Source organism: Perissodus microlepis, chromosome 12 (genome assembly GCF_051167445.1).
Source record: "Perissodus microlepis isolate ML-2025 ecotype Zambia chromosome 12, ASM5116744v1, whole genome shotgun sequence".
Classification (NCBI taxonomy): Eukaryota; Metazoa; Chordata; class Actinopteri; order Cichliformes; family Cichlidae; genus Perissodus; species Perissodus microlepis.
The window spans coordinates 3,637,795-3,917,733 of NC_140472.1; the positions used below are offsets into that span (position 1 = coordinate 3,637,795).

Here is a 279,939-nt window from a genome sequence, read left to right on the forward strand (position 1 = left end):
GTTTGGTTTCAATTTGAGTAAGTGGACATATATTCAAAAAAAGCTATGTTGAGTACTAACAGCTTTGGGGAGTGACCCTAGATTTTGCAAAACAAAGTCTAAAAATAAAGAAGCTGCCTTTAGGCCCTTGGAATTGTAGTTTCTGTTGTACTTTAAAATAATATATTTAACAAGAATGCAGTAAATAGGAGAAGTTCCCTTCTGTGTCCAGTCACTAATCTTTCAGTTTGATTCACTAGTAATTAACAAAGAAACCATTCAATGGGAAACTGCAAGCAAAAAGTACATTCTGTTACTCAATATTATTCTCACTTTGTTTGTGACCATTGAGCATACTGCATGTGTGCGTAGTAGGTCAGTATGCTCATTCTTAACATGCAGAGGTGGAACAGGGGGTTTTCAGCTCACTGAGTGAGGTCAGTCTGCCTGAATGTCACACAATCGTCAGGAATTCACAGAGAGCTGAATGTTAGCTGCACACACCCCACAAACATGAAATGCAGCACAACAGAGCCAACAGAGAGGACACTACGTCACATGTGTTTTAAGAGCCACATCTGCATGAGTCGCCGCCCCCTTGGCCACATCAGAAGTGAAGGCTAAGCCTGGCTGCCACCTGGTAACCAGCCACAACAGTATGACTGTGTTTGTCTCTTATCATGGCCAAACACGGCCCCTGATTCACCTACTCCAGCAGTAATTATAACCGAGATGGCTATGAACACCCTGGCAGGTGTTTATGTGTGTTTACGCCCCCGTCACACAGCCTTTTGCATTGTTAATGTATTTGTAACTCCCCTTAAGGATCTACATCTGGTGTATAAACAACATTTTCCATTATGGGTGTAGACCGGGAAATCTTTGGCCTCATGGTTGTTGTGATCCCATCTCTAGTTTGTGCTGTATGATCTGTGCTAACTCACTGATCAAGCAGTTCCTCTGGAAAAATCTGACTCAGAGGAACAAATGGGAAGAATGCTTACAATCTGTTGATGGAATTCTCTACCTCGAGCAGTGAGCAACACCAGATCACTATACACAAACATAGTATTCAAACAGTGACCCTGAATATCAGGACCTGCAGGTGCAGGTAAATGACAGTAGAGTAAACCTCAGTGATGTGATATTTAAAAATATTTACACTGACTTGTTTTTGTGTATTTAGGGAGGATGTGAGATGACTGCGATTGTTAAGCAACCAAACCCCAAAGGTCAAGTTTTTTAAACAGTGCCTGCAATTACTAGGGTACCCATATTCTAATGAGACACGTGTGAAACCAACATCCCTCTCTCAGATAGTAGCGACAGGAGGCGAGTCGTGACCCAGAGAGTTTTTGGCCTTGGACCGTGTCAGAAAGTGATGGTCGAAATTCCTCAGCAGCCTCGCCCCCTCCGTCAGCCCTTCAGCGAGCCTACAGGCTCCCTCTCAACCAACAATCAATCCTTTCAGCCTCATAAGGCAGCGAGAGTGTCTAATGGCTCCTTGAGGTATTCTCACAACAGACAAATGGGAAATGCAGCCCATCATCTCTCCACTTAAACAATTCGCAAATCCATTTCACTGCTGGTCTACTTTCAGAGATCAGAAGATTCCTACAGATATTTTACTGGCAAAACAAGTTTTTCACAAGTACTGAATTAGTAATGTAAATATAGAAACCTGACCAGCTCCTAAAAGTGTAACATAATTAGAAACTCAGATGTTGCGTGTCAAAGGTTAAAAGTGGGGCCACAGTAGAACAAGAAAAAAAAAGATGAAGCGGGTAACGTCAGGAGAACTGGCATTGATAAAAGGCAGATAAAACCTGTGGTACCGATGAAAGGATTCATAAAACTGATTAAATTATTAAAAGAAATAAAATTAACCAGTTAAAGTCATCCACAAGTTATCTGATGACATCACTGTTTTTTCATGACTTGTGATGATCAAATTAGTAATACAAGGGGATGCCACACCAATCCAGAAATAACAGTTATATTAACAGACACTGAAAAAAGCCTCAGCTACAAGTTACAGTCTCTATTAAGAGACAGTGTCTCCCAACACAAAACAAAAAAAGAAAATGCACAAAGAGTCATGACAGACATGTGAAGCAGCTAAGAGAAAATTACATGTTCTCTTAGCTGCAGCCATTAACAAACATGTTGTATATTTTCCTGTGCAAAATTGTCAGGGATACATCAAGATATCGGCCTAATGGTAGAGGCCAGTTTTTATCTGGTGTGTGACAAATGTTTAAAGACAGTTGAAAGTCTCCATCAGAAAAGAGTTATTTCTTATGATGAAGGTTTCTTTGCTAGGTAAATAAACACATGTTTGAATATGAGCTCATTATCAGTATCAGCACAGAATTTCCCAATCAGGAGATCCCTAAAGATGTACTGATTGTCCAACTCTTACAGCATTTCTCAACTTGCACATGTCTAATCAAACAGTTTTCAGACCTGATCTTTCCGCTTCCTATACCTCAGTTTTTAGTTTTTGATATAAAACGATAAAGTGTACCAGTATACCAAGTAATTATACATCCCTGCAAGTTAAGTTTGTCACACTGGAGGATCACTAGAAGTCAGCCCGGCCAGGGCTGAGCACACATTGTACAGGGAGGCCTGTTGACTCTACCACTTCAAAGCTGGAATGAGTAGCCTTGGGGCAAAAGTTGAGAAGGTAATGTTAAGGCTTAATGTCAACATGTCATTAAATAACTCCTCCCTCCGGCACACATACTGATAAAAAAGACCTTGATTTAGACGAGCAGGGCGGCGTGGTATTGCCAGAGACGTTCGCTTCACCTCGGAGAGGGAGAGTTAAAAAGTAGGTAGAGTTAAAGGCTAGCGATGTCCAGCTGCTAACCTACTAGGCTGCTTATTTTACAACAGTGTGAGGAGAAAGTCAAGTCGGTACAACATTCACTCTTTCGCTCGTCACTGTAACATTTCTGTCAGGTATTCGCAAGTTTCCCTGGATAAGAAAGCTACATTGGACAAACAGCCAGCATAAAATCTCTTCGTAACGTTGACTACCCCTCCACCCTGCTATCCGCTCCAAACTGGGGGCAGAAAACCCACATATGAAAAAAAAAAAACCCTCATAACTTACCTAAATCGTCCATAGCTGCTGTCTAGTTGTGGACTGCGTCAGTTTTTTGTTTGGCGACCTTCCGGATGGTTTGCGAAATCTGACTTTTCCCCTTCAAACTTCACCAGCACTGCTGCCCTGGAAGTTGGTCAGTCAGGATGGCTCTCGTGAACGCGCGGCAGTTTGTGTGTTTGTGTGTACTTTTCCAGGGCGCGCGCCGACTGAATGGCGGTGATGAGGGACATCTAGCGGCCAAACACCGGAATTACACGTTTAAAATAAATATCTCCAAATACCTAAATAATGTCATGGCTGTATAAGCAACCGTGATTTTTTATAAACCTTGTAGATCATGTAGTGCATATCTGTTCACATAACCTCAGAGAAGAATAAACATTATACCATTAGAATCATGAAAGGCACAACAAATCAGACTGCATACTCAAGTTTTTGGGACAAGTTTGAAGATAAAGATCAATGCATTTATTATAGATCATAAAATACTTTGAAGTATGACCATAACTGTTATCAGACCCTTCCCCAAAGGTTGGTACACTGGGACATACAAAAATAAAGTAAATGCACCTTCAAATGTGTCTTTTGTTTAGATGGCAAATGACAACAAAAGCAGCTGGTCACACACTTTTGTATAAAGTGTAAAAAGTCTACATAGCATTTCAAATTAAAATTCCATATAAACAGTCAATAAATACTTCAATGATATGAAATGGAAAGATAAGATTTGATCGCTCTCATATAAAAGACAACAAATGTCATTTATTCTAAAGAAAAAAAAAATCATTATTTATGATTCAAAAGTCTACTGCTTTCAGCTTTCTCTCCTCCTCCTCTGTAAGCGGCTGCTGGGAGAGGATTTTATCATGGAAGCGGTGGTGTTTGCCTATTCCCAGCTTTGGCAGACCTCGGTTCAGCCCCTCCAGCAGCACACATGCCTTACACAGTTTCTGACTGGAGATGTAGCCACACCGGCTGCAGGTTCCCTGGACAGGCATCTTTACCCCCTCGCGCACAGACAGGTTCTCACCGGAGTGAATAACGTCCATGATTGAACTGGGCCTCACACTCTCCAGATCCTTTAAATAGGTTCTTGCATAGCCACGGTAAGCATTAGGAGAGTAGATACACTCAGTAGAAAAGTAGTCTAATTTCTTGAAGTAAGCATACAGAACAATCTCTTTTTCATAAGCGTATTTAAGGGGCTTGCAGCGTGGCACGACCCCTTCGTTCTCGCTGTCCGTTGAGATGGCGGTGCAGCGGCGCAGCCGAGCTATGTCCCCTCGCAAGACGTTCATCAAAACAGTTTCTGCCACATCATCAGCATTGTGACCTGTGCAGAGAGGAAAAAAGAAAACAAAACAGAGACATCTCGTTATTCAAAACAACACATTAAAGCTAACACTGCTCACATTTTCAGTCATTTGAATCTACCTGTACATATCTTGTCCACTTTAAGCATGATGGCTCCTCTGTCCAACGCCTGCCTCCTGAACACGCCACAGAAGGTGCAGTTATTTTTCAGCCCAACCTGCTTCACTATAGCATCCATTGTCCAGCCATACAGCTCCTCATAGGACACAATCTTCAGAGGCAGCTCATACTGTTGCTGGTTCCTCTTCACAGTCTCCAAGGAGTCATCTCGATAACCCGTGATTCCCTCATCCACCGAGAGAAGCATGAGCTCAAGGCCGTAGCTGTATCGCTCATTCAGGACCTTCATTACATGTGCAAGCACAGTGGAATCTTTTCCCCCGGAGGCAGCGATTCCCACAGACTCCCCGGGTTTGAACAGCTTTGCTGACACTATGGTCTGATGAATCTCCTCTTCAAAGGCCCAGAAGAAGCACTCCTTACACAGAGAGTGGCCGGTTTTTGGACGTTTAAGCACAGCACGCTTTGCAGAGCAGCTGCTACACTGGACAGGCATCTTGACTGTTGGAAAGGTGGTTTATTAAAAGAACAACAATGTCCAAAATTAATATAACAAATACTTTCAATATTTCATGTCAAAGCCATACAAATCTACAAAGCTCAACTTCCTCGTTGCTGATCTCCTTAAAGTGATCTTTATCATTTTCGTTTTGTAACCTGAAAATCCCAATTTAAAGTTTGGCTTTAGTCTAATGGTCTAGTAAGTGCTTTAAAAACACTTTTACAGCTCCTTACATAGCCAGGTAGGTGAGATGTCAGCCCTGAAGAATAAGAAACTTTACTTCATACGCTGGATTCTTACTACATTAGCTTCATTTTTATCGACATAAAAGTCGATAAAACACCCCGTTACTTCAATCAAAGAAATAAGCGGATAATTTAGTCACAACTTCAGTCATATTAGTGGATTATCAGGCTATATTTTCAAGACATGCCAAATGTAAGAGTAGTACAACACATACAGAACCTAAACGTGGTCTAACATTAGCTAGCTAAGCTAAGCTAACTCGTGAGCTGTACATTGGGTAACATTTTCTTACCAAAGTATCCGGGGAATGTGGGGATAATATATGCAGTTACTATAATAGCTTTTAAAAATTAAGCCGTTAGCACGCTAAAGCAGGAGAATATTTTTCATCTTGTAACGTTGCCTCTTCTTTACTGGGACAACAGGAAGTGACGTCTCCAGTACACACCCTACAGCGCAGCCTATTGGTCGGAGTGGGCCAGTGCACAAACCAACCCATGTAATGCCTTCACAATACCCATATATACTCTGGTGGTTTAAGCACAGTTTAGATGCATTGGTGGTGTCTGTTTTTCAGGTGTTGCAGTCTGAAGGACTTGTGTGGAGGGGAAAAACAGAAGAAAATCCCATGATTGAGTCAAATGTAAGCAATGAGGATTTATTAGTTTGCTTCAAAGATTGTTACTACTGCCTCAGCTGATATCAAAATGCTGCATGGTGGTGGTAAATGAAGGTCAAAGGGTTTGTTGCCAGAAAGGGAGCAGAGAATGCTGAGGTCAGGATTCCTGACAGGAGAGAGTCACAAGCTTAGTTGACGGGATGAAAGGCACCCCTCTGATGCCACTGCATGTCTCTGATGCGCCGGACTGATTGGATCTGAGGAATCTGGGCTCCGAAATCAGTGGTGTCCTTGTACTCCCCCTTCTCAAACAGGTACTGATAGCCTCTGTAGCCTGGATACTGGTAGCCCACCCAGCTGGTGCACCACAAGCAAAAAGAGGGGAAACAAATGTTAGCCAGTTAGAGGTCAAAGGGCATGTGGCAGCTATTTCTATGATATACAGCACCTGCTGAGAGGATGGACTCACGTGCCACTCTGGACCCGAACAGAAGAGACCTTCTCCTGGTAGCCGTGTGCGTGAAAGCTGGGGACATCATCATCTATGATTTCTATCTTCTTCCCTGCAAAGCTGGGGTTTTCGTAAAGGACAATCTTGTGCTCCTGGCTGTCCTGATAAATCAGAAGAAAAAAAAAATCAAGCCAAGGGTGAGTTGTGAAGCAGCTGATTATGGGGTGGACGATGGAGGTATAAATTTGTAAATCTCTCTTACCACTTTAATGGGGCGGAATGCAACAATGGTGTCACTACGCCTGCTGTTGGTCCAGGAATCCCAGCGAGGATACTCGCCCTTCTCAAACACATACTGCTCCCCCTTACAGTTGGCCTGCTCATATCCCACCCATCTGAGAAGACAGAAAACAACAACAACAACAACAAATGGGGCTGTGATTGATGCAGGGCTCAGCTGGAAAGATGGTTGGTTGTCTGCTTATCACACATTAAATTTGATTGCTTTTCTCTATGCCATTCCCTCTTTTTTTTGGTCATTTGCTAGTTTTCTCTGTCTGTCTCTGACCCACACTCACGGTCCACACAGCACCAGTATGGAGCCCACTTTCTCCACGCCTGCTTCCTGGAGGTTGTTACAGGGACCAGTCAGCTCATGGCAGCGTCCCTGGAAGTTTTCCTGCTCATAGATAACCAGCTGGAAAAGAGGAAAAATTTCTTCTTCTTTTTTTAGCTCATGAAAGGAGTTGTGTTTTCTTGGAAGATAAAGAATTGCAAATACGGAGTGCACAGATTTCATGTGAACTTATGTGAACTGGTCTCGCTGCCAGTGTGCGCCTGTCCTCCCTCACCTTAAACGCACTGGTGCCTGGCTGCTGCTGCTTGGATGCAGGACTCTGGTGGTCTGTGGCCATATTGAATGGATAAGGATGATGCTGAAAAGAAACAGGTGAAAGTATAATTCTGAATAATTTTGAGGTATTTCTGTATTTTTTTTTTCTTGGTAGCTTTTTCTAAAATCTGAGAAGCTGTTGATTGATTCTGTTTGCTGTTATTGTTCTAAGTTTCTAAGATTTAACCTAAATTACAGTGGCAAAAAGAAGACAAATACTGATAAATATATATATTAAAAAAAAATTATAAAATACAGCGTGACGGACATGATCCCCTTACCAGTACCTGTCTGTGCCAGTGTGTTTGTGATGGCACAATGAGCTCAATATATACGGGACGCCCAGGGGTGGAAACTTTGCCAACAGCACTGAGAGTGTCCAAGCTGGCCGGCAGATCGGCCTGCCATAGGCCCAGCAGAATGAAATCAGGGGTCACTGTGCACCCCCACCCAACCCCACCCCACCCCGGAGTGTCACACTCCCACAAAGTTATTTCATTAGTTGTCAGTTTTGTCCAGCCAGTCATTGTTTGATATCCTCATGATTCAGCACAAACAGTGCCAAGAGACCCACACCTACAATGAGCAGGGAGAGTGAGAGAGAGAAGGACGGTAAAAGATGGGTTTTACCGTGCTGGAGGGATGTGAATAACAGAAGAGATGCTGCTGAACATTTCCATATGTTTAAGTTGATTTTATTTTATTTTTTTACTGTATGGTGTTAAAAAATCAAATCAAACAAAGGCAGATGGTAATGCTGCTGGCTGCAAAGAAAGACAGCAGCTCTAAAGAATGGATTTATGACTTAAACCTGCTGACCATCTACTGGGAGCAATAAAACAGCTCCATAACAATCCATCTTTAACATTTTTATACTTTGGGACAAAGTTTTTAGACACTTCTATTTATACTCGTATTTTATTTTTTATTTTTTTTTACATCTACTTTATATTGTTCACAATGATTCAGATGAAACTAGAGTGATTTCCTACAAAAAATGTGCTCTTGGGTTTGGTGTGTTTGTTATTATTATCATTAAGATCGGTACTTTCACCAAAGATTTCAAATGGATGCTTGAAATGTAGCATCATGCTATCAAGGTGATATTTTTATTGTTAGTGTTGCTAAAAGGAAACATTTTAATGAGATCATAATGTGCATGCATCACCACGGACAACAGATGAACTGGAGCTGAGATTTTTGGGTTTGAGGTTTTGTGGTGTAGCATGATGGTCTGTTTCAGTGGTGGCCAAGAGCCTTTGCAGAATTACAATACCAAGCTGCAGCTTTTCAGGGACCTTAAAGGGACATATGAGGCTGAACCAAGACACGGTATATGATAAATAAGGATTATTTTAAACTGTGAATCATGCTAAGCAACTTTATTAGTGTCCAAGAATAAAGAAGAAGAAATGGAATTTGAATTGCTTATAATAAGTTCCCTACTGAGAGAGACCTCTGTTGTTGTGCGTGAAATCTGTTGAAGTCACTCTTTTAGTATTGTTGTTACAGCTCCCAATGCTCCTGTTACCAGGACCATTTTGGACCATTTTAGAATTTACCTTCCAATTCTGCTCCTGTTGCTCCCTCATGCTCCTTCTTCCTGATGTTTTTGTCTGCTGGGATTACAACATCTATCACAACTGCAGTCTTCTGCTTTTTATTAACCACCACTGTGTCTGGTTGGTTGACCAGCAGCTGCTGGTCCCACAGGACTTTAGCCCTGTTGTTCTCAACCAGCTTTGATGGTGTCTCGAGTTAGGACTTGGGAACTTTGACACTATATGTGGAGTTTTTCTTGGTCCATAACCTTGCAGTCCATTCCTGTGCAGGCTTCTAGTGATTGCCCTCTTTCAGAGTACAATTGCTGGTTTGGCTCAGTCATTCACTAGAGTCTTGGCAGTTGTTCTGGGTTTTTAGGTACATCTTTGTTAGTTTTCTTTCCAGATTCTTTGAAATTGTTTGGTTCCTACTTCTGCCAGACTTTTTCTGTACTGTGTGGCAAATAATTTTGTCCTCATCTGTATGCAGATTGTCTTTGCCAACATGAAAAGGATTTATTTGACAGCACTCATTGGACTGACAATACTCAGAACAATGGAAAAGTCCAAGGAGCTCAGTGAAGATCTAAGAAAGAAAGCTAGATTTACACAAGCTGGGAAGATCTCTTAGAGCTAACAGTTAATCGGGTGTGACACCACTTTGCCAAGGTCTGAAAGAACACCCAAACTGTCACCTTCAGATGAGAGGAAATTGTTCACAATGGCCTAGAACAATTCAGAAACCACAAAGGATCAAATCTGTCATGAACCGGAACCTGCTGAAACCCCAGCGTCACTGTCTACAGCGAAGCCAGTTTTACCTCGCCATGGACTGAGTGGTAACCAACCAAAGAAGGCCCTGCTCCAAAATCAACACCATCAAGCTCAACTGTAATTTGCAGCTGCCCAAATGTACAAACTAAATGCCTTCTGGAAGTTTTATGGTCAGTCAAGACAAAGACAGGGAGCTATTTTGCCACAATAACAAAAGGTATGGTTATGGGAGCAAAGGTCAGTCTTTCAAATGCTCTACCCAAAGTCAAGCATGGTGATAGCATCATCCTGTGGTACAGCATGACTCTGCTGCCAGTGGTACTGGTACATTGCACAAAGTGGATGGAATATATTCAAAGTCAATAAAGATGTATGCTGTACAAACGTTCCACCCTTGAAAATATTGTATACGACTTGTATTTCCAAAACACAAACATGACTCTTTCAGGGAACACATTACACAGACAGATAATGTAACACAGTTACATCCAATCATTAGAACCGAATGAGTCCTGCAATCAAATCCAGTGACTGGCTGCTTTTATGAGCCAGATGGGCCGTCTGAGAAACAGTCAAGGACTTTGTCGATTAAAGACATGCTGACTGCGACTGTTTTGTTGGGATGTTATGTTCACTTGACTACACTTGATGTAATCCAGCACACTCAGGAAATGATTGTATGACTAATCAATAGTTAATTTGTTTTTCATGCGATTATGGGTAGTAAATCTGGGCTCAATATCCGGTTGCACGCTCACAGGATTGACAAATCCTTGAGTAAAATTGCTTGCTTTCTGATAAAGGTGAGGTTGTTTGTGGCTCATTTCAGATGTGTTTTGTGTGTGTGTGTGTGTGTGTGTGTGTACGTGTTTGAAAGCCTCATGTTTAAGGGAAAATTCTAGTCCAGGGAAACGATGCTGAGGCAGAAATTGCCAGAATCTTCTCATGATCTGGCAGAGATAAGAGGTCTGTGTCTCTTATCTCTGCTCTCCCTCTTTTACATGATTAAAACTTTGCACTTTGTAGAAAAATAGAGAAAATGCTCCACTCAGTGTTGTGAGGGAAAAGTGTGTTTTGTTTTAAAAACCGCATGCATGTGTGCTTTTACATTTGGACTGATTTTTTTTCTCTTATTATGCTAAACCTGAACTTAACACTAGTATAATAGTGTTAAATAGGTACACTGGAGTAACTGCATGCTCTCAGTGTTCACCTTGTGACCATTAACCACCAAATGCACAATGAAGACTAAGGGAAGGGAATGCAGCGCACTCTGTTTTAATAGCAAGCATACATACAGCATGACATCATTTCCATTTCTGTTAGGCAAACGCGTATCCACATATGCATTGAATAAGTCATGTGTTCCTAATGCTCGATGAGGTTTTCAGCTGTCTGACTAGAATAGGAAAACACATGCAATGAAAGCGGCACACATCTGCAGCTTATCTCGAGGAAAAATATCTGCCAGATGTAGGCTACATTATCTCCACATAGATGTCAGTGTGACATCTCTGATAGTGTTTTTATTTTTTTTTCCCAAACCTTTAGTTAAAGCCATCTCCACCTTGACTTGAAGTACAACATCACCAATAAACTCCAGGTCAAACAACTTTTATTCGCCACTGATACATACATGGCACTCCTCACTGGGCACAAGCAGCGTTTGCCGTGGTTAGGTTAAGGCAGAGGGCAGGCACTGTCGGCAGCGTGGGGAAGGCTGTGGGAGGCAGGCGAGGGTCCTGCTCAGCTGGCTCCAGCTGTAGCAGGAGGGGCAGGAGGTGCTGGGGCAGGGTCGGGATCAGGAGCCGGAGCTGGGTCGGGAACGATGAAACAGCCCCTCTTGTGCCACTGCATGTCTCGCACACGTCGGACAGACTGGATCTGGGGAGCGGGGGCCTCCCAGTCATTCCAATGCTTGAAATCTCCTCGCTCAAAGACAAACTGGCGACCCCTGTAGCCTGGGTACATGTAGCCAACCCATCTGGAGGAAGGAGAAACAGACAAAATGTGAGGTGTGTCGCAGAAAAACACCCAGAAGGCAGTGCGATGTGGTTTAGATAAGGGTGCGCTGAGGATCTTACGTTCCATTGAGAGCTTTGATGCTTGCTACACGGTCCTGAAAACCATGGCCCCACAAACTGGGCACATCATCGTCAACGATCTCCATCTTTCTGCCAGTAAAACTTGGATTCTCATACAGGTGCAGCTTGTGTTCAGCACCATCCTGAACACAAAAATTACACAAATGTCACCAGGGTGTAGTCTGAATGTGTGCGTGTGTTTGTAGACACTGATTCAGTAAAGCAATAATTTAAAATGTGTCAGGAGGTAAAAATACAACGGGCAAAGGTTACGTGTAAACAGCTCATGTCAAATATTCTTCACATATCTGTGTGACTGCATCATGAGCTTTGTATGTAAACTAGTCACGCACCACTTTGAGTGGCCTTAGAGACAAGAGGGAGTAGCTGTTCTGACTGTTGGTCCAGGTGTCCCAGCGTGGATACTCTCCTTTCTCCAGAATAAACTGCTCCCCTGTGAACCCATGCCGATCATAACCCACCCAGCTGAGGGGAAAAGAGAAGATCCGAGTTTACCAGCATGACAAGCTTGCCTAACAAGTTATCTTCTAAATTTTCTTATATGAATAATCTCACATGCGGCATTACTTACGGTCCTGACTCAACAATCACAGAGCTGACCTTCTGCAGTCCCTTCTCTGTCACATCTTTACACTCTGCAGAAAACTCTGCCTTGCAGCCCTGGAAATTTTCAAACTCAAACAGCACCACCTGGAAACACAGAAACAAAAGGCATTCCATAAACTAACACAGACTCCTTTCAGTTTCCCCTGGGAGCTTAAGATAACAGCCTCCATATAGAATATAGACATGACATATGCTGAGCTTAACAATAACTCAAACTGTCAGGTTCAGCAGATGATGCAGGTACATCTGTGACCAATAGCTGGACAGCGAAATACACCTGTATAAAGGTGAACCCTGGGAGCAGTTCTTCTATGAGCAAACCAAGTTGTTCCAGTACCTTGTATGTGGCTCCAGCTCCACCCTGGCTCTTCCCAGCAGCTAGCTGCTCCGGGGCACTTTGCTGCTCCGACATCCTCCTGATCCACTGCTCCTCCACTTTTTGGCAGCAGCACACACATAGAAAAAGCACCATCCGTCACACATTCATACATGGGCACACGCACGCAGACACACACACACACACACACACACACAGGAGAGAAGCTTAATGTCTAAGCTACAATTGTAGAATACATCCTTGAGCAGGACTTTTTTTTTTAAGCCTCAGCAGTAATAATTTACCTGATAAGAGTTTGTTTTGCGAGTATGAACACACAATTTCTTCATCACGTGCAATACTTAATAACAAACTCCACCAAACCTGAGTCTCCCCCAGTGCAGCACCACTGAACTCCTTTGCAATGGCATTATTACACCATGGTGATTGATAAGTATGTGTCCAGTAGGAGGCTTTTACCTGGGTATGCCTGCTAGGAAGCGGTAGTGTCCCTCTTTTTTCGCTGCCACTTGGTGTTTGGTGGGGTTGAGCCATTAGACCGCAGGGATGGTGGGGGGGGGGTATTTATGGTTTATTTCTGGCCACAACAGCAGAAAAGGGGGAGCTGTTGATACAGCAAGTCTGTCGCTCACATTGTGTCCGTAACGCTGCCTCTCAATAGGCAGCTGTGTTGGCACACGCTGCCCTGCCTATCTGCCTGGCTGCCAGCAGGCGTTGTGTGTGGGCACACAGAGAGAGAGCCAAGAGGATTCAGCAAACGGCCCTACTCAGCATAAACACACACACACACACTCATTCACCCAATCTCAACTACACAAGAGTTCCTCGTGCCTTTTTTGTGTACTAAAAATAAGTAACTTGATTCAAGAAATACCCAGAAGAATGCAGTTTTTCATGTTACATGAGGCTGTGACGCAAGTCAAGTATATTTTATTAAGAATTTATTCACTTTAGGACACTGGCCAGTACAACACAGTGCAATATAGACCTTTCCTTTTGAATTAAAAAAAAAAAAAAAAAAAAGGGCATAAAAATTAACCCTTGAATTTTATGACAAAGTAAAACATCCATGTACATACACACCAGGGACAATCACTCTGAAGCCTCGATCAACACATTCACTTGCATTGCACGAGCAGGCCGACGATACAGAAGATGAGACCAGAGGGGAAGGGGTGGTGGTGGGTGGGTGTCCGTGCTGTAGTGCGTCAAGTGACAAAGTGCTTTACTGAAGTGTGGAGTAAGTAGGTAGATGGCAAATGTGGAGAGGAAGACAGAGATGAGGCGTAGCTGAAGTTCAAATGTTCACATTAGTTTGGTGCATTACAGGAGTCGTTTACATTGTAGTGAATGAACCGTCCCCTTCCCTGGAGTAGTGTAAGTCAACATCTAGGTCCTCTGAACCAGTCAGCGAGAGCCAAGCCTGATGTGACAGCAAAGATTGTACATGCATGGATAATGAGTGACAAAAACGAAAGGGAAATTGCACATACTGGGAAATAAAAACAGTATTGTCAGGACATGATCGAGAAGTAGGTGAGTATGGCTTAAATTAGATGCTCGCAGCTACAATCTACTAAAGAAGGGGAAGACGGGCTGATTAGTGTTTTTATAAAAGACTGAGGAGTGTGTTTGTGCTGATTAGGAGTGTGCATGATTGACAGATACAAAGCTGTTTGTCCCATCCCTCTTACACATTGACAAAAAGATAAATCACAAAAAAATATATACACAGTATGCAGCAACTGCACCCCTGTTAGGCTGTGTAACTGTATCAAAGTGAACAGCTCTGCTGTAGTGATACATCCTTTCCAAAACGAGTTCTCCACCTTTGTTAAATCAATGAGGATACAAATATAACATCTCCTGATTACAGATACTAACATGAGCAGCACCCCCATGGACGATCAAGACCGTGGAGGTTTGTTCTCAATACGCAGAAATCATTAGTGTCTGAAATGTCATCCTATGGCAAAGTTTGTGTGACTCCAATCAGCAACCTCTACAGATAACACATACATGGCTAGCCTGTACATTAGCTGAGTAAAGAGGAAACTGGATGCAAAGGATTGGCTGGATTGTCCTCCAGCATGCGATGAAGCTCGTCCAGGAAAAGGAGGTGCTGTGTCTTCGTTTTCCCGACTCCTCCTGGTCCCTCTTTAAAGTGTTCGTGTGAAGTTCGTTTTGGAGCCCCTGGCTTCAAGCATGAAATGGAGTAAGCAGACCAGCCTGATGTTTTTCCTCCATGCTCGTTTTTCTTTTTCCATAGGACAGAGACTTCCCCCCCCCAAAAAGGCACCATGCACATTTACCGACCCAGATGAGAAGAGAGAGAGAGAGAAAAAAAGTGGGGGGGTTTAAAAAAACCAAAAAAAATCATCAGCAGCTGTAGATTCAACCTCCTCCTACTCTCTGGGTCAAACGTTAAGGCTTCTGTTTCACACAGATTCATCTGTTAAGGCAACCTTCAAGAGACAGACAGAGATAAGTATGAGAACCGCTGCTGTTTATTTGTTACAAAACAAGAAGACACACAGAAGAGCCAAAAACCTAACTCACCTTATTATTTACTTAGCTCTCACTTTCATACTGACTCAGGCGTTTCTTGGATTTCAGCTCTTTCAACCACTGGGGTGAATCCTCCTGGCTACAAAATAAGATAAACGATGAGTCGACAAATTCTCTCAAGTATAAAATAAACGTTTTGTGTTCAGCTGATGTTGCTTACCCATTTTCTTTCCCGCCAGAGGGGGGCAGCACACGCGCTGCCCTGGGGAGAAAAGGGGACTTGGGAGAGCGAGACAGCTGGGAGGGAGAGGGAGCAGGTCCATCAGTTTGATTGTCAGAGTCCCCCCTCTTCTTCAGCTGTGCCTGACAGAAAAAGCGATGCATTACAAAGAGTTTGCTAAAAAGTCAGTGCGAGTTTAAAATAAGAGGCTCTGTGAAATAAAACTGCAACATGACAAACAATGCCAGGAGGTGAACGCACAGTTCCTGGCTCACCTTTAAAGCTGAAGGGTCCATGCCAGGGAACAGGGCGACCCTCTGTGGCTGCGACGCAACAGCCGGTGCAGCATCAGCTCCTCTGGGCTTCTCCTCAGAGTCTGAGTCATCGTCTTTACTCTCAGCCTTTGCCTCTGTCGAACGGTGAGCACATATTAACAGGTACTTTCCACCAAATGTCCTGTAATCTCCCCCTAGAGCTTATGTGCAGCAAGTGTAGAAGCTCCTCCAGGGATTTTTAAATTTGCATTTCCACAACAGGGCTTCAGCTTTGGGAGGTTTAAGCAAATTAATTCGGAAAAAACAAGTAAAGATCTCAAATTCCCTTGATTATTGTTCTCAACAAAAATGAACAAACCCTGATCGTCACGTTAATTTATTAGCCCGAGTATTTCCACCACAAAATACAAGGAAACCAACTTGCACTGAAATGCTGGTAGAAATATTAAATGGTTCCTGTTTCAAACTGAAACTTCCTGAAACTTCAACTACCCAGTGAGGACTTGTGAATCAGATTCCTGGAATAAATGAAATTGATGTTCCTGGAACTGAATTCAGTCCACGGTTTATCGGGGAAAATTGCATTTAGGGGAACATCATGAGCCTTCTATTCCCTGGGAAAAGTTGTTGTGGTTGGAAAAGTGTGATTTGGGAGCCAGTTAAGAGAGTGCAGGGAGGGAGGTGAACTTTTGAGAGACTCTAGATTAAAGGCATTTATGGACAACTGAACTGCACTTTGGAGTCTGCATATCTAGAACCTTATTCATGTTTTAGCCTCTCTAAAACGTAAATACAAAGGCTTATGGAGCAGTAAGGAGTAGTAACCTGTGGAGTCTCTGTAGAGCCAGTCCTCAGTGGTTCCTCCCTCACCCTCTGCTTGTGCAGCACTCTGACGTGTAGCCCTGGTGGGTCGTGTCCGCGGCGCTCGTTTCTTCCCCAGCTGGGCTCTAGAGCGGAGCACGCTGGTATCTAACAGGGTGGTCGGAGCCTGGATATCAAAACACAAAAAGAAAACACATGAGACAAAATGTATAAACACACAGCATAATAAAGAAGACGTGTGTCACCATAGTGAAGACAGAGCAGACTTTACTGACTTAAACCGGCTCATTTGGCAATGTTCAAAAGAATTGAGCTGTGTTTAGCACTTACGTCAGGGAAAGAGAGCGGCTGGCTCTCAGGTGGGGATGAGGGAGGGAGGCCATCCAGACTGTTGCTTTCAAACGGTGACGCAACATCACCTGGTGTGTGTGCTGGAGTTGGCTTTTTCGGTGAAGGACTGAGATTACTTTCTGAGCTGGGAGTCGCAGGTGTCAGACTGTCGATGATTAGCATAAACAAGATTTTTGAAACATGTCTGAAAACAGCTGCGTGGATTAAGTAACCACAGGATCTCATCATTTCATCAAAACCATGACATCAGTGAAAACAGTGAACCCTAGTAAAGTGAACTGTGTAGAGTGTGTGTTCAGACTTTTAAGAACTTACTCTCCTTTATTATTATCATCAGTGCTCAGTATTTTTGTGATGTTATGTTCTGACCACATGAGGTCAGTAACGGATCGCAAAGTAATGCAATGAAGTGAGAAGAACAATCTGTTGTTCCAGCTGAAGTTATTTCAGCTCCGCTGTGGGTTTCTACTAATCCTTTACAAACATATCACTCCAGCCTGCTGTTGCTACATAGGGAATATTTATTGGATTACATCATGTTTGGATTTCGTCTTTTTTAAGGTAAACGATCTTTTGTGTTGTTGAATGGGCCGCTGATTTTCTGGTCTTCTTCAAACATTATCACCATAGTATTCAATCGTTTTGGATCAACTTGTTTGATTTTATTTAAGATCTTTACTAAACTTTTTGTGCTATTATGCTAACTAAAGTTCTTCTTTCATCAGGCTTTAATCATTTATAAACAAAACAACCACAACAACAAAAATCAAAATGACACTGATTTGTCAGAGTCGAACATTTTATAGATTGTGACTTATTAAACATCTCAGCTCAGGCTGTGCAATGTCAGCAAACATATGAAGAGATTAATGCGCCAGGGTTTAAAAAAAAAAATCACTCTGCCTTTCATTCTAATCCGCTGGTCTCGCAATGGCAGCTGTTTGTGTTTGGGTGGTGTGTGGGCTTCAGTGTCTCAAAAGGCCACGCCTTTTCAGGTGTGGATAAAGCTTGTGCCTGTGGAGACTTGACTGGTCATCACTCTATTGCTGCTTGAACTCTTGACTCCTGGTTTTTAATGTAGGATTATTAATAATTAAAATAAAACTCACTTTTGTCTGATGCTGATCTTAAAGCACATGTCTGTTTATAAAAATCATCTTTCCCATTTCACTGCTTCCAAAGTATTTTGAATTAACATTTTACAGTGCAGTCTCACACAGTCGTACAAGTATTGGCCATATCTTAGTTTGTTTGTTTTAAATCAGGGATGTCATGTACACATTTACTCCTTCTGATACCTTAATATGAGAAGGAGAAGAGCAATTTCAGCAGGACATCTCAGTATTTTGTACATGATAAAGTAATGCTGATGTAGGAAACAAAAGAAATTTATCTGAATGACTTCAATTGTAAGAAATACATGTTCTGGTAGCTGTAGCTCATCACAGAAAATGTTATTTCTAAAAAATGTGTGTATCCATTGTAACAACAGAAATTTCTGTAATAAAATAGTGATATAATAATGCAGTTAAAAGTTCAAAATGTATGTCTTCCTTCACATTTTCCAAAGCTGTGTAGTGGGGCAGGAGTGTTGGCCAGCCCAACCCTGGCCTCTGTTCTAAGTTAGTTGTTTTGCAGTAGCCTAGACATTTTTAATTTACCTAGTTTAGTTGTATTTGCGTGTCATTTTTATTGTATATTTACCTATCATCAGTGCGCAGTCCCGTCTCCCAGGTCCCATACTGACTGTCAGTCTCACGGACCGGTGTTTCTGAGCCCTTCACCTCCTCTTCACCACTGACACTTTGCTTCTGCTGTACCTAGGGGGGAAAAAACAGAAGAGCAATGAATGATGACAACCAGCTTGAGAGACATGAATAGCTAAAAATCAGTGGGGTGCAGTGAACAAGTCTTTAATATCTGTGGACCATTCACATCCCTAATAGGAAGCCAAGCAACAAAACATTAATGAATGATAAAGTGTAATAGTAGCTAATTGACATCATAACTAAAATTACTTCTGAAGAGCACACGGTGTTGCTGATAGAGCAGCATGCTGCTGAGCTTGAGCAGCCACCAGTGGTAAGACGGGTAATGGAAGGTGAAGGGATGACTTAATGGAGACAGAACCAGAGTGGGGACAGAGATGGTGGTGGGCGGCTGGGTGATCGAGTGTGTTTTTTCTGCCTACTGAACCATGCCTCTTTTAATGAGGCGGGCACAGAGGACATACTGTCTCAAACCCACACGGAGCTCACAGAGGCAGAAGAACTGATAAGCCTGGCCTATATAGAACAAAACAATAGAAAATCGTTCTGTCCTCAGATGTTGCCTAAGGGCTGGACAAAGAAATCTGATACACCTGGCTCTGTAATTGCCCAGGCCCCTTAACAGCGAGAGCAGCTCAGTAGTTGTGCTTATATGAGCACGGAGGGCAGATTAGAGCACTCGTACTTGAAGCTTTGTGAATGTTTTCTTTGTGTATATAAGAGCAGAGACGCAGGGGTGCTGCAAAACAGGTGTAAGAATGAGCACATGAGGAAGAGTGTGACTGTGTGAAATTCTGATTGAGGGAAAACAAAACAGCTGAAGAAAGTGTGAGAGTGAGGGGAAAAAACACAGGACATCATTCATCAGCGAAGCCCTTCCCAACAGGAAAAGCGAAAACAGCCAGAATGGCATTCAACAATACTCCCTGCATCTGAGAAAGCACTTGGTACTTCAGCTTAACCTCTTCTCAAGGACTTACAGCACCAACACTTAACCTTAAAAACTGCATATCTGAGTCCTGAGTGACTCTGTTACAGAAGCAAAGATAAAAAAAAAAAAAAAAAAAAAAAATGCACACACCGCCTGGGCAGAGCCAGTAAAAATGTTTCACTTCTCTGGTCTACAATGATCATAATCCAGCATGTGAAGCTACAAATATGGAGATTCTGGAGTTTTGATTGTGAAAGCTTCCAGCTACACTTGCTAATATTATGTCATCTTTCAGTTTTATCCTCACATGTTGCTGTACACTGCTATCACTGCAGGAAAATAGGCCTTGTAAAGTTCTGGTGATAAAAATTCCAATCCAATGTGTACATGTGTGCTATTCAATCTAAACACGCCCAGAACACTCCCTCAGCAGATCAGTGCAGAGGACGAACACTGCCTTTGCTGGAACATGTTGTAGTGAGCAGTCTTTACACAGGTACTTATGGCAGGGCGCTCAAAGCAGAGGTTGTAAAGCTGTTTAGAGGCTCATTCATAATCTCTTACCTTTTATTATTCAGTACAATAGCAGCTTTCAACCAGCCTTGGTAACTGAACTTTAGCTGGAGTCTTTCTGTGTCTTTTTCTGACTTAAATCTCCATCAATCAACAGACAATGCCAGGTTAGACAGATGTACTGGTTAAACACCCAAAACAAACAATGCCACATATAAAAAAAAAGGGAAAAAAAATATCCACTATGGCTGTTAATTACCTTTGCTGAATGAACACTCACAGGTGCAACCTTTGCAGTAATCGTGGAAAAGATGAAGGAAACCGACTGAACTGACAGGTCTAGCAGCTATAGCTCTCAAGAGGAAGGCTTTTCCTTAATAACATTAGCAATAGCCAACTTCCTCTGGACAGGAAGGGTGTGTCAGGGGAAACAACATAACAAAGCCCGGATGAATGGATGGATGAAGGAAAGAAAAGGCTGATCACTAAATATGTCTGACTGACAATCTGCGGAGGAAGGGGCTGGAGCAGGGCCTTGGAAACTTTTTGATAGTGCACCGGCTGCCGATTGCAGCAGTGACTGTTACGTCCTCAGCAGTTAACTGAAAGGCGAGTAGCTGCAGTGCTGTTTCTTGAAAAGGGAAGGGCTCTGTTACCTCATGGTCTGACATCAGGGGCAGAGATCTTTCGATATAGTCATTCTGTTTACATAAACAGTGTCTAAGATACAAGCTTGTACCACAATTTGATGCTATCGAGGAATGTGTATGTGTATTTCAGGATGACTATCATTGTCCATCTTATATATGTCAGGGTAATAAAAGCCCTAAAAACACATTCAATCACACTTACAGCACTCACCGCTCCATTCTCATCTGCTTCAATCCCTCTGGCCTTGGTGGAGTGGGAAAATATGCCTGGCGGGCACTCGTGTACACCCCAGCAATCAATATCAATATCCTAAAAGATATTCAAAACAACTGCTCCCGTGAGCACTAATCTCATGCCAGCAAATGGGCTTTCTAGCCGCATGTCAGAAGTTTTACATTACAAGAAACCCTACAAGGAAAACCGAACAGTGCTGTATATATTTTTCATTACACAAGTGTTGCATACAGACGAGGTCTCGCCGTCGTACAAAGCAGTTCGTAAGAACAGAGAGAAGAATGTAAGAAACCTGACTTGGCTTAAGATTTCAGCTCAGAGTGTGCTGAACCTGACTTAGAGGATTACTTTCAGTCTGGGGTTTGTTTTTCTGGTTTGCAAACAGGAAGATTGTTTGAGATCAAATGTGTTTCACTTCACCGTGTATACATGGTTACATCTTGTAAATTTCAGAAACTGCTACAAACATGTTGAAAAATAAAGCAGAAGTGCCTAAAATTTGAGTTTCCTGAATAGCCCTTTGTGTCTGCCTCTTAAAGGGAATCCTCCCGTATATACAAAAAAACAAACAAACAAACAAACAAAAAAAAACAACCAACTTTCTTCCTTTGTGAAAATTGTACTTGAAGTGTTAATGTACTTTTTTTATATTTCACCCTTTCAAACTTTATTACTGCTTAAAGGTTGCATTATTACAGGTGTGGCTACTGAGTGACAGGTGGGTGCCAACAGATTCAGTTAGCACTGCTAGCTGTCTGCCAAGAGTCACCTGAGATATTATGAGTCACTGAACTGGTTGTCTCAACCATGTTGGCTTTTTAGAGCTATTTTATTGCAGTCAATAAATAAAAAATGTTGTTTATGAAGCAGTTAACTGCACCAACAGCCCACACAAGTGATTGAAGTGATTGAAATTCTGGTAGTAATTTCCATGTATCTATTACGGTGCAGTTCTTGCTTGACAGATAAAGGGTTTTAAGGACAGATGTTGGCTTAAAAATCCACTATTCTGATTATAAAAATAAATTGGTCATACTCTATTGGTAACCAGACTTAGTTAGTGGGTGATAACTCATTAGATGGTCACTTCAGGCTCCTAAACACCTACACGGAAAAGACCATAATGTCTAACATCAAGGCAAAGCAATGGGTGATGTGGTTACATCTCTCCAATTACAGTCTGTGGTGGCCACATTCGTACCACTTTGGTATAAAACATACCATGTTTTCACAAATCACAATTTTAATTCAGAGCAGTTTATATTTACATAAAATCTGTTATAACAGAAACTGCATATCAGAGTACTTAGTCGGGAGATTTGGAAACCGATCATTTTGGGAAGTCATCTGAGATTACAAGTGACTTCTGGCTATGAGATGTCAGAGCAGAACCATTTGTTTATACTACCACAGCTATACTGAAAATCATGGAGCACTGATTCAACTCCTTATAATGAGACCTGCAAAGAAATCACTCTCGAAACAGGAGAATGAAAAGTTTAAAAAAATAAAATAAAATAAACACTTTACTTTCTGATTAACCAGTTGGCTGGTTTTCTGGATGAGTATATAAACAATAAACATTATACTGGTATCATTTCTGCTATCGATTTGAATTGGCAAAAATAAATGAATAGATCAAAACAATAATTACGTATAACTGTAATATGCAGCTCACACCTCAGACAACGGACCAAAAACGTGTCACAAACAGCAGCGAGAGCTTGAATAGGGCACGAAACTGAAGCCTTGTGTCTAGATGTGCTAGTGGTAATGGCTTTTTCAACCGTCTTCAGTTTCTCTGTGCTCTGGGAGAAATGTGTAGTTCCAGTTTTCAAATCCACTGCCTCCTCTCATCAATTCAATAGCTTTCAATCATTAGGGATCATTTACTGTCATACAAGTACTTACTGAGTCAGTGGGAGCGGACGCTACTCCCACAGACCACAAAAACAGTTGCTGATGTGTAGAACTAACTTTAGACATGGTAACACAACTAATAGCAACACAGATCTCATGAAAACACCTCTTATCTTTAGGTGCTGTGACTCATGAGGTGTTGGACAGCAGTTGAGCAAACAGGCGTCGACATGAATATAGGAACAACTTCACTGCAAGGCACACGTCCCTCAGGGACTTTTAAATCTGTCCTTCACGCAGACCAGGTTACAAGGGACAGAAATTATGTACAAATAAATAAACAATATATATTATAAAATATAGACATATTTTACAATTTCAGTGTTTATCAGCCCTTTTCTCAGTCCTTGTGTCTAATTATATCACTTGAAGAACAGGTAGCACAACGGATTTGCTAATCAAAGAGAGACAAACACTACGCTGTTCCAAAGAAAACAAGATGGAGATAATCCACAAAAATAGACAGGTGAGAAGCAGCAGGGCTGTGCATCAGGCAGCATGTGGTTAAGTTCTTCACATGTTTGGCTAGAGACCAAATACTTGATGAAGGAGCAGCAGTTAATACAGTGACATGGACATAGCTATGAAATGACTTGAATTCCACTTGTGCTTTATTTATCACCAACAGATGTAAAAGTAAAACTCATGAGTCACATTAGTGCCTCATCTCTAGATACACCGATTCACTGTTTGCAAAACCATCAGCATTGAAAGTTGGAAGCAGTGCTTCCCTGCTATGTTTCTGTACTTAAAGTGTGTGTGTATGTGTGGCGTCTTACAGCAGTGGGGGTGTTGGGTGCCGTGCGTCTGCGTAAGGACAGGCGTTGCTGGCTGCGCAGAGAAAACCTGCGGAAGGACTCCCTGCTGCGGGAGGCCAGGGAGCGCAGGGAGTTGGTTCTCTTGAAGTCCCCGGTATCGTCCTCTCCCCTGCCTCCCCTCTCCGCCGAGGTGGACAAAAAGCTGAGTGCCCCGTGAAGGGAGCGACGGACATTTCCCACCCATCCTGACACCTGAGATTGAGCTACTGACAGCTTGCCCCCGAGATACTCCATCACAACCAACCAACGACGGGACCTGCTGTGTCTGAACGGAGCCCGTGAGCTAAGCTGGGACTCTTGTTGTTGCAGCAGGAGCAGCAGCAGGGAATCATTAGAGTCTAGTTATGCTGGAGAGGTGGCAGTCCAGGGATGGTGGCCTATGTGTTCAGTGACGCATGTTGCAGGGTCAGTACTGCAGCAGTGTATAAGGTGACAGAGAAAATGACAGAGCTCAGCAGGCTTAATGTAATGATGCTGCTGCTTACAGCACTGTAGCACAGATGATGTCTGAATGTTACAGGAGAGAAAATCTACCCAGTTTCTTTACTCAGTGTCCTTTCTGCAGTGCAGTCCCACTTTAGATGTCAGCACTCTTGTTTCAAGGCTCCAGGCTGTCGGCATTAAGTGGATTGTGAAGCTTTCTAATGTCTATTTCGATGCTTACAGATATGTCTGCTGTGAGATTCCTAGCACAACACCCAAGTGGCCATATAAAGGTTAGGAAAGGTCACCACTTAATATAAGTTTTACTGAAACACTGCTACACTGTCTTCCAACAGGTTCTCTAGCTTAAAGAACATAAATCACTACTAAAAATAATCAAGTACAAAAACAACGAGTACTAATGATAAAATCACCTCAATATACTCTCTGTTTGGCCAAACGTTCACTTATCTCAGTGCTCTGCGAGACCTCTGCCAATTCACCGGGTGAGAGCTTCTCTGTCCTCATGTGAGCCTAAATTACAGCCGACCTGACGCACACTCTCGCAGCTGGCGTTGATCTTTTTCTCCCGAAACATGGCTCTGATTAAAAGTTGTTAAATCCACCCACCCTTCCAACAAGGCTACATCTTCATACTGCACACAACTATTGTATCTTCTGGCAAAAAGCTGCAAGCAGAAATGGTGCAGGGCAGCTGGTGGCAAAAAGAAAGCTGCTGTAGTCATTCGTATTCCATGAGGAAAACCAGAGGGCAACCAATGCACCGCCGCAAAGAGGAAACTGAAGAGAGAGCTGTGGTAGAGAGGTCAGATCCAGAGAAAGGAATTTTTTTTTCTTCCCTCCCCTCGCCTTTTTCTGCAGGTATGGGCAGGTAGGAGAAAATGCGTCAGCCAAGCTGCTCTCTATAGTGAGTGTTACAGGACTCACCGTCAAGGAGAAACTGGGTGGAGAGAGGGAGTGTGGGACAGAGCCAAAGAGAGCGAGACAGAGAGCAAGAGCGAGGCAAAGAGAGAGAATGGGAGGTCCGTGATTCAGAACAGAGGGGGGAGAGGGGAGGGTGATATATGTTCTGCGGTGCTCTGCCGCTCCAGCTTGATTCAGCTGCAGGAAACATAAGTGGAGTGACACAGCCAGGACAGCAAGCATGCAGACAACATGTAGAAGGAAAGAAAAAATAGAGACGAGGTTGCGTATGTGAGCAGAGAGAGAAAGCTGCAGAGAAAGTGAGGTTTGTGATACAATCAGATAGGAATGAGGACAAGTGTATGTATTACATTAAGAGAAAGCTATCAGTAGATAAATTGGACGGGCACAAAAGAGACGAGACAAAAGACAGGTGTGGCTCCAGGCAAGTGGGATTGCACTGTATGCACATCAGCCAGTTTGTCTGCGCAACGTGGCCAAAACCACCAATCACAACAGGCAACTCAGTGTTTGTTTAAATCTCACCCAGAGTCGGAGTCATGCAAACACCACAACAGACAAGGAAAGAATAACACTTCCTGACACATGCTGTTCACTTCAGCCACCTTCTGCCAGTGAACTTGTACCTTAAATAAAGACATAGTGGGCCACTCTGACACACTTCAGAGACTTAACCTGGGAGCAAACTGAGGCAGAGGGGTTCCTAAAATCTGGATCTCTGTCCACATGTGCCCCCTACAGGTAATCTGATTAACAATTCTTTGAAGTGCTCTGCTAAAGATTTCAATAGCATAGAAACGCTCACATACCTTTCCCGTCCAATTTACTGCCACACACGAGTATTTCAACAAAATAAACTTTAACCTTCTATCTCCTTTAATACTTTATTAATATTTAGTCCTCACACCTTAATTACCATATCTTCAAAATTACATGTACACCTAAGGAAAATACTCAATACTGAGTACCATTTTCATTTTATCATTAGCTGTAGCCACTACCTGCTACCTAATGATAACAAGTGGCTAATCAAGCTGCTAACCCTTGATTAGCTGCTTGATAACAAGTGGCTAATCAAGTGTGGCTTAAGTAGAAGTACAGCTACTTCTACTAATAGTGTTAAAAATACTCTGGTGAAAGCACCAATTCAACTTTACTTAAGTAAGAGTGAAAAAGTACACGCTCTGAAATATATTCGGTGTAAAAAGTAGCTCGCTTGTATTGTTTACAAGGCTTCTATGTGTTATTTTTCCCTCTATTTATGTTCAAATCACTTTAATGTCGTGAGGACATGCAGTGACTTTCCCCTAAAGTAATGAGCCTGTTTTGAAAGTGTAAGGAGTAGAAAGTCAAAAGTTATGGATTAAAAAGCAAAACGTTGTCAGAAAAATAACAGACAACTTTATTCAAGTACACATAGAGTCCTAAAATAATTCTACTTAAGTACTGTAACAAAGTATTTGCACTTTGTTATTTTCCACAATGCTAATAGTTAAGTTGTTTAAATATTAATAGTCAATATTCTCTTAATATTTAAGTAATTAATTAAGTATTACAGTTACATAATTAATTTGCAGTTTTATCTCCTTTATCTTTATCTCCTTTTTTATTTCACAGCAAAAGCAGAAATTATAGAATTATAATATTTATAGTTTTTATATATTTCTCCAAGATAAAGTATTGCATTAAGTATTTTGGCCATACCAGCAAATTTATAATGAAAAGCACACAGAGCCAACTAATATTTGAAGCTTCCTTGATTGATATTATTCAGACTATTAGTTTTAAAAGAAAGATTTAAAGACAAGGAAGTGATATAATAAAACATGAAACATCCAACAATCAACATATTATTGATGTCTTTTTGACCAAATATTCCTCATCGTAGTACTGAAAACGATCTGCTAGGAAGTGACTCATCTCTTCCCCTCTTCTGACCTCATCAGTCTTTACTCAGCCAGGAACCCAACCAGCAACAACAGGAAGAAGGTGAAATAGGATGCGGCTAATGTACATACAGTCTACTGTATATGATATGAACCAAGAGTTCCTACAGTCCTATACGAGAAGACGCGCACGGCTGATGGAGACACATTCAACATGAGTGGTGCTGTCACTTACCCAGAGGCAGTAAGGAGTGAGACAACATGACCACATGTACAACACAGCTCTCTTCCCGGTGCCCATCTCCGCTCTGCTGCACTCACCAGCCTCAGACCCTCACACTTAAACCAGTGATGTCACCACCCTACTATTACCTCATGTCTCTGAGTCTATGGTGAATACAATTTGAGGAAAGTAGTCATTTCAGATATCCAGCAACGCCCACATATTTAGCTTTAAACACTATCTGTGATATTTTACATATGCTAAACATCTTAACTAGATTTAAGAATCTGCCTATGGGTTTTTTTATCATTACTAAATACATTTTTTTTAAGTCATGCTCCTGCATATAAGCCTTAGTATTTGTGTTAATGATGCTCTGCTCATATTCTGATGCTGAATGTTGACATGTTGAATTCTTGCTACCATGAATAAAATATCACTACTGAGTAGAAATATTGAATTTATTAACAAACAGAAAAAATGATCCAGAACTGAGCAATTGTGTAATTTTAGCATTATCATTTCTTACTTTTGAGTAAGAAGAAAATGACAGAGCTTTTGATTTGATGCTGTTTTGTCTAAAGTGAAATTAAACTGGATGACAGTGAGTTTTAGAGCCAATAATGATGAATACATTGTTAGCTGCAGCCTTATTCCAGTGTAATATTCCGTTTCATTACTTTTGGAAAGCTTTACTTTTACACCAATTCACTGACAAAATGAGCAGCGACAGATGGCAAATGTTCTCATTATTAGTTAGAAATCTGTATTAACACAAGCAGCATGTTTGTGTAGTGTCTGTGGCCTACTGACAGAGACAAATGCATTCAAACTGTACGATTCTTTAGAACTATTTTTTAACAATTTAAAAATCTAATCTAATTCAGCGGTTCTTCTACTATGTGTAAAGTTGTCTGAGCTAAAATGTAAAACTGTGCACTTTTTTTTATTTACATAGGGTCATTTGAAAAGCTTTTTTTCAAACAAGCATTGGAAATGGCAACAAGGAATAATTCAGATACCCGGAACACTTGATTCTTGCAAACTAAAACACAACCACTAGATGGTGGTAATGACCTTGACCTTTGTGGTGACTTAATCTGATCTCCCTGTGTAATGATAAGGCACAACAGACTGTACTTCAACCTGAGCCTACAATTACAGTGTCAGTGACAAAGCGCAACCTGAACCCAACCCTGTATCGTTAATAAACACTGTCCACCCTTAAATGTAATAATAATATGAGTGTGCATGTAATTTGTAGAGTTGATAACATGCAGACACATTTGTTTACATGTTTAAAAATATAAAACCGGAATTACCACCTTGAAGTTGCTTCCACCAACCAGTCAAGCAGCAGCTTACATTGATGTCTGTCCACATTTCACCGCCAATCTTTTGAAATCAGAACATTTTGTCTTACTAGACATTTTTGTTAAATTTAGCATACAAATTAGGCAAAATTTCTAGAGTTATGGCCAAAAAGGTGTTTTATGAGGTCAAAGAGACCTTTGATTACCAAAAATCACAATAACTGCATCCCTGAAACTAAATAAACTTTTGTTTTTGAACAAATCCCATCAAGTCTTCCAAGAAATATCAACTACATATACAGACAGCATTATCGCTCCCAGCAAAGGCTATTCCATTCACAGTGGTATAAAGACAGAGGTGAACTACAAGTTTATAACCAAATATAACTTCTAACCAATCAAAATCAAGTAGCAAGGTTACACAAATACCTGCAGAACACATAATCATTACATGCCATTTCACTTCACAGGTTTCTCTGAGCCCTGCTGTCAGGTTTCTGATAAATCAGCAGTGAAAATCTTTACTTAATCATTTGTCTGATCCAATCCTGACGTACAGGCCTGAGAAGGTGTTTGAGCACCACTTCCCTAGAATGTAATGTGGGATGGGCAGAGGTGAGTCTAGGACGTCCATGCTTTCAACATTAGTCACCAGCTCTTTACTATGTGAGCCCAGCAGCATTTTCATGTCAAGTGAGCAAGCTGCATTCCAATACGATCTTCAGTGCATGAGGCACCGCATACTACGCTCTCTGTTTCCACAGAGCTGAGTGAAAACAGTCATTTGTAATAAAATGCTGCAGAAAATGAGCAGCAGCCTGACTCACCCTGCTCTGCAGGTCCTGCTCTCTGTGGGCGCTGCGACTCCTCATCCTGGAAGGGCTTCCATCCACGGCACTACTTGCAGGAACCGATCGTCGTGACACACTCCGAGACCGCAATCTATTCAACTCCTGAGCAGCATAGAGGATCCAAAGTGAACACCGCAATCCAACTACATCACCTCATAACAGTAAAAAGCTGCTCATTGTCATGCTGGAAGCTGGACAGAATAAAGTGAACTTCATTCCACTCACGTTTAAACACTGCTCAGGTGTCAGTTTATTGCTTTCTTGTGAAGTGTGACCGTAATTTGGCCACGTTTTTGTAATGTTGGTGTATCTATTACACCAATGCAGCAGTGCAACGCCACTTGCTCAAACAGAAGCACAATTCCTCAAGGTAACAGGAGTGTGGCTAACTGGAACTAACAACAAATTGATTTTTGTTTCTAAAACCAAAACATGTTATGGTTTATAATGTAATAATTACCATGCATGGCCATGTCTACATCATTATGATCTAGACATGGCCTGAGGAATCAGCTTTTTTGCTTTAACCCATTCTTGTGAACACAGTATCTCAGGAGCACCTAAAATATGGGACTCAAGAAATGCAAGTGATAATAATTCAGTGGTGAAAGGTTAAATGTTGCCCCCACAGTCACAAATACCTTTTGTCACAAACACCTAATGCGTTTAACTTTAATTACTTCAAAGTCTTCACTACATGTATTATACGAGTCTGAACAGACACAGATACACTGCAATCTAACTGGATGCAAGAGGCATCTTACTACATTATAGTTGTAAATACTTTATATCAAATCTAAGTACTCCTTAGATATCTTGCAGACATGAGGATAATACTAAGGAATCATGAAAGAGAAGCAGCAGTGCTGAATCAATATTCCTTTTTTCACTTGAATTTTATTTGCATTTTGCTTGATGGTGACACAGCCTGTTGTAGTTATTAAGAAGCAAGAATTAGACTAATTTAGCCACTGCGTCACCTAGCTCAACTACAATATGGCAACTCAGCTAGAGCCTCTTTTCTCCAACCAATTTAATCAGGGAATGATGGCACACAGAATAATGCACGCTAAAAATAAAAAAATATTAAAAAGTATTTTGCGTATGCTTTTGCGTTGGCAACTTGGTGAGCTTTTAAAATGACAGGGTGAAAAATATATGATACCACCTACATCATGAGAAGCTATATTTATGTTTTAGATGGTTTGTACGTCTACAAGAACAGATTGTTCTGTAAGATATCACAAAATGACCTGTATTTTCACAAGACTGCATGTCTCTGTGTGATAATCTGACTCCATCTGCACTGACAAACTAAGAAAATGACAACCTGATTTCTACAATAATCACAAAGTAAAGTGTGGTAGAAAGGGGGGCGGGTAGTTCATTGGCACCTCTGGAACTGATCAATTGATTTATGTCACTCACCTTGGACCCCTGTGATCTCCTCGGGCCCTGTGCTTCTCCCCTGATCTTCTGTGGCTGTAGCTCTCTGGGCAACCAGATCTGCTCTGCAGGAGTGATGGTGGGGAGTCCACCTGGGGAGTTCACACTTTTAACCTCTGAACCAGGAAAAGGGCCCAAAGGGGGTGACTCATCCAGGAAAGCAGACCAAGGCCTTTGTTGAGTTGGGATGCGTTCCCCATGATCGAGAAGGAGCTGTTCTGGACTGTGTTTGTTAGCGTGTTTTCTAGATTCAGCCTTAGGCTGGTCCACAGACATCTCAACTGACCGCAGCTCCCAGGGGTCCTGAGGAGGCGTCGTCCATACTGGGTTTGAGAAACCTACTGAAGTCTGTGATGGTATCTTCCAGCTAACGTCACTTTCAGATGTAGGCTGTAATTTACCCCCAAAGTCAGCATTTAGTCCCTGCATTCCCAATGAAGGAAACAAGTCATTATTAGAGGAGAGCTGAGCTTGAGATGTAAAGGAGTCTATGTCAAGAATGTTAGGCTTGTAAGGCTCCTTCCAGCGGGTTGCAGCATCGCTACGTTGAGAAGTAGACTTAGACACTGGTTCATTTCTGAGCACAGAGTCCAGATCAAGAACTTTGGGTTTCAGACGTGATGGCTCCAACTTTAGCCTCTCTTGCTCCTCTTTTTTCTGCTTCTCTTTTAGTCGCTGTCTCTCTGCTTCTTGTTGCTTGGCTATGACTCGCATCCGTTCTGCCTCCTCCCTTTCCATCTTTTCCCTCAGTCTGTGTTTCTCAAACTCCGCAATTTGTTGTCTTTCCCTCTCTGCCTGCTTTTGCTTTTCATACTCCAAGAGCTGTAATCTCTCAACATCCTCCTTCCTCTTCCTTTCCTTCTCCAGTTCCTGTTGTCTCAGCCTCTGGTTTTCTAATTCCTGTCTCTCAATGTCTAGTTGCCTCTGTTTCTCAAGCTCCTGAAATTGTTGTCTTTCCCTCTCTGCCTGCTTTTGCCTTTCAAATTCCAGGAGCTGTAATCTCTCAAGCTCTTTAAGTCTCTCTACATCCTCCTTCCTCTTCCTTTCCTTCTCCGGTTCCTGTTGTCTCAGCTTCTGTTTTTCTAATTTCTGTCGCTCAATGTCTAGTTGCCTCAGTTTTTCGAGCTCTTGAATTTGTTGTCTCTCCCTCTCTGCCTGTTTTTGCTTTTCAAACTCCAAGAGCTGTAATCTTTCCAGCTCTTTAAGTCTCTCTACATCCTCCTTCCTCTTCCTTTCCTTCTCCAGTTCCTGTTGCTCATTGTCTAGCTGTCTCTGTATCTCCCTTTCTAAATCTTGTTGTCTCCGTTTCTCCAGCTCCCTCTGTATCTCTTTCTGACGCTCCTTCTCCATCTCCTTTTCTCTTTCCCGCTCTTTTTCAAGCTCTTTTATTCTTAACATTTCTTGCTCTAATGCGATCTGTCTCATCTTGTCTGCCTCTTCTTTTTCCTTTTTTTCTTTTAGCTGCTGCATTTCCTTTTCCTTCTGCTTCTGTCTTTGAAGCTCTGAGAGCTGCAGTCGCTCTAACTGTTTTAGCCGCTCTTCCTCCTTTTGTTTTTGCTGTTCCTTTTCACGCTGTCTCTCCTTTTGTCTCTCTAGTTCTCGCCTTTTTTCTTTCTCAAGTTTCTTTTGCTTCTCTCTTTCAAGTCTCTGTTTCTCCTCTAATTCTTGTGCTTTCTCAAGCGCAATCTGTTTCTGCCTTTCCAGGGCACGTTGTTTCTCCTCAAATTCTTGTTTCTCCTTTTCAAATGACTTATGTCTTTGCCTTTCAAATTCTCTTTGCATCTCCCACTCTTTCATTCGTGTAAATTCTAAATGTGCTTGTTTCTCCATTTCCAGCTGTGTCTGTTTTTCACTTTCTTTTATCTTAGTCCTGTGCCTTTCTTTCTCCTTCCTTTGCTCCCTTTTCTTTTCAGCTTCTAGCCTTTCCTCTTTACTCTGTCCATCTGAGGCTAAACTGCTCTCCCTGGGTGACTTGTGGCTTCTTATCATCAAATCTTTAACTTGCTCTTGCGATGGAGTTGTTTTTCCAAAAGGATCATCATTTAAAGACGGGCTCCCCCTTACTGGAAGACTCTTCCCTTGAGGGCCACTAAGGAGAGAAATCCCTAAGAAGTCATCAAAGGGGCTAGTCATGTCCCCAGTGTTTGTCCCTGCACCCCCAAGAAAAACTGGCTCCTGTATTTGTCCGGTTAAAGCAAAGTAGGTTGCCTTGGGTTTTGCCATTTCGTCTGCCTGCAGCATCTTCAAGCGTTTAGGTGCTGCAGACACTTCTTCCTGTTCTGCCACTCTTTGTCTCTCCTTGTCTTTATCTAAAGCCACTTGTCCTTCCCTTTGTGATTCCTTTAGCATCCCTGTCTCCATATCTACGTCTTGGTTGAGACCTGTAGTGGTCCACTTCTGTAAGGCTCCTATCCTCAGATATCGTGGCTGTGTTTGAGGCATCAAAGGTGCCAAAGGTGGCTGTTCTTGTGCAGGACTGGTCCATTCTGGAAGAGGCCTGCTCCCTTCTGAGCGTCTGGAACGGAGGGTCATGGCTTTATCCTCCCACTGAGCTGATGGGACGCTCACACTCACTGCCCGACTCTCTTCGACAGCCTGCACTGTGTCAAAGGCATGTAATACGGGTTGAAAACATGATGGCGATAAAGGCTGGCTGTAGTTAGCGGTGACTGAAGCCCCGTTATTTTCAGTAACTGTTCTATCAAATGGAGACGTGCTGCTGAGCAAATCCTTGGCCGTGTCAACAGATGAGCCATCATCCATCAACACCACGCTGTGCCTCTCCACGACATTATCAAACAAGGATGCTCGCACCGTTTGGACTCCACTGCCTGCACCAATTTCCTTGGAAACAGCAACAAATGTCTGTCCTGCTTCAGGCCCTTCAGGCGTGGAGACCTTTTTGAGCTGCTCTTGGGAATCTTTTAAATCCAAAAATGTCTTCTGGTCACTGGGAGTGATAGCTGATTCTTCAGCCTGGGGAAATTAAGAGATATACTGAGAATTCTTAAGTTGCAGAAGCATGCTCACAACTTATTGCCTAGTTATGGAACTGATAAGCTATTACAGAATTTCTTTCAGCTGGAATCTTCTGAAGGAAATAAAAGCTTTTTTAAAAAGTTATGAATTTAGGTACTATTTACTGCTATAAAACCATAAGCCAGAATAAATGGGACTTGGCAATGGAACATTCAACAATACAGCACACAGAGGAGTTCAAGAGAACAATTGGCAGGGCACAAACGGCATCCTCTTGTTCTACGTAGGGCTCATAACAGTGGGTGTGGTGCAGAGGTGGTAATCAAAGTCTCTCAGCATTGACCTTTCCTATTTGATCTCTTCTTTGTGTGTTTCATAACTGGCAGTCACTGGGGATGTTTAATGTCTCAGCAGTATTAGGTTTCACAGCTTTGCATGTCTATGGCAGCAATTCATTTTACTGTAATGTCCTATTTCTTTGAAAGAAATTTCCTCATGAATGCAGAGGCGCTTTGGTCCACTGGAAATGCAAGTGCTTTTCAACAGGTAAATAAAGATGAATTTCCCAGTTGTGTATACAATTATAGAGTACCTATAGCTCTAAAGCATGAGTTGAATTTGTGTCTCCCTACTTCACTTCTAGTTTAAACTGCGTCAGAGGCTTCACCTCTATTTGCACACTGCTCATTCTCCTATGCTTCTTTTGTATTTTCCGTCTTTATGTTATATTGCATGGGTTTCAATCAAACAGGAAATGGTAACAAACACACTAAAATCAAACTCTGCTGAGCAACACCATATGAAAAACTTTCCAAGCACCACACGGTGACACAGTTTCTCATTGTTACCCTCATTTGCCTGTTAAACACAGACCGAGCCCAACAGAAACCAGTTCCTACAAAGCTCACGCCCTCTCTTACCCTCTTCTGAGGATCTTTGCTGATGTAATGATGGTCCTCTGCCTCAGTGAGGGAAACAGGGTCAGGTGACCTCTCGGCTGAAAACCTATTGAACATACATCACACAAGACAAAAGCCATGCATGACAGTGGAACACAGAACAAAAAGCAAAGCACATGGACAGTATGAGCAGCTCTTACCTTTTGGTTAGGTCAAGGGGCAAGGGACGGGGCTTCAGTGCTGGTTTAAGGACAGGGCTCTGAGTCGGTGTTGTATCCTCTGTCAGCTGCTTGATGAGCTGTTTAACACCAACTGCTGGTTCACCTTCAGGGGTTGGCTGCAATGGAGAACGAAGATCTGAACCATGGCCGGTGGCAGCTACCCCAGGAGAAGACGGCAAATCGAGCAAAAGACTTATTCGCGACTTGACGCTAACCCTGCGCTTGTCTTCATCGGTCTCTTTTGCAGCCATTTCTTCTTTGTTTTTGTTGCTTTGGTCTGAGAGGATAGGATTACAGACATCATCAGTACTTTGTGGTAGTGCTTTTCCCTCTGGAGTGTTGTCTACTGTATTTGCTTCAGGAAATTTCCGGTGCAGTGAAAGACCAATAGACCCAAATTTGGAAGTGAGATCAGCTGAAAGGGGTCGTCTCCCAGCCGAGCGAGGAGCAGGAACCGGGGTCTCTGTCTTCGTTGCACTGCCGGGGAAAATGGCTGATACAGGTCTGGGCTTGGAGCCTCTGGGATGTGGTCGCAGAGGCACAGATGTTTCAGGCTGAGCCTTTTCTTTTCCTTCATTTTCTTGCCCTGCATCAAGAAGAAAGCCCATGGACTTTGCTCTAGTAAGGGAGGTTCCAACTTTACCTTGTGCATTGTGGCCTTTTTCATCTTCTTTATTAGTGGTTCCAGACCACTCTGCTGCTGGTAGTTTTTTAAAGCTCTTTGAGTAAGCCAGGCTTGATGTTGAGGGTTTCTGCCTCTGTGCTGGCACAGGAGGAGGGGTGGGTCTGCTAGGGCCTCCAGTGTCATGTGGAGGAGCTGGTTTAAATGGTTGGGCTACTAGCTTTGTTGTCTGTCCAGTGTTCAACTTAGTGGGTGATCGAAAGGAGGTAGAGGCAGGACGGTTGGGGTTGGTTAAAAGTGGTCTGGGTTTGCTGCTGGAAACCGGCTGCTGTGGTTTTGGATTGCTTGGAAGCTCTGGTTTGTATCCAACAAGGCGAGTGGACTCAGGTCGGGGTTTAGTTTGAGGCTTTGGGGCAAGTATGGGCTTAATTGTAGGATTTTTCTCCACAGAAAAAGGTTTGGGAGTAAGTCGCGGCTTGGTGCTTGGGGCAGGCTTGTTTGGTTCAGCTGCGATGAGCTGCGGCTGATTGACAGACGGGATGTCAATGAGGCTCTTATTGCTGGAGTCTGTCAGGGGAGTCAGGTGATGTCGTCCTCCTGCCACTGTCCTTCCTACCTCTGTAGTCTGAACCTCCACCTGAGCAGCCATCCTGTTGAACAACACCTTTTGTTAAGCATAAAGATAAAATACCCTATCAGAGAGAAAATAAAAACTAATAGTACTTACTGAGATCCTCAACAAAAAAAGTACCTGCACAAAATCTAAAAATGTAAGGATTTAAACAATCCCCTAATCTAGCTGTTACTGTAAACTTGGGAGTGCCTGATATTACATCACAAGTTTATTGTTCAAAAGTCTTGAGCCATCTTTATTTAAAATTTTCTATGAAAACAATTGAAGTCATTTATTGAAATGTAAAAAAAACAACAACAAAAAAACACAGGCAGAAGTCTCTCAAGCTTTCTTGTAATTTCTTATAAATCTTCAGAAACAGTTCTCCAGGTTTCTTGAAGGACATTCAAAGCTCGTCTTTGGATTTTGGCTGCATTTTGTTCTGTTCTCTATCGAGAGGATTTGACACTAATAATGTTGAAGTCTGGGCTCTGGGGAGGCCAATGCATGACTGATAGAAAACCCAAAGTAGAACACTATCCATGTAAGGTGTAAGCGCAGAAGTGGTGTGTTTGGGATCACTATCATGCTGAAAATCAGGTTTGTTGCCAAGTTGTCTGACATGTGAAGACACAAAACTGGTTCATATGAGTTACAGGCAGCTTTTGTTACTCTTAAATGATTCATAGGTCAGTGCTGATGCTTAGCAAAAAAAATAAAAATTGAGGAAATCATTCTTTAGAAAATACAAAGCACTAGACTGAAAATTAGTGAAAAAGCAGCCAAAGTCCAAAGAACAACTTTGAAATACCTTCAACAAAAACTACTGCTTTAAAAACAATAAAAAAATAAATAAAAAAAAAAGTCTAACTCATTGCAAGCAAAATCTAAAGAACTGATGAGTGGCTCAAGACTTTTGTACAGTAATGTATATTATTTTGCCAAAGGTTATTGATTGTTAGGTTAAAGCGGGACATATTTAGTGCTAAAAAAGAGCGGACACCAATAAAAGGTAAGTGTTTGTCTTGTACATTTACATGACACGGGTCATTTAATAATGGCTTAGCACACAGCAGCACAGGTGGGACTAATAACATCAACTGTGATTATGATGCATTGAACATTCACGCTTCCATGAGCCCAAAAGCAATGTTACTGTGCCTGTGCTTTTTCTGCAGTGACATATGAAAATGCCTGATGTGAAAAAAGCAGCAGCCGTGTCAGAGAAAAGTTACAACATATTTCCAATGGCTATTTAAATGTGTTTTATTGTATTTTAAGACACATTAAACATTAGTTTATCTACTTAATGTTTTGATTTAAATGTTTTAATGTTACTTGTACTTAAAACCTGTAACCTGCACAATTGTTGCCTTTGTTTGACCTGTTGGTCGACTCTAACAACTGACATTAACCTTATCTCCTTGGCTGTCGTTACCAGTGCAATCAAACTAGCTTGTAAAATGTGTGTGACTAAGTTGAGATACTGGTGTAGTGGTGATCAGGACTGCATACTTTTCATGTGGCAACTGACACAAGGAGGAACCGGACAACTGTACAATGTCATTGTTTTTTGCTTCGGTTTTAACACACGCACATCATTCTTAGACAGTAAATGGGAGATTCCAGTGCAAACTCACACCAGACCACCATCCATCAAACATTCAGCTCCACCCCTAATGAACTTCTGCATGTCTATTTTGAAATGCTTATTCAGTCAAAAGGAGGTTTAGTGATAAATATGAGATGACTAAAGATCAACTTACTAATCTCTGACACAGTATGCTGGTAAACAGCTTTATCTGTTGTTATAAAGCAATAATGAAGATAGAAAAGAACACAAAGGCCCTTTAAGAAACTCCTTCTCCACATCTGATAATGCTTTCCACGTGTTGTGCTGAGTTACTCTGCTATGCAGAAACTGAATTTTCTTTTTATATAAATAATGGCACGCTTGATCAAAATCCTGAATATAATATCCTACCTGACCAGATGTCAACCGTCTTCTGTAGAGCTTGAGCTTCTCCTGTAACCGAGTCGTGATGTCATATCACACGGGAGGAAGGAGTCGAAGGAGCCTAAGAGATACACACTTTGCGTCATCAAAGCAGACAGGCTGTTCACAAGTTAAGACTGTCGTGCTGAAGGCTACGGTAGAGAAATCACAGCAGGGATACAACAGGGCGGTCCAAATGCGTTGCTGTGGTGTTCTCACGCCTTCAAAAAGCAGCAAATAGATGATATGTTTTCACTGACACAGACTTCAGTAAACACAGGCACACCCATATATATTTAGTGCACAAGAAAAGTCATCAACTCTGCTCTCGTATATGCTTGTTATTTCCCGTTCTTATATTTGCATTATGTCCTCGATCAGTACAAGCACGCCATCGCCAATGCAGTCCTCACACTACTGCATCTAAATGCCTTCAATCAGCAAATGTTGGAAGTATAAACATTGCTGTTTGGTGTCCTTTTCTGTGCCAGTCATGTCTTTACACGATCGCCCCTGTCGTTGTGCGTCTTATCAAGCACATCAGCTGATAAGCTCCAAATACTCAGTGGGCAAGTCCATGATTCATAAAAGAAAAAGAAAAAAAAAAATACAAATATAAAAACTGGACAGACAAGGAAGCAGAGCCACGAAGGCTTGCGCTTGACTAACAGAGACTGTTGAAAATGCTGAAAACGTGAACTTTAGATAGTGGCAGGAAACACCTTCGCTGAGATGGAATGCCAAACATCCACTGTGATGGTGGGACGAGCAGCACAGCGGGGATTAAGGAGCCGTCTGCCTTATATAGGCTTAGACACACCACCGAGTATCCTACGCCCGACTCATTACCGCAAGCCTCACATAACAATTGAAAAGAGCATTTCTTCAAGCCGAAGATGTTAAATAGTCAACTTTGAAGAGATCCTGCGAATGTTAGAGACATATTTCAGAGTATACATGCAGGACAGTAGGGCACAGGGCATGGAGGCATTTTGTTTTGTTTTAGCCCTGACTCACTTACTGTCTTTAACTTTTTAAAGACAATGAGTCAATAACCCGGCTAAGCCAGTTATGCAGAGGAAATTTCCTTACGCAGACAACAGAACAACTAAAAGAAGATGAGCATTACCGCAATTTAGTTCTCACCTATGGTAAAGTCACATAAAATATACATCACAATCCACAGGCTTTCACTGGACTTTAACAGTGAAATATGCGATACTGTTCTCTAAGAAAACTTTAGACTGAGTTTAGCCTGGCTGTAATATTTTGCTGTAATATTATGGACATAATGTAATAGGCTCAGGTTTTTAGGTGATCTTGACATTTAAAAGCAACTTACAACAGTGAAGCAGGTAACCACAGTTTTATATCACAGTAAACCATAACCCAGATTTAATGTGGACCTACTGGATGCTACAGAAAACCAAGCATCCCAACCACTTACACACACACACACACACACACACACACACACACACACAATGATACAACTAAATCTAAACAACAATGCCAATAAATGAGCTTTCTAAGTTTGGTAGTTTTCCATCTCAGCAACAAGTGTTAATGCTTCCTCATGTCATGTCTGCTCACCTAAATTACCTCGACAGTGCCCGGTCCAGTTTACCGACAGATAAGAGTTGGCTTGCTCCCAACAGCAGGGAGGCACATTTAACTTACAGAAGGAGAACGGAAAAAAACAGAAGTGTGCAGACGCATTGAACGAGCGTGTTGCATTCAGCTGTTTGGGAATTCCCACAGACTTCAAACAAGAGGGAAAACAAACGCTTAAGCAGCTCGCTGGCTAGCAACCGTAAGCTAACAACTCAAGAACCTGGACTCACAAAATGGAAACACTGTCTGAACCTGTCTTTCGCTGCCTGTTTGATCCCAACTGCAGACAACTTACCAAACCATAAAGTCAGCGTTCCCTCCACGCTTGTCGAAACAACTTCTAACACAGTGTATCCCGCCAACTTAAGGGAAAAATTACGAGTCGTGACAGTTGGTTAGCAGAGCAGCTAACTTAGCTGGTTTACTTAGCTAGCCAACTGGCTGGCTGGCTATCCCGTCTCAGGTTGCAGTATTGTTGACAGGGATAGACTAGACAGGCAACTAGCCGCCTGAGTACTTTCAGCACGATCCAGCTCCACATAGCACTTCCGGCTATTGCTTTCAAAATAAAGTGCAACTAAAACATAAAATAGGATTTTGCTACATAAACTTGTGTCGTTCTAGTAAGAGATAATGACACAGCTTGTGCATACAGTATACAAACACTAAGGAATCATTTTTGCTATATAGCACAACTCATCAGGTGTAACGCATACATACACACACACACACACACACACACACACACACATATATATATGCATTACTTCAACTTCCGGGATGAATGTGGATAACTTAACGTCCTTTAATTGGATACGAACCTGAGTATAGGATGTGCTCGGGCAAATATTATTCCATCCCAACTTTATGGCATTAATTACCCACTCCCATGTTTAAAATGACAAACCATCAGTTTGTTTGTTTGTTTGTTTTAAAAAGGCTGACTGGTTATTTTCTGTTTGAATGGCGACACCTATTTGAATAAAGAAATCTGCATAATTCATGAACTTCAGATGCATTAATTTGATCTCAGACTACATTCTTAACCAAGCTTTGACTGCAGTCAGTATACAAAAACAGTGTCTGAAATAACTTACATTTTATTACACAGATCAGGTGGACTAAGACTGCCCTCTTGTGGAGAAAAAAAGGTGCTGCGTTAATAAGATCGTGTGAACTGACCTAATTTGATAGTCACCTTCAGAGTTTCACTTTGCCAGACATGGGTAAAGAAGTGTATCAAACAACCAGTTCTTTGATTGTGCATCTTTTTTATTATTATTTGCAACAGACTAGTTATGCTTACCAGTCTATAAACTTGCACAAAATTAAAGGTGAATTAAAGAACCCTCGAAAAAAAAAAAAAAGGGAAAAAAAAAAAAAAAAAATCAAATCCACTTGTTCTCATTTCACCAGCACTCATTAAGCCAGTAATTCTCTAACTTCACACATTTCCAACACTGAAATAAAAGTTGGGGAAATAATGTTAAAAGTGAGTAAACATCCTACAACAGAAGATGAAATTAAGAAGAAACTGAATGACAAGAAAAGTTCTATTCATGTTTATCCAGGCAGAATATATCAAGAGTCCTGTTGAACCTACAGAACTAATATCTTTTACACAATACTGTGTTTTCACTTCCTGACATTAGAACTTAATGTGTAGGCATAATGTTGGCATTACCAAATACTAGGGCTTTGACTCTGGCAATCCAACAAATCTATACATATGAAGAGCTAGCCCAAGACTGACCTGTGATAAACACTGAACGATTTACTCACTTGCTGCCTTCTGTATTTAAGTTCCAGACTGATAATGTGTAGGTGCTGAGTATCCTGGAAAGTTTTAAAGGTGTAACGTACCTGCAGCTGGCTGACTGCTATTCTAGTATGAAGCACCCTCAAATTACCCTGTCTATATTAGTAATGGGTCTAATGGCTTGCACATGCATACATCTTGGGTACACGTTGCACTCTTAGCACCGCATGTGTGAACACACATACTCAGGCAGCCAACTTGTGATTGGATCACCAAAAACACATGTTAATGCCATGAACAAGGACAAAGATGCAACACTATGGGGCAGTTTCCTACAATAGACCCCATGATGCACTCAAGTACATGGAACTTACATAAGCCTGAAGCATGTGTAATACTTAGAATGTTAACTAAAATTGACTCATAAGGCTTTCATTGTGACACGAGCATGATGGTGCAAAGCTTTGGCCTTGTTGTACAACAGAAATGCAAGTTAAACCGATGGAAAGACAAACAGCTCGAACAGGTGATGAAGCCAGTGGAACAATGTTTGAAGCAGCATGAACTCAAATCCTTTTCCATAGCTTATAGTTCCAGAAAGATCTGCGTGAAACTGAAAACACAAGCAGTGGGGGAGAAACAATATGATTAAATGAACTTCAGTGTTGTCTACTTTGTGTGAACCATGGATGTGCTGAACAGAAGCTTCTGCTTTTTCTTCTTCTTTTTTCCTCCTTTTTCATCTGAAAGAGAAAAAGTCCCAGACGGGAGTGAGCGTGTGATCGTTTCTGAACAAACAATGAGTCTAGTCAGAAATATCAGGCTTCAGCTAAGTAGATGTGAGGGATCAGAGGTTCCTGACCTGGTTCAACCACAGGTTGTTGAGAAGAAACTGGACCACTGTCCAACTGCATAAGTGCCTTCCCTAAAGCCTGACTGAAGGAGTTCTGAAAGTTGGGCACTGGGACACGGTCTGAGCCGTCGCTCTCGCCATCGCTGTCCGCTGCTGGGGGAGCGAGCAGCTTATCTGCATGGTACAAGGCACAACATTGAGTTCAGGAAGCCTCTGGGTGTTGCAGTTCCAAAAACTGGTTTTACCAGAAATGCACAATAACACACAAAGCTTTGCTTATTTTCACCCACTCGGTACATGCAATTTGTAACAACTGATATAACCACATAGACAGGAAGCACAAACATAGAAATGATGAGGCTGGGGTTTTATTCTGAGTCAAGGTTCAATATATCAGATTTTACTCTTATGACAAGTTGGGTTTAAATAAAGTAGCAAAAACTGTGTGACTCTATTATTCCACCTTGTAAGCGGATGTAGGCAGACAAACCCTTTGATGACAACATGGGTATATTATCTGGCTCTTTGCTCAAGTATTATCAGTTTATGAAGCAGACTAAAACTGCTCCCCATAAATACAAGCTTACTGCTGTAGCTACTATCACGAGCCAACCAGGCACCTCTAATCAATTTCATTTTAACAGGAATTGACATTTTAACTGTGAGATTTCACATTATTCACATTTACAGCTTAACTGTAACAAACAAGGCACCATAACATCTACACTCCTGCATTACCTTTCTTTGGAGTGATCCTGGGCCCAGCATCAGCTCTTGCTTTCCCATCTCTTAGCATCTACACAGGAAACAGTGTTATTAAAGCACTGCTGAGCTATGCCAACACTTAAGTCACAAAGAATACTGTTCCCACACACACACACCTGTGCAAAGGACATGCAGTGAGACTCATCCTCCACACTACCCACGACAGGTGACGGCGTATTCAGACTTGGGAATTTCATTCCATCTGAATTGACAGACGTTTAAAAAAGAAAAGAAAAAAAAAAATTATGTGTGTCATGGCGTTTATCACCAAAAGCCACACAGGCAGCTGACAGGAGGAAACTCTTATCAAAAAATGGCAGATGGAAGGGGTGATCTTACCAGAGGAAGGGCTGCTGCTGAGGGGCGAAGGAGGCGCAAAGGTGAAGTCAGGCTGGATCGGGGGGCTGCTGTTGTGAGGTGGAGAGCCGAATGCTGGGAAATGCTGAAGGTTCTCCAGTCCAATATGCACCTCAGGATCTGGGGAATGAAAATGCAAGTACTATGGACCTCAATTTCAAAATATGAGGTATATAAAAGGTGTAATTTTCAGGTATACTTACATTTACCCTGCTTCTTGTTCTCCTCAATCTCAATTCGCTTCTCTCTGCGTTTCTCATCTCTCGCCTTCTTCTGCCTCAGGCGTTTTCTTTTCTCCAAGTCATCTAAAGGTTTAAAGGACAATTTATTTCATCTGAGAAACCTTTACAGTAAAACCCTTAAAAAACGTTTTAAGTGTTCTAACCTGCAAACATGTCCAGAGTTTCCTGGGACAGGACTGGTGGTTGCAGTGCTAGCTCACAGATGCTGAACTCGCACGTGAGTGGCAGATGAGCCAGATAGCGATGCCGGCGGCGGATCTCCTGCAAGAAGGGGGATAAATAAACTAAATGTGTTGACTTCAATCAAAACTACATTAAACAACAACGTCACAGTCTTTTGTTTCTTTGTTTGCTGACCTCTGTGACTGTCTGCCCCACTATCTCCACCACTGTGGCGGTGAAGGATTCAGGACTGGCCTCCAAGCTGCCGTATTCACGTAGCAGGCAGCGCACGTTCACGGGATGCAGGAACATCTGCTGGCAGTCGTCAGCTTGATGGAGAAAAATGGAAAGCAGGAAAAAAAATAGGGATGAGGAAATTTTACATATTACGGCAGGAATTTTATCCTGGGTAGATGGGTGGAGCAGAGGATCACCAACCTTGGTAGAAATAGTAATAAGGTCCGGGCACCACACTGGCTGAGGGCCGGCTTGACTCTGCCTGGATGGCCGGGCTCTCCTCTTCGAGCTGGAGCTCTGAGGTGGAATCCCCTGTAGCTGCAGGAGGCTCCTCCAGCACACTCTCTAGAATGGCTTCGGGAAAGCCTGACAGCTCTGCATCAGCATCTTCCGGAAACTCTGCCACCTCGTCATCAAATGCTGAGGCGTACTGCAGCACAGGCTAAAGATGAAACAAGACAGAGGCGATAAAAAACCATAACCAGGAACATGCAAATAGGATTCATTTGATCCCATCACCAGAGATACAACAATGTGAAAAAGGGTAAAGGAGGTTTAGACTCACCTTGGCACTGCTGATGTTAGTCACCCCTTCTTCCACAGGAGAAGAAGGTTCTTTCATAGTCAGAGAGGACAAGTCGAGGCTGTCTGCATTCTCCTTCTGCTGCTCCAGAAGCTTTTCCTCTTGCTCCTAATCACAAACACATACAGATAAAGACATCATCAGTTAACTGCTTATTTGGCTTCCTTAGACAAAACAAACAAAAAAACAAAACACCCAAGAGAAAATGGATTTAGCGGCATAGCAAAAAAACTTTTATTCATACAAATTAAATGCGCTTATTTCACTTTATTTGTCTATTGCATTATTTATGTCTATGTTGTTATGTCTTAGTTGCCAAAGATGTGCACGTAGCTTTACCTGTAAAAGACAAAGGGCGCTCTGGATGAAGCACCCTTGAGCGTCCTCTTCCTGGCTAAGCTGAGCCTGAAGAATTCCCTTCTCCTCTGCCACCAGGTTCAGGACCTGTGCCGGGGAGGTCAGCAGCAGCTTGGAATATGGACTCAAACATGCATCTATAAAATAAATGTGAACAGAGTTTAAAAGTACTTTTAAACTTATATGAAGTCTTATATGAATTTAAAAGTGAAAAATGATCTTGTCCGTAAAACTGGCACAGACTTGCCTCCAAAACGAACAGGCTCCTCCACCTTCACCCACTGAGAGCTAGGCAGGGCCACCAGAGCCCCCTTCTCTCTTCGCATCAAACGCATGGTGATCTTGTCACCAGCCACATACTGTCTGGTCTCCATAGCAACCACACTGCAACAACACAAGCAAGTGGTTAAAAACCAAACAAACCGAAAAACCCTGCGCAAACTAAATTAACCTGTTTTAATATCTCCATGTAGCAGGAGAACTTGTGAGGGCACAGGGCTCACAGGTGCAAGACGGGGACAGGCGGCTGTTTGTAAGCAAGCAGCAAAGAACTAATTTGTATATACTAAGAATTATGATGTCTAAATGAGCCATGGGGGGAAAAAAAAAAAAAAAAGTAACTCCTCTTCTCCTTTAGACAGATAGCAATGTTTTGCTTCCTTCTTATTTACCTCTTCAGGTCAGCTGTGTGCACTGCCTCATAGCAGATGGGGCACTTGGACCAGCTCTTGTCACTAAGAGACAGGTAGTGCAGCATGCACGGCCAGCAGAAGATGTGTCCACACCGGGTGATGCGGGCTGCCACAGGAGGGTACAGGCAGATGGGGCACGATGGCACCTCGTGGCTATAGATGCGCTGCAGAATGAGCAGAAATGGTTTGTCAAGACACATGCTTTCATTTGATTAAATATAGGTAGTTAAGTAAACACTTCCCGTCAAAACGCGGAGGATAACTCACCACTTGTTGCACACAGTCCCAGTTGACCAGAGTGTCTGGATCAGTGAAGTGAGCCTTGTAATCCTGGTCATCAGTCACCACAAACTGACAACTGCAACACACACACAGGTGAGACGAATCCCAAACATCGAGTCTCTGCATTCAGAATCATTTTCGTTTGGGAGGCCGCTTACTTGGCCTGCAGAAAAAGCTCCTTGTTGAAGGGCTTGTGCTTGTGGCCCCATTTGTTTCGACGGCCCCAACAGGAGTGGCCTCCGTCTCCGACGCCACCGTTACCTCCACGGGGTTCAAAAGTGAAGTTCAGCAGGTGGTTCAGGCTTATTTTTTTCGGTCCTGCCAACTGAGCCGGGCTGAACTCGGCCCGGCGCGTCTCTGCTACCTGGTGACATGAGGATTGATCGCAATTGACCAAATGAATGTCAACAAGCAACTGCTGAAGTTTTCTCACCGCTAAATGAGGTCAGTACAACATCAGCCTTTGGAAACACGCACCTCCTCACGTCGTCCTCCACCTGTAACTCCATACTGTCGTCCTCCACCTCTCTGAGGGGGTCTCTTGTCAAAATTCTTGCTTTTCTGTGAATTGGTGCGGCGAGGGCCGGGGAAACTGTCGGCTTTAGGAAAGGAGGGCTCACGCTTGCGGCTGTAACGCTTGGAGCCTCCATTATTTTTACCTTCTGAAATCAAAAAAAAAAAAAAAAAAAAAAAAAAGCCTTAGGGGGGAAACATTTATAAACATCACAATTCAAGCTGATTTGTAATGTGAAAGACCCGATGTCTAAAAACAGTAGATTAAGCCTCCTGTAATTGGGTCTGTAGGTAAAAACTAAGCCTTTTGCACATTTCGACCCCATATAAAGAAAGTGCAAATACAGTTTCTTACAGAGCTCAATGGTGTTTGTTTAGGGCACATCTTAATTCGTGTGTTTTGGATTTTCAGTGCATTTTTTTCAGGATTTAGCAAACAAAATACCAGTTTTCATGCATCTGAAAACACGCGTTTTGTGAAAACTACACAACTAAATATTTATTTACGTACATTAGTAGCTTTTGATTGGTAGCGGAAATGTGTCATCATGTCATAAAAAAATAAGTAAAACAATGCTGGATGGAAATATCGGGTACTTTTGTGACAGCTGGTGGGTCAAATGTTTTGACAGCTACGTCAGGTCCTTAGCCATACAAGGTAAACAACCTCTGCAGTACGGCTAGGCCCCAACAGGCCACAGGGCAATGGGTGTTTAGCTATAAGAGCACACAATGTGTTTGGCAACCTCATGTGATATTTATGCCATTTCCTGATATGTGTTCACCTGTTTTGGGTTTAGATTCGCTCGTTGCCGGGCCTGTGGAGCTGGAACGGGGCGGAACCTTGGTGCTGCTGCTGCTGTTGGGGTTTTTCTCCATGTTTGTCTCCGTGCAGTGAGCGGTGTTGAGGCCGAGCTCCGGGCAGAGAGCCGCCGAGCTCTCTAGCATAAAACGGAAAAACGGAGAAGGAAAGCGGGCTGCAGTGAGTGCGGGTCAGGCGACGAAGGCCCTGATTCATTTCTGTCAAACGCGGAGACCCCATCACGGCGACATCTTGACTATAAAACAAACCCGAGAAAAAAATAAGAGACACGGTTTCGGCGTCTCAAGTTATCGGAGCAGTTGGAAGTGAGGACGAAAAATCGTCACGCGGGGCCAAGACCCCCCGAATTTAGGATTTTTTCTCGCTAAGGGAAACAATATGCCCTTAACAAGGCGATAAATGTTTTCCAAAAGCTGGAAAACCTAAAAATTCCGAGATTTTAGCCAAAAAAAAAAATCCTTCAAAACGAGCTTGCACTAATGGCGACGGGTCGCCAGACAGGAACCTGAGAGACCCGGATGTTTCTTGTACTGCCTGCCGATTTGTTTAATAGTGATGTGTCGGTCGCGAACGAAACGGCTCTTAGAGCCGCCTCTTTGAAGTGAACGACAAGACCCGGGAGCCATGGGGGTTTTTTTCTTTCTCTCACCCTCTCTCTTGCCCTTTTTTCCGCTTCACTCCGCACGCGAGGCTTGTGCTTTGCGCTGGGAAGAGGGGGGAGAGGCGGTAGTTGCACTCGCAGTAGCACAGGAACAGAGCCAGAGAGAAAGAGAGCCAGGGACAACAATGTCACATTAGAAAGGTATAATAATCATCCACAACTATTTTCATTTGCAGATGATAAAGGATTCAGAAAGTTTATTCATGCAGGCCCATATGACAGAGAATGTGCATCTTCTTTTTGTTTTCATATTTTAATTTATATTTAATTGTGTTGTGTTTTGTGTTGTTTCACTTTAAATTTGTTTAAAAGGAAAAAGCTGAAAATTTAAATAGTTAAAAGTTTAAATTGTGAATAGTTGGGTTTTGTATTATATGATTTATTTATTACATTTTATGTGGAGTGAATAAATAAAATTATATTTACGGTGGCCCCTAGAGACAAAGCACATACAAACTCCAAAACATGTATAAACTCCAAAACACGTACAAACTCCAAAGCACGTACAAACCCCGAAGCACGTACAGACTCCAAAACACGTACAAAACACAACAGAAGTTCTCCAGGATGCTAGGGGCAGTGTTGAGCTTTTGTTACCTAGTGGCTACATAAGCCAGGAAGTACCAACGACTGGATTTGGTGTGTGGTAGTAACAGGTAAATGAACATTTTTTTTTTAAATTATTTGAATATATATGAGTGCTTGTGTATAAATACACAAACAATACACACATGCTTTCAATTGTGTAATTTAAGTGATCTAGGTAGCTCTGTTTTGGAAATTCAGTTAACGCTAGAAATGTGTTTTGGAGTTTGTACTTGCTTTGGAGTTTGTACGTGCTTTGTCTCTAGGGGCCACTGTATATATTTATATATAAACATATATAAATAAAACCACAGGGGTTTTTTTACATTAGGAATTCATTTTGTGCACAACTTTATATTGTTGTTAATAATAAATTAATTAAAGCAACAAAACAACTTGAAGAGCCAGTTGGGAGCCAAAAGAGCCGGTTCTCTAAAAAGAGCCGGAAATCCCATCACTATTGTTTAGTAAAGAGGCCCGTGCGAGGGATCATGGGAGACGTAGTAATAACGTCCATGTCAGATTAGGATTAGTTTATTGGATTTGGGGTGATAAAACAAGTTTAGTATACTTTTGTTTTCTTCATACTTAGTGTTTTTTAAATAGTTTGTTTGTTTTGGGTTCTTTTTTTTTTTTAATGGAGTCAGCTGGAGTAGCTGAGCCAGATGGCGTAAATAATTGGTGTTACCTTTATACTGGGCCTTGGTGCAGACCCTCAATTTAACTAGGGCCTCAAACTAGCCATAGCCTTTGTTTCTGCCCCTCTCCAAAAAAGTTAAATTTTAAAATGAAGACACATTCACCAAGTACAATAAACCAGAACCCAAAAACATTACCCAAATGCCTGTCTGAAAAGTTTAGTTTAAGTGTTTAATGCCACAAAGTTTTGGCATTAAGATTTTCAATGTACAAAACCCTTCTAATTTTCAGATGGGTACATGGGATCACAGGAACACCTTGTCTACAAATCCCCTGTGCAGCTTGGATACTGCACAGGGGTAAAAGTGGGGGCCTCACCTCATAAGACCATAAATGTAGAAACTAAGATTTAGGAAACAATAAGTTAATTTTATAAGTCATGGTCAGTTTTGGAGTTGGATATTTAGCCCAGGCTTGTTCACTGGTTAATGACTTACCAGTTACAAGGCATTAGCCTAACAGCATGCTCCGTCCACAGTTTGCATTCAGCCCCAGCCCTCGCTCTTCAAAACACTAAGATGACCTTTGCGCTGCTGAAATTGCAGCTACTAGAACACAGAACACACACCAAGAATACCTGTTCAGTCTAGTCTTCGTGTTTTTTTCATCAGGCAATGGAAACTTTTATTTTTTAAATAGATCCAGTTTTAAGCTTCAGAGCTCTAACTTGCAGCCGTCACCTTCGAAATAAACAGCAGGACAGAGAGCGTACTCAGGATCAAAATAATTAACTCAAATGAAAATGTTTAACCTCCTAAGACCTGAACTCTTCCACGGCATGCATTTTTAATTTCTCTTTGATATTTGGGCTGATTGGGACCTGATGAATGTAAAAACAAAGAATTACCAGATTTTTTTTTTACCTAATTTTTGTTTCTAAGAAAAATAAGAGCCACATATGAGGATATTCGTTTAAAATTTCGATAGAACAGTAGCAATATAATGTCCTCGTAAGTGGATATCAGGCCCTTGTGGAGCAAAATTGAGTATTTTGGTCTAAGTAACCCAAAATGTGATGTCCACATATGTGGACGCCAGGTCCTAGGACAGGGGTAGGCAACTCCAGGCCTCAAGTGCCGGTGTCCTGCAGGTTTTAGATGTGTCCTTGATCCAACACAGCTGATTCAAATGGCTAAATTACCTCCTCAACATGTCTTGAAGTTCTCCAGAGGCCTGGGAATGAACTAATCATTTGATTCAGGTGTGTTGACCCAGGGTGAGATCTAAATCCTGCAGGACACCGGCATTCGAGGCCTGGCGTTGCCTACCCCTGTCCTAGGAGGTTAATCTAGCTCTCTGTGCACTAAATTTCAAACCTAACAATTTTCTGCAGCATTAAGCTCATTGTTTTTTCAAGTCTTGTATTTTACTGTATTTTTCATGATCTTTTACATTTTATCACTATTTTTTCCCCATCATCATCTGACCACATCTCTTTTTAGAATAGGCGGCGCTCACAGGGATCATTTTGTGCACCGTCACGACACATCGAATGCACCTTTTTCTTTTAGTGTGCACAGAGACCGAGGCAGAAAACTCACCTTAACCTAGACAGCTGATAGCCATCATTGTGATACCCGATCTCTTCCACTGCGGTTTTTAGTTTTGTTAACCCAGCTAATGCAAAGCATTGTGTTGAACTTTTGTAGTATAGCTTTCTGGACGTCACTAATCAATGGGTGATGTCATGATTTACATACAGCCTGCTGTATGTATCTGTATCCATCATTTTGTATACGTACTACAGAACATCTTTCTATATAATGAATGGTATATTCTTAATAAAATTATGAAAGTGCGTATTTGATTGCCTATATGACCCAGATGGTCTATGTGAGCATGTGAAGTACATGGAACAGCATCACAAACACTGTATCTTCAAACCGTGGCTTTAATTTACAAATATGACAAAAAAGGAACCAATACAAATTAAATACACAAAATTAAATGCCTGACTCTTCAGAAGGAGAGCATAGTACTGTGTCGCACTGTGTATATGCAGTTTTATTTAACTATCTAACTTATGATCATGTGATCAAACACATGACTTTGCTGATGAAAGACACTCAAGACAGTCCATCAGACCACTCTGCAACCCAAAGTTATCCATGTAAACCGTCCCTCCAGTGCAGAGAATTATCTAAAGAAGGAGGTGGAGCGGTTAAAAGTAACAAAAGCACTGAGAACCTGCTGCAAGGTATTCTTGCAGTTGTGAATCTATTTCTTCAAATGCTTCATACAGACTTCTCTTTCAGTCACAACAAAAAACAAGCACAACCAGGCATCCTACTTGAACCTGAGCACAGGCCCCAGCATGTGGTCAAGTCACTCCTCTTCTTCCTCTTCCTCCTCACTCTCTGAATCCTCTTCAAATGCTTCCTTGCTTTCTGTTAGGGAACAGCTTAGAATTGCTTTGCGAACCTGCTGTTTTTCTTCTGCAAATGAAAAGAGAAGAACTCAGTCAAATTGCATTTTTCTTTGTTCACTTTGTGTTTGTTGTCCCAAGATCAAATGTTTGTTGTCTTCAGTGAACTACAAGATCTACAACTGAAGAGCTTAATCACATCCTATATAATTTAAGACGAAAGTTAAAATGTAGAACATTACAACTTTATGAGGATAATATTAGTGTAGTGTTAAGAAACACACTGACCAAAACTGCAAAATTTAGTGTTCAAATCAATTCTTTACCTTCGCTTTTACATTTAGGAAGCATTCGATGGAGCTGCTGGGTGTTGTATCGGATCAGAAACTTCTGACATGTTCTAATTGTCCCTGAAACAAACAAAAAACTCACCTTAAATTATATGTAGTTAAAATGTATGGCTCTGTGCAAAAGTCTTGAGCAACCCCTAATTTCTTTCTATTTCCTTCCAAGGAGCCAGACCTCCTTATAATTGTTTAAAATCATCTTGAGCAATAATTTTCCAGGCTTTCTGAAGGTCTTTCAAAGTTTTTTGTTGTTGGCTTTTCTTGGTTGCTTTTTCACTTATTGTGAATTCAGTCTTTCTACCTGACCATTTTCAGAGCAATGCTTATTTATTTCTTAACCCCGACTGATGATTCATTCAAGTATTAAAAAAAAAAAAAGCACTTGTGGTGGGGCGTGGTCTGCGGGGCCGTGCGGACGCACCTGCATGGTATCCGCAATCATACCTGCCGAGTTTAAAACATGGGGAATTGGGGTTTGTTGTGAGTTTTTGTGGTGTGATGCATGTATGGCTGACAGCCGAGAGCTGCAGCTGGAATGAATAAAATGGCTCAAAACTGTGATCTCTGGACCCGCCGTGTCTCATTCACACCACAGCACTTAACTCAAGGTATGCACCAGTGGCGTACACATAAATGTTAACTTAGCAAAGAACCAGTTTTAAACTGTACATAATTTGCTTCCACTTCTTCTGTTTAATCTATGAAAAAATACCAAAGATAACACAATGTGACGGGTGGGAAATAGTATTTTTTTCCACTAAGAGGACGATTCCCAAAGAGTTGTAAGATGGAAACTAGGTATATCTCAGCAAGGTCTGCAGTCCATTGTTAAAAAAAACAGAACTGGAGAAGTGGATGACAAAAAAAGGAAGTGGCACACCTAAAAGACTATCTACAGCAGATGAACTATCTGCAGTATATGAAAGTCATGTCCTTAAGAAATAGTAAAAAAAATCCAGCAAAGACCTCACACAGAATCTGAAAGATGCATCTGAACCTTCAGCTGATGCACCTACTGTTCACTGCCTCATTAGAAATGATCTAAGTGGAAGAGTGGCTGTCAAGAAGCCGTTCTTAAGGAAGGGAAACAACCAGAAGTCTGTCGACTTACACACGAACTGAAAGTCAGTGGCAACAGGTCTTATGGAGTGATGAATCAAACGTAGATTTTTTCCCCCCAAACTGTCTTCAATAAGTATAGAGGAGGTTAGGAGAGGGGTACAACAGTGAGTGTCTACAGCCATCTGTAAAACATGATGGCGTCTCTATCTTGGTTTGTGGTGTGAGGGATCTTCTGAACACAGGAGATTAAGCATTAGATTTTGATAAACCATGCAATACCATCTGGAAAGTGTCTTCCTCGTGATCAACGATCTCAAACACATTGCCGGTGCAGTAAAAGCATACCTGGATTTAAAAAAAAAAAAAAAGTCATGGACTGACCTCCAGTCAACATCATTGAAGCAGTGTGGGATCACCTTGACAAAGAAAGGAAAAATAGGCAGCCAACAACCAAAGAACAGCTTTGGATGTGCATGAAGAAGCCTGGAGAACTATTCCTGAAGACTACTTAATGAAATGACATTAGATAGTTCAGATTGTGTTGAATAATAAAGGTGGTCAAACCCTGTATTGATTTTCAAACTCATTTGAATTGTACAAACTCTGTTTTTGCCCTATATACAGTATTTAAATTTATGATTGCACACTTTTCAATAAATCAGTGTAACTATTTCAGATTTTTTTTTGAAGAAACAATGAGTGGCTCAACACCTTTGCACAGTACTGTATGTATTTTTCATTCTGAAACATTAGTTTACAGTTTTTTCTTACCTCCTACATGCAAACAGTTTAAAAAGCAGGGAATTTTTTGCCCACGAGTTTCTATACTGGTAATGAAAGGCAATGCAGACCACAGGAGTTTGTAACACCTTTTGGGAAAACGTAGAAATACTATTCCAGTGTGAGCGTTCAGATATTTAACTAAAAGGGGGGAAAAGACAAAAAAAATTAAAAGTCAAACGACATTCCAGCAACATTAGCACGATGTCAAGAAGAATGTCGTCACCCCAGAAGCCAAAGGGCTGGGTCTATTATTATTTCGTTTAATTTTACTTGACCAGCTTCCACAGGCAAACATTACGAACAGCTAAATACATTTTAAAATTAACTTTAGTGCTGATGCTTATTTGAACAACTTTCACTGGTATTTTCAAGTGTTGGTACTTGATCCTTGGAAAGTATCTAAAACTTCTTACCACAAAATCTAATGCTACACATAGCGGCCCCATAGTCCCCATGTGTGCGGGCTACCGCTGCCTTCACTGCCACCATAATTGCTCGGTCGTCGAGCAGCAACAGCTGGCTCCTGTCCGACACGTTGACTTCGCATAGTAAATACCTGCGGCAGAATATGTAGCGTCAGAAACTAGGAGCACACACGCTAGAGGAAACAGTATACGAATAGCACGTTTTACCTCGACTTCAGCCGCACCATCGCTGCTTTACTCTACTTCCGTCAGAACTTCCGTCAACAAAACTCGGACAAGCGCACTAGCGCCACACGCTGGAAAGAAGTATGTAATGTATATTCGACACTTACATGGGATTTACAGATACCAGTCCAACAACACATCCGAACAAAAAAAATTAAAGGGTAATATATTTCAAAAGCGGAAGAACTGGTAGATAGGTGGCTTTCAGAAAAGATAAAACGGTCGTCAAATCAGATCACTCCTGTGTGTTAGAAGTTAAACAACGCAAGCAGCTCATAAGGAAACGGAAAGGCCCGGAAATTAAACCATTCACACCCCTGGGGTAACTATGGCAACCTCCATCGATCTTAGCCAATCACAACCTCGCGTTACCATCTCCCTAACACGTTTCACGCCATCTTGAGATTACCTCCTAGTTTGTTAAATCGCTCCCAAATTCATAGGCTCCGCTCCTCATTTCATTGTTGCCGCGCTGTCCGAAATGAACGGTTCCCGAAACAAACCGTTACAAACAGTCAGCAAGGGCCCGAAGGACGCAGACACCGGCACGGAGAGCAACCACAGGGACAGAAAGAGTGGCGGAGGAATGCTGAAGAAGCTGAAGTCGAGGCGCAGCCAAACGGAGAAGTGGCCTGTGGTCACAGAGGATGAACTCCGGGCTCTAGGAAGAGATATTACCCCGGACCATGTCCTCGGGCTCCGGGCTGTTACGGAAGGTAATGTTATGGCAACTTAAAGTTGCGCATTGCTGAAAGCGGCGAAATTTGATCGCCTAACTAGCTACGCACTATGCTAATTGTGGCTAACGTTAAGAAAAGAAGTTTGAGAGCAGTCGACCAAAGGGTACTTTTTCTAAATGTGTTCATAAGGTAAATACTACATGTGTTACTTTGGTGATTCTGCGAGCACGGGTTCATTGGGGGTTTTGACGAAACTATTTGCAAGGGTGCAAGTAGGACTTTGAAGCCCCAAAGCGAGCATTGTTTAGGGCACCCCACGCTGGCTTGGGGAGGTCAAACAGCTAAAAGCCTATTATTATCTTAACAACTTGTTTTAGTAAGTGTGTTTGGCAGATGCATGTACTGTTGTGTTTCTTCTCATTTCTTCCCAACTGGAGGTGTAGTGACTAAACTTTTAGGTTTAGAATCTTCTACTCACCCACGTTTATTAAGTAAGTTATTATAAAGCACACCGTTTCGGTTCCGACACGGCTGTTAATGAGTTAATGATCAGTTGAACCTTTGTGTTTTGATTTTAGTTTATTATGTGTAAAGTATACACAAGTGGATGATTTCATATTAAGAAAACAAAAACAAAGTGGGAAGTGTAATTACAACACTTTGGCTTTATGTACAGTATGTGAAAACGATATGAAATAATCTTAAATTCTACATATAATGTAGATACTGTACCTGAACAGCAGTAGGTAGAAGTTTACATTTCTCGGGCTGTACTCCTTTTTCACAAAAAGGAGAATCTTACTGAATACATTCAGCTTGGGTTTCCTGCCTTGATTTTTAAAAAAGAAAATTAAGACAAGGCTTCATTAGAACATAAGGAGACAACTCGATCTCTGAGAGGAGCATTTCCTATATTTATGCAGTTTGTTGTTTTGAACAAACTTGTGGAATTATGTATTGATGTGCTTTTTTTTGTTCGTCTTGCAGTTGTTCCACACACTGTAATGCTGTGATATTTTACATTAGTCCTTACTACCAGCTTCCTAAACATAAGGATTCCTCTCCCAGGTCATGTTTTATTTGGAACAAATTCTGAATGTTATGGTGTCTGTTGTGTGTTCATCAATATAAAGGACCAACTTCCCACACAGTTATTTAATGAGTAATTCATTTGGATTGCTGGCTTCTTTCATTTTCTCCCCTAACCGTCATCACCTTCACCCATGTAGTAACCTGCTTGAACCCTCTGCGTCCCTATCCCATGGTTTGTCATCGGACACCCAGTTGACTACAGCTGCAGCTAGTGACTAATGTTGTTTTTTGGCTTTTTTCTCACCCAGACAACAATGACATTACTTCTGCTCTATCTCACTGCCATTGTTTGAACACTAGAACCTTTTTCTATAGCATTAGTCACCATTACTGCAGTTTGCAGGAGCCAGAAAAACAGATACTGAAAGCCTGACTGCTCCTTAAGTGCTGTCTCAGTTCTCTAAGTAAAGGTCAGTCTTTGTGCTCCAAACAGTTGTGTGACTTTCACAAAGTTGTTATATTGAGGTTTTTCAGTTGCGCAACCACATGTCGTTAACATGTTCACTATTTTGGATGTGTGACAATCATGGTGACAATGCAGACTCCAGTCATGATGAGAAAAAATGGTATTCCCTGATCTGTTGCTGGAGGTTGGTGGTAGTATCTGATTAAGTAATTACTAAAGCCCCAGTCACACATACCAAGAGATTGATCATTGAGGCCTTGCAAGAAACGGTCGGATTCTCTCTGAGCTGTAGTAAAACTGAAAAAAGTCCGATCCAAATTGCCTCCAGAGCCACAGCTTTTACTTTGAAATCCAATCATCTCCATTTCCATTTGCGTCATACTTTTACTACTGCTTTGCTAGTAGTTTGCAAGTGTTTGCAGACAAATATGAAAAACGTCAGGCAGCTATGGCAGTCTGCTAGCAACCAAGGCAATCACTAGGAGGTTTTTGGTGCAGCACCTTCTTTGCATCCAATTTAGCAAACATAGCTTGTAATCACATCCAATGAGGTGGATAAATCTCTTAAAATGTGAACATGACATCAAATGAGAAACCTCAATACAGAAGAATTTAAATAAAGGGACCTCTATTTTCTAGTAGTTGTTTGCTAGTTGACGTCTAAGCTCACAAACGGTGAAAACACTAATCTTAATTCTAGGCAATGAGAATGTGCTTTTTTTTTCTCATTAAATTTTTCACCAAATCTTGGCAATCAGCAATGAAATAAAATAACCATTCAAACTGTCACACATCAAAAACTATTTACATTTTTTTTTCTCCAAAAGTCTGTTTACCCCACTCTGGAACAAGGCAAAAGTTACCATCAGTGTTACTAAACACGATCACTTTGACTGCAGAGGGTTAAACTCCCTCACGTTTACTGTATAAGTTGATTGTCTTGGCTTAACTTGCTTTTTTTCCTTCCACATTCCAGACTATCTTTGCAGACCTGAAGATAATATCTACAACATTGACTTCACACGTTTCAAAATCAGAGATCTTGAGACAGGAACAGTGCTCTTTGAAATCGCCAAACCTCCTAACAGCGGTAAGTGATACACTCAAAATTTGCCTGCATGTTACCAAGCTTAAAATTCTTTAAAAATATAGAACACACCTGAATGAATAACAGAAATGATCATACATCCATGCAAACATGTTAAAGCTGTTTAGTTATCATGCATTTAAAAAGATGAATTGTCACCAAGCACGAGAGCTGCAGCCCAGCTGTGTATTGGTATCCTTACTTTTATCTCAAATGTAAATCTATCAAAACACATGAAGTCTAAAAAGAAGGACACACGATTAAGCACTATTGCTTCCCTTTTTCACTAGTAACGCACCCTCTGCATGTATTTAGATTTTTGTTTGTTTCTTTAACATGCCGATTTGATTTGACGCCACCATCTCAAACTGTGCTCATTCAGTTGTATCAGAGCCTTTTGATGGATGATCATAACTTGAAAAGAGACACCCTATGTATATTTCAAGCACTACAGTAAAGCATGTATGCCAGTCAGCTGAATTAGTCTTCTGTGTCAGGACCCGTGGAGAGTGAAGAGGAGGGTGGCGATCCAGACACGAGTGCGGGGCGTTTTGTCAGATACCAGTTTACACCAGCCTTCCTAAAACTCCGCACGGTTGGTGCGACGTGAGTAAATGGACTACAACGGTGTGACTGCATCACGATCAGCCTCGGGTGTCTTTTTAGTTTCTTAATTTGTCTCTTTTCCCTTCTCTGCAGAGTGGAGTTCACAGTGGGTGACCGCCCCATTAACAGCTTCCGTATGATTGAGCGGCATTACTTTCAGGGACGCCTTCTGAAGAATTTCGACTTTGACTTCGGTTTTTGCATTCCTAACAGCTGCAACACATGTGAACACATTTACGAGTTCCCGCAGCTTCCTGACGACCTCAGTAAGTTCTGCTCCTTTTTGTTCATATTATCAGATCTGTATATCTTTATTTCTTAACTGATGGTGTGCCCTTCTCCTTTTCCAGTTCGTCAAATGGTGGCACACCCTTATGAGACCAGATCAGACAGTTTCTACTTTGTGGATAATAAACTCATCATGCACAACAAAGCAGACTATGCCTACAATGGTGGTCTGTAATACCTGAAGGGGGGGTGTGTTTAAAAAGGATGCAGTAGCTCCCAGGAGACCGATTTTCTGGATTGTGCCCCTAAATAAAGGGGGCAGAGACAGAAGTATTCACTCTTTATCGGAATAAAGCACCATAGTTTAAAAAAAGGAACAGAAGCAGGAAAAAACCCCAACCATATCTGCCTTCATATGAAATCATGGATCAATTCATCAGTACCGAACAGAGCTCAGTTTCTGGGACTCCGAGAGAATGTTTAATTCAGTATTTCGCTGTTATATCTGACTGAAACCTTTCTGTTCTCCTTTTGGATTGTCATACATGTGTAATGTAACTGCTTGAACACTTTTGCCTTAATTTCCTGCTGTCTCTGCTGGAAAGGGACAGTTTTGAGTAACACATCTATAGTGGTAACGTCTGTAGACTACGTTAGTTTTTCATTTAATTACTGATGTAACAAGTTTGTTTATTTTTGAGCTGAACTACCTTTTGCAAGTGACAATTGTGTTTCCTTTATGGAAAAACAAGCATTATGTAGGTGTTTCGGTCTTGTTTTATTAATAGATGTAGCATTAGTATTTGTTTGAGTTTGATTCTTCCTCAGATGTGAGTTGAGAGCAGTTGCTACTGTTTGTCAGATATTTAAGCTTGGTGTCCGTTTTATGAAGTACAAGATGACCAGTTTCTTCTTTGGTAGAATATCCCTTAATTCGAAAATGGTCTTCTCCCTTTTCCTGTTTTGTTTTTGTTTGTTTGTTTTTTTTTTAAAAATAATTCCAGGTGTGATGTTCATCCTGCTACAATCGGTTAGATTGTTATAACAAAAGTTTTCCCATGTCTTTGTTCTATGAAAACTCTGGGATAGATCTAGTTACTAGACTTTAAATGTTTTTCTTTTATGTGCCGTCCATGTTTAGAAGTGTTTTTCTGCCTTCTATGTACAATTGCATAGTTCTTTCATCCTTTGTTTATTTGTCACAGCAGTGCTGTGAATCCCACTCTTTAGCAGCGTTTGGCCAAACATGTGGTATACCTATTGAACTGTTAGTACGCTCTTCTCCTTTGAGATTGCCTTCTCAGTTTACTAATGAAATACCACAGTAGCACACAACTTGACAGTACAGAGGGAGGTAACTTGGTAGTTGGATCTATTTTTAATGAGGCACTGGGGTAGATGCAGTCATTGACCTGTTTGACCGATGATACTGGTGACTGTGCAAATTTTAACCCATCTGTATACGAATCATGTCTTTTTCAAATTTTACACCAGTTTTCCAGTGTGCACAATTTCATGTGATGCCAATCCTGCTAGAAGGAATACCTTACTTACTGTGATGCTCTGAATTGCATTATGCTGAAAAGTTGTCTGTAATTTATTCAAAACGTCAGCAGTTAAGAGTTTGAAATTGGGCTCCACTTGCAGAGTGATTTCCAGGCGAAACGTGGATATCTCTTCATAGTTGGGTTTTGTTTGAATTTATGTTACTGAAATGAACACCTGCAAGGCAGGAGATAGTAATGAAACCTTGCAAATGGTTGTTTAAAGTGTATTTGTTAATTTGCATTTCAGTCATGCATACACACATCAGGACTTCTTCCTACTGTACTGTTATTGACTCTATGTGCCTTGAATCCAGTTTTTATTTTTTTCACCTTTAATGTGCAGAAGTCTCCTTTTCCTGTCCACTCGTGGCAGTAAGCTGAAGGGATGTAAAATTGCCTCCTGATGTTCTTTTTCTGTATTCTTGTAGCATTACCTTCTATAACAGGATGATTACAGTGAGGAAGAGTCAGTGACAACACATGCAGTCCGTTAATACCCACAACAAATGGGATATCACATTAGGCACCCTTTTGTCAACTGTGCCCTTTTCTGTTTTTCCTATGTTGGACTTCATGGACTCTTTCTGTCACCAGTTTTTATATTGGCTAAGTTTGCTAATGTTTGTCTTATCCAATTTGTTGTAAATAAATAAAAAAAAAATGGGTGAATGAATGAGATGGAAAGTACTTTATTTATCCTATGTTTTGGAAATTCTTTAAAATTCATATTTTAATAATATCTGACAGATGTCTCTGTGCCAGACAGATGTATTGTGTTACAAGAGATCATAACATGTGGTGGGAAAGTTTAACTGTTTCTGTCCTCTTGGCAGTAGAGCTGAATCAGTCTGTTAGAGAAAGTGCCCATGCGCCGGTAGGTCAGATGCTAAGCCCATCACCATCTCTCTGGTTTTATTCACATTCAGGAGACATTTCCCAGATCACTCTATGAAATCATCAAGTAGTGCTCTGTACTACTCCCCCCTGCTGCCATCACTACTAGAGCTAAACACTGCACAGTCTTTGTAGGTGGCATCACAGGGTTGTACTGAAATATGAGCAATGACAAAGTCCTCTGTGGAGCTCCTATACTGCACATCACCAAATCAGACACAGCACTGCCCAGTCTCACATATCACAACCTCTTGTCAGATTGTCACTAATCCATGCTAGATTACTGATGGTGGATATGCTTACATTTCCTGGAGCTTCTCTTTCTGAGTCGTGTTAATTGCACTTGAGAAATTAAAGGAGCAGGTTTGTCTAAATTGCAGTAAACTCTCTGTATCATGTTGTCGATTTATCCACTACATGATACATGATTAAGTTATATGCAACCTGCAGGGTAAAGTGATGTTTTCACATTTGTTCTGAGGTGTGCCAAGACTAGTCTCTCTCTTTGTCTCAATATAAATGAGTTATAAGGGATGTTGTTTTTCCACCTTGAAACTTGAATATCACATTGTAAGTTTGCTGAACAAAATGCATACAAGGTGATCTGCTTGTGAGACCTGTCCAAGTTAGAGTGACCATGTGTCCTACTTAATGTGGGTCTGCACAGAATTCCCAAATATTGAGACAAAAATAAACACACCTCATAAAACCCCAAACATGCCATGACCCACTGAATAGTTTTGATAGTGACTCTAGGAAAAAGGAAGAAAACAGGACCCAGAAATGTAACTCTGATTTCCATTTGAAAAATAATTTGAAAATAATATTTAACCCTGATTTACCATCGTTTCTTAAAACGGAATGAAAGTAGTGATGAGTCTGAGAACGCTTTGGGGTTTTTTCTCACCTGGGTAACAAAATACATTACCCAGAATCCTCTGCTGAAAACACAACACTAGTAGCTGCACATGTGTTTCATCATGGCGGCCCCCGCTAAAAAGATGGTTGGGGTTTCGGACGACTCCAGCAGCAGTGACGACGAAGTACTTAAAAGATGTCAGGAGGCGGTTTGGGAGACGAAGGCTGTCAAAAGCAAAGGTTAGTGTTTCCCTCTTCTATTTGAACCGAGGGGCCAAGCTAGCATACGTGCACCGGTAGTCGTTCCCAACAGGTACCCCGGAGAAGTTTCCACAATATTTATAGTCCATGCATAAAGAGCTGTCGGTCAGTAACATTTTCTAATGAAATTTATTTAATTGGTTACAAATAAACATTACGGTAAGACTCTAAGAGCATAGCGCAGCTTTAGCTAGCCCCTGAGCTTGCTAAATCAACACAGTGTGCGAGTTTAATCAGCTGCAGTGTAGCTCTGTTAAAGACACTAACTCTCTGTGTTTTAAGATGCGGATGCCAGTGTGAAAGAGTCAAAGCGGTAAGTGTTACCTTTTAAAATATCCATTTACTTCTTTTAGTGTTAAATATCCGTCCAAGTGTGAAAACTGCTTCAATTTCCCAACAGAATACATTGTTGTTCCTTTCACTATTGCACAGGAGGGAAAATGTATGGAAGGTTTAGAGTATTTCCAGATTTGGTTGTTTGACCCACAAAGATGTAACACGCTGTTGTTGTTTCACGCACAAAAGCTCTGTATGTGAACTTTGTGTCTTTCCAATGTGAGCAGTAAATTGTAATGATATTAGATTCAATTAATGTGAAAAAACCCCCCCAGATATACTTAAAATTAGTTTTTGTAAGCTATGACTATCCATCTGTTCTGCAAATTAATCTCGCATTGCGTAATAATAATTTGTTGGTTCAAGTTAATGTTTTTAACTCGAACCAACCCTGATTTCTTTATATTTTGCTTAGAATTGTTTAAAGTAGTCTTGAGCAATAGTTCTTCGGGCTTTTCTGTAGGTCTTTCAGTGTTTCTTTGGACATTGGCTACTTTTTCACTCACTTTTAGTTCAGTCATTGTGCCTGATCATTTTCAAAGGAATGTTGTCTTTCCTTGTTTGTTTGTTGAGCCACTTAACACTGATTAACACAACATTGTGTCTTTAGGCACTTAAATAGCAGCCTGTCACAAAAACACATTACTTGTTACCATTTCTTTAGTTGAAACTATGAAAAATCCCCAAGAAAACAGTTTGGCAGGCACAAAATAATATTTTTACGCCAACAAAGTGATTACTAAAAAGTTATTGGCCAAAAACTTGGCATGGTTCATAGTGTGTCTTTAAAAAATATGAGTAGATGAAACAAATGGAGAACTAAAAATATCTACAACAGATGAACAGTATCTGAAAGTTATGCCCTTTAAAACAGGAAAACATTTAGCAAAGACCTGACCTGAGTGATGCATCTGGCCCCTCTGGTTGATCCATCTGTTGTTCATGAAGCCTTATAACAAATGGTCTCAGTGGAAGTGTGGCTGTCAAGAACCCATGCTAAATTACACAAGAACTGGACTGAAAATCGTTGGCAACAGATCTGATGGAGGGAAGAATCCAAATTTGAATTTTATTGTTCAAATAATTGTTAATATGTACGGAGGAGGTCAGGAGAGAGGTACAGCAGTGAGTGTCTATACAGAGGATTTGGGGGTTTTGGGCAGTGTGTTGGGGATCTTGTCAAAATTGGCAATGAAGTAAAACTTACATAATTAAGAAAACACACAATGGGACACTATCAGTCGTAGATTGAGGCCAGATCATAACATTAGTGAAAGAGTGTGAGAGAATCTTGCAGAAACATCCAAAGAGCTTTAAATGTCCTCCAAGAAGCCTGGAGAAATATTCCTGCAGATTACTGAAAGAAAGGGCAGAAAAAGCTGCCTAAGAGAGTTCAGAGTCAGAGGCTCGAGACTTTTGCAAAAGGCTGTAGATCCTTTATCTCAGTAGGCAAGTACAGAGGTATCTGTTTTTTGTTTTGTTTTTTTATGTCAATGTCAGAAATAAACTGAGCTTCATAAAGTTTTTTTGTATAACAGTCTCGTTGTCGCTGACCATGAACATGATGGCAACGAGCTCCAGGTCACGCCAGGATTCCAGACGCATGTTGCCAGAAAGTTAGGACACTTTCTAGACAGGTAACGACTCTGACTACAAAAAACCCAAAAAAAAAAACCCTTTTGTTTATAATAACTGATAATCATAAGATTATCTTATTAACCATTATATTTGCCTGTCAGTTGTATTTCAGAGATAAAGCCTCAAACTTCATCCTGTTTAGAACCAGCTAAATGTAACAAAGATGATGAGGAGGAGGAGGATGAAGGTAAAGTTTCTGGCTCTTTAAGAAGATTTTGTTTCTATGGGAACTTGTGTTCATCTCTTTAAATCTGACAATTTTCTTCTTCTAGGATTTCGTCTGTTTTCTACATCCGTCCCAGGAAAGAAAGCTGAAGATCCTCCCGCCCCCGTAAGGCGTCGGCCTGCTCCCAGCTCAAGGTTCTTCATCTCTATTAATGTTTTCTTCCTTGTGTTATTGATTCATTTTTATTTCCCCTCCGTATGACATTCTTTCTCTCTCTGCCCGTTTCAGCGACAGCGATGATGAGATGGAAATGAGGCTGAAAGAGGCAGCGGTGTCTGTCAAAGATCTGTTGCCCTCGTTGGTGCTCTCACCCCCTTCGATGGAGTCTCCTTGCTCGGTAAAAATGACAAAGACGAAGAAGAAAGATACAGAGGGAGAAGAGAGCCGCGTTAAGAAGAAGAAGAAGAAGAAGAAGAATCAGGAGGATGGGGAACAGGTGGACTCAGATTCTACTCCTGATGCTCAGAGTAATGGTGAGCTCACAAACTCAGAACAGGAACACATGCAAGTCAAAGTAAAACGGAAAAAGAAGAAGAAGAGGCAAGAAGAAAACGCAGAGGAAGAAGCATTGCACTGATTTTTTTTATTATTTTTTTAAAATGACTTTCTGCCACGGTGAATTCAAAGATTTAAAATATTTTTATTTAAAATATTTTTATTCAAAAGCTGGAATTGGTCTTTACTTTGTCATTAATGATGTTAAAAAAAAAAAAAGTGAAAATATTTCAAGGTGAGTTAAAAAAATGCAGATAATATGCTGATGACAAGTTTCAGATCAGTTTACATTTTGTTTAAATTCTAAAACATTTACAAATATTTTAATAAAAAAAATACACGTCAGTGTTAATCTTCCGTTGATTTTCTGTGTCGAGAGAATTTTCTGTGTGTCCTCGTTTCAGTGACAGTTTGTTGACGTTTGAGTCAAACAGTGTCATCGCTCAGGTGCAACTCTGGGTTTTCAGTGTTACGAAGGCGACCTGCTTCTTACTTTGGTACATCTTCATGGTAACCTACGCTGCAGACCTTACCTGCTTGTATTTCTGTTACTGTAGTTTTATCTTCTTTTGTAAAATTAGTTGCACTGCTTGTCCACGTTTCTGATTGGTCAGATCTAGATTGGAAAGAACCTGGTTTGACGTATCAAGTTCATAACAGCTTTCGGGTGACTACTTATTCTGAATGCTGATCTTTGGGTGGATGAAGCCAGTATTTTGGGTATTTTGAACTTGCTTTGTAGTACTGGCCCCAAGCTTACATGGCATACGTCCCGATTCACTCCTGAATCCAGCTGACAGTCAGGAGACTCTTTTACTGTGCTGTGGAAACCATTTGTGCAGGGATGTAGGAGCTGATTTCTGTCGGAGACGGTGAGAGGAGGTGAGATTGATGGCTTTCTGTCGCCTGAGAGGAAGGATACAGCTCGAGGCTCTCGGATGAAACTGTTAATTTAAAAAAGCAAAGAAAAGAGGCTTCAGATTGTTTGAAAACAGTTTTTTCTGTGAAGGTCTAGAAGGTAAAAAAGAGTTGCTGATATCAGTCAATTGATGTACACATGATAAGAAGTAAATAATGAAACATCTCTGATGGACAAAGACAAAAAAACACAGCTAACCACTAGAGGTGGGAATCACCATACATCCCACGATACGATATTATCACGATACGATATTATCACAATACTTAACGCACGATACGATATTATTGCAAGTTTTTTAAAATATTTTGCGATATTCAGATTCTGTACATAAAGGTAAACTTTATCAATATTCATTTTATCTAATATCAAAGTCTCACACTCAGTCTTTCTCTCATTTCAGTCAGTTTTATTGTTGACAAACTGAACGGTTTGTATTACAGTCTAGTCCAACTTAACTGAATGCAACCATCTGGTACAATTATAGCTATTCTGAACTATGCAATTTATGAAAACTATGCAGCCCATTCAGCAACTGAAGAATTTGACAGTAAATTAAAACAAAATATAATTTTACATTAAATAAAAAAGTTTTAAACTTAATTAAAATAAAATGTCTTAAATTAAAATAAGTAAACTGTCATGTTTATTTCTGCCAAAAAAAAGTTAAACACATTTGGACAGTGAAGGAATGTCAGGATTCTTGCTCAGAAAAAGGAGCTGATCAACATGCTCTGAAGTCAGAGCATGTTCCAGTCCACAAAAACTTTTTTTTTGTAACAAAATATCGATTTCTGCTGTCCCTGTATCGATACATTATTAGCAAACAAAATATCACGATACTACACAGTATCGATTTTTCCCCCCCACCCCTACTAACCACCCTGTTGGCTTATGCGCTGTAGACAGCCTTGCTCTATGCACCATGTAATGGGTAAATGTCAGCTTTTGGCTTTGTGCAGTGTTTGAACCAGTCGTCTGCTTTCATGGTCTCCTCTCAGCTGCTCCTTTTAGGGGTTTCTACAGCAGATCATATGCCTCCATCTCACCTCTAGCACCCTCCTCTGTCACACCAACCCTCTGCACATCCTCCTTCACTACATCCATGAACCTTCTTTGTGCTCTTTGTCTTTTCCTCCTCCCTGGCAGCTCCATCTTCGACATCTAATCAGCGTCTAATCTTGTCCATCCTGCTCACTCCCAATGAAAATCTTAAAACCAACTCCACCATCTTCTCCAAAGCATTAGCATCACCCCTTCGATTTCCAGCTTCAAACTCATGAGCCTGTCTGACACTCTTCACATAATCTTCCTTCAGGATCACCCCTAATCCATTTCTGTTCCTGTCTACAGCACAGTAGAACATCTTGAATCCACCTCCAATACTCATGGCCTTGGTTTGCTTCCACCTGAGGCCTGTACTATGAAGCCAGATTTTGGCTTATCCAGATAACTTCAGGGTTAACTCTGGGTGTTCTGTACTGCATGTGGTTCACTTCTTGCCATGGTAACTTATGCTTATATCCTTACTCTTATTCCCCATTATTGTATCTGTAACACGCAACTTCTGTCGGTGCTGTGCTACTGGAAACTGAATTTCCCGAAGTAACCCACCCAAGGGATTAATAAAGTTTCATCTAATCTAATCTTATGCTGTGAACCTTACCTGGACCACCTGACCAACCAAATCTCCCCAAAATAGCATCACTATCCCTGGAATCAGGCAGATCTCCATGCATGAACAAGTTCATGGAGCATCAGTAATAATGAATAAATAATATGGATTTTTAGATGCAACTTTATTCCTGTCGGCGCTAAACAATTTTACAACAATTTTATTTTTTCAAGACCTCATATCAAATTTCCACTAAGGTTGAATTCTATTTTTATATTTAGTCTTTACTCTGTTGTAAACGGCACCCAGTCTCCAGCTGAAGGAATAAAACTCAAACTGTCAGGAGCCGGTTATGTTTTGAGTTTCAGTTTCACATTTTTACTGATGCTTTTATTCGCAGCATGTTTTATTCTGCTGGATGAATAAGTTTTAAATGTTCAGCGTGTTAAGCCGTGCCTTATTAAACCCACCGAATGAAATGCAAACTGTGCATCACATTGTGACGGGAATGAGAAAGGTATCAAATGGTGATTAAAGATCTATAAACATAAATACGACTGTTATTAAAAGGATCAGATGAATGCTGCAGAAAATTGATAATCTGGTGATTTATAGCACAAAGCAGTAAAATCAGTCTTAATTCCAGTGAATCATTTTTTGTGGAAGTCATATGATTTGTAAAATGCCCCTTTCAGACCGTTTCTCCTGATTGTCAGTGAATCCAGGTAACGGAAAGAGCTCTGGTCTCCTGCAATATATCCAACTTTCCTGTCAACATCATATCATCAATCTCTATCCCTTTATCAGTCCCTACATTTACATGCTGTTTACATCTTTGTACCTGGTGCAGGTGAGTGTGGTTGCATGTTTAGAGAGTCTTCCCGTAAAGGTGCGTCTTCCTGCTCCTCAGGGTCTGTGGTCAGAATCTGCCCGAAACAAAAATCAATGATTTAGGTTTTAAAACTAGATGCTCTGAACAGACTAAGCTCTGGTCAGTCCCAGTACCTGTCTGACAGCAGTGAGGCTGGTCAGGCTGCTGCTGTCTGCGATGACCATGGCTTGGGAGAGCAAACTGGACGGGTGGTACTGGGGCGAATCCGATTTGCTGTACACTGGAACGACAAACAGATGAATGAATCTTTACTCGGGGATGACATGTTGAGCTCTAGTCTTCATGTTACTGCAGTCTTACTGTGACATGGCAGCTGTGCCATGGTTGCCATGAACGGACTGGCAGCCATGTGACTCTGAAGCTGCTGTGGTATTGGCGGCTGGGGAGAGGCGTGAAGCTGCTGCTGGAATGAGATGGGCTGCAAGGTTGTGAAGCCGCCTCCCATGTTGTTTATGACAGGCACAGTCTGAGGTTGCGTGGAGGCTAAACCTGTGAAACAGCATTGACGTTGGTCTGAGAATTTTTCCCCTTATTACAAAATGGGAAAAAAAGGGAACCAATGTTACCAATGAGAAGGGAGGACTCCCCCAGACTCATGACGCTGGGCACTGAGGCCATGATGAGGCTCTGTGAGGATGCAGGTGAGGCAGACAGACTGTGCAGGGAGGTTAGAGTGCTTACTGGTGGTAGTGGCCCACCGCTGGACACCTGAAACCAGAGGATGGCATGTTTAGGGCAGCTGGTAATTTAGCATATTGAACCACGAGGGATCCGGACACGAGCTCTCACCAGCTTGGGGTTATGGGTCTCGAGGAGTGTGTGGCTTGGCTCCAGTTGGACTGGACTCACCATGAGACGCCCCACTCTCTCCCCTCCGCTGCCTCTGGCTGAGCTCACAGTGTCGCATGGGATGTGCTGGCTGTATTTCACACCTGGGGAAACAACAATCATCCAGTCAGTCCCAGAACATTTATAAGGTTCGTGGTTTACACACATCACAGCTGACTTTGGTCGATTGCTCCAAGTCTAAATAGAATAAAGGTAAATATGAGCATCCAGCAGCACAACCAGTAGAGTCATGTCTCTAAGCCATTCTGATTTCCCTCTCAAATTTCCATGCATGAGGATGGGTTATTACCGTGCTCGGGACTGGGTGGAAGGTTGGCGTTGGCGGATGAGGCAGTCTGACTGCCGAAAGGTGTGTCGAGGGCCAGTTTGTGACGAAAAGCCTCCTCTTTCCGACGGTTAGCGAACCAGTTGTACACTCGGACTTCAGTGACCAGGTTAGAGCCGAGGCCAGCAAGCTGGGAGGGAGACACGCCCCTCTGGAGGCATTCTGCCCTGAAAGAGGAAATCAGACTCTCTTTATTTATCCAAGGATTTTACATGAAAGTGTTCTCCAATGTTCTTGGATCCAGTGACAAGATAAATATTATTTATGAAAGCTGAATAGCTAAATGAAGTGTTAATTGTTATAAATCTATAGAAATATATGATCAGATGCCAAGAATTTAGATCAATCATGTTAAAGTTTCTCACATATAGTTTGGGTCTGGATAAGTGTCACAGCAACCCTATAAAAACAAGATAAATAAACACAAATTCAAAACCCTGTCTCACCTGTTACACTCCTCCACCAGCCCCTCTCTTTCCTCCTTGCTCGGGTTCTTCTGTCGTTCGTAGGCGTGGAAGAGGATCTGCAGGGATGCTGGACCCCACTTGAACCTGTTCCTCCGTCCTTTCTTGGTGTCCTCCCCTTGGTCCTTCACAGTTGCAAGGCCATGTTTGGCATTGGTAAATTCTACATTTAAAAAGTTAGCATGGTTTTTGTTGTTGTTGTTTTTAAACACCTCACATTTTTCTTTTATTTTTGCACTCTTGGAGCTCCAGCACGGCTTGTGTACTCACGCTGGCTGATCTCGCACTGCTTCTTGACATACCAGGTGTACAGAGCAGCTCTTTTTTGGTTCTTCATAGGCGTGCCTTTGTTGAGGTGCTGGGAGAGGTGAGACTGGTTGAGTCCCGTGGACTCCACCACCTCCCGCTGAGGTAGGTTATGCTGCTGCATGTAGCTTTTTACCATTTTTGCAACATGCCAGGGATCCTCACTGTCAGACAGACAGACAGACACCTGAGCTTAAAAACTGCCCACCTTATAGTTTTGTGCATTTTTATTTAGTGGACTTTTCCTTAACAGATACCAGTATATGTAGAAGTGCTAACCAGGCAGTTTGTCACATCAGTAGGGACGTAAAATATGACCACACAGTGGGAAGTAAAGAGAGGTTTGTTGACAAAGAGAGATAAGAGAGAGCACGGGGAACAAAGTCCAGCCCTTTCAGATCACTGGAATGGAAAACATGTAAAAGATTTATGAAGCCTAATTTAACACTTCCTAATTATCAAGTTGGAAACGTCATTAAAGACACACCAAATTATTTTGAACGTCTCAAACAGCTTCCAAACATTTTGGTAAAGGTATCGGGCAAAAATTAGTTGTTTTTTTTTTAACAATCCTATTTAGAGAGAGCTTTTTTCCCACTTTTTTAAACATTTAATGTTTATGATAGAATGTCCAATGTTTATATGTCTGTGTTCCATATTTTCAGGATCAGGCCTTAAAACTGAACGGACAAAAATCACTCATGCGTTGCGCAAACACAGTCTCACATGACCAGCTCTGCTCTATTAATCTTCACCTCAGGCTCTTGGCTTATTTATTAAGAAATGGTCAGGGAATAATGATGAGGGTGGGTAATTAGTAACTAGCAAAGGAGGAACCCTCTTTATATTCGCCCAAGAGCCAGACTGCAGAGAGAGAGTCAGAGAAGCATGGCAAGGAGGGAGGATTTGGTAAAGACATGGGGACAGAGTGTAAGAAGACAATAGGAATAGTGGTGCTAACAGGTAAATGCGTAAAGTATTGCTTCGACTCTCAAGTGTGTGGTTTTGACACACGGGAGGTAACACAAAGAGGAGGAGAATCAGAAGCGGTGGCAAGGATGTTGTCAATTTTCAGAATTTATCCGACCGGGTCCTACTGGAAAAGCTGCTGAGTGAGAATAGCAGTTACCGAGACATTAGGATGATTGTCGCTGTTGCCATTAAGCTTCCAGAGAAGTGCCAGGATCTACTTACTGCAGTAGGTGCTCGACTTCAGTCCTCAGTTTGGACGCCTCCTCTGGAGGGAGCTTCTCCAGTTCTCGGAATATAGGTGGTGGGAAATCCATTTCTCCCTCCTCTGAGCTCTCTCCATCCCCCCTTTCTCCCTTCTCGTTGCCAGCACTTGCCCTGTTTCGTTCCAGTTCCCCCATGGCTTGGATCAGAACCTCCCGGGACAGTCCAGATTCCAGCAGGGCCCAGATCAGCTGCTCCTGCAGGGCCGTCAAACGACTCGGCCCCGCTTTGGCTGCCTCAGCCCTCTCCTCTACCTCCATTAGTCTTATGTCTTACCTCACTACTGCCTCGCAAACAAACACTGCTCTCATGTGCACTACCACGCTCAAACGACAGCCACACAGCCAGTGCCAGGCCCCATTATTTTATATCTGCAGTCCCTCTTCAGCTCATGAGAAAGTAAACTTTCATTTTCCTTTGCTGAATCCTCCCGATGTGTCCAGAGCTGTCCGGTTTTAGCTTTTCACTTGTTGTTTTTGCTTTCAAAGGTCAATTTTCTTTTAATCTAACCTTCCTCCTATTCACCCCCTCCTCCTTACGTGCGCCCTGTGAACTTTGTCCCTTCTCCCTCAGTCCTCAGCAGGGACCAAAGTTCATCTTAAAAACAATAAATAAAAATGAGGGGTGTTGCACTGGCAGAGTCCACAGTCTACTTCTCAGAGCAGAAAACTGATAAGACAGTGGGGGGGAAACATGACTTGGAAAGTTGGGAGCTTTTTACGTATAGCTTTTTCTCACACGGAAAGGACATTTTGGAAAAATAGTTTTGGGCTTTTTTCTTTCTTATTTTCCCTTATTTTTTCTTATTCCATACATTTTATTTGTTAATGCATATGTAAAAAATAAAGAAATAAATAAGTCAATAATGTACAGATGAGCAGGAGATCAGCTAAGCAGGAACAAAGTTTGATTTGTCTTTTCTGCCAGGAGAGGGCGCTGCTGTGTTATCTTTACATTAGACTTTGAGGAAGTTGCTTCATGTTAGGGGCCTTGGTGGAGTGTTTTCTGTCTTGAACATGAGTTCAAGACAAGAAAGGACAAAGAACAAGAAAGGAATAAGTTGGCACATCAGTTTCCTAAAACATTTCCACATTTACTGAAAGAGTGCTTTAACACTGCGCATTTCCCTTTTTCTTTTTTTTTTTTAAATCAATGTGCACAAGTTAAACACTTTGGACATCATCGACTACTTGTGACTATTTCACAAATTAAACTTTAAAAAAAGGAGCAAGATTTTCTCTTTTTTTTCCTTGTTTGAAATATATGTGCTTATTTCTAATCTGATTCCAGCAGCACATCTCAGAAAGAGCTAAGAAAAGTGCAACAAGAAATTGGACAAGTGTAATGCAAAAAGCCCCAGACGCCTGTTTTAATATCTTACATTTAATTATGTTAGTTAGCAAAATTTCCAAAGAGCACCCCAGTGATGAATCTTGTAGAAGTAAATATGGGAAGGGGTTTAGACCATGTGTGTTTTATTCCGTGTTTTAACTATGTAATAATCCAATTTACTTTAAACTCTTCAGTGAAATTGGGAAAAATCTCTGCATTTTTTGTGCATAAGGACAAAAACTGATGTCGAGTGTCTGTGATTAAAATAGACATAATTATGTAGTGAAAAATCACTGCATGGGCTCAGAAACACTTCTGAAAACCACCGCCAGTGAACACAGTCATCATGCATCCACAAATAAAAGTTCAACTCTGCCATGCATCTAAAAACAAGACCCAGAAACACTGCTGCCTTCTCTGGGCCTTACTGCTTTTAAGACAGCCTCAAGTGAAGTGGAAAACTTTCCTGTGGGCTGTGAAATTCAAAACTGAGGAGAGAGACCACCTGGTGTGTTTTCAGCGCGCAGTTCAGTACAGGGAGCACATGACTGCACATGGCATGAGGTAACCAAGAGCACCTGTGAGGGCACCATTAATGCTGAACGATGTATACAAATCTACAGCTTTTAGAGCATCAACTGCTGCCATCGTGATTATTTTAGCACGACAGTGCAACCCTGCACATCTGCAGGGTGCTGCTAAACCAGGCTGCTTGCATATTTAGCACATTATGAAGTGAAACAAAGAAAACGTGGACGTCAGCTGGAAAGCTGAAATTCTATGCAAAGCATGCAAAACATTTTCTTTTTAAAATACAGCAGTAGGCCTATGCAAATTCTGCATTTTGCATTTCTGATATGAATACAATCTTATTGATTTTTGACTGTAGATCTGATTCTTTATTGAGTCCCTTATTAATTCTTGATCAGTTTTCTTTGTGGAAATTATAGATGGACGAAGGCTTGGAAATCACTCTGCTGAGTTTGACATCTGTGCGTTGATAAAGAAATTTATATGCTTGGAGAAATATGATTCCAGTATACTGGACAACTTGAAAGTGGTTCACCATTCCCATCTCTAATGTTTAAACTTTAAACTGTTCAGCTGTTGAATTCGAATAATATTATTGTTTCCATAGATTTGCCTTCTCCCTGTCTCGCCTGCTCTCTCCCTCTCTTTTTTTTAATCCACCCTCTTGTTTTTTGACAACATAAGTTGGCAGGAAGACTAAGTTGGAACTGAACTGGAAAGGAAAGAGGGCAAACTGAATGGGAGAAAACCTTTGAGAGTTAATGTAGTCTTTTATCTTTCCTCTTTTCTCTTTACACTGTAAAATGCTCACTTTCTCTGCCTGGATCACCTAATACTATTCTCAGGTTCGGCCTATCAGCACCTTTTTGTGTTGAGCTCCTGTTACCCCACCCCACCCTTGGGAAGATGGCATTATACTGTATTTGGAAGGGTAACAGAGCTGCCTCTATCTCCCTGAGACATGCCAGTGACCTGTAATTAAGTCCCATTGTACTATTCAGAGGAAACTCCTCACCAAAACGGACAGAGGGCAGTTGTGTGTGGATTTCCAGCAGCTCAGATACCGCTGTGACTAATACCCCACCACACAAGCTGGGTTTATCAAAAAGGAACACATGCAGCACACATTAGAGCTTGCATTTTCCCTCTCTGGAGAACTCAAAGCTATGTTGATTGGTAATGAGATACAATCCACGCTGTCCATCTCTCATTAGTGAGCCATTGCTCGCTAGCTCTCTCTCTCCCCCTCTGTTTCTGTTTCTGCCTCTGCCTAGCGTTAGCCCCCACCCACCACCAACCCCACCATTCAACCCCATTGATCATGCATGCAGAAATTTAACACACCCCTTAATTCCTGTCCAAATAGCCCCTGTCCCACTTCCAGAGCTTCATCTGTTCATCTGCAGAGGGTAGAGTAGGCCTGTTTGCAGGCAGGACACTGACTGCAGCACTCAATGAGGATAAACTGTGCTGGAGAGGACAATCGCAAACCTAAATCAGTGTCTGTGTAACATAGGGTGTGTGCTGGGTTGCGCGCTCTGGGCTCGAAGTGTTTCTATAAGGCATGGAAACACTCTGGAGGCATGATCTGGAGGCTGTGTTTTTACTTGTTTTAAAGCAGTTTGGTAGAAACCAACAGAGACCATGCTAGTAGAAACCACCTAGAAACTTTGCTTCAAACCATAACGATTGCATAGGACCGCATGCATGTATACCTACTGCGAGTCAAAGCTGACATTGTCTTTGTTTGAATTGCTCAGGCTATTGATTGGCCTTAACATTAGTCACCAGGTCACATGTTGAGTCAGTGTTGAGAAGATTAGCCAGAGCTGGCTTTGGTACTAATTAAATACTTAAACCCCAGCACTGAATGAGCACACAGCACACAAACCTCCTGTTATACCCCGTTGCATAAGCCAGTTTACAGCCTGGAAGGTGCATCAAGATAGACAAACACATTTTTAACTCTACCTGCAAATAAGGACACTGACACACATCACATTTCCACAGACATATTTGAATCCACAGTTATTAGATGAAGCAAGAACAGGAATACTGTATGGTATTGATTGTATTAATAGCACACAAAGTTAATTTCCTGAAGACAAAAGTATGTACATGTGTTGTGGAACTGATGACATGACTCACAGTGTTCGGGGAGACTTTATTTTAGTCTATCACCTCTCATATCTGATGTTTGGACCTTTTTAGAACCACACTAAACCAGACCGAGAACAGCAGATAAGTTCCTGTGTCTGTAAACTGGAAATTTCGACAAGTCAGTCAAACTTAGCCGGACTGTGACAGGAAGTTGAAACTCTTCCTTCATAATAAAGGGTTAACACTCACAAAAAAGCAGACTAAAGGTCTGCAGTCTAAAACACTTGGTTTACTCTGGTTTGACTGTAACATAACATGGTTGGAGTGTGATACTCCTAAATGAGTGTCTTTGTTACTTATTCTGTTATTTCCAAAATACACATCTAGTCTCCAACTATGGTGGTAAATAATTCTGATGCATGAAATTACAGTGCAGTGAAAAAGTATTTGCACCCTTCCTGATTTCTTAGCTTTTTGCATATTTGTCACATTTAAATGTTTCAGATCGTCAAACTAATTTTACTTTTAGACAAAGATTATACGAGTAAATACAAAATGCAGTTTTTAAATTATGATTTCATTTATTAAGGGGAAAAGTTATCCAAACCTACCTGGGCCTGTTTGAAAAGGTAATTACCCCCTAAACCTAATAACTGGTTGTGCCACCCTTGGCAGCAAGAACTGCAATCAAGCATTTCTGATAACTGACAATGAGTCTTTCACATTGCTGTGGACGAATTTTGGCCCACTCCTCTTTGCAGAATTGTTTCAACTGAACCACATTAGAGGGTTTTCAAACATGAGCCGCATATTTTCTTCACTTTGTTTCTATTGATTCATCCAAAGTTTATTTTGGGTCATTCTCCTGCTTCATAACCCAAATACACTTCAGCGTCAGGGCACGAACTGACAGCCAGATGTTCTTCCTCAGGATTTTCTGGTAGAGAGCAGAATTCATGGTAACTTCAATTAGTGATCCAGGTCCTGAATCAGCAAAGCAGCCTCAGACCATCACACTACCACCCCCATGATTGGCTGCTCCTACGATCTTTTTCTGAAATGCTGTGTAAGTTTTACAACACATGTAACTGGACTAAAACCTTCCAAAAAGTTCACCTTTTGAGTCATCAATTCACAGAATATTTTCTTCATTCAGCAGGTCTGACAATAATACGGGTGTGGCTCATGAAACTGAACTCGGTAGTTAATCACAGTTAATTTAGCATTTAGTTTTTCACACAGGACCAGGTAGGTTTGGATAACTTTTTTCCTGTAAGAAATGACATCATCATTTAAAAACTGAATTTTCTATTTACTTCATCAAATATTAAAATTTGTTTTATGATCTGAAACATGTAAGTGCAACAAATATGCAAAAAAAGTCATAAAGGGTGGGCGAATACTTACTACTACTTACTACACTGTATTCCAAAATATGAATGTAAGAATTTTTTTAGCACACGCAGTCAGAGTGCAGATTACCTACTACTAAAACACTAATCATGGCTCTGTTAATCAATTTATAGTATTAAAAGGGCAATTTCTTTATTTCCATGGGGCTGTAATTGGCTACCTGGTGACAGAGAAAAATTGCACTAGTTGGATACAATCAGGGGTTATACGGGTAGGGAATATGAGTGTAAGCTATTCTTATTAATCACCGACCAGTCCTATTAATAATAATACTTTTAAAAAAAGTAAATAACATTTTGCAATATTAAACTATGCATACATTTTCCTTTTCTAGCCATGCTGTAATTTTAGCGGCTTTGATATTCTCCTCGAGGCAGCAAGCTTAATTGAGGTGCTTATCTGTATAGGCCAACCTCTTATTAAATGGTATTAAGTAAAAATAGACATGTAGATTATTTAAGCATAATAACAGAAACAAAATGAAGTCTCCCTGTGAGTTTCTGGCTTATTCCTTCCCCTACCTTTTCATCCAGCCACACCACCTGCTCCATTTGACTGACAGAAGTGGTGCTTGAACTGCAGAGTGGCTTTTGGAGGAACCGGGGCCCCTTTCGATCTGAAACACGTGCGCAACCATTTGCTGATTTTTCAGGGACAAACAGCAAACTGCTTTAATGAAAAGGCACAGTTGTGGGCAATGGGGCTTTAAGGTAAGCTTTCTTTTTTTTGTGGGTGTGTCAGAAGTGTTACCCCTATCAGGAGCAACCCGTATAGTGATAAACCCCACTATCTTTAAAAAGTCAGTGCAGATGGTGAATCAGCGGCCATAGATGCAGGGCTTGCGTAACTTAACACTTTCCTCAGTGCACCAGAGTCTCTATTAAACACGTTTTTCAACTTTTGTCTGGGATCCCAGTTGATTTATTGCAAGCTGCTACATTTTTATATAATCTACAACTACAATCAGTCTAGACCAGGGGTGTGAAATAAGCCAGAATCATCCTCTAGAAGGTCAAACGTGAGATGTACAGATTAATTTTAAATATCGGATGCCATTTTTGCCCAAAAAAATGCTCTCCTGTTCTTGATGTGCTGATGCGATGCATGCATTGCTACATTTAAGGGACTGACCACATGAAAATACAAGCACAGGTGTAATTTTCAAAAAGTGGGTTTAATTTGACCAAAATGTCCAAAAAAACAAAACAATGAAAGTAAGCGTTACTCAAAAACACTAGTTAACAAAAAACACTAACTCATCAAACTAATCTTCATTGTTTACTAAAATTCATTTAAATGTTTAGCAAAAAGTTTTGTTTTTTAGTTTGTTGTCCAAAAAACCCTCAACTTATTAAGGTACATTGTACATGCATTCAAATTATTGTGCATTTAAACAGTTCTAATATATAATTATTATAATATATAAAATATGTTACTGTCATGTACATAACAAGATAAAATAACATGATATTTACAATCCCCGTATATCATTCTCTATTTGTTGTCAATACAAACAAAGGCAGTAAGAAACAGTTTTAAATACCAGTACACAGCATTATTATCACTTTGACTTTATTATTCTATTGACCTTGAAGGAGAGGTCAGAAGTCAAATGTAACATGATATTTTAAATCTTTGTGCAGTACTTTCTATATGTTGACAGTACACACGGTAAGTTATGAGGCTTTTTGTCAGCTCTGAATTGGCCTCGAACACTAAATTTGAATAAATTGTTAACATGACCCCACTCTAGACCCCTACAATTTTTATCAGAAATCATTCCAAACTTTTCAAGCTATCCTGTTTCAGACAGAATGATACGCATGCATGCAAATGCTAACCTCTTTGGTGGAGGTAATGAGAACTTCATGCCGTTACAGCAGATGGTTCAGTCCATGTGGGTGGCCTTTGCATTTCAACCATTTCCACCCTGTGCCTCCTCTTTGCTCAGACCAGCAAGGACTGTACTACCTGACACATAACTCAAAAAGCTAGGGAAAAAATTAATAATCAGTCCAGGACACGCTGGAGAGATTATAACTCTCGGCTGGCCTGGGAACTCCTTGTTGTTCCCCCAGACAAGCTGGAGGAGGTGGCTGGGGAGAGGGAGGTCTGGGCTTCTCTCCTTGGGCTGCTGCCCCCGGGGCCCGGCCGCGGATAAGCGGAAGAAGATGGATGGATGGAAAAATGATTAATTATTCGTGCAACTTCTATAAATCAGAGTCAAAACAGTGTAAACCAAACGTGTTCTATCATTTTGAATGCAGTGTAGTATGATACAGTGTAATGAGAGAAATGAACCAAATTAACTCAAAGAAACATTTTTTTTGCTGTGTAAATGACTGCTAATTAACTTACCTATGGGACTTATAATATAATATAATAGTCTATAATGATCTGTTAATGGCATCTGATGCAGGGAATTATTCTGTGATCATTTTGCTTGATCTTAGTGCTGCCTTTGACACCATCGACCACAAAATCCTACTTAACAGGCTCAAGGTTTTGGCTCTGCCCTAGACTGGTTTTCTTCCTATTTATCAGACAGGACCTTTTCTGTTAGGACTGACAGGTGGGGTCCCACAGAGTTCAGTTTTAGGTCCATTATTATTTTCTTTTTATATGCTTCCTTTAGCTGGTATCATTCAATCTTTTAGGGACCTGTCTTATCATTTTTATGCTGATGACATTCAGCTCCATATGTCCTTTAAGCCTCATCAGCAGGATAGGCTGTCCACCCTAGTCCAGTGCTTAACCGAGGTTTCTGATTGGCTTTCAAGCAACTACCTCGTTCTAAATACTAATAAGACCGAGACCATGATCATAGCTCCTCCTGAGCTACATTCTAAAATTAGTCAGGTCCATCTGTCAAGTCAAATATTCGAAATCTTGGAGTAATATTTGACTCTTCTCTGGGCCTTGACTCTCATGTAAAATCTTTGTCCTGTTACTATCATTTAAGAAACATATCTAAACTGCGACATATGGTTACTTCAGCTGAACTGGAAAAACTCATTCATGCATTTCTGTCATCACGCTTAGATTACTGTAATTCCCTGTTTACTAGTTTGGATAAATCATCTCTCTCTCGCCTCCAGGCAATTCAAAACGCAGCAGCCAGACTACTAACTCGTTCTACCAAGCGTGTTCACATCACTCCCATCTTATATTCTTTACATTGGCTCCCAATAGAGTTTAGAATTCGCTTTAAAATTCTTGTTTTAACATACAGAGCACTAAATGGCTCCAGATTATTTATCCAAGCTTTTTATAAAATACACTGCTGCTCGTCATCTCCGCTCACAGACTCAGAGTCTGTTGGTTCCCGTACACGACTGAAGACAAAAGGGGACAGAGCCTTTCAGTCTGTTGCACCAAGGCTGTGGAACAGTTTACCACAATTACGTTTGCTTGACTCTGTGGATTCTTTTAAAAAGCAGTTAAAAACTTTTCTGTTCAAACAAGCCTTTTGTTGATATACATATTTTATATTTTTTACATTATTTACATTTGATCTTTTACATTGTGTATAATGTCTATTGATTGTATTGTTTATTTTAATAAATGTGTACAGCGCTTTGTGACTGTTTGTCTGTGAAAAGCGCTTAATAAATAAATTTTACTTACGTACTTACTATGGGACTTATGAGGGATTCAGAAACCTTAAATGTGCTATCTGTGGTTGTAGATACAGATATCACGCCACACAGTAGAGTAAATGTGTGCAAGGTTAAGAATTTGTAGCTCTTGACAAATAGTTTGAATCGAGGACTACTTCCACTTACTTCTTGGCTAGCTTTGAGTTAGCATGCTATCTATACCGTCTGATGTAGTTTTAGCAGGATGATGCAGTTGTTTCTGCCCTGAACACAGTTTGCATTCTATCATCACACTCTTGTTCTTTCATGCAATAAAACAATAAAGGTAATGTCGACATCTCCCCTCCTCAAAAGCTGTAGACCACTGCACCATTTCTCTCCTCCCTGCGTAAAAACTGAAATCAGCTGATTTTAGCGCAGGAAGAAAAAGAAAAGGCATGCTTGTTTGATTTTTTTTCTTTCAATCCGTATGTTTTTGTTTGTTTTGTTTTTTTAAAGACCTAAACACTTTTCTCGGTAAAAACAGTACAGGTGCTACCCAGTCAATGCTTTTATTTTTAAAGGCATTCCCGGAAGCGGTGGTAGTGATGGCAGCAGCTTTGACTCCGTAGCCGCGTGTCTCGGTGGTGGGATGAGAGAGAGAGAGAGCGTGAGTGAGAGACAACGGCGAGGACTGACTGGAGGGGGGAGGAGGAGTCTGTCCCAGCCTGCATCTGGCCCGCTCCCCTCTCTGTCACCCCGGGCCAAACCCGCCCAGCTCCTCTCACTCACTCTCCGCCTGTTTTCCCGCACGGCTCGGCCCGGACACACACACAGAGCACCCACTCACACACGGCGCGAGGACACGGAATGGAGACGGAAGGGAGCCAGAGCAGCCTGTCCACCGCGGACTCCCCGCATGACCCCTGGTAATGGAAGAAAACTTTGTTTTTTAAACTTTCTTTCGCACCTCTGATCACACATACACACACCTCTGAAACAAACCTGCTATCCCGCGAGAGGACTTCCACGCACACGCACAGCTCTCGTGTAAAATCAGAGGTGATTCTCCCTGAACATCCACCTTTAAAAAAAAAAAAAAAAAAAAAAAAAAGCTCCACGGTTAAACTTTCCAGGTCTCAACTTTGTCATTTCTGAGTAGCCGCATTAATTTCACCGGAGGTTTTAAAAAAAGAAACGATGACTGTGTAGCCTAAATAGAAATATTTTCTCTGTTTTTCCGCAGCAAAATGTTCATAGGTGGACTCAGCTGGCAAACAACACAAGGTAAATCTTTTTTTTTTTTCCAACACTAGCTCTCCTGAAATGCCACCATGTCGTTACAAATCCTGGCGTGGATCACAGGGAGCCAAACCAAACTTATTGGAAAAGCTGTGTTTGTTACGATGTCTGTTGGGATGAACTCAGCTTGTTTTTATTTGTTGTCTCTTTTTTTTTAGTTTTTAAGTGGCAAACACGCTCAGAATGAATGCCTCCATTCACATATACCATAGTGGATTCTTTTAAGCTCATTAAAGGGGTGGTGGGGAGGTGTTAAATTCTTGAGATTGGAAATGATTTGCGATTTGAATTTTCTTTTGACACGTGAACACGTTTTATGTTTTGTCACTTTTAATCTAAAAATGCAGGAAGTTTGACGAAACAAATCTCAGCAGGCAAATCACCCCCCCCCCCCCCCCCCCAAAAAAAAAAAAAAAAAAATCCCATCCCCTTTGGTTAACTTTTTGATATTATAGTACTTATGGCTTGTTGACCACTTGTTTCCTGTGTCTTCTATCCTGCCTTGTTTGGTTCCCAGAGGGTCTGAAGGAGTACTTCTGCAAGTATGGCGAGGTGAAGGAGTGTATGGTGATGCGAGATCCAGTTACTAAGCGCTCGAGGTGAGGGAGCTGTTCCCGGAGCTTGGAAGTTTGTCTGAATTTCTGCGATTTTCTCGCTCCTCGTAATGTGTCATATCAACATGTGTCAGTAATGCCTTCCCTCTCTCTCTCCCTCACTCCCCACCTCCCCCCACCCTGATGCCCACAGAGGGTTTGGATTCGTCACCTTTGTCGATCAGGCTGGCGTGGATAAAGTTTTGGCTCAAACCAGGCACGAGTTGGACTCCAAAACAGTGAGTTCTCTGTATTTACGTCCCACCACCGGATAATCCCATTGCTCACTGTTTGATTAGTGGATTTTCCAATAATCCGCTACAGAGGTGTAACATTGCTCCATTTTTGGTGTGTTTACGATCGTTCCACCATGTTGGTGTCGCTCGAGTCTGCCCGCCGCCACACCTTACACGTGAACCTGTTCATCTCAAAGATGTTAGCGGAGACACATGGGAGGGGAAAAAAAGTGCTCTTTCTCTCCTCTCTCTCGCTCTCTTTAGACAAACAGGCAAAATGTTACCCAGTGTCAATTTCCATAGAAACAAGGGGGGGGGGGCTGGACAGGGTTGAATTCACTGCCAATCTTTGATTTGGCCTCTAGGAAGAGGAAAGCAAGACTTTCCTTTCTGCTGTTGGTTTTTTTCCCCCTTCTTCTCCTCCTGCCCCCAAGGGGTCGAATTGACCCCGAAAAAAACTTTCTCAATGAAACGAGAAAATGCAACCTGAAACCATCAAGGTGTGAATGTGGCAACAATCAGACTCCCGTGAGCTTCCTGTTGATCACGGAAAAACTGTGAATGTAGCCTCGAGAAAGTCGCACATTCAGGCCTTTTTCACCTGTGTGAATTCTAACTTCAAATGTATTAATCGCCTGTGTTGCAGAGTGTGTGTGTGTGTGTGTGTGTGTGTGTGTGTGTGTGTCTTTGTCAGTAATGAATGTGGGCTGGCCTGGGAACAATGTGGCCCGTTGGTCGCCATAGGGACCGCTGCCCCCGCCTCTCTCCTCAGTGGGAGTGGTAATGGCTGCGGGTTACTGACTGTATTGAAATGAGGGAAGCCTATTTCTTCTTTCCCCTCTTTTGTGCTCTGCACGATTCACCTTCTCTGGGAGATAAGTGGAGGTGTTGTAGAAGGAAATGGAGGAGGAGAAGATGAAGAAGGGGAAAAAATGGTTGATCACTGTAGAAAGTTACAGAAATAAGACATTTCTGTTATTATGACTTCAAAACTGACATTTTTGGAGGAGTGCGTTGGGGGTGTTTGATACAGAAGTTAAGCTGAATTCAGCTCTTCATAGTTTGTTGGTTTCCCAAGTGCCCGACTGCTATAGTGTCACTTGCAGGCACGACAGCTATGACAAGTAGCACCATCATGGTTGGACGCCACTAACTCACCATGGGGTTTGTTTCCATAGTGACCTCCCCCCTTTCTTCACAGTTGAAGAATGGCTCTGTCACAAAAGAAAGAAGATAACAATGCACATCATTTACAATCATTTCTTGGATACCAGAAATCAAGACTGTGCAAACAGTTGCAGGCGCAGAGAGAAGAGGTCATGACACCGACGGTTTATCCTCCAGATAAGCAACTTATTAAATTAATTCATCGCTGGCTCCACCAATAATGATTCCTTGTCTTTAATTTGACCCCTCCCCCCTCCACCGCAGCTCGTGCATCAGCGCAGCCTCACGGGCCGTGGAAGGGCCCCTTGTGGCTGGCACTTGGGTGTCGGTGGTGTTTTGGTAGGGGTGCCGTGGCAGCCTGTGTGTGTGTGTGTGTGTGTGTGGTGTGGAAAGGGCTCAGTGATCAGCCACAGGGGCTGGATGGTGAGTAGAGTAGCCCTTTTAGACCGCTGCTCACCCTGCCCCCCTCTCCCCTCTCTCATGCAGACAGGTTATCCTGTTAGAGAGGGGAGAGAGAAAAGTTCTCCAGTGGCAACAGAAAGAATGTGCCATGCTGTGACCGACTGAACCGATCCAGCACTGGAATTAACGCAGCTTTGCTCGGCCGCGAGGCTGAGGAGCGAATACAGTGCTGCAGAGGAATTTATTGGTACTTATTGTGTTTGAAGGACAGATGCTGTCCGGTTTTGACCAGTGTGCTGCAGCAGGCCTTACTGTGATTTATGCAACTGCTGCTCTGCTAGCTGCCCCTCTGGGTGTCCTCCCGGCTTCCCACTGTCTGTAAAGTTAGTGACGGCCGAAGCAAAAGACACCTTTTGTGGGACAAAGTGTCCATTCAGCTGCAGCTCCAAGGTGCAACTGTGGAGAGTTTTACAACAAAGTCACACAGCCTTTTAGCTAGAGTTGCATTAGGGGTTATCCTACTCCCCCCTCCTGCTTAACCATTTCCATACTGAGATGAGTGGAAAGACTGAGGTGGTGGTGGGGGCAGGATAACCCCGTCTGTGATTACTGTGGCTCTCCTAATAGGATTGGAGTCAACAAGCTTGAGTTGTTCCTCTGAGATGTTGAGTGCGGCCCAATCGGTGCGTTGCTTTAAGTGCGTTCCCAGCTCAGGCTGTGACAGGCAGCACACTCGGCCAACTGTTGCATAGCTGGGATGTAGCCGGTCAAAGGGGATTACCCTGATTTCATAAACCTCTCTTGGAATTACGTTCAGCTTCTTCCCTGTTACCTTGAGTCCGGTGAGGTTAGACTCCTCTCTAAACTACACCTCTGAGGCCTCACATGTATTCATGATATTTCTGTCCCATATGTTTATGTTTGTTTGTTTTTTTTAAATATAAAAATCTCATGAATGAATGTTTTTTAAATTAAAGCCGCCCCCCACCCAAAAAAACCCAACAAAACAAATTTGTTTAGAGTCGTTAATCATTGAGAACAAGATGCGCCAGCCTCATAAAAGTCCAGTCAGTATGTATGTGCATTGGGAATTTCCCAGTAAAGTTCACTTCTTGCATATAAGGTCAGTTTTTAAGTAAGTAGAAAGAAACGTTCAGCAGGTGAAAGCAAAGCTGGTCTCCTGTGTCACACTCTGAACACCTGAGGTAACGTGATGAGTCCGATAAACACGGCCACTTCATGTGCTTAATGTTCACAATTTCCTCACCACGGATGTGCCGTGTGCTGCCATGTGTTTGATTTTGTGTGTTTGTGTGTGTGTGTGTCTTGTTTGTTTGAATGTACACAGGAGTTTTGGACATCGGGAGGGTTGGTGACCGGAGGTGACTATCAGAGTAGTCTAGCCACCATAGAAACTAAACAGTAGACTCTGCATCTGATCCTCCAGTGTTAGCCTATAGTCTTCTCACTCTGCTCTCTAGAAAGAAAGTGAAATAAATAAATAAGAGACAGAAACTTGCGTTGGTGATGTCGACTCTCATTAGAAAACTCTGGTAAATGCACACGGTTTACCATAGAGGCTCTAGCTCTCTACTGTAGTTCAACTCTACCCTCTCATGGTTACGGACTAATCTTAGCGCTGTACTGTCTCACCATCTGTTAGTGTAACAGCAGTACAGTGTGGCGTAGTCTAGTTGTTCTCTAGCTCTATTAGACCGTATAGACTAATATAGAGGTCTCAAATTCCAATTTTACAGCCTGTCTATGATTGCATCTTCATGGTGTGGTTTGGCTCTCTCTCCAATCTTAACCTTGGTGACATTCAGGGGGGTTAGTCCACATCAGTTTGGGTTTTTTTGTTGTTGTTGGTTTTTTGGGGTTGTATTAATCTGAAATGAGTTACTCAGCTAAAAAAAAGTCAGTCTTGTCGCACTTTTATTTTTCTGGAAGTAAAGATGACGGACTGCAGGGCAGACCAGCCAGACCACCTAAAGATCACACAGGTCGAATGGTTTCTATTGTTGTCATCGCTTGCGTCACAAGCAGGCCAAAATCGAACGAACGAACGAACGGACTTGGTGTGTCCGCTGTCAGCGCGATGTGATTGACAGCTCTTTGTCTTCCTCTCCTTCCTCGTTTTCTCCCGCTGTCTTTCTGACACACTTGACCTCCGTCTCCGGCTCTCCTTCCTCGCCGAGGTGAGGTGTGTTTGTGATTGTGGTGTCCGTGTGAGATTCCAGGAGATCACATGTCACATGGTGGTGACGAGAGAGGCCTGGGGTTCGCCGGACATTCCCAGGCATTCCACCTGCGCGCGCACGCTCTCACACACACACACGCACGGAAATTTACACGATCGATCAAGCCAGAGATGCATGTGCCTGCACCACACAGGCAAATCCATGCAAAATAAAAAAACACAAACTAGTAGCACACCCTCACACACGCTGCACACGCACTGACAATGTGTGGCTTAAGGAGAAGAATGCAGAGCACGCACTCGCTTCGATTCAGTCGGCCTTTTCAGGCAGAGTTTTTTCCCGTTTTGTCTTGGTTGATGCAAAATGATCAACAATTTGTAAGTACTTTATTAAGAGACGCTCACTGGAGTCTGGTACAGATTATTATACACTTGATCGAGCTGGAGGTGTGGCCAAATATCTGATCAGTAAAAAATAAGAAGCAATCACTACATCAGTGTTGATACACGTAAACACACACACTGGCATCACACACCTGGAAGACTCGACACTTGAGTGGCCAAAGTCTGCATTCGGATTTCTGATTTAAAGAGAAATCTGTAGATTTTTCGTTGTGGTGTCGTCACGTTTTCTAGCACAGCGAGGCCCAAGTTTGATGTGAAAAACAGGTTTTTTAGACATCAGTGTTGTGTGGTATTAGTGAACACGTGCGCTAGGCATGAACCTGGATGTGTTGTACCTTCTCTGCTGACTTGCTAAAGAATGAAAGATGAGGGTCTGATATCAGAATACACCAGGGCAAGGCGGCGGGTTATAGCAGCGCATCACTAACCAGGTCCTCTTTTCTCTATATCCTTTCTTTTAGATCGATCCAAAGGTCGCATTTCCTCGCAGAGCCCAGCCCAAGGTGAGTCGAGCGGCCTCCTCGCGCTTGTTCAGCGTGCGTCGAGTGTTTTCTGTCACGTATCTGGGACAGTGCCTCATAATGCTGATGTGAGCACAGGTTAACAAAACCTTTTAGACCCTCACCTGAATGTCGGTGTTACATTTCAAAGCAATGATGTGCGTAACTTTTCAATTAAGAACAACAGCACACGAGGATAGTGGAGAAATAGGTTTACAGGGTTGATGCCACAAAGAAATGTAAGTAAAATTAGAGCCAAGCGGAGCCTTATAATAATGAACAAAACAACTGTATTCCTTTTGTATGATTTACAATTTGTAGCTGTGCTTTGACAAAAAGCTGGAATTTCAGTTTTACTGATCTTTTTCTTTTTAAAAATTTGCATTTACTGTTGTACTCCAAAGTCCCACCCTGACTTTGGTGTCCAGCGCTGTTCGAATGATTAGTCTAATTAATCAGTTAGTCGAAGTATATAAAATGAGTCGGCAATTCTGGCAATCAATTAGTTGTTTTAGGTCTTTAAAAAAAAGGACCCAAAATTTGATGAGTCCAATCTCTCCGGTCTGAATGTTTGATGGCTCAGTTTAGTAAAAAAAACGTGGTTTTCCTTTTGGACTGCTGGAACAGATTAAAAACAGCAACAACACTGCCCATATTTGTATTTTAGTGAGTCAATCGTAGTGTTATAGTTACAGAAATTGAACAAACCTGTTTATTCTTTTAGTTTTCTCTCACTGACTGCTAAGAATAAATTTTATATATTTACTAATGGAAAGCCAGCAATACGTCATACAGCATCACTCACTCACTTCGCTCACTGGCATCAGACAAACTGCGAGGAAGTGAAACAAAAAAGCCCAAATAAATAATAACAGGTGTCCGATGCTTCCTGTGCACACGATTGGAGGAACGCAGGAAGTCCTGCTTTTTATTAAAAGATTTTGTGAATTGCTGGTCAGCGAATAACACAGCTTGAGGACATCCAGTCATTCGCAGCCTTTAAAACAGAGTGTTGCATTCTTGTTTAGTGTCATTACGGCTCATCAGTCAGACACTTTCACATGTGGCATGTGCTCTTGTAAAACCTGGCAGCAGTTTGTATCGTGTACTTAAACGGCCTAAAGAAAACGTATGGATGATAATTCTACCATCACACTTAATGACTTCATATGATCAGCTTTAGTGACACAGCTATATAATCAAATGTACCTCTCACTGAACTCCATGTGCATGCATTTCTAATGAAACTGGTTCATGAGTGCTGCCCTTTCTTTCCTCCTTCTTTTGTCCAGTTGGTCACTCGAACCAAGAAAATCTTTGTGGGAGGCCTGTCGGTGAACACGACTATCGAGGACGTCAAGCAGTACTTCGACCAGTTTGGGAAGGTGAGTGGCGGGTCCACGCGGTTTGGAATGAAACCAGCCAGTCCTTACGGACTTGCATAAGTTTGCTGGTGCAGAAACAAATCAGCAGCTCAGAAAAGCCGTAGTACCACATCCCACAAGCTCGGCAGGTTCAGATTCACAGCAGATTCTCGGAGAAAAACTTCACTTTGAATCAAGCGACTTGACTGGGAGTGAAGGAGTTACTGGGGAGGAGGGCGAGAAAAAAAGGCTCGACGAGGACAGAAAAAAATAACGAGGCTAGGAGGCTCTGGGAGCAGCAGGCGAAGTTTAGGGGGACTGGAAGACGGAGCGAGGGTTTGGGGGGGGGGAGTGGAGGAGGAGGTTGTGTGAGGAAGGGGGAGAAAAGTTTTGTAGTGAGTGTGTGGTGATGGAGAGGAAGGAGGAGGGATTATCAGAATCTGAATTAATCTGATGTAACAGCTGCTCCTACCCACAACCCCCTCCTGGCCCGTTACCGTGGTGACCCGGCTTGTCCATTGTCCCCAAGTAATTCTGCGGGTAAGGGGGTTTTGTTCTGCGGGAGGAGGGATGAGGCGGCGTTAGCATAAGTGTGTTGGTTGTGGAGAGTGCGGGGGGGGTCCAACTCACGAGTTTGGGAGTAATAAATAGAAGTTGAGTCGTTGTAAAAAAGCTTGTAAACTTGGCGCTCTTCCTTCAGTCTCTTACGTCGGTGTTTTTAAAAATTAGGTTTGAAAACTTTGAAATTTTTTTTAAAGATGTTTTGTGTTTTACAAGATTCTGAAAGGCGTGGGGGCCGAAAAATAGACCGTGGGCTGACAAAGGCATCGTCAAGGGAGGGAGGGCCTTACTGAGGGAGGTTTGCAGAGGGGTAAGAGAGGGAACTGGGTCAAAATGGGGTATGTGTGAGTGCTGATCGGTGGTGGTGGGGGGGACCATTATACTGCTGTATAAAGCTGGGCAAATATTTTGCTAGTTTGTTCTGAAGTTATCTGCATACTGGTGGTTTCTGGATTAATTACAATCCAGTGTGTCTTCTGATATGAAACTGACCGCATGTAATGCGTGTGGTTTACATTCACACACTCAGTTCTTTCAGTTTTTTGGGGATCTTGTGCAAAGTTATCATTCAGACTTTTTTGTCCAGCAGATTTCAGTCTGCACCTCAAGCCCTTTAAAATGTTTTAAAAGAAAGATGCAAAGACTCGGTCTGAGGTGCTGCGTTTCTGACCGCGCGTTGCTTCATTTCCAGCGCCGAAAGGTTTGGCCTCGAGTTCCTCTGTTGCTCCCTCCTCAATCATAGCGTCTAGATGAATTTTTGCCGAGAGATATATCCAGGGATGGACGGTGAAATGCAGGCTTCAGCCATCCATGGAAGTTCCTGATTAGACTGCCTCACTGGACCTTTTGTGTCCCGTCCTGGTGAGGACAAAGGAGTGCGGAGAGGGATGGGCAGGGGATAACAGGGAAGATGAGAGGTGGGGGGGAAGGATGAGGGGGAATATTGTTTGGCAGTACTCTGTGAAAATGCTCAGTGTTTGAAATATTGTGCAGTTAATTCTGTTCCCGCCATTAAATATTGTTTTGATCATTTTTTATAGCATCCCAAAGGCCGACATGTGCGGTTTGAGTCCACGTCGGGTTTCTGTTTGCTTTAGTCTGATCATCGATCACTTGCACCAGTCTGCACGCCGACCCTTTCCTCTGCTTGACTTTGTAGTAACTTTGGGCCGTTTCTCCCACTGGTGTCCAGAATAAAGGCTGTTTTTTTTTTGTGCAGAGATGGAGACTTGTAGGCAGTGAGTAAATGTCAGGCTGGAAGTAAGCAGTGACTTGAGAGGCACACTGACACTCCTCACTCACCTTTGACCTTTCTGTAGGCAAATTGCCCTTGTGGGTTCTCACACACACACGCACATACACAGACACTGGGCAAGGACTGACACTCCAATGTCACTATGACAAATTACTCTGTGGACTGTCTCCAGTAAACTTATTATAGACCGAGAGCACAGATTTACTTACCAAATGTTTTTGTGGAGCTCTGAAGTATAAACATGTCAGAAGAGACTGAGAGCGAGAGAAATAAAAGCAGAGACTGAGCTAAAGAGTAGGTCAACTTTGACAAAAGAAGCTATGTGTGTGTGTGTGTGTGTGTGCGTGTGTGTGCGCGCGCGTGTGTGTGTGTCGAACAGACACCTGTGTCTTTGCTCTATAAAGGGAGGCCGGGCCAGAGGGAGAGGTCAAAGGGAGAAGAGGAGGAGGAATTATGGCTGACTGTGCCAACAAACAAAGCCTCCAGGCCTCTTTGTTCTCCCTCTCCCTCTCCCTTTGTCTCCTCTTTTTCCTCCCTTTCCACTTTGACCCACTCTTTTTTCCTTTTTTCCCCCTTTCTCCCTCTTACAGGACTCTCTGTGCTCTCTTTCACCACATCTCCACCTGTCGCTATTCCTCTCACTATCAGCTCTCCCCTCTCATCGAGTCGCCACCTGCCCGATGGATTCACCTTTCTGCTTGTGACTGGCTACTTTTTCGTGTGTGTGTGTGTGTCAGTGTTTCTCTCTTTGCAGTCCTCTTTGTGTCATTGGCACTCTCCCATCATTCATAAAGCATATTTGATGTTGGGCTTGAACTTTCCTTTCTTTTTCTTTTCCCCCTTTTTTTTCTTATAAGGACTTTTTGTACAGTTGCCATGGTTATCAAACTCTGGAGGGGGTCAGAGGGTGGGTGGGTGGTTTATTAGCTCTCTGTAAGAAGGAGTTAACGCAGCTTCCAACTTTTTGTATCGCCCGTTATGTACGTGAGCTTGTTGTGGAGTTTTTCAACATATCTTCCTGCTTTTGCCCCCTCGGCCTCCTCTTTGTAACCTGTCGCTCGTCTGCAGCCCTCCCTCTGCCTCCCCCCTCCCCTCCTCCTGCTTTCTGTCCATCTGTTGCTGAGCCTCCCTGCAGAACTTGAGAAGGGCTGAGGTCAGGCAATATGCCGCGTGGTGAGAGAGAGAAAGAGAGTGAGAGAGAGAGAGCTCTGAGTAAAAAACTGTGTTGTTTGTCTCCCCTCAGGTCGACGATGCCATGCTCATGTTCGACAAGACCACCAACAGACACAGAGGTGAGATGGACTGACCCCGCCTTTCCTCAACTCTTCCTCGTTTTTTTTTTTTTCCTCTACTGTTCCCCCACCCATTTCTGGTTGTCTATTGATCCCTCTCCAACCCCTCCACACCCCCCATCGTCCTCCTTCCTGTGGGCTGAGCTGCAAGGAGACGAACGGGGCTAGTCTAATTAGCCAGTCCGTTAATCGGGATCAGGATAAAGCCTCCTTAAGCACCTCCTCCCCACCCTGGGATTGATCGATTATGACAGCCTACCAGCTTTGCCTGGGCCTTCTGGCCAGGAAGGGAGGGAGGGAAGGAAGGATGAGTGCAGAAAAAGGAGCATTGAAAGAAGGAGGGGGGCAATGTGTTAAGCGGCTATTACACCACTAATTACTCCACACTATTTAGCTGTACTACTGTACAGAAAGGCCTATTGTCTAGTTCCAGCGTGTTGTGTGAATTATTATGATCTATTGTTTTTTTAACTTACAAACTTGCCTTCTGCTCGTCAGGATTCGGCTTCGTAACATTTGAGAATGAAGACGTGGTGGAGAAAGTGTGCGAGATCCACTTCCACGAGATCAACAATAAAATGGTACGAGGGCTCGATTTGCCACTCTTGCATCAGCACAACATAGAAACTAAGGTGTGATCATTCTCCCCTCTTCTGGAAAACAGGTGGAGTGCAAGAAAGCGCAGCCCAAGGAGGTGATGTCCCCCACCGGCTCGGCCAGGGGGCGCTCTCGGGTGATGCCGTATGGGATGGACGCCTTCATGCTGGGCATCGGTATGCTGGGTAAGTTGGCATCGATCAGGACAGGAAGGATGTGGACCCAACATGAACCCAACGGTAACTGCTCCAGCATTAAAGGCCCAGCTTCCTCAAAGGTCACGCGGCGCCTCGCTGGGAGAAGGCTGACCACTGCAGCCAGCTGCTCGCTTCAGCTTATAACTTTCCCCCGAGCAGCTCATAAAAGCTGTGACCTCTGTGGCGCTTTAATACATGTTTTAACTTTACATATTAAAGCTTGAATACCACACTTCTGTACAGTTTAGAAAGTCACAGGGGGTACAGTAAAAGAGACTTACATTTATGCAACCAAATAGCACCTTTTAATCCCTTCTTTTAAAAACTGTTTCCTCTGATTTGTAGCACCTGTAGTCACGTTTTTGTGGACTGGAACTAAAGCCAGCATCCCTGTAACTTCACCAGCTGGGGTGGATCCTCACGCAGCTAAAGACAATATTTTCCAGTGGTTTTTCCAGTCGATCCTCGGGTTGTAAAATGAGTGAAACGGCCCTTTGAAAAAAAAGGTCTCAAACCTCCATTACTGTGAACATTATCCTGTACAATACACCCTTTACCCTTGTACTGACAACCATGCTGGTGCTACCACCTGCTGTTCAATCTGAGAACTACTTTCTTCAATTTCAGTTCTTTAATTATCCAGGGCATAGAAAGGATTTGGTAGCAAATTCTTTCTCTGAGGTGGGGATTTAAAAAAATGTTTACATTACTTTTGTTATCCTGTTGCGCTAATGCTGGGTAACATTGTTGTTATTCCCCCAAATGTTCTCCTGAGGTGGGTTCTTCAGGTGTCAGGTTGCATTACAAAGAAATTCCCTGAGTAATGAGCACCGCTGAGAGTGTAAGTGAAGACAATGACAGAAATCTGCCCAGTCCCGTCCTTGCGAGGAAATCCAGATCACAGGTGTAGGATATCACACACCTGCATGTCACGGATTGTACAAAGCTTCACTGTTAGGGGGCAGCAAAACAACACACACGCATGCATTCCTGTTTATCTATTTTGTGTTCAGTATTTCACCACATGTGTAATTGTCCTCACTCGGGATACATCCCATGTACGCCTCAGTTCGCATATTAACGCCAGTTTTCTTCCCACAGGTTATCCAGGCTTTCAGACTGCCACCTACACCAGTCGGAGCTATGCTGGCATCACTCCTGGATACACCTACCAGTTTCCTGGTAATCGCAATATACTTTATGCTCCTTGTACCCTAAGGACTATTTTTTTTAAAAATCCTATTTCTGGGAATAAAGATACAGCCATCTTTAGTCGATGTGCATCCTTTGGAAGTGCCTGGTGCCCACTAAAACGACTCTTTTTAAGACTGTGGCTCAGGGTCATGTTTAATAAAACAAAGACTGGACACATCAGGTAAATAATCCGAACTGATTTGCACAGTTTGCTCCCAGCAGCCTTCTGCTGGAGGGAATTTCACACAAAGGTCCCAGTTTGTGTGAAATCGCACGTTCCATAGGATGTATTGAATAATGAGGTGGAGTGTTGTGTCAGTGAGTCAACTGAATGAAGTCAGTAGCTGGAGTAGTGTCATGTTGAACAGCCAGTAGACACACTGTCACAAATACAAACATGTTTCCATGGAAGCATATAAAACACAGTGAGTGCAAATGGCTGCTTGTAAATATCAGGGAGTGGAATTGCATCTGCTTTGCTTGAGTGTGTGTGCATGCATGCTAGCATGACATTGAACTTTAGTGATGTGGAAACGATTCCAGTAAAAGAAAATGCGACGCTTTCTTCTGAATGATTTGAAATGATCAGCCTGGACGACCAAACTGTAACTCTTGCTCTATTGTTTTGCTGTCTCAGCAGGATGACTGTGTGTCATTTAACTCCACTTCTTAGACTGTAAAACATCTTTCCGTCCTTTAAGTACACGCACCTGCCCTGTGCGTGTACTTCCTCTCACCTGTGATTTGCCCCTCCCCTTGGCTTCGTGTGTGCGTGTATATGTGTGTGTTGTCCTTGCTGGCAGTGGTGGTGTGTGTCTCAACAGCACTCTGATGTTTCTGTTTTAGAGTTCCACTTAGAGAGGACTCCCCTTCTGACTTCACCCCACCCCCCTGAGCTCACAGGTCAGTCAGTCCCTCCTCTGGACTTTACAAGCAGCACGTTGTCAGTCTGCTACACGCCCACAATAGCACCAACACATGATCACTCTTTGGTTTGCATGTTTGTGTTTGTCGGTCCTCCTTGGTTTCTAGCTGTAGGCTGATTGCTGACAGTAATGGGGGAAGGAGTAGGTGTTTGGGGCTCCTCTGGTGACCTCAATGGACCCTGCTTTAAGTTAAATGATCCTAGAATCTGTAGTTCTTTATTGAAAGTTGTTAGCTTCCTTTTACATCTAACATTTGCTCTATCATATGCTTTAACTTAATCTTTTCTTCTCTGCCTTTTTAGCCATTCCTCTCACAGCATATGGACCAATGGCAGCTGCGGCAGCAGCGGCAGTAGTCAGAGGTACCAAATGACATTAAACACAACATCCATCATCTGGTCAAAATACTATTCTCACCATCCTCAGCTGCACTTATCATCAATTTAAAAAAAATATCAGCAATCAAATTATTATCAAGTTTTAGTCAAAACTGCAAGTGTCAGTGTGGGCATAAGTGGTGAATCACCTGATTGTTAATGCTAATCAATGAACCGTGCGGCTAGTGTGTCTAAAAATGAGATTTTTCTCATCCAGTGTGAGACAGAGAAATTACTTTCTCTCCCTGCAGGTTAGAAGATTTACATTTTAATCTGTGTTAAGTCCTCTTCATTAATCTAACCTCTGCTCGCTTAACCTTGGCACTAAAATGATAGTTTAGACAGGTTGATGTCTCCGTTATTGTGACGTCATTATTTTTTACTTTCAGGCTCCACCCCGTCTCGTTCTGCTGGATTTTTAGGTACAAGCAGCCCAGGTCCGATGGCAGACCTTTATGGAACAGCCAGTCAGGAATCGGCCGTCAGCAGTTACCTCAGCGCTGCAAGCCCTGCACCAAGCACTGGATTCAGCCATAGTCTGGGGGTAAGTTACTGTTGCCATTAATTATGTGTTCCAGTTTTTGATTTGAGTCGTGTCTGACCCTTACTATCACTAAAGCTGTAACTTCTGTCTGTTACATCAAGTGTGTTGGTCCTCATTTAAAAAAAAAAAAAAAATCACATTTAAGCTAATTTCCCGGTGAAGGCAGGTAGCATCTGCAACTCTTACTTTAACACTGGTACATCACTGCATTATCCTACAGTTTGTCTTCTAATATTTTAATTATCATAATAATTTAGGCTGAGATATTATGTAAAAGGTCAATATCACACTCTTGTCTGTCCATTAAATACAGAAACTGTATATAGAAGATGGGCATAGCATCCGTGTCTAAAAACCGGTTCATCTGACTGATTTATCTGCGGGCCAGTATTGTTGGCCAATATTAGCTATTTGCTAATTTATCTGTATCTGCATTTATAATGGCTGATAAATGAGTTGTGTGGTTGCATAGTCTGGCCACCAGAGAGAAATGCAAATTCCCTTTATGTAATACGCATTTGGGACCCCACAAATACGACAACCAGCTGATCCAAGAAGAGTCGGGCAGGGCGCATAACAAATGCTAGGTTATTCTGTTTGGGTTTTGTGTATCCAAGAGGGAGAAAATGGTCTCTACATCCTGATATAAGTGACGCAGTGGTTAGCGGTTAGCACTGTTGCCACACAGCAAGAAATCCACAACAAAAATAACATCTTGATATCGGTCTTAAAAATCCAAAATTGGCCCCGCTCTACTGGAGTCAATGCGCAAGTGCCTTAAATCCACATTCCCAGTAAAAGCAAGCAGGGCATGACTCCTGTGTCACTTTAGTGTATATTTTGCTTTTGCTGTAAGTTAATTTAGTGAATTATGATCAGGGTCGGAAACGAGTGTAAAGCAGGCTCCACTCAGTAACTAATGATTTGCAATTGACAACCTTTTACCCAAAGCTAAGACTGTCATGGCTAAAAGGTTCATCTTGAGGCTTAAAAGTGGTACTAATGAGTGACATCATGGATGCTGCTTCCATCTTTTGTATACAGTCTATAAAGCTGTATATATCACCATGCTAGCTTAGCTTGAGACTTGAAACAGTACTTCTAAACAGCAATTCACATTAAAAAATGTTATTCTTTTTATACAAAATGGTTTTTTTAAACCGTTTTCATAGAAGCAATCAAAAATAGTTTAGACACGCTGGTTGGCGATGGTGGTTTCTGGTTTTAGTCTTTGTGCTAAGCTAACTGTGGGAATTGCTTCCTGTTGAATGGACAGATGCAGGAGTGGTATTATCTGATCTTATTTGCCACTGCAAGAATGCAAATAAGTGCTTTTCTTAAAATGTTGAGTGATTAAATGAACATGTTGAGTGAACATCACAAGAATAAACATTAGAAGCAGATTCAGCAACACTACAATTTGGTGTTTTAAAAAAAATAAATCTGGCCCTCATTTAACAGCTTATTTTAGTGTGTGTACATTTCCAACTCCAGTTATTACCACCTTTAGCCCAAGATAGCAAAAGTAGTCAGCGTAGCTCTTAGGCTATATGAAATCATACTGACCTTGCATGCTTGCTCCCACAGGGCCCTTTGATTGCCACGGCCTTCACTAACGGCTATCACTGAGAGTGTGAGTCAGTCCTCCTGCTAGCTGTCATCCTTTAAGTGTAACACATACGAGTGCTTCGTGCTGCCTAACCTGTGAGTAATCCCGCCGGTTTGTGTGTCAGTGCAGAGCTGTAGACTGAGAGCTGGAAGGAGTTGAAGCTGCTTTGGAGCTGATCTGGCCTGTCTCTGTCCAGTCCACGTCTCCGGCTGGGGTGGCCTAACCTGTAGCCAACCTGCCCTGGTGTCAGCTACATCCAGTTGACCCTACTGACACCACACTAAACTCCACCACAATTTTTTTTTTTTTTTGGGGGGGGGGGACTTAAAAGAAAAAAAAAAACCTTCTCAAAAGGAGCAAAAACGTTTATCACTACATGTAATAGCAACACATTCAGATGCTGTATTTCTTTGTTTTTTTCCTCTGATATGTTTTTGTGATGGCTGTGTTATTTCATGATCTGTTTTGGCTGTGATTCATTGGTTTCTTTGACCTCTTTAATCTGATCTCTCTGAGATGGGAGGAGTTTAATCTCCAGGTGATGGCTGTTTGAAGGTCAGGAGATGTAAAATGTACTGGAAAGCTGTATATTTGTCACTAGTTCATACTGAATTTTAACATTGGGGATTAATACTTTTTCTCAAATGTGTCACAAAGTGTATATCTTGGTAGTTTTTTGTTTTTGTTTTTTTTAACAATGACTCGTTACTAATAATGGTCAGACGACAAAGGTCATTAGTCTCTGTTACGTAATAGGCCTTCATGAGGTGTACAATTTTGTAAAATTTTGTAAATACGGCTGGTTAGCGGGTGAGAGGGTTCTGCAAAATTTGCGTCAGGGAGGCGGGAGCGTTTTGGCGAAATGGTACGATCTCTTTTATCAATCTTGACTGATAGTTTCACATGAAGGTCGAGAACATTTCAGTTTGTCTGTCTGTTACTGTATTTCTCTCCAGGCGTTTATAAATGATGCGTCACGTGAGTCTTACGACATTGAGGAGCAGCGTCAGAGTTTTACTTGAGCGGGCGAGGGGCTGCGTACTGAGCGACACTTGCTACTGTTCGGAGACGAGGGGTGTGGAAGCACTCCTGTTGGGAGAGGAAAAACACGACTTCTTACTTTATCATATTGTTGTTTTAACTGTGATTTTTAAATACGTGATGATTGTGAGGGCAAATGAAGGACTGTTACGATGGAGCAGTCGTGCACAGTTTGCGTTCTGACTGATTTCCTCTGCAAGATGAGTTGATGTTTGTGTGTCATTTGGTCTTATTCACATTGGTTTCCAATGTGCCATGTTTTGTTTTGTTTGGTTTTTTTTGTTTTTTTTTTGGGGGGGGGGTTACCTCTGCTGCAAATGTGAAATTTTAATCTGACCCTTTTTTTTTTTTTTAAATTATTATTATTATTACATTAACATTGATATAAAAGTGTGGGTGGTTGAACCTTTTAGAAAGGTGGGGTCTTATTAACTCTTGTTTACCTGTCATACCCACCCCACAGTCATCCATCGCTGCATATCCACTGGAGGTCACAGACTGTAGCAATGTGACTTATTTCTTTTGTTTTTGTTTTTAGACCAAAACACTTATTTTCATAGCTACTAGGATTTTGCACTGGCCGGACACGATAAAATAAAAAAGCACTCCCCATCTACAAAATACCAGGTTTTTAAACATTTTGATACACTCGCTCTGTCTGCTGCGAGCTACCATGGTATTTCAAACTCTGATGCTGATTTCACTGCATTATAACAATCTTGTCAACACTGTAACATTTTCTGATTTTCATTTTTCTCGTGTTTATTCCTTTGGAGGAAAGCAAAACTTTTTAACTTTTATTCCTAATAAATTATTTTAAAACATTCCACTTTTTTGTGTCCTGTTTGAGTTTTTCTTGATTTCCTACACAGACTTGCTTTTTTTTTTCATTTAAAACTACTATTTCTAAGGAAAAAATGGTCTAGCTCCATTTATTGGCTTGATTTGGCACAAATACAAGACTGCTTCATGACAGCAGATAGCCTTTGCTGAGTAAAATTAGTGCATCTTAACATTTGTCCAGAATTATCATTTGTAATAAACTTCAGTACAAAACATGAGTAAAAATAAGCCTTTTATAAAATTACTCAATTTTGTTTTTTAAAAAAGCCCAATGTTATGTGTAATTCTAGTTTCTTTACTATGATATGCTCTAAAGGAGAACCAGCTTTACTCCACATTGCTTTAAATTTGCACAAAATCCATAAAAACAGCATTGTGCAAAAGTCTTGAGCCACACATCATTTCTTTATGTTATTAGGAATATAAGAATTAGATGCAGTGATGTATTGAAATGTGCAAACATAAAAGGAAGAAAAGTACATAAACGGAGTTTGTAGGATCCCAACAAGCTTGAAAATGAATATTTGGTATGACTACCTTTATTCTTCAACACAGTCTAAACTATCTGAGGCAGATGTCTTCTAATTTCTTGAAGTAGTCTTCAGAAATAGTTGTCCAGGCTTCTTGGAGGACATTCAAAGCTCTTCTGCTGTTTGTTCTGTTCTCTGTCAAGACAACCCCACGCTGCTTCAATAATGTTGAGGTCCGGGCTCTGAGAAGGATAATCCATCAGTGACAAGAATTTTATCCTCCACTTAACCACTTTCCTCTGAATTTTTTAAGGACACACTGCACACCATGCTGAGATATACCCAAGCTTTTTGGGAATCACCTTGTTGGTGAAAATACTATTTTATAACTCAAACTGTGTTTTATTTGGCATTTTTCATAGACTTGACTAAAGAAATTATGTATTTTTTTAACCTGGCGTCTAGTAACAAAGAAGCTGTTCGTGTAGAAAGAACACTGGTTCATCCCCTGAGATAGGTGCCTTTTCTGTGTTTGAACGATTGCTGGGTCAGTGGTAAGTGGGTTACAAAAGCATTCCTTCGACAATGGTCAGGTACAAGGACTAGACTGAAAAAGTAGCCAATGTCCAAATAAACCTTGAGAAAACCTGGGAAAATAACTCACAAGATCAGCTTAAGAAGGTCTGGAAACAAAATGTAAAGAAATGAGGGTTGGCTCAAGGCTTTAGCACAGTGCTATTTTTATTATTGCTTTAAATGTGGATTTCATTGCCATCAATAATAATAAATTACAGGTAACACATAGGCTACCAGATAAATTAGTTGAAATATATATGTATTGTTTTAAGTCTGTTTTCCTTGTTGAGCTTTTTTATTTCATGCCTGTACATGATACATGAGCAGTAGGGGATGGAGCACAGAGGCATGCATAGTTTTAATGTGTTTATTAAAAATTAATGTTTTATTTATGTATCCATTATGTATTCCTTTTTTGATATACTCTCTCTGACCACATTAACGTATACCATCTGGGTTCTGAGTATGGGGGTACATGAGGTTGGAGGAAAAAGGATAGGGTGGACTTTTTTGTGTCATATTTTGCTCTGTCACTTTTGAGACTAAGCTGATCGTACCTTCTCTTCCTTTTTTCACTTCCTCCTTTTATATAGGCGATAATAAATAATTGATTACAAAAAAAATGCATGATTACAAGTCTGAAGTAAAACATTATAAATGTATCTGCTCAGGCTTCTTGCCTCTGTTCCTCTGCATCTCTCTCATAATCTCTGCTGGCTGATTTCTATCTTCCATCATCGCTGCTCCACTGCCTCCCCTCCCCTGCTTCCACCTCCAGCCTCTCAGTGTCTCCCAGTGTCTCAGTGCTGTTGTTTCGCCTCTCTGCTTTCTACTGTCTCGGCGGGTGTTGAAGCCAGTCATGAACACCAAGCCCTCGCTGGATGGGAGCTCTGACTTTGTGAAGAACGAGGAGGCTCGGGAGATTCCCCCTATGAGGAGCTACCTCTGGCTCACCATGTTCACCTGTTTCTGTCCTGCGTGGCCCATCAATATTGTGGCGCTGGCTTTCTCTGTCCTGGTAAGTTGCTCGAAGCTGGAAATGTGAGGTTTCTGAATCCTGTCTTTTTTTTAGTTTAATGAATAGCTGTGGGTTAGAATGCGTAATGTTTTTAAGAGGTATGCTGGCATTCAAAAAACAAAAACAAAAAAACTAATAAATGTAAAAAAAATCAAAGCATATGTTATCCTGCATAAATGCATATTTTATAGGTAAAAGTACCACTGCTGGGAAAAACTCTACAGACCACGTGGGGTGATGGCAATAGTTATTAAATATGGAGCAAACATAAGTCAAGTGAGAAATTTGCATCTTTACTGTGTAAAGTTATTCTAACCCACTTAACGTTTCTGAGTGGCCTAACATTAACGCTTCTGCTGATGTTTGCTAAGATCAAATATACCTCCTGTTTATGGTCTTTCCAAGCATCCAACCACACCCTGGACTGCTTACAGTAATGCTCCATACAACGATGCTATCAGACCAGCATGTGGATAAAGCTCAGGAAAGAACACCCATTACCAGCCAGGGTGGCACAAAGTTGAACAAAGTTGAAGAATTAGATAGCAAAGATGCATTTAGACTGATGTCAAGTCTTTGAGTTGTCAGATGAGACGGCGTGAGTGCCAACAGCAGCTGCTGCATTGCTGTAGCCGTGAGTAATAAGATGAGGCATGCAGGCTTAGCAACGTGTGGTTACCACTGCTTAGGACATTGGCTACAATACAAATATGAATTAGAGACAACATGAGAGGCAGGTGCAGATGTAACGCACGAAGGGGGTTAATAATCATTTCCTAAATGTTCGGTGCAGATTCCCATAAAAGCCACGTGGCGTGGCTTGCTGTCACTATGAGGATTATTATTATTGGGAAAGTGGAACTAGTCTTTTCCTCACAGCACATTTGCCCACAAACCATTACACACACAGTGTGAGCATGTACGGTAATGTCCGTAATTGTCCCAAAGGCCCAGAAGAGCTATACCCACGAGGACTATGATGGCTCCAGACGGCTGGGTCGGAAAGCTCTCCACTTGGGGATTGCCTCGTTTGTCATCGGTGCTGTCATCATCACTGCGTACATCATTATACACTTTACCACGGTATGAATGCACCAGATATAAGAGGTGTATAAAAAAGAAAGAGCAAGACATTTCAGCAATCTGTTGTTTTTCCATTACAGCATGAGGTGTGACCTCTTGAGGGGAAAGAGGAGATGGAAGAGGCGAAAAGGTGAAACTGTTACGGCGAGATGAGCACCATGTGGTGGAAAGGAGCTCTGTTTGGCTTCTGTCATCAGCAGCTTTGGAGGTTTTTAAAAGATCTGGTGGACCTAATTTTAATGTACCATACATCCTGGCTGAAGCTATTATGTAAATGATATTGCAATTGCATTTTCACAGGGTATGTGAATGTAAGGTAAAAGAGGAGCCTTTCCTGTACTACCAATGAGCAGGGGTTTTTTTAACTAAAGGGCTAAATTATGAATCGCTATCAGATAACATCTGCTTGATAACATAAACAGAAAACATCTTATTGTTTGAAGAAGCCACTGATAATTCTTAACATGTGTTTGCAATCTTACTGTACATGATGTGAGGTGACAAATATAACATTAAACGTTTTGTTCACAAAAAATGGCCAATTACACAAAATGGAAATGACACAATATTCATATTTCCTGTCATGCAGAATAAAAACGAGTTTAGAAGTGCTGATGGCATAGCTTAAACCTATACCAAAATTTATATTTCAAACAGGGACTCAACTCATGTGATCTCCTTACAATCAATAGTATGATTATGATCTGGCGACAATATTGCCACACTATAGTAGGTTGATTTCACAATACTCAGTCCACTTTGCCTTTTGGCCTCATTTCACCTTCTTTGACACCTGCTGCAAGCTGTTGACTACGTGTATGAGTAGTTGTAATCTGAGAGGTTACATTAACGCTATTACAGGGCTAAAAATACAGCATGCAATTTTTACAGTTTAATCACTGTGCTAATTAAAAAGAAAATAAAAGTCTAATCACCAGCTTATAGTAGTGAAACTGCTGGCACATTGCCGTGAACCCAGAAGTATCTTCTAGTAATGAAGAGGTTTTCATTGTGATCCGTGTTAACCTCTGATTTTGGCATTTTCCATCGGCAGAACCTCATAAAACATGAGTGCCATGACTCTCGGCTGATCATAAACTCCATACAGCACTGGAAGAAGGTCATCTCGACTTGGTTTTCCCTTTGAAGTCCCTCTTCCGAATCCATATAAATCCCCAAGAAAGAAAAGAAGGAACTACATCTCTAATTGTAAACCTTGGCTGGTGAAAATGAACCATAGCTAAAACCTTTTGAATGATTTTGATTTTTGTGCTTTGGACCAAGTTTCCAATGCTGCAACACTGGAAAGTAATCTGTTTGCACATGAAGCACTGAAATTTTATAGAGAATATCCCTGGAAATACAATAAGCTGCTGATTTTTTTCTCCAACACAGTCTAAAATAAAAATGACCACTGTGGAAACAACTGCTAATGTTAATGCTTTTGTTTAAGATTTTCTTTTTGAATCTTAAAACTGTAACATTGTGACCCACTGAATTTTATTTCAAATAAAATGTCAGGATGTTTAAATTTATGCTACATTTGGATTCTTTTCAAAACAAATCAAATATTCATTTTTTGGAATTGCATTAAAAACAGGACATTATATTGCTTCAGGGAACAAACCGATACACGTTAAAATGCATGCTGTCAAACAGCGTGATTGTATTTACATGTACAGTAGTTCTCTCTCTGCTAATCCAGACAGAAAAAAAGAGATGAATTTTATTAAATACTGATGACCCTGTGTTGTTTTTATTTTGAGTGCATACAGTAACACCCGGCTATATGGATTACATGAAACTGGAGAGGTGTGAGAATGTCTCAGAGGAATCAGATGTGAGTGCTGAGCTGCAGAAACCTATGGATCTGTGATCGTAACACAGAAAAGCTTGCAGTACGTCAGTAAAGAACAGGCGATAATTATTTTATTTAGCAGGGATAATGCACATTAATTAACATGAGCATATCGATAGTTAACCATATAAATAATTTTAATCTCCAATTCCTCGCAGGCTGTTAGCAGTTATAAACATGCAAATTAACAAAATTTGACTCTATTTACAACTTTTTTCCTGTATAACTAAATCCAGAATTAAATTTTAAATCCTTTTCGCCACATATAAGGTATTGAATAATTAGAACCCATCTTTACTGTATCACTCCAAACTTTGGCTTAAAACTTTCCTTTTTGATAAAGTTTAGTTAGGGCTGGATCAGGTGACTCTGAACCCTCTCAGTTACGTTGCAATTGCCCAAGGCTGCTGGTACATCCCATGATGTACTGAGTATTTACTCTTCACTCACCTCTTTTCAAGCTCTGTGTTTATAGACTCCGCAATTAATCAATATTTATTATTAATCTCTCCCACAGTGTGTCTTTTGTCCTGTTTCCGTCCCGTTCGCCTCAACCGGCCATGGCAGATCTCTGCCCCTCCCTGCTGGAGGTTTCTTCCTGATTAAAGCGTTTTTTTCTCCCCACTGTCACCAAGTGCTTGCTAATAGAGGTTTTTTTATGGTTTTGGATTTCTCCGTATTAGTTTCTGATATAAAGCACCTTGAGGTGACTGTTTGGCACTATATAAATAAAACTGAACTGACGATAAAACATGCAAAAAGTGGAAATAGGCACATATAGTTTGAGTCCAAAAAAATTCAGTTTTAATACATACATTTTAATACATACACTATGTTTGCATTTTCTTCTAAATGCATTCGAAAACCTTTAAAACCTTAAAAACTGTGACTATATGTGTCAAGTGTTCTCTTTCTGTGAGGTGCCCACACTTGAAAAAGACCAGACTTTGAATTTCACTCACTTTATTTTGACCAGCTAGTTTGATAGCTGGTAAGTAGATGGATAGATATAGATAGGTGAAAAACCTTTCAACACAAAAAAATAAAGAACATTTCATTAATCATTCAGATAAATTAAATGCATTATACAGAATAGAAATGAAACAAAATTATATACACTTCAGTAAAGCCATTTAACATAGCTAAAGCTAAATACTTTTGTCTAAACTATCACTTAACCCAGTTTAAGTCAGTTTTACATTCATTAGTTTTTAATCACAGAGCTGAGTAATCTCAAACAACGAAGATGAAATAAACTGGTTCTTGAATACACAAAATGTGTCTACCTTGCATTTTTCACTTTTCATAAACAATTACATTTTGAAAGTATACATTTTAAAGTTTAGAGACTTTAACCAAGGATTTTCTTTTACAAAGAATCATTTTCCTTAAATTAAACCAAACATATTTACACTAGTTTTAAGATTTACCAAGGATTTGGGGTAACTATTTTTAGTATTAATTAACATAAATATGTGGGAAACACTATCTACATAAACAATTTATTCAAACTTAAACATTCATTTTAATATCAATATAATTTTTTAAACTTAAATGCAGTAACTATTTCCCAAAGCATAAATACATTTCCACAATTGAGCTTCCACAGATCCCGAACATATAAACAGCAAATATGAGTCCAAGAGCTTACCGATAGCCCGTCTAGCTCAAAGTCTTCCTCACAGTGGACCGTGGATTGTGCTTTGTTTGCTGTCCTCTCAGTATGTCACACCCGGGTCAAATGACTGCTGCATGCATTTTAAGGTCTACTAGGCATGCCAGCCCTTGATTGCTCTAATTCAGCTCACCTGGCGGAGCGGCGCGCACCAGGCCACGCTTAGTTATAGATTGCACACAAGGTCTAATCAGCAGCCATGCGCAAGCAGCAGCACAGAGCAGGTAGTGGGCAGGAGGAGGAAGAGAGGAGTAACAGCCACACCTACTAGGTCAGCGCGACAATATGTTTCCAAAAAAAATAAATAAATAAATAAATCGTACTTGAACGCGGATGATAACGTCCAGGTCTCCTTTTTCTTTGGGCATTTCAATGACTTCATATTAGAAGCCTAAAGCTAGCTTCACGTTTACACCTGCAGCTGTGTATTGGAATTAGTAGCCTGTTTTCAACGCGCCCATGGCGGGACAAGACCTATAAAAAGATGAGTCCGCCGCAGTAAACGACAGGGCAGCAAACAGTTAAACTGTCTTTGAAAACGAGCACAGGAGGCGGAAGAGGTGTGTTTTCAACAGGCCTTCAACGACAGACGCTGAAGTTTCTGCTAAACGGCGAAAGTCATCAGAGTACGGCTGACTAAGACGGAATAATAATAATAAAGATAAGGGCAGCGGAAGGTAAAAAAACGAAAGAAAGAAAGGCCAGGAGAAAACTTGACTGCTGTTTTGTATTAGTCCGCGGGGACGGAGGACGCCGCTCGGCTCTGGTGTTTTCAGGCAGAGGAAAACTTTCAGGAGGCGGAAAAAGCAACGATAAGGACACAAGAATATAAACACCCCGACCAAGGTGCTCATCTTGCCTGCAGCAGGCCGAGGCGCCACTGGGAGGTTTTTTTTGGTGGGTTATTTGTAGTTGTTAGCTGGCTAGAGTCCAGCAGTCATTGCTGCTGCTGTTGTTATTAGTAGATACGTGAATTGTATCGCGAAGGGCCCCTGGTGGTCATTGTAAGGACCACTGCGGGGCTCCCGGTATACTCTGCTGACTTGATGCGTTGTCTCTTGCAGTGTGTGAAGCCATCAGGATGGGGAACAGCAGCAGTGACCGATCCAGTGGAAGTCATGGTGAGAGGTCATACAGAGAGGGACATCATGGAGGGAAGGAGGCTCGTTCTAACATCATGATGGACAGCGCAGATGATGCAGACCTTTACCAGAGAGAAGATCAAAAGGTATTAGAGCAAGTTTACACCATGAACTCTTAAATAAAGCTTTCTGTTCTGTCCCATTGCACTGGATAGCAAGTGACATGCAGGCTTTTGGAAGTAAATTTGTTTTTAAATGAGTTGGTACCAATTATTGTACAATTAACCAATTTCCCCCCAACCACAACTGGTCGCTGTGGATGGCGGCCAGTCCCTGAGCCTGGCTGTTCTGTTTGAGGCTTCTTCCTGTTAAAAGGGAGTTATGTCACCAAGTGCTTGCTCAGAGCAGGATTGGGTGATTGCTGGGATATTCTCTCTATTGTATGCTCCTTACCTGATGATATAAAGCACCTTGTAACAGGTAACTGTTGTTGTGAATTGACACTATATAAATAAAATTGGATCAATACCTCTTATATATGGTTTTTACACAGATATGTATGAACTGGTAAATATTCAGATTATAAACATCATTCTTAAACCTTTTATGGTTTAGAGTGTTTTTATTTTTCCCTATAAAACTTAAGATTCTCTGCAGTTTTTTGAAAAATGATTTGGAATACAAATGTCAAATATTAAACAGCCAACCATAAAGCCTTTAAACAGTTTTCTAAAAGCAGTCTGGTAACTAAAATGGTGCCATCTTTGTGCATTGCACAGTTACACTGATTAGCCACCACAATACAACCACTAACAGGTGATGTGAATAACACTGATCACCTGATTGCAATGCCAAATTCTCCTAAGAAACACTGGGTCTTGGCATTTATGTGGATTTTTTTTTTTTTTTTTTTTTGCGCAGATATTGGCAGTAAAAGAGGGGCCTAAACTAGAATTATTAACCTGAAGCTTTTATTTTTACGACTGATCAGAGTGCAGTGTAATGGAAAACAAGAGGCAGGATAACAGTTTAATTAATGCAGAGGCAACATGTTGACACTACCTCGGAGGAGGGAGAGAAATCCACAGAGCTTAGTGTCTTGTAAAATAGTTGGTGCAAAGTGTCAGTAATGTGTCAAAACAGTAAAATATGGTCTGTTCAGGATGTGCAAACTGTGTGTAATGGATGCAAGGAAGGCTTTAAATTCTGTTAGTGATGTGTACACAAGTCAAATGTTAAAACAAAGATTTGTCCAACAGTTTGTTTTATCAATGTCAAATTCCTGATAAAGGTAAATTAAGTCTTTACTTTTTGTATCTAATTGGAGAGTAACATCAAAGAACATCATAAGCTAAAGATATGTTTAAGAGGTTACACATACAAAAAGCACTTTTCTGTATCCTTTAGTGTTTTTCTAAGTTTGCCATTCAGTCTGGAGAAAGGCTACAGGTGCTCTTGCTAACATGGCAGTAATGCAGTGATATCATTCTTCTCAGTCTCCACAGGAGTTACAGGAGTTTCTGGCCTGGCAGCAGGACCTGGAGAGCGACGCTAAAAATCTAGCACAGGCCAGACCGACTGTGTTCAGGTGGGCGGGTGCAGCGAAAGACGTCTTTGTGTCCGGCTCTTTTAACAACTGGTCTACCAAGATCCCACTCAACAAAAGGTAGTTTGAGTTAGGGGAAAGCAGCCTCAGAGATGCTTCACTGTTGAAACCTATTAAAAAGTAACAAGCGGTTGTTTCTCAAACCCAGTCGGAATAACTTTGTGGCTATTGTGGACTTGCCTGAGGGAGAGCACCAATACAAGTTTTGTGTGGATGGTCAGTGGATCTTGGATCCGGCTGGGGTGAGTGGAGGTTTTACATTTTGGGGTCACTAGTTTATTACTCTTATTAGTGGTTTACACTTAGAAGTGTGTATCATTACCTTTTTAAATTTTTTTAAAAAATTTTTATGCTCTCACCCAGGCTGTGGTAACGTCTAAAACTGGAACAGTCAATAATGTCATACAGGTGAAAAGAACAGACTTTGAAGTCTTTGATGCCCTCAGGATTGACTCTCAGGACTCGGCTGACGTCTCGGGTACGGAAACTTGTTAATTTGTAACTCAAAAACTTTGAGGTGGTTCTGTAACTCCAAAGCATGTTCAGACTTGGGCCATATTGCTTTGTATGCTCACAACTTTGGATATTTGGCTGATTATTGCTTTGATGATTGTACCCTTAGCAGCCAGCTTGTTAGGTACACCCATTCAGCCTGTTGTTAACACAAATATCAATCACATGGTAACAACATGGTACATTTGGGCATGAAGCTGAAGTTCAAACAAAAATGCAGAATGGAGAATAAAAGTGATTTTAAGTGACTTCGGCGTGGTTGTTGGCCGCAGACTGGTCTGAGTATTTTAGAAATGGCTGATCTGCTGGGATTTTTTATTTTTATTTATTTATTTTTTCCCCACAAAACCATCTGTAGCGTCTCTAGCTAACGGAGTGGCGGGCGGGGGGGGGAAGAGGAGAGAAAATATCCAGTGAGCGGCTTTTCTCTGGGAGAAAATGCCTTATTGATGTGAAGTCAGAGGACAATGGCCAGACTCCTTGAAGCTGACAGGAAGACAGTATAAACTCACGAACACCTCGTTACAATTAAGGTATACATAATGCTCATATCAGTTCAGGCTGCTGATGGTGTATTAGCGTGAGCAACACCAGTCTACCCTGAATATTGCTGATGTTTGAGATGACTCAGGTTCTCTCAAACTGGTTTTTGTTTTTAACATGACAGTTGGTTCACTGCTCTCAAATGGCCATTGTCAAATCTACAGCAACTGTGATGTCATATCAATGTGGACCAAAATCTGAGGAATGTTTTGGCACCTTGTTGAGTCTATGCAGCAAAGAATTACAGCAATTATGCAGGCAACAGGGGTACTAGCAGTTTTTACCTAATAATGTGGCTGCTGACTGTAGATGAATGATTGGAATAGAGTCCAAACTATAGCTGCCTGATTAATAAAGATTATTGATGGAAAAGCCTTTGAATCGATTGTCCCAGAAAATGATGGTCTACATGCGCTGAAACAGCTAAAATAACTTAAGTAGTGTCGGTGTCCAAAAATATGCAGAGTGCAGCTGCAACATTTTGGAGGAGTCTGGTTTTTATTTCAATATTGCATATTGTTTTTTTGTTTGTTTGTAAACAAACACCAGTGAAAACAAAGGGTCCTTGAATAATTCTGTCTGCCGTATCTCTCTGTAAAGCTTTATTAAGGCGAAGTTATTTATTTATTTGTTTATTTACATTTGATCACTCTTTCCCAGACTTGTCCAGTTCTCCTCCTGGCCCCTACCTACAGGACGCATATGTAACCAAGCCAGATGACAAACTCAAACATCCTCCTTTCTTACCTCCTCACCTGCTGCAAGTGCTGCTCAACAAGGACACTGGTATTTCTGTAAGTCCAGGCTTGAAGTTGTTATATACATTTAATTATATAATTATTTATATGCATATGTTTAATTTTACATTTGATTCATCCTGCTGTGAATTTTCCACAGTGTGACCCGACACTGCTTCCAGAGCCTAACCATGTGATGCTAAATCACCTGTATGCCCTCTCCATCAAGGTAACAAATTGAATCTTTTTTTTTTTTTTTTTTTTTTTTCCCAAATTGTTAATGCTGTAGTTCAGATTGTGATTGTCAGTTCTCACGGTGCTGTGTCAAAATGTCATGCCATCATGTGATTGTGGGTTGCTTTCTGTTTGTTTTTAAAGGACGGGGTGATGGTTCTCAGTGCAACACACCGATACAAGAAAAAGTACGTGACCACTCTTCTGTACAAGCCAATATAATCCACGGAGGTGCGCTCCCTCCTCCTCTTTTGAAATCAATCTGTTGGTGTACACAGCTGCTATCTGGACTGCTTTGCTGAAACTGGACCTAAAGTATCTTCCTGATATCGGTTTAAAACATTTGATAAAGTTGGTGATTTTGAACTGATCTCAGAATTTGAAAATGTTGAAATGTTCAATGTTTGCAAATACGTGTTATGTTATGAGCAGGCTGGTGTTTTAAAAGACTTCATTCCAACTTCACCCTGATTAATTAATACAAGTGTGGTTACTGGAGACCAAAATGATGAGGACGGGGGAGATCTGTAATCCTTGAACTCTGACACCAAGCCTCAATTTTGACATTTGTATTGAAGTGACCTGGAATTACCTGAAACTGAGACTTGAAAAATGTTAGTTTTACTAACAGGAGGCTAGCACAGCTGCATCGGCTCTCCTTACACGAGGAAATGGACACAAAGACACTAAGAGGTGGAAATGTAACATGTAATGTATTTCATATGATTCCTGTTTTTTGTTTTTCTTTTCTAAAAATACAATGTTTTTCAGATGACACATTATAAATCAGAAATGGAATGAAATTTTCATAAAAAAAAAAGATGACTGCAAAAATCCATTAGTGCTATAAGGTTTCCTTTTTGTGTTTGTGCGTGGGTTTTTATTTTTTGAGGTTGTATGATTCGGTGCACACACTGGGCTTTAGAAACCAGGTTCTTTTTGTCGTGAATTGCACGAGTACACACTTTTAGTTCAGCATGAGATGAGCATCAGTGTCCACCTGTGCAGCTGTTTTTTTTTTTTTTTTTTGAATGATGCAATTTGTAAATTAATATACTAAAACGGCTGTAGTCAAAATACTCAACAGTATGTTGACTCTAAGCATAAGCATTCACTGCACCTACTGTATCTACATCCAAGTAAAGATTCACATAATCAAATTGTTTTTAAATTGACACGATGAAAAGCAAAACCTGGAAATGGTTCAATATTTTCAGTCTTTTTTTTTTTTTTTTTTTTCTGTTGTTTGTGCCCATAAACAAGTTTAGCAGAGTGAAAATCAGGTAAGGGAAGCATGACAGATGTTTACTTCTATTGCACAAACATGTAGGTAAAGGACATAAATAACATGAACATATTACAGAATGTTATATTACACTATATTTCTAATCAACTTGGTAGCTCTTGACACTTGACGGAGAACAAATTTTGGGGTCAACTTGAAAGAAAGGCACATGTGAAATGTAAAAGTCACAGCAAATATGACATATTTAGGTGCAAACTGTTATGCAGCATTTAGAATCCCCATATAGCAGTATCATTCTTCCCCCCCCCCCCAAAAAAAAAAAATAAATCATGGACCATCTAATTCAGTGAATGATGGTCGGCTTATCATTGATCTTTCCACTCAAATGTGGCTGTTCTTCTCTGTCACCCAATTGCAGCTGCTGCTTCATCAGCTGCAAAGAAAACAAACCCTCTATACTGAAGCCTTCCTACTGCAGGATGTCACTGACAGTAGCATTGGTGCATAACTGCAAGTTGTAATAAGAGGCTGCAGACCTCAGATTTTTAGGGACTTCTGGTGTAGACGATAAGGCATGCGTTTATGAGTATTTTATTTAGTTAGCATGGAGTTATGTGCACTGTCAATGACTTTTACAGCTGGGTGGAGATGTTGGTCCTCTTGAGGTCTTTATAGATTTGAATTGAATCCTGTCTATAATCTATGTGTGATCTACATACACAGCAACGAAACTGAACTTTTGAAACGAGGTTAAACAACCAAAGGCTTCCTTCTTTAAATTAAGGATGCTGGTTTAGTTGATCACATTAGCAACCTAGTAGTTTCAGGGCTTTGTGGAGGCTGATCACTGAAGTTTAGGAAAATTACTGATGTCTCCTGTCAGACAAACTATATAGGATCACCACAATTTACAGGCAATTTTAAGTTTTGAAAAGCCCTATTTGTGTGTGTGTGTGTGTGTGTGTGTTACTGGGGATATTTTGTCACTCCAGAACAATGATAAACTGTGTCACATTTAGTCCTGGACAAGTAAAGAAGAAGGAAACATGAAATACCAACATGATGGTCGTGCAAATTAATATTTGTGATGGAAAAAAGCTATGAAGGCCATGTTCTGTGCAAAAATACTTTTCAAATTATATTATTACTGTAGTCAAATGAACAAGTTGTAATCCACCATCACTTAAATAAGAAAATAAATCAACAAAGAAACTTTTAAATAACAAGTCCTTAATTCAGTTTTTGGTTGATTCTCGGGTTTTACTGTGTTGTGTTAAATGACTGGGTTTAGTTAGGGTTTATAATCAATTCAATTCAAACTTTTATTCATATAAATCTAATTGACAGCAGTAGCTGTCAAGGTACAGTACGTGATATAGACCCTACAGTATTAGGGTTAGTAATCAAATGATAGCCTATGAGCAAGCACTTGGCAACAGTGGGGGGAATCTCCCTTTTAATAGGAAGCAACCTCTGGTAGGGTCGTCATTTGCCGTGACTGGTTTGGAGGTAAGGTTAAAGAGAAGAGAGTATAGAGACAGAACAAAAAGCACAGCGTGGGAGATTAAAGATAAAGGTTAATGACATGCAGTAGTAGTATAAACACATTGGAAGTACTCACTGCATCATCACAAGTCCATCAGCAGCTTGAGCCTTTAGTATCAAAAGGGAAAGTTTTAAGCTCAAAGTTAAAATTAAATAGATGGTGGGAAGAAAGGGAGATAGGAAACTAGTGAGTGAATTGGAAATGAAGGGAGGGAGCCTGAGAGGGAGAAAAGGAGAGAAGGTAGGAAGATAGAGTGGGAAGATGCTGTGAAGAAAGGGAAATAGGAAGGGATTAAGGAAATGAAGGACAGAGGAAAAAAGGCATAAAGATTGGAGGAAAGAGGGAAAAGAGTAGGAGGGAGATAGAAATATAGGAAGGGAGGAAAGATATAACACATGAGTATAGGTAGGAGGGAGGAGAGAATGAGGAAGATATGGAGCAAAGGAAGGAAGACAAGGGAGGAGGATCAAGGGAGAGGTAAATACAGGGAGGGGATAGGATGGAGGGAGGAATAAATGAAGGTAAATAGGGATGGAGAAATTGGAGGAAGTGGGTGAGGGGTAAATACAGGGAGGAAGTAAGGAGATGGAGGGAGGGTGGGACAAATAAAGGGAGGGAGGGGGTGTGGGTGTACTGTGTGTTACGCACTGATCAATAATCAGTCATTTGTTCCATTATAAGTGGTCACACTAATGGAAGCAGAGCAGCTGCAGACAGTCTGACTGTAAACTGATTACATTTCATATTGAAATGTCTTCACAGACTGAGATTCAGTCAGAGTCTGAACTTCAACATCTTTTTCACTGAAAGTCACCTAAATCAGTCCCGCTGGCTCGACCCAGAACCGGAATCACTTAAAGATGTCACAGGTTCTGTAAAGGATCCGCAAACCGTGCCCAGGTCTGCTTGCATGGTGGAGTCGGACATAAGTCAGACACAAGACTCAGAGTTTAGTTTTAAACTCAGTTTGTTGAACAAGCTGCCTGGTGTAGGGTCCCAGTGGTCTTAAGACCATAACCCAATATTCTTCTCTTTGTTTGAGGTGTGCAAATTTATCTCCACCCCTGCACTGAGACTAATAGATTTAATATCTGCTGACATTTGTAGTGTTCAATCCTCAGTCTACTTGCAATCACACCTACAGAGAAAAAAAAGTTAGATTTTTTTCTATGCAGGTGTGAAAAAAACACATTTAAAGGTGTTTTTATTGATTAAAAACACATTTAAAAGCGTCAGTTTTCACCAGATTCTCACAATAATTAAACTTACCACAGCAAAAATTGTCTTTATGCCAGTGGAGCCAGGTTTCTGGTTTGGGAGCAGACAATTAATGCCTGACTAGTTTGTGCCGTTCTGAAGCTGAATCCTGGGGGTTCCAGTACAAAAAGATTGGGATCCCAATCTTTTTATACTATTGTTAACATTGTTAATCAGAACAGTTTTCTTCTCTCAAGTCACAAAAGTTGGTGATGAGCCAGACTGAACATATATCTCCTCTGATGCATGTCTATAGTTTGGATTTAGAAGTCCTGATCAGAATCCCACAAGGGATGCTCTTAATGAGCCATAAGAAACGAAAACCCTCTGCGTGCGTGTTTTCCAGGCAGCCAGTTTTCTAAAGATGAAAGTGTGCAATTATCCTTCATCATACTTCGAACTCATCAGATTTAAAAAGTTAAGGACACTGATAAAACGCTGTCTTTAATATGTGTTGATTTTTACTGTGTAGTTGTACATGTCATGTATCACCCCCAGTACAGCACCACAAAAGCACAGTGCTGTATGCTCACACATGCTGGAGCTAATCATCTCTACAGGAGGCAGTGCCTGATAACGCTCTCGCTGATCATACCTGTGTTTCCTCTCAGATAACTATCTCCATGTACAGATGCTCAGTCAACTTGGTGAAGCCCTGAAAACACCAGTGTATTATATTTGTAGGCATAAAAGACATTTTATAACATAACAAATACGTTAATATGAAAAAAAAACTTCTTGTGTCACCAGTCACTGAACTTCTGTCCCTTAAAGTGTGCAATGAAAACAGATAGATGAATGAGACACTCCGTAAATAGTCAGCAAGTGTCTTCTGTCAGATTTCAACAACATGGAGACGTCTCTAGGTAAAGTTCTGAAACATGGAGAGCAGCAGCATTTCAGTCTTGGTGGTTCCAAATAAAGACCAAAAAAGTGCACTGAACAAAAAACCCCACAGATTTACCAAAGTTATCTTCAATCTAAAGTAATGTGATGTTAAAAATGACAAAACAACCCATTAAATAATTGCACAAGGCACATTAAAATAATATTAAGAAATCACACAAGTTCTTTGTTCCGAGAGTTCGTTGCAAGGATGTGTCAGAGTATTAGTAACAGATTCAGTGAGTGGGACTCAGAGGGTAAGACGACCAAGAACCACTTACAAAGCATGGGAGGGGACAAAAACTAAGGGGCGGGGTATGGTCACATGGAAGTGTTGGTGACAAGAAGAGATTAAGCATCTGAAAGACAACAATGAGCTGATAAGTTCAAAGACCAAGGCATATTGTGGCAAAACAAAAGTTTCACAGGGCCAGCATCAAGCATGCTGGGGGAAATTGTCTTCAGATTTACTTGATTAACCAAGATACAATTCAGCAGGATGAACAGGCATTGTTTCAGTAACAAGTCATGTTAATTAATGAGACACACAATGTGTAAGGATCAAAGAAGCTTCATTTCAAAGAACTCCTGTTGCTTTAAAAATACATTTTTGATATGCTGTCATGTTATGAACTATAGTTTTTTTTTTTTTTTTTTTACCAGCTGACATTTAAAATTGCAGATTCCAGTCCTATTTTGTCACAATCAGCTGCGTAGCATGAGGATAGTTTTATTGTGGTGCCAAATGCAGAACACAGCAGACAGAAGTAAAAAATATGGCAAGCCTTTAATGCTGAATAGTTCAAAGATAAACATGATCCAAAAAACAGTGGAGCCAGGAAATGCAAATAACAAGGAAACAGTAGGAATAATAATACAGGAAACCCAGGGAATGCATCCAGGAAACAATGGGAAACATGGGAAACCAAGACAAGGAAACGTCTTGATGCATTCTCAGTCATCCAGGAAAGTAAATCTCCAAAAGTTGATTCTGTTCATCTGGACGTAGTGTTTTGTGGGAGAAATGTTTCGTCACTCATCCAAGTGAGACAAGGAAACACACAAGTGGAGGCTACGTCCACACTAACACATTAGTTTTCTCGTTTTCTCTCCGTTTTGGCCTCCACACTGAGGCGGCGTTTTCGCTGGTGGAAAACGCATACATTTGAAAACATTTTGAGTGGCAGTGTGGACAGCGAAAACGCAGACTTTCTAAAAAGATGACGCATGTTAGTCATATGATGCAGTCATGTAACCAATTAAACTAAGATAGCAGAGGGCATTCTACAGCAGTTGTTTTGTTTGCTCTCAATTTTACAGCTCTATTAAAGATTAATATCAGTTTGTACATGCTCCAGATAGCTTTTCTTTAAATTCTTTAACTCTCACTCGCTTTTGCAACTTTGTACTTTTACGCAGCAACAACTCCACCTCATTGTTAGTCCATTTAAAAAAAACTCGGTGCTTTTCCTCAACATTTTGCTGCAACGTTTCAAAGAGCCGCAAAGTAAATAAACGGCAGACAGAAATGAGGCAGGTCGAATCTTCTTGCGTTTCACGCATACGTAGTACTGGAACGTAAGCGTTTTTGGACTCTGTGAAAACGACTGAAAAAGATAGTGTGGACGCGTTTTCAGATGAAAACGCCGTTTGGAAATCTATCCGGGCTAGTGTGGATGTAGCCTAAGTCAATACAAAGCACAAGTGATGAAAACTAGGAAGTAACTAAACAGAGAAGACAGACTCTAACACACAAACCTGACACAGAAGGGGATAAAAGGAAGGCTAAGAAAACATAAAAGAGACCATAAAGAAACAAAAAAACAAAGACTTGTGATGCACATGATACACATCAGGAATAAACAATACTGATCAAATTTGCTGTCTCTTTTGGCCACTGTGCTGGCGAGAAAAAGCGCAGTCCCATTAGTCCTGCTGTTACCGCATAACTTACTGATACTAAGACTTGAGACAGGGTGATTAAAATGATAGTCCAGCAGCTCTCTGTATTACTGCCCTCTGTCAAGGCAAAGACTTTAGATGACACCATTAATTTAGGTTCATTTGTTTCAAGTACACGAGTGCACGCATTCATCCTGAGCTCAAGCTAGATGACCATCAAGAACCAGCTGTGCAGTTTTATGTTTTAGATGATGGCTGTCTTTATTAATGGCATTTGTACATTAATAAACAACAATTGGAGGTTGTATGAATTAATCAAAACCAATCAACTTTCCACAGTTTCCACAGTGACCACTTTTCTATACAAGGCTCCACAGATCTGAGCTCATTTTTGAAATAAAAGCCAATTGTATGTTGTACGGTTGCTTTGCTGAAACCAGACTTCTCCCTGATGTCAGTTTAAAGACAGTAGAATAAATTTTGTAATGGGATCAAAAGTTGAAAATATTTCAGTTAAACTTGTGGATCAGTGTTCAAACTGACACCTTAAAAGAATCAGTCAGCTGTGTTATAAGTGCTTACAAATGGGAAATAGTGAGTATTGAAAAGTGACAAATCAATCTTTCTGCTGTGGTGGGTGATGTGATCAGTTGGCACAGTAAACTGAGTGATCCAGGTTCTTGTTTTCTGGGTTGTATGTATTCTGCGCAAAGCAGTGAGCCGCAGTACGATCACACTCGCACACAGCAGCTTGACACGTATTGTTGGCCGCTGCAGAGAAAGAGCTGTGTCAGCACATGAATACACAACTTCACAGTAATAGCTAAACATCTAACACATTTAAACATTACAAAGGTGGCGTGGTTCCATACATACATGGACAGTTGGAAATTTGTGATTTAAATACATTTTTTAAAACCCAGAACATTAGAATTTAACTATTTCTTTTGCCCAAAATGTGTGTGTGTGTAAGCCTGTTTAGTAAGACTTAGTGACAGTGTTACCTGAGCAGGTCACTCTTTGATTATTGCAGGTAAAATCGAAATCAATAATGTAAGGAAGGTCTTCAGCATCCCCGCATCCAGGAATCTTTCTGCTATTTGCATAACATTTATCGTGAATTTGGCAGCACCTGCAAATGGATCGGGAGGAGAGAGCATGTTTGAGACAATGTCAAGTTCCCTTCTATTTCAAAAACTGAAAACAAGTCTGATGTGTAATGTCTGATTCCTACGCATCCACTCCATCTCGGGGGGTCCCCTTCCCTCCGAAGCCACAATAGCAGCCGTAATTGTTGTATCTTAGAGGGTTAACACCGGGCTGGGCGCACTGGATCATCGACCCAAAATGCCACATTGCCTTAGGCAGCACTGCACCACGTACCGCACAAGCTGTTAGGACATACTCAAAAAATCGATTAGGAGAATTTATCTATTTATATATATATATAAAATCTCTTGTAAATGAAAAACAACAACAACAACTTTTAAAGCAATACAGTCATTGTGTAAAACACGACTGATAATAACGTACATAAGCTTTTTCATGCTTACCAGTGAGAAGCAGCAGCAGAGGATGAGTAATCAAATTCATGGTTACAGTCACATGAACCTGAAATTTGGTACAGCCTGCTTTTATAAGTACGGGTGAGAGGGGGTGGAGACATCTGTCAAAGACTAACATCAAATCTGATGCTCTGTTAGGCCAGCACACTTTGTTTTTCTTGTATTTCATTGGTAGAACATAACAGCATTTACTCAGTTTCTGTAGTGTGTAAATTGAAGGTAATAAACCTCACTTTGGTATTTTTATGACATGCTTCTTAAACTTTGTTTAAAAAAATCCATATCAAAGTTTCAGTTTATAAATTATGCTTTTATATATGAACTACCAAACGGTACAGTTCAATCACATGTGGAAAACACAAAATAATGGAAAGGAATATTCAAAGACCTAATTCTGAAGCAACATGTGAGAGGTGAACGATCAAAGGAGTTTATTTCATCCATTAGTTGTTTTTGCAGCAGCAGTGAGTGGTGGGATGGATAAGTAGGCAAACCATGCACTACAGTGAACTTGAACTAATTTATGGGCAGTGGGCACAAAGGCTTGTCATAGTAGGACAAAATGTGATTGGACAGGTAAGATCATTCCCTCAGCAGACTGGTGAACTGGATGTGAACCTGATGAGAGTGAGTAAGAGCAGACCCCAGAATCAGATTTCAGGTTCAATTAGAAGATCGGGGGATTAAATGCTATGAAAAATAACTTGATGTTTGTTAAATTAAAAATGAAAATCTAAATGTTCTTCCAAATGTTCAGCATGAGTATATACAAAAAAGCCATGAAATTTTGGGACTCTTACAGCACATCGTCCACCTTTTCTGCCAGAAAATAAAATTCATGCCACGAGACCAGCAAAACCCTTTAAAAACCAGTTGGAGTTGGTACTAACTGCCCCTTTCAGACGCACTCTGACACGTACAGATATGCTTTCAGCATCACTCTCAGAACAGCTCTGCCAAACACAGTTTAAACACCTGTCAGAATAAACCAAATCAAAGTGCAGTGCCATTGAAAAAAGAGGAACTGGCAAAAAATCCTGACAACCAAAAGAAAACTGTGTGTATAATGGCTTCACTAGTAAAACACAGATTCAAGTTCCTTCTATAAGGAAAACATTCAGAAAACGTTTATAAGAGGAAAATTATGGAGAATACCAATGGACCATAAAAGGTCTACAAAAAGCCTCTAATTAATTAGAGAATTTATAAAATACAGAAGGTTACATCAAAGATATCTGGATAACGTGTGCAGCTGAACGCATCGAGAAGAAAAGAAGGTGGCACTTTGAGCATTAGTGAGATCTATTAGTAAGGTATTAGCAAATACTTAATTCATCATTTATATATCATTACTGCTTCTTAGTATGGCATTTCTAAGTACAGATATGTTTATCCATCTGTTATGTTTAGGCCGTTTACGTTTACAGCTGTCACTGCAACCGCATCACTGCTAGTAATAATCATAGTCATAATAATATATGTGCAGTAATAAACTGCTAAGCAGGACTAATGCTATATAAATGATGGATTAAGCATTTGTTAAAACCTTACTTATATCTTTCTGATGCTTAATAGTGTGACATAATTGGCATTGCTAAAAAAAAAAAAACGTCAGTGACCCTTTAACATACAATTGCAGTTTGTACACAAATGAAAATAGCTGAAGTTATAGCACTGAACAGAAATAGAGATCGACACCAAGTCACAAGTGATACAGTTACAGGCCTGTTTCTCTACTTTTACAACTCTTCAAAATACTGGACGAAGTTGTCATTAACAGATGAGAACAAATTAATTGATAAACACAAAACAGCTCGGGTTCTTGGTCAAAAAAACCCCCAAAACGTTTATTATGAACCTGGCTTTGGAAGGATAGATATATCATTATATCTATATTTATCAGAAAAATAAAAACATTTTTTTCTTTCTCTCTTTTGTGGGGCGAGTGTAGACAAGTATTGGGGGGACGTGGGGTTAATGGTGATCAGGGTAAACTGGTTTTGAGCATGTGGGAGGGATTAATAAGTATGTAGGTATTCCTTCCTACTCTATTTTGGACTTGGCAATTGAGTTGGTATTTCATGTCACGTATATATTTTATGTGTATATGTTGATTTGTTTGATTTACATGTCTGGAGTAAAAGGTTATCACCATCATTGTCATCATCATCATCATCATCGTCATCGTCATCGTCATCAAGGAGGCAGTCTAACATGTACAAATATGTCACCGTCTGAAGGTCAGTGGATGACTCACAGCTCAGACATTCATTTGATATACTGTGAAGACTGTATATAATTAAAATATTAATTTAATTATATATGCATTACATAGAAATCTTAAGGTTATAGCACAAAAAATATAATGTGAGATGAGACCTTGGTGACCTCATATCTGGCTTCAGGGACGTATATACGGTTATTTATGGGGTTAAGCTTTCATCACCATCACCTGCCTTTATATTTTATGCACATTTTTATATAACGAAAGTTTGTTACAGTATTTTTACTTTTTACTGAAAATCTTTCTTCTACTTGCCTCTATAATATGGTTGGTCTTTTCTCCCTGGTCACTCTGTGTTTCCATGGATTTGAATTATTGGAAGTTGAATTAAAAATAACTCATCAGCCTCACAGCTGTGTAAATAGCCAGCACTTACCACAGTTCCCACAACTTTCCACGGCACATTTCTGACGTGGGGTGTTTTATATGTGTATCTCATAGTGTTGTCACAAAAGGAAGCAGAACATGATGATGAATGTGTTGGACCTTTACAGCACACTGAGTAGTTAAAAAAATAAAGTGATCAAAGTTTGTTATACGGCTGACAAAATTACAGTTAGAGCTTTAAAAACTGTGAGAGATCAGTATCAGTGCCAGTATCAGAGTCACAGAGAAACCTCTCCTCTAGGACTGCTGACAAATCACAAAGAGGACATCTATGACAAAAACAAATGTTCTCACGTGGATTTCTGCGGGTCACATGAGTTTATTTTAATTAGACTCGATTTTTTTCCCTCTACTGTGCAGTTTACATTTGTCAAGGTGATATTTACTTACGTATTGCCAAAAGCATTTGCTTGTTTGCTTTCACACGTATGTGCACTTGAGTGACATCCCACAGGGTTTAATATGATGTCGGCCCACCCTTTGCAGCTATAACAACTACAACTCTTCTGTGAAGGTTTCCACGAGGTTTAGGAGTGTGTTTAAAGGTCAGCAAATATTTGTGGAAACCTGACATAAGTAACATGCCAGAACCTCAATGCAGCATTAAGATAATCCCCCAAAGCTTCTCTTAATCTGCTTGAATTATTTTCTATAAGTTCATTCTTCTTGCACTGTGCTACTGCTGCACAGTAACTATTGTAAGTGACCACAGGGAGGCAATATAACAGCCTCCCTGTGCTGAGGGAGCTGGAGACCCAGCCCTAACCCTAACTTTTTTGAAACTCCCCAAATGTCCAAGAAATAACATCCCTCTACTCTTTAAAGACCTCTGTATTTTTTAATCAACATCTTTGACATCTTGGAAATCTTGAAAACATTCTGGAGACATTACATGCTAAAATGTGACTGCTCTGTAGTGTAGCTCTTATTTGATTCAGTGAGCAATGACTGGTACTCCAGGCCAGGAGGCTTTAGCACACCTGCTGGTGACTGTGACAGGCAACACTGCTGAGCCTATTTAGGCTGTCTGTGTCCGTGCTGTGACCATAACTGCTGTAAACAGCCTTGCTTCACAAAGACCCAAAGAGTGGATCAAAGAAGGCACAAAAATGATCTCTGGGAGACTCACAAAAAGCAGCAGTCTTAAAAGCATCATTAATAAAGAGAACCACCAGCAGAGCCATGACAGTTAAGTTACACCAGGATACAATCGTTCAATAGGACTGTTGCTGTTAGGCTTTACTCTGTTGCACCAGTAAAACAACTGTATTCACTCATAGATACTTTGAGATATGTGGCCTTCTGTGTTTTCATGTTATGCTCTCTTATTTTGAACAAAACTGCTGCATGTATACTAAAGCTACATATACTTGAGTGTTTCTCTGAGCAGAAGCAATAAAAAGACAACAAGCATTTCCATTTCCTGTCTCCAACATGACTCCTAAAAAGACAGCATTTATCTTCTCATGGACTCCACTAGTAACCTATTATGTGCTCCATAACTCAACACGAGTCGTCCAGTTGTGGATATGATTCCTCGTGAATGTTCAGGAAAAAATCATCTCTGTCATTCTTAGCCTAATTTCCAGGCAATGTATGATACTAGAAGTGATGTGGTAACAGTGACTGCTGTACACGGTGTAACAGCAACAGAAGGATAATTACAAATCACACACTAAGGAGGAGGAATGGTGAATTAAGCACTTACCAATACTGCACCAATACCTTACTAATATCCTACTAATGCTTAATAGTCTGACATTGTTATAAAGTTACCCAATTGCCCTATTTGGGCTTTTTTTTTTTTTTTCCCTGAATAACGTGGTCTATAATGTATTTCTACATTTTCTGCTTACTCTGTGCTCCCTTAGGTTTGGATTACCTGGAGTCAAATTAAAACTTGAACATGCACCTGTGTAAATAGCTAACATTTGGCACAGCTCTCATGACCTTCAGTTGCACCTTGCTTGTGTTCGGTGTGCATATAAGATCAAAGGAAATTAAACTTTACACAACAGAAAAAAAAAATCAACCAAATATAAAAAGCATTAATGTGTTTGTGCTTGCTCTTATATGCATGTGATTGTGTATGCACCTGTTGCTTATTTACAATACATGTGGATCCATATACGTTGTATAAAGTATTAAATAAGGGACTGGATGAATCCCAGCAGCTGGTCAAAGCAGGACCAGCTCTCAGTTGGACGGTCAATATAAAGCAACAGCTTTACCCCAAAGATCATTGAGACACTTCTCCAGTAAAATGCATCTGAGTCATTCTCTGCTCATTGTGCTCTTTGGCCTCCCAGCTCGTAAGTTTAAAAGTATTTGTCATGACAGCTCTCTTTCAGTGAAACTGATATCAGAAAATCTCCCAAGAGGCTTGAGTTTTGCCTGATGCAATGCCAGACAGTTCTGGGATGTGAACCTGCTACATGTCTCTGTTGGGTCTCGTAGTGCTGGGTTATCGAGCTCTGTGGCAGTTCAGGTCCATGATCCTGTGCACGGTACCCGATAGCTGGCCAGCGCTGGACTACGCTGATTACGGCTGCTACTGCGGGCTGGGAGGCTCTGGCACACCTGTTGATGAGCTTGACAGGTAAGACTGCTGGAGTCGTACTGCTCATGCTGCCTGCCATGTTCTGTCCCCCAGAGAGATATCCACCTCTGAGTCTCCCACAGTCACTGTGAGTTATACAGTGTATCGCACAAAGTATTTAAACAAACTTAGCAGGAATAGCAAATAGTTTATGTAATCCAAGTGGACGCTTCTCACAAAATGTATCAAAAAAATGTCATTAAACCCAAGAGTGTTTTTCTGCAGTGTTAATATCACATGTGAGGAGATTTCCCACAAACTGCACAACTGCATGATTATTACTTAGCTGAACACAGGCTGGAAATCTTTGTTCACTCTAATCTTAGTCATGGCAGATACGAGTTAAACTTGTCTTTTCTCAGCCACACAAACAGTAGAAACCACATGAGGACCACAAAACTACTTAATTCATTATTTGAACATTAACAGTCCCATGAACCTTTGTGCTCACAGTAACTGTTTCCTCAGAAAAGCCATTCAGTTGTTTGTGTAAATTAAATCTATTGCATTAATGGAATTTAGCTAGGAATTTACAGCGTTCAGTGAAAAGTGTTTCTTGTGCAACTTTGCTTTATTATCTCTTTTTGTTTTATTAATTAAAAGCTCATTAGATAAAATTGATTAGTGAATCACCCAAGGCGGTAAAAAATGTCTCCATGGACTGAGCCGCACTGTTACAGACATATTTTTTAATGTTTGCTTTTTGCTTGTTATAGACACAGATAGATATAGATAAAGAAAATACACCAAAAAAACCCCCAAATAAAAATCAATGCCATCACTGGGCGACCTCAGAGAGTCACAGAGAGGTTGCTGATAAACTGTCCTATTTCCTGATTTCTGCCAAGTTATGACATGTTGACCTTACTGATCCAGGATGCAGACTATACTCTAAGGAAACTGTTAGCAGCAGTCCTTTAGTAAATTTAAAAGGGTTGCTTTAATGGTCTGATTGTGTCATGTGTTTGTTGTAGGTGCTGTCAGGTCCACGACCAGTGCTACAGTGATGCCATGCAGCACGATGACTGCTGGGCCATCCTGGACAACCCCTACACTGAAATATACAGCTATAACTGTGACAAGGCCAGCAAAACTGTCACCTGCCTAGGTGAGTGTTAACAACAACAGCAGTGTACTATCAATCAACCTTGTCTACAGCTAGTAGTTAGATTTTCTCTTACTGTGTACAGCAAACACTCAACCGTCTTCTCTGCCTTTCCCCTTTTAGATGACAACGATCCGTGTGAGAAATTTATCTGCGAGTGTGACAGGAATGCAGCCGTGTGCTTCGGTGAGGCTGGTTACAGTGAGGAAAATGCTGGCATCCCGAGTGACCGCTGCCAGTGAGCTGAAGAGGGCATCATCATTTGAAAAAATAAAACATCAGTAAATGAATAGAAGTGCTATTGTTTCCATAGCTATTTATTTATTGTCCAAGAAAAGACTTAAAGACATACATGCACGTTTCATCTATTTCTGTGACACATCAGCATCAGTAACATCGTTTCCATCATTCTGGACTCCTGCCTGCCATGCAGGGTCGGCCTTGCTGGCGAGGGAGGGGCGGGGTTGTCATCTCAGGGAGTTCCCCTGTTCCTCATGCCCTTTTCTCACAGATGTAGCGGTACGTGATGTTACAGTCGGCATCATTCCACAACCTGCGTTCACGTCTTTTAGGCGGATGAAGCTGCCCGCAGTCCTCTCCATTCTCTCTGTAGTCCCAGTTGTCTGGCTGACCTTCATCCCAGAAACTGAACACAATCAGAAGAGGGAGGAGAAATAATGATGCCACACACAGTGATGACTTCCTTCTGCTTCAATTTGTTCCTCCCACTCATCTGTCTTTACATTTATTTTTTACATTTGTCTTACGTTGGGGTTGACCTGTAGTCAGTTCCGTCCACCCAGCTCCACTGTCCCTCGTGATGTCGTTCCACGAGTCCGATCCAATAGATATACTTGATTGGAACAATTCTGGAAATGTAGTCCTAGAAGTGATTAAAAAAACCCTTTGTTTAAGACTATGTGTGCTTCTTAATTGGCACGTTCACAGCAAGCTGATGTGATAAGGAGCTCACCAATTCCTCCGCAGTGTTCAGAACCAGCAGGTGTCCTCCGTGTGCTTTGCACTGCTCCTCTGCTTTGCTCCAGGTTATACTGGTGATGGATACCAGGTAACAGCTACTCTGGTAAGACACCCAGCCTTCGCTGCATGTTCCTATTATGATAACGATTAGCATATGTTGACTGTAAAAAGAAATAAAATCTGATATAAATGATTTAAAAGCATGCAGTTTAATACCTCTAACTGGGGTGAGCTCCTCTAAGGTGTCACTGTGAACTGTCATCTCGCCTTAAATGTGGAAAACCACAAAACGACAGCGCAAGATTGTGAAGAGGACTAAAAGGTTTATGTGTGCACATCTTCAAACCAGATATCATTTTGTTTTTTAACCTGAACTGAGAGCTGATGTTGTTCCTCCATGGTTTGTTTTCCCAAGATACTGTTTGAGATCTGTGATTTCCCTGCTTAACTGTGAAACTTTAAGATAAAGAAATGATAGAAAGAAAAGGTTAGATTCCTATACAGTTATATAATAATATATGAATGAACCAGCTTTACTTGACTGTGGTCACTGTGGACTATAGTCGTACATTTGATCCCGGTTACCAGCAGCAGAATCAACAACAGCAGCACCAGCAGGCCGTAGAGCACAAAAATCACAATCATCTTCATACCTACAAACAGTAACCAACCAAATCACTGGAAACTACTGGAAACTACTTGATTAAAATGAAGTGACATGAAAATGTTACCTGTCTTTGTGGTGTTTTCATGGACAGAGCTTCTATCCAAAGATCCAACCTGGTGATACTGAAGCTCCATTGCTGAAAGAAATCAGTTGATGCAAATGTGTGCATAAGTACTTAAAGCGCAGTTACCAGGATTCAGTATAGAGACATGATCAGACTACAAGAGGTTAACCAAATGGTTCTTGTTTGTTTTTAGGTCTCATATTATGTTAACTATTAATGGTTCAATAAATAGATGCTGGTCTTTTAATAGTCTAAAAGCAAACACTTTCAAATGTGTACAGCTAAAATTTGAGTTATTGTAAATTTAAATTATGTAAATACTTGTTGTATTTATTGATATTTAGATGATTACGTTTATAACCCCCTGTGTCATGCACTAGTCTAAGCCTGCAAAGCCATATCAAAGGCAAACAATCCCAACCAATAAAACTTATCACTCACCTTGATCAGCCAGAGTATCTGCGTATCTGGACTCTGACCATGCAACCCCACTGTTTAAAGAGAAACACATTCCAGGCACAGGAGACGTTTATAATGTGTTATAGTTATTTAAGGTTTATGAATCATTCTCTTGGGGTGAAGTTGAGAGAATTTAGGGGCTGTAACAAAAAAAAATGAAAGTAAAAAAAAAACTAGCTACAGTGGTGTTGGGGATCTAGTCAAATTTGAGTGAATTATAAACACCGAAAAGTACAATCAGATTTTGATCCACCATGCAATACCATGTGGAAAGGATCCCAAACATTACTGGAGCAGCGTGGCAGACAATCATTCCTAGAAACTACTTAAAGAAATTAGAAGAAAGCTTGCTTAAGACAGCTCAGGCTGTGCTGAAGAATAGAGGTGACTTTCAGGATCATTAGAAATATTTTTTTCCCTCCATATAAACTGTATTGCATGCTACATAAATTGCTGCACATAGGCTGCTGGGGGACTCCCATGATGCATTGAGTTTTTCCTTTCCTTTCACCTTTCTCACTCACTATGTGTTAATAGACCTCTCTGCATTGAATCACACTTGTTATTAATCTCTGTCTCTCTTCCACAGCATGTCTTTTATCCTGTCTTCCTCACCCCAACCAGTCGCAGCAGATTGCCCCGCCCCTCCCTGAGCCTGGTTCTGCCAGAGGTTTCTTCCTCTTAAAAGGGAGTTTTTCCTTCCCACTGTTGCCAAAGTGCTTGCTCATAGGGGGTCATTTGATTGTTGAATTTTTCTCTGTATGTATTATTGTAGCGCCTTGAGGCGACTGTTGTTGTGATTTGGCGCTATATAAACAAAATGGAATTGAATTGAATTGAATTTTGCATTCAATATACAATATACAGAAACTGAGGGGAGGCTGAACTAAATTAAATATAACAATATTTTAGAAAGTTACAAAATATGAGAAATACCTTTAATAAATACAAATAGCCCAATTATAAATATTCAGGATATTATAGGGATTAAATATATACGAATGATACATATAGAAAGCCTCACACCACATGAAATCAGAGAAAACATCACGTTACAGCTGTGTTATTTTAATGTGAAATGCAGGCTGCAGTTCTCCATCTCACCGCTTGGTGACACAGCAGAGCTCACAGTTGTCCGGCCTTTACGTCACGCATGTGTACAAACCTCTTCCGGTCTCTTCGTCAGCCAGAAAGGAAAATGGCGGCCTTTGGACGTTTCTCTCAAGTGTTGCTGAGGTCTTCTTTGACCCAAACCCGGCGTCAGCTCTCTGCCGCTGCCGGACACGGCGAGCAGTCAGGTAATTATAACACTCTATTTTACACCAGTGGTTGCATTTAATTTGTTTTGGCTTTAAGACGACCTGTTATGTTGGATCCAGTGACCTTGCTGAGCTAGCTAGCGTTGGCATTAGCAGTAGCAATGCATCCTTGAGAGGAGAGCACGTAGTCACTGCCCCCCGAAACTTGTGATTTTCTTGCATTTGTTGTTGTCTGTGTCTCACAGCAGCGCAGTCTGTTAGTTAACATGATTTAAAAGTGGAGCAGTGTGACGAACAGCATGTCTTACGAGCTAAAGTGCAACAAAAGATGAAAGGATAGTCATAAAGACACCTGATAATCGTTATGACCGACAGCTTGTAAAGGAAGTATTTATTTCAACAAGAGAAAGGCAGACCAGTGTTAAGATAAAGAGAGGATAGGCATGCGTTTTGAGCAGGAACGAAAAGGACAGCTTTTAACTGAATTGACTTGAGTTGAATAATTGTGGAGATACAAGGAATTTGAACTGTTCATGTATAAATGCGCAGTTAATTTTGCATTTCGCATTGACAGTCTTTTAAAAGAGAGACTTTAAACCGTGTCTAGTGAGGTCATATCTTACAGAATCTTACAGCTGAAAGTAACAACATGCATCCAGTGGGGCCTTTTTATATGGTGTATTTTTGGACCAGATTTGAATGTAACTGTCTTTTAGTGAGTTAAACTGGTTGTATTTCTTGGATTTAGTTCTGGTCAAGGGCATGCTCTGTCGACTGTCTCAGGGGCATTCATATGATCTAACAGTGTCAGATGTCAGCACATTGTTATCGTTTTACTTCTCTTTCGCTCTTCTTTCTATTGTTATTGTTACTTGTTAGTTAAATAATTCTGATTTCTTATCCCCAGGTAAGACCTGGAAGATCCTCACCTTCGTGGTTGCCCTTCCAGGTGTTGGAGTTTGCATGTTGAACACATTCTTGAAGGAGCAGCACCACAGCCATGAGCAACCAGAGTTTGTCCCCTACACCCATCTTCGCATTCGCAGCAAGGTCTGACTTCATGAGACTTGTAATTTTAAGTGCTGCCTTTAAAAAAGAAAAACAACAACAACATTATTTTTGACTTAATTATGTTTTTCTTATGCTTCCCCTCCCATTAGCGTTTCCCCTGGGGTGATGGCAACAAAAGTCTTTTCCACAACCCACATGTGAATCCTCTTCCTGATGGCTATGAGGGACATGAGTAAAAAACAAACCTCCAGATGTCACAGATGGGATCAGTCCTTGTTAAGCAGTTGTTATTGGACCACACTCCTATTCACAGTTTACTCTTTTCTCTTTAATCGTTTTACCTCTGTGCTCTTAACACAGGGCACCTGAACCAATAGCTCTTTTGTTCTGGACCATTATACAAAATGTCTGACTTAACATAAATAAAGTAACTTCTATTACCTCACTTCATGTTTCTTGTATGTATCCATGCAGTTTGACCCATTTTATTTCCAGTTAGAAAATAACTAGAATTACCCAGTTGGGCTGTTGTTTGTTTACCCTGTACATGTCCTTGGCAGTTCCAATGCCCTGCTTTGGGTTTGCTCTGGCACTGGAATACTGCACCTTGTCCTTTGCCCTGTAGGTGCTGTTACAGACTCTGAGGAGGAGCCGCACGTCACTCATCCTGGCTGGGGAAAAGCTGGCGGTATTTTGCGACAATAACGTTGCCAGTGCAAAAAGTGAAATAGAACAGCACAGTCTCAGTATGTTCCTCTACATTCTTGCTTTCAAACAGTGACCAGTCGGTATCCATGAAACAGTCCTGTCACAGAGACGGCCTGTTCTGGCCAGATTTTAACCTTTTTTGTGAGAGGTTTGGATCTAATTTCTAATTACTAACAGCAGTTTTATTGAAAAGGCATACTCACAAAGCACAGGAGTTACAGTTTGTAAATAATTATCATTCTTCAATATAAAGCTACTCTCATCAGCTGCCTTAGTCACGACAGGTAGCAGAGCATGTTGATTTCATGGTCACGTGAATCACTACACTATGCAGCCATCATTGTTTAATATCGTTTGTTTTTTCTTTTAGATCATACACAAAATCTTAATAGACCCTGTTCATAGCAGACACTGAGAAGTCCTAATAGAGGAGCTGACAGTAACGAGTGTTCTTTCCCCAGTACAAGCTTTGTGATGTCTTGCTGAGGGAGTGCCTGCAACTCCAGCGCTGAAGCAGCTCTTGTGTATCGTTCACACCTGTCTTCCTCTGTTACACTCAGTAAAATCTGGGTCAGGCTTGTGCCCGTTCAGTCTGTGGCTACCCCCTCCCCCCAGCCCCCCAAACCCGACATGACTCCTACGTTTTCCACAGGTCACCAGTGTCTATAAACCAGCTCTATAAGCTTGTCCCGACCCAACAACCATTAACGTTATCAGTGATGATGTGATGATTCGCGCACGTGACTCGCTCTTTGTTACAGACTCCACCTCTTTCACGTGAACGCGCTTTAAGCCGAATTAGAAAATCCAGGGTTAACAAAGCTCGCTGATAGACAGCTCAATGACACCGTTTACCTTTGCCCGCTTCTGGTTTTTCGAGGCTAACTGATGATGGGACTCGTGCCGTAACTAACCGTAGCATCGATCAAGCTCGGCTTTACTCCGTCTCGCGACCGCGGGTTACGATTTGATTACTAAATCTAGCATTGAAACATCTCGGATAACTGCGCGTCCCCGCTCCTCCACGAAGGGAAGATCAGTCGCACGCAGAAACCCGGATCGAAATCCATGAACGCAGACGGAGGTGAGGAGACTTTGTGCAAGATCACATAAACTGTAACAAAACCCCCAAAAAACAATCAAAACCAACAACGATCATCACGTGGTTTTTGACTCTCATTCATGTACATTTATAGTACATTTATATTTCTGTGTTATTTTAAAACAGATTTTCAGATAATGAGGAAACAGGAGAGGGCGCATTTTTTCAGCTCCAAGGAGCAGGAGCTCATTCTGAAGTTGTATGAAGAGGAGAGAGAGATACTAACAGCTAAATCCAACACCACCAGTGCCTCTAAACTCAGAGAGGAAGCCTGGCAGAGAATTGCTGATAAAATAAATGCGTAAGGACATTTATTCACTCGTGTGAGTGTGATTGACCTATATTCAAATTATTGAATATAGACCCCTGTAGTCTGTACTGACACATCATCTTTATTTTTCCTGCTTCACAGGGTCTCAGACAGTGGCTACAAAAGGACATGGCAGCAAGTAAAAGTCAAACACAAGAACATTGTGCAAACAGGTGCAAGCACTTTGTCTTAGTTTTGATCTCAGCGAGTCAGCAGTTGCTTTGTAAAAGAGGTTTTTCTTTGTGGTTTTCTGCAGATCATTAAGTCTAAATGAATGAGTTTATGATCTTTGAGCTTATGAACTCTCCGCATCATTAAAATGCTTTATGCACATACACGCACTAGCATGACGGAGCTGTATAACATTCAGTGTTTCTCTTCCTGCACTGGCTCAGAGTCGGTAAAGTCCAGGTGTGTTACGTACCTGTTAAATCTGTCCCTGTGCAGCAAAAAGGAAAAGGGTTGCAATGATGAGAAACGAGGGCGGCTCGGCGACCCCGTCTCTGAACTCGGGTGAGGACGACGTGCTGCATCACAAAGACAACGGGCTGAGGGTGGAGGTTCTCCCTGGAGGCGCCTGTATTGACCCAGCAGCTGTGTCTGACAGCTCTTTCATGAGCGGTAGGTGAAATTCACGAGCATCCCTGCAAAAGTTTCCACATTGGCTTATTTAAATGTTGCTTCGCTGCTGCAGTGTCGGGCCACCCTGTCCTGCTGCTGCCCATAACAAAGACTGAACCAGAGAGCCTCAGCAGCGACGAGACGGACATTAGTGACACTCAGTTTGAGGGGGTGAGTACTGCTGCGCGTGCATCTCCTGGAGCTTTTGCCTGTGAGTACTTGGCATGAAGACTGGATTGCTCTTTTTAACAGGATGTTCACGGCAGCAGCTTGCAGGAGGGCGCTAACGCAGCTGGCGCTACAGCTGGTGGCAGAAGCGGAGAGGTGAGGTCCATTTGTCACAGCTGTCCTGTGCTAATGAGAAGAAACAAATGCAACAAGAGCGCATGTTTTGTGTAATCTGATTCACAGAAGCAGACAGAAAACCTCAGGTCTCTCTACTGCTCCTACCTCAAGAAGGAGATCGAGAACCGGGACCAAGAGATGGCTTACAGAGCACTTAAAATGAGGAAGCTGGAGAAAGAAATCTTATTACTTGACAAGCAGCTGATGTGATTGCAAGGGAAAAAAAGTACTTTTATCCTTTTATGTGGAAAAACAAGAATTTGTTGAAATGACATGTTGCCTTTTACCCCGGCACGCTCACAGAGGAGTGTTTAGGTTGTAGTTGGCTGCAGCTGTAGGCAGCATAATCTCTTACATGCTGGTCAAGGTTGTAATGATACATGTCACTACCCTTTTTTTTGCAATATTGCATCACACAACTTATGCAACGGTGCTGATGCTGCCGTACACCGATTCTCAGACCACGAGAGTGTTTAAAGCGCACTGATGGAAGGCAGCATGGCTGCTTGAGGGTTCACAGTAGCATGTAAGTGGAGCCTGTGAGAGCACCATGTTCACTGTACTCTACCACAGCAGGTTTAAATGAACGAATGCAACAACAGATGGCTTTAATGTCAGAAGAGATTTTTAGGACCTTTTATATGTATTTGTGACAACTGGTCCAAATCTTATGCTTAAAATTTTAAATTGCAATTCTCAAGCTCCTTGGAAAACGTCCTGAGGTCCAGGAAAGATGTGACAGAGAGTTCTTGCTGATCCACTTTTATGAACCTTTCTCTGAAGTCACATTAATGGATGCCGTTGCTAAGCAGATGCAGCTAATGCAGTCGGTGTTCCACCAGAACCCTCGCTCTGTTTTGATGATTTTATTCCGGACAGTTGTGGTTATTTATAGAGATACTTCATTAAACCACACAGTGTCTCACACAAGGAGACATCTTCATGACATGACAGATTTGTAACAGTTCATCATTTTCTTGGGGTTGCCTAAACGAAGCTCAGCGCGGGAGATTATGTGATGACTTGCGTCATTTCTCAGTCATGTTGGTTTTTAATACAGGGCGCTCCAGCCTATCCTCTTCTAAAGGATAGGAAGCTTCTGAGCATCTTTAGTGTCCAAGGAATTTCACCAGCTCTTATCATGGCTGCCATGCAGATACATCTGAGTCACTTTGCTCAGTTGGAAACCTTCTAAAGCAAAGCTGACTCTTTGTTTTTAATCACCAGCACGCAGAAAATTGGTGCTAACTGTTCTGTCACTGCTGGAGGCCTCCTAATAAACAGGCCGCTGGGTCACGTGATTTTCAAACGCATAAACTTCGCAGTTTATAAGAATCGTTGTCTGCTCTTTCTCTATGAACAGCTCTAACTCTCTGACATTTATCTCCAAAGAGTGATGTAAAAATCATGAGGTTAAGAGTAGAAAAAACTCAACTGTTAATCATTATGTTGATTAAATATGAATTTTGGTAAAAGTGTGGCTGCTTAGTGTAACTATTACTACTTCATATCATCGCTGTTGAGTCCGGTGTGCCGGAGAATGGGTTGTGAAGACTTTTATACAGAGACAGGTGTGTCCTTGGACTCCCACAGTGCACTGCGCGCTTGTTTGTGGGTCCAGAGTTCGCCATTAGGCGTGGATATTGTCCAGCAGCTGCACGTCCTCATGAGGCTTGGACACTAAATCGAAATGTCTGGGCTGGACTGAGAGTGAAAACAGCGCTTCCTCGCCAAAAATATTAAACTCGAGTCCCTCCTTGTGAACAGCTGCGTGCTTAAACGTCTCCCTCGCTCACCTGATAAGCAGCTGAGTCCAGTGTCATCGCGCTTTCCTGCAGCCATGGGCTGGCGAGCGGTGCGCGTTCACGGCCCACGAATGGAAGCCATCCTTAATCAAGAGCAGAGAAACGGATGTGCGATGGCTCTGCGGAGGAAAATGTGAAGTCAAAGCGGCTGTAAGATGTAGAGCGTTTCAAAATTTTCCGATCCAGTCCCAGTGGAAACGCGCGTGATGCTGGGAGGGGCTCGTTACAAATGCGTTCTTATTGCGCAGTTATAAATCCACGCTCGACCTTTAACACCGTGCGTGAGAGTGGAGCTGCTGGAGGTCACCTTTCCTGCCAAAAGCCTCTGGCACTGCCTTTCCCAGGATGAAGAGCACGCGGGCATTTCACGTTTCCAGGCTTATGATCGGTTGTTGTCGAAGTCTTATGGAGCAATACACAGAAACGGTCCATGTAATGTGCCACCGGTTTGATTTAAAAATAAAATACAATAAAAACAAAACATTAGTTTTGTGTGGATGTGATCTCTTCCTCTTTTTTAAAAGTTCTGCCTAAAGCATCCGTTTCCACATAAATTAAAGAGTAATTTAAACAGTTGTAAATGACTTCTTGGGCTATAATCTGTCAAAAACACCTCAAACATAACTCTCATGAATGATATCAAGTCATTCCGAGGCAGAAAGAACGTCCCTGTCACAAAGTAGAAGCTGCAATCAAGTTTTGGTAAAGGGACTATTTACTGAGACTAAAAAAAGTGTCTCTTTGAAGAGAGATCTGGCCAACATGGAAACAAATATCACATTTCTATAAAGATGTTTTAAGTGTCAAAAAAGGACTGGACTGACTGTAAATATGGAGTAGGAGCAACCAGGCTTGCAATACTGATCATTTCTTGATTTTAGCCCTTCATAAATCCTGTTCATTACCAATAAAAAAATGGCTTAAAATAGACACATTTGACTGTGCAGGATTCATACATTCAAAGATGTTTAAGAAGCACGTTGTCTGAAAACGCCATGATAGTTTTACAAAACAAACAAACAAACAAAATAAGAAGAAAGTGACACTTTTCACAACAATTTCACGTAAAAGCACCGACACTGGGATCATAATCAATGTGACACTAAGAGGCAATCCGCCAACCAGCAGTGAGTAATCCTCACACACTCTCATCTTCACGTTTCTAGTAATGTGAAGCGTAATGGCGCACTAGTTTGTCCCTGTGCGCTCGCCGTCCTTTCACATGATTTCCACTGCGTGTGACTGCCCTGCATTCCTCAAGTGGCGATATTTTCTCTGTGTGGAAGTGATTAAAACTTACGGCGAGCGAAACGTAAACATGGCGTGAAAACACGCTCCGTGGCCGTGTTTTGAGTGATCTGCGGCAAACAGCGGACCGTCTGCGGCGTGACAGGCGATTACTAAGATCAGAATTCGCGGATAAAACATCAGTTCCACTTTTTGTGTTTTAGTAGTTGTGCGTGTGTGTGTGTGTGTGTGTGTCAGAGTGCATCTTCAGCCTGCTCGGGCGGATGGATACAAGATACTGAGGGGCTTCTGGGGGCTTCGCGTCGGTCATGGCTGAGCTTCTGCAGCCAGATTCAAGAATGTAAGATCCGCTGAGAGCCACTTTTACTACAGACACCAGCTACAGCATGCAGGGTGGACCATAAACATACACGGCTTTGCTACTTTGCTGATAGTGAGCTACTACATTATTATAGCAAACCAAACACATATCTTTATGCACAAAGTTAATTAGATGCTTGCTTCCAGCACAGTATTGCTAATGCGTGGTTGAAATGTGTCTTTTCTTGCTTCTTTATTTCTTAAATGACACATTTAGCCACTCGTGTGTGTTTACTTCTGCAGGTGTAACTATTTCTTCCTATATGATGGATCCAAGGTCAGAGGAGAGGCTGATCCTACAAGAGACGGAATCTGCTACTTCTACCCTGAAGAGGTGTGGCTGACACAAAGTGCTGCAAGCTGCACGTCTAATGTGTGTGTGTGTGTGTGTGTTAGGGAGTGTGTCGAAGATGATAACAATTTCCCAGCACTTGTATTTGTGTGCGTATGTTCTTAGCTTGATTTCAGAGAAGTCTGTGAAAGCATCACATGTCTCTGTCAGACCCCACTAGACAAACAGGAGCTGCTGTGTGGGCAGCTCGCTGGCGTGGGCCGCTGCGTCTCTGAGCTCTCCTCCTCTCCAGCGCGCACGCTCAGGATGCGGCGCAACAAGTTCGCCATCCGCATGAAAGACGACTTCTTCTGGGTGAGTGGGGCTCTACTGGTGGTCCAGCAGCAACCTCTTGTGATATTTCAGCCTTCACTAATGGTTATTCTGGGGATGTGTTTTCTTTTCTCCCCCAGGCGCTGGGCTGCTCGGTGGATGTCCCTACTGTCAGCGTGTCTGAGTTCCTGGACCAGCTGATTGACCTCTTCTGTTTCTACAACGGCCCTGTCCGCCAGAGCTATCAGGTGCAGCTGCACAAATACTTCTGCTTTGTTCTACGTAGGTTTAAGAAACATTTACATCAGCCGTCACAAAAAGATCAAGATGTCTGACAGCACAACCAGTGACAAGTTAAAGGGGAAAAAAAGCCTTTATGTGTGTGGCTTTCAGCAACACTGTGGGGCTTTTTATTGAAATGGTTTTGGGTGGACTTAGTGTGAAGGGTCAGTGCAAACCTTCATCTCTGGTCTCTTCTCTGAGGAGCCTCCCTGTGCTTCATCCGTAGCACTGAGTATGACAACAAAGTGAATCACACGCTGTGGCAGGCAAGCAATCTCGGCCCATGTGAGACATTTCGGGCCGTGCCGTTAAACAGTGGTCTGCCACCTTTATGTTTGAATTTCCTTTAATTTGCCACCTGTCTGAATAAAATCCCCAAATGCTCATTGTCATCGAGTTTGACCTTTGCTTGGCAGCTCAACAGTCAGGAAACCCTGGCAGCCCAGTGGGCGAGGTACCTCTCTCACCTGCAGTCAGGATCCTCAGAGCTTAGTCACATCTTCAGCTGCTTGAAGACCATCGACTCGACTAACGTAAGTACTAAAGGTCACACGTGGGGTTCTGCTTTTAGCCTGCCGCCACTCAGAAGGCAGAATATATCACAACATCCTGTGGTGTTGAGTAAGACCTCAGCATGGCTCGACAAACCATCAGCGGTTCATTTCTGCTTATTTAGTGTGCCTGCAAGATACATGTAAACAATACAGTGGGCACACGCTGGAGATTTGCTCAGTAGATGATAATATAAAAGCAAAATCATTTTTTTATTGTTTATTTCTGCATGAGCTGCTGGTAACATTTCATCGGATTCGTTTCCTCAGGTTGACCCTCTTCTCCTGCTCAAAGCGGCCCTCATTATTCAGGCCTGTCAGCGCTGCCCTCTAGTGTTAGCCGGATGTATTCTGTTCAGAGGAAGGTGAGCTCGCGTTTGAAGAGAACGGCCACGACTTCTTCTTTTAAATGTCAGCTTCTGAAATCAGAATTTTTTTTAATGTATTTTTTTGTGATCTGCTTCAAAGAGTTGTCAGCACACAGATGTCTCCAGGGCTCACAATGAAGGTCATGGTTCACGAGAGTGAAACATACACCAAGGTAGGACTTCAACATTTGTCCAGAGGTTTCCTAAACTTTTTTTCTTTTTTCTTCAGATCAGCAGTAGTAAAATCGTAGATATAATGAAAAGTTAACGTAAGTAAAGCAGCCTGAAAAGACGAGACGCACCAGCCTCCTCCCCCATTCACACGCATACACATAATTAGGGGATGGAAGCTCAAGGGTACTTCGCAGGTCCCTCCGCTGTGAGGACACCATGCTTGATTGATGCACTGTGCAGTTAGTGTTTTGTGACAAATTTCTTTATTTGAGCAAGCTGCAAAAGCCGTACTTTAGAACTCAGAGAATAACTTATTCTTCATCCAGGGTCACTCTCTTTGATGTGATAGGTCTATAAACGCATAATATTTCCACATGTCTCCACTGACTCTATATATTTGTTTCTCTAAGACGCAGGCAATCTTTAATAATGTCTAAAATGTAACAAAAAATACAGCATAACTTTGGCCTGCTGTTAAAGTGCAGAACGTCACTCGTGGACGGGCTATAAACAATCAAGAAGAAGAAGTTTGAAACAGGAGCTTGTATGTATTGTAAAAATGAATGAATATTAAGTGTTGGCATATTTTCAGCCTGATGAAAACTTGGTGTATCTCAACATGGTGTGCAGTGTGTCCTATTAATCTATAACAGATTAATAGAATCTGAAAGCAATGTACTTAAGAAATAGGGGAGAAAAATCCATTAATAATGAAGGGAAACGGGGAGAAAGGTTTTATGGAGTGATGAATCCAAATCCAAATCTCCAGTTTTGTTTCAAATACACTTTGAGGTCTGTGACCATCTATAAAACACAGCAGAGGCTCTGTCATGGTTTGGAACAGCATTTCCACCAGTCGTTTTTGAGATCTTATCAAAATTAATGGAATTATGAACCCAGTAGAGTTCCATCATTTTCATCCACTGTGCCAAAAAGTGTTTTATTGGAATCAGCTTCATTTTTAAGCATGATGATGATCCCAAACACACATCCAGTGCCCTAAACCTGGATAGAAAAGACACAGTGGAACACCATCAGTCATGGACTGACCACTCCAGAGACTGGACATCAACATTATTGAAGCAGTGTTTTGACAGAAAGACAGACAGACAGAACAGAAGGCAAAAAGAAGAGCTTGTCCGTGAAGAAGCCTGGTGAACTATTCCTGAAGACTATTTAAAGAAAAGTATAAGAAAGCTCGTCTAAGACAGTTCAGGCTGTGTTGAAGAATAAAGAATAAAACCTATAAATGACAGAAAACAGAAAAACTGGAGTAAACCATGACAACTAATCTCAGCACACGCAGTGATTCATCCTGTATGCTGCTGCTGTGACCCCGGGGTAGCTCAGCTATAAGCAGCTAATGCAAAGACACATGCAGAATTGCAGTGTGGTGCTAGGTGTTCTCACAAGCTAGCAAACCTGTTAGATTCCCTGGGAGGATGTGGGCTGGTGGATAATTAAAGTGGGCTGATGATGCAGCTCTCACTCTCAGAGGTTCTCAGAGAGCCTTTATTGTCATTGTGCAGAAAGACACCGAAGTCAGGAGTGCTGCTGCTCCTGTTGCATTTAAGTGTTGCAGCTGTATAACAGGCAGCAAAAAATAATAATAATATTTTTGTTTTCTTGTGTAGGCTCAGCGGCCTAATGGAACAAGTGCATCAAGCTCATTTAGCGGTACTGTCAGCTCCACAACTGTGTTCCTGACCACGCCTGAACTCCAGGACCTGCAGTCTGCTCCTGTCGACAAAGGTTTCAGGTGGTTTCTCCTTATTTATTTTACAGATGATATTCAGTGAAGCTTATTTAAACAAGCTGCTTGAATCCCATTGTTACACAGTTCTGACATTCTAAAACCTTCCAGCTGTCCTACCACGCCACAAAGAGATGGTCCCTCAAAGAAGACCCGCCTGTCAAGGACTTTATCCGACACTCCTTCTACTGAGTCACAAGTGTCAAATCCAAGTTTATCCAAACCTCCTCAGAAGGCGTCCCTCAGCCCTCGTTTGTCAGACTCCGATGTGTTCAGCCCGGCTTCGTCCCACAGCGCTGCCAATTCCCTCAACCCATCTCCACAGTCGCTCAGGCTTCTCTCAAATGGAGAACACGCTGTTGAAGATGAGGCGGAAGAGAGCCGCTCCCGCGACAGCACAGGTGGTTGCATCCAGATTCGCAGTGAAGGAGACGGCTCCGTGTTTGAAGAAGACTCCCATCTAAATGGAGGAGAAGGGGAGGGAGCTTTTGGGGGTGTGTTTGAGTTTCAAGCGGTCGAGTCTGGAAATGAGCAGCCGCACGATGATAAGGTGGTGGAGGAAGACAGCAGAGTCTCCCGTGGGAGTGTTTCAGGCCACAAGGCAGGGAAGAGCGATCCTCCTCCTCTTCTTCCTCCTCCTCATTATCTCTGTGACGCCTCAGAGGAGAATGCGCTGATCCCCATGATGTTGTACATGCACAGAGTGAAGGGCTTGGTGCTGGCTCTGCTGGTGGAGCCTCACTTCATGAGTGACGCCACTTCTATGGAGGAAGTGGTGAGGGCTGTGTTTTGTTTTGTTTTTCCTCTGCAAACTGCAGCTCAATTTAAATTCAAGCAAATGAGTGCGTTGTTTTTGCCTTTGTCATGCTGATACGTGGCATTGTCGATCTGTCTCCAGTATCACAGCAGCCTGGCTTCACTCAATGGACTGGAGGCCCATCTGAGGACCATCTCTCCGGGTGCCCCAGGAGGTCCAGGGCCCTACACCTTTGCCCATTTCGACTGCATTCAGAGCACGCTCACAAGTAATAACTGCCCCTTAAATATCTAATCAGCTGTCTCCCTGCGTTAAATATTCGGCACTCCCTACGCTTGTCTTTTCAGCTTTTTTTTTCATATCTGATATTCCCAAACATTCTGTCTCTTCCAGTTTTCCAACTTTCACTTTTCTGCTGAAGTGAGTATAAGTCCCTGCATCTCTACCCAGGGCAGTGGGGGTAGGAGGGGGGAGGGTTGGTAGATTGTCTTTGCATGAGCTAACTGCTAATTTCAAGGACTGTGATCAGCATTCCTTTGAGCTGCAGGCATGCCTGTCCAGGTTAATGTGCCTCTGTTATTGTGTGTCTCTGCAGCCAACCTGTCTGGCCGGTCAGGGGGAGCCTGGGATCAACCCTTTGTCAGAGCCACATCACTTCTTCACTCGCATTTCTGTAACACTGAGACTCTGCAGGAGGCTATTATCAGGTCAGCATGGCAATGATGCAGTAGCTTTTGGTGTGAGAGGGTGGAGGGGGCAGGGGGATTTCTTCTACTCAAGTAAAGGTTAGAAGGGAGGGGGGATTATTTGACAGTTTATCACGTCCATCCCTCTGAACCTAAACCTTCCCTTAACTAGCGTGGATCTCGCTCTGACAGCTGATATTTACTGGTAAAAACCTCCTACACTGTTTGCCGTCTTTAGTGTGTTTGTTTGTTGCACAGCGGGCTTGAAATTTAAATCTGCGTGACATTATGTCGGCAGGAATGCCAGCACAGCTGTGTATGGAACCCGCAGCGTGGCCCAGGAGACTTACTTCCAGCAGAACGGAGGCTCGCTGAGGAACTCGGGCATCCCGAACCACCAGGACAGCGCTTTCTCGCTACCCAGCAAGGCCCGGCACAGACTGCTGAAACACGGGGTTAACCTGCTCTGACAGGCCAGCGTCGGGTCGCCCGTTCAGGAGGAAATGTATTTCACTGGGAGAAGAACTGCCCTGTAAGTAACATTAAAAAAATAAAATGGAAAAAAAGCTCTGCTGTAGGAAATTTTACAACAGGATTACATCTTCTTTGCTGCCCTCCAGCTGTGGTTTACTTGTTCCCATGACATGCTGTACATTACCGTACGCTGTGGCACTGTGCTGTAAAACCCTAGTGGATCTCATATTCACAGCAGAACTGTTTTTTTTTTTAATTTATATTGTAACTATAAATTTGCTATGACAGTGGATGCTTGTTAAAGCTTAGGTAAAGTAGGTTATGTTTACTTCCATGCTTGTATGAGTCTAATTTTATTTGTTACATTTAAACAAAAAAAAAAAATAAAGTAACTGTCTGCAGCAGATGTTTCTGTTGCTTTCACTCATGCATTTAGACTGAAGCCAGAATCGTTATCCTCTCCCACATTTGAGAAGAAAAACATGCTTGTTCGCTGCTCCTGTATTGGCTTATTTCGCCTATTTGTCTAGAAGTTCTAAAGCATTTTATAATCAACTCTATGTCAGCAATCAAAAAGTGTTATTTAAATATTTGGCTATTAGGACTGTGATTTGTCTTTATTGCTGTCATTTACACAAAATGTGTGTATTCGAAGGTTGTCTGAGAAGAGGTTTGCTGTGATGAACTTCTGTGTGTTTTAAAATAAAATGAATATGTGATCCGCTCTGAGTTGGCCTCTTATGAGCTACTTTTCTCATGACTTGTGAAAACAGCTGGGGTTGCCTGACCTTCTTATGACTTCAGTGTGGAGCCTGTTGTTTTCTGCCTCTTGCTTAATGCCTCCGTTCAAACGACCATGAACAGGTGTGTGCAAAGCGGTCTGAAATGCCAAACGCATGCCTGTAAGATGTTCATACTTTTGCTCTCTCAGAATATCCTCCCCTATACGTGTTCCGAGTAAGGTCGTTCTCGACCATCCAGCTATGGAGTAATTAGGGCAATTAGCTAAGTAGCTGAATGTGAATGGGCTTGCTCGGCGCTCTGGGGGCGCCTAATTATGCAGGCGCATTCAATAAAAGGCAGCGGGGGTCAAATGGGTGGGTAAGGCACGGACAAAAGGAGGGGCAGGGACTGTGAGGAGGGCCAGGATTCAAATTCTAAGTGGTGTGTTGTCCCCCCATTGTCAGTGGGGTATAATAGCGAGGGGTTCAAACTGGCCGCAGGGCTTTGGAGAGCTGGCATCAGAGAAGAAGTGGCCGCTCCTCGTCGCTGGAAAAGCACTGGGCGGAATTCGGGATTTCACCATGGCCTCTTCAAACTGCACGCGGATTACATCACTTTTCATTTTAATGATGCTGAGCTGCTGTGGAGTGTTCGGGCGCGCGGTGGGCACATCGGAGCTTTTGTCACGGGAGCCACACGAAGCGACTTTACGCACGGACCGGTGCGCGGAACTGGAAGCACCTTGGCTGGAGAACACGCAAGAAGCTCGCGTGGATAGCGGGACGCGTTTGGAGATCAGCATGCGGCACTTTTCCGCGAGAGCTTCACGTGGGTTGGTTTTTCCAGGAAAACCTCTGTTCGGCTTCGTCCGGCGCGTCTACCGCTGCTGTCAAGAAGGAGAAAACTGCAGGAGGCTGAAAGGGATTCAAGGTCGCATGAGAGGAGGTAAGAAAAAAAAAGAGAGAATACACCCAGGCAAAAGAAACTTTAACTTTTCACTTTAACTTCATGCTCGTCCTGTGGAGGTCAGATGTGCTGAGCGGGACTGATCCTGATGGGAGGGAGTATTTCTAAAAAATCCCCCAAACAAACAAAAAACCCAACTAAAATCGATGATAATCCCCGTGGTTAATCCTCCAAAACAGAGTTCAGTTCAATACATAAAACTAGCTGTGTGGTAACCACGGGAACGGACTCTTCACATCTGTAAGCATCAGCTGGCCTCCACACAGCTTCTTCTCATATTTCTTGAGCTTACCTGCTATATTAAGAATCTTAATATTTCCAGAGTTTAAAAAAAAAAGTTGTGCTGCATATTAATCAGGAAAGAAGAGAAACTTTGTTCAGTAAACCATTCTGAATGGGTCTAATGAGCGATGAACTAAGTGAATAAATTACAGGGATGAATTGGTACCTAATTTAGCAGAAAATTAAGCAAAGAAACATGAATAACATGAAGCAGCCACACACAGAGTAGGCATTCTGGCTTTTCCTCTGAAAAATATCATTTTTCAGCAGAGGTGAAGTGAAGACAGAAAGGCAGTTTGGGGGTGGATAATGATAATAATGCAGCTGTGGGGAGGACTGTGTTATCTGAACACAAATGAGTCTTAGCTGGCTTAATGTTCCCTTCAAGAATTGTTGAGCCATCCTGCTGACTCATTAACAAGGCATTAGGAGTGAAAACATCACCTCTGCGGCAGAGCCTGACATGAGTGAATGTGCTTCTCTGTGACATGAAATGCTGTACCGTGACTCTGGCAGACTGTTAATTGCCTCTTCTCCGCCTCACCAGATACGGGTGTGGAGTTTGTCCTCACCAGGGAAATCTTGTCATTAACGGTTACAAGAGCCGAGCTTCACCTTCAGCTATCCAACCCGCAACATCTGGACATCCGCCCTGTGCTTCCATCCATGGCGAAGCACAAGCTTCCTACAAGGTACAGGCTCAAAACTCAAGAAATGTACTTTTGGTGTTTTTCCACACACTCTTATTCAAGACCCAGTAATATCATTTAACTGATGGGCTCTGGGAATGGCTGGCCTGATTGTGACACTGTCTCTTGCCACCTTTAGGTACACTCTGGGGTCACGGGGTCACACCGTGGAATTGAGAGTGGACCTGCTGTTCCTTTTCCACAGCGCACAGGAGGTCATGAGTGGTCGAAGGCGGGGCCCCAGCTTGACAAACATCTGGCGAGTGGTGTTTTTGTCCGGTGGAGATCCGCCGGGTGAAAACCCCTTTGTAAAGGATCCGCAGGACAACATGTTGGGGAGTCCTCCTCTGGATCTGGGCTTGGTCCTGGGTTGCAGTCAGGGTGGAACTGAGGTGTCATGTAGAGCTGGTGGTGTTGACTTTACGCACACACCTTTCATGGCTCTTTATTTTGGATCAGGTTAACAGTTGGACCTGACTGTTTTTGCATGGCAGCATTCATCGGTCTATTGCCATTACCAGCTGAACACAAAAGGATGCACTTCAAATGTCAAAATGATTAATTTATAGGCTAAATCTTATGTAAACTATCTATTTCTCTCTCTATATATGTAAATATGTACATTGTAAATATGACATACTGTAAGTTTGTGTAATTTTGTGGTTATGAGACTCGGTCCAGCAGCAAAACGCGTGGCCTCCTCAGTCTGCTTTGTTCAGCAGCTGTCCTCCTTTAGCTACGCATGAATCTGCCTCGTGCTTCTATTTAAAGAAGTTTTCACAGTTGGTGGGAAAAGAAGAAAAAAACAACACCTGGACAAACAAAGGGCTTGCACATGTGCTTCAACCATGCTGAACTGAGCTGCGATTATTCTGTTCATTTGTGAGGACGTATGGTTAGACCCTCGGACCCTGTGACACTTTTCTATCATACCTCAGAAACTGATGATTATCATCGTTCACTTTTTTTTTTGTGATTTTCATTTGTTTCATTTGTTTACTCAAAATTTGCTTATGTGGTTGAACTGACCATAAAATAACTTATTGGCTACACAATAAATCAGCTATTAATAAAATTCTTTAGACGACAGTGTTGACTTTATTCATCTGTGTTACTGTCCCTAAATTTATGGCACAGAGGAACACAAGGCATAAGATGCCACGACGCTGCTGCCATTCAATAAGGGTTTCATAATGAAAATATATACTTATGAAGGACAAACAGAAAATAAGAGATGAGAGCCCCAGCTAAAAAAAAAACAAAAAAAACCCCAGGCGGTCCTGAGGTGGTGCTTTGCCTGACTTGGAAGCGATTCTTTTTTGTTTCTGGATTCAAAATTCTTATTTTCTGGAACAATTCTTTATAATTGTAAGATACAATTTTGCATCTTATCGCCAAATATATACCAAACTGAAGGACTATGACACAAAATGAGATCCAGATGTTCCTGATGTGGTGTGGCATGTGTATTTTCAGCCTCTATGGAGGTATTCAGTTTCAGGCTTGTTCAGTTTTTAGCCTTTTTAGACTATTTGAGGATTTGTATTATTAAAAACACACACACAATATCTCACCCTCTGACTCAGTTTGCCAATTCAATTTCAATTCAATTCAATTTTATTTATATAGCGCCAAATCACAACAAAAGTCGCCTCAAGGCGCTTCATTGCCAGTGGGGGGTGAGGCACTCAAAGCTATTTGAGAGCTGCTACCCTTAATCTGAATAACAATAATCTGGCCAAAGGGTTCAGGCAGTGAGTAGCCACCATCATCTGAGAGACAATTATCCATTTGTGAAGTAATTAAAAAAAATGAATAATGTATGTTATTGTGTTATTTATGCAAGGCGTCACATGACACGGGCACTTTTAAGGTTAAGAGGTTTAAGGTAGAGCCTTGCTTGTCCTGGATTTTTAGCCAATGCTGATATTTAGGTGGTATCAAATGATGTACTGGTTTAAAAGTAATAACAAGAATTATCTGATGACCCGATCTTTACTGCAGTTCAGTTAAAAAACAAATTCTTAAAAATATATTGGCACATATCAGACAACATATACCCTGATACAGACAAATGTGTGATAGATCAATAATAATTACCAAGCCAAGCTGTTGGAAGCTATTCATGCATCAACAAAAGGTACAGTACTGTGCAGAGGTCCCTCATTTCTTTATATGTTGTTAAGAAAATGGGAACTAGGTGCTGTGGATGACTGAACCATGCAGTCAAACTTGGATCTAAATCTTTTATGAACTTTGTGTTTCACCAGTTTTGGAAAGATCGCCATCGCTGTGTCTCACAGATGGCTGTCCACACTCACTGTTGTACCTCTGTACATACTGGATTAATCACTCCATAAGATCTGTTGCTGTTCAGTCCAGTTCTTGTGTCATTTAGCATAGATCAGTGTTTTCTCCTCGTTTCTCTTCATTAAGCACGACTTCTTTCCACTCAGACCACTTCTGTCCAGATGCATCTCTCAGTATCAGATCTTTCCTGGATTTTTCAGTAAAGACCTCATTAGATTACATAAATTACTTTTGCAGACTGTTCATCTGGTGAAGATATATTTCTTTAGGCTTTTGCCATGCAGAGATATACCAAGTTTTCGACTAACAGCTCTGTGGGAGTCTCCTTGTTGGAGTAAAAACACTATTATGTGTCAAACTGTTATCTTTGCCATTTTTCATAAATATGGCTAAAGAAATAGGAACAGATGTGTTTCTGCAACAGGCTACTAGCAGTAAAATGATTAAATACTACTTTTTGTTTTGCCAAGTTGTCTATTATGTGTAGACAATATTGATTTATCCCTTACGAGTCTTTTATGCTCAAGTGATTGGTAACGTAACAGAATAAGTTCCTCTGAAAGTGGGGGAGGAACAAGGACTGCAGGGAAAATGAGCAGACAAGACTACTTAAGTACAACTCTGGCTCCTTGGAACAAAGAGAAAGAGAAATGAGGGGTGGCTCAAGACTTTTGTACGCTACACCAAGTCCAGCATACTTCACACTTAATACATCGCTTTTTAATTTCAAAGTACTTAGCCTAAAAGAAATTCAATTAACCAGAGCACTATGTTCAAATATTAACTGACCTGAAATAATTGTAGGTGTTAACTCCTGGGTGGTGGAGGTGGAAGAACAGCAGCAACACATTCTGATAAAATAGCACATTTATTAAAAAGACAGCATTTATCAGCAGTTCCCATATATGCCATATCTGAGGCAGAAGATCAGGGGTCTCGCATACAGTTTCTCAGTCCACCTGCTGCTGCTTACATCCCTCAGAAGAGCAATTATTTACCAAACGCGTGCGTATAAGGTACAACTTGCACACTCCATGTCTCACGCATACACATTCACGGCAGCAGACCCGGCTGTTCAAATTGAATGGGCTGCTGCCTGGGCAATGGACAAGTTGGCTGATTTCTGCTGTTCAAATTTGTTTCCGGTTAAGTTGATCTCACATGTTTAGTTGTTTAAAAAAAAAAAAAAAGAAAAAAAAAAAAAAAAAGAAAACAACATGCCAAAACAAACAAAAACAATTTTACAATAATTACAGAGCAATTCAAACGACTCTTTTACAATGATTTTTTTTAAAAAAAACAAAAACAAGATTGAGTATTCTGGCATGGCCTCAATAAACGTGATGACAAGACATGAAATGACATGTTAGTTTGATTTAGCACGTTTCCCAGGTGAAAGAAAGGATGAGAGGTAATTATTTTGTACCATGTTAGGACTCTGATGAACAATTTGGATGGAATGACTGAAATTCTTTGGTTCTCTTGTGGAAAAAAAAGAAAAAAAAAGAAGCAGAGCAGATCTTCATTCCACTGCGGTAGTTAACTACGAGACCAACAACAAAAAGGTCTGGAAAGAAGGATGTGAGGAGACTGCTTGAAATAAGTTGTGGGTATATGTTTATTACACTTTTCCTGCAAAATTTTTGTGGTTTTTTAGTTGAGGTTAAGAACAGACTTGATATACATTTTAATTCTTCTGACATGTGTCCTGTTCTCCTAAAAAGAGTCCTTCCTGTGGAATGAAAATCTAGCCCTGAAAAGTTTTTTGTACAGAGAAGGAAGAAAAAAAATAAAAATAAAAGGCTGTTTTGACATAAGCCAACAAAAGAGCCACCTCAAGGCGAATGATGGTAAAGCGCATTTGTATTTAACAATTCAAGGCAACAAAGACGCATGCACGCACACACACACACACAAAAATGACATTTTAAAATACATGAGGCAGTGCAAAATGTCACACCAATAATATATCACGTTTTAAAAAGTCAAACTAAAACAAATCCTGAGGAAAAAAAAATTTCAAACAAATCCAAGCGTATTATAAAATATCTCCAGGTCAGCCCCGCTCCGATTTAAATTACACCTAACGCAATGGAAGATCCCATATATTCAGAGATAACCTCATTTGTTTAACAGACAGCTCATCTGGCTGCCTGTTAGAATTTTTATACTCTGTACCAATAACCATTTCTCCCCAGAAGAAAAGGCCACAAAGTCATCTTCATAAGAAACAAAACAAGACAAGATCAAAAACAAACCCTCACCTACAACCCCAAATTAACAAAACCAAAAACATTGTCGTCACACGATAAAAAGTGTGATCTTGTACCTTATATACAAACGCGACTGTGTAGACTTGCAGAGGAGCAGAATATGGTGACTTTGGCGCTGGATTAAATGAACGTTTTGCATCTTTTCAGAGGAAAGAAAGGCGCTTATACAGATTGGTGACAAATGAAAGAAAGAAAAAACAAACAAACCCCAAAACAAAAAAATCAGTCACACACTTGACTGCAGCGAGGAGACCTTATTTTCTGCTGTGCTATGAGGCATTTTGATGGGATGGCTTGGGTCCACTTGGCCCCCTGAAGCTGGTGTTATATTTTCCCTGCAAGGGGTGAGCACAAGGCTCCAAGAGGACATCTGTGTGCCCCCCCCCCCCTTTTTTTTTTTTTTTTTTTTTTTTAAACCATGCAAATTGTACACTATATTATATATAGTACACTATTTATAATAAAGAACTATAAAAATTTCTTGATGACTTCTTTGAGCGATGGACGCAAGCTTGCACATGACAAGGGTGGCGTGTTCACACCAAGCTGGGAGCAAGTTGTTGCCCCAAGTGGAGGTGGTTGAGTATCTCCAGGTCTTGTATGTGAGACAGAAGGAAGGAGCAGGTGTATGCTCCAGTGCTCTGTCATGGTGAGGAGAGCGCTGAACGTGAAAGCGAAGCTGTCGATTTACCTGTGGATCACTTATGGCCATGAACTCTAAATAGCAACCAAAAGAAAGACGGAGCAAATACAAGCGGTGGAAATGAGCTTCCTCTGAATGGTGTCTAGGTTCTGCCTTAAAGACTGGATGGCTATTCAGGTCAGCAGAGCTGCTGGATCTCTGCAACAAAATGAGCCAGTTGAGCTCGATCAGGCATCTGACTTGGACCTGATCTGAGCTCCTGGATGAGGTGTTTCGGTTACGTCCAACTGGGACTAGGCTGGAGTAGACCCCGGACACGCTGGAGAGATTGTGTCTCTCTGTCTTAGGAACACTTGAAGGTAAAGGAGGTGGCTGGGGAGAGAGAGAGAGAGAGATCTCTGCTTAAGGAGCTGTCCTGGGACCTGGATAAGTGGCAGAAAATGCAGACAGATGGAAGGACTACGCATTCTCGATATCCGTGTCATCAAGCGAGCCTAAGTGCCACCATAAAGGCAAAGGTCAATGCAATCAAATGGTCATCTTTGTCCTACAAGAAGAAACAAACAAAAAACCTTCAAACCCGATGGGAGTGACTTGAAGGAGGGTCCAAGTCTAGTCGCACTCCCAATTTAAAAAAAACAAAACAAAACAACACAACATGCTGAGACTCAGTCAAGACATTTTGGCATCACCAGCAAAATTCTGAAGATACTAACAATTAACCACTTAGGAAACCCCACCAGGTTTGGCTGCCTTAACCCAACCAAAAATAAAGTGAAAATATGAGTAAACTTCACACTAAAACAACCCAAACATGCTAAAGCTCCCACATAAGACACCAGTCAGTTTCCTTCGTGACACACTTATCTGGAAACTTCTGGAATCAGTGCCAAGGCACACTGAAACACTGTTGGTTTGTTCTTTCATTTCTCACCAGTCTGTATGAAATAAGAGTAAGATATTACAACATTCAAAAGAAACAAAAAACACACACAACACTACCATAAACTGGCTAAATATTTTCTGGCACCAAATTTTTAAACCACCACCAATCACAATGAGGAGGAGGACTGAGGAGTAAGGACGCATCCACGACGCCTGAATTATTAATCACTTTTCAAGTACTGCCTATGGCAACAGCAATACTAGTCAGAGAAGGGAGAGGAGGATTGGGTGGATGGGTGGTGATTACTTAAGACGCATTAGTGAAACAGGCAAAGTTACAAAATCATCCTCAGAGTAGAGCTAAGCACTTGAGGTAAGTAACTAGATACATTAACAGGAGACTTCACAACAACGCCACCAAAACCAAAGCTTCTTTTCAGTCTGCGTGGAAAGCCAAGAAGAACATTTTTGTCCAAAAGCTCAAAGCGGACGCCGACAACATAGATATGCGAGGCGGAGGGGGAAGGCTCATAGATTTCATTTTGTCCCAATTTGATCAACTCAAAAGACCGAAATATGACCCCACAGGAAATTCACAATGTAACTACACAAAAAGGTACAGGCAACACTGAAACGTTTGACGACAACAGAATGGAAAAAGCTAAGAGAAGAATTGAATAAAGGTTCACACATAACATCTGGTACACAGTTGATTTTTTTAAAAACTTATATTATTGTTGTGCTTTCTCACCTCTCAGAGGACAAACATCCAATATACAAAGAATGACTTGGAGAATACATGGCAAGTGTATCGAGGGGGGGGGGATTTGTAATCATTTAGAATCCTAATATTAAGAAGTCCTGACCTGTTGTGATAGTTTAACATTTCAGAGTCAACTACTCACATTTGTTTTAAAAACACACATTTTGGACAGAGATATAAAATTCAAATGAAAAAAAACAAAAACAAAAAAAACCAAACAAAAACAGGCCACCGTGTTTGAAGTTTTCTGATAAAATAACAAAAATGACATTCTTTGGTGAAACAAAAAGAAAGACACGCACTAGTGAATGAACGGGGAAAAAAAAAGGCAGATGTCACAGAAAATACAGCGATGTAACTGACTCAATGAAGCTTTTCACAGCATGAACTTTGCCTCTCACTAAATATGAATATGGCGTCTTTTACTGAAGGAAACGGCTTTTTTTTTTTTTTTTTTTTTTTTTAAAGATTAGATGTGCGACTTGTAAAATAAATCCATCCTCGGGATGACCCCCCCCCCCCAAAAGAACAAACAAACAAAACGACCAAACAAACTCCAATAGGGTCTTGTAATTTGTTATCACAGATGAGGATATTTTTTGATGGCCCTGATTTAGTATTTGGTGGAACAATACCAAAGATGTTCATCACTGCACACAGATGCATTTCTGAAACCCGACCTACATTTATGTAAAGGCAAGGCGACTTAGACAGCAAGTGAGCCCACCGGTTTGCAAAGGACTTTCTGATATTTCAACATGGCAGGTAGAAGATGGCACGTCAACAAAAAAGGACCAACTAGAACAGAAAGATACGAATATTCCATCTCTGCACTTGTCTCTCAGATGACAACTACATTTCCATTAACCGTGACGTTTGATTTCTAGTTAGTTCTATTTAATCAAATTCTCAGCAGTACCATTTCCAATTTGAAAGTAACATGTCTGGCCAGATGCTGAGCAGGAGTGCATTCTTGCTACGCCCCGTACAAAGCAATGCTTTTTAGTTTACAAAAACCGTCCCGGACCAAACACTCCTGAGCATCCTTTTAATGCCGAAATTTTTTTTTTTTTTCCCCAGCCTTTGAAGGACTGGTGTGGAAATGGCTAACACTGTTCAAAAGGGTCAGCAGAGGTGGATGCAAACAAATTCACAGAGAAGCGCACAGCATACACTTCCTGCATCTCCTTCCCCCCCATTCTTACAGCATCTGCGTCGTCTTGCAGTGGGTCTTCCAAAAGTTATTGTCTTCTTTGTGTACTTCCTTGTCCAGCCCTCTCCTGTGTGTATGTTTTACCTGTGCTGCTGTTACCACCATGACCCCCTCCCCCCCTCATTCTCCTCCTCCCTTTCTTCACAGTCCCGTGTCCGTCTCGTTAGTAGATAGTTTTAGCTCACAGCCGGCAGAGGCAGAACAGTGTTGGGATGAACACCCCAAACGCAACGAGGATGGGAAACATTAGGCTGCTGTTGTCAGCTGCGTATGGGTTTGGTGTTCGGGGGCCTGACTGGACCCTGTGATGGGTACCTTTTGGGGGCTTTTTCTTCCCACCTTCCTCGCCTACTTCACCCTCATCATCGTCGTCGTCATCATCCTCAGGCTTCTCTAAGCCAGGGTGAGGTTGAAGCTTTGGTACATCTTAAAAGATGTAGAACAAAAGTCAGGGAGAGCTCGCTGGTCCCGAAAAGTCAAAATGCTTTAGTCAACACACTTCACTGTAAAGTGCTGAACAATGTGTTTAACAATCTCAGGACTCACCTTCTAATGTCCCCTTCATCACGTAGAGAGCGCAGATCTTGGGGTTGTCATAATAACCCTGAAACAGCAGATTCAACAGAGTCAAATGTAAGCAAAACATGTATCCACATATACTTTCAAAGCTCCCATTTAGTTGTTTGAGTTCCCATATTTGTTTCTCGACTTCCCATTCAGTTTGTGGTAAGATAAGATAAGATAACCTTTATTAGTCCCACACGTGGGAAATTTGTTTTGTGTACATTTAATCACATTTTGTGTCCAAATGGAGTTCAACTGATTCAGGGAAGGAAATCTTTTTAGACAGGAAAAATGCAAAGAGTGCCAGTGGTCCACAAAAAAATGGAAGAAAGAGGTCACTGCAGAAACTTCCCCAAGTATGCCACTTTATACATTTAGCATACAGTCGCATGCCCTACAAACAGGCTACCTGCTGTCATTCAGAGCTTTAAAAGGAATCATAAAGCTGTATTTTTTTTCCTATGGCTGCAGCTCATTGATCAACATTTACTAGTATAAACTGAAAAGTGTAATAATTATGATGCATGTGTGTGAAAATAAATGGTGACTAGACAATTTCAATTTGGAGTCATTCAGTGAAACTAGTTAAACACATTTGAAATGAGAACACTGCATAGAATATTTGTACAGTAACAGAAACCATGACTTAATTTTGGTCATGTTGCCGCGTCACTCCAAAACCGCAAATAGCAGTCAATAAGAAGTCACACGCATATGTGCGCATTTTATTATTTTATTGATTTATGTATTTTTATATGTGTGTGTAAGTAGTCCTACTTAATTAGGTCAAGTAAGTTTTGGGTTTTTTTTGGGAGATTTTAATTCATTCATGTTCATATATCTCAAAAGTCTAAAGTCGAACATGATGGATTATGTGAATGGGAAACACATAATACTGCTGCTACACTCACACTGGAGATAATAATTCTTACTTTGTTAAGTAACTTCTGATAAAGCAATAAATAGCAGGTCATATCAATGAATTAAAATAAATCTCAAAAAGAAAAAAAAAAACAACAACAATAAAAACTTACTTGACTTAATTAAGTAGGACCACACACACACACACACACACACACACACACAACTCTTACTGAGTAAACCACCATTTTCAAAGGCACTTATTGGGAACCTCACTGATAACATCGACTCCACTATTAACAGGAGCATGAAAGAGATATAAGATATAAAAATATGGTACAAGATGCACAATCTAAACTATTCTAAAGACAATTAGGTTGAAAAGCTTAAAGACACTATGGGGGATAAATGATACCAAGGAAGGCAACAAGGTTTGTGAGTCAGCTGAGATAAGGGCATGCCTCAAAACACAGGGTTCAAGCACTGATGAAATTATTATTTTTTTAATCATTACATTAGCATTACATTGTTTAAAGGAAAATAAGATGTTACAATGTTAACCAATCCAACCATTTTGACACCCCCAACTTTCGCAGACATTACCCACAAAACTCTGACCACCTGTGTCGATATGAAAATAGATGCAAGTAAACATCCAATAAATTCACAGGCAGCGCGGTCGTCCTCTATTGTGCATGCTCTACTCAGACAACACCCTGGCCTGAACTAAATAAACCACTTCTAGCAGTGAGAGACCTGTTTTGCGCTCAATGTTGGAAAGGACAGCTTCAGATAATATCTTGATGTGATTCTCCTGATATTTACCAAAGCTCATGTGTCAAGATGATCCAGAAATGAATAAACTCAAAATCACAGAAACGAATGTGAAACAGCACGCTACATCTGTGACATGAAAACAGACTGTTCAGAAAGAATGAAAACCACAGATGTGCCACACTCTTAGTAATCCTGTCCTTCCTCCACTACTAATTTGAATTCACCACCTGCAAGTATCAAAGCAAGTGATGTACACCTAGGTTTAATTTTTAGCTTATTTATAACAATTCATAATCTAACAGGTAGTTGTAGTGGTATCAGGGAGGTAAAAAAACAAAACATCATTTAATTTTTTTTTTTTTTTTTTTTTAAGAAGCATGGTAGGGTCTGGGCTTTAGGCTTTTAAGGGCTTTTAAGTTTAACAGGTTCTGTGACTCCACCCATAAACAGCAAAAACAGTATCTGCTATGCCAGTTATTTTCTTCAGTTCCTTGACAATAATAGTAGGAACAGAAAAAAAAAAAAAAAGCCACATCAAGTTCACTCTCCCCTAAGAGCCAATAAGATACTGGATGGTTATCAGTCAGTTTCACAGCCCACACACCAACTGGCTATCAAGAGACACTTTCACAAAGGGAGTTCATTATGCAAAGCTTTATGTGTGTCAGGGGTAACGGCACCCATGACACACAAGTAGTTATGCTCATATCTAGATCAAACTGTATTTGAGTTATATTAATATAAAGTGAGTACTACCTTTTCTCCCAACCTCTGACTATTACACATAGCTGCTTGTTGCCATCTTATAATGCTAAAACACTATTAAAGATATAGAAAATAAGAATTAAACACTTAGTTCATCACTGTTTTTGGACTTTTTTTTTTTTTTTAAAGTGTTTTAAGCTCAACAAATGACAAATACTTCCAAATACAGCACTCGTATGTAAATGGCCTGCATTACACATTCACACACTGGTGATGGCAAGCTACATTGTAGCCACAGCTGCCGGGGGGGGGGGGCCTTTGACCACCACCAGTTGGCAAACATGGGGTTGCCCAAGGATATTTAGGATCGAACCACCGACCTTCTGATTAGTGGCTGACCTGCTCTGCCACCTGAGCTACAGCCCCACCCCACACAGTATGTAAACCGTGTGTAAAAATAGCCAAGCTCAGATAATTCAACTCACCTTTACAAACTCCACAGTGAGCTTGCCATTGAAAGTGGACACCTCTCCCTGCACGCTCAGCTTGCCCCGTCTAATAGAGAAGGGCACGATCTCATCATGAGCAGTACTGTGTCCTACTCGATCAAATATATCCAGGTCCTTCACCACCACGTGGCCATTTAGACGAACATCAAACACCTGGAAAAACATTCCTGAATCAGTAATGATTAACACCTCATTCTTGTACTGTCACTCACAGACACGTTTAACAGGGAACATTAACAACTCATAAAGTACAAGAACATGTGGATTAAAGGGTGAGGTTATGATGTTCCTTTTACACAGTGGTCATGAGATGGGAAATATACTGGGCCATAACCAATTTAAATGCAACAAAAAATGATTTTATATAAAAATGCTTCCTGTCCCTTTATTCATTATTCTCACTAAATTAACTTCTTATTAATTAGCAAATCATACCATGAACAGCTTTTTAAAACTGCCTTACCTTTTGCTGTGACTGAGCAAAGTAAACTTCTGCATACTTCATAACCAGTATATACTCTCCTTCTTCACGAATGGGGACATCATATCCAAAGCTGTCTTCATTGTAGCGCTCTGTCTGGTACAAAATCTGGTCCTCCTGATTGGACCGTAGTATTGGCAGACGCATCCCATAATTAGATGCTACAAACGGACAACATCATCAGGCTCGGTATGCAATCAGAAGACAAGATCTGCCTAACAGCAAAAGTACTCGAAATGTGCTGCTTTAGTTGACTTGCAGCATATTGCAAAACCCCACAGACCTTCTCTACATTTGATGACATAACAGCACCGTGCGTCAAAAAAAGTAACCAACCATGCTGCGTTTTCACCAAGGTTCAATAAGTTTGCATCAAAAATGGAACCAAAAACTGTTCTCCAGTCACACTGATCACATCACTACCTGCTTCCTCTACATATTGAGTGGGGCGGGGCTGTAGCCCTCTATGCTGACTCCTCATAAGTTTGGAGCTACTTGCGGAAGCCAGAACACGCAGGGGTTTCTGCAGGAAATGCCAATTTTACCTCCGTGGAGCACCTACCTTCACAATGTCACTCTCACTAGAACATCAGAGGTGAAGCCTAGCGAAGACACGCACGCATCTTAACAGTTAATCACGTTCACTCACCTTTACCGACTTTCCCTTCCAGTGGGTCCTTTTTGTAGTGAATACCGTGCACATCTACATGCGCGTCGCCCCCGGCATTTACAGCCCAGATAACCCGTTCAGAGAGGCTGGGCCCCCCACCATCTGCCCAGGACTGCTCGGACAGCAGCGACAGCACCGCTGCGACCAGCCCGGCGACGAGCTGCGCCGTGACCCGCTGCATTACCTCACACCGCCTGCTCCTGGACACACAGACAGACATTCAGCGTCGGTATTTCCCCGCATGCGGCATGTAACATTAACTGTACCAAATTAGCCAGTGTCAGGAGCTAGCAAGCTCGTCTTGATGACATGAAACATGATATCTTTAAGTTAGCCAGTATGCTAACAGTACCGGCAGTGACATTTTGCACATACACACGGAAAATGTCAGTCAAGTCATAAACAATTATAGTAATTTCACGGTGACAAAGTCACGACATATCACCTCTGTATTCATTGGCCAAAGAATAAAAGACGACGAGAAATTAGCAGTGAATAACGTTGGTTAGTAAGCTAGGCTAGCTTGCTAGCTAACCTACCTGTCTAACCAGAAATTCTTGGTGAATGAGAGCCCGGCAAATCTTACCTTCCCCTGCCACAAATATCTCCAACCTGGATTTTTCCAAAGTATAGGCGTGTCTCTGCTTACCCTGTGAAGCTGAGTGCCTACAATCTACACTGTGCGATAACTTCACCTAGTGCAGATATTGTTAGTTGCTGCTGACTACAGCCTCCTACACTGACTTTCATTCAATGTGTGCATCCAAATGAACATTTGCTCTGCTGCTAGCTGCAGCTGCTGGCAGTTTGCAGAGGGCGGAGCAGCGCTACCTAACTACACTTCAAATGACTGACAAGTACTTCGTCCAATCACTTTACTCCGCCGCTTAAAGGTTTCCCGGACCATCAAACACATTTTGTATAAAACAAACCAATCACACAATTCTTTGTTTAAACACAAAAAACACAGCTATTAATTCACTTTTAGAAGAATATGACAGAAAATTTTTTTGAGGGCTGGAACAATTATGCACCCTTAATAGAAACAGGCAAGACTTGTCGTGCGTCTTTTTTCCACGTCAAGGGAGGGATTTCAGCTTTCATGCCCCGTGTTTAGCCTTAAAGGCAACATAGCGCAGAAGAGTCTTTAGAAGAGTTTTAGGAAGTGACTATGAGGCATAAAAATATTTTAAAACTTCTAAACTTTAATGAACCTATCATTGTGCTGTATTTTTTAATACTTGCTTAGGATTAAAGCTTTTTTTTGCCCGTCGGTTTAACCATCAGTCCCTTCAAAAAAGCCGCTCGAGGGAAGGCTGTTAAGAAATCTGACAGCTCTACTCACTCTGTAAAAACAAAGGGAAAAGAAATATTCAACGCTGTACTTCCAGTATTTTGTTTTTTCTTTTAAATACAATGAACTGAACTATCTAGTCATACAGCATGCAGCACGTGTTCTTTAAGAAGAAGTACCGCCCCCTGTTTTTCCGGTATGGTAGGGTCTCAGCCAATTGGGAAAGTCCAACGCAACGCGCACCCAGGAGAGCCCTCTGCGCGAACACGGGGCACCTGAGATTTGACCAGAAAGAGATGAATGAAGGTAGTTGCTATGGCAACGGGCAACCGCCACGGATGACAGGTGTTTTACGACTGCCCTTTTTCCTTTTTAACTTGCTAAATATCCTTTCTTCTTAAAATAAAGCCTAATAAAAAGAAATAGTTTAGTGCAGCTGTTTCTCTGTTTGAACCAGTACTGACTGTAGTGTTACGGCGGCACACGCCTACAGAGACATAGTGTTTCCACGAAGTACATTGGCTTGTTGCTGCTTTACAGACATTTAGGGCTCAGCTACATCTTTTTCTCCAGAAGACAAATAACCCAGAGGCAGCACGTGATAGTGCAGCTATGTCGTGGGTGTTGCAGTGCCCGCCTCAGTGTTTGGTTGTTTGTGCATGAAAACTTCATCTTGCACTGAAAATGTAGGCAAAGCATTAAAACAGACGTGTTCTTTAACTTTGTTGGTTGCTGCACATAGTTTTGTCAGAGTACTCTGAATATGGTCAGTTTCTGAATAGTCTTACCTGTGAATTTTAATAAAGAGATTCTAAAAACAAATGTATGTATGTTTGTTTTATGGAAAATTATTAATTTGCATGTAATTGTCAAACATATTCTCAATAACGAAACTGATAAAAGTTCACACAGGAAGAAGGCACAGTTAACCTCACCCACCTTCACCCACCACTCCTTGCATCCTCACTGTTACACCAGAGCATACCTCCAGTTCTCCAGGCTCTGTTGCACCTGTCCCCTCCTCTCACTACAGATCACAATGTCGTCTGCAAACATCATAGTCATAAAGATTGCTGCCTGGCCTCATCTATCAGCCTGTCCATCACCACTGCAAACAAGAAGGGGCTCCCTGATTGATCCCTGATGTAATCCCACCCCCTTCTTGAACCTTTCTGTCACACCTACCGCACACCTCACCATTGCCTCACTGTTCTTATAAATCTCCTGCAGCACCCTCACATACTTTTCTGCTACTCCTCACTTCCTCATGCAGTACCACAGTTCCTCTCTTAGTACCCTGTCATATGCTTTTTCTAGAACCATAGATGACATTTGATGATTGTACAATAATATCAAAACATACCCAGCTAGCAGATTCACAGACATGCCCAGTACAGTATAACAGTCTTGAGCTACCTCTTTGGTTTTAAGCGAGCCTTACTGGAAACACCTTCCGTTTTTAGCATGAAAATGATCCCCAAAACACTGTCAATGCACTAAAAGCATGTCTAGATAGAAAAACACACAATGTTACATTATCAGTCATGGATTAGGCCTCCCCAGAGCCTGGACCTCAACGTTACAGAAACATCTTGAATGGAACAAAAGGCAGAAACATCCAAAGAAGAGCATTGCATGTCCTCCAAAAAGCTTGGAGAACTATTCCTGAAGACAACTTTAAGAAATTACAAGAAAACTTGGCAGAGGGAGTTCAGGCTGTGTTAAAGAACAACATTTGGTCTTACCAAATGTTGACTTTCAAGCTCTTCAGAACTGCACAAGCTCTGTTTTTGTCTTTTATACCGACTGCATTTCCACGCATGTTTGCACATATTTAAATAAACCGCTGCATCTGTTTGCCGCGTTCCTAGCAAAACATAAAGAAATCAGGGTTGGCTCGTGACTTTTGAATACTGCTATATGAATGACAAATATTACAAGGAGGGCGGAGATTTGTCCTCAGGACATGTAGTAACAGCAGTCTCACAATCATTCTTAAAATGAATGCATTATAGAAAAACAAACAAAAGGTCCACACTGAAATAATCTGTTGTCAGAGTATGTTTTCATTTTGATCGAAATATCAAACTAAAGACAGCAACATATTTTCCTTGGCAACATCACCACAATAAAAGGGGCTCAAATGTAAACACCTTTTATTCTTCTACAGTTAACTTGGCGGCTATTTTGTTTACTTTGTTAGACAGGAATGCAAATGTGCATACTGAATGTAATAAATGTCTTTGGCATGCATAGAATTTTCTTTTGACAGCACTGACGTGTGGAGCATTACCACAAATACAATCATTGAGACACCGACAGACAGTACATTTACAACGTTATCACATCCACTGTAAATACGCTTCACATACGTTATTTCTACTGTGTAATCCCAGACAGGGCAAGGTGTTTCTTAAAAGAGAAAAACAATCTTGACATTGGCAGGATAGTGTCAGTTTGGCTCCACGGATTTAAAAGCTGTGCATCTTGTTCTTCTATAAATATTTCATCTGCCCTTCATCCCAGACAAGTGAATAACATACATGAAAAGTATTTATATTCAGCAGCTCATTATCATCAGTCTACTGAACTGCATGTCACACAGTGGTGCATTTTATCAGACTTTAACTGGCACAGTGAAAAACCACAGATGGTCACACAGTTAGGATACACAGTTAGGATATTGCCACCACATGGTTTCCTCGGTGGAGCACCAATGTCACACAAAGGTCGTTCTGGTTACAGTTTCTAATATAACACATACTGGGTGAATATATAGTGGAATTTTCAACAGTACAGTGACCTTTAACGTCTTTTCTACAAACATTTGGCCTCTCATTCTGACGCCGTTGTACATCAAAGGTGACATTTTGTGAGACGCGTAATTAGACCACGTAAAGACTAAGACACCAGCGATTTATCCACAGAGGAAGTTATTAGTGTTAATTAAAGTGCAAAAAAAAAAAACAACCCAAACATAAATTAGGTAATCATCAGCTAGGCTACAGCGAATTCTGCCTCAGTTGAACTGGAGACTTTTCAGGAAGAACACTTATTGACTGAAAGTGTGAGGTGACGCCTTCACTCCGTAACATTCAAAGGAGTTTTATTTCCAGTGTCATTCAGAGTTGGATGGCTCAGAAGTTCTCAGTATGTCGTCTTGTTGTAGTTAGTCTAGTGTAGAGAAGGACGTAGCTTCACATTCAGGACCGATCATTTTAATGATCTCAGCGAGACATCATCCGTACAAACTCTGAAAGGAGAGAAGAAAGAGCACGAAACTGCAACTGCAGCTCAGCCAAACTCTACGCTACACCTTAAACAGGTTGTCTGAAAAGGACGTTTTACCTTCAAAGTCGACAAGTCCGTCCCCATTCAAGTCCACATCCCTTAGGATGTCTTCTGCTTCCTTCAGACCAACCTGAAAAACCAAAACAAAAAAAAACAGGATGGTAGCAGTGAGTAAAGCACAACAAAAAACGTCTATTTCATTAACGCTAACTCTCTTTTCTCGCTCTGAGCTGAACCTTACTTGTTGTCCCAACAGTTTTCTCATTGCGTCTCTGAGCTCCGACGTGCTTATGGCACCATCTCCATTAGTATCGAACTGAAAACAACAAGCCGAGGTTCAGTATTGAAAACAGAAAAGTAGCTAATAAAACCACTTGAATCCAGACAGTCTCACCTCCCTAAATGCGTCTTTTAGCTCCTTTATTCCAATCATGTCCGCAGTTTCGGCGAGGAGTTTTGGGCCCATCAGCTCTACGAAATCCTCAAAATCAACATGACCTCCCACTTAAAAAAAGAGAGGATTTGGTACAAATTTCAAACCTCAAAAGACACAGAGGATATGGTTATATGTGTGATGTGTATAGATGACTGCTTGTCCTCACAGTTCATGTTGATCTGTTGGCTTAGTTCTATCAGCTCCATTTCAGTTGGCATGTATCCCATGGTCCTCATGCAGTTTCCGAGATCTTTGCAGCTGATGAAACCGTCCTTGTCTTTGTCAAACTCTTTGAAAGCATCTCGGAGCTCTGTTATAAAAATAGTAACAGAAATCGTATTAGTAATTGAATTATATTGATCCCTAGATGGTATATATAAAAGATGGCTGTAGCTGTACAAGTATAGAGCAAGTGGAAGGGCAAAATTGCCTTAATTATCCATTCTTACAAATGACCAGAACGGGGTGACTAATTTGATTGCACTTGATTTATGACCCCAGTAAACATGTTCCCTTTTTCAAAAATCCTAGTTTTGGGTCTCATTTATTACAGCAGGATGTTCATTTAGTAAATTGTTGTCTCATTAGAAATTACATTGCTAATAAATCAAAGTATGATGTGGCGTATCCTTGTTTTTGCTCAAAAACACCAGTCGCTCCTCACATATGGTTCAAAAAAGCAAAAAGTAATAATAGTCAAAATATTGAACTCAGAGCATCAAAATGAGTCCACAAACCAATGGTTGAAGAGACTGAGAGTAGCCATGTCCATAAAAACAGGCATGAAGCTGTCATGGAAATCACTGCATGGGCTTCCAAAATCACTCAGATATCAGTATCTATGAATACAGTTCACCCTGCCATCCTCAGAATCAGGTTAAAGTTCTGCCAAAACGAAGAAGAACCAAACATGATCCAGAACACGTCTGTCTACTTTGAGCTACAACTCATTTACACTGACTGAGGCAAAGTATGAGACAAATCAAAATTTATAATGCTTTTTGGAAAACATGGATGCTGCATCCTCTGGACTGAAGAAGTCGGGGACCATCCAGCTTGTTATCAGCACCCAGTTTAAAAGCCTGCATCTCTGACGGTATGCAGGAGCCTATAGAATTTGCAACTTGCACACCTGGAAGCGCACTGTCAATGCTGAAAGGTATATATGAGTAATAGATCAGCATATGGTCCAGGCATCATCTGAATGGGATGACCTCACATATTTAAAAAATATTGGAAACATTGCGAAAGGGAAAATATGACAAAGAAGAGCCAGGACTGTTTAGCAGCTAGAATCACATATCAGACAAGAATGGGACAACATTCCTTTCCCAAAGGTCCAGCAGCTGGTCTCCTCACTTCGCAGACATTTACAGAGTGTTGTTAAAAGTAGAGGGGATGCGACATAGTGGTAAACATGGCATTGTCCCAAATTTTTTGAGATGTGTTGCTGCTATTAAATTTAAAATGAGTTCATATTTTTCTTAAAATGATCCATTTCCTCAGTTTAAACATTTGACATGTTTTCCATGTTCTGTTGTGAATATAATATTTGTTTATTAGATGTGCATTTTGTTTTTATTTACATTTTTGCACAGCAGACTGGGGTTGTAGCGTCTGTGCATTGATCTGTACTCTAGCCCTTTCATTTGCACGTTGTTTCCATTTACAAATCCTGGTAATTTTAGACTTATGTTATGAAGGATTTGAATAATTTGTTTCATCTTTTCACTCTCTGTTTTGTTTATCTTAATGGCCTCAGCAAAGAAAGAAAGTGACAGCATTAAGTAAAGGGAAACTTACCATCCATCTCTTCTGGCCTCAGCTCTCTGTCCTGTTGAGAAAAAACAGCACAAAATCAAAATTACAATCCGTGAAGAAAACATTCATCATCATCATCATCATATCAAATATTCTTCTGCACATGTGCTCTATGTAGACATACTGATGACAATGCTGTGACTTGAGTGACGCCTGACTCTAAATCAGCAGTATTTTCCATAACAGTCCGCAGACGCCAAGTAAACTTCAGCTAAAGTAAAGATGTAAGAGCAGATTGGAAACGATCTCATGTCGTGATGACCAAACTTCTGGCATAAATAGGCCAATTCCTATATAGCATAGCTGGGAATAAAGACTGGAGATTATAGAAGAATGTGACTGTTTCTATTTTTTTCCTGCTTGCTTACAATGGCTTACAATAAGTGCAACCTTTAAAGGACAGAGAAAGAGGCAGACATATCCCAGAGTCCTCAGGGGTTAACAGCAGGAGTCGTGTGAAGTCTAAACACAACACTGAGGGCTGACATTGGGCCCGAAGAGCTCTCAGATGGAAAAAAACTGACATAGAAAACAAAGAAGAAATATGAGCCCAGAGGACCAGCCAACCCAACATGAATGCACGTGCAGTCCACGAGCAAAGCCTGTGTCAATCAGTCACTGCTAATACATCAACCATTATCAGTTATCCAATATACTTATGCTACAGAAAAAGCTGAACTTCTTTGCAGTGCAACACATCAGAGCAAAACGTTTCAAAGACGCGTGTTTGTTTTATGCAAATCACCATCGCGATCAGTCACCACAGTGCAGACAGGAAAATACATGAGCTGTGGATTTTGTGTGTTCTTACAGGAATAGGTTGACATTTAAGGCAATAAAAACTTTTTGCCTTTCTTGCCAAGAGATAAATTACAATGACACCATTCTCATGTCTGTGTGATAAATATGTTGACTCAGGGGGGAAACAGCTAGCCTCAATCTGTCTGAAAGTAGCAAAATCCACCTATCACCCTCTAAAACTCACAAACTAACATATCACACCCTTTTCTTTACAGTGTGTTGAAGTGCACTTGCTGCTCTAGCAATAGTATAGCAAATAACCTCTCTAAAAGGGGACCTATTATGTTTATTCCAGCTCTATATGTTTGTTGGACTCAGCTGGAGTGGTTGTGAATAATTCAGTTAAAAAAAAACCTTGTTTATCTCAGAAAAAGAGTTTTTACAGCAGTCTGAAGCCTGAGGTTTTAGCCACAAGGATTACTTCTACACACACCGTTCAACACCTTGTTAACACAGACATCTAATCAGCCAACCACAAGGTTGTTTGTACCAGAGGTTGATCTGGGTATTTTAGAAACAGCTGATCTGCTGGGATTTTCCCCACACAACTGTGTTTTATGTGGTTCGCTTTATAGATACTGGTCTGAAAAAGAGAAAATATGCAGTAAGCAGTAGTTCTCTGGATGAAAACACCTTATTGATTACACAGGCCAGAGGAGAATCGCCAGACTGCTTCAAGCTGATAGGAAGGCGACAAAAACTCAAATAAAACTTGTTACAACCTAGCTATGCAGAAGAGCATCTCTGAATGCACATGTAGAAGACCACACTGGGGGCCACTCAGGTCAGCTTAGAACAGGAAACTGAGGGTACAGTTTACACAGACTCACCAAAATTGTGCAACAGAATACTGGAAAAACCGTGCCTGACATGATGAGCAAAGATTTCTGCTGTGAAATTTAGATAGTAAGATCAGAATTTGGCCTAAACAACATGGATGAAAGCATGGATCCATCCTGCGTTGTATTAAAGGTTCAGGCTGGTGGTGTAATGGTGTAAGGAATTTGAATATATTAATGTATTTTCTTGGCTCACTTTTGGGTCCTTTGGGACCAAATGAGCATATAATCACCACAGCCTACCTGAGTATTGCACATTGTGCCCATCTTCTGATGGCTGCTTCCAGCAGGTAACACACCATACCAAAAAGCTCAAATCATGTCAAACTGGTTTATTGAACATGAACATGAGTTTACTGTAGTCAGATAGCCTCCTCAGACACCAGATATCAATCCATAAGAGCACTATTAGGATGTGGAGAAACAGGAGACTCTCATCACGGATGTGCGACTGACAAATCTTCAGCAACTGTGTGATGTTCTCATCTTAATATGGATCAAAATCTCTGACTTCCCCACACCTTGATGAATCTGTGCCATAAAGAATTAAATCAGTTCTGACTCAAAAGTGAGTCCAACTTGAACTAGCAATGTCTACACTACATATACACATTATCCATCTATTTTCTTCTGCTCATCAAATTCAGAGTTGTAGGGGCTGAGGCTCATCCCAGCTGTCACAGGGCAAGAGGCAGGATACACCCTAACCCTGGACGGATTGGCAGACTGCTGCAAGAATAACACATAGAGATAAACAACCAATTACATCTACAGTCACTTTAGAATCAACAGTTAACTGAACCTCATTCATGCTTTTGGACTGTGGGAGAAAGCTAGAGTACCTAGAGAAAATATACAAACTCCACACAGAAAGGCCTCAAGCTGGATTCAAACCCACAACCCTCTTTTTATGAGGTAACAGCGCCAGCCACCATGCCACCTCTATACACTATACTGCAAAAATGGAAAAGCATAATAGGTCCCCTTTAAAACCACAACATGCCCCCCCCCTTTAATACTTTTTATATGGATCGAGTAAACAAGCTGCAGCACGTTAATTAATAGAAGCTTAAGCGGTGCTGGGAGGCGTATGCTGTTATCTTTGGACAGGAACAGGCTTGATGTTTGCCTTCTTTTTTAATCTTGGCACTAAGCTAACTAATCCAGCTCCAGCTACACATTAACCTGACAAGCGGAGCAGTATGTCAGAATGCTGCTGTAATATTTTGTGCACTCGCTGCACAAACATACAGATTTTTGATGTTAAAGCGAGAACAAGACAGACAGAGAAAAGGTGTGTCTGCATTGCTACAGCTGGTTATCCACGTGTGACACATGTTTGGACTGTTGTTGGGTTACATGCATTGCATTTAATCTTTCTGACCTTCTGCTTCACCAGTGAATTCCAAGCTTATAGCTGAAAATGATGTACAATAAAGTTGCAGCTTCTTTAATAATTGCAGAAATGACAGCTTCTCTGACAGGTAGGAGTCATTAAAGAGAATTTTTGTCCAGACTTACGTACAGCCTGCCTGCACTTTGCCATGCCTTTACTCAGGAAGACACAGGATTGTCCCAGTATGTTGCTCACGAGAACGCAGTTTTGTGTCACCGAAACAATGGAGTCCTGATAAGACCCAAGATACCCAGACTGGCCCATCTCCTCACAGGACAGCACCACTCTGACTCTCCGCTCAGCATCCTGGAGCATCTTTCCAGAGGGGTGCAGAGACACAGCAGAATGGAACAAAGATACAAGTTGAGAGGGGAATCGTGAGCTCATATGAGAAAGTCACTATAGACCTCCTGTATACTTTGAGGGATGACACAGCTGAGCTTTGCAGAGTAGAATAATACTATCTAAGAATTATATATCACTGCCTGTGTGTGTGTGTGTGTGTGTGTGCTGGTGGTGGTGGGGTGCAAGTGTGTATGCAATAGAAACAATGTGGAAAATATGAAGACATGACTGAAAGGTAAATACATCAATAAACCAGCATGCTGCCAACTTTCCACTCATCGTTCATAACAGTTTACTCGCCACATTTTACGGACTGGCACCTCACACCTATACAGTGTCACTGGAACAGTAAACACACACACAGAAGCAGAGAAAAGGCAAGTGAAAGCACCGGGGAAGAGGTTACACATATACTGATCACAGACATCATGTCTTCTACAGGAAAGCAGTTCTGGATGGTAACAAAGATCTGCAAGTTTCTGAAACCATCAACCTGACTTGAGTTTAACAAACTATACTCCAGAGCAAGGTTACAAAGCAGTGCAGTGCACGCACATCTGCAGAATTAAACATCAAACTCTGTTCTTTTTTCTTTCTTTTGTTTTTTCTGTGTGTGTGTGTGAGGGGGGGGGGGCTAAAATGAGTATGCATCTAATTAATAATTAGGTGCATGCTTCTTGCGCTACCATGAGCATTTGCAATAAAATAAACAGAAACAACTGCAGAAAACTATGCACCACCTATGCAGCAGTACAGTCTGCTTCCAAGTTGCAAGTGCTACTGTAGCTAGTACAAGAGCTATGAAGGAAGCTGAGAAAGGCAGAGTGCAGCAGCATGGGCTTACCGTTCTCAGAGGCCAGTCTAAGCAGTTTCCCATACCAAAGGAAAGAAGAGGCACCGAAAAGGACCATGAGGGCCTTCTCTCCGTTAAGCTTGCACTCTGGGTTCTGAGAGGAGTGTAAACTCTGGTTTCAACAAGACCCATGAAGCCCGGGCTTCTAACCTGTTCCTACAGCCGAATGAGAAACTGTGAAGGATGCTGTTCTGCACTGTGGAGTGTAGCAAAAGCAAGACCAGCAATGATATGGAAAGAGTGAGAGAGAGTTGTGGGGGTAGGGGTAGAACATAAACGAGGGCGGGAAGTGGATGGACCAAAGAAGGAAACAGAATTATGCAAGGAAAAGAAGACGTGAGCAATATTTCACCTGACTGTCACACTAACCAGACTACTATAAACAGCAGGGACAGCTCCAAACAGATTAACAGACCTCCAAACACGAGAATAAATGAGAGAAATGGCGTAAACTTTCCTACAGCAAAACACAACAAAGCATTAACAAATGTAAAGCCGGCGAGTAAACCTTTACATCATGGGTTGCATGCACTCTGGGAGGGTTTTGGAAAATCTGTAGCAGGCAAGTTTGGAGGAACATTCTGTGATGACCTATTTACAGCTTTGTTTTCCTCCTCGGATGAACTCTCGCTCCAGAACAGTTTGTCAATGTCCAGCCTTCAGATTGCATTTGAATTCATTTATGGCCTTTTTATATTTTATGAATTTTGATTTTTTTTTCCTCTGCCTTCCACCCACCCACCCACCCACACACACCCACACCCACCCACCCACCCACACCCACACCCACACATCATCCTTTGCCCTCTGCAGGCGAGAGGAAGGTCATGCTGACCTACAGCAGCCACATGGAAGAGACACATATAGAAAGACTGTGAGTGGCAGGAATACTGTCAACATGTAGTCCAGCCATTGCAGTGAAATGTATATCTACATGTGTAAGTGCTCGTTTTCATGTGTGTTTCTCGTCTGTGCTGCTAAACATAGATTTATAATCAGTGCAATGTAAATCCTGCTTACTTTGTATGTACTACCAGAGGCACCATGTGTATTGCTCAAACCATGCGTTACATCTCTGCCCATCATTGCTTCTGTAGCTGTCTCATCAAAGCCCCCTTTCAGGTCATGCTAATGTTTTCATAGAACTGCTCACAGACTGACTCACGGGTTATTTGTAGAAATGGCTCTTGTACTACAAAGCAATAGAAAATGTTTCTCTGGAAGCCACAAAGGTTGATCTCCATGTTCCGGTGCTGAGCTTATTTTACGACCGAGATCGGCCTATTTTGGCAACATATGTAAATCACTCCCTGATTCATAATCTGACTAAAACCCAAACACTATAAAAGCAGCAAATAAACTCTTGGCCTTTGTGGAAGAGAAAGAAGAGGAAAATGTCCTCAGTAAACATCATTACCAGCAGTTTAAGCAGCAAGCTGGAGCTTAGTTCGGATTTTTCGGTGTAAAATGAAACCTGGCTGCTTTTATACATACCCCCCAAACACACACACACACACACACACATACACACACACACACACACCAAAATGAGCAAAAGTGCAGCACTGATAAAAATCCAAGCACATTAGGCTGAACTCCTTTCTTCTGTATAAATAGATTTGTCGCCCAAAATAGAAACCCCCTCATCATCAGCGGGAACATCAATTTTATTTCCTTCAGTCACAAAACAGAAAACGCAGCAGTGTGCTTGACAGACTGATGCTGGAACATGAATAAGTTCCCCCCCCCCCCCTTTTTTTTTTTCCTTTGAACAAATACACATTAACACATGTGAGATTTTCACCTCTCTGATGTTGGACCATACAGGACTGAGCAAACCTGTAGGAGGAAGAACTGTAAAATTATATAAGAAATGAGATGTTTAGATGAAGCTTTTTCTTGTACGTCCAGCAGTGTCAGTGTTTGCAGACAGCATCACAGGACACACTGATTGCACACAGGACTCAAGGGAAGCCACATGTACACTTCACTGCTTCATATCTGTGTGCACCTCATGCATAAAAATATACTAACAACAAGGCGGCCTTCAGCAGAGAAGCCTCAGAAATCAATGCAGATATAGTCTTTTTTTTTTTTTTTTTTTTTTTTTTAAAAAAGGTTTCTAGTAGGGTTAAAAAAAAAAATCAATAATCATTTTCATACAGGTTATGGAAATGGGGTGTCACTGTCACAGCGTGTAAAATGAAATTTACCCAGCTGTTGTGTTCTAACTGAGACCACACTACTGCTTTAATTCTCCCGTATATTTCAGGGCCTTACCTGCCCAAAGAGTGAATTGAGGATGGTGCGTAAATTAATATCTGATGCACAAGAAGCAGCGCTGGACCTCCGAGAGCGACGAGAAGACCTGCTGGACAGCGGGACCAGGGAGTAAGAGGACGGGGATGGACTGCTGACCTGACCGCCGCTGTTGGCCGCACTGGCCCCGTTGCGGTCCCTCGGCTCGCAGAGGGGAACCCTGTCGTCATTGCTGTCCGACAGAGAGGGCACCCTGGGGACCGCGCGGGAGTGCGTGTGACAGCGACGGGGATGCTCCGGTTCGTCCGGTCCCGCTGCTGCCGGACGCTCCTCTCGGTTGTGCTTCCTGCGGTGGTGGTGACGGTGTTTTGATGTCCTGGAGCGCTCCCTCACACTTCGGCCTGCATCTCCGTTCGGCTCCGGCGGAGCGGAAACTTGGCTGTGAGGAGCATGTGACTTGCACTTGCCCCGAGTGGCTGCATTATTACTACTGTCCTGGCTGCCGACGAGGGAGGGATGGCACAGGGGTCTCCGGGCACTGACGTCGCACTCGGCCGATTCCTCGGCTTTGCTGCTGCTGCTCAGAAGCGCGGCGGGACGCTGGTTGTGATGCTGATGGTGGTGCTGATGGTGGTGCTGACTTCTCTGGCTTTCTGCCGTGTGCTCTGGGAGGTGTGTCGGTCTCCTCGCGGCCGAAGACGATTTCAGTAAGGAGGTCGTGGAATCAGATTTTGGAAAGGGGGTGCTCATCGCGGCGAATCTGGTCCGGTCTCTGTGTGCGGGCTGCTCATCGACACCATTTGCCGTTTTCTCTCCATTGTCGACACATATTCTCCCGCAGAGCCCGCTCGCTTCAAGTTGAGCTACCACCTGATTGCTGTGCGGCAGCGGTGCCGGAGCGCGCACAGACAGTGGAATAGGCTGCAGAGCGCGTCACCTTCTCACTGATGTGAATGTCTGTTTGTGTGACATCGGCTGTGATGTAGGTGAGGATGGTAGTATCCCAAGACAACACGGTGCTCTAGTTTTCAGTGAGAAAATAACAGATACTAATCTGCTCCTTAAATTTGAATTCAAAGACTCTAAAAATAATAACGTGAACCACAACAGGTGGAGAATAAATATCACAGGAGCTTTAATTAATGACAGAACTATGCATTTGGATAATATTTACCTAAAACTGAGTAAGTGGCTATTCTGCACCATCAGGGGCGTGGCTAGAGCGGGTGTGGTTCAAATTTGTTTTTGGCCAGCATCCTCGAAAATTATGTAATGGTCAAGGTGGTGGGAGGGGGTGTCGGGATCTGGATCCACCTCGTCCTAAACATAAAACTTTAAACCCTATAAAAAGTTATGTTGCTAATGTTTTACTAATGTAACCTGCCCAAACAAACAATCAACAGAGGAAGAAGGAATAAAAAGAAAGCATTATTATGCACTGTAAGCTCTTATGTAAAACAAAAGACTATTCAAGTTTTGAAAATTGAACTCCCCCGCACATGTCTCACAGTGGTTTGCGCCGTTTTCTAACTCTTTTACTCTGAAAAGTTGAGTGTTAGACAAAGGAAGTGTGAGACCCTACACTTTCTGCCACATAGACAGATAAACATATTTACACATTTCGATATGGATTTAGATTGTCTTCCTGTTGCGTTATTGTGACCTCCAAAAGGAACTGATTGCAATAAAGTAGCATTTTTATAGCATTGTTCTAGAGTTACTGACCAATCACAGGACTGCAAGCCAGATTTAACCTCACTGATACAATGTTATATACTATATAAACTTTAGGTACTTTGTTTATCTCGTTATGGAAAAAGCATGGACTGTGGGAGGAAGCAGATTACCCACAGGAAACTCATGGAGGAAGAACATGCAAACTTCACAGAGAGAGGCCCCAGCCAGGTCTCAAACCAGGATCTTCAGTGCAGTGAGTGACAGTAGCTGGCAGGGGTTAGCACACTTTGCTCACAGCAAGAAGGGAAGGTTCCTGGTTTGAATTATAAGATATAAGATTTTTTGTATGTTTTTGCACTTACCTGCTTATTATTGAATTTTTCTTTGACTCAGTGACATCAGTGCAGTGCATATATCTTTTATCCACTGATAATCCTTGTTTGTATATATGTTGCTTACATTTCAATAACTATATAATCTTAAAGGTGGTCTAACCTTCCACCAACATCAACTATTACTGCACAGACTACTATGACAATGTTGTGCCTATGAAGGGTGCAGCTTAGACAACCACTGTGTTTCCTGTTCTGTGGCATTGGCATCAGGCCTTGAACAATCAGAGCTATAAAGCCCATGTATGGAAACACGAATGAAACTTTAGAGAGGTACTACAAATACAAACCACACTGATCTACCGTGCTGTGCAAAAGTCTTGAGCTATCACTCATTTCTTTATATTTTGCCAGGAGAAGGGGAAATAGGTGGAGTATTTAATTGAAACGTGTGCAAATATACATATAAATACAGTATATAAGGCAAAAATAGGATTTGTACAATTCTAACAAGCTTGAAAGTCAGTATTTGGTATGACCGCCTTTATTCGTTAACTCAGCCTGAACTCTCTTCTTGTCATGTCTTTAGGTGGTCTTCAAGAATAGCTCTCCAGGCTTTGTTTATCATAGATAAACAAAAATACATGGGAAATGGGAAAAAATTGTGTTTTTGTGACAGACTGCTAGTAATAAAGTGCCTAAAGATAGAATTTCAAAGTGGCTGTTTGCTAAGCTGTCTGTTATACTTGAGGTATGTGCCTCTCTGGTCAGAAACAAGGACTGTACTGAAAAGGAGTGAAAAAGCAGCCAATGTCCAAAGAAAAACTTTGAATGACCTTCAGAAAGCCTGGACCACTTTAAAAATTACACAAAAGTTTGGCTGCTTAGAAACAAAATATAGACATGAGAGATGGCTCAAGACTTTTGGACAGCACTAGGAGACACACAATTTTTTCTCATTTGACATTTTTGCATTGTGGCACAGTGTTTCTGACTTGACATCATATACAAGTAACAAGTTTGAAAGGAAATAACTGTCATAAGCAGAAACCGGAGCAGTGACAACATTGTTGCACTGGTATGCCTCCTTGTGCCAAAAGTATAAAACTGCATCTAGATGACAACAGGTAACAAACTCTTGCTTTATGTTGTGCAAGTAAAAAACCATAAGACTTTATCCTTCACACAGTTTTCTCTAGCATATTGAAGCCTACCTCCGACTCACATCTGTAACTCCTGCGTGCAAGTGAGAATTCAGACACCAGCTGGTTAAATAAGATACTCGACCATTTATTAAATGTACAGAAATACTGTTCAAAATTCACACAAGAAGGTGTCAAAGAACAAATCCTCAGTCCAAATGTAAACAAAACGGTTGCCCCATCATCATGTAGAAAGCTTTAGGAATGACAGTTTTCATTCTCTAAGATGGATTAACAGCGCTCATGATTCAAACCCAATCACTGACAGCTGAGCGTCAGCGTCATCCGATGCCGTCGACAGCTCGGAAATGATCACGCCTTTGTAAACATTAGAACTGATGGGTACCTTGAATTGCAGTGGACTAGTAAAGCTGCTGAAGACTCATTTTCACTAGCTTTTAGACTGTGCACATATATCCATCAAGTGCTGTTAAAGAGTTAAGACTGTGGCCTTGACAATAGATACAGTGCTGCAAAATTACAGTGATTGAAAGAAAAGGGAAATATAAACCCATCACAGAACATCAGAGCTTTACTTTATAAACATTTTACAGAATATACTAATTTAATCTATCAAAATGACCTCATGGATGGCTCTTTGAAGTGGACAATGAAATGCAATCACTTTAGCTAGAAATCAGGACAACACAAAAGTTTGAAGCATCGAAGACAATTGTTTAAAAAAGAACAAACATCTGAGACCATTCAATTTTTTTTGCTTTTTGTGTTTTTTGTTTGTTTGTTTTTTACCTCAACCTTATTTACAGAAATACAAACCTCATATCAAATGCAACCAAATTACAAGAGTTTAGTAAATTTACCAAAAACACTTCATCTCCAGTGGTACGGCACGGGTCGACTCACACACTTGGATCTAAAAATGTGCTTGCCTAACCATGTCTTGTGAAAGCGGGGGGGATATTTCCAAAGGGGAGCACGACTGACTAGCACACCGGCAGGAGCTGGGACAGAGACATTAGCTGCGTCTGTAAACATTCACGTCATGATCGGCATTGGACCTCAGTTAGCAAACCACACATGGATGTATCTGTTATGGATGTATTTGTTCGCCTTACTGCTGACAAGCAAAGACAACATTCCTCTGTAGCTGCTCTAACACTGTTACAGCTCTATCTGCGATCCATTTCTATTTCCATATCTACGTAACGGCTGCCAGTTGGGTCGGAATACTACAGAAATCCAACACGGCACCCAGCTCCAAATTAGATTTCCAGAAGGATCCTGCACTGCTTATTAAATCATTTTGTACAAATGGCTGAATCTGTCTTGATGTGCGTATCACAACAGTTTGCACAGTACGCCAACAAACACCGGAGCCTTTTCTTCACCTTTACTCCATCACTAACCATGTGGCGGTTTCATATAAATTATTACAATCAATAACAATATGTTAACATTCAATAAAAAGGAAAAAGTGTGTCCTATATGTTACTATAAATGAAACCCTCTGACAGCTGAGCTGGGAATATGGCTGAATGATAAAAAGCTGAATTATCAAATCTCCCCCAGCAGAACTTCAAGCTTTTCTGAAACATACCCCCTTTATTAGATTCATCAGGTCGGATCCCCCTTTTGCCTTTCTTCGTAGCACAGATTCAACAAGGTGCTCTCAGAGAATTTGGTCCATATTGACATGATAGCATCACACTGTTGCTGCAGATTTGGCACGTCCATGACACTACTCTCTTGTTTCTCTACATCCCAGAGGTGTTCTTTTGGATTGAGCTCTGGTGAATGTGGAGGTCATTTGAGTACAGTGAACCTAGAGTTTCTAAAATCCTCACACTAGCCTTTCTGGCACACAACAAACATGACACTTTCAATTTATTAAATCACCTTTCTTTCCATTCTGAAGCTCAGTTTGAACACACAGAGGCTGCCTCGATTGTGTCTAGATGGGCTTATGCCATGTGAGTGGCTAATATGATCTGGGTTCATGAGCAAATGAATAGGTGTACCTAATAAACCGGACAGTGAGTGTACACTACACTATATATAAAAAACTGGTATTGCCAAAATAAACACAGTCAAAGGTTTAAGTAATGAGGCAAAGTTATGGAAAAGTAATCAGTTTAGGGCAGAGGTTCAGCATTCACACAGCTCTAAATGCTTTGCTCCCAAAAGTTTTTTGTACTATTTTGCTCGACTGACATCATCTCGACAAGGTTTTCCTTATTTGGTCACCTTAGGCACAGACAGAACTGTGACTCTTAAAAATGGCTTGCTTCAAACCGACGGAGTGTGAATCGTAAAAGACAAATAAAGGATGTGTTCAACAATGCCACTCTAGCGGTGTTACAGAAAAATATTATGAAGTTAAAAATGAGTTAACAGATGTTGGCTGTCACCATTTGCCTTTCTAAAGGCCTCGAAGGAAGTGAGGGGTCTTTAATTCATGCAGAATGACTTCACTTCTTTGGGACATGACAGGTCAGACTGACTTATGGACCGACGTGTGCTGTGAAAGACGTGCGCGACAGAGTAACGCGTTATTACTTGGCTCGCAAAGAGACTTTGCCCCACATTAGCATACTGCTGGAATTTTTAAAAGCAGAAACTAAAATAAATGTGACGCAAGTAGAAGATAAAATCCCCAAATTTTTGCTGTTCGGTGACGTCATTCATCTGTACTCAATTAAACATTCAGTGATTCAAAATAAAGCAAAACAACAGCAAAAAATGAGCCAAAAGGTCCCTGCTATGGTGTTATTACACATTAATAAAAATGGCTGCGTGCACCTACTAACCTCTATTTAAAAAAACTTTTAAATATGGCTGCATCTTATACAATTAGACAGAGAAAAGGTGTTTGATAAAAGAGGCCCAATGTTTGGTCATGTGCTAAGAGGAGTTAAGAGCAAGACTGTATGAGCTGGAGAATATGTACACAGTGAATGTGCGAGCTGGTCTGGAGGCAGGAAAAAAAAGAAGAAAAAAAAGGGCTGCTTCTCATACTACACACACCTCCCTAAATGCCATCTGTGTCTCACTTGGACACACGGCTTCTCACTCACACCTATTTCCCCTCCCTGTCCTCTAAACGGCCCGGTGTAAAAATGTAGTCCAAAGCCTGTCTCTCAGCGGCGGCCACGTTGGGGTGCCACAGGTCCACCATGAAAACCACCCTGGGGCCGTCCTCCTGGCTCCCTGCGTGCATAAAAACAAAATCGATGTTGTGACCTTAAATCTATAACAGACTCGCATTAAAAGGCTCTACATCTACCTTAGCTGCTGGATTGAACTAGGCCAATCCTCTTTTAGAATAAATAAAATGACACAGCCTAAGCCAAGATTGAATTTTAATTTAATTTTAATGCCTTCTTACCCTCGTGGAAAGCCCTGTGAAGGAAGGAGTCGTCAAAAAGCAAACAGCTGCCCTCAGACCAGCACTGCGGCTCTCCACCAACCACAAGTTCACAGGAAGGGGGCACTCTGAGACCTGTCGGTAAAAAGACAAAAAACCAAAAAAACAACAAAGTAATAAACGAGCCAATGTGTCGTTATAATAAATGCACTTAAAACATTTGTTTTGTTTGGATTCTACTGCTCAGGTGGCCTAATGCACAGGTCATAAAGGGCCCTGTGTCATTACAGCACGCTGCTCTAAATGCTCTCACTAAAATGACTGCATACGTAACAATAAACATGACTATTTAGAGCCATCTCACAGGGTACAGATGGAAAGGGAATCAAAGCTCAGCTGCATGAAAACATTTTCTAGCATAACACAACATTTTAGCCATTTGCCTCCATGACTCAAGAGAATTCAGGTTTTCAAGAGCAGCTGATTCTCTGCGTTGTTCCTTATAAATACACTGAAATCATCTGCTGTTGCGTTGGCTTAAAATTCACACTGAGACTCATTAGTTCCAGTTCAGTAAACTCTCTTACCCAGGTGGCATCGGAGCCTGACATTTGTCGGGCCGTAATGCTCGGTGATGAGCGCCCCGGGCGTCAGTACTGAGAAGCAGGCGTTCCCAAACACGTTGTTGGAGATGAAGGTGCGCAGCTGGCCCAGCACCCTCCAGGCTCGGGGACATCTCCTGACATTTAGAACCAGAGGGGTGCCTTGGTTGACCAGGTAGTAGGTCCACCACTGCCCGCGAGGAGTATTGTTGGCCTTCCACCCCGGCGGGAGGGAGGAGCCGCTGCGACCCGGAGGCTGGTGGTAGATGCTCTCGAACTCAGCCAGGAGTGCAGGGAAGCTCTGCTCAAGCAGCTCCACGTCGTGTCTCTGCACTTCCCTGGAGAAGAAAGGCGCTGACGGCAGGTCGGGCAGGAAGAAGACCTCTGGCCGCTGGATGGTCGGTCGGCTGTTAAGGTACCGGCCTTGATCACGGACTCCTTTGTGCACCCTGCCCATCCCTGACCAGGTGTAGCGCTTGGCGTATTCCTGCAGGCTGTGATAGAGCCTCTGGTTCAGGCTCTCTCCAGCGCTGGTGCAGCGGAAGCACTCTGACGACTGACAGAAAGCAAAGCCGTTCTGCTCCTCCAGCATGGATCCGTGCTTTCCCTTCCCCCTGCTACGACAGTCTGAACTCATGAAGCCCCCCACCACACCTCCAATCCGTCCCGTGCCAGCTAGATACCTCCCGCGCAGAGGGCTAGAGCCATGCTCCCGGCCCACCCGATAACAGTACCACATAAACAGCAGCAGCACACACATGGCTATGGCAAAAGCACAGATCTCACACTCCCTTATAGACTGCATCCCTCCAGCCACCATCTCCCTCACACTCTCTAGTGACCACTCCATTCTGGCTCGTTTCTGGGTTGCTGAATCGGTAGGAAACGCAAAACGATGACGGGGAAGGATCAGTGAATGTGTCTTTTCTTGATTGTGATTGAAAGGTGACCGTAAACCACACACACACTCACACGCAGGGCCACGGGTCTAGTGTCAAGCAGCTCTTATCGCCCCTCCATGATGGAAACAGTCTGCTGATTCAATCTGACACGCTCGCTCTTCAGGCCGAACATTTCAGCACTTTGCAGCGAGTGAAGGTTTCTCGTTGCATGATGTCTGGCCGTGTGGTATTTCTGCTGCTGCCTCTCCTGCTCTTTCAGACAAATGCAGACAGACACCACGCCTTAGGGTTATCAGTTCTCTGGAAAACAAAGACAGAGGGGAGAGAAAAGGGGGGCCATGAGAAGACAGGAGGGTATAGAATTCACAGCAGGAGGATGGTGCCATCAGTGCGCCAAACTCTGTTTACGGTGTGACGTGGGACTCGTCACACTTTGCTTTGTATCTGTGTGAGACACACCTGCCTCTCTGACAAAAACTTACCATCCTGGATCCACCACAGCTGCTGGAAGTCACCCACACACTGTTGACTTCAAAACAACTGCACCCCATGCACACACACACACACACACACACACACAGTGAACACAATTTTGAATTCAGCCTTACACACACCCACACACCCCTGTTCTCCTCTCTATAAAATCATGAGTCATGGGTACATCGCTGCATTTAATTCAAATTTCTCCCCTTTTCTATTTTTTGCGCATGCACACACACGCACGCGCTCGGAAGAGTGAATTATATAAACGTAAACAGTTGCTGATACCCACCCACATTTATAATTTGGCATTCATAGGTTGCTCAGCAGGAGCTGCATAAATGGATCCTCGGGGGGAGGAAGGAGAAGGGGGAGCGGGTTCTAGTCTGTGGAATCGTATGCTGAGTATATAACAATAATAAAAAGGCTGGATTACATGAGTATGATTATATAATGATAATGGGACCGGCAGCCAGAATGCGAGGAGTGCAATGCGTCAACTGTGATCAGAACTCCAGTCTGCGCTCTCACCAAAAATGGTCGGGTAATCCTGCTCCAACAGATCCTCCCCTACATCCTGTCTGACACCATCAAGACGCCCCCACACCCCCCCTACACACGCACACAGACAAACACTCGCTGCTTTTAGGACACACTGACCACCAAACCCTGCCGAGGAGAGCGATATAAAACGCTCATTCTTCCAAACACTCCACTGTTTGAATGTAATCCGAGCACTCACGGATGCTGCCACTGGGATCGAGCTGTCTACAAACTGATGCCCAAAATATTGATGAGCTGTAACGTTCCACAAGGCTCAGTAAACAAGCAGAACTAAGGTCACGTTTCCTCCCCTCTACCTGAGTGTCTGAGGCGGGTTTCAGATTCATACCTACTCAACATTCATGACTGTGGGCATGTAGAAGAGACCGGCGCACAGGTGTTTCTCCAGGCGAAGCTGCGCACCACTGCAGTGCACACGGCAGACGGATATCACTCGCCAACATCACAGGAAACAGCTCCAAAATGCACAAAAGAAGTCGTGACTGGAACCAACAACAGAAAATAAGAAAGAAACCGAAATGAGAAGCTGTTCTACCGACAGGCGGAATCTTTGTCTGGCTGTCTGTGGAGGACAGCAGCGGAGGACAGGCTTCAGATAATATTGATGTAAATACTAAAAGCTCCACCAGGGAAGCCACCCAACACAGAAAGGAAAGGAATACCCACCAATATTTCCGGTTACGACTTTCAAAGTAAAAGTCTAAAATTGTAAGTGGAGGAGGGCAGACTTTCAGTCGTAGAGTCTGCTGTAAAACTGTCCCTAAACAAATAATAACAACGACGACGACGACGACAACTACAACAACAACAACAACAACAACAACAACAATAATAATAATAATTATTATTATTATTATGATAAGAGCTTCCTCATTAACCACACACTAACCTTTGTGCATAAAATTGTGTTAGCTATGTAAGATTTTCGCATTTTCCTCACAATGTTAAGAAAAGTAATAATTCCGAAAAAAGTAATAAATTACCGTGGCAATAAAAGTAATATATGGGAACACCATTAACAAATGTCTTGAGATTCAATTTACTGTAGTCAGTTATTTTACTTTGAAAGAAAAACTGCCTTCCCTCTGATTTTGGTCTCTTGATTATTTTACTTGATGGAGCTCTTCCGCATGTCTCATGGCTCGCCCATCGACTGCTGTTTAACATTTCTGGAGAAATCATTTCCCAAAATGCATTGCAACTTGCCTTGATTTCACCCACAGCAGTCACAAAGCAATAGTTTGCTGGTTATAGTTTATGACAGTGCACATCAAACAACCTTTCCTGGAAGGATTCAAGTCAAAAACTATACCAAATTATAATGACATCCATCTCGTCATAAAACGACTAAACAGCCAATAACATGAACAAAATAACTCACAATCTTTAAAATTTGAGCATTTTTATTTTCTTTGAAGTCACTTTGTCGCTATGTAAATGTGTATATATGTACTCACATTCAACTGGGTCCAAAGTGTTTTCTTTAAACAGGACATCTGACAAACACTGACAAAAAGAAAAAAAAATAACAGTACAGTTAGGCCCATATATATATTTGGACACTGACACAAGTTTAGTTTATTTATTTTTTAACCTGTTTACTGAAACATATGTCTTTTATAAGAGACCAAAGGTATTTGGACAACTGGCTCAAAGGCTATTTCACGGGCAGGTTTGGGTAATTCCTTCATTATGTCATTGTCAGTTAAGCAGATAAAAGGCTTGGAGTTGATTTAAGGTGTGGTGCTTGCATTTGGAAGATTGTGCTGTGAACAAACAACATGCAGTCAAAGGTGCGCTCAATGCAGGTGAAACAAGCCATACTTAAGCTGCGAAAACAGAAAAAACCCATTCAAGAAATTGCTACAATATTAGGAGTGGCAAAATCTATAGTTTGGTCCATCCTGTGAAATACAGAAAAAAACTGATGAACTCAGCAACACAAAGAGACTGGGATGCATATTGTGTGCTCAAATCCAGTTAAATGCAATCAAACTGATTGGGCAGTGTTTCATAATACAGATGGACAATGATGCAAAACATACAGCCAAAGCAGCCCAACAGTTTATTAAAGCAAAGGAGGTGAATATTCTTGAATGGCCAACCTGATCGTAACCCAACTGAGCATGCATTTCACTTGTTGAAGACTAAATTTCAGACAGAAAGGCCCACAAACAGAAACTGAAAGCTGCTGCAGTAAAGGCTTCAAGCTGTCATCGCCCGCAAAGTGCACCTAAGTTCTTTATTTTAAATTCATTATGGTAATCTACAGAACCAAAATTAGTAAAAAGTTGTCTCTGTCTAAATATTTATAGACCTAACCATATTTGCATATTTAACAATATCCAGAGCACCTTTAAGCTAGAATCACTGCTATGGTTGTTTTGACTAAGCCAAACAGTTAATTTGTGGTTTACATCCATGTCTGTCCACTCATGATACAGTATACATATGTAGTCAGTTATGTCCAAAAACACACCTTTGATTACAGAATTGCATTCACGTCATGAATGAATCCGAGTTAACATTTGTCCTAGATTAACACTGTAGAAGCTGTTGCAACTATACTAAATAAGGTTAGAATAAATACAGTTTAAAGAGGTAAAAATTTTGGTTGCATTGAAGTATAAATAGAAATACGGTTTATAAATAAGGTGTAATGTCCATGAGTGTTGTAAGTGCAGTTATCCTCCAATCAGGGTGGAGGTAGGGCATATTGAGTGCCATAGTTCAAAATCCTCAGTGCCACTATTTTCTCTGCTGTCTTCTAGATGCTCTCAGCTGTTTAATTTTAGGTAGGGGAGAAAAGTTTGACATATTTCACGACCATTAAATCTTAGAGAAATCTCTGAAAACCAGGTCACGGTTACTTCCCAAGCAAAAACCTCTGCTTGTGCAGGAAGACAAAACTGCTAAGTGACATCAGCTGAAGAGCAAGCATTGAATTGAGACGCTGTGTGTGTACAGTGCACACTCTTGTTCTTGGTACCTCTCTTCATGTACCAGTGTGACAAAGTCCAGAATGGAGCCTTCAATGTCAGTCCATCAAGTTCCACCTGAGCTTTAAAGAAAATAAACTCAACTTTTCCTTTGATGTTTGAAGTTTTTCAGTTCATCCAAGAACCTCAGCAGTTTCTGTTAACATGTTGCTGTTATGCTCCTCCATCTCAACTACTGAGCCTGGTCAGGATTTCTTTAGAGGGAAAAGACAAAAAGGAACAAAAGGATTTTTTTTGAAAGTTTTCTTTTGTTGTTGCTGTTGTTTACTTTAAAGCAAAAAATAAATAAATAAATAAAATGAAGAAAAATACAAAGTTTAATACTGAGAAAACTGAGGTAGAAAATAACTGAAGAATAAATTGATGTAATCGATTTGTATACTTTACCATTAAGAGAAAGAAGTTTTTAGGTGCAAGAAAAGGCGTTGCCTGCCAGAGTCTCTCCATGGGAGATACTGAGATAAGAAACTCACTGAAAAAAAAATGCTACTAATTCTAATTTTAGTAGTAGATTGTTGTATACAGTTAATGACCCCGCCCCACTGCCACCCCATAAAATAAAACATAATATGTGTGAGAGATGTGAGATGAACAAAGCAATGATACCCACAGAGACTGCTTATGTATAGATCCCTGAGTTATTTCCTTCATCCTTACATGTAGGCCTGCATAAATACAAAGGAAGGCAAGTATATCATATCTTGAAAACTTAGCTAAACCAGGAAAAGTGCAAATATGTAAATATAGCAAAATAAATAAATAAATGTAAAGAGCAAAAACTAAATATTTATCTCTAACATACTAGTTATAAATGGACACAGCATTTAAAAAGTACAGTGTTTCCTTGTGATGTAGTAGGTTAGAAATCAGTTGAAGTTTAATTATACGAGGACAGGACCTTAGAGTATACTCAAAACACGAGCAGATGTATGCATTACCTTCCAGCACTATCCATTATTCATCTGATCAGATAGTAAATTGGTTGGTGTTCCTGGAGAAATTCGAGGTAGTGCAGAAGCACACAGGCTTTATGGGAAGTTGCTGTGGGCTGAACTCTTTCAGCCGACCATCAAATTAGCCAGAGAAGGATTCTCTATTCGTCAACTCCAAGGTCAACACAACTCAGAGACTGTTAAAAATGACAGAACCCTGTTGCTACGGTATGAAATACACCCACAATGTGAGTTCAAAAATATGAGGATCAAATGATGATTGTTTTCTCTCACTATGTTTGTCTTTTAAGACATTTTATTCATATATAACTGGGAACCTGCTTAAAAGCCATGATTTTGTCAAATTTGAGAAGCTGGATAAAAACTTTGGAGATGATTGCAGAGCAGGGGGCAGATGTGTTTTACATCAGAACAATAAAAATGGATTTAATCAGTGACATAAAGAAAGCAGGTATTGTCAGACAGGTGACTCCGATGAAGGCCACAAGCCAAAACGCGTTGGTCAATTATTAAAGTTGTTCATCTTCCCTCAAGTGTTGCTGGAGTTCCTGCTTTGTGAATTCTTTCATCCTCTCCATGCACCATAGAAGCAGGTGAAGTTGTGCCAGAAATTTTTTTTGCTGCCATTTTCTATGTCTGCCAGGCACAATGATCTAACTACAAACAAACAAAGCAATTGGCCCTGTGAATATTTGCTACACTGCTACACAGGCTACACTGTGAGCTGTCTGGATCAATTAAAAGTATTGATTATGAGATGCGTTGTGTTCAGTTTTGCTCAACAGATTCATTTGTTTCAATGTTTTTGCTCAGGACGAAACCTCACACTGGAGGACTCGGCCTCGTGTAAAGTTACAGTGACTGATGCGTGGAATATGTCTTTGGGAGAATACCAGATGTACTTCCCTCTTCCCCCTGCAGGAGGAGCCCTCCTCACCTTCATCCTCAATCATGAAAGGTTCCAATAGACACGGACTGTTGAGCTGCTGCTCATGTACACTTTGAAATCACAAAATCACAAACTGACATTTTCTTGAAATCTTAATGTGTTGAGCTGAGCTGTTTAATTTAATAACTGATTTAGTTATGGCTCGAACAGTGGTGGAAGCAGTATTTAGATCTGACTGGAGTAAAAATAGCAACATTCCAGCACAAAACACTAAATATAGATAATATATTTAAGTGAAGCTCCTGGTTTCAAAAAATGATTATTATTATTATTACTAAATTTATGGTTATTTCAAAGTAGAAAAAGGTATAAAATTTGAAACAAATAAGTATCAGAGGTTTTTGAACTCAAATCTCTTTAAGATTCAGTTTTAATTTGTTGTTTGTCTTTGTCTCTCATTATTTTCTCTAATGCGTTTGTTTTTGCAATCACAGAGCTTTGCAGACAATATATGGAGCTTGATCAGCAAGACTCATGATCTTCAGTATTACGGCATCACCTCGTATTTGGAGAGCATGGGTACCACACATGTGTCTGTGCTGACCGAAGATGGATCCGCTGTGTCTGTCACCAGCAGCATCAACCACATGTCAGTGTCTGGATGAATCTGTTTTACTGTTAGGAAGCAGCTATCAAAAATGTGTCTTCCTTTAAAACTGAAAGATTGAAAAGGTTTAAGAGATTATTTTTAGAAGCTGCTTTGTAAAATGTCTCTACTTGTATGTGTTGTAGTTCATTTAGCATTTTGTACTTACAGATTTGGCTCCAGATTCCTCTCTCCAAGCACTGGAATCATCCTCAATGATGTGCTGTTTGACTTCTGCACAATATCTAATTTTGGTAAGGGATCAGCTGGATACATTTTACACTTATGAAATATGAGCATAGGGCAGAGCATTGTGCAGATGAGGAAGCAAAGTGAGGATTTCAAAACTAATGACACAAATAGTTTCTTTTATTTCCTGCAGTTATTTTCCTATGGAATGAATAAAGTCTATTTAGAATTAATTTATAAGAAAGGTTTTTGTTACCTTTCAACACACATTCCTCAGAGGAAAAAAGTAAAACAAACAAACAAACAAACAAACAAACAAACAAACACACACACACACACACACACACACACACACAAACAATCAAACAAAAAACAAACAACATTTCCTTCAGCATTCATTAGTGTCTGATGTCAGATGCTGAACAAAAGTAAATGGCACATGTCAGGGTTGAATAAATGCCCTTCACCATCTGCTTCACATCATTCAGAAGCAATCATTTTGTGATCATTTTTCTCCTAACAGTGATGAGTGTGGATTGTAGTTCTTTCCTGTCACTCAAGGCTTTTGTTGTATTTCTCAGGAGAGCAGCCTCCCTCCTCTATGGCTCCAGTTTTGCTGAAGTCTCAGTTGAAGACACTGGTGGTTGGATCGACTGGTGGGAGTATGATCACTACTGGAATGGCCTCGGTATGTTTTCCAGGAGATAAAATGATGCATCGTGTTAGAGTAAACATTGTAGTCAGAGATGTTTTCACCTTAAAGGAAAAAAGGCAAAGCAGCTGGTTACTGAGGCCAAAAGCCAGGGATGTTAGTTTAATAGCCTGGCTTTAAGGTTATAGAAACTCCCGCAGCCACAAAATCACAAACTTGTAGCCAGTAGTGTGCATAGTACTTAAAGATCATTAAACATGATGCTGATTATTGTTCCATTCTCCCAGTAAACACTGTCCTAATTAGTTTATAGTTTCAGTTCATATTTTCAAGTCTTACTGGATACATGTTTATTTTGCTAATTTTAGCCCCACAATAGTCCAAAAGGATCATAAAGTATGCTTAGGGTGGCCTGTCTATATTTTGATTTCTGGGTTTAAACAAACATACAAAAACAATTTTAAAAACAAGTAACAAGATGGCCACAGTCACAATGCTCAGGTTAACACATATGTAGTATATGTGAAACACATAATCACAGTTAATTAGGCTGAATCCAAAACACCAGGGCTGATGTCACTGTTACAGCCATGTCACTGCAGCAAAGCTTACACACTGTAGAGATTTATTCATAACATTATCTTAAATGGTGATACCATCCATGTGGTCACAAGGATGTGTGACATCATCTGTGAGACATCAACCTTAAGATTCAGTGACCTTGTATTGTATTGTGTGTATTGTGTGTGTACTAATTTAATCAGGATTAATTAGGGTTGATATAATATTTTTTATGACATAACTTTTAGTATCCGAGATATAAATATGAAGTCATGTGATCTTACGTTGTAAGATGTGAAGACTTATGTGCTGTGGTGTTTTTTCTTTTCGTCAGTCTGGGAGGAGTTCTTTTTTGTCCTCCTCTTTCCTCATGTATTGTGTATTTCCATTGTTTTTTCGTACCTCTAATCTGTCTTCCAAATGTTATGTTCGTGTATTCTGTGTATGGTCGGATGGGATGCTCATGATAGTCGTCTGGCAGCCATTAATACAATAAATAAAGTATTATCAATCAATCAATCAATCAATCAATCAATGATGCCACTTTTCTACAGCAACTGGCAATACATAAAATTGTAACTAAAAATGCATGTTGAAATTTAAAATTTTAATTAGCTTGACCACAGAAGAGTTTTCCATTTTGCCTCAGTCCATTTGAAATGATCTGTGGCACAGAGAAGATGCAAGTATTTCTGGATCATGTTTACATATGGCTTATTCTTTGCATGGCAGCGCCGTAATCTGGATTTTCACTTGTCATGGATAATTTAGCGTTGTGAAACTACTTGAACAAACTTGTAAGAAAAGTTGTAAAGTCCTGCTTATTCGAGATCTGCTGAAATATGATGCTGATAAACAGTAATTTAGCTCAAATGTTTTTCTTCTTAGCTTATCACACGTCCTTGATGCTATCCACACTTTAAGTAGAATTTGAGCAAACCGGTTGTCCTATTATCAGATACATGTATATTTGCGAAAAATATGCATCATATATTTTAACTTATTGATTTATTTATACAACACATATAGATATACATTTTGAGAGAAAACAAAGATTTAAAAATACACTTGAATGCAGTTGACTCAGACATTTCAGTTTCATCAAATGCTTTCAAAGGTTCTTCATGATGGTTGTGTTGACAAATTTGTCCAAATCTGAAGCTAACAAAATACATGTAAGCTAAAGACAGTTCACATAGGTTTCAATTTAAACATAAAATATTGTTTCGGTTTTTATTTTCCCTGAAGTTTAGTTTTAAATTTCAGTTAGCTGCATTTTTCAGTTTTAGATCACTATAAATAATTCATATTTGAGCAGTCCTGACAGATACCCGAACATTCAGCTGCACTTGATATTAGTCCAACTGAAGATCATAATTTACCGTAATGTCTCTTCTCTCACTCGGTCAGACAGTGAACCAACATCACTGATCAGAGACTAAAAGTCACAATTGTGATGCAAAGTGTTTATGGTTTGGGTGAGGAAGACCGGCGCGTGGCTCATGAACATCGCACAGCGAAGCTGATAAAGCAGCGATAAGAGCCGTCAATGTTAATCTTTTTGCAGTGGGACAACGACGTGCATGCTATCCCTGGTGGGATCAAGCACACGGAGGAAAAAGCTGAGGTAAGAAAGGTCCACCCAGTGTCTTGCAGAGATGAGCATCAGCGCTACCGGACCCCTCTCTGGCTTCCGCAGCTCTACCCCGAAAAATGACAGTGACAAACCAGCCATCATTGTGAGATTTGCTAACAGAAAACACAAAACAGCACTGTTAAAACAAGGAAAGAAACTGAATGGATCCGATGTCTTCATGAATGAACATCTGATAAAAAGAAATGCCAGGAAAAGCACGCTACTTGAAGAAACAGGGAAAAATTCAAAATACATGGACCACCAACTGTAAAGTATTCATTAAACTCAATGGAACACAGGAACAAGCCAAAGTGTTGGTCATCAGAAATATGGAGGAGCTGGACAAATACTGAGGTTCAACTTACACTGTAGGTATGAATACACATGTGACGTGACACACAACACAACAAATGGCACAGTTTAAAAGAACTTCATCTGCATCCGGCAACAATATCAATATAACTCATTGGAATTCTGTTTATGATAAACTGGAACTGAGAACATTTCGATACACAGACCATAATGTTCTAGACTTAGAAAAGGACATAGACCCGGAAAATAATGTCTTCTATAACATCAGCAATAACTGCTGCTTCTTTACTGATGAACAGTTTAAACACACCCAACTACATGGAAACACGGAAAACAAATGATCAATAATCCATTTTAATAGCAGAAGTCTGTATGCCAACTTCAACAATATAAAGGAATATCTAAATGAGTTGACAAATCCATTTGGAATTATTGCCATTTCTGAAACATGGATCAATGCTGAGAAAGGACTGGACTTCAGACTGGAGTGAATTTAGTAAATAGAAGGAACAAAAGTGGAGGAAGAGTAGCTGTGTATGTGGATAAAAACCTAAATTACAAGGTGGTGGAAAGTATGACAACTGCGATTGATAATTTATTAGTATGTATAACAATTGAAACTTATAAGGAAAAAGAGAAAAATGTAATAATTAGCTGTATGTATATATATATATATATATATATATATATATATATATATATTTACTCTAGTATTCAAGTATTTAATGACTTCATGGAAGAAATATTCTCTAAAGTAAATCAAAAAGTTATGTTTATCTGTGGTGATTTTAATATTGACCTGTTAAATCCAAAAAAGCATGAAATGACTGACGAATTTCTAAACTCTATGTACAGTTTGAGTTTACATCCTAAAATAACCAGGCCTAGCAGAATTACACCACATTGTGCCACCTTACTCGACAATATTTTCACTAACAATATGGAAAGCAACATTGTGAGCGGATTATTAATTAATGACATCAGTGATCACCTACCAGTTTTTGCAGTTTATGACAGTAATTATAAGAGAAATCACCATGAAGAACAACTGAGATACAGACGTGTAAGGACAGAAGAAACTATGAATGCACTTAAGAATGATCTTTTAAATCAGGACTGGGACAATGTGTACAAAGAAACTGATATTGATATTGCATATGGCACATTTTTTAGAATATTCATGGATTTGTACGATAAAAACTGTCCAACAATAAAATACAACAGAAAGCACAAATATTCAGATAGACCATGGATCACTAAGGGTTTACAGAATGCATGTAAAAAGAAAAATACACTCTATAGGGAATTCCTAAAACAAAGAACAAAAGATGCTGAAAATAAATATAAAACAAAAACAAAAATAAGTTGACCAATATTATGCGTGTATGTAGAAAGGAGTATTATAGTAAAAAATTGATCAACAATAAACATAATATGAAGGGAATATGGGATGGTTTAAACAGTATCATTAAAAATAATTCTGAACAACAAAATTATCTGCAATATTTTATTTACAATGGCAATATTATGGGAAACACTGCTGATGTGGTCAACAGCTTTAATCATTATTTTGTAAATATTGGACCAAATCTGGCAGAACAAATTCCTGAGTCACTGCCATCAGTAGACTGTAGTGAATGATAGGAACCCTAACTCAATGTTCCTCACATCAGTGGAGGAAAAAGAAATAATTGACACTGTACACATGTGTAAATATAAAACATCTACTGATTGTAATGATATTTACATGAAAATCATCAAGAAGGTCATAGAAAGAATTGCAGGACCTCTAACATATATTTGCAACTTATCATTTCAGACTGGAAAAGTTCCAAACAAAATGAAATTTTTTTTTTTTTTTTTTTTTTTTTTTTGTGTCCCGTTTGGATCTTTAGCCATCAGAATTGTTGTCTTAAGGCCAAGAAAGATGCCAAGCGGATTTATTTTACCAAGTGGATCATCATGGCCTTGCCATATTGGTCCATTTGATTGACCTTTATTATAATTATGAATTTATTTTATTTTCGGTTGCTACAAACGGGACAGACGTGACTGGGGGATAGGACAGGGAGAAAGAATGAAAGAAAGAGAGGGAGAGAAAGAAAACCAAAGGGGAGAAGAGACGGTGAGAAGGGGGGGAAGAAAGGAAAAAACAAACAAACAAACAAACAAAACGCCTGGATCACCTGTATGGAGAAAAAAAAACAGAAGAGAAAGCAAACAACAAAGAGCAACATAATAAAAACAGCACCATCACAATAAACTAGCTAGCAGTAGATAACAGTAGATACTAAATAATAAACGATATTGTGCAGCACGCAAGATAGACAGCGCACAATGTGCTTTGAGGCAGCAGCCAAGAAAGGTGTAGTCCGCGTCTGTGAACACCCGTGTGTACACCTGTGTGCATACCTGTGTGGATCAGCATGCTTGTATTCCAAAGGTTTCTCCATGTAACGATCTGCTAGGGAGTGTGGGGAGCCATAGCCCCGTCCACCAGGGTATGAAGCAGGTATGGAGGAGATCCAGGCCCCAGATATCCAGAGGCCCCAGAGTACAAGGACCCGAGGAGGACCACCAAAGGGGGGGGGAACCGTGCCACCCTCCTGGGAAGAGCTGAGTAGAGCCCCAAACGAGAGGTCACCCCGCAGCTACGGAGCAGAGGCCAGAGGGGGTTGCAGTGGCGTGCCCGCGGGCTCCGCCGGCAGCCAGCTGTGCCAGAGAGGACCGAGCTTCAGGCCCAGAGGCCAGAGGCCTGAGGGCATCCCAGCCCCCGGAAGGAGCCCAGCCGGGCCACAGGCGCCCGGCCCCGCCAATCGGCCACCAGGAGTGAGCCGGTACATGCATGAGCGCCCAGCCCCAGATGACAAGGACCACCAACACACCAACGTCTAAGGGCATCAGCCACCGGCAGGGAGTGTGGTGAGGGGAGATAGGCCTCCGTACTTTAGAGGGCCTGAGATGTACCCAGAGAGGTTGAGTCTAAGACCCAACCTGACATATAGACACAGACAAACAGGCACACGCGGACACAGACGTGCATTCCCACCCCCATATGCACAACCAAATACTCGGCACTCACCCAACGTGTAGACAGACACAAATAGACACTGCACAGACAGTCGCACTCCCCAAACAAGCCGCACCTAGACCCAGGAGATGTAACCCTTCTCTCTGGGGTGGAGGCAAGCGGACCACCTCCTTATCTGCAGTAGCAGGGAGGCCCCGCATCCCAGACCCCAGTCTGACGGCCAGCACCTCCTCCCAGCCCCCCAGCCCTGACGGCTAACAGAACCGGGGTGAGTGAAGACCTCAAACCTCCCTACGCCCGCTCATATGTAATGTTGTTGTGTGCTGTTCTAAAGTGCATTTAAAACTCAGGAGAGCATGGTACTAGCTTCCTCTCAGAGAGCAGCACGGCTCCTCCCGAAAACCCTCAGTGTCTAAATGCATTTAAAATTGAGGGTAGGGCACCAGCGCCAGAGGTGGGTTGGAGTACAACGACCATCCTCTGGATGCTGTAAAACGTGCCTACCCCCAAGGCCCTATATGTATGTGTTATGTGAGAGTGTGAGTAATGTGGATGTCTAGGTTGCAGAATAAAATTGAGGCACAGGCGGCCAGAAGGAGACAGAGGGGGAGTGCCTCCCCTGCACCCTGGTGACATACCTGCACCCCAAGCCCTGCGTGTGTGGGTGGGTGTGGTAGAGCGGGAATAGGGAGGCAGCTGAGGATGGGGAGGGAAGAAAGGGAGGGGCAAGCGGCCCCTCCCTGGGGCCAGCTCCCCCGCTGACCCCAGTAGGCACCCCCACGCTCTGGAACCCACCAGGGCAAGGAGGCCCAGGCCCATCCGGACCGGGGCCCGCAGCAGCAGCACTGCCCAGCCCCACAGAGTCCGGGGCAGCCCACCCGACTCCACCCCAGAGAAAACTGCACCCACCCCATCATCCAATCATCTCCCAAACTACACAAGACAATAGACACCCAGGTTGAGTTCATTCTCCCCCTCTCCTATATCTCTCCCCCCACCTGCAGAGTGAGCTCCTGTAGTGAGGAGACCACCTGCAAAGATGTAACAACCTCCCCACCAGTTAGAGAGCCCCCTAGTTGGGCCGATGCACCAGAGGTCCCCTGCACTGGGGCTGAGCCCCCCTGCACCCACCCGCCCACTGCTCCGGCGACACAACAGCCAGGACCCAAGCCCCCAAGGCCCGGCCAGCACCCCAGACCGGGGGGCGGAGCACCCCCAGACCCCCAAGCCTCCACGCCCGTCCCGGACCCTCCCAGGGGCAGCCAGGCTACCGGGCCAGTAACCAACGTCCGCCAGCACAGACCCTCCCCCATCTCCGCTGTACGCAGCCACAAGGAAAACACCATCCAAGAGCCCCAGAGCTTCTAACCAGGTCATGGCCACAGCCCCCAGGTTAGGCCCTCCAGGGAAACGTCCCTAGGGACTCCCCAGATGCCCTAAGGCCGTCCCTACCCCCACATCAACCACAATAGCGAAGGCAGGACCAAACCATGACCCCCCACCCCCACTAGGTGATGAAGCCGATCAAAGGAGCCCAAAGGGATTGATCAAATGTGATGGCAGAGGTTGTATCAAGACTAATGTGATCTATTAGATGGTTTTTATATTGGTTAGAATTAAGATTATTTTTATTTTTCCAGTTAATGAGGACCATTTTCTTGGCAATGCATAGGGCCGTAAAAACAACGTGGGCTGTGTTTATTTCTGCAGTGACCTCATCCAAGTTGCCCAGCAAGCATACTAAAGGGGAGGCTGGAATGTTACATTTCAGACACTTTGATAAGTCTTCACATATCTCACGCCAAAATTTCTGAACTGGTGGACAGAACCAAAGAGCGTGGATGTAATTGTCCGGTGTATTTGCTGTGCAGTGTGAGCAGTTGTTGGAAGGCGTATAGCCCATCTTGAACATCCTATGACCAGTATAGTGCACTCTGTGTAATATTTTGTATTGTATTAATTGCAAACTGGGATTTCTGATCCATTGAAAGGTTTTTAAGCATATCTGAGACCAAAGGTTTGGGTCTAAGTTGATTGATAAATCTGCTTCCCATTTTGCAATAGGAAGGGATATTGATTCATCTATTTTAGAAAGTGTTCTGTATATTTTAGACAATAATTTGGGGGGTTTTAGACTAAGAAATTGTACCACACTTGGTGGTGTTTGTAATTCAGCTTCACTGGGATTAAATTTCTTTTTTACTATGGATTTAATTTGTTGATATTCCAAAAATCGTTTCTTGTTGATCCCATATTGTATAACTAGTCTGTCAAACGAAATAAAGTCTGTTCCTTCCAATATATGTTCCAAGTATTTAATTCCTTTGCAACTCCAATCTGAAAAGTTTATCATATTATTGTTTTGTAATATGTCCGGGTTGTTCCAGATAGGTGTACGTTTGCATGGGATTAATGAAGACTCTGTCATTTTTAGAAACTCCCACCATGCTGTCAGAGAAGAGCTAATATTGATGCTTTTAAAGCATTCATGTCGTTTGATGTTTGAGCTGATAAATGGTAGGTCTGAAATTTCTAGGTTATTACATAGTGCCTGTTCTACATCTATCCAAGGTTCATCTAAGAAGGTGTGTTTAAACCATCTAGAGATGAACTGAAGCCTGTTGGCTAAAAAATAGTGATTAAAGTTAGGCAGATCTAATCCTCCTTTATCCTTGGTCCTTTGTAGTGTTTTTAAGCTGATACGTGGGGGTTTATCTTTCCAAAGGAATTTAGAAATGTACGAGTCTAGAGATCTGAACCAATCTTGTGATGGCTTATTTGGGATCACTGAAAATAAATAGTTTATTTTTGGCAAGATCATCATTTTTATAGCGGCGACCCTTCCCATGAGTGATATGGGTAAAGATTTCCATCTAGCCAGGTCGCCTTCTACTGTCTTTAAAAGTGGGATGTGGTTTAATTTAGTTAATTCTGAAAGTTTAGGAGAGACATTGATACCTAAATATTTTATATTTCCACATTGCAGTGGGGAAGGAGAAGAATTATGGAAGGAGCAATTAATCGGAAGAACTGTTGATTTCGACCAGTTAATTGAATAATCTGAGACACTTGAGAAGGAATTTATCAATGCAATTACCCCAGAGATATTGGTTTGTGAGTTTTGGAGAAAAAGTAACACATCATCTGCATAAAGGCTGATTTTATGTTCTATATTCTTACATTTTATGCCCTTAATTGTTGTAGCCTGTCTAATTGCTGCTGCTAATGGCTCAATAAAAATTGCAAACAGTGAAGGGGAGAGTGGGCATCCCTGTCTGGTGCCCCTCAGAAGAGAGAAGCGGGAGGATGTTTGGTCATTTGTTCTGACACAAGCTGTTGGGGAGTTATATAATATTTTTAACCAGTTTATGAAACAGGGTCCAAAACCAAATTTATGTAAAGTTGCAAATAGAAATTTCCAGTTAACTCTGTCAAATGCTTTTTCTGCATCTAAAGAAAATATTATGGTTTCAGTGTTTTTACTGCATGAGTAGTCTATTAAATTAAGTAATCTACGTGTATTTGTTGATGAGTGCCTACCTTTTATAAAACCAGTTTGGTCAGGATGAATTAAAAGGGGGGTTATTTTCTCTAATCTCTTTGAGAGAGCTTTGCAGATTATTTTAAGGTCTACATTAATAAGGGATATTGGACGATAGCTTGAGGGATATACAGGGTCTTTGCCTGGTTTTTGTAAGAGACTGATATTTGCAGAGTTCATATTTGGTGGTAGTCTACCATTTTCTTTGATTTCCTGCAACATCCTGTGAAAAACTGGTGCCAGAATTGTCCAGAATTCTTTGTAAAAATCTGTTGGAAAACCATCTGGACCTGGAGCCTTATTATTGGGCATACTTATCAGAGCTTCCTGGAGTTCACCTGGCGTCAGTGGCGAATCCAGTGCTATTGCTTGGGTGTCTAATAATTTTGGAAGAGTTATGTTGTCGAGAAATTGATCAATTTCGTTTTTAGATGGGTTTATTTGTGGTGTATATAAAGTTTCATAGAAATCCCTAAAAATGTTATTTATTTTTTTAGGATCATATATTGTATTCCCAGATAAATCTTTAACAGCACATATAGTTGTTTTTTCTTTATTGATTTTTAACTGGTTAGCAAGAAATTGTCCGGATTTGTTACCGTGTTCATAATTTTGCAGGCGAAGTCTTTGTACTAAGAATTTAGTCTTTTTATTAATAATTTCATTTAATTCTAGTTTTGTCTTGCGTATTTTGTTTAATATTTCTTGATCTTGGTGTGACACATAGGCTTTTTCTAAGGATTTGATATTTTTCTCTAGTTCCTGAATTTTTTTGTTTTCTTCTTTCTTCTTATGTGATGAGAAAGAGATTATTTTACCTCTCATCACGGCTTTCCCTGCTTCCCAGAGGACAGATGCTGATGTTCCAGGAATGTCATTAAAGCCTAAATATAGAGTCCATTCTTTTTTAAAGTATTTGATAAACTCTTCGTCTTTGAGCAGTGAATGAAAATTGCTAAAGTTGTGCCGCTGTATAAAACTGGGGATAGACACCATTTCACAAATTACAGGCCTGTTTCTTTACTTCCACAATTATCCAAAATCCTAGAAAACCTGTTTAATAAACGATTAGACAAATTCTTAGATGAATATAAATTACTTTCTGACAGTCAATATGGATTCAGATCAAAAAGATCAACATCTCTGGCATTAATCGAATCAATTGAGGAGATTACAAATGCTATAGATCAGAAACAGTATGCAGCTGGAGTATTTCTGGATCTCAAGAAAGCATTCGACACAATCAATCATGACATATTAATTAATAAACTGGAACGTATGGGATAAGGGGGGTTGTAATGCACTGGGTCAAAAATTATTTAAGTGACAGGAAACTATTTGTGAAGCTGGGTGTCCATTCCTTATCATGCTTGGACATTGCTTGTGGTGTTCCACAAGGCTCTGTACTGGGTCCAAAATGATTTATTATTTATATAAATGATATTTGTAAGGCATCTGATATATTAAAATTAGTATTATTTGCAGACGACACAAATATTTTTTGTTCTGGGGGGAATCTAAAGGAGCTGCTGGATTGAATTTCTTCAGAAATGTGCAAAATTAAAAAATGGTTTAACAGGAACAAAAATCTCCCTTAGAAATGCACAAGTGCAGATTCATATAGATGGTGTGGAAATTGAAAGAGTACTTGAACATAAGTTTCTTGGTATGATTTTAGATGATAAATTAAACTGGAAGTCTCATATAAATCATATACATAACAAAATTTCAAGAAGTGTTTCATTTTTGAATAAAGTAAAACACATTCAAACTGTTTTCTAAAAGAGAACGGGGATACAATTTGAGGGGGGAATTAAATTTAAAACATCCTTGTGTCCGTACAACATTAAAAAGTTTTTGCATCTCTCTGTGTGGAGTGAAGCTGTGGAACAGACTAAGTAAAGATATGAAGCAATGTCCGAGCATGGCGCAGTTTAAAAAGCGGTTTAAGGATATGGTTTTTGCAGGATACAGGGAGGAGGTAGAGATTTGATAGGGTGTTCTTGTCCAATATTTTCATGTGTGTGCGGGTGCACGGGTATGCTGGTATGGGTATATATATCTGTAGGTTGTGTATCCTTTGAGGTGTTACTGGGGTTATTGAAAATGTGTATATGTGTGTATGTGTATATATGTATGTATGGATAAAGAGAAAAAAAAAAATATGTACATATAATAAATTTAAAAATTTAAAAATTAAAAAAACACAAACACACATAGCATATAATATAATTGCAAGGAGGTATTTCTGTAGTCTACTGATTACTAGATAAGGGGTGGGATTAAATAAGCTTATGCTTCTTCCTGCTCCTTTTTGAACATGAAAGTTATTTGTAGATGTGGTTGCTCGTTTTCCTTTTGTTTTGCTTTGTTTGTTTGTCTCTTTTTAATTCTATGTTGTTGTACTTTTCCAACATGTTCAAAATCAATCAATCAATCAATCAAACGTCGTAGCAGCTACCTCTGCTTACCACAAACACACTTCTCCGCTACGTTGTGCCTGTCAGTACCCACACAGCGGATATATGTGCGCAACACGTGTTTCTGGTTAACTGTCAGAGGAAGTGAATTACCGACGTTTATGCAGAGAAGAAAGCAGCGATGCCTGAATTAACCGAGCACGTTGAGGGAGGAAATATGTCTCCCATTTGTCCCCTCAACGAGGACACTGAGGACGAGGACGTTGGGGGGGCAAATACGACTCCTATGTGTCCCCCCAACGAGGACGTTAAGGACGAGGATGTTGAGAGCGGAAAAACGACTTCTATTTGCCCGCCCAAAGTTCTCCGCCTATTAGTTGTAGGTGCAGTTTGTCTAATTGTAGGCGCTCTAGTAGCTGGTCTACTAGCTGGTTTTAATGGTTATTGGAAGGGTAAAAGTGAGTGTGTCAAGGACCCCAGTGCTAATTGCCCTTTCTCAAAAGCTGCTGTGGCCGCAGACTCCGAGAAATGTTCACAGATTGGACGGTGAGTACTTCTGACACATTTTTGTTTTTCACATTACACATAATATTACGCACTGTTCCAAATGCAAACTTTAGCGCTAAAACATCTTTGAGAACTGCGTAACCCGCGTCTTATCGTGGAAGTGTGTGGTTATGTTCCCCCCCATCTATTTACAAAATAACTACTCCTAACTAAATTTCTACTTCTTTACGAAACCAATATGCCATTATATAAAAGGCAAAATTCCACGTGATTCTGTATAATACAGATCAATGAAAAATCTTCTTTCCCTACTAAATGATTTCTTGGTCAAAAACGGAGAAAAAGCTTTAACGTAGAAACTATGATTCTTACAGATGTGTGTGTATTGTCAAAAGAATAAAGTACGGTATAGAGATTAAAAATATCATGCCACATTTGACCTCTGACCTCTTCTTTGAGGTCAATAGATTGATCGGTCATAATGCTAGTAATGCTATTTAGAACTATTTAAAAGTATGTTTCTTTCTAGTGATGGGAATTCAAACTCTTTTAAGAGAGCTGGTTCTTATGGCTCAACTCACTGAAAAGAGTCCTCTTTGGCTCCCAAGCGGGTCATCAAATTTTCTTTTTCTGAAAGAAAAAAAAAATTATTATTTTTTTTTTCAACAAGTAACAAAAATAAATTTAAAGGAACAAAAACAAATACCCATCTCTGATTGCATGAATAATATTTATAAAATTTTAACTATTTACAGTCAAACAATGGACAGTTACACAACAAAAATATACCTTAAAATATGCTAAGCAAAAATTTTAAAGCATCAAGGTAACAGTTTGACTGTTTAATTTTTCAACCTTTCCAGACGGTTTTCTTTGTACCCACTGTTGTTTACTTGTGTGTGTGTGTGTGTGTGTGTGTGTGTGTGTGTAATCAGATCCCATCATTAACTTCAAAGACCCGGATCTAAGACCTGTTTTGTTCCCAACTGAAAAATCACTATTGTTACTGACATCGTCTGTACTGACAACATAGAGGCATATAGGGAATAATATCAGTACAGTATCACGGTAAAGCGTGTAATAGACATGCTGGTCCAACATGTGGATATCACACTTTGCCTCTCCTAATTTAAACACATACTTGTGTTGCAGTAAGCTGCAGTACCAACAGTGATATTTTATTTCAAGCCAACATGAAAAGAAATTTTTAAAGATTTTTTGCTGCAGATTGTGAAGAACAATGCATACCATTCAGTCAGTTAAACACTGGAATCAAAAGTGTATCTTATTCGAATGATTAGTAGCATATGGGGTGGCTGTAGCTTAGGTAGTAGAGCGGGTCACTTCTTAACCGGTTGTTGGTTCGATCCCAGTCTGCATGCCAAATATCCTTGGGCGAGATACTAACCCCAGGTTGCTCTCTGATGCATCCTGCAGTGTGAATGTGTTTGGATGTTAGTTAGGTAGCACTGAAAACCTGGGTGAATGAACAAGTTGTATAAAGCCCTTTGCTAGTAGAAAAGCCATTTACCATATTACGAAAACATTTACATGTAAATGCATATCAGCTAACTAGCATAACCCTTGGTATCAACTTGTTTAAGTCACAATTCTAGTATCAAGTCTTCCCAGTCCCCTAAAGAATATCAGCTTACATTCACCATTTTTCTGATTCTGTCATTTCTTTTTTAAATTACTCAGCTTTTTCTCATGTAGCGTTCAATTCAGTTAATTTAAACCTTCTAATCTTCAGTCTTATTTAAACTTTTTTTGCTACAACTTTTAATATTTTTCTCCGTTTTTTGTTTGAAACAGTATGTAATAATTTACTTCCACTTTTTTTTATTTGCAAACACAATGCTACTGTCTTTTCTGCATTTTTTTGCATACAAATTTTAACTTTCTCACTAATGTATAAGTCTTTGGATCAAAATAAAGTTGGTCCTCCTTATTCACCTAAATTCAGTGCAGGTTCAGTGCAATTACCAAAACCTAACACAGGATTAAATCCTTTCACTTTTAAACTGCTGTTTAAATTGCGTTTCTACTGAAACTGAGCACTCAAAGTGCTTAGTTCCATCAGAGAGCTTTGTGGTCAGCTTCATCTGTCCAGCATCAAACCCTATGGAAAAAATCTTGGTGTGATATTTGACATATTTAACTTAGTGGTTAAATATTGAACTGAGGCCTTTTCTTTCCATGAAAGATGGTGCAATTGGAATTCATGCTCTCATTTCCTCCCACTTGGATGATTGCAACTGACTTTACACTGGTCTCAGTCAGTCCTCTCTGCCCTGTCTCCAGCTTGTCCACAGTCCTGATGCTAGGCTCCTCACAGACACCCGAAAAAGTGGATTTATACAATTTAAGACCCTCCTGTTTTCTGGAAATGATCACATTAATTAAAATAAAAAAAACTTTTTGTTTATTGAGTGTTTTTTTTTCTTCCATTTTTATAGACAATAACATTTGAACATAAGACAACAAAAGGAGGACCAACCAAACAAAAATAAATCAGGGAGATTAGGCCATTTAGGTATAAGTTTGACATACACAAGGTTACAAGTTGAAAATTATGTACAACTCGGATACATATTATTACCAGAGGTAATATAAAGGAATACCACAAGACTAGAGAGTAATTTCTCAGTAAGAAAACGTTTCCATTTCTTCCAGTATTGCTCACATTTTTCTGAGAACAGTCTCAAGGAGAAGGTTAGTCGCTCCATAACGTGAATTTCGTGTAGTATTTCTGTCCAGTCCGAAACAGTTGGAGGTTCCTTATTCAACCACTTGTGTGTTATAGCTTTTTGGCTGACCATCTGAAATACCTGTAGCAGGTATCTGTCTTGTTTCTTCAGTCCAATTGGAATGTTGCCTAAGTAAAAGACACTGAAACTCCTTTCAAGATGTAACCCAGTTATCTGCTTGGTTCTTTAGACCACTTCTGTCCAGTAAAGTGGCCTACTGAAGTTTATGGAGTTCTTTAATATTAGGGGTGATTAAAAAAACCTCAGTTTTGTTTCCAGGTGAACTCTCTCCATGAATCGGAGCTTGAAGTAGTGGCTGTGGTTTTACATATATTAGACCAATCTTCTTCAGATGGATTTATTCCGGCCAGTTTAATGTAGGCGGCAGACAGTTTCCTTTCTGTCTGTAGTATTGAGTAGGTCATAGAGATTTGTTTTGTCAGTTTCCCTTTACATGCATTTATAAAAATTTGCACTAATGGCTTTTTCTCCTTGGACACAATATCTGTATTAAAATTATGTCTTAATTGAAGATATCTAAAGAAGTCACCCCTCTCCAGGTTGTAACTGTCTGACATTTGTTGAAAGGTATCGACACCTTATTGAGATGATATTTTTCAGTATGCGGTAATACCAAAGTTGCACCAATATTTAAACCTACTATCAGTTTTTGCGGGGGTGAATTCTGTGTCATATGCTGGCCAGTGTAGTATTCTTGCATCACTTTCTTTTTTTTCTTTTTTTTTTTCTGCTCTTGCTCTTGACGAAGGCGGTGGCACTTTTCTCCTCTCCTCCTCCTCCTCTCCCTTAGCTTCCCTGCTTAGCCTCTTATGTCCTTGTCTAGTCTTGTGTTTTTTGTATTACTTTTCCCTGGAACATTCTCTCACAGTCTGTTCTCTAAAACCTAAAAGAGGAATTATGGATTGGATCAACTGGTCCCTAAATGCAATTGACACCCCTTTCTGCAATTGACACCCCTTTCTCAACAAGAAGTTTGGGCTCGGGTGAGCCTAAGTGCTGAAGATATCTACCTATTCGGAACCATGGTAACAGGGTTCTGGCGGATCGGAGCTGGCTTGGCCCTGACTTATCGAAGAATTAAGAAAGCGGAACTGGCTGTTCAAACCCCCACAAGGCTGCCCTCTGGGATTGGAACGATGGGAGAGGTGTGAGTTTCTCAAAATGGGCTCATTGAGTCCAGCACGGATAAGATCTTGGAAAGGCTACGGCTGCTGTGAATACTCAGAATAAGATCTCTGACTGCAGACTGGATACATCTCGGAAGGGCTCGCTCGGAATAACATCTCTGGGCGCAAATTGGATGACATCTCGGGGAGGCACACTGCCGTGAGTTCTCAGAAATCGGCTCCTTGAGCACAAGAAATGACAACATCACAGAACGCAAGTATGGTGAAGCTCGCGGCTCTCCAACAGGAGATTGAGAGAACTGTAGAACTGCTTTGAAATTCATATGAGCTGTTCGCACTAAAGTAAAAACCACCATCACTTCATGCGGATACCCCTTTGGCGCCAGCTGTGGTGGTCTCAAGGCTGGAGCTGAACAACAACACCCTGATAACGACTGTGTTGAGTCTGTTCTTTCCCATTCCATGCAAGGCCACCTGGGTTGGCTGGAAGACTGTTTACTTAGCCTGGCAGGGCGAAGGACACTGTCTCAGCTGAACTCTGGACACGCACACACATACATATACACTGATATGCACACACTCATCCCCCCTCCCTTTCCAAATGCCTTCGACGCTTATTCCCTTCCGATGCTGACGGGGATCAAGGAGACCAGCGCACGCAGGCCCGGATGTACTGTCTAATTCGGCTGTCTCTCACCCTTTACCCACCCCTGTTGCTTGTCATGTGTTTCTTTGGTGTATTAAGAGTTTTTTCATGTGCTTTGTGCAGAGGTGTTTTTTTCTGTTCTCAAACTGATCTCCCTGTTGGAGCTCAGTCTGGGGGGCGTTATTTTTTTTTTCTCCTTATCTTTCCTCATGTGGTGCATTTTCCATTGTTATACCTCTCTGACCTGTCTTCCCCATGTGATGTTTTGTGTAATGTATGTATGGTCGGAGGGTAAGATGGCGCCGCCATTGCGTGCAAGAGGTCGGTTAATTAGGTTAATTTGATTGTGGGACGTGATTGAGATTAAAATTCAGTGAACTGTGCATCTCTAGCACATGCATCAACGAAGACAACACATCGTCGTGTTATTCAGTCATGGCAATTTAATTGTGGGACATTATAATTTTAATAAAGATTAAAATTAAATTAATTGTGCACACATGATAACACTAAAGTGATAACAATGAACTGTTTCAGGAACATTCTTCAGAAAGGCGGCTCTGCGGTAGATGCTGCCATTGCTGCGCTGCTGTGCACCTCCATCATTAACCCACAGTGCGCAGGGATCGGAGGCGGGGTCATATTCACAGTGATGGACAGCTCCGGTAACAAGACACCCTCGCTTCTCTTAGCTCAACCCCGCTGGGGAATAACATAATAATATGTCATTTTTTTCAAAGGTAAAGTGAAAATCATCAACTCCAGAGAGACTGTCCCCAGCAATGTGAACTCTGACCTGCTTAAGTCGTGTCCTAAAACCACAGAGTGGAGCATGAAGTGGCCGCAAGGTGGGCTGTTTTTCTGCCATAATGCTAATATTTATAATGTTTTAGTCTAATCTGCTCTTGGACTCACCTTTATGCCACAGCTAATTTAGTCTGTACAGGTCACTGCTAATTCACACTTTCCTCTTTCCTCAAGAAAGCAAAACAGAGATAATAAAAAAGAAAAGAAAAAAGAGATCAAGCAAACCACTACAGAGGGTTTGGCTGTCGGCATTTATTAAAGACAGTGAGTCGGTTTCCTATATGACATCTGTCAGAGTAATCTAACATAAACACAATGAAACACATGCTAATTACAGGGAGTGCAGAATTATTAGGCAAGTTGTATTTTTGAGGAATAATTTTATTATTGAACAACAACCATGTTCTCAATGAACCCACAAAACTCATTAATATCAAAGCTGAATGTTTTTGGAAGTAGTTTTTAGTTTGTTTTTAGTTTTAGCTATTTTAGGGGGATATCTGTGTGTGCAGGTGACTATTACTGTGCATGATTATTAGGCAACTTAACAAAAAACAAATATATACCCATTTCAATTATTTATTTTTACCTATGAAACCAATATAACATCTCCACATTCACAAATATACATTTCTGACATTCAAAAACAAAACAAAAACAAATCAGCGACCAATATAGCCACCTTTCTTTGCAAGGACACTCAAAAGCCTGCCATCCATGGATTCTGTCAGTGTTTTGATCTGTTCACCATCAACATTGCGTGCAGCAGCAACCACAGCCTCCCAGACACTGTTCAGAGAGGTGTACTGTTTTCCCTCCTTGTAAATCTCACATTTGATGATGGACCACAGGTTCTCAATGGGGTTCAGATCAGGTGAACAAGGAGGCCATGTCATTAGTTTTTCTTCTTTTATACCCTTTCTTGCCAGCCACGCTGTGGAGTACTTGGACGCGTGTGATGGAGCATTGTCCTGCATGAAAATCATGTTTTTCTTGAAGGATGCAGACTTCTTCCTGTACCACTGCTTGAAGAAGGTGTCTTCCAGAAACTGGCAGTAGGACTGGGAGTTGAGCTTGACTCCATCCTCAACCCGAAAAGGCCCCACAAGCTCATCTTTGATGATACCAGCCCAAACCAGTACTCCACCTCCACCTTGCTGGCGTCTGAGTCGGACTGGAGCTCTCTGCCCTTTACCAATCCAGCCACGGGCCCATCAAGACTCACTCTCATTTCATCAGTCCATAAAACCTTAGAAAAATCAGTCTTGAGATATTTCTTGGCCCAGTCTTGACGTTTCAGCTTGTGTGTCTTGTTCAGTGGTGGTCGTCTTTCAGCCTTTCTTACCTTGGCCATGTCTCTGAGTATTGCACACCTTGTGCTTTTGGGCACTCCAGTGATGTTGCAGCTCTGAAATATGGCCAAACTGGTGGCAAGTGGCATCTTGGCAGCTGCACGCTTGACTTTTCTCAGTTCATGGGCAGTTATTTTGCGCCTTGGTTTTTCCACACGCTTCTTGCGACCCTGTTGACTATTTTGAATGAAACGCTTGATTGTTCGATGATCACGCTTCAGAAGCTTTGCAATTTTGAGACTGCTGCATCCCTCTGCAAGATATCTCACTATTTTTGACTTTTCTGAGCCTGTCAAGTCCTTCTTTTGACCCATTTTGCCAAAGGAAAGGACGTTGCCTAATAATTATGCACACCTGATATAGGGTGTTGATGTCATTAGACCACACCCCTTCTCATTACAGAGATGCACATCACCTAATATGCTTAATTGGTAGTAGGCTTTCGAGCCTATACAGCTTGGAGTAAGACAACATGCATGCAGAGGATGATGTGGACAAAATACTCATTTGCCTAATAATTCTGCACTCCCTGTAGTTTCAGAAAAAGCCAGAGAGATTGAAGTAGTCAGATCTTTCTCCAAACAGGTCTTAACAAGTCTTTCTCCAAATCATGCACAAGATGTAACACAAAAGTTTTAAAGGTGTAGTCAGTTATCTGTAGAGGTATTTTTTACATTCTGCACCTTAGTCTGTAAGACAAACTCAAGATATGAAGGATCATACCTTTGTTTTATCACCTGAGATAGGGTTCTTGTCATCAAAGAAGCGAAGGAAAGAGACAGCATGACAGGTATCTCGTTAAAATGTCATCCTCCTCCTCATCTACTGAACAAAAGTCAGGACTCTAACACACTAAGGAGTGCATAAGCATTATTATTTAATTACTGTAAACAGACTGGACAATCAGCGCTTCCAACTCCAGGCAGTCAACAACAAACCAGCTAAACAACAACAGCTTGTTATAAGCTAACATTAAAGCTTTCTTGCCAGAATGCTGTCCCATCTTTCCCATTGTCTGGTCTTCAATTAATGTAAATTCCTCCCCAAGACCAATCTTAACTTTCCTCACAAGTCCATCTTTATCAGTCATTGTTTCTGCTTTGGCTAATCTTCACTCGTTCTGTGGCAGATTATCTGTCTGTGGAGGTGAAGCTGGAAATGTTGTGAGATGCTGAAGTGGGGCCAGAGACACAGGCTGCTGTGGATGCACATGTCCCTGTCCCTTATGTTCCTGTCAGCAGAGTACAAATGACCTTCATGCATTACTTCCTGATCGTCTATAGTGTGTTGACTTTGAAGGGAAGCTGTGGATCCATATGTAGAATCAGCATAGTCTCTGTTAAGAAGTGTCTTTTGACAGCATTTGAGTATGGGATGGACAGCAATAAGAACTGGGAGTAGTTATTGGAGCAGTTCATTTGTGGCAGACATAAAAAAATAAAGAAAATAGAAATTAGAATATGTGTGAGAAAGATGAATCAAGAAAAGAAAGGGGGCTACAGACAACATTTATTTATGGGGCCAAGAGTTCTGTGCTACACTCCTGCACACAGGCTGCATAAACAGTAAGAAAAGTAAGTATAAGATATGCTAAATGCTTCTTTAAGCCAGAAATAGTGTAAATATAGTGAAATAAACTAAAAGTAAGTGTAGGATGCAAAATGTTATTTATATGTATGTTAGTTAGTTAGTTAGTTTATATGTTAGTTATTTACAAAGCACCAAATTGTAACAGATATCATCTCAGATCATTAAAGGTCAGGACCTTACAGTTTACTCAAAACATGAGCAAATGTATGTGTGACTTTCCAGCACTGACTATCCATTATCTATCTAACCAGGTAGCAGATGGATTGGGGTTCCTGGGGAAATTCGAGGTTATGAAGCGGCACACCGGCTTTATGGGAAGTTGCCGTGGGCCGACCTCTTTCAGCCGACCATCAAATTAGCCAGAGAAGGATTCTCTATTCCTTACTACCAAGGTCAACACATCCCACGCATTGGTAACACGTCACTACGGTATGAAAAACACCCACAATGTGATTTCAAAAATACAAAGAGCAAACAATGAATGTTTCAGCTTTATTTCACTGTCTTTGTCTTTTAGGGAGTTATATTTAGATAAAAATGGGAACCTGCTTAAGACCGGTGATACTGTGAAATTTGAGAAACTGGCTGCCACTTTGGAGATGATCGCAAACGAGGGACCAGATGTGTTTTACAACGGAACAATAGCAAAGAATTTAATCAGAGACATACAGAAAGCAGGTATTATCAGATGGGTTTCATCCAGCTCTCTTTCTGATGATTTTCTATGTCTGCCAGGCACAATGATCTAATTACAAATTAGAAAATTAATTGGTTCTATAAAAATCTGTCATCTCTCACAGGCCACACTGATCTGTCTGGATCCATTCAAACTCTTGATTATGAAATGCATTGTGTTCATTTTTGCTCAGCAGAATCCATTTGTTTCACTGTTTTTGCTCAGGAGGAACACTCACACTGGAGGACTTGGCATCGTATCAAGCTAATGTGACTGATGCGTGGAATATTTCTTTGGGAGAGTACCGGATGTACTTCCCTCCGCCCCCTGCAGGAGGAGCCATACTCAGCCTCATCCTCAACATCATGAAAGGTTCCTGAGTGTTGCTTATAGCATGTAGAGTTTGATACGGATCATTTTCTTATATGAAACAATCTTTACAAATGTGATACACTGAGAAATGATGTTTTAAATAAAAGAAATAACAATTATTTATATTTTCAGGATACAAAATGAATTCAGAACCTAAGACGACTGATGAAAAGATTTTGTTTTATCACCGTTATATTGAAGCTTTAAAATTTGCCAATGGATTAAAGAAAGATATCAGAGATCCAAAGTTCAACTCAGATAAAGTAAGTATCTGAAAATCCTACAGATTTGCACCTGCTTTGTTGCATATAGTATGATTATATTTAAGTGACTAAATGGGTAAAAGGAGCAATACCACATGAGTCTCTGCTCTGCCTGAACCCACTGCTCCAACCCCGCCTGCAGCTCATCCACAAACCACCTCCCACCACAGTCGGTTTATGCACATTGATAATGAGTTGTGGTCTGAAGTGTTGTTTTTTTTGTTTTTTGTAATATCTCTGAGCTTTGCACAGTCGGACTTTGAGTTAATTTGCTGCGGTGAGATTGTGACTTTGTGTTAATGATCAGTTTATCAAGGGCATTTGCATATCACTACTTACCCTCTTCTATAAGCTCTTATAGAAGCACTGAGGATGTATTTATTATTTTACTGCATAGAGTACTCTGAAAAAATGCTTTGTGTCTCAGCTTTTCCCAGTAACTCTGCATTTTTATTTCAGCACAATTCTGAGCAGTGATGTAACTTTTAAAACCTATATGTATAAATAAATGTTTTAAAAGCAGATAAACCTAAATTACTTCTATATTTGTCTCTAAGTATTTTAGTATGTATTGTTATTAATATTATGATTATTGTCAATTTTGTGTAATGTGGTGTTTTCCGATGCTCTGTATTTCACACAGATGGCAAAGAATTTGACAGAGGATAGCTTTGCCAACCACATACGGAGCTTGATCAGCAGCGACAAGACTCATGATCCCCAGTATTACGGCAAAAACTCGTATCTGGACAGCATCGGCACCACACATTTATCTGTGCTGGCTGAAGATGGATCTGCTGTGTCTGTCACCAGCAGCATCAACGATGAGTCAGTACCTGCATCATTCTGTTTCACTGTTAGAAACCAGCTGACTTTTCCACAACACAGTGTGACAGGGTTTAGACCTAGTTCATTTTATATTTATTCTTTACAGATTTGGGTCCAATGTCCTCTCTTCAAGCACTGGAATCATCCTCAACAACCATCTAAATGACTTCTGTGGTAGAGCTGATAACATTTTTCATGGTAAGGGATCAGCAGGATTCCTTCTAAATTTAATATTTATTAACAAATATTCTGGACCTCAGTTCTGATTTGTATAGTACTAATTTGCAATTTTAATTCATCTTCTAAACTAATGTGTTAAGCGTGGTTAATATAACATACTTGATAAATATGCATGTTTGTACGTATTAGCATGTCGCAACATCAGAAATTTGAAAGAAAATACAACAACACCTGGGGAAACTGCACACCATGAATTTTTAATCTAATAGTACCAAAAAAAGCACCACTGAGGAAATTAGAGGAGAAAATGTCATTTCATAATTCATTGTGGCGCATCATGTTTTGTTGATCATGAAAACAATCAACAAAACTGCCAAATCAAAGCACATCAGGTAAATTTGGATTAAAATGGCATTTTTCATTTAATGTCATAGCCTGCTGAAATGTTTTGAATGTTTAAGAACAGGCTCAGTTGAGCTCTGAGTGAACTTCTATAAACACAAATTACATAAGCTCTCTAAATCTGTCCTGTCTTCCTCACCTCACTCTTCAGCTGGTCACAGCAGATGACTGCCCCTCTGTGAGCCTGGTGCTGTTGGAGGCTTCTTGCTGTTAAAAGGGAGTTTTTCCTTCACACTGTCACCAAGTACTTGCTCATGAGGGGCTCATCTTATTGTTGGGTTTTGTCTCCATTGAAGTGGGTTAACCTTAGAGATGGGCCGATCTGATATTACGTATCGGTCCAATACTTGACCTAAATTACTGGATCGGATATCGGAGAGAAATAAAAAATGTAATCCGATCCATTGACTATCACAAAAGCACCTCACAAAACTTGCGACATAGCGTAACCCAGCTTATAACCTTGTAGCACATTGGAGCAGTATGTGTCACGTGATAGAGCGGCTGTAGCGTGCAGCACCTGTCAGCAGTCTGGATGAGCATTTGAAGCCTCACTACGTGCTTTCAAACCAGCATTTCATCTCACAGAAAGCTATCCCAGAGAAGTAAAGCAAGTGTGTAAGTTAACCTTTGAATGTTTGTAAAGCATTCCCACGTTAAGCTTAACAACTGATATATGGAGCAACTGCCTCTCATTCTCTCCCTCTCCTGTTGCTACTTCAATCATGAAACTGATCAGTGATCATCTGATCGGATTTTTTGCTGCAGGCCGACTCTCTTGTTTGTCTATCGCCCACTTTACGCCAGAAAGAGGAAATAATAATCAGCAGCAGCTGGTTTAAACTTGATAAGCTGTTGTTAGAAACTAATATTAAATACATTCTACAACAGGATCCTTTCCTACGTAGCTGACAGCTGGTAACTATACAGGGGCGGGTCTAGCAAAGTTTTGCCAGAGGGCCAGGTAGGGCATTTACAGGGAGAGGGGGGCACAAAGACATACTTTTCTTTCTTATTCTAATGTCTAGTTTAAAAAAAATTTATCTGAATCTTACAACCAAAGTTTTCATTTGATGCAAAAATGTATAGAAATCCATTATTGTATATAGTAACTATTAAGTCTAATATATATATATATATATATATACCCTAGTAATAGTAGTGCCTACAGTACTTTTTCCTTTGGGAAGGTACCATCTGTGCAGTTTGCAATTCTGTTGCAGAAAGATGTTGAATCTATTTAATTATTGTAGAAATATAATTGATTCCTGTGCATTTGTTTTACACGTGCATTAAATTAAAGTCGATTAAGCATCATGAGGTGGAGGGTGATTCCCTTTATTTTTTTATTTTTATTTTTTGTTGGGAATTGGCAACTCTATTAGTTTGGTTCTTTAATATTTCTGCTAAGTACTTTTTAAAATATCAGAATAGGGAGGATGGTGTAGGTTCATGTTTATTAGATTGATCAGTTTTGCTGAACTATGAAATATTTCGGGTGCAGTGCATTTTTTGCACACAGGTATAACAGAATAGCTTTAGCTTGATCTTCTCATCATTCACAGAGATTCATGGAGACATTTTAGACTGTAGTTTTGTCCTGCTTATTCAAGGTCTTTGTTGTATTTCTCAGGGGAGCGGCCTCCCTCCAATATGGCCCCTTCTGTGCTGAAGTCTCCGTCGAAGACGCTGGTGATTGGAGGGTCTGGTTCTGAAATGATTCCACCGGCTGTGGCCTCGGTACGTATGCATGGTAAACACACAAAGGTGCTATTACATATGAAATAAAATAAATTGATGCGGACTGATGCCTATCTTTGCTGTTAAAGCTTCTATCATAGTAACAAGATTCTTCAACCTAATTTATCCTGTAATGATCACATTCTCACCTCATAGATTTATTTTTTCTCTCCAAGGCGCTCATGAACCACCTTTGGTTTGGAAAGAGTCTTAAGGAGGCAATTGATACTCTGGTTGTTCTTGTAGACTCTCAAAGTGAAGTAAAACTTGAATCCAAGCTTGAAAAGGTAATATTTTCAGTTTATTTAAATGGCACATTAATAATTTCTACTTCTCTTGTTCCATCTGAGTCTCTCTCCTCTTTGCCCTGCAGGATGTAGTTGATGGTCTTGAAGCTCTGGGACATAAAATAGCAAAATTCTACAACACAGTTAACGCTGTGGAAAAGGCGGGCAGCTGTATCTCTGCATGGTCTGATGAAAGGAAAAAAGGCAAAGCTGCTGGTTACTGAGACCAAGAATCAGTGATGTTAGTTATAGAGTATGGTCTTAAGGTTATGATAGCAGAGCTGTTTGTTTTATTTTTTTCAGAAATCTCTCAGTCAGATATGGTATATTTTGTTTAAGCGGAAACTAGCGAGCTAACTGCCTGCTAACTTCTAACTCTGTAAAATTTCATAAATTCTGTTTTCATGGATGCCTGGATGTTAAACTTAAATATTACACCTGGTAAAGCAGCCACACTGATCATTTTATTAAAGGTGAAAGAATTTAGACAGTTTGTAACTCTCAATGATGCCACAGTGATCGTTTGACTGTGGGACCCAGAAACAGTTAATGACATCAAACTTAAAGACCTGATAACTATTTCAAACTATTTACAGAACACCAATAGGAAAGGATGGTTTTGTTTTTTGTTTTTTCAATTTTTGCTGACAAGCAGAGGTGAAGTTTTTACTGTTTCTTCCCTCAGTAAACATAAACAACAATAGTATTCAGGAAAAAACATTAAATATATATTTTTTTAACATGACTCTAGTTTTACGTGGCCTATCAACACACTTTTAACACAAAAGTGAAGACTCAGGGTTGTCTTGGGTTGTTGCTATGTCATCTTAAATTGGTCATGTGATTGGTTTATCATGGCTATTTTTCCTCAGCAAATCAGCAGCACTTGTGCGATTGTTTCGCCCTGAGGACAGCTTCAACTGTCTGAGTGTTGAAAAATAGTAACGCGTCCGCACCGCATTTTCTTGTTAGTAAGGGTAACTGCGTTGTAAAGACTGAATAGTAATTAGATTACTAGTTACTGATAAAAGTACTTTTAACGCCGTTATTCACGTCACTGCTCATGTGTCTAAAAAAAGTTTGTAATATTGAAAACATAATGTGATGATCAGATTATTTAAATCCCAAATTTAATGCAAAATAGTGCAAAGACAGCATTGTAAACTAGAATGTTTTTGAAAAATGTTAGGGATTTATATATCTGCCTCAATTTTATACGATCAATATGACCTTTTAAATATTTGTTCATCATAAATCATAGAATATAAAAAAACAAGGACACAGCTTTCAGGTTGAAATGTGAAGCCTATAACGATGTTTCTTCAAACTGCATCAGGCCAGCAGGAAGAGACTGACTGCAGAAATCTTTGGTTATATAAAAGATTGTTGGAAAAAGAACTACAGACTTCATGTTCCATTCCACCAGTGAACAATTCATATTTTCAAGTCTCATCAAATTTATGTTTACTTTGTAAATTTTAGCCCACTGAATTGGCCAGAAGGGAGATAAAGTAAGGTCCACTTTAGGGCAGCCCTAAGTTATCTATCAATTGATTTGTAGCTTAAACAAATAAACAAAACCAAAAACATTAGGTGTCCCACTACACAAGTGCAGTTACTGTTACAGGCATGTCAGTATCAACAAAGCTAGTTAGAGCCAAATAGAAAGGTCAGGTTTTTATCTGAATATTCTAAGCCACATTTAAATGCTTTTCAATATTAGTTTTTTTTTTCCTTCATTTTGCAAATTAAGATTTTTTTGCACAGTTCATCCTGTTATTGTTTTGCTCTTATAAAGTGTGGGTAATTCTGCTGGTGTGCTCAGGGTTAAAGTTAGTCAGAAAAGGAGTTTGAAAATCAACACTTTTCTTTTTATAGCTGTTTAATGTGTTTTACTGACAGGAATAGACAACCCAGACTTGAACTCAATATGTTTTATTTTGAAACTGCCAGTTTTGTGTACAATAAATTCCTTTCTTCAGTGTTTAATGTCTGCCTTGTTTTCATTATTGGATTACATCCAAGCTGCCTTTTGGAAATCACGAGTCAGAAACTTTGTCCTACAGAAGAGACAGAAGCTTGTAGAAAACAATTGCTTTCAAAACACAGGTCATGTGACTGTGACAAAATCTGAAGTTTTGGTGCTCTTCACCCCAGTTCCAACAGGTGGCGTACCTGCTGCTTCAAGGTACTGCCAGGCGCCAGAATTCACATTTTTATCAACTGGAGTGATTTGTAATAAAGATTTGTTTTAGATACTACCGCTTTAATTTATTAAATGTGCATGTGTAAAAGAAAACAATACCCTCTCTCTGACCTGGATTTAAAGTGTAATCAAATAAATATTATATAGATAAATATTCTACTCGAATAATTACTGGCATACAGATGGGAGAAGGCAAGATACTGCTGGGTGAGCTCATATATGCACTTGTATAAGCAGAGAGAGAGTGGCACACAGAGCTGCAAACTCTTAAAAATATCTCATTAAAAAATATCTTCCTCACTATAACTGTATATTCACATACTGTGATCAAAAAATAAAGCAGACTGAGCTCAAAACCAACTGTAAACCTGTGTGGTTATTACAGTAAATGTAGTAATGTTACCCAGAGATATATTTGAGGGCTCACTTGTGACCCATCCCATGTCCATCCAAGAGAGGTGGGTTAGTGCAGCTCGGACAAGCCATTGTATCTCTGCCCAGAAAGCCAGTTAGCGGCTAGCTGACTAAGCTATCAGAGTTAGCTCCAACGACGGACACAAGTTATAGCAAGGACTGCATGGGACATAACACGTTAGACAGGCGAGGCTGCTTGTGACATTATCCACCAAATTTCCCCTTGTGGGACAATTAAAGGATTATTCTATTCACTCTGCCATAGCCTGGTTATAGACTCAGTATCCGAGTGCCTTCATTGCTATGTATGGGTGACTTCAACCATGTCAGCTTTGACTACACTGCTAACTTTCACACAGGGAGAGAATTGTAGACCTACTGTATGCTAATGTTAAGGACGTATGCAGTTCCTCCTCCGTCCCCCGACTGGTACGCCATGTCCCAGTGGCCCCCAGAATTACAGGCCTGTGACTTACACGTCATGAAGACACTGGAAAAATTCATCCATGACCAGCTCCAGCCTATTGTCATGCCACAACAGGATCCCCTTCAGTTCCCCCACCAGCCCCGCCTCGGAGCTGAGGACACCATCATCTACCTGCTCAATCGTGTCTACGCCCATCTGGACCAGCTCTCTACCCTCTACACCACAGACTTCAGCCACTGCACAGAGACCTGCCATCTTCAGAAGTTTTCTGATGACTCTGTGGTGGTTGGATACATGGGTGATGAGAGGGAGGCTGTCAGTAAGTCCTTTGTCACATGGTGCAAGCAGAATTCTTTTGCAGCTCAATGTGACAAAGACCAAAGAATTGATTGTAGGGGTCCTCAGGAAGTACAAACTGGACTCCAACCTGCTGCTGACCTTCTACTGCTCGTCCATTGAGAGCCAGCTGACATACTGCATCACAGCATGTTATGATAGTTGCACTAAGGCGGATAGAGGAGTAGTCAAGGCAACACGTGATGATCTTTGGCCCTTTCCCCTCCCTGATGGACATCTATTCCTTCTGCTGCCTCAACAGAGCAACAAACATCATCAAGGACAGCTCCCACCCTGGTTTTGACCTGTTCAACCTGCTTCCCTCAAGAAAGTGCTACAGGTGCATCAGCACAAAGACTGACAGACTCAAAAATAGTTTCTTCCCAAAAAGCTATAACCACCCAGAACTCACACATTCACTGACTCCTTCTCTTTGGCTCTAACGGAGGCGGTCGCATCTCTCTCTCTCTCCCTCATCTTATCTTTCCTGCTGTGCTTCTTATGTCCTTGTCTAGTTTTGTCTAACTTTAACCCTCAGAGAGTCTCTCAGTCTTGTTCTCTAAAACCTAAAGATGGGCTCTGAGTACCCAGACTGTTCTTATTGAAAACAGACCATTGACGGACATTTAGATCTGCTGTAAAATTGGATGCAGCTCGATCACACTAAACCCAAACAACCACCATTTCTCTCATCTAACTACCCAAGTTGCTGCTATAAAGGACCTCAAGGCCGAGGCTGGCTGAAAACAACAAATTCTTCTCCCTTATAACGAGACTGTGTTATGGCTCTCTGCGATACACCCGTCAAGGCCACCAAGGTTGGCTGTAGGACTGGTTACTTCCGCCCAACCGGGTGAAGGGACACTCTCTCAGCTGAACACAGGATACACATACACATGCACACACACACGTATACAGACACAGACATACCCTCACCCTCACCCCCCTCCTCCCTCCAAACGCCTCAGATACTTGCCTCCAGCGCAGAGATGCTGCAGGACTGGATGCTGCTGTCTACACCGTAAAACTCTCACCCCATACCCACCCTTGTTGCTTGTGATGTGTTCTCATGGTGTTATGGTGTAAAGATTCATGTGCTTTTTGTGCTGAGGAGTTTTTTTGCTTTCTGTTCTCATACTGATCTCCTACTAGAAGCTCACTCTGAGATAAGTTCTCTTTTTCTCTCCTCCACGGATATTTAAAAAAAAAATACTGTCCATATGTATATAGCGCAGCAGAAACTGCACCTCACCCCGCTTTCTTCTCCCACACATTTGCACTGAGTAGGAGATGCTCTGTATGTCATTGTACATCTGAATAGTGACATAAGGCATTCTATCTAATTTTCTGGATATTTATAATTGAGCTATTTGTACATATTAAATCTATTTCTTATATTTTGTAAACTTTATACTAAATTAAATAACAACATATGCAGTCTGTTACTGTTCTCATTGTCTTGGAGCAACTGTAACCTTATAATTTCCTTAGGATTTGATAAAGTATTCAGGCGATAAAGTATTCTCATTCATGAGAATCAGAATTTAGATTTGAACATTTTTATTTTTATGTACAAATATTATTTTAATATTATTATTGTGTGTGATGGTGAAAAGCCCAAAGTTTTGGAAGAGGCATACAGGCACTGTGGAAAAAGTAAAAATGTGTGTGAGTTCTCTAAAACTGTTTTTGTGAACACTTTTCTAAGTATATTTTAAAATGTGAAACATGATTTTATTGACATGATCATCAAAGAACATGATTTTTATAAAACTTTTATTCTTATGCTTTGAAAGTATGTCAGATTTTCATAAAACATTCATTTGTATGTTATAATGTTTTTCTACACCATGTGTAATTTTTATAGAACCTTTCTTTATTCTATGTATAATCATGTATCTTTGAAAAATAAAATATCTAATCTTATCTTTGTACTTTGTGGTTATTGAATAAATATTAGCCACTGTGGTGGGGTGTGGTCTGCGGTGCGGCTGCAAGGTAGGCGGACGCATCTGGACGGCAATCACACCTCGCTGGCTTAAAGTCTGAATTCAGTCCTGACTGTTTGTTGTTGTTGTTGGAGTTTGTGGCTGCAAGCTGGAAAGCTGCAGCCAGTGTGTGAATGACAAGCGTGAATAAAGTGCATGCTGAAAAGCATGGAGACATGATCGGGTCTGCCGTAGATTAATTACAGCCACATATAAACTGATAAAAACAGATGGCTGAAAGAAATGTTTGATGGAAAAAGGAAAAACAGTGTTGTGCTGCTAAACTTTGAGGTTCTAAGTCACCAATGTTTAAATAAGAAAATGCCAAGAGGAGACTAGCAGCCCCGGGTCTGCATGCAAAACATGAAAACTCCATAGCAGTGATACTTGTTCTTACATAAGTGCAAACATAGGTGGTATTGTTCAAGTGAAACAAGAACATCTCATTTTAAAGTACATTTTTGCCATCCTGTGATCTCATTTGCCACATTCTCCTAACATCTTAGAGCTATTTCCAAACAAGAATGTTTATGTTAGATTCTGTTTTAAATCAGGTTGTGATTTAAGTCATTCTCAAAGCACTGATTTTAGAGTAATGTACAACAACTGTAATAGTCATTTAATGTCAGTTATAATGAGTAAATTAAATCATGAAATTCTGTTCAAATGTTTAATAAAAAAGGCCCTGATGTCCACAGAGCCATAGAAAAGGCTCTGGAGGTAAAAAATGGTATAGCCCTTTACTAGTCCCTAAGTAAAGCGCTTTACACATCCAGTCATCCACCCATTTACACACTGGTGTGAATGTGTACAAGCTACATTGTAGCCTGGGGCACACTGACAAAGACGAGGCTGCCAGACACTGGCGCCACCAGGCCCTCTGACCACCACCAGTAGGCAACGGGTGAAGTGTCTTGCCCAAGGACACAACGACCGACACTGTCCAAGCCGGGGCTCGAACCGGGAACCTTCCAATTACAAGGCGAACTCCGAACTCTTCAGCCATGATCGCCCCTGTATATGTACATAAACCTGTGACAAAAAGTTCACCAAACTCGGACATGCATAGAATGTTTTCCTTCATGGTGTGGTTGAACTTAGTGTGCCTGTAGACTTCATTTCTACTGGTGTCTGCTGTATCCAGATAAGTCATAATTTTGACCCAAATTTTGAGAATAATTGTTTTTTAGGTTTAACATGACTTAAGCTTTCCATTTTAGTTAGTATTACATTTTTTGCTATGATACCACCAGTTTTGCCCTCCAGTGACTGGACCAGTGTTAATAAATACTAAAGTTAGCTGTCTGCTACTCTCTGGGCTTTACACAGCTGTGACTGCTAACTAGCTAATGAGCAAAAGTCAGGATGTAGATAACTGGGAAAAGTGAAAACGTAATGATGTCATACTGTATAGACAAGAAGAAATAATTTTAGTAATCCTATAATAATACTTATGTGTTACAGTTGCCTATACTGTTGACTTTAAAGTGTTTCTGGTAAAGTTACACTAATCCTACCCCAAAAGGTTGATTCTGTTCATCTGGACGAAGCATTTTCAGTGGGAGAAACGTTTTGTCACTCATCCAAGTGGCTTCTTCAGTCTCAGCTGACTGCAGGTTTCCTCAGCCTTATAAACAGTACATTTGCACAATGAATGAACAATGGACTGTGTGCGATGTCAGTTCCTTGATCATTAATATGCAAAGTGACGTGACCATTGATCAACAAGCACTGATCAAAGCCCACTCTTCACTGATCACAGACCATTAGTACCATTCACATCCTCATCACTGAAACAGTGTCCACTGGCCTGTAGGTGTGAATAGACTGCGGAGTCTTGGCCTGACGAGTTAGCTCTTCTGTGTTGTGCCATCCCCTTAGCCAGAGGTTGTTTGGTTTCCCTGATGTATAAATCATAGCAATCCTCCTGGCACTTAACGGCGTACACTACATTACTCTGTTTGTGTTGGGGGACCCGATGCTTGGGGTGGACCAATTTCAGCGTGTTTTGGGAATTAAAAGCCACAGCACCAGAGCATTCTTTAGGTGCCTTCCCAGCTATGACAAAAGCCACTGTGTCAGTGGGGATGGTGTTCGCTTTGTGTTGTAGCATCCTGATGACACCCAGTTTGTGCTCCAGTGGATGATGAGAGTCAAACCTTAAATACTGATCCGAATGCGTAGGTTTAAGGTATACAGCAGCCTTTAAATGCCTCCTATTACTGATGGAAATACCACAGTTTAAGAAGGCTAACCCGCCGTCAGTCATTTTCAGTCATTGTGCTGTTTATAAGGTTGCAGAAACCTGCAGTCACCTGAGTCAGTCACTTGGATGAGTGACGAAACGTGTCTTGTGGAACAGCTCATGATCCAAAGCATACCACACCATCTATACAACAGGGCTGCAAGTGGCACTGGGACATAAGTGTTTATTGATGATGTGACAGGACAGAAGCAGTCAAATGAATTCTGAGTTCAGAGACACACTGTCTGTTCAAATCCAGCTAATGGCAGTCAAACTGATTGGTCAGCCTTTCATAATACAGATGGATAATGACCCAAAACATACAGCCAAAGCAAGCCAGGGTTTTATTAAAGCAAAGAAGTGGAATATTCTTGAATAGCCAACTTAGTCACTTCATCTTAACCCAATTCAGCATGAATTTCACTTGTTGAAGACTAAACTTTGGACAATAAGGCCCACAAACAAGCAGCAACTGAAAGTCACTGCAGTAACACCCAAGCAGAGCATTAAAAAAGAAGCTCTGGAAAAAGGAGAATCTAAAAAAGAGGACCTAAAAAGGAGGATCTCACCCTTTCTTTTTCTTTTACCCTCAAAGCAGCTGTTGTGCAAATTCATTTACATGCGTTAACATAAACAAATGTTTGATATAAATGCTGACCAGTCCACCCTGTCAAATTGACAACCCAAAGCCAAAGCCGTTAATACATAAACTACGCATGTGACAGAGACTCAAGCGGACCACCTTCTGATGGAGTAGCCATCTCTTCCAGTTAGTTACAGAGTTAATAATTTGTCAGCTATCAAATCTGTTGTAAAATTTCAGAGAAAGTAACTTACAGAGAAATAGAGAAGAAAGAACCATGCTTCGGTCAACAAAAGTTTTGATTGTGGGTGCCATTGTAATAGCGGTTGCTATAATTGTGGGTGTCCCTGTGGGTCTACATATGAGGTCCAAATGGTCCAGTGGAACTTCCTCAGAAACTGCAGGCTGTGGGAAATGTTCAAGGACTAGATGGTGAGTATCATTTTTTTTCCAACAATATCTTTATTATTTTTTTACATTTTAATGACTTGCAAACAGTCCAACATTCTAAATACTACATGAACATGCACTCCTCTCAGACAGCAAAAAGAAAACAAAAAAGTCGTCAGATTTATCACTCCGTTAAAGGCCTAAATTTGTCATTATCCCAAATCAATTGCCCTCAGTCCTCGTCCTCCTCAGATAATACAAATCCTTCTACAAAATTCACAAATGGTCTCCACACCTTCTCAAAAACATCCAATTTCCTTTTCAGTATACATGTTATCCGCTCCAATGGCAAAGCCACCATCATTTGTTTTATCCACTGTGTGATACTCGGTTCCCTTGTTTTTTTCCATTTTAGTGCAATTAATCTTTTTGCTTGTAACAAACCCATATCAATAAACATTCTGTCACTTTTTGTGTACCTCATGTTTTCTGGGTACAATCCCAGAATAAGGAAGCCAGGATCCAAAACACCCTCTTTGGATAATATTTGTTTCATAGTTTGGGTTACTGCAACCCAAAAGGAGCCTATCTTCCTGCAATCCCAAATACAATGCCAAAAGTTACCTTTATCTCCATTACATTTATTACAAGTGTCTGGAATATTAGAGTTGTACTTATTTAATTTTTCCGGAGTAACATATATTCGCATTAACCATTTGTATTGCAACAACCTTAGTCTAGAATTAATAGTTTGTTTATGAGCTTTTGCGCAAACCAATGCCCATTGTTCCATGGATATGTCCTTCTTTAACCCTTGTGCTCCCCTTCGGGGCAGCCCCAGACCCCGGGGGTCCCAAAGTACCCCACCCTCAGTAGAGACAGGTGAATGAAAATGAAAAAAACAGAACGATCATTTGGGGTCGAAGAGTGCCCCAGAGCGATTCTAATGGGTTCGTCAGGGGATCGGGAAAGAAAACGTAGCACTTGGGGGCCACGCACAGAAGCTGCTGCGGCAGCGTGGGGGTCATTGATACCCCAGTACATAAAAATGAAGCATAATCACAATAATGATAATAATGATAATAATAATAATAAGAAGAAGAAGAAGATGAAGAAGAAGAAAAAGAAGAATACAACACACAGACGCTTCTGAGTTTTATTTTATTTTATTTGAAATTACACTCACGATACAACTGAGGCAATCTGGAAGGCCATACCTTTTAGGGACATGCGCAATAGGGAGGGTGCGTTTTTAAAATGCCCCCCCTCCCCCCCGGGGCTGTATTTTTGATTACAATATCAACAAACTGTCCGTGTTTCAGGTGCTCGGTGCTGTACAGCGCCTTCGGTGGCTGTGAATACATGATCAGGAGACGTTGAATGGAAGGAATGAAACGAGGCGTGAGGAGTCTTTTCCTGATGCTGTAATAATGTTCAGCGTAAAAGTCAACCTCCAAGTGTCACAGCGGGATGGAACGGACACACGCGCAGGCTCTGAGTTGGGAAACACAAGAATCTTTATTACAGCACACCAGGTGATCTATTTACAGAGGTGAGGGGGAAGCCGGGCTCCGGGGGTCCACACACAAAGGGAAAAGATGCTGAAAGTCCACACGCACTCCGTCCACTCCTCACGCTCCTCTCCACACTCCACAGAAAACACGATGACGTACTCCACTCCTCGCACACTCAATCACTCAGGAAACACAGGGGTTGGTCCAGGGAATGCGGGTCGGCAACGGTCCAGCGATGAGAAACACAGAGCTGCCGTCTTATAAAGGAGCTGGAACACTCTCGTAACGAGCCACAGGTGCGTGATGGCGACCAGGTGCGTGGACCAAGGGCAGAAACCCACAGGTGAGCTCCGCCCTGGCAGAGGGAGGAGGGAAAGAGAGGAAGGGAGAGAGCAGGAACAAAATGAAAAACATATGTAGCCATACTGAGCCGACCGGGTAGGCACAGGGACCCTGACACCAAGACTCGCAGACACTCGTGTTGTCTCTGGCTGGGGTGATTGGTCTTGCACCCGTTGCATGCTTCGGTGCGGTACTCGTTGATCACTAGGTCGAGTAGGTGATACACCTACGCAGTTTTCACGGTATCGACGAGTAAAGAAGACGCCCAACCGTCAAGCTCGGCGTCTTTAACTGAGAATATCCAAGGGCTCCACCGAGCCCCATGAGAACATAAGATGTAAAGTACGCTCCTGTGCCAAATAATCCCAGGGAAGCGAGGCGGAAGAATTTACACCGCTCCTTCAATTCGATCCTCTCCTCTTCTTCCCTTTTTCTTTGTTCTTCCTCCTTTCTCCTCTTCAGCCTTTCTCCTTCGAGTTTCTTCTGGGCCGCCTTATACATCTCGTTGGTGTAGTGGTTTCCTCCATTGAAATCCACCATTTCATCTATTTCATCCAAAAGACAGCCCCAGAGTGTCGATCACAGCGATATTTCTTCTGTCTTCGCCCTCTGCCTCTTTTCTGAGACAGCCGTCGGTGACAGACTCAGGCGAAACGTCTTCTTTGAAAGCGTTCCCATCCCCCAGGATGGTGTTTCCGGATGCACTCTTTCCCGATCCTGTTTTACCGACCAGAAGGAGTCTCAGTTCTTCACGGGTCACAGAGCCTGCGGGGTTGGGGAAATGATAGTAACATTTGAATCATTCTAGAAAAAAAAAAACATAAAACACTACGTTACACTAGGCTATTCTTTTGTTATCTTTGTATTGATGTTGACAGCAAGCAGTTTGTCCACATAAAGCGAGTACCACAAGCAGCACACAACCCTGGGATTGCACTTTACCTTTGTATCGATGTTGACAGCGAGCAGTTTGCCCACATAACGCCAGTAGCACAAGCAGCACACATCCCTGGATCCGGCCTTTGGTCGCCAACATTTTCAGTAAGCTAAGAAAAGAAGAAATAAAAAAGAGGTGAAATTAAGGCACATTCAAGGAAAGTATTTCAGATCAGATTAGCAAGTTAAACCACACTGAAAATACACGTTGAATAAACCATGGCCCCAAACTGGTCGGTTGTCCCATGTGTTTCCCCCGTAGCTGCTCCGGGCGCACACACAATGAGCCCTGGTTTCGCGACGCAGGCGTAGCAACAACCTCCTTCTACTCCTCACTGCCTCCTGTATGTGTGTGTGTGTGTGTGTGTGTGTGTGTGTGTGTGTGTGTGTGTGTGGGAGGTACTGGGTTCCTCACAGACGGTGGTGTTCGCGAAACCCACCCTCCCCAAAGCTAAGGGCTCGCCAGCGAGGTGCGTGAGAGCGAGGAAAATATTTTAAAAAAGGGAAAGGAGGATGAGGAGACACTGAGGGTCCGAGGTCTAAACGGAAGGCTGTGTTCAGGTAACCCGCCCTCCGCAGACCTAAGCGTACGCTAGCGAGGCTCTTGGGAATGATGTAGAGGGAGCAAGGATGAGGAGGAGGCAAGGAGTGTCTGGAGTCCAAATGGAGGGCGGTGTTCGCGTAATAGGCAGGCCACATAGCTGGTCTTTCACTAGCGAGGCAGATGAGAACGAAGGCGAGGGAGCAAGAAGGACGAGGGGCATGGAGAGCCCCAGGTCCAACTGGACGGTGGTGTTCACATAATAGGCAGGCCAAGCAGCTGCTCTTTCACTAGCGAGGCGCTTGAGAACGATGTAGAGGGAGTAAGGAGTACGAGGAGCAATGGCGAGCCCGAGGTCCAACTAGAGGGCGGTGTTCGCGAAACCGGCCATCCGCAGACCTAAGCGTACGCTCGCGAAGAGCATAAACGGAGGGCCGTGTTCACATAATGGGCAGGCCAAACGGCTGCTCTTTCACTAGCAAGGCACTTGAGAATGATAAGAGGGAGCAAGGAGGATGAGGAGCAACGCAGACCCCAAGGTCCAACTGGAGGGCGGTGTTCGTGTAATAGGCAGGCCAAACAGCTTCTCTTTCACTAGCGAGGCACTTGAGAATGATGGAGAGGGAGCAAGGAGGATGAGGAGCAACGGAGAGCCCAAGGTCCAACTGGAGGGTGGTGTTTGCGTAATAGGTAGGCCAAACAGCTTCTCTTTCACTAGCGAGGAGCATGAGAGCGATGAAGAGGGAGCAAGGAGGACGAGGAGCAACGGAGATCCCGAGGTCCTCACCGAAGGGGGTGTTCACGAAACCGGCCCTCTGCAGACCTAAGCGTACGCTAGCGAGGAGCATAAACGGAGGGCGGTGTTCGCGTAATGGGCAGGGAAAATGGCTGCTCTTTCACTAGCAAGGCACTTGAGAATGATGGAGAGGGAGCAAGGAGTACGAGAAGCAACGCAGAGCCCGAGGTCCAACTGGAGGGCGGTGTTCACGTAATAGGAAGGCCAAACAGCTTCCCTTTCACTAGCAAGGCGCATGACAACGGTAGAGAAGGAGCAAGGAGGACGAGGAGCAACGGAGAGCCCGATGTCCTCACCGAAGGGGGTGTTCGCGAAACCGGCCCTCCGCAGACCTAAGCGTACGCTAGCGAGGAGCATAAACGGAGGGCGGTGTTCGCCTAATGGGCAGGCCAAACAGCTGCGCTTTCACTAGCGAGGCCCTTGAGAACGATGTAGAAGGAGCAAGGAGTACGAGGAGCAACGCAGAGCCCGAGGTCCAACTGGAGGGCGGTGTTCACGTAATAGGAAGGCCAAACAGCTTCTCTTTCACTAGCGAGGCGCATGACAACGGTGGAGAAGGAGCAAGGAGGACGAGGAGCAATGGAGAGCCCGAGGTCCTCACCGAAGGGGGTGTTCGCGAAACCGGCCCTCTGCAGACCTAAGCATACACTAGCGAGGAGCATAAACGGAGGGCGGTGTTCGCGTAATAGGCAGGCCAAACAGCTGCGCTTTCACTAGCGAGGCACTTGAGAATGATGGAGAGAGAGCAAGGAGTACGAGGAGCAACGCAGAGCCCGAGGTCCAACTGGAGGGCGGTGTTCGCGTAATAGGCAGGCCAAACAGCTGCGCTTTCACTAGCGAGGCCCTTGAGAACGATGTAGAGGGAGCAAGGAGTACGAGGAGCAACGCAGAGCCCGAAGTCCAACTGGAGGGCAGTGTTCGCGTAATAGGAAGGCCAAACAGCTTCTCTTTCACTAGCGAGGCGCATGACAACGGTAGAGAAGGAGCAAGGAGGACAAGGAGCAATGGAGAGCCCGAGGTCCTCACCGAAGGGGGTGTTCGCGAAACCGGCCCTCCACAGACCTAAGCATACACTAGCGAGGAGCATAAACGGAGGGCGGTGTTCGCGTAATAGGCAGGCCAAACAGCTGCGCTTTCACTAGCGAGGCACTTGAGAATGATGGAGAGAGAGCAAGGAGGACACGGAGGCACGGAAAGCCCGAGGTCCTCACCGACGGGGGTGTTCGCGAAACCGGCCCTCCGGAGACCTAAGCGTACGGTAGCGAGGAGCATGAGAACGATGTAGAGGGAGCAAGGATGAGGAGGAGGCAAGGAGTTTCTGAAGTCCAAACGGAGGGCGGTGTTCGCGTAATAGGCAGGCCAAGCAGCTGCTCTTTCACTAGCGAGGCGCAGGAGAACGATGGAGAAGGAGCAAGGAAGACGAGGAGCAACGGAGAGCCCGTGGTCCTCACTTAGGCCCATTTACGCGTAACCCAAGGCCCATCCGGCAAAGCGCTCACCTGCGAGGAGCAGGAGAACGGAGCAGAAGGAGGTCGCAGGACGGGGAGGCAGGGAGAGTCCGAAGTCCTCACTTAGGCCGGTTTATGCGAACACTGCCGAGAAGGAGACATTGATGATGATGATGATGATGAGGTGAAGTTGAGAGTTGTTTGCTCCGGCGGTTCGGGGTCCCTCCAGACCCCAGTGTTTGCCATCGTAACTTACGAATTTTCATTGGGGTTGCGAATTACCCCATCGCGATTACAAAGGGGTCACAGTGTACCCACGGAGCAGAGAGCACCCCCGGTCCTCATGAAGGCCGGTTTACGCGTAACCCGGGGCCCGTCCGGCTAAGCCCTCCCCTGCGAGGAGCAGGAGAACGGAGCAGAAGGAGGTCGCAGGACGGGGAGGCAGGGAGTGTCCGAAGTCCTCACTTAGGCCGGTTTACGCGAACACTGCCGAGAAGGAGACATTGATGATGATGATGATGATGTGAAGTTGAGAGTTGTTTGCTCCGGCGGTTCGGGGTCCCTCCAGACCCCAGTGTTTGCCATCGTAACTTACGAATGTGCATTGGGGTTGCGAATTACCCCATCGCGATTACAAAGGGGTCACAGTGTACCCACGGAGCAGAGAGTACCCCCGGTCCTCATGAAGGCCGGTTTACGCGTAACTCGGGGCCCATTCGGCTAAGCGCTTGCCTGCGACGAGCAGGAGAATGGAGCAGAAGGAGGTAGGAAGGCGGCAGGGAGAGTCTGAGGCCCCCAAGGAGGGCGGTTTACGCGAACTCTGCCCTCTGTAAAGCCAAGCGTCCAACAGCGAGGCCCAGGAGAACTGAGGAGAGGGCCGGTTTACATGAAGACTACCCTCTGTAAAGCTGAGCGTTTGCAAGCGCAGGGTAGAAGGACCAAGGAGAAGGAGGAAGGAGGCAATGATGATGATGATGATGATTATGTGAAGTTGAGAGATGTTTGCTCCGGTGGTTCGGGGTCCCTCGAGACCCCAGTATTTGCCATTGTAACTCACGAATGTGGTGTGGGGTGGCGAAATACCCCATCATGATCACTAAGGGGTCACAGAGTACCCACGGAGCACGGAGCGCCCGCGGTCCCCACTTGGGCCGGTTTACACGTAACCCGGGGCCCATCCGGCTAAGCGCTCACCTGCGGGGAGCAGGAGAACGGGGGAGAAGGAGGAAGGAGGTCGAGGAGGAACGGAGAGTCCGAGGTCCTCACTGAGGCCGGTGTACGTGAACACTCTCGAGAAGGAGACGATGATGATGATGATGATGATGTGAAGTTGAGAGTTGTTGCCGTGGCGCTTTGGGGTCCCTCCAGACTCCAAGGTTTGCCATCGTAACTTACGCGATCGATGGAGGGTTACAACCAATTAGGTGCCTTTGTCCGACGCTGGGACGAGACCCGCTATAGCCGGGGGTCCGCCTGACCCCATCTGCCCCCACCGCAAACCGGCGCCCTGTTTCGCGACGAGACCTGGGTCCGCACTGCCGGGGTCTGCGTGACCCCCCCCCTTCTCTTTTTTTTTTTTTGGTCCAGGGCGCACAAGGGTTAAGATAAACTGCCTCCTGGCTCCGGTTTCACATTAACCCTTGTGCTCCCCTTTGGGGCAGCTCCGGACCCCGGGGGTCCCAGAGTACCCCTGGGTCGCATTTCACAGGCCGCGCATCAGGGTTGGCTCCTGCGCCCCGTACACCCACGTTTCCCTCCCTGAATGCCACTCCCGTTTCAATTTTTCTCCTAGTTTCAGGCAGGCTCTATCATGTTCGTCCATGGGAGGCCGCTGTTAAAGTCTCTGCAAGAGCTGCACTTGTGAGGAAACCAAAAGTCTCGAAAAGAGGCTGGTCCTCTCCGCCGACACACGTGACCGCTCGCGGTTACACAAACAAGGGAAAAGTGGCAATTTTTACCTGTGATTGTTTTGGATCCCTTATCTTTTTTTCCCCTTTTAATGTTTAGGAAAAGTTTAAAGTGGGAAACATAGCACATAAACACACAAACACACAGTCTAACTCTTTTGTTTTTATGTTGCATAATACAGAAAAAAAACTGTTTTTACGACACTAATGATGCCAGTAACAGTCGCTGTTGGGGAGGACAGTTTACACTGAGCATGTGCAGTTTAAAGATGCCTTTTATTTTTAAGGAGGAAACCATCCTGAGCTGCTAGCTGTCCAGTTTAAAATCTATAGTGAAGCACTTTCTGATGTCTTCTTATTCCTTTTCAGTATCGTGGATGTTTTTGTCACGGTTTGGCATGGCAAACCGTGGGGGGTGTGGGGAAGGAGGACCCAGGCGCGGTGCTCTATGTACAAACAGTGCGTTTATTTACAGTGTATGGTACAAAATAACAATAAATCCCCGTGCTTTCCCTGACTCCCGTGTCGTGTCTCTCCGTGAATAGTCCGTGTCTCAGTGCTCTCCGCTCCCGTGTCTCAGCACCCCTCGTGCTGGCTGCTGTCTGGCGCTCCACACTTCTCCTGGGGACACAATAGACGCAGCCGTCAGGACACATATAACCGCGGGCATACACACACTAACTCAGTTCAACTGGATGACTAACGTGGAGTCTCATGGAATGATCCCGCGTCGGTGGGAGCTCCAAGACTCTCCTAAGTAGCTCCCCCGACGAGGCCTGATCAGCAGCAGGTGTGTGGCTTCGGGTGTGGCCAGACCGTCAGCAGGGCCACACCCACCAGGCCTGAAGGCGCCCACCGAAACACATATACATACACACGCAAACAGGGAGAAGGACAGCAACACCAAATATACATACAATAATAATAATAATAATAATAATATAATTCATAACTGCTCAGGGATCCTGGGTCGCTCAGACCCAGGACCCTGACAGTTTTGTTCAATATTTCCTGTTTGATGTTTGTTTACCAGCCGTATTGGTATCAATACTTCCTGTTATTTAGCCATAAATAGCCATTGTAGTGTCTTTGATTGAGATATGACTTATCGATCGTATTGATAGTTTACGGAGAGCTTAGAGATGGATATCTGTGCAAGTAATGGCACAGCTTTTTTCCCCTTTTTTGTTTTTAGAATTAGGATTTTAAGAAAACAAAAACAATTAAACTGTAGCTGAATCTGATCAGAGGAAAAGAGGTATCCGTCAGCCGTGACGCTGCGTTCTCGTTGATCTCCTTGAGATCTGAATGACAAACTTATTTTTGAAGTTTGCATTTACCCTGTTGTATTAAAAGAATAACTAAAGTTTCTTTTCCATTAGAGAATTTTTTGTTAACCTGTTTACTGGTCTTGATTATGCATCAAGTCAGAATCTGAAATTCATTTTTTTTAAAAAGGACGTAAAAACTCCCACGTTTTACAGCGTCGGCTATGCGGAGGCTGCCAGGCGTCGTATTTACACACCCATGGATGTTTAACTGTATTTATTGTGTACAAATAAATGTGAAATAAAGATAGCTTAAATGGAACAAGACTCTGTTTTAACTCTTAATTCCTGCATCCACCTGTTTAAAATATATTATTTTAAAATAATGTGTTACATGACTACACAGAAGGATGTTTCAGCTCAGTATATAGCAAATATAAAAAATATAAATAATTTTTAATTTTAAAATAAACATTAATCTGATTATTAAAAAAATTATTGGACAAAAAGTACATGGAAAAAAGAACTCGGTGAAATAGAAAAAATAAAGTTCAATATCTTGAAAATCAAATAGAATACAAGCTTTGTTTTCTTCTTTGTTTTCTGTATTTATCTGTTTGTATAAGACAAACGATTTATCATAAGTAACTGAAAGTCTTTCGGCTCTTCGAAGAAAAACTGATGGGATCCAACAAATAAACATAACTAAAAACTGCAGCCTCAAAAGTAAAACTCATTTGTTGCTGATAACGAACGCAAATCCAAAGTGTTGTTGTTCCCACCCCAGAGCAGCAGGTGGCAGCAGCACGATACAAAGGAACTGTACTGTACTGGGATTTCTGTTCGTTTATTTATTTATTTTTTCCAAAAAAAGAAGCCGTTTTTAACGTAAACTGTTGATTAAAGAGTTTTTTGTTGCAGTTTGACCTTCAGCTAGGGTTGCCAACCGTCCCTTAAAAAACGGAATCGTCCCGTATTTAGAAACAAAAGTACACGTCCCGTATTGAGCTAATAAGGGACGCACTTTGTCCCGTAATACAGTGAGAATCAAAAGTAGTCTATAAATGTTAATGGAATTAACGCTTTGTTTGAAAACATAATTCCCAGCCCCTCTCCTGCTTTGTGACCAATGAGCTGACAGCACACTTATGACAATTCGAGTATGACAATTCAGATTACCGCTCATGTCATTGGTCGAGGAAAGGTCGCTTGCGGAGAAAATACCGGAAGACAACAGATGACCACAACAAGAAGCATGGCCAACAGGGAAACAAACGCCGACACTGCGGTGCAAGTCTCGGATGACAGTACACCTAAAGCTGGGCAAACACTGTGCGATTTTTTTCAGTCACGTTATTCAGCTCCTGCTCAAACTGCACGATTGACTCACAGGGGTTAGAAGTTGGTAGGTCACGATGCAGGGTCTCATACTATACCGCCCGATGCTCTGATGCGACCTGAGTGCTCACACTGTGCCTCCATAAAATGAAGGTTATAGCAGAAATTCTGTCGCTCGCTCGCTCTCTCTCTGTCTTTCCCTTATACAGACACGCACACCACCACCATCAACTTTGCTAAATTGCTAATGAAAAACATTGATCAGGCAGCTGTGATTAAGCAGCAATGTAAATCCAACTATTTTCACGGTTGTGGTCGTGATAATTTTGTGATGCCACATCGGAAAGGCTCGGATGAGCTTTCCAAAGTTCTACAAGTTGTGCCTCCATCGCTTGTGTCCAGATCACAGGCTGCACAGCCGTGCTGCTCCGTCTTTTTCACCGACGTTTACGTGTTTGCGCGTGAGCAGTGGTCGTGAGGTGTTAATCGTGTCTCGTTACCCCACGTATACTACAGGGAGTGCAGAATTATTAGGCAAGTTGTATTTTTGAGGGATAATTTTATTATTGAACAACAACCATGTTCTCAATGAACCCAAAAAACTCATTAATATCAAAGCTGAATGTTTTTGGAAGTAGTTTTTAGTTTGTTTTTAGTTTTAGCTATTTTAGGGGGATATCTGTGTGTGCAGGTGACTATTACTGTGCATAATTATTAGGCAACTTAACAAAAAACAAATATATACCCATTTCAATGATTTATTTTTACCAGTGAAACCAATATAACATATCTATATTCACAAATATACATTTCTGACATTCAAAAACAAAACAAAAACAAATCAGCGACCAATATAGCCACCTTTCTTTGCAAGGACACTCAAAAGCCTGCCATCCATGGACTCTGTCAGTGTTTTGATCTGTTCACCATCAACATTGCGTGCAGCAGCAACCACAGCCTCCCAGACACTGTTCAGAGAGGTGTACTGTTTTCCCTCCTTGTAAATCTCACATTTGATGATGGACCACAGGTTCTCAATGGGGTTCAGATCAGGTGAACAAGGTGCCATGTCATTAGTTTTTCTTCTTTTATACCCTTTCTTGCCAGCCACGCTGTGGAGTACTTGGACGCGTGTGATGGAGCATTGTCCTGCATGAAAATCATGTTTTTCTTGAAGGATGCAGACTTCTTCCTGTACCACTGCTTGAAGAAGGTGTCTTCCAGAAACTGGCAGTAGGACTGGGAGTTGAGCTTGACTCCATCCTCAACCTGAAAAGGCCCCACAAGCTCATCTTTGATGATACCAGCCCAAACCAGTACTCCACCTTGCTGGCGTCTGAGTCGGACTGGAGCTCTCTGCCCTTTACCAATCCAGCCACGGGCCCATCCATCTGGCCCATCAAGACTCACTCTCATTTCATCAGTCCATAAAACCTTAGAAAAATCAGTCTTGAGATATTTCTTGGCCCAGTCTTGACGTTTCAGCTTGTGTGTCTTGTTCAGTGGTGGTCGTCTTTCAGCCTTTCTTACCTTGGCCATGTCTCTGAGTATTGCACACCTTGTGCTCTTGGGCACTCCAGTGATGTTGCAGCTCTGAAATATGGCCAAACTGGTGGCAAGTGGCATCTTGGCAACTGCACGCTTGACTTTTCTCAGTTCATGGGCAGTTATTTTGCGCCTTGGTTTTTCCACACGCTTCTTGCGACCCTGTTGACTATTTTGAATGAAACGCGTGATTGTTCGATGATCACGCTTCAGAAGCTTTCCAATTTTGAGACTGCTGCATCCCTCTGCAAGATATCTCACTATTTTTGACTTTTCTGAGCCTGTCAAGTCCTTCTTTTGACCCATTTTTCCAAAGGAAAGGACGTTGCCTAATAATTATGCACAGCTGATATAGGGTGTTGATGTCATTAGACCACACCCCTTCTCATTACAGAGATGCACATCACCTAATATGCTTAATTGGTAGTAGGCTTTCGAGCCTATACAGCTTGGAGTAAGACAACATGCATGAAGAGGATGATGTGGACAAAATACTCATTTGCCTAATAATTCTGCACTCCCTGTATACGATGCACGACGCACGATGAAGGCCAAAATCGGGCCGATCGCCAAAACGGTCGCACGACTCAAAAATCGGCTCAAAATGGGCCAAAAATCGCACAGTGTAAGCCCAGCATTAGAGCAGCAATGTTTGTTCGCTCAGAGAAAGAAAAAAAAAAAGGCTGCAAAAGTACAGGGAGGAATGGGAAAAGGAAAACACCTGGCTGGAAAAGTGCACGATAACACCTATAATGCACTGTGTGCCGGCGCACTTTTTCCATAGGCATGCTTCTAATGGTGGGCACATGAAGAACATGAGGGGCGTGAAAGCTCGGGGAACCCTTAACCAATTTTTTGTCCACCAGGCCACGGCAGAAGCAGATATGGTATGTAAACATTGGTTTGTTTTTTTTAAACCCTCTGGTTAAGGTTAATATGGGCATGTGCAGTGAATATCAGCGCTATGTGGCCAGAAGTGTGATAATATAATTTATTTTGTGTAATAAACAACTGCAAGGATAGATGATTACAACAAATAGATCACTAATACATAAAAGTAATACATAGATGAATAATGATGATGAGTTAAGATGCGTAATCATGGGAACAAGCGGGTTTACAAACAGGAGCAGCTGATTAGCATTAGAAAAGCTGAAATAATACCTCAACTGAAGCCAATTGTACTAAATGCACTATATGTGCACAATTACAAGAATATTTTTCGTTCTATTGCTTTCTATTAATTTATATAATTTTAAGTTAAGCAGGACAGAGTTCTTTTAAAGAAAGATTTACTTATATTCTCAAAAGTTAAGCATGACAGGCTTCTGTTTAAGAAAGAGACCTGTTTTATTGTGTTAATGTTGTCATTTTGAGCTAAAAATAAATGGCTAAATGATCATTTGTTTCCCATATGGTCATATCACAAAGAATATGCATCTGCTTAAATCAAATTCAAGTCAAATGGTTAAAAAATAACTTCACACACAAAAAAAGAGCTACCACACTGGGAAGGGTGAAGACAACTGGGTTGCCCGGCCCTGGCCACGAGGTGTCCCTTATTTATTTTTCAGGGAGTTGGCAACCCTACCTTCAGCTGAACTTAATGTTGGGTTTCTATTGATTTTAGAGAAGCTATTCGCTGAGAGGTTGTCATAATTCATGCATGAAAGGGTTAAAACTTATCCTTTGTTTCATTTTTTAGTGAAACTCTGGTAGAGTAGCTTTGAAACTGATAATTCAGCATATACTAAAAAATAAAAGCCTTTTCTTACAGTATATTTGTGTGTATTTTATTTTGCAATATTTCTAATTACCACACTTAAAAGTGAACAGCCTGTAATGCTATCATGACTCATCACTCAGATGCGTTTTCAAACGAAAACGCATCTTTTTCTCTCCGTTTTGGCCTTCCGTCCACACTGAGACAGCGTTTTCGGTCAAGGAAAGCGCAGCGTTTTGAAAACGCTCTCCAAAGCGTATACATTTGACGCCGTTTTCGCGTAGCATTGTGGAAAGCGAACTGGAGCCTTTTTAAAAACAATGATACATTGTAGACTACGTCCACACGTACACGGGTATTTCTGAAAACTGAGATTTTTCGCTTTTTAAAAAAATCCCATCCACACCTCAACACCAAAAACGAAGGGAAATGCTGCCAGGAGCATGCCAAAGCAACAGGTGGCGATATATTCCTAACCGTGTAGAAATGTTGGCCAATCAGATGTCTAGACGCCTGGGCGGGAAAGAGTAAACAAAGATGGCGGCGCAAAGAAGCAGAAGTGAGTCCTATGTGTGGAGGGACAGTAACTGTCTGTGTATGTAAGCATTTAAACACTACAGAGAGTAAAATTAACAGTATTTTGTCTAAGTCCGCCGTTGTAGAAATTAATTTCACCGAAACAATAACTTGGCGCACAGTGTGACGTCAAAAAAGGCGCACACCTTTGACCCTGCGTTTTCTCCCTTTTCCATAGTAAACGCAAAAACGGAGTTCTTGAAAATCTCCACCCAGGCAGGAATTTTTAAAACTCTCCGTTTTCAGTGGCCGAAACGTGTGGACGAAAGGTACAAACGCATAGAAAAATCTACGTTTTCAAGAATACCCATACATGTGGACATAGCCTAGTCAAGTGATGCAATCATGTGATAAATTGTGACAGCCCCGTTAAAGATTAATATCAGTTTGTACATGCTCCAGATAGCTTTTCTTCAAATTCTTTAATTCTCAATCGCTTTTGCAACTTTGTACTTTTGTATTACTTGCAGCAACAACTCCACCACATTGTTAGTCCATTTAAAAAACTCCTGGCTTTTCCTCGACATTTTGCCGCGACGTTTCAAATAGCCGGAAAGTAAATAAACGGCAGACAGAAATGAGGCAGGTCGAGTCGCCTTGCGTTTCACGCATGCGCAGTACTGGAACGTGAGCGTTTTCGGCCGTTTCAATGTGGTCGCACAACTCTGTGAAAACGGTAGTCTGGACACGGAGCGTTTTCAAACGAAAACGCCTTTTTCAAATTTATCCGGGCTAGTGTGACGTAAGATCACAGGCCGTTCCATTGACGTCACCAATCACCACACTTCAAAGCACAAAGCCTGCGTTGTCACAGTAACGCATTCTGCGATAGGAGGTCATATATAGGAGTGAACTTGACTCTCACACAGCCTGAACTGTCTGCCTGTCCTCATGTCTGCAATGCTGCTGTCTCCTGTCACCCTGCATGTTTCTAAGGTTAGTTTTCTCCATATTTATGTTGTTCTTGTAGTTTTTGTCCTCTGGTTTTTGTCCTTAAGGTTTGAATATATATATATATGTGTGTGTGTGTGTGTGTGTGTGTAAAAGTGTGTGTGTGTGTGTGTGTATATATATATATATATATATATATATTTAATTTCCTCATGTTCTTTTTCTCTCTCTTTGTTTCTCTTCTGTTGTTGTGAGTGTGTGTCTATGTGAGTGATGGTATTTATTGTTTTGTGTCTTTCAAACAGTTGCCATTCCACACCTGTATCCAGTCATCACACTTCAAAGCACAATGTGTGATGTCACAGTAACACATTCTGTGATAGCAGGTCATATATGGGAGTGAAATTGACACTCACACACCCTGGACTGGCTCTCTCGACTCGGTTGAAGACGGGTTTCTCGGAGAAGGGGAGGGCAGTGAGGCACAGTCCCCCATCCCCCGACGCCCCTCGCGATGCCCCTCCTTCTTCGACTAACCCTCTACAGAGGAGCCGTGAGAGCCAGGAACTTGTGAGTTTTGTATGTCCACTCAGGCATTATTCATACCTGGTGTGTAGGAAGTTCCTATCAGAAGGAGGGGGCACCGCGAGGGCACCGCGAGGGCACCGCGAGGGCGTCGAGGGGCGGAAGCCGGTGCCTTAGTGCCTCCCTCCTTCTGACATTGTAAAGGAACCCTAACTTTATTATTTTTTTAATAGTAATATATATATATATATATATATATATATATATGTTTTTTGTCCTCAGATGAGGTTTGAAGTGTCTGTGTGGTGCAGCTGGTCTGGTCTGTCTCTGTACAGTCGAGGCTGCACCCACCTATAAAAGGTGGAGGCTCACCAGGACATGCACACCTCACAAGTTCCCGGCTCTCTCGACTTGGTTGAAGACGGGTTTCTTGGAGAAGGGGAGGGCAGTGAGGCACCGTCCCCCGACGCCCCTCGCGATGCCCCTCCTTCTTCGACTAACCCTCTGCATAGGAGCCGTGAGAGCCAGGAACTTGTGAGTTTTGTATGTCCACTCAGGCATCATTCATACCTGGTCTGTAGGAAGTTCCTGTCAGAAGGAGGGGGCACCGCGAGGGCGTCGAGGGGCGGAAGGCGGTGCCTTAGTGCCTCCCTCCTTCTGACATTGTAAAGGAACCCTAACTTTATTACTTTTTTTAATAGTAATATATATGTATGTATGTATGTATGTATGTATATGTTTTTTGTCCTCAGATGAGGTTTGAAGTGTCTGTGTGGTGCAGCTGGTCTGGTCTGTCTCTGTACAGTCGAGGCTGCACCCACCTATAAAAGGTGGAGGCTCACCAGGACATGCACACCTCGCAAGTTCCCGGCTCTCTCGACTCAGTTGAAGACGGGTTTCTTGGAGAAGGGGAGGGCAGTGAGGCACAGTCCCCCGTCCCCCGACGCCCCTCGCGATGCCCCTCCTTCTTCGACTAACCCTCTGCATAGGAGCCGTGAGAGCCAGGAACTTGTGAGTTTTGTATGTCCACTCAGGCATCATTCATACCTGGTCTGTAGGAAGTTCCTGTCAGAAGGAGGGGGCACCGCGAGGGCGTCGAGGGGCCGAAGGCGGTGCCTTAGTGCCTCCCTCCTTCTGACATTGTAAAGGAACCCTAACTTTATTATTTTTTAATAGTAATATATATGTATGTATGTATGTATATGTTTTTTGTCCTCAGATGAGGTTTGAAGTGTCTGTGTGGTGCAGCTGGTCTGGTCTGTCTCTGTATAGTCGAGGCTGCACCCACCTATAAAAGGTGGAGGCTCACCAGGACATGCACACCTCACAAGTTCCCGGCTCTCTCGACTCGGTTGAAGACGGGTTTCTTGGAGGAGGGGAGGGCAGTGAGGCACAGTCCCCCGTCCCCCGACGCCCCTCGCGATGCCCCTCGTTCTTCGACTAACCCTCTGCAGAGGAGCCGTGAGAGCCAGGAACTTGTGAGTTTTGTATGTCCACTCAGGCATCATTCATACCTGGTCTGTAGGAAGTTCCTGTCAGAAGGAGGGGGCACCGCGAGGGCGTAGAGGGGCGGAAGGCGGTGCCTTAGTGCCTCCCTCCTTCTGACATTGTAAAGGAACCCTAACTTTATTATTTTTTTAATAGTAATATATATGTATGTATGTATGTATATGTTTTTTGTCCTCAGATGAGGTTTGAAGTGTCTGTGTGGTGCAGCTGGTCTGGTCTGTCTCTGTACAGTCGAGGCTGCACCCACCTATAAAAGGTGGAGGCTCACCAGGACATGCACACCTCGTAAGTTCCCGGCTCTCTCGACTCGGTTGAAGACGGGTTTCTTGGAGAAGGGGAGGGCAGTGAGGCACAGTCCCCTGTCCCCCGACGCCCCTCGCGATGCCCCTACTTCTTCGACTAACCCCTTGCAGAGGAGCCGTGAGAGCCAGGAACTTGTGAGTTTTGTATGTCCACTCAGGCATCATTCATACCTGGTCTGTAGGAAGTTCCTGTCAGAAGGAGGGGGCACCGCGAGGGCGTAGAGGGGCGGAAGGCGGTGCCTTAGTGCCTCCCTCCTTCTGACATTGTAAAGGAACCCTAACTTTATTATTTTTTTAATAGTAAGATATATATATATGTATGTTTATGTTTTTTGTCCTCAGATGAGGTTTGAAGCGTCTGTGTGGTGCAGCTGGTCTGGTCTGTCTCTGTACAGTCGAGGCTGCACCCACCTATAAAAGGTGGAGGCTCACCAGGACATGCACACCTCACAAGTTCCCGGCTCTCTCGACTCAGTTGAAGACGGGTTTCTTGGAGAAGGGGAGGGCAGTGAGGCACAGTCCCCCGTCCCCCGACGCCCCTCGCGATGCCCCTCCTTCTTCGACTAACCCTCTGCATAGGAGCCGTGAGAGCCAGGAACTTGTGAGTTTTGTATGTCCACTCAGGCATCATTCATACCTGGTCTGTAGGAAGTTCCTGTCAGAAGGAGGGGGCACCGCGAGGGCGTCGAGGGGCGGAAGGCGGTGCCTTAGTGCCTCCCTCCTTCTGACATTGTAAAGGAACCCTAACTTTATTATTTTTTTAATAGTAAGACATACATATGTATGTATATGTTTTTTGTCCTCAGATGAGGTTTGAAGCGTCTGTGTGGTGCAGCTGGTCTGGTCTGTCTCTGTACAGTCGAGGCTGCACCCACCTATAAAAGGTGGAGGCTCACCAGGACATGCACACCTCACAAGTTCCCGGCTCTCTCGACTCAGTTGAAGACGGGTTTCTTGGAGAAGGGGAGGGCAGTGAGGCACAGTCCCCCGTCCCCCGACGCCCCTCGCGATGCCCCTCCTTCTTCGACTAACCCTCTGCATAGGAGCCGTGAGAGCCAGGAACTTGTGAGTTTTGTATGTCCACTCAGGCATCATTCATACCTGGTCTGTAGGAAGTTCCTGTCAGAAGGAGGGGGCACCGCGAGGGCGTCGAGGGGCGGAAGGCGGTGCCTTAGTGCCTCCCTCCTTCTGACATTGTAAAGGAACCCTAACTTTATTATTTTTTTAATAGTAAGACATACATATGTATGTATGTATGTATATGTTTTTTGTCCCCAGATGAGGTTTGAAGCGTCTGTGTGGTGCAGCTGGTCTGGTCTGTCTCTGTACAGTCGAGGCTGCACCCACCTATAAAAGGTGGAGGCTCACCAGGACATGCACACCTCGCAAGTTCCCGGCTCTCTCGACTCGGTTGAAGACGGGTTTCTTGGAGAAGGGGAGGGCAGTGAGGCACAGTCCCCCGTCCCCCGACGCCCCTCGCGATGCCCCTCCTTCTTCGACTAACCCTCTGCATAGGAGCCGTGAGAGCCAGGAACTTGTGAGTTTTGTATGTCCACTCAGGCATCATTCATACCTGGTCTGTAGGAAGTTCCTGTCAGAAGGAGGGGGCACCGCGAGGGCGTCGAGGGGCGGAAGGCGGTGCCTTAGTGCCTCCCTCCTTCTGACATTGTAAAGGAACCCTAACTTTATTACTTTTTTAATAGTAATGTATATGTATGTATGTATGTATATGTTTTTTGTCCTCAGATGAGGTTTGAAGTGTCTGTGTGGTGCAGCTGGTCTGGTCTGTCTCTGTACAGTCGAGGCTGCACCCACCTATAAAAGGTGGAGGCTCACCAGGACATACACATCGCAAGTTCCCGGCTCTCTCGACTCGGTTGAAGACGGGTTTCTTGGAGAAGGGGAGGGCAGTGAGGCACAGTCCCCCGTCCCCCGACGCCCCTCGCGATGCCCCTCCTTCTTCGACTAACCCTCTGCATAGGAGCCGTGAGAGCCAGGAACTTGTGAGTTTTGTATGTCCACTCAGGCATCATTCATACCTGGTCTGTAGGAAGTTCCTGTCAGAAGGAGGGGGCACCGCGAGGGCGTCGAGGGGCGGAAGGCGGTGCCTTAGTGCCTCCCTCCTTCTGACATTGTAAAGGAACCCTAACTTTATTACTTTTTTAATAGTAATGTATATGTATGTATGTATGTATATGTTTTTTGTCCTCAGATGAGGTTTGAAGTGTCTGTGTGGTGCAGCTGGTCTGGTCTGTCTCTGTACAGTCGAGGCTGCACCCACCTATAAAAGGTGGAGGCTCACCAGGACATGCACACCTCGCAAGTTCCCGGCTCTCTCGACTCAGTTGAAGACGGGTTTCTTGGAGAAGGGGAGGGCAGTGAGGCACAGTCCCCCGTCCCCCGACGCCCCTCGCGATGCCCCTCCTTCTTCGACTAACCCTCTGCATAGGAGCCGTGAGAGCCAGGAACTTGTGAGTTTTGTATGTCCACTCAGGCATCATTCATACCTGGTCTGTAGGAAGTTCCTGTCAGAAGGAGGGGGCACCGCGAGGGCGTCGAGGGGCGGAAGGCGGTGCCTTAGTGCCTCCCTCCTTCTGACATTGTAAAGGAACCCTAACTTTATTATTTTTTTAATAGTAAGACATACATATGTATGTATGTATGTATATGTTTTTTGTCCTCAGATGAGGTTTGAAGTGTCTGTGTGGTGCAGCTGGTCTGGTCTGTCTCTGTACAGTTGAGGCTGCACCCACCTATAAAAGGTGGAGGCTCACCAGGACATGCACACCTCACAAGTTCCCGGCTCTCTCGACTCGGTTGAAGACGGGTTTCTTGGAGAAGGGGAGGGCAGTGAGGCACAGTCCCCCGACGCCCCTCGCGATGCCCCTCCTTCTTCGACTAACCCTCTGCATAAGAGCCGTGAGAGCCAGGAACTTGTGAGTTTTGTATGTCCACTCAGGCATCATTCATACCTGGTCTGTAGGAAGTTCCTGTCAGAAGGAGGGGGCACCGCGAGGGCGTCGAGGGGCGGAAGGCGGTGCCTTAGTGCCTCCCTCCTTCTGACATTGTAAAGGAACCCTAACTTTATTATTTTTTTAATAGTAAGACATACATATGTATGTATATGTTTTTTGTCCTCAGATGAGGTTTGAAGCGTCTGTGTGGTGCAGCTGGTCTGGTCTGTCTCTGTACAGTCGAGGCTGCACCCACCTATAAAAGGTGGAGGCTCACCAGGACATGCACACCTCGCAAGTTCCCGGCTCTCTCGACTCGGTTGAAGACGGGTTTCTTGGAGAAGGGGAGGGCAGTGAGGCACAGTCCCCCGTCCCCCGACGCCCCTCGCGATGCCCCTCCTTCTTCGACTAACCCTCTGCATAGGAGCCGTGAGAGCCAGGAACTTGTGAGTTTTGTATGTCCACTCAGGCATCATTCATACCTGGTCTGTAGGAAGTTCCTGTCAGAAGGAGGGGGCACCGCGAGGGCGTCGAGGGGCGGAAGGCGGTGCCTTAGTGCCTCCCTCCTTCTGACATTGTAAAGGAACCCTAACTTTATTATTTTTTTAATAGTAAGACATACATATGTATGTATGTATGTATGTATATGTTTTTTGTCCTCAGATGAGGTTTGAAGTGTCTGTGTGGTGCAGCTGGTCTGGTCTGTCTCTGTACAGTCGAGGCTGCACCCACCTATAAAAGGTGGAGGCTCACCAGGACATGCACACCTCACAAGTTCCCGGCTCTCTCGACTCGGTTGAAGACGGGTTTCTTGGAGAAGGGGAGGGCAGTGAGGCACAGTCCCCCGTCCCCCGACGCCCCTCGCGATGCCCCTCCTTCTTCGACTAACCCTCTGCATAGGAGCCGTGAGAGCCAGGAACTTGTGAGTTTTGTATGTCCACTCAGGCATCATTCATACCTGGTCTGTAGGAAGTTCCTGTCAGAAGGAGGGGGCACCGCGAGGGCGTCGAGGGGCGGAAGGCGGTGCCTTAGTGCCTCCCTCCTTCTGACATTGTAAAGGAATCCTAACTTTATTACTTTTTTTAATAGTAAGACATACATATGTATGTATGTATGTATATGTTTTTTGTCCCCAGATGAGGTTTGAAGTGTCTGTGTGGTGCAGCTGGTCTGGTCTGTCTCTGTACAGTCGAGGCTGCACCCACCTATAAAAGGTGGAGGCTCACCAGGACATGCACACCTCACAAGTTCCCGGCTCTCTCGACTCGGTTGAAGACGGGTTTCTTGGAGAAGGGGAGGGCAGTGAGGCACAGTCCCCCGACGCCCCTCGCGATGCCCCTCCTTCTTCGACTAACCCTCTGCATAGGAGCCGTGAGAGCCAGGAACTTGTGAGTTTTGTATGTCCACTCAGGCATCATTCATACCTGGTCTGTAGGAAGTTCCTGTCAGAAGGAGGGGGCACCGCGAGGGCGTCGAGGGGCGGAAGGCGGTGCCTTAGTGCCTCCCTCCTTCTGACATTGTAAAGGAACCCTAACTTTATTATTTTTTTAATAGTAAGACATACATATGTATGTATGTATGTATGTATATGTTTTTTGTCCTCAGATGAGGTTTGAAGTGTCTGTGTGGTGCAGCTGGTCTGGTCTGTCTCTGTACAGTCGAGGCTGCACCCACCTATAAAAGGTGGAGGCTCACCAGGACATGCACACCTCGCAAGTTCCCGGCTCTCTCGACTCAGTTGAAGACGGGTTTCTTGGAGAAGGGGAGGGCAGTGAGGCACAGTCCCCCGTCCCCCGACGCCCCTCGCGATGCCCCTCCTTCTTCGACTAACCCTCTGCATAGGAGCCGTGAGAGCCAGGAACTTGTGAGTTTTGTATGTCCACTCAGGCATCATTCATACCTGGTCTGTAGGAAGTTCCTGTCAGAAGGAGGAGGCACCGCGAGGGCGTCGAGGGGCGGAAGGCGGTGCCTTAGTGCCTCCCTCCTTCTGACATTGTAAAGGAACCCTAACTTTATTATTTTTTTAATAGTAAGACATACATATGTATGTATGTATGTATGTATATGTTTTTTGTCCTCAGATGAGGTTTGAAGCGTCTGTGTGGTGCAGCTGGTCTGGTCTGTCTCTGTACAGTCGAGGCTGCACCCACCTATAAAAGGTGGAGGCTCACCAGGACATGCACACCTCACAAGTTCCCGGCTCTCTCGACTCGGTTGAAGACGGGTTTCTTGGAGAAGGGGAGGGCAGTGAGGCACAGTCCCCCGTCCCCCGACGCCCCTCGCGATGCCCCTCCTTCTTCGACTAACCCTCTGCATAGGAGCCGTGAGAGCCAGGAACTTGTGAGTTTTGTATGTCCACTCAGGCATCATTCATACCTGGTCTGTAGGAAGTTCCTGTCAGAAGGAGGGGGCACCGCGAGGGCGTCGAGGGGCGGAAGGCGGTGCCTTAGTGCCTCCCTCCTTCTGACATTGTAAAGGAACCCTAACTTTATTACTTTTTTAATAGTAATGTATATATATGTATGTATGTATATGTTTTTTGTCCTCAGATGAGGTTTGAAGTGTCTGTGTGGTGCAGCTGGTCTGGTCTGTCTCTGTACAGTCGAGGCTGCACCCACCTATAAAAGGTGGAGGCTCACCAGGACATACACACCTCACAAGTTCCCGGCTCTCTCGACTCGGTTGAAGACGGGTTTTTTGGAGAAGGGGTGGGCAGTGAGGCACAGTCCCCCGTCCCCCGACGCCCCTCGCGATGCCCCTCCTTCTTCGACTAACCCTCTGCATAGGAGCCGTGAGAGCCAGGAACTTGTGAGTTTTTATGTCCACTCAGGCATCATTCATACCTGGTCTGTAGGAAGTTCCTGTCAGAAGGAGGGGGCACCGCGAGGGCGTCGAGGGGCGGAAGGCGGTGCCTTAGTGCCTCCCTCCTTCTGACATTGTAAAGGAATCCTAACTTTATTATTTTTTTAATAGTAAGATATATATATATATATATGTATGTATATGTTTTTTGTCCTCAGATGAGGTTTGAAGTGTCTGTGTGGTGCAGCTGGTCTGGTCTGTCTCTGTACAGTCGAGGCTGCACCCACCTATAAAAGGTGGAGGCTCACCAGGACATGCACACCTCACAAGTTCCCGGCTCTCTCGACTCGGTTGAAGACGGGTTTCTTGGAGAAGGGGAGGGTAGTGAGGCACAGTCCCCCGACGCCCCTCGCGATGCCCCTCCTCCTTCGACTAACCCTCTGCATAGGAGCCGTGAGAGCCAGGAACTTGTGAGTTTTGTATGTCCACTCAGGCATCATTCATACCTGGTCTGTAGGAAGTTCCTGTCAGAAGGAGGATGGACAGTGAACATTTTAAGTCCACTCGGCAGCGACAGATGGCCACCCCTTCCTGAGCCTGGTTCTGTCGGAGGTTTCTCCCCGTTAAAAGGGAGTTTTTCCTCCCCACCGTCGCCAAGTGCTTGCTCATAGGGGATTTTTTGGGCTTTTTTTTTTTTTAAAACCAACCACTGATAAGTTCACTGGCATCAAGTTTAGGACTCTGCAAATATTTAAATGGATAATTCGTCATCAAGTGAGGAATGATCCATTTAAATCATATTTGAGAGTCACATATATTTGTATATAAATATGATTTGTTGGACAATAAGGCCAATCACAGACTAATTTGGATAATTGGGAAAAATTTAATAAATAAAAAAAATTGGATAAAATGCATGTGTCATTGTTTCATATTGATTTCAAATAACATACCATTTGATTTCAACATATTTTTGTTACACTTGCGGTGGTGTTATTTTGTTATGATCCTGTTCATTTTAAATATAAATATAAATATAAATCATCTAAATAGAAATGGAAAACTAGAAAAATTAAAAATATAGCTTTACTAATCTGAAAGTTATTTGTCATTGGATCCATCATTCCCACAGTGGAAACACATTATTTCATATTATGTTCAATTCAGTAGTTAAAAGTATAAAATTTAATAATGTCTATTTTTAGTTTACTTTGTTAATTAACACATTTTTTAGTATTTTAGAAACACTAACATCATACATATCCAAATATGAAGCAATGTTTTAGCTCCCATTTACATACAGACCTGTGGCCAACTTTATAAACCATTTTGAATTTTTTCCAGCTGAGGCGTTCAAAATAGATATACTTTTGATTGTCACGGTGTTATTTGGGCAGCTGCCTGCCTAATATAACATAACATCACCACAATATTTTACATTAAATGAGGAAATGTATCTTTGTTTCCTCAGCTAAGACTGCTTGGCTGCTGTAGCTTGTGTTTATGTTGAGAGTGACATCTGATTTAAAAGCAAGAAGCAAAAGCCACTGAGCACCATCAGTCAGCACAGAGGCAATGCTACAAATTTAAGGAACGAAGGTCAATTCTTTGTGTGTGTACATGCACAGAGCACATGTGCACACGGTTGTGCAGATTAACTCACAGATGTATATGACAACTCACGTTTGTGGCATTGACATTGTTTTCCAATCTTAAATGTAATACATACATTTCCGTCATTGGCCATAATTCTTGCAAGGAAGGGACTCAAAGGTCACAAGTTATTAAATAAAATTAATTAAACACACCATTAAAAGAAGTTCACTATTCACTCCTTAAACATCATAGCTAGCAGCAGTTATTTATATCTATGAAAGAGAGAGCTTAATTGTTTGATTAAGCTTGATTGGAATGTCAGCTCCACACTGTGGCTGGTTGATTAAATAAGTTGGGGGAGCAAAAGTAAAATGAGCTACTTGTGGGATACTATTTAACTTGGGTTGGGTAAGCTGCTCATTTTATGCTCATTTTACTTTTCAGATGGTGTCAAGCTTGGCAGTTTGGTGTAATTGTTAGCCTAGTAATTCATAGTAATATATTTCTCACACACAACCTCAACCTCTGCCTCTCCATGTGAGCAGAGATGCAGCAGCATCTTGTTTCTACAGGAAGCCTGATTAAAATGTGAGGCATTTATACGGTGTACAAGATTAAAGAATATAAAACTGATATTACTAAACCTGATTTTCTTCCATCTATTTTCTGCTGCTTATCTGAGTCCGGTCATGATGCCCAGACGTCCCCCTCCCCAGCCACCTACTCCTGCTCTTCCTGGAGAACAGTGAGCCGCCACTCTGGTGCCTTTCGGTGTAAACGAGTAGCTTTCCAAATAACTCAGCTCTTCATCATGTTTCTAAGGCAGAGCTCAGACATCCTTCAGAAGATGCTCATTTGTGTCAGATTTTAGTCATAGGTAAAGGTATGACTGTAGACTGACGGGTAAATCAACAGGGATCAATACCCTGCTCCTCTTTTCCAATACAAGTTCCTCTATCAAATCATTTTTTGACACTTGAGTCAGCAGTCCAAGCAGAGATATCCAGAAGTTCCTTTTCCCACTTAAGTGGTATTTATGGTCACACAAATGCATCTGACAACAGACAGGCAGCGAATACTGGGATACCACGGCGAGCCGGCCGAGATACATAATGTGTCCCAATGTGTCCAGTGTGTGTTTGGTCTGCCCTTACCAGCTCGTCTAGGAGACATCCTGGAGGCCTCCTATTTCAGATGCCAGTCAAACCACCTACACTGGCTCCTTTCCTTTCTGTGAATGATCACAGTTGAGGAGGAGAAGCTATGCTGTCCCCTGGTATGGTCTCCCCAAGGCAACTGGTTCTTGATGAGGGGCCAAACTTAAGTACAATTCAAAAGACCAAAGTTACTAGCCTGGGACCAGTACTGGGGAGGTTTCTTTTTTTTCCAGAACAGCTGATAGCTGTGCCCCATGAGTTCAGCTTAAAATATCCACACAGGTACTTCGTCCTCCCTCGGGTGGGCAGAGAGCTTTGTGGTCCAGGTGGTGGTCCAGTCCCCGGCTGCTTTAGCTGGCTTTAGAAAAAACCTGGAATTAGAATTAAAACTGTTTGTACCTTCACCTGTGTTACTTACAGTGATATGTTATGTAATTTGTTAACTGTCTCTTTAAGCTTTCAGCAGCTGGAGGGTGAGCGTTTGTTAAAAATAGTCTGTGTGAAAATAGGCAGGCGGTGATACGTTTTTAATGTCAGGCTGTGACCACAAACACCAGAGTGGTCATCAGCATTCAGATCAGCTGATAGTAACCAGAAACGGCTTTATGGTCATTCTCTTAATTGTTATTGGCGTTTTCTTTTATTTGACTTGTGTAAAATAATAAAAAGCTGATTTGGGTTCATTTCATAAGCAAATCAAATAACTTAATACAACAGAAATAAACTGACAGAGTAATGGAAAATAAAAAATTATAAATGTGGCCCTAAGCTACACGGATCACTGGCCACAATTCATTCAGCTGGAGGTCTTTTTTTTTTTTTTAAGTTAATTTGAAATAGAAATAAATGTGGGCAAGAAATTAAAACTAAATAGGGAGCAAGCCTGAACCCTAAAGGCTTTACTAAGTGTTAATTATGCAGGTTTAGACATGGGCTGATTTGTAAGCTTGTGATAAACCTTAAATAAGTATATATGTATATTTTTGTCTGTTCCCTTGAAACACATGCAGGTTCTGCAGGAGTTTCACCAGCAGCTGTTTGTGCAGAAGAACATGGCGTTCCAGCAAGCACCAGACTTCATGTTCCAGCCTGTCGACTCAGACACGGTAAATACTGATGTTTTTCTCTTTTTATTCATTATTAAATGCATAAAATATCACATGCGATTGCTTTTAGTGATTATTGGGGAAAATAAACTCGTATTTATTATGCATGGAATGAAATCCCCAACCTTAAAAATTTAGAACTTAACATGATTTCTCTAAAATGTTCAAGTAAAACTTGAAGAATAATTTTTGAAACTATTAAAATCCAAATCTCAAAGTGTTTCGGTTGCTTTTAATACAAATTTTGTAGCATAAAATAAGGTACGTGTTTGACTAATTTAGTTGGCAGGAGGTGTTGATCAGTTTACCGGAAAATCAATTTCTACAGAAAGGTGAAGTGAAAATGTGGATCCTTCAGGTTTGAACTGCACAGGTTGGAAACCACAGATAAAATGCTGTAATGAAAACAGATCAGAGGAGATTATTGAGAAGTGGAACAAAGCTCAACAGATGACAGATTAATTTGTTTACACAACAATCAATACAAAATCAGACGAGTGGAACAAGCAGCTCACGGGCATCCTGAAAGCTGAGCTGGCCGGGCCACGTGGCCACAAAAGCCCGGACTGGACTCGGCTCAGGACCTTGATGCTCAAAGCGGCTTTAGGCAGAGCAGATCCACCATTTTGGTCCAGAGTTAAACATCTCAACAATACCAGATGCAGAAAAGATTTTTTGTTTTTAGACATTCATGATCACTGGATTATGAAGCTTGAGAAGCTGGGGGATGACTTTTCCTCTAAATTGATACACAAGCAGGAAAAAATGTTCAAATTTTTCTAATTTTCTAAAAATTTGTAAGTAACAGACAAAGTAGCTCCATTGTTTGAGTGTCAATAATCTGTCTGCACTGAAATAAACGACTAATTTAAATAGATTTTAATCACAAAAGTGCTGCACACACATTATGGAACAGTCTGGGTAAGAAGTCAAAGCAGGAAACATAATAAGTCCTGCGTGATTGGTCTTTATCTTTGTTAGTCTGAACTATGAGCCTGAAGGCAGAACAGTGAACTCTTGACTTTGTACTGTACTCCTCGCCCTGCACAGGAACTTAGATTATTTCCCATTTTTAGTTTTTATTTACAGATGTGTCGTCTCATTTCCTCACCGTGGGACTATTTCCAGCTCGTGTTTGTTCCGACTTTATCAGACTGTTTATCTTCCTAAATAAATGCACAACCTCTACTTTTAATTTGCACTTCAGTACACACACACACATACATATATATATATATATATATATATATATATATATATATATATATATATATATATATACACACACCTTTTAAAAAGCATATCTTAACTAGTCGCTGTCCTAAACACAGAGGAATATCTGCACAATATAATGACATTTTCCATTTTTATTGTTAATGCACACCACGCACTTATTCCTCTGAACTTCACACTTCCAGGAAGTGTAAACAGATAAACGCGTGCTTTAAAGATTGTCTCAGCTCATTGTCCTCACTGCTAAATGACCTGTGATTATAAGACAAGATACAGACACAGTAATCTGGAAAAGACTGTCACTGTTTTCCATTTACTTTTGCTTCCAAGCTCTCGTTTTGTCTTGTGCTTTAAATCAAAGAGTTTTGCCTCGTTTTAGAAGTCCAAACACTTGTTGTTTATTCATCTTGAGCCATAAGGTTATGAAAAGAGACATAGTATCTGCAGTCTTCTTTATCTGTGATTACCTGGTCTATTTCAGTCATTTTAGAGGCCATCAAAATCCATCCGGCAGCATCAGGCAAAATCTACCTAACTGATATCTGACAGATGCCAGCTAGAAAATGATCCTGGTATAAATATGGAGAAGTTTCATTTGCACTCACTTGGTAGCACACATGTTAAGAGCTTTGAGAGTTTTACTCAAAATGCTGTATTCGCCGGTGAATAATAGAAAACACACAAAACATCCGGCAGCACCGATGTTTGCTTCTGTTTCTCCACATCATAGAGATTAAATTGGTGCAGGATTGCTGTTTGAAACTACTTGAAACAACTCAAAGTTGATTAAAGGAAACAAGATTTTGGCTTTAGATTGTGGCATGTGGGTTAAAGTTGATTATTTGCAGTTTTTTTGTTTGTTTGTTTTTTACCAGAGCTTTAATGTGTTTTTCCAGCCCTGTTAATTTCACATAGATATCTCCTGTACTTATAAAATTATGAATCTTCAAAAGCGCAGTTGAAAAAGTTTTACATTTCAACCCACCACTATGCACTTTCTGCACCTATAATTCATAAAAATGTACTAAAGTTATTACACATATATATTCAGCTGATTGTAATGGGGTCATGTGGGGTCATGTGTGTGTGGAATGACCCAGGATTTTTATTTTATAAAACACCCGCAGGTCTGAACCTCCCTTTCTACATGATAGCCCTGTGCAACAGGTCATGTAACATGTAACAGGCCTTTAAAGTTAGGTAAGAAGTTTACAGAAAATCAAATGCTGCTGTTCACCTCATGATTGCCACAATATGGCTGGTGAAATGATGCTGCTGAGATAAGAAGAAGAAGAAGAAGAAGAAAACTTTATTTGTCAATTTCTTCAAATGTACTTGCCATACAAAGGAATTGAAATTACGTTTCACACTGTCCCATGCGTAGACATTGACAACAATAAGTGCAGATGCACAACAAAAACAGCCCTAACAATAAGGTAATATTATATGGGAGGGGTAGAGTCCAGTCTGTCTTCCTATACTTCTGCCAATCTGGTGATTCTGCTGGCTGGGAGCCGGGAGGGAAGAGAGTTCAGCAGTCTCACAGCCTGGTGGATGAAGCTGTTGGTGAGCCTGGTAGTGCGGGAGCGGAGACTTCTGTATCTCTTTCCAGAGGGCAGGAGGCTGAACAGACAGTGCGCGGGGTGGGTTGCATCGTTGACAATTGTGATGGCTTTGCGGGTGAGGCGAGTGGTGTAAATGTCTTGCAGGGAGGGGAGTGGTACACCAACTATCCTCTCAGCTGTTCTCACAATGCGTTGTAGAGCTTTCCTGTTATAGTCAGTGCAGCTACCGCCCCACACAGTGATGCAGCTGGAGAGGATACTTTCAATAGTTCCTCTGTAGAATGTAGTCAGGATGGGTGGTGGAGCACTTGCCCGCTTGAGTTTGCACAGGAAGTAGAGGCGCTGTTGTGCTTTCTTGGCCAATGATGCTGTGTTGGTGGTCCAGGAGAGGTCCTCACTGATGTGCACCCCCAGGAACTTGGTGCTGCTCACCCTCTCCACCGCAGCGCCGTCGATGGTCAATGGGGGGTGACAGGTGTGGCCTCTCTGGAAGTTGACAATAATCTCCTTGGTCTTACTAACATTTAGCAGGAGGTTGTTGTCTCTGCACCACGTGGTCAGGAGCTCAACCTCTTTCCTGTAGTGGGTCTCATCGCCCTTGGCGATGAGCCCCACCAGCGTTGTGTCGTCCGCAAACTTCACAAGGTGGTTGGAGCTGTAGGTTGGTGTGCAGTCATGTGTCAACAGGGTGAAGAGCAGAGGACTGAGCACACAGCCTTGTGGTGCCCCCATGCTCAGGGTAATGCTGTTTGAGACCATGTTGCCCACATGCACCGCTTGAGGCCTCTGGCTGAGGAAATCCAGCAGCCAGTTGCAGAGGGAGGTGCTGAGGCCCAGTCTGTCAAGTTTACAGATGAGTTGTTGTGGTATTATGGTGTTGAATGCTGAGCTAAAGTCTATGAACAGCATTCTCACATATGAGTCTTTCTTGTCCAGATGAGTTAGGGCTGGGTGGAGGGCAGAGCAGATTGCATCCTCTGTGGATCGTTTCGCTCTGTATGCGAACTGGTATGGGTCCAGGGTGGGAGGTAGGGTAGATTTGATGTGTGACATGACTAGTCGTTCAAAGCACTTCATAATAATGGGTGTCAGTGCCACGGGGCGGTAGTCATTGAAACAGGCTGGGGATGGTTTCTTTGGCACAGGTATGATGGTGGCAGTCTTGAAGCATGATGGGACAGTGGCTTGCCTCAGGGAGGTGTTAAAGATGTCTGTGAAGACATTCTTCAGCTCCTCTGCGCAGTCTTTCAGCACACTACCAGGGATGTTATCTGGACCCGCTGCTTTCCGGGCGTTGATGGTGATGAGTGTCCTCTTCACGCTGGCAGCAGACAGGCACAGAGGCTGGTCGTGTGGAGGTGGTGGTGTTTTCTGTGGGCGTGTGTTGTTCTGTGCTTCAAATCGTGCAAAGAAGCTGTTCAGGTTGTTGAGCAGAGTGGTGTCGCTCTCACAGCTACGCGCTACAGGCTTGTAGTCTGTAATAGCCTGCATGCCTTGCCATAGGCTTCTTGCGTCCTTGCTATCATTGAAGTGGGAGGTTATCTTGTGTGTGTAGTCCTGTTTCGCTTTCCTGATGCCACGGGACAGGTTGGCTCTCGCTGTTCTCAGGCCTATTTCATCCCCAGCTCTGAAGGCCTTGTCTCTGGCCTTCAGCAGCCTGTGGACATCTCCTGTTAGCCATGGCTTCCGGTTAGCTCGAATTGTGATACTTTTTACTTGTGTTACATCATCAATGCATTTGGTGATGTATGAGCTCACCGTGTCTGTGTACTCCTCGATGTCTATGATGTTATTGTAGGTGGCTGCTTCCTTGAATATGTCCCAATCAGTTGACCCAAAGCAGTCTTGAAGAGCAGAGGTGGCCTCCTGTGGCCACACTCTTACCTCTTTCATAACAGGTTTGATGACCTTCACTCTCTGTCTGTATGCTGGCATTAGCATAACAGTGAGGTGATCAGAGGTGCCGATATGGGGGAGGGGGATGGCTTTGTATGCTCCATTTTCCTGTGTGTAGACCAAGTCCAATATGTTGTCTCCCCTTGTTGGAAAATGTACATGCTGATGAAACTTTGGGAGAACAGTTTTAAGATCAGCATGATTAAAGTCTCCTGCGAGGATGATGAAACCGTCTGGGTGTGCTGTTTGTTGCTCACTGATGGCCTGATACAGTTTGTTCAGCGCCGCATTTCTATCGCTGTTGTTGCTAGATGGAGGTATATAACTTTCCAGAGTTGCTAAATTCTTCCTTCCTTCCTTCTTTGCTTCCCTCCGACTGTTTTGCATCTGTTACGCTCTCAGCTTTATGGATTTCTCAGTTCAACTTGACTGCCTGGATTGTTTTTCAGTGCCAGTTCAGGTCTGAAACCTCTGCTGTGGTCAAAATCTGCCCTGGGAGCTGCACTTTAGGTGACAAAAGTAGATATGCTTATATAAAATACACATCCTAAACTCCTTTACGAGTCCCATTGCTGACATGGGTGCAATTCAGGTGCAATATTTTATGTGTATTTACTTAGGTGACTATCTTTTCATATACAGATATAGTGTTTTAATGGGGTATTTATTTTAATGAATATAATCATACATAAAAATGTGAGCAATATCATTTATATAGATCTGTTTTAGTGCTGTGATGTCTGTGTGCATTGTCTGTGTTTCCAGGCCAGAAACCGTAGCGGACAGGTGGGCTACGTCCCAGAGAAATACCTGCGGCTGCCCTCCTCCAACAGCCTGCTGAGCATGCTGCAGTCGCTGGCCGCGCTGGACGCCCGATCCCATTCCTCCAGCAACTCCACCGAACCTGAAACCGAACTCCCAACCGGCTCCGTCAACGGAGACTCCAGTGGTGAGATCCGCCTCCACCAGATAATATCGGAGTTTTGATTTCCTGCTTTGTTTAATACCCTCGTTGCCACTGTCTGTGTTGCAGTTTCATTCGCAAAGGCTTTGTACGACTACGCGGGACAAACGGAAGATGAGCTGTCGTTCCCAGAAGGCGCCATCATCCGCATCCTGAGCAGAGAGACCCACGAGGACGATGGCTTCTGGGAGGGCGAGTTTAACGGCGTTGTTGGTGTGTTCCCCGCAGTTCTTGTGGAGGATCTCACCGTGACCAGCGAGAATGGAGATGGGCAAAGAGACGGCAGCGCACAGGTAGGCTCACGCTGACTTAAATTTCATGTTCTACACAATTAAAGTTCTTCTGGTTGAACGCACACACACTGTGTCCCCCCCTGGATCAGCTGCCTCTACATCAGCGCAGTACAAATCTACTGTAGCAACTTATTTGTGACACTAAGTCCTGTGTTGTTAAATAATTTATTTCTTTTTATTTTATATAAAATATTAAAGTTTGCACACCTGTCCACTGTTTGTGTTGAAGGCTTCCCCGTCCACACTCTCTCAGTGCGACCGCTCCCCTCGTGGTCCCTTCCAGCCAGGACCTCTGCACAGCAGCCCCCTTCAGACCCCCACCGTGTCCTCTCCAGTGTCGAGTCCCTGCAGCGCCACAGCCTCTCCCATTGGCCGACCACCCTCCTATCACAACGGACACCACAGACCGCCGCCGGCTCCACACAAAAGCCCCTTTCACAGTAAGAATCTCTGGTTGTGAGTGGTTATCTGTAAGAAAAAAGGCCAGTGTGAATAATAATCTGCCTCCTCTGCCCTCTTCAGGTCCAGCACAAAGCTCCCCCCAACCCCCCAAATACCCGGAGAGCGGCGGTGGCACCATCCGACCCGTGAGTAAAACCTTCTGTGGTGACGTAAATGACAGCAGACTTTTTTATCTTCATTTTAACTGAGCCGGTGGATTTTTACAGGTACGTGCTGCACCTCCGCCCCCGAAGCAGCATCCTCGCGGGCAGGTGAAGCAGCGAGAGGAGGTTGAGATCACACTGGTGTGAAGGCGGCACCCCCTCGAGCAGGGACTCGTAAAAACACTCCCAAAGGAAACCCAAGGAAACTTAAAAACTCCTGAAGACGCCTGGAGACGGAAGAAGCCTCCCCACTCGGAGAAGGAACACCGCTGCGCCTTTTTCTTTTAACTTCCCGTTCAGTGTTCTCGTTTCTCAACACTACTTTACCCAGAGTTTGTACAAGGCTTCATTCTCACCCCCGAACAGTTAATAAGGTGATAACGAGCAAAAGAAGTTGATAGAAAAGTTAACATCATTTTATCCGTTAGTAAAAATCAGTGTGTTTGGACTCGCTGGCTGATATTTTAGGGAGTCGAGCTTATTCGTTCCCTTGCAGAGAGCTCAGTGTGGTATCATTCATCAGTTCGAGCAGCCAGTTTGGTTCTAAAGAACATGCAGCTGACTGAATGAGGCGTTTCATGATATTTAACGCACCGACAGCATAAAACAGAGTGGTTAGCTGATGAGCAGACCCTGGATTTTCTGTTGTTTGAGACTCGGTCATAGCAGCGTTTCATGTTAAAGTAAAACATGTTAGACTGGACTGACCTTGACCTTTGAGAGGAAGCGTTTGTGTTTTACCTTCATTTTTCTGTTTATGAACAAAGACACGAGTCTGCAGAACATATCGTCGATCAGGCCTCTGTTCCCTAGATTTAGACACATTTCACACCCCTTCAGTGAGTCTTGATAATTTCAGCTGTGTTCTGAAATGAGAAACTGAACCCTTGAACACATCAGGGAACTGTTCACAGAGGTACCAGAGACCTCTATAGGACCAGAAGTCTTTTACAGACGCAGGGGTCGCCCCCTGGTGGCCTGTAAATAGAGTACAGTTTTTTTTTTGTTTCTTCACTTTTCCAACCTGGCAGCTGTGTTAATGTTCTGATGTCTGTGGTCCTTTTTGGCAGTGACGTCATTCCCGAGTTTGTGCATTCCAGCAGGAAAGTCAGAAAAGCAAAGTAAGATGGGATTTATTTTAACTGCAGCACGTTCATTGATAGAATGTGGTAAGTGCTTAGCGTGTGGCTTATATCATGAGTCACAAATACAGGTGAGTGACAGAGCAGATTATGTTTATGTTCTCTGTCACCATCTTGGATTGTTGAGGCTGCTCTGACTTTCCAAGAAGGAAATACTAGTTGAGGGGGAGTTCCAGATGAAAATTACTACTGGGAGCTCAGGAATTCCGACTTCCGACTCAATCTGGAATGCACCGTAAGCCAAGGGCCAACAAGACAACAGCAGATATTTTGACGTCGCCCCCTGGTGACAGGACAAGGTTACAGCACCATTGTACAACCACACCGCTGCCTTCAGTGACCTTGCTTTTTAGGTGTAACCACTTTTCTGTATCTCTGTTGACACTTAATTGCAAAAAAAATGTTGTTTGAAGTCAAAGTACAAAGAAATTGTGAGCAGTAATGGGCAGAAATAGTCTGATAATCGCTAATCACATCATCAGCAAACCATAAATCAATTTTCTGTTTTCACCTGAGCGATCTTTAGGCTGCCCATGCTCCACACGGGTATTGCACATGTTTTCACTTCTTTTTTGGCTTCATTAGTCAATTATGTTTAAGATAAACTGCCTCCTGGCTCCGGTTTCACATTAAAGTCTCTGCAAGAAAACAGATAAGTTCTTCCTTCAGCTCGTCGGAAAACATCACTTCTAACTGATCGTGTTATGGATGCCTTAGCTGCAGAATTTCTCCTCGTTTATGGATTGAAGAAAGAATTTTTTATGTTATAGTTATGATTTCGCCCCCGTTGTGTCTCACGTTGTAGCTCTTTGTTACCACCATCAGATTCACGTCTATGCAACAGAGCTGCACTTGTGAGCAAACCAAAAGTCTCGAAAAGAGGCTGGTCCTCTCCGCCGACACACGTGACCGCTCGCGGTTACACAAACAAGGGAAAAGTGGCAATTTTTACCTGTGATTGTTTTGGATCCCTTATCTTTTTTTCCCCTTTTAATGTTTAGGAAAAGTTTAAAGTGGGAAACATAGCACATAAACACACAAACACACAGTCTAACTCTTTTGTTTTTATGTTGCATAATACAGAAAAAAAACTGTTTTTACGACACTAATGATGCCAGTAACAGTCGCTGTTGGGGAGGACAGTTTACACTGAGCATGTGCAGTTTAAAGATGCCTTTTATTTTTAAGGAGGAAACCATCCTGAGCTGCTAGCTGTCCAGTTTAAAATCTATAGTGAAGCACTTTCTGATGTCTTCTTATTTCTTTTCAGTATTGTGGATGTTTTGTTCAATATTTCCTGTTTGATGTTTGTTTACCAGCCGTATTGGTATCAATACTTCCTGTTATTTAGCCGTAAATAGCCATTGTAGTGTCTTTGATTGAGATATGACTTATCGATTGTATTGATAGTTTACGGAGAGCTTAGAGATGGATATCTGTGCAAGTAATGGCACAGCTTTTTTCCCCTTTTTTGTTTTTAGAATTAGGATTTTAAGAAAACAAAAACAATTAAACTGTAGCTGAATCTGATCAGAGGAAAAGAGGTATCCGTCAGCCGTGACGCTGCGTTCTCGTTGATCTCCTTGAGATCTGAATGACATCAAACTTATTTTTGAAGTTTGCATTTACCCTGTTGTATTAAAAGAATAACTAACGTTTCTTTTCCATTAGAGAATTTTTTGTTAACCTGTTTACTGGTCTTGATTATGCATCAAATCAGAATCTGAAATTCATTTTTTTTAAAAAGGACGTAAAAACTCCCACGTTTTACAGCGTCGGCTATGCGGAGGCTGCCAGGCGTCGTATTTACACACCCATGGATGTTTAACTGTATTTATTGTGTACAAATAAATGTGAAATAAAGATAGCTTAAATGGAACAAGACTCTGTTTTAACTCTTAATTCCTGCATCCACCTGTTTAAAATATATTATTTTAAAATAATGTGTTACATGACTACACAGAAGGATGTTTCAGCTCAGTATATAGCAAATATAAAAAATATAAATAATTCTTAATTTTAAAATAAACATTAATCTGATTATTAAAAAAAATTATTGGACAAAAAGTACATGGAAAAAAGAACTCGGTGAAATAGAAAAAATAAAGTTCAATATCTTGAAAATCAAATAGAATACAAGCTTTGTTTTCTTCTTTGTTTTCTGTATTTATCTGTTTGTATAAGACAAACGGTTTATCATAAGTAACTGAAAGTCTTTCGGCTCTTCGAAGAAAAACTGATGGGATCCAACAAATAAACATAACTAAAAACTGCAGCCTCAAAAGTAAAACTCATTTGTTGCTGATAACGAACGCAAATCCAAAGTGTTGTTGTTCCCACCCCAGAGCAGCAGGTGGCAGCAGCACGATACAAAGGAACGGTACTGTACTGGGATTTCTGTTCGTTTATTTATTTTTTTTTCCAAAAAAAGAAGCCGTTTTTAACGTAAACTGTTGATTAAAGAGTTTTTTGTTGCAGTTTGACCTTCAGCTGAACTTAATGTTGGGTTTCTATTGATTTTAGAGAAGCTATTCGCTGAGAGGTTGTCATAATTCATGCATGAAAGGGTTAAAACTTATCCTTTGTTTCATTTTTTAGTGAAACTCTGGTAGAGTAGCTTTGAAACTGATAATTCAGCATATACTAAAAAATAAAAGCCTTTTCTTACAGTATATTTGTGTGTATTTTATTTTGCAATATTTCTAATTACCACACTTAAAAGTCAACAGCCTGTAATGCTATCATGACTCATCACTCTCCGTTTTGGCCTTCCGTCCACACTGAGACAGCGTTTTCGGTCAAGGAAAGCGCAGCGTTTTGAAAACGCTCTCCAAAGCGTATACATTTGACGCCGTTTTCGCGTAGCATTGTGGAAAGCGAACTGGAGCCTTTTTAAAAACAATGATACATTGTAGACTACGTCCACACGTACACGGGTATTTCTGAAAACTGAGATTTTTCGTTTTTTAAAAAAATCCCATCCACACCTCAACACCAAAAACGAAGGAAAATGCTGCCAGGAGCATGCCAAAGCAACAGGTGGCGATATATTCCTAACCGTGTAGAAATGTTGGCCAATCAGATGTCTAGACGCCTGGGCGGGAAAGAGTAAACAAAGATGGCGGCGCAAAGAAGCAGAAGTGAGTCCTATGTGTGGAGGGACAGTAACTGTCTGTGTATGTAAGCATTTAAACACTACAGAGAGTAAAATTAACAGTATTTTGTCTAAGTCCGCCGTTGTAGAAATTAATTTCACCGAAACAATAACTTGGCGCACAGTGTGACGTCAAAAAAGGCGCACACCTTTGACCCTGCGTTTTCTCCCTTTTCCTTGTCCATAGTAAACGCAAAAACGGAGTTCTTGAAAATCTCCACCCAGGCAGGAATTTTTAAAACTCTCCGTTTTCAGTGGCCGAAACGTGTGGACGAAAGGTACAAACGCATAGAAAAATCTATGTTTTCAAAAATACCCATACATGTGGACATAGCCTAGTCAAGTGATGCAATCATGTGATAAATTGTGACAGCCCCGTTAAAGATTAATATCAGTTTGTACATGCTCCAGATAGCTTTTCTTCAAATTCTTTAATTCTCAATCGCTTTTGCAACTTTGTACTTTTGTATTACTTGCAGCAACAACTCCACCTCATTGTTAGTCCATTTAAAAAACTCGTTGCTTTTCCTCGACATTTTGCCGCGACGTTTCAAAGAGCCGGAAAGTAAATAAAAGGCAGACAGAAATGAGGCAGGTCGAGTCACCTTGCGTTTCACGCATGCGCAGTACTGGAACGTAAGCGTTTTCGGCCGTTTCAATGTGGACGCACAACTCTGTGAAAACGGTAGTCTGGACATGGAGCGTTTTCAAACGAAAACGCCTTTTTCAAATTTATCCGGCTAAGATCACAGGCCGTTCCAATGACGTCACCAACCACCACACTTCAAAGCACAAAGCCTGCGTTGTCACAGTAACGCATTCTGCGATAGGAGGTCATATATAGGAGTGAACTTGACTCTCACACAGCCTGAACTGTCTGCCTGTCCTCATGTCTGCAATGCTGCTGTCTCCTGTCACCCTGCATGTTTCTAAGGTTAGTTTTCTCCATATTTATGTTGTTCTTGTAGTTTTTGCCCTCTGGTTTTTGTCCTTAAGGTTTGAATATATATATATATATATATATATATATATATATATATATATATATGTATATGTGTGTTTGTGTAAATATATATTATATATATATGTATGTACATATATATATTTAATTTCCTCATGTGCTTGATAACCATTTTTTCTCTCTCTTTCTTTCTTTTCTGTTGTTGTGAGTGTGTGTCTATGTGAGTGATGGTATTTATTGTTTTGTGTCTTTCAAACAGTTGCCATTCCACACCTGTATCCAGTCATCACACTTCAAAGCACAGTGTGTGATGTCCCAGTAACACATTCTGTGATAGCAGGTCATATATGGGAGTGAAATTGACACTCACACACCCTGGACTGGCTCTCTCGACTCGGTTGAAGACGGGTTTCTTGGAGAAGGGGAGGGCAGTGAGGCACAGTCCCCCGTCCCCCGACGCCCCTCGCGATGCCCCTCCTTCTTCGACTAACCCTCTGCATAGGAGCCGTGAGAGCCAGGAACTTGTGAGTTTTGTATGTCCACTCAGGCATCATTCATACCTGGTCTGTAGGAAGTTCCTGTCAGAAGGAGGGGGCACCGCGAGGGCGTCGAGGGGCGGAAGGCGGTGCCTTAGTGCCTCCCTCCTTCTGACATTGTAAAGGAACCCTAACTTTATTACTTTTTTTAATAGTAAGATATATATATATATATGTATGTATGTATATGTTTTTTGTCCCCAGATGAGGTTTGAAGTGTCTGTGTGGTGCAGCTGGTCTGGTCTGTCTCTGTACAGTCGAGGCTGCACCCACCTATAAAAGGTGGAGGCTCACCAGGACATGCACACCTCACAAGTTCCCGGCTCTCTCGACTCGGTTGAAGACGGGTTTCTTGGAGAAGGGGAGGGCAGTGAGGCACAGTCCCCCGTCCCCCGACGCCCCTCGCGATGCCCCTCCTTCTTCGACTAACCCTCTGCATAGGAGCCGTGAGAGCCAGGAACTTGTGAGTTTTGTATGTCCACTCAGGCATCATTCATACCTGGTCTGTAGGAAGTTCCTGTCAGAAGGAGGGGGCACCGCGAGGGCGTCGAGGGGCGGAAGGCGGTGCCTTAGTGCCTCCCTCCTTCTGACATTGTAAAGGAACCCTAACTTTATTACTTTTTTTAATAGTAAGATATATATATATATATGTATGTATGTATGTATGTATATGTTTTTTGTCCTCAGATGAGGTTTGAAGTGTCTGTGTGGTGCAGCTGGTCTGGTCTGTCTCTGTACAGTCGAGGCTGCACCCACCTATAAAAGGTGGAGGCTCACCAGGACATGCACACCTCACAAGTTCCCAGCTCTGTCGACTCGGTTGAAGACGGGTTTCTTGGAGAAGGGGAGGGCAGTGAGGCACAGTCCCCCGTCCCCCGACGCCCCTCGCGATGCCCCTCCTTCTTCGACTAACCCTCTGCATAGGAGCCGTGAGAGCCAGGAACTTGTGAGTTTTGTATGTCCACTCAGGCATCATTCATACCTGGTCTGTAGGAAGTTCCTGTCAGAAGGAGGGGGCACCGCGAGGGCGTCGAGGGGCGGAAGGCGGTGCCTTAGTGCCTCCCTCCTTCTGACATTGTAAAGGAACCCTAACTTTATTACTTTTTTTAATAGTAAGATATATATATATATATGTATGTATGTATATGTTTTTTGTCCCCAGATGAGGTTTGAAGTGTCTGTGTGGTGCAGCTGGTCTGGTCTGTCTCTGTACAGTCGAGGCTGCACCCACCTATAAAAGGTGGAGGCTCACCAGGACATGCACACCTCACAAGTTCCCGGCTCTCTCGACTCGGTTGAAGACGGGTTTCTTGGAGAAGGGGAGGGCAGTGAGGCACAGTCCCCCGTCCCCCGACGCCCCTCGCGATGCCCCTCCTTCTTCGACTAACCCTCTGCATAGGAGCCGTGAGAGCCAGGAACTTGTGAGTTTTGTATGTCCACTCAGGCATCATTCATACCTGGTCTGTAGGAAGTTCCTGTCAGAAGGAGGGGGCACCGCGAGGGCGTCGAGGGGCGGAAGGCGGTGCCTTAGTGCCTCCCTCCTTCTGACATTGTAAAGGAACCCTAACTTTATTACTTTTTTTAATAGTAAGATATATATATATATATGTATGTATATGTTTTTTGTCCTCAGATGAGGTTTGAAGTGTCTGTGTGGTGCAGCTGGTCTCGTCTGTCTCTGTACAGTCGAGGCTGCACCCACCTATAAAAGGTGGAGGCTCACCAGGACATGCACACCTCACAAGTTCCCGGCTCTCTCGACTCGGTTGAAGACTGGTTTCTTGGAGAAGGGGAGGGCAGTGAGGCACAGTCCCCCGTCCCCCGACGCCCCTCGCGATGCCCCTCCTTCTTCGACTAACCCTCTGCATAGGAGCCGTGAGAGCCAGGAACTTGTGAGTTTTGTATGTCCACTCAGGCATCATTCATACCTGGTCTGTAGGAAGTTCCTGTCAGAAGTAGGGGGCACCGCGAGGGCGTCGAGGGGCGGAAGGCGGTGCCTTAGTGCCTCCCTCCTTCTGACATTGTAAAGGAACCCTAACTTTATTACTTTTTTAATAGTAAGATATATATATATATATATGTATGTATATGTTTTTTGTCCCCAGATGAGGTTTGAAGTGTCTGTGTGGTGCAGCTGGTCTGGTCTGTCTCTGTACAGTCGAGGCTGCACCCACCTATAAAAGGTGGAGGCTCACCAGGACATGCACACCTCACAAGTTCCCGGCTCTCTCGACTCGGTTGAAGACGGGTTTCTTGGAGAAGGGGAGGGCAGTGAGGCACAGTCCCCCGTCCCCCGACGCCCCTCGCGATGCCCCTCCTTCTTCAACTAACCCTCTGCATAGGAGCCGTGAGAGCCAGGAACTTGTGAGTTTTGTATGTCCACTCAGGCATCATTCATACCTGGTCTGTAGGAAGTTCCTGTCAGAAGGAGGGGGCACCGCGAGGGCGTCGAGGGGCGGAAGGCGGTGCCTTAGTGCCTCCCTCCTTCTGACATTGTAAAGGAACCCTAACTTTATTACTTTTTTTAATAGTAAGATATATATATATATGTATGTATGTATGTATATGTTTTTTGTCCCCAGATGAGGTTTGAAGTGTCTGTGTGGTGCAGCTGGTCTGGTCTGTCTCTGTACAGTCGAGGCTGCACCCACCTATAAAAGGTGGAGGCTCACCAGGACATGCACACCTCACAAGTTCCCGGCTCTCTCGACTCGGTTGAAGACGGGTTTCTTGGAGGAGGGGAGGGCAGTGAGGCACAGTCCCCCGTCCCCCGACGCCCCTCGCGATGCCCCTCCTTCTTCGACTAACCCTCTGCATAGGAGCCGTGAGAGCCAGGAACTTGTGAGTTTTGTATGTCCACTCAGGCATCATTCATACCTGGTCTGTAGGAAGTTCCTGTCAGAAGGAGGGGGCACCGCGAGGGCGTCGAGGGGCGGAAGGCGGTGCCTTAGTGCCTCCCTCCTTCTGACATTGTAAAGGAATCCTAACTTTATTATTTTTTTAATAGTAAGATATATATATATATGTATGTATATGTTTTTTGTCCTCAGATGAGGTTTGAAGTGTCTGTGTGGTGCAGCTGGTCTGGTCTGTCTCTGTACAGTCGAGGCTGCACCCACCTATAAAAGGTGGAGGCTCACCAGGACATGCACACCTCACAAGTTCCCGGCTCTCTCGACTCGGTTGAAGACGGGTTTCTTGGAGAAGGGGAGGGCAGTGAGGCACAGTCCCCCGTCCCCCGACGCCCCTCGCGATGCCCCTCCTTCTTCGACTAACCCTCTGCATAGGAGCCGTGAGAGCCAGGAACTTGTGAGTTTTGTATGTCCACTCAGGCATCATTCATACCTGGTCTGTAGGAAGTTCCTGTCAGAAGGAGGGGGCACCGCGAGGGCGTCGAGGGGCGGAAGGCGGTGCCTTAGTGCCTCCCTCCTTCTGACATTGTAAAGGAATCCTAACTTTATTATTTTTTTAATAGTAAGATATATATATATATGTATGTATATGTTTTTTGTCCTCAGATGAGGTTTGAAGTGTCTGTGTGGTGCAGCTGGTCTGGTCTGTCTCTGTACAGTCGAGGCTGCACCCACCTATAAAAGGTGGAGGCTCACCAGGACATGCACACCTCACAAGTTCCCAGCTCTGTCGACTCGGTTGAAGACGGGTTTCTTGGAGAAGGGGAGGGCAGTGAGGCACAGTCCCCCGTCCCCCGACGCCCCTCGCGATGCCCCTCCTTCTTCGACTAACCCTCTGCATAGGAGCCGTGAGAGCCAGGAACTTGTGAGTTTTGTATGTCCACTCAGGCATCATTCATACCTGGTCTGTAGGAAGTTCCTGTCAGAAGTAGGGGGCACCGCGAGGGCGTCGAGGGGCGGAAGGCGGTGCCTTAGTGCCTCCCTCCTTCTGACATTGTAAAGGAATCCTAACTTTATTACTTTTTTAATAGTAAGATATATATATATATATATGTATGTATGTATATGTTTTTTGTCCCCAGATGAGGTTTGAAGTGTCTGTGTGGTGCAGCTGGTCTGGTCTGTCTCTGTACAGTCGAGGCTGCACCCACCTATAAAAGGTGGAGGCTCACCAGGACATGCACACCTCACAAGTTCCCGGCTCTCTCGACTCGGTTGAAGACGGGTTTCTTGGAGAAGGGGAGGGCAGTGAGGCACAGTCCCCCGTCCCCCGACGCCCCTCGCGATGCCCCTCCTTCTTCGACTAACCCTCTGCATAGGAGCCGTGAGAGCCAGGAACTTGTGAGTTTTGTATGTCCACTCAGGCATCATTCATACCTGGTCTGTAGGAAGTTCCTGTCAGAAGGAGGGGGCACCGCGAGGGCGTCGAGGGGCGGAAGGCGGTGCCTTAGTGCCTCCCTCCTTCTGACATTGTAAAGGAACCCTAACTTTATTACTTTTTTTAATAGTAGGATATATATATATATATATATATATGTATGTATATGTTTTTTGTCCTCAGATGAGGTTTGAAGTGTCTGTGTGGTGCAGCTGGTCTGGTCTGTCTCTGTACAGTCGAGGCTGCACCCACCTATAAAAGGTGGAGGCTCACCAGGACATGCACACCTCACAAGTTCCCGGCTCTCTCGACTCGGTTGAAGACGGGTTTCTTGGAGAAGGGGAGGGCAGTGAGGCACAGTCCCCCGTCCCCCGACGCCCCTCGCGATGCCCCTCCTTCTTCGACTAACCCTCTGCATAGGAGCCGTGAGAGCCAGGAACTTGTGAGTTTTGTATGTCCACTCAGGCATCATTCATACCTGGTCTGTAGGAAGTTCCTGTCAGAAGGAGGGGGCACCGCGAGGGCGTCGAGGGGCGGAAGGCGGTGCCTTAGTGCCTCCCTCCTTCTGACATTGTAAAGGAACCCTAACTTTATTACTTTTTTTAATAGTAGGATATATATATATATATATATATATATATATATATATATATATATATATATATATATATATGTATGTATATGTTTTTTGTCCTCAGATGAGGTTTGAAGTGTCTGTGTGGTGCAGCTGGTCTGGTCTGTCTCTGTACAGTCGAGGCTGCACCCACCTATAAAAGGTGGAGGCTCACCAGGACATGCACACCTCACAAGTTCCCGGCTCTCTCGACTCGGTTGAAGACGGGTTTCTTGGAGAAGGGGAGGGCAGTGAGGCACAGTCCCCCGTCCCCCGACGCCCCTCGCGATGCCCCTCCTTCTTCGACTAACCCTCTGCATAGGAGCCGTGAGAGCCAGGAACTTGTGAGTTTTGTATGTCCACTCAGGCATCATTCATACCTGGTCTGTAGGAAGTTCCTGTCAGAAGGAGGGGGCACCGCGAGGGCGTCGAGGGGCGGAAGGCGGTGCCTTAGTGCCTCCCTCCTTCTGACATTGTAAAGGAACCCTAACTTTATTACTTTTTTTAATAGTAGGATATATATATATATATATATATATATATATATATATATATATATATATATATATATATATATATATATGTATGTATATGTTTTTTGTCCCCAGATGAGGTTTGAAGTGTCTGTGTGGTGCAGCTGGTCTGGTCTGTCTCTGTACAGTCGAGGCTGCACCCACCTATAAAAGGTGGAGGCTCACCAGGACATGCACACCTCACAAGTTCCCGGCTCTCTCGACTCGGTTGAAGACGGGTTTCTTGGAGAAGGGGAGGGCAGTGAGGCACAGTCCCCCGTCCCCCGACGCCCCTCGCGATGCCCCTCCTTCTTCGACTAACCCTCTGCATAGGAGCCGTGAGAGCCAGGAACTTGTGAGTTTTGTATGTCCACTCAGGCATCATTCATACCTGGTCTGTAGGAAGTTCCTGTCAGAAGGAGGGGGCACCGCGAGGGCGTCGAGGGGCGGAAGGCGGTGCCTTAGTGCCTCCCTCCTTCTGACATTGTAAAGGAATCCTAACTTTATTATTTTTTTAATAGTAAGATATATATATATATATATATGTATGTATGTATGTATATGTTTTTTGTCCTCAGATGAGGTTTGAAGTGTCTGTGTGGTGCAGCTGGTCTGGTCTGTCTCTGTACAGTCGAGGCTGCACCCACCTATAAAAGGTGGAGGCTCACCAGGACATGCACACCTCACAAGTTCCCGGCTCTCTCGACTCGGTTGAAGACGGGTTTCTTGGAGGAGGGGAGGGCAGTGAGGCACAGTCCCCCGTCCCCCGACGCCCCTCGCGATGCCCCTCCTTCTTCGACTAACCCTCTGCATAGGAGCCGTGAGAGCCAGGAACTTGTGAGTTTTGTATGTCCACTCAGGCATCATTCATACCTGGTCTGTAGGAAGTTCCTGTCAGAAGGAGGGGGCACCGCGAGGGCGTCGAGGGGCGGAAGGCGGTGCCTTAGTGCCTCCCTCCTTCTGACATTGTAAAGGAATCCTAACTTTATTATTTTTTTAATAGTAAGATATATATATATATATGTATGTATATGTTTTTTGTCCTCAGATGAGGTTTGAAGTGTCTGTGTGGTGCAGCTGGTCTGGTCTGTCTCTGTACAGTCGAGGCTGCACCCACCTATAAAAGGTGGAGGCTCACCAGGACATGCACACCTCACAAGTTCCCGGCTCTCTCGACTCGGTTGAAGACGGGTTTCTTGGAGAAGGGGAGGGCAGTGAGGCACAGTCCCCCGTCCCCCGACGCCCCTCGCGATGCCCCTCCTTCTTCAACTAACCCTCTGCATAGGAGCCGTGAGAGCCAGGAACTTGTGAGTTTTGTATGTCCACTCAGGCATCATTCATACCTGGTCTGTAGGAAGTTCCTGTCAGAAGGAGGGGGCACCGCGAGGGCGTCGAGGGGCGGAAGGCGGTGCCTTAGTGCCTCCCTCCTTCTGACATTGTAAAGGAACCCTAACTTTATTACTTTTTTTAATAGTAAGATATATATATATATATATGTATGTATGTATATGTTTTTTGTCCCCAGATGAGGTTTGAAGTGTCTGTGTGGTGCAGCTGGTCTGGTCTGTCTCTGTACAGTCGAGGCTGCACCCACCTATAAAAGGTGGAGGCTCACCAGGACATGCACACCTCACAAGTTCCCGGCTCTCTCGACTCGGTTGAAGACGGGTTTCTTGGAGAAGGGGAGGGCAGTGAGGCACAGTCCCCCGTCCCCCGACGCCCCTCGCGATGCCCCTCCTTCTTCAACTAACCCTCTGCATAGGAGCCGTGAGAGCCAGGAACTTGTGAGTTTTGTATGTCCACTCAGGCATCATTCATACCTGGTCTGTAGGAAGTTCCTGTCAGAAGGAGGGGGCACCGCGAGGGCGTCGAGGGGCGGAAGGCGGTGCCTTAGTGCCTCCCTCCTTCTGACATTGTAAAGGAACCCTAACTTTATTACTTTTTTTAATAGTAAGATATATATATATATATATGTATGTATGTATATGTTTTTTGTCCCCAGATGAGGTTTGAAGTGTCTGTGTGGTGCAGCTGGTCTGGTCTGTCTCTGTACAGTCGAGGCTGCACCCACCTATAAAAGGTGGAGGCTCACCAGGACATGCACACCTCACAAGTTCCCGGCTCTCTCGACTCGGTTGAAGACGGGTTTCTTGGAGAAGGGGAGGGCAGTGAGGCACAGTCCCCCGTCCCCCGACGCCCCTCGCGATGCCCCTCCTTCTTCAACTAACCCTCTGCATAGGAGCCGTGAGAGCCAGGAACTTGTGAGTTTTGTATGTCCACTCAGGCATCATTCATACCTGGTCTGTAGGAAGTTCCTGTCAGAAGGAGGGGGCACCGCGAGGGCGTCGAGGGGCGGAAGGCGGTGCCTTAGTGCCTCCCTCCTTCTGACATTGTAAAGGAACCCTAACTTTATTACTTTTTTTAATAGTAAGATATATATATATATGTATGTATGTATGTATATGTTTTTTGTCCCCAGATGAGGTTTGAAGTGTCTGTGTGGTGCAGCTGGTCTGGTCTGTCTCTGTACAGTCGAGGCTGCACCCACCTATAAAAGGTGGAGGCTCACCAGGACATGCACACCTCACAAGTTCCCGGCTCTCTCGACTCGGTTGAAGACGGGTTTCTTGGAGGAGGGGAGGGCAGTGAGGCACAGTCCCCCGTCCCCCGACGCCCCTCGCGATGCCCCTCCTTCTTCGACTAACCCTCTGCATAGGAGCCGTGAGAGCCAGGAACTTGTGAGTTTTGTATGTCCACTCAGGCATCATTCATACCTGGTCTGTAGGAAGTTCCTGTCAGAAGGAGGGGGCACCGCGAGGGCGTCGAGGGGCGGAAGGCGGTGCCTTAGTGCCTCCCTCCTTCTGACATTGTAAAGGAATCCTAACTTTATTATTTTTTTAATAGTAAGATATATATATATATGTATGTATATGTTTTTTGTCCTCAGATGAGGTTTGAAGTGTCTGTGTGGTGCAGCTGGTCTGGTCTGTCTCTGTACAGTCGAGGCTGCACCCACCTATAAAAGGTGGAGGCTCACCAGGACATGCACACCTCACAAGTTCCCGGCTCTCTCGACTCGGTTGAAGACGGGTTTCTTGGAGAAGGGGAGGGCAGTGAGGCACAGTCCCCCGTCCCCCGACGCCCCTCGCGATGCCCCTCCTTCTTCGACTAACCCTCTGCATAGGAGCCGTGAGAGCCAGGAACTTGTGAGTTTTGTATGTCCACTCAGGCATCATTCATACCTGGTCTGTAGGAAGTTCCTGTCAGAAGTAGGGGGCACCGCGAGGGCGTCGAGGGGCGGAAGGCGGTGCCTTAGTGCCTCCCTCCTTCTGACATTGTAAAGGAATCCTAACTTTATTACTTTTTTAATAGTAAGATATATATATATATATATGTATGTATGTATATGTTTTTTGTCCCCAGATGAGGTTTGAAGTGTCTGTGTGGTGCAGCTGGTCTGGTCTGTCTCTGTACAGTCGAGGCTGCACCCACCTATAAAAGGTGGAGGCTCACCAGGACATGCACACCTCACAAGTTCCCGGCTCTCTCGACTCGGTTGAAGACGGGTTTCTTGGAGAAGGGGAGGGCAGTGAGGCACAGTCCCCCGTCCCCCGACGCCCCTCGCGATGCCCCTCCTTCTTCGACTAACCCTCTGCATAGGAGCCGTGAGAGCCAGGAACTTGTGAGTTTTGTATGTCCACTCAGGCATCATTCATACCTGGTCTGTAGGAAGTTCCTGTCAGAAGGAGGGGGCACCGCGAGGGCGTCGAGGGGCGGAAGGCGGTGCCTTAGTGCCTCCCTCCTTCTGACATTGTAAAGGAACCCTAACTTTATTACTTTTTTTAATAGTAGGATATATATATATATATATATATATGTATGTATATGTTTTTTGTCCTCAGATGAGGTTTGAAGTGTCTGTGTGGTGCAGCTGGTCTGGTCTGTCTCTGTACAGTCGAGGCTGCACCCACCTATAAAAGGTGGAGGCTCACCAGGACATGCACACCTCACAAGTTCCCGGCTCTCTCGACTCGGTTGAAGACGGGTTTCTTGGAGAAGGGGAGGGCAGTGAGGCACAGTCCCCCGTCCCCCGACGCCCCTCGCGATGCCCCTCCTTCTTCGACTAACCCTCTGCATAGGAGCCGTGAGAGCCAGGAACTTGTGAGTTTTGTATGTCCACTCAGGCATCATTCATACCTGGTCTGTAGGAAGTTCCTGTCAGAAGGAGGGGGCACCGCGAGGGCGTCGAGGGGCGGAAGGCGGTGCCTTAGTGCCTCCCTCCTTCTGACATTGTAAAGGAACCCTAACTTTATTACTTTTTTTAATAGTAAGATATATATATATATGTATGTATGTATGTATATGTTTTTTGTCCCCAGATGAGGTTTGAAGTGTCTGTGTGGTGCAGCTGGTCTGGTCTGTCTCTGTACAGTCGAGGCTGCACCCACCTATAAAAGGTGGAGGCTCACCAGGACATGCACACCTCACAAGTTCCCGGCTCTCTCGACTCGGTTGAAGACGGGTTTCTTGGAGGAGGGGAGGGCAGTGAGGCACAGTCCCCCGTCCCCCGACGCCCCTCGCGATGCCCCTCCTTCTTCGACTAACCCTCTGCATAGGAGCCGTGAGAGCCAGGAACTTGTGAGTTTTGTATGTCCACTCAGGCATCATTCATACCTGGTCTGTAGGAAGTTCCTGTCAGAAGGAGGGGGCACCGCGAGGGCGTCGAGGGGCGGAAGGCGGTGCCTTAGTGCCTCCCTCCTTCTGACATTGTAAAGGAACCCTAACTTTATTACTTTTTTTAATAGTAAGATATATATATATATATGTATGTATGTATGTATGTATATGTTTTTTGTCCTCAGATGAGGTTTGAAGTGTCTGTGTGGTGCAGCTGGTCTGGTCTGTCTCTGTACAGTCGAGGCTGCACCCACCTATAAAAGGTGGAGGCTCACCAGGACATGCACACCTCACAAGTTCCCGGCTCTCTCGACTCGGTTGAAGACGGGTTTCTTGGAGAAGGGGAGGGCAGTGAGGCACAGTCCCCCGTCCCCCGACGCCCCTCGCGATGCCCCTCCTTCTTCGACTAACCCTCTGCATAGGAGCCGTGAGAGCCAGGAACTTGTGAGTTTTGTATGTCCACTCAGGCATCATTCATACCTGGTCTGTAGGAAGTTCCTGTCAGAAGTAGGGGGCACCGCGAGGGCGTCGAGGGGCGGAAGGCGGTGCCTTAGTGCCTCCCTCCTTCTGACATTGTAAAGGAATCCTAACTTTATTACTTTTTTAATAATAAGATATATATATATATATATATGTATGTATGTATATGTTTTTTGTCCCCAGATGAGGTTTGAAGTGTCTGTGTGGTGCAGCTGGTCTGGTCTGTCTCTGTACAGTCGAGGCTGCACCCACCTATAAAAGGTGGAGGCTCACCAGGACATGCACACCTCACAAGTTCCCGGCTCTCTCGACTCGGTTGAAGACGGGTTTCTTGGAGAAGGGGAGGGCAGTGAGGCACAGTCCCCCGTCCCCCGACGCCCCTCGCGATGCCCCTCCTTCTTCAACTAACCCTCTGCATAGGAGCCGTGAGAGCCAGGAACTTGTGAGTTTTGTATGTCCACTCAGGCATCATTCATACCTGGTCTGTAGGAAGTTCCTGTCAGAAGGAGGGGGCACCGCGAGGGCGTCGAGGGGCGGAAGGCGGTGCCTTAGTGCCTCCCTCCTTCTGACATTGTAAAGGAACCCTAACTTTATTACTTTTTTTAATAGTAAGATATATATATATATATATGTATGTATATGTTTTTTGTCCCCAGATGAGGTTTGAAGTGTCTGTGTGGTGCAGCTGGTCTGGTCTGTCTCTGTACAGTCGAGGCTGCACCCACCTATAAAAGGTGGAGGCTCACCAGGACATGCACACCTCACAAGTTCCCGGCTCTCTCGACTCGGTTGAAGACGGGTTTCTTGGAGGAGGGGAGGGCAGTGAGGCACAGTCCCCCGTCCCCCGACGCCCCTCGCGATGCCCCTCCTTCTTCGACTAACCCTCTGCATAGGAGCCGTGAGAGCCAGGAACTTGTGAGTTTTGTATGTCCACTCAGGCATCATTCATACCTGGTCTGTAGGAAGTTCCTGTCAGAAGGAGGGGGCACCGCGAGGGCGTCGAGGGGCGGAAGGCGGTGCCTTAGTGCCTCCCTCCTTCTGACATTGTAAAGGAATCCTAACTTTATTATTTTTTTAATAGTAAGATATATATATATATGTATGTATATGTTTTTTGTCCTCAGATGAGGTTTGAAGTGTCTGTGTGGTGCAGCTGGTCTGGTCTGTCTCTGTACAGTCGAGGCTGCACCCACCTATAAAAGGTGGAGGCTCACCAGGACATGCACACCTCACAAGTTCCCGGCTCTCTCGACTCGGTTGAAGACGGGTTTCTTGGAGAAGGGGAGGGCAGTGAGGCACAGTCCCCCGTCCCCCGACGCCCCTCGCGATGCCCCTCCTTCTTCGACTAACCCTCTGCATAGGAGCCGTGAGAGCCAGGAACTTGTGAGTTTTGTATGTCCACTCAGGCATCATTCATACCTGGTCTGTAGGAAGTTCCTGTCAGAAGGAGGGGGCACCGCGAGGGCGTCGAGGGGCGGAAGGCGGTGCCTTAGTGCCTCCCTCCTTCTGACATTGTAAAGGAACCCTAACTTTATTACTTTTTTTAATAGTAAGATATATATATATATATGTATGTATGTATGTATGTATATGTTTTTTGTCCTCAGATGAGGTTTGAAGTGTCTGTGTGGTGCAGCTGGTCTGGTCTGTCTCTGTACAGTCGAGGCTGCACCCACCTATAAAAGGTGGAGGCTCACCAGGACATGCACACCTCACAAGTTCCCAGCTCTGTCGACTCGGTTGAAGACGGGTTTCTTGGAGAAGGGGAGGGCAGTGAGGCACAGTCCCCCGTCCCCCGACGCCCCTCGCGATGCCCCTCCTTCTTCGACTAACCCTCTGCATAGGAGCCGTGAGAGCCAGGAACTTGTGAGTTTTGTATGTCCACTCAGGCATCATTCATACCTGGTCTGTAGGAAGTTCCTGTCAGAAGGAGGGGGCACCGCGAGGGCGTCGAGGGGCGGAAGGCGGTGCCTTAGTGCCTCCCTCCTTCTGACATTGTAAAGGAATCCTAACTTTATTACTTTTTTAATAGTAAGATATATATATATATATATGTATGTATGTATATGTTTTTTGTCCCCAGATGAGGTTTGAAGTGTCTGTGTGGTGCAGCTGGTCTGGTCTGTCTCTGTACAGTCGAGGCTGCACCCACCTATAAAAGGTGGAGGCTCACCAGGACATGCACACCTCACAAGTTCCCGGCTCTCTCGACTCGGTTGAAGACGGGTTTCTTGGAGAAGGGGAGGGCAGTGAGGCACAGTCCCCCGTCCCCCGACGCCCCTCGCGATGCCCCTCCTTCTTCGACTAACCCTCTGCATAGGAGCCGTGAGAGCCAGGAACTTGTGAGTTTTGTATGTCCACTCAGGCATCATTCATACCTGGTCTGTAGGAAGTTCCTGTCAGAAGTAGGGGGCACCGCGAGGGCGTCGAGGGGCGGAAGGCGGTGCCTTAGTGCCTCCCTCCTTCTGACATTGTAAAGGAATCCTAACTTTATTACTTTTTTAATAATAAGATATATATATATATATATATGTATGTATGTATATGTTTTTTGTCCCCAGATGAGGTTTGAAGTGTCTGTGTGGTGCAGCTGGTCTGGTCTGTCTCTGTACAGTCGAGGCTGCACCCACCTATAAAAGGTGGAGGCTCACCAGGACATGCACACCTCACAAGTTCCCGGCTCTCTCGACTCGGTTGAAGACGGGTTTCTTGGAGAAGGGGAGGGCAGTGAGGCACAGTCCCCCGTCCCCCGACGCCCCTCGCGATGCCCCTCCTTCTTCAACTAACCCTCTGCATAGGAGCCGTGAGAGCCAGGAACTTGTGAGTTTTGTATGTCCACTCAGGCATCATTCATACCTGGTCTGTAGGAAGTTCCTGTCAGAAGGAGGGGGCACCGCGAGGGCGTCGAGGGGCGGAAGGCGGTGCCTTAGTGCCTCCCTCCTTCTGACATTGTAAAGGAACCCTAACTTTATTACTTTTTTTAATAGTAAGATATATATATATATATATGTATGTATGTATGTATATGTTTTTTGTCCCCAGATGAGGTTTGAAGTGTCTGTGTGGTGCAGCTGGTCTGGTCTGTCTCTGTACAGTCGAGGCTGCACCCACCTATAAAAGGTGGAGGCTCACCAGGACATGCACACCTCACAAGTTCCCGGCTCTCTCGACTCGGTTGAAGACGGGTTTCTTGGAGGAGGGGAGGGCAGTGAGGCACAGTCCCCCGTCCCCCGACGCCCCTCGCGATGCCCCTCCTTCTTCGACTAACCCTCTGCATAGGAGCCGTGAGAGCCAGGAACTTGTGAGTTTTGTATGTCCACTCAGGCATCATTCATACCTGGTCTGTAGGAAGTTCCTGTCAGAAGGAGGGGGCACCGCGAGGGCGTCGAGGGGCGGAAGGCGGTGCCTTAGTGCCTCCCTCCTTCTGACATTGTAAAGGAATCCTAACTTTATTATTTTTTTAATAGTAAGATATATATATATATGTATGTATATGTTTTTTGTCCTCAGATGAGGTTTGAAGTGTCTGTGTGGTGCAGCTGGTCTGGTCTGTCTCTGTACAGTCGAGGCTGCACCCACCTATAAAAGGTGGAGGCTCACCAGGACATGCACACCTCACAAGTTCCCGGCTCTCTCGACTCGGTTGAAGACGGGTTTCTTGGAGAAGGGGAGGGCAGTGAGGCACAGTCCCCCGTCCCCCGACGCCCCTCGCGATGCCCCTCCTTCTTCGACTAACCCTCTGCATAGGAGCCGTGAGAGCCAGGAACTTGTGAGTTTTGTATGTCCACTCAGGCATCATTCATACCTGGTCTGTAGGAAGTTCCTGTCAGAAGGAGGGGGCACCGCGAGGGCGTCGAGGGGCGGAAGGCGGTGCCTTAGTGCCTCCCTCCTTCTGACATTGTAAAGGAACCCTAACTTTATTACTTTTTTTAATAGTAAGATATATATATATATATATATATATGTATGTATATGTTTTTTGTCCTCAGATGAGGTTTGAAGTGTCTGTGTGGTGCAGCTGGTCTGGTCTGTCTCTGTACAGTCGAGGCTGCACCCACCTATAAAAGGTGGAGGCTCACCAGGACATGCACACCTCACAAGTTCCCGGCTCTCTCGACTCGGTTGAAGACGGGTTTCTTGGAGAAGGGGAGGGCAGTGAGGCACAGTCCCCCGTCCCCCGACGCCCCTCGCGATGCCCCTCCTTCTTCGACTAACCCTCTGCATAGGAGCCGTGAGAGCCAGGAACTTGTGAGTTTTGTATGTCCACTCAGGCATCATTCATACCTGGTCTGTAGGAAGTTCCTGTCAGAAGGAGGGGGCACCGCGAGGGCGTCGAGGGGCGGAAGGCGGTGCCTTAGTGCCTCCCTCCTTCTGACATTGTAAAGGAACCCTAACTTTATTACTTTTTTTAATAGTAGGATATATATATATATATATATATATATGTATGTATATGTTTTTTGTCCCCAGATGAGGTTTGAAGTGTCTGTGTGGTGCAGCTGGTCTGGTCTGTCTCTGTACAGTCGAGGCTGCACCCACCTATAAAAGGTGGAGGCTCACCAGGACATGCACACCTCACAAGTTCCCGGCTCTCTCGACTCGGTTGAAGACGGGTTTCTTGGAGAAGGGGAGGGCAGTGAGGCACAGTCCCCCGTCCCCCGACGCCCCTCGCGATGCCCCTCCTTCTTCAACTAACCCTCTGCATAGGAGCCGTGAGAGCCAGGAACTTGTGAGTTTTGTATGTCCACTCAGGCATCATTCATACCTGGTCTGTAGGAAGTTCCTGTCAGAAGGAGGGGGCACCGCGAGGGCGTCGAGGGGCGGAAGGCGGTGCCTTAGTGCCTCCCTCCTTCTGACATTGTAAAGGAATCCTAACTTTATTATTTTTTTAATAGTAAGATATATATATATATGTATGTATATGTTTTTTGTCCTCAGATGAGGTTTGAAGTGTCTGTGTGGTGCAGCTGGTCTGGTCTGTCTCTGTACAGTCGAGGCTGCACCCACCTATAAAAGGTGGAGGCTCACCAGGACATGCACACCTCACAAGTTCCCGGCTCTCTCGACTCGGTTGAAGACGGGTTTCTTGGAGGAGGGGAGGGCAGTGAGGCACAGTCCCCCGTCCCCCGACGCCCCTCGCGATGCCCCTCCTTCTTCGACTAACCCTCTGCATAGGAGCCGTGAGAGCCAGGAACTTGTGAGTTTTGTATGTCCACTCAGGCATCATTCATACCTGGTCTGTAGGAAGTTCCTGTCAGAAGGAGGGGGCACCGCGAGGGCGTCGAGGGGCGGAAGGCGGTGCCTTAGTGCCTCCCTCCTTCTGACATTGTAAAGGAATCCTAACTTTATTATTTTTTTAATAGTAAGATATATATATATATGTATGTATATGTTTTTTGTCCTCAGATGAGGTTTGAAGTGTCTGTGTGGTGCAGCTGGTCTGGTCTGTCTCTGTACAGTCGAGGCTGCACCCACCTATAAAAGGTGGAGGCTCACCAGGACATGCACACCTCACAAGTTCCCGGCTCTCTCGACTCGGTTGAAGACGGGTTTCTTGGAGGAGGGGAGGGCAGTGAGGCACAGTCCCCCGTCCCCCGACGCCCCTCGCGATGCCCCTCCTTCTTCGACTAACCCTCTGCATAGGAGCCGTGAGAGCCAGGAACTTGTGAGTTTTGTATGTCCACTCAGGCATCATTCATACCTGGTCTGTAGGAAGTTCCTGTCAGAAGGAGGAGTCACGGCGAGGGCGTCGAGGGGCGGAAGGCGGTGCCTTAGTGCCTCCCTCCTTCTGACATTGTAAAGGAACCCTAACTTTATTACTTTTTTTAATAGTAAGATATATATATATATGTATGTATGTATGTATATGTTTTTTGTCCCCAGATGAGGTTTGAAGTGTCTGTGTGGTGCAGCTGGTCTGGTCTGTCTCTGTACAGTCGAGGCTGCACCCACCTATAAAAGGTGGAGGCTCACCAGGACATGCACACCTCACAAGTTCCCGGCTCTCTCGACTCGGTTGAAGACGGGTTTCTTGGAGGAGGGGAGGGCAGTGAGGCACAGTCCCCCGTCCCCCGACGCCCCTCGCGATGCCCCTCCTTCTTCGACTAACCCTCTGCATAGGAGCCGTGAGAGCCAGGAACTTGTGAGTTTTGTATGTCCACTCAGGCATCATTCATACCTGGTCTGTAGGAAGTTCCTGTCAGAAGGAGGGGGCACCGCGAGGGCGTCGAGGGGCGGAAGGCGGTGCCTTAGTGCCTCCCTCCTTCTGACATTGTAAAGGAATCCTAACTTTATTATTTTTTTAATAGTAAGATATATATATATATGTATGTATATGTTTTTTGTCCTCAGATGAGGTTTGAAGTGTCTGTGTGGTGCAGCTGGTCTGGTCTGTCTCTGTACAGTCGAGGCTGCACCCACCTATAAAAGGTGGAGGCTCACCAGGACATGCACACCTCACAAGTTCCCGGCTCTCTCGACTCGGTTGAAGACGGGTTTCTTGGAGAAGGGGAGGGCAGTGAGGCACAGTCCCCCGTCCCCCGACGCCCCTCGCGATGCCCCTCCTTATTCGACTAACCCTCTGCATAGGAGCCGTGAGAGCCAGGAACTTGTGAGTTTTTATGTCCACTCAGGCATCATTCATACCTGGTCTGTAGGAAGTTCCTGTCAGAAGGAGGGGGCACCGCGAGGGCGTCGAGGGGCGGAAGGCGGTGCCTTAGTGCCTCCCTCCTTCTGACATTGTAAAGGAACCCTAACTTTATTATTTTTTTAATAGTAAGATATATATATATATGTATGTATGTATGTATATGTTTTTTGTCCCCAGATGAGGTTTGAAGTGTCTGTGTGGTGCAGCTGGTCTGGTCTGTCTCTGTACAGTCGAGGCTGCACCCACCTATAAAAGGTGGAGGCTCACCAGGACATGCACACCTCACAAGTTCCCGGCTCTCTCGACTCGGTTGAAGACGGGTTTCTTGGAGGAGGGGAGGGCAGTGAGGCACAGTCCCCCGTCCCCCGACGCCCCTCGCGATGCCCCTCCTTCTTCGACTAACCCTCTGCATAGGAGCCGTGAGAGCCAGGAACTTGTGAGTTTTGTATGTCCACTCAGGCATCATTCATACCTGGTCTGTAGGAAGTTCCTGTCAGAAGGAGGGGGCACCGCGAGGGCGTCGAGGGGCGGAAGGCGGTGCCTTAGTGCCTCCCTCCTTCTGACATTGTAAAGGAATCCTAACTTTATTATTTTTTTAATAGTAAGATATATATATATATGTATGTATATGTTTTTTGTCCTCAGATGAGGTTTGAAGTGTCTGTGTGGTGCAGCTGGTCTGGTCTGTCTCTGTACAGTCGAGGCTGCACCCACCTATAAAAGGTGGAGGCTCATCAGGACATGCACACCTCACAAGTTCCCGGCTCTCTCGACTCGGTTGAAGACGGGTTTCTTGGAGAAGGGGAGGGCAGTGAGGCACAGTCCCCCGTCCCCCGACGCCCCTCGCGATGCCCCTCCTTCTTCGACTAACCCTCTGCATAGGAGCCGTGAGAGCCAGGAACTTGTGAGTTTTGTATGTCCACTCAGGCATCATTCATACCTGGTCTGTAGGAAGTTCCTGTCAGAAGGAGGAGTCACGGCGAGGGCGTCGAGGGGCGGAAGGCGGTGCCTTAGTGCCTCCCTCCTTCTGACATTGTAAAGGAATCCTAACTTTATTACTTTTTTTAATAGTAGGATATATATATATATATATATATATGTATGTATATGTTTTTTGTCCTCAGATGAGGTTTGAAGCGTCTGTGTGGTGCAGCTGGTCTGGTCTGTCTCTGTACAGTCGAGGCTGCACCCACCTATAAAAGGTGGAGGCTCACCAGGACATGCACACCTCACAAGTTCCCGGCTCTCTCGACTCGGTTGAAGACGGGTTTCTTGGAGAAGGGGAGGGCAGTGAGGCACAGTCCCCCGTCCCCCGACGCCCCTCGCGATGCCCCTCCTTCTTCGACTAACCCTCTGCATAGGAGCCGTGAGAGCCAGGAACTTGTGAGTTTTGTATGTCCACTCAGGCATCATTCATACCTGGTCTGTAGGAAGTTCCTGTCAGAAGGAGGAGTCACGGCGAGGGCGTCGAGGGGCGGAAGGCGGTGCCTTAGTGCCTCCCTCCTTCTGACATTGTAAAGGAATCCTAACTTTATTACTTTTTTTAATAGTAGGATATATATATATATATATATATATGTATGTATATGTTTTTTGTCCTCAGATGAGGTTTGAAGTGTCTGTGTGGTGCAGCTGGTCTGGTCTGTCTCTGTACAGTCGAGGCTGCACCCACCTATAAAAGGTGGAGGCTCACCAGGACATGCACACCTCACAAGTTCCCGGCTCTCTCGACTCGGTTGAAGACGGGTTTCTTGGAGAAGGGGAGGGCAGTGAGGCACAGTCCCCCGTCCCCCGACGCCCCTCGCGATGCCCCTCCTTCTTCAACTAACCCTCTGCATAGGAGCCGTGAGAGCCAGGAACTTGTGAGTTTTGTATGTCCACTCAGGCATCATTCATACCTGGTCTGTAGGAAGTTCCTGTCAGAAGGAGGGGGCACCGCGAGGGCGTCGAGGGGCGGAAGGCGGTGCCTTAGTGCCTCCCTCCTTCTGACATTGTAAAGGAACCCTAACTTTATTACTTTTTTTAATAGTAAGATATATATATATATGTATGTATGTATGTATATGTTTTTTGTCCTCAGATGAGGTTTGAAGTGTCTGTGTGGTGCAGCTGGTCTGGTCTGTCTCTGTACAGTCGAGGCTGCACCCACCTATAAAAGGTGGAGGCTCACCAGGACATGCACACCTCACAAGTTCCCGGCTCTCTCGACTCGGTTGAAGACGGGTTTCTTGGAGAAGGGGAGGGCAGTGAGGCACAGTCCCCCGTCCCCCGACGCCCCTCGCGATGCCCCTCCTTCTTCGACTAACCCTCTGCATAGGAGCCGTGAGAGCCAGGAACTTGTGAGTTTTGTATGTCCACTCAGGCATCATTCATACCTGGTCTGTAGGAAGTTCCTGTCAGAAGGAGGGGGCACCGCGAGGGCGTCGAGGGGCGGAAGGCGGTGCCTTAGTGCCTCCCTCCTTCTGACATTGTAAAGGAATCCTAACTTTATTATTTTTTTAATAGTAAGACATACATATGTATGTATATGTTTTTTGTCCTCAGATGAGGTTTGAAGTGTCTGTGTGGTGCAGCTGGTCTGGTCTGTCTCTGTACAGTCGAGGCTGCACCCACCTATAAAAGGTGGAGGCTCACCAGGACATGCACACCTCACAAGTTCCCGGCTCTCTCGACTCGGTTGAAGACGGGTTTCTTGGAGAAGGGGAGGGCAGTGAGGCACAGTCCCCCGTCCCCCGACGCCCCTCGCGATGCCCCTCCTTCTTCGACTAACCCTCTGCATAGGAGCCGTGAGAGCCAGGAACTTGTGAGTTTTGTATGTCCACTCAGGCATCATTCATACCTGGTCTGTAGGAAGTTCCTGTCAGAAGGAGGGGGCACCGCGAGGGCGTCGAGGGGCGGAAGGCGGTGCCTTAGTGCCTCCCTCCTTCTGACATTGTAAAGGAACCCTAACTTTATTACTTTTTTTAATAGTAAGATATATATATATATATATGTATGTATGTATGTATATGTTTTTTGTCCCCAGATGAGGTTTGAAGTGTCTGTGTGGTGCAGCTGGTCTGGTCTGTCTCTGTACAGTCGAGGCTGCACCCACCTATAAAAGGTGGAGGCTCACCAGGACATGCACACCTCACAAGTTCCCGGCTCTCTCGACTCGGTTGAAGACGGGTTTCTTGGAGGAGGGGAGGGCAGTGAGGCACAGTCCCCCGTCCCCCGACGCCCCTCGCGATGCCCCTCCTTCTTCGACTAACCCTCTGCATAGGAGCCGTGAGAGCCAGGAACTTGTGAGTTTTGTATGTCCACTCAGGCATCATTCATACCTGGTCTGTAGGAAGTTCCTGTCAGAAGGAGGGGGCACCGCGAGGGCGTCGAGGGGCGGAAGGCGGTGCCTTAGTGCCTCCCTCCTTCTGACATTGTAAAGGAATCCTAACTTTATTATTTTTTTAATAGTAAGATATATATATATATGTATGTATATGTTTTTTGTCCTCAGATGAGGTTTGAAGTGTCTGTGTGGTGCAGCTGGTCTGGTCTGTCTCTGTACAGTCGAGGCTGCACCCACCTATAAAAGGTGGAGGCTCACCAGGACATGCACACCTCACAAGTTCCCGGCTCTCTCGACTCGGTTGAAGACGGGTTTCTTGGAGAAGGGGAGGGCAGTGAGGCACAGTCCCCCGTCCCCCGACGCCCCTCGCGATGCCCCTCCTTCTTCGACTAACCCTCTGCATAGGAGCCGTGAGAGCCAGGAACTTGTGAGTTTTGTATGTCCACTCAGGCATCATTCATACCTGGTCTGTAGGAAGTTCCTGTCAGAAGGAGGGGGCACCGCGAGGGCGTCGAGGGGCGGAAGGCGGTGCCTTAGTGCCTCCCTCCTTCTGACATTGTAAAGGAACCCTAACTTTATTACTTTTTTTAATAGTAGGATATATATATATATATATATATATATATATATATATATATGTATGTATATGTTTTTTGTCCTCAGATGAGGTTTGAAGTGTCTGTGTGGTGCAGCTGGTCTGGTCTGTCTCTGTACAGTCGAGGCTGCACCCACCTATAAAAGGTGGAGGCTCACCAGGACATGCACACCTCACAAGTTCCCGGCTCTCTCGACTCGGTTGAAGACGGGTTTCTTGGAGAAGGGGAGGGCAGTGAGGCACAGTCCCCCGTCCCCCGACGCCCCTCGCGATGCCC

The 279,939-nt window shown here is 42.6% G+C and overlaps 24 protein-coding genes and 1 long non-coding RNA gene across 34 annotated transcripts; 13 read left to right on the plus strand and 12 right to left on the minus strand.

Moving 5' to 3' along the window:
- Positions 1-3,526: 3,526 nt before the first annotated feature.
- ctu1 (cytosolic thiouridylase subunit 1 homolog (S. pombe)) lies at positions 3,527-5,737 on the minus strand. Its single transcript, XM_084945522.1, has 3 exons — positions 5,569-5,737; positions 4,529-5,029; positions 3,527-4,427 (listed from the first exon to the last, which is right to left on the minus strand). Exons 2-3 carry the CDS (start codon positions 5,022-5,024, stop codon positions 3,892-3,894), a joined length of 1,032 nt encoding a protein of 343 aa, XP_084801648.1. The 5' UTR covers positions 5,025-5,029; positions 5,569-5,737; the 3' UTR covers positions 3,527-3,891.
- A 325-nt stretch (positions 5,738-6,062) lies between these two features.
- Positions 6,063-7,260, minus strand: crybb2 (crystallin, beta B2). Its single transcript, XM_084946468.1, has 5 exons — positions 7,198-7,260; positions 6,925-7,043; positions 6,609-6,741; positions 6,365-6,507; positions 6,063-6,252 (listed from the first exon to the last, which is right to left on the minus strand). The coding sequence occupies exons 1-5, from the start codon at positions 7,258-7,260 to the stop codon at positions 6,084-6,086; spliced, it is 627 nt and encodes a 208-aa protein (XP_084802594.1). The 3' UTR covers positions 6,063-6,083.
- Positions 7,261-10,832: 3,572 nt separating this feature from the next.
- Positions 10,833-13,407, minus strand: LOC146375617 (beta-crystallin B3-like). Its single transcript, XM_084945195.1, has 5 exons — positions 12,602-13,407; positions 12,230-12,348; positions 11,991-12,123; positions 11,638-11,780; positions 10,833-11,537 (listed from the first exon to the last, which is right to left on the minus strand). Exons 1-5 carry the CDS (start codon positions 12,734-12,736, stop codon positions 11,300-11,302), a joined length of 768 nt encoding a protein of 255 aa, XP_084801321.1. The 5' UTR covers positions 12,737-13,407; the 3' UTR covers positions 10,833-11,299.
- An 82-nt stretch (positions 13,408-13,489) lies between these two features.
- LOC146375618 (uncharacterized) lies at positions 13,490-40,190 on the minus strand. Its single transcript, XM_084945193.1, has 13 exons — positions 39,940-40,190; positions 38,019-38,112; positions 34,779-36,071; positions 34,600-34,684; positions 30,683-33,676; positions 29,231-29,356; positions 18,482-18,597; positions 16,757-16,922; positions 16,430-16,592; positions 15,605-15,738; positions 15,330-15,472; positions 15,161-15,248; positions 13,490-15,066 (listed from the first exon to the last, which is right to left on the minus strand). Exons 3-12 carry the CDS (start codon positions 36,068-36,070, stop codon positions 15,173-15,175), a joined length of 5,295 nt encoding a protein of 1,764 aa, XP_084801319.1. The 5' UTR covers position 36,071; positions 38,019-38,112; positions 39,940-40,190; the 3' UTR covers positions 13,490-15,066; positions 15,161-15,172.
- Positions 40,191-40,895: 705 nt separating this feature from the next.
- On the minus strand, positions 40,896-47,799 carry rnf10 (ring finger protein 10). Its single transcript, XM_084945194.1, has 17 exons — positions 47,232-47,799; positions 46,411-46,595; positions 46,092-46,297; positions 45,919-46,009; positions 45,631-45,815; positions 45,207-45,343; positions 44,942-45,096; positions 44,585-44,710; positions 44,221-44,461; positions 43,978-44,111; positions 43,764-43,881; positions 43,582-43,683; positions 43,361-43,498; positions 43,138-43,223; positions 42,995-43,052; positions 42,266-42,430; positions 40,896-42,146 (listed from the first exon to the last, which is right to left on the minus strand). The coding sequence occupies exons 1-17, from the start codon at positions 47,392-47,394 to the stop codon at positions 42,073-42,075; spliced, it is 2,364 nt and encodes a 787-aa protein (XP_084801320.1). The 5' UTR covers positions 47,395-47,799; the 3' UTR covers positions 40,896-42,072.
- Positions 47,800-51,085: 3,286 nt separating this feature from the next.
- pop5 (POP5 homolog, ribonuclease P/MRP subunit) lies at positions 51,086-54,939 on the minus strand. Its single transcript, XM_084945198.1, has 6 exons — positions 54,831-54,939; positions 54,404-54,492; positions 54,185-54,327; positions 53,760-53,909; positions 51,906-51,989; positions 51,086-51,649 (listed from the first exon to the last, which is right to left on the minus strand). The coding sequence occupies exons 2-6, from the start codon at positions 54,421-54,423 to the stop codon at positions 51,540-51,542; spliced, it is 507 nt and encodes a 168-aa protein (XP_084801324.1). The 5' UTR covers positions 54,424-54,492; positions 54,831-54,939; the 3' UTR covers positions 51,086-51,539.
- unc119b (unc-119 lipid binding chaperone B) lies at positions 54,903-60,740 on the plus strand. Its single transcript, XM_084945196.1, has 5 exons — positions 54,903-55,137; positions 57,576-57,689; positions 58,184-58,292; positions 58,386-58,558; positions 58,643-60,740. The coding sequence occupies exons 1-5, from the start codon at positions 54,903-54,905 to the stop codon at positions 58,753-58,755; spliced, it is 744 nt and encodes a 247-aa protein (XP_084801322.1). The 3' UTR covers positions 58,756-60,740.
- Positions 60,741-61,915: 1,175 nt separating this feature from the next.
- Positions 61,916-64,892, plus strand: c12h12orf43 (chromosome 12 C12orf43 homolog). The gene is made up of 6 exons (XM_084947116.1): positions 61,916-62,059; positions 62,363-62,393; positions 63,955-64,053; positions 64,156-64,241; positions 64,327-64,414; positions 64,509-64,892. The coding sequence occupies exons 1-6, from the start codon at positions 61,930-61,932 to the stop codon at positions 64,855-64,857; spliced, it is 783 nt and encodes a 260-aa protein (XP_084803242.1). The 5' UTR covers positions 61,916-61,929; the 3' UTR covers positions 64,858-64,892.
- Positions 64,893-65,182: 290 nt separating this feature from the next.
- hnf1a (HNF1 homeobox a) lies at positions 65,183-72,485 on the minus strand. The gene is made up of 10 exons (XM_084947115.1): positions 71,340-72,485; positions 70,110-70,309; positions 69,822-70,002; positions 69,340-69,542; positions 68,991-69,133; positions 68,768-68,909; positions 68,502-68,690; positions 68,315-68,421; positions 68,151-68,235; positions 65,183-65,719 (listed from the first exon to the last, which is right to left on the minus strand). Exons 1-10 carry the CDS (start codon positions 71,636-71,638, stop codon positions 65,589-65,591), a joined length of 1,680 nt encoding a protein of 559 aa, XP_084803241.1. The 5' UTR covers positions 71,639-72,485; the 3' UTR covers positions 65,183-65,588.
- Positions 72,486-81,008: 8,523 nt separating this feature from the next.
- Positions 81,009-98,923, plus strand: msi1b (musashi RNA binding protein 1b). 3 transcript variants are annotated; one of them, XM_084946515.1, is made up of 15 exons: positions 81,010-81,261; positions 81,579-81,619; positions 82,152-82,233; positions 82,382-82,466; positions 87,099-87,140; positions 88,430-88,522; positions 91,561-91,609; positions 92,108-92,190; positions 92,274-92,391; positions 93,505-93,585; positions 94,444-94,500; positions 94,826-94,885; positions 95,290-95,444; positions 97,032-97,077; positions 97,183-98,923. In XM_084946515.1, the coding sequence occupies exons 1-14, from the start codon at positions 81,203-81,205 to the stop codon at positions 97,071-97,073; spliced, it is 1,047 nt and encodes a 348-aa protein (XP_084802641.1). In that variant the 5' UTR covers positions 81,010-81,202; the 3' UTR covers positions 97,074-97,077; positions 97,183-98,923. The 3 variants fall into 3 exon arrangements, with proteins under 3 accessions (XP_084802642.1, XP_084802641.1, XP_084802640.1); XM_084946514.1 differs by having other exon boundaries at positions 81,011-81,261; positions 97,178-98,923; XM_084946516.1 differs by lacking the exon at positions 94,444-94,500 and having other exon boundaries at positions 81,009-81,261; positions 97,178-98,923.
- A 1,712-nt stretch (positions 98,924-100,635) lies between these two features.
- Positions 100,636-103,979, plus strand: LOC146375625 (transmembrane protein 233-like). 2 transcript variants are annotated; one of them, XM_084947579.1, is made up of 4 exons: positions 100,636-101,001; positions 101,950-102,084; positions 102,165-102,214; positions 103,139-103,979. In XM_084947579.1, exons 1-3 carry the CDS (start codon positions 100,843-100,845, stop codon positions 102,174-102,176), a joined length of 306 nt encoding a protein of 101 aa, XP_084803705.1. In that variant the 5' UTR covers positions 100,636-100,842; the 3' UTR covers positions 102,177-102,214; positions 103,139-103,979. The 2 variants fall into 2 exon arrangements, with proteins under 2 accessions (XP_084803705.1, XP_084803704.1); XM_084947578.1 differs by having other exon boundaries at positions 100,643-101,001; positions 102,165-103,977.
- A 1,635-nt stretch (positions 103,980-105,614) lies between these two features.
- On the plus strand, positions 105,615-111,885 carry prkab1b (protein kinase, AMP-activated, beta 1 non-catalytic subunit, b). Its single transcript, XM_084946978.1, has 8 exons — positions 105,615-106,514; positions 106,682-106,845; positions 108,196-108,365; positions 108,454-108,547; positions 108,669-108,783; positions 110,022-110,155; positions 110,259-110,327; positions 110,477-111,885. The coding sequence occupies exons 2-8, from the start codon at positions 106,699-106,701 to the stop codon at positions 110,552-110,554; spliced, it is 807 nt and encodes a 268-aa protein (XP_084803104.1). The 5' UTR covers positions 105,615-106,514; positions 106,682-106,698; the 3' UTR covers positions 110,555-111,885.
- A 4,149-nt stretch (positions 111,886-116,034) lies between these two features.
- LOC146375627 (phospholipase A2-like) lies at positions 116,035-118,765 on the minus strand. The gene is made up of 4 exons (XM_084945756.1): positions 118,722-118,765; positions 118,403-118,559; positions 118,173-118,300; positions 116,035-117,939 (listed from the first exon to the last, which is right to left on the minus strand). The coding sequence occupies exons 1-4, from the start codon at positions 118,759-118,761 to the stop codon at positions 117,815-117,817; spliced, it is 450 nt and encodes a 149-aa protein (XP_084801882.1). The 5' UTR covers positions 118,762-118,765; the 3' UTR covers positions 116,035-117,814.
- A 4,839-nt stretch (positions 118,766-123,604) lies between these two features.
- pla2g1b (phospholipase A2, group IB (pancreas)) lies at positions 123,605-125,417 on the plus strand. Its single transcript, XM_084945757.1, has 4 exons — positions 123,605-123,716; positions 123,862-124,003; positions 124,978-125,111; positions 125,232-125,417. The coding sequence occupies exons 1-4, from the start codon at positions 123,668-123,670 to the stop codon at positions 125,348-125,350; spliced, it is 444 nt and encodes a 147-aa protein (XP_084801883.1). The 5' UTR covers positions 123,605-123,667; the 3' UTR covers positions 125,351-125,417.
- LOC146375629 (perlucin-like protein) lies at positions 125,408-128,479 on the minus strand. 3 transcript variants are annotated; one of them, XM_084945753.1, is made up of 9 exons: positions 128,384-128,479; positions 127,262-127,311; positions 126,821-126,892; positions 126,659-126,742; positions 126,459-126,545; positions 126,306-126,356; positions 126,082-126,221; positions 125,876-125,991; positions 125,408-125,754 (listed from the first exon to the last, which is right to left on the minus strand). In XM_084945753.1, exons 3-9 carry the CDS (start codon positions 126,888-126,890, stop codon positions 125,601-125,603), a joined length of 702 nt encoding a protein of 233 aa, XP_084801879.1. In that variant the 5' UTR covers positions 126,891-126,892; positions 127,262-127,311; positions 128,384-128,479; the 3' UTR covers positions 125,408-125,600. The 3 variants fall into 3 exon arrangements, with proteins under 3 accessions (XP_084801879.1, XP_084801878.1, XP_084801877.1); XM_084945752.1 differs by having other exon boundaries at positions 126,659-126,734; positions 126,821-127,311; XM_084945751.1 differs by having other exon boundaries at positions 127,262-128,409.
- cox6a1 (cytochrome c oxidase subunit 6A1) lies at positions 128,433-129,994 on the plus strand. Its single transcript, XM_084945758.1, has 3 exons — positions 128,433-128,577; positions 129,446-129,588; positions 129,699-129,994. Exons 1-3 carry the CDS (start codon positions 128,433-128,435, stop codon positions 129,783-129,785), a joined length of 375 nt encoding a protein of 124 aa, XP_084801884.1. The 3' UTR covers positions 129,786-129,994.
- Positions 129,995-131,248: 1,254 nt separating this feature from the next.
- On the plus strand, positions 131,249-134,110 carry LOC146375631 (uncharacterized). Its single transcript, XM_084945755.1, has 7 exons — positions 131,249-131,341; positions 131,486-131,660; positions 131,772-131,842; positions 132,117-132,290; positions 132,364-132,461; positions 132,543-132,614; positions 132,702-134,110. The coding sequence occupies exons 1-7, from the start codon at positions 131,326-131,328 to the stop codon at positions 132,843-132,845; spliced, it is 750 nt and encodes a 249-aa protein (XP_084801881.1). The 5' UTR covers positions 131,249-131,325; the 3' UTR covers positions 132,846-134,110.
- A 1,477-nt stretch (positions 134,111-135,587) lies between these two features.
- hps4 (HPS4 biogenesis of lysosomal organelles complex 3 subunit 2) lies at positions 135,588-142,426 on the plus strand. 2 transcript variants are annotated; one of them, XM_084945749.1, is made up of 12 exons: positions 135,588-136,028; positions 136,292-136,382; positions 136,551-136,694; positions 136,793-136,900; positions 137,351-137,467; positions 137,756-137,850; positions 137,954-138,026; positions 139,662-139,786; positions 139,892-140,555; positions 140,679-140,805; positions 140,931-140,957; positions 141,133-141,230. In XM_084945749.1, the coding sequence occupies exons 1-11, from the start codon at positions 135,997-135,999 to the stop codon at positions 140,954-140,956; spliced, it is 1,602 nt and encodes a 533-aa protein (XP_084801875.1). In that variant the 5' UTR covers positions 135,588-135,996; the 3' UTR covers position 140,957; positions 141,133-141,230. The 2 variants fall into 2 exon arrangements, with proteins under 2 accessions (XP_084801875.1, XP_084801874.1); XM_084945748.1 differs by lacking the exon at positions 140,931-140,957 and adding an exon at positions 141,522-142,426 and having other exon boundaries at positions 135,591-136,028; positions 141,133-141,244.
- Positions 142,427-142,533: 107 nt separating this feature from the next.
- LOC146375633 (uncharacterized) lies at positions 142,534-145,446 on the plus strand. Its single transcript, XM_084945750.1, has 3 exons — positions 142,534-143,365; positions 144,216-144,360; positions 144,497-145,446. The coding sequence occupies exons 1-3, from the start codon at positions 143,002-143,004 to the stop codon at positions 144,819-144,821; spliced, it is 834 nt and encodes a 277-aa protein (XP_084801876.1). The 5' UTR covers positions 142,534-143,001; the 3' UTR covers positions 144,822-145,446.
- Positions 145,447-147,516: 2,070 nt separating this feature from the next.
- Positions 147,517-157,844, minus strand: mlec (malectin). Of its 2 annotated transcripts, XM_084945460.1 has the most exons (7): positions 157,598-157,844; positions 156,991-157,211; positions 156,324-156,502; positions 155,837-156,013; positions 152,991-153,048; positions 152,760-152,870; positions 147,517-149,955 (listed from the first exon to the last, which is right to left on the minus strand). In XM_084945460.1, the coding sequence occupies exons 2-7, from the start codon at positions 157,190-157,192 to the stop codon at positions 149,927-149,929; spliced, it is 756 nt and encodes a 251-aa protein (XP_084801586.1). In that variant the 5' UTR covers positions 157,193-157,211; positions 157,598-157,844; the 3' UTR covers positions 147,517-149,926. The 2 variants fall into 2 exon arrangements, with proteins under 2 accessions (XP_084801586.1, XP_084801584.1); XM_084945458.1 differs by having other exon boundaries at positions 147,517-152,870; positions 157,598-157,841.
- Positions 157,845-160,444: 2,600 nt separating this feature from the next.
- On the minus strand, positions 160,445-171,545 carry cabp1a (calcium binding protein 1a). 2 transcript variants are annotated; one of them, XM_084945455.1, is made up of 8 exons: positions 170,368-171,545; positions 167,019-167,204; positions 163,836-163,866; positions 162,199-162,342; positions 161,991-162,100; positions 161,838-161,912; positions 161,654-161,726; positions 160,445-161,558 (listed from the first exon to the last, which is right to left on the minus strand). In XM_084945455.1, the coding sequence occupies exons 1-8, from the start codon at positions 171,094-171,096 to the stop codon at positions 161,533-161,535; spliced, it is 1,374 nt and encodes a 457-aa protein (XP_084801581.1). In that variant the 5' UTR covers positions 171,097-171,545; the 3' UTR covers positions 160,445-161,532. The 2 variants fall into 2 exon arrangements, with proteins under 2 accessions (XP_084801581.1, XP_084801580.1); XM_084945454.1 differs by lacking the exon at positions 167,019-167,204 and having other exon boundaries at positions 170,368-171,525.
- Positions 171,546-173,624: 2,079 nt separating this feature from the next.
- asphd2 (aspartate beta-hydroxylase domain containing 2) lies at positions 173,625-180,084 on the minus strand. Of its 2 annotated transcripts, none has more exons than XM_084945457.1 (4): positions 179,763-180,084; positions 177,470-178,686; positions 176,904-177,017; positions 173,625-176,725 (listed from the first exon to the last, which is right to left on the minus strand). In XM_084945457.1, the coding sequence occupies exons 2-4, from the start codon at positions 178,332-178,334 to the stop codon at positions 176,595-176,597; spliced, it is 1,110 nt and encodes a 369-aa protein (XP_084801583.1). In that variant the 5' UTR covers positions 178,335-178,686; positions 179,763-180,084; the 3' UTR covers positions 173,625-176,594. The 2 variants fall into 2 exon arrangements, with proteins under 2 accessions (XP_084801583.1, XP_084801582.1); XM_084945456.1 differs by having other exon boundaries at positions 179,759-180,084.
- Positions 180,085-197,405: 17,321 nt separating this feature from the next.
- Positions 197,406-212,791, plus strand: LOC146375637 (glutathione hydrolase 5 proenzyme-like). Its single transcript, XM_084947147.1, has 12 exons — positions 197,406-197,805; positions 202,848-202,975; positions 203,051-203,158; positions 206,311-206,488; positions 206,577-206,737; positions 206,961-207,107; positions 207,240-207,370; positions 208,014-208,198; positions 208,305-208,396; positions 210,414-210,520; positions 210,697-210,807; positions 210,894-212,791. The coding sequence occupies exons 1-12, from the start codon at positions 197,441-197,443 to the stop codon at positions 211,029-211,031; spliced, it is 1,851 nt and encodes a 616-aa protein (XP_084803273.1). The 5' UTR covers positions 197,406-197,440; the 3' UTR covers positions 211,032-212,791.
- Positions 212,792-229,584: 16,793 nt separating this feature from the next.
- On the plus strand, positions 229,585-255,754 carry LOC146375638 (F-BAR and double SH3 domains protein 2-like). The gene is made up of 7 exons (XM_084946580.1): positions 229,585-231,918; positions 246,077-246,172; positions 251,632-251,815; positions 251,900-252,123; positions 252,353-252,563; positions 252,646-252,710; positions 252,792-255,754. Exons 1-7 carry the CDS (start codon positions 231,784-231,786, stop codon positions 252,873-252,875), a joined length of 999 nt encoding a protein of 332 aa, XP_084802706.1. The 5' UTR covers positions 229,585-231,783; the 3' UTR covers positions 252,876-255,754.
- A 912-nt stretch (positions 255,755-256,666) lies between these two features.
- Positions 256,667-258,524, plus strand: LOC146375639 (uncharacterized). The gene is made up of 3 exons (XR_014801832.1): positions 256,667-257,046; positions 257,212-257,958; positions 258,245-258,524. It is a non-coding gene; the product is annotated as an uncharacterized LOC146375639 (long non-coding RNA).
- The last annotated feature ends 21,415 nt before the right edge of the window (positions 258,525-279,939 follow it).

Coding starts and splice junctions, on each gene's coding strand:
- unc119b (XM_084945196.1), top strand. CDS start 54,903: ATGAACGGTTCCCGAAACAAACCGTTACAAACAGTCAGCAAGGGCCCG. Junction 58,293..58,385: donor CTCCGCACGGTTGGTGCGAC/GTGAGTAAATGG, acceptor CCTTCTCTGCAG/AGTGGAGTTCACAGTGGGTG. Junction 58,559..58,642: donor GCAGCTTCCTGACGACCTCA/GTAAGTTCTGCT, acceptor CTCCTTTTCCAG/TTCGTCAAATGGTGGCACAC.
- mlec (XM_084945458.1), bottom strand. CDS start 157,192: ATGCAGCGGGTCACGGCGCAGCTCGTCGCCGGGCTGGTCGCAGCGGTG. Junction 156,014..156,323: donor TTGCTCAGTCACAGCAAAAG/GTAAGGCAGTTT, acceptor ATGTTTTTCCAG/GTGTTTGATGTTCGTCTAAA. Junction 152,871..152,990: donor GATGAAGGGGACATTAGAAG/GTGAGTCCTGAG, acceptor ACATCTTTTAAG/ATGTACCAAAGCTTCAACCT.
- LOC146375638 (XM_084946580.1), top strand. CDS start 231,784: ATGCACTGTGTGCCGGCGCACTTTTTCCATAGGCATGCTTCTAATGGT. Junction 252,124..252,352: donor AAAGAGACGGCAGCGCACAG/GTAGGCTCACGC, acceptor TTTGTGTTGAAG/GCTTCCCCGTCCACACTCTC. Junction 252,711..252,791: donor GCGGTGGCACCATCCGACCC/GTGAGTAAAACC, acceptor GGATTTTTACAG/GTACGTGCTGCACCTCCGCC.
- pla2g1b (XM_084945757.1), top strand. CDS start 123,668: ATGCATCTGAGTCATTCTCTGCTCATTGTGCTCTTTGGCCTCCCAGCT. Junction 123,717..123,861: donor GCTCTTTGGCCTCCCAGCTC/GTAAGTTTAAAA, acceptor TGGGTCTCGTAG/TGCTGGGTTATCGAGCTCTG. Junction 125,112..125,231: donor CAAAACTGTCACCTGCCTAG/GTGAGTGTTAAC, acceptor TTCCCCTTTTAG/ATGACAACGATCCGTGTGAG.
- rnf10 (XM_084945194.1), bottom strand. CDS start 47,394: ATGCTAGAGAGCTCGGCGGCTCTCTGCCCGGAGCTCGGCCTCAACACC. Junction 45,344..45,630: donor CACACAGCTGACCTGAAGAG/GTAAATAAGAAG, acceptor GTGTTGTTGCAG/TGTGGTTGCTATGGAGACCA. Junction 42,147..42,265: donor ACAACCTGTGGTTGAACCAG/GTCAGGAACCTC, acceptor TTTCTCTTTCAG/ATGAAAAAGGAGGAAAAAAG.
- LOC146375618 (XM_084945193.1), bottom strand. CDS start 36,070: ATGGCTGCTCAGGTGGAGGTTCAGACTACAGAGGTAGGAAGGACAGTG. Junction 33,677..34,599: donor GCAAAGATCCTCAGAAGAGG/GTAAGAGAGGGC, acceptor TAATTTCCCCAG/GCTGAAGAATCAGCTATCAC. Junction 16,923..18,481: donor GGACTGCGCACTGATGATAG/GTAAATATACAA, acceptor AATCATCGACAG/TCTGACACCTGCGACTCCCA.
- hps4 (XM_084945748.1), top strand. CDS start 135,997: ATGGCTGAGCTTCTGCAGCCAGATTCAAGAAT. Junction 137,851..137,953: donor TGTATTCTGTTCAGAGGAAG/GTGAGCTCGCGT, acceptor TCTGCTTCAAAG/AGTTGTCAGCACACAGATGT. Junction 140,806..141,132: donor CATTCAGAGCACGCTCACAA/GTAATAACTGCC, acceptor GTGTCTCTGCAG/CCAACCTGTCTGGCCGGTCA.
- LOC146375637 (XM_084947147.1), top strand. CDS start 197,441: ATGCCTGAATTAACCGAGCACGTTGAGGGAGGAAATATGTCTCCCATT. Junction 203,159..206,310: donor GAGCATGAAGTGGCCGCAAG/GTGGGCTGTTTT, acceptor CTATCTAACCAG/GTAGCAGATGGATTGGGGTT. Junction 207,108..207,239: donor CATCCTCAACATCATGAAAG/GTTCCTGAGTGT, acceptor TTATATTTTCAG/GATACAAAATGAATTCAGAA.
- crybb2 (XM_084946468.1), bottom strand. CDS start 7,260: ATGGCCACAGACCACCAGAGTCCTGCATCCAAGCAGCAGCAGCCAGGC. Junction 7,044..7,197: donor CAGGCACCAGTGCGTTTAAG/GTGAGGGAGGAC, acceptor CCTCTTTTCCAG/CTGGTTATCTATGAGCAGGA. Junction 6,508..6,608: donor CATTCCGCCCCATTAAAGTG/GTAAGAGAGATT, acceptor CTGATTTATCAG/GACAGCCAGGAGCACAAGAT.
- cabp1a (XM_084945455.1), bottom strand. CDS start 171,096: ATGAGCACCCCCTTTCCAAAATCTGATTCCACGACCTCCTTACTGAAA. Junction 167,205..170,367: donor TCAATTCACTCTTTGGGCAG/GTAAGGCCCTGA, acceptor CCCTCTGGAAAG/ATGCTCCAGGATGCTGAGCG. Junction 161,913..161,990: donor TAAAAGACGCATTTAGGGAG/GTGAGACTGTCT, acceptor TGTTGTTTTCAG/TTCGATACTAATGGAGATGG.
- hnf1a (XM_084947115.1), bottom strand. CDS start 71,638: ATGGAGGTAGAGGAGAGGGCTGAGGCAGCCAAAGCGGGGCCGAGTCGT. Junction 68,691..68,767: donor GGAGTCCTCCCTTCTCATTG/GTAACATTGGTT, acceptor GCTGTTTCACAG/GTTTAGCCTCCACGCAACCT. Junction 65,720..68,150: donor ACCACACTCACCTGCACCAG/GTACAAAGATGT, acceptor TTAAATTAACAG/TTTCATCCGAGAGCCTCGAG.
- asphd2 (XM_084945457.1), bottom strand. CDS start 178,334: ATGGAGTGGTCACTAGAGAGTGTGAGGGAGATGGTGGCTGGAGGGATG. Junction 177,018..177,469: donor CAGGCTCCGATGCCACCTGG/GTAAGAGAGTTT, acceptor TTTTACCGACAG/GTCTCAGAGTGCCCCCTTCC. Junction 176,726..176,903: donor TCACAGGGCTTTCCACGAGG/GTAAGAAGGCAT, acceptor TTATGCACGCAG/GGAGCCAGGAGGACGGCCCC.
- LOC146375631 (XM_084945755.1), top strand. Junction 131,843..132,116: donor CAAGAACATTGTGCAAACAG/GTGCAAGCACTT, acceptor GTCCCTGTGCAG/CAAAAAGGAAAAGGGTTGCA. Junction 132,291..132,363: donor TGACAGCTCTTTCATGAGCG/GTAGGTGAAATT, acceptor TCGCTGCTGCAG/TGTCGGGCCACCCTGTCCTG.
- LOC146375629 (XM_084945751.1), bottom strand. CDS start 127,331: ATGTGTTTCTCTTTAAACAGTGGGGTTGCATGGTCAGAGTCCAGATAC. Junction 126,357..126,458: donor AACATCAGCTCTCAGTTCAG/GTTAAAAAACAA, acceptor TCCACATTTAAG/GCGAGATGACAGTTCACAGT. Junction 126,222..126,305: donor GGAGCTCACCCCAGTTAGAG/GTATTAAACTGC, acceptor TTATCATAATAG/GAACATGCAGCGAAGGCTGG.
- LOC146375617 (XM_084945195.1), bottom strand. CDS start 12,736: ATGGTGCTTTTTCTATGTGTGTGCTGCTGCCAAAAAGTGGAGGAGCAG. Junction 12,349..12,601: donor GAGCTGGAGCCACATACAAG/GTACTGGAACAA, acceptor CTGTGTTTCCAG/GTGGTGCTGTTTGAGTTTGA. Junction 11,781..11,990: donor CTCTAAGGCCACTCAAAGTG/GTGCGTGACTAG, acceptor TTTTGTGTTCAG/GATGGTGCTGAACACAAGCT.
- pop5 (XM_084945198.1), bottom strand. CDS start 54,423: ATGGTGCGGCTGAAGTCGAG. Junction 53,910..54,184: donor GTGTAGCATTAGATTTTGTG/GTAAGAAGTTTT, acceptor CCCCCCTTTTAG/TTAAATATCTGAACGCTCAC. Junction 51,990..53,759: donor AAACTGTTTGCATGTAGGAG/GTAAGAAAAAAC, acceptor TGTTTGTTTCAG/GGACAATTAGAACATGTCAG.
- prkab1b (XM_084946978.1), top strand. CDS start 106,699: ATGGGGAACAGCAGCAGTGACCGATCCAGTGGAAGTCATGGTGAGAGG. Junction 108,548..108,668: donor GGATCTTGGATCCGGCTGGG/GTGAGTGGAGGT, acceptor GCTCTCACCCAG/GCTGTGGTAACGTCTAAAAC. Junction 110,156..110,258: donor ACAAGGACACTGGTATTTCT/GTAAGTCCAGGC, acceptor AATTTTCCACAG/TGTGACCCGACACTGCTTCC.
- LOC146375633 (XM_084945750.1), top strand. CDS start 143,002: ATGGCCTCTTCAAACTGCACGCGGATTACATCACTTTTCATTTTAATG. Junction 143,366..144,215: donor TCAAGGTCGCATGAGAGGAG/GTAAGAAAAAAA, acceptor CCGCCTCACCAG/ATACGGGTGTGGAGTTTGTC. Junction 144,361..144,496: donor AAGCACAAGCTTCCTACAAG/GTACAGGCTCAA, acceptor TGCCACCTTTAG/GTACACTCTGGGGTCACGGG.
- c12h12orf43 (XM_084947116.1), top strand. CDS start 61,930: ATGTGTTTCATCATGGCGGCCCCCGCTAAAAAGATGGTTGGGGTTTCG. Junction 64,242..64,326: donor TGAGGAGGAGGAGGATGAAG/GTAAAGTTTCTG, acceptor TTCTTCTTCTAG/GATTTCGTCTGTTTTCTACA. Junction 64,415..64,508: donor CGGCCTGCTCCCAGCTCAAG/GTTCTTCATCTC, acceptor TGCCCGTTTCAG/CGACAGCGATGATGAGATGG.
- cox6a1 (XM_084945758.1), top strand. CDS start 128,433: ATGTGTACAAACCTCTTCCGGTCTCTTCGTCAGCCAGAAAGGAAAATG. Junction 128,578..129,445: donor CGGACACGGCGAGCAGTCAG/GTAATTATAACA, acceptor TCTTATCCCCAG/GTAAGACCTGGAAGATCCTC. Junction 129,589..129,698: donor ATCTTCGCATTCGCAGCAAG/GTCTGACTTCAT, acceptor CCCTCCCATTAG/CGTTTCCCCTGGGGTGATGG.
- ctu1 (XM_084945522.1), bottom strand. CDS start 5,024: ATGCCTGTCCAGTGTAGCAGCTGCTCTGCAAAGCGTGCTGTGCTTAAA. Junction 4,428..4,528: donor AGTGGACAAGATATGTACAG/GTAGATTCAAAT, acceptor CTCTCTGCACAG/GTCACAATGCTGATGATGTG.
- LOC146375625 (XM_084947579.1), top strand. CDS start 100,843: ATGAACACCAAGCCCTCGCTGGATGGGAGCTCTGACTTTGTGAAGAAC. Junction 101,002..101,949: donor CGCTGGCTTTCTCTGTCCTG/GTAAGTTGCTCG, acceptor ATTGTCCCAAAG/GCCCAGAAGAGCTATACCCA.
- msi1b (XM_084946515.1), top strand. CDS start 81,203: ATGGAGACGGAAGGGAGCCAGAGCAGCCTGTCCACCGCGGACTCCCCG. Junction 81,262..81,578: donor GACTCCCCGCATGACCCCTG/GTAATGGAAGAA, acceptor GTTTTTCCGCAG/CAAAATGTTCATAGGTGGAC. Junction 92,392..93,504: donor GCTGGGCATCGGTATGCTGG/GTAAGTTGGCAT, acceptor TTCTTCCCACAG/GTTATCCAGGCTTTCAGACT.
- LOC146375627 (XM_084945756.1), bottom strand. CDS start 118,761: ATGAATTTGATTACTCATCCTCTGCTGCTGCTTCTCACTG. Junction 118,560..118,721: donor TCTGCTGCTGCTTCTCACTG/GTAAGCATGAAA, acceptor ATGTCCTAACAG/CTTGTGCGGTACGTGGTGCA. Junction 117,940..118,172: donor TCAAAGAGTGACCTGCTCAG/GTAACACTGTCA, acceptor CTTTCTCTGCAG/CGGCCAACAATACGTGTCAA.